General features: G+C 39.9%; 10 protein-coding genes, 4 long non-coding RNA genes and 1 pseudogene across 16 annotated transcripts; 3 read left to right on the top strand and 12 right to left on the bottom strand.

The window, feature by feature from the left end:
- Positions 1-25,309: 25,309 nt before the first annotated feature.
- On the top strand, positions 25,310-26,758 carry LOC115728331 (UDP-glycosyltransferase 72E1-like). Its single transcript, XM_030658682.2, has one exon. The coding sequence runs from the start codon at positions 25,310-25,312 to the stop codon at positions 26,756-26,758; it is 1,449 nt and encodes a 482-aa protein (XP_030514542.1).
- Positions 26,759-27,669: 911 nt separating this feature from the next.
- LOC115728336 lies at positions 27,670-29,552 on the bottom strand (annotated as a pseudogene).
- Positions 29,553-33,707: 4,155 nt separating this feature from the next.
- LOC125315838 lies at positions 33,708-155,463 on the bottom strand. Its single transcript, XM_048281822.1, has 7 exons — positions 155,339-155,463; positions 152,938-153,331; positions 128,713-128,760; positions 128,528-128,593; positions 128,030-128,125; positions 34,506-34,610; positions 33,708-33,984 (listed from the first exon to the last, which is right to left on the bottom strand). The coding sequence occupies exons 1-7, from the start codon at positions 155,461-155,463 to the stop codon at positions 33,838-33,840; spliced, it is 981 nt and encodes a 326-aa protein (XP_048137779.1). The 3' UTR covers positions 33,708-33,837.
- Positions 34,954-127,646, top strand: LOC125316033. The gene is made up of 3 exons (XR_007199338.1): positions 34,954-35,026; positions 38,710-38,714; positions 127,324-127,646. It is a non-coding gene; the product is annotated as an uncharacterized LOC125316033 (long non-coding RNA).
- Positions 44,486-46,078, bottom strand: LOC115728333 (rust resistance kinase Lr10-like). The gene has a single exon (XM_048282804.1). It carries the CDS (start codon positions 45,611-45,613, stop codon positions 44,513-44,515), a length of 1,101 nt encoding a protein of 366 aa, XP_048138761.1. The 5' UTR covers positions 45,614-46,078; the 3' UTR covers positions 44,486-44,512.
- On the bottom strand, positions 68,817-111,502 carry LOC115728335 (rust resistance kinase Lr10-like). Its single transcript, XM_048282801.1, has 3 exons — positions 110,693-111,502; positions 110,009-110,062; positions 68,817-70,129 (listed from the first exon to the last, which is right to left on the bottom strand). Exons 1-3 carry the CDS (start codon positions 111,498-111,500, stop codon positions 68,976-68,978), a joined length of 2,016 nt encoding a protein of 671 aa, XP_048138758.1. The 5' UTR covers positions 111,501-111,502; the 3' UTR covers positions 68,817-68,975.
- Positions 84,491-86,536, bottom strand: LOC115728334 (rust resistance kinase Lr10-like). Of its 2 annotated transcripts, XM_030658684.2 has the most exons (3): positions 86,532-86,536; positions 85,869-85,922; positions 84,491-85,791 (listed from the first exon to the last, which is right to left on the bottom strand). In XM_030658684.2, the coding sequence occupies exon 3, from the start codon at positions 85,757-85,759 to the stop codon at positions 84,635-84,637; it is 1,125 nt and encodes a 374-aa protein (XP_030514544.2). In that variant the 5' UTR covers positions 85,760-85,791; positions 85,869-85,922; positions 86,532-86,536; the 3' UTR covers positions 84,491-84,634. The 2 variants fall into 2 exon arrangements, with proteins under 2 accessions (XP_030514544.2, XP_048138760.1); XM_048282803.1 differs by lacking the exon at positions 86,532-86,536 and having other exon boundaries at positions 85,869-86,043.
- LOC115754260 (protein STABILIZED1-like) lies at positions 123,636-124,704 on the bottom strand. Its single transcript, XM_048282808.1, has one exon. It carries the CDS (start codon positions 124,476-124,478, stop codon positions 124,065-124,067), a length of 414 nt encoding a protein of 137 aa, XP_048138765.1. The 5' UTR covers positions 124,479-124,704; the 3' UTR covers positions 123,636-124,064.
- Positions 126,286-127,071, bottom strand: LOC125316031. The gene is made up of 2 exons (XR_007199336.1): positions 127,033-127,071; positions 126,286-126,846 (listed from the first exon to the last, which is right to left on the bottom strand). It is a non-coding gene; the product is annotated as an uncharacterized LOC125316031 (long non-coding RNA).
- On the bottom strand, positions 133,423-134,381 carry LOC115754301. Its single transcript, XM_030693279.2, has 2 exons — positions 134,173-134,381; positions 133,423-134,113 (listed from the first exon to the last, which is right to left on the bottom strand). Exons 1-2 carry the CDS (start codon positions 134,213-134,215, stop codon positions 133,578-133,580), a joined length of 579 nt encoding a protein of 192 aa, XP_030549139.2. The 5' UTR covers positions 134,216-134,381; the 3' UTR covers positions 133,423-133,577.
- LOC125316027 (anthocyanidin 3-O-glucosyltransferase 5-like) lies at positions 141,767-143,215 on the top strand. Its single transcript, XM_048282802.1, has one exon. The coding sequence runs from the start codon at positions 141,767-141,769 to the stop codon at positions 143,213-143,215; it is 1,449 nt and encodes a 482-aa protein (XP_048138759.1).
- Positions 155,464-160,182: 4,719 nt separating the features above from the next.
- Positions 160,183-161,752, bottom strand: LOC115754294 (rust resistance kinase Lr10-like). Its single transcript, XM_030693274.2, has 2 exons — positions 161,604-161,752; positions 160,183-161,474 (listed from the first exon to the last, which is right to left on the bottom strand). The coding sequence occupies exons 1-2, from the start codon at positions 161,653-161,655 to the stop codon at positions 160,306-160,308; spliced, it is 1,221 nt and encodes a 406-aa protein (XP_030549134.1). The 5' UTR covers positions 161,656-161,752; the 3' UTR covers positions 160,183-160,305.
- Positions 161,753-167,858: 6,106 nt separating this feature from the next.
- Positions 167,859-170,643, bottom strand: LOC115754293 (rust resistance kinase Lr10-like). The gene is made up of 3 exons (XM_030693273.2): positions 169,761-170,643; positions 169,108-169,161; positions 167,859-169,033 (listed from the first exon to the last, which is right to left on the bottom strand). The coding sequence occupies exons 1-3, from the start codon at positions 170,548-170,550 to the stop codon at positions 167,880-167,882; spliced, it is 1,998 nt and encodes a 665-aa protein (XP_030549133.2). The 5' UTR covers positions 170,551-170,643; the 3' UTR covers positions 167,859-167,879.
- Positions 170,644-186,033: 15,390 nt separating this feature from the next.
- LOC115754282 lies at positions 186,034-206,717 on the bottom strand. Of its 2 annotated transcripts, XR_007199335.1 has the most exons (6): positions 206,561-206,717; positions 206,062-206,157; positions 205,214-205,838; positions 204,076-204,081; positions 189,910-189,920; positions 186,034-186,044 (listed from the first exon to the last, which is right to left on the bottom strand). It is a non-coding gene; the product is annotated as an uncharacterized LOC115754282 (long non-coding RNA). The 2 variants fall into 2 exon arrangements; XR_007199334.1 differs by lacking the exons at positions 186,034-186,044; positions 189,910-189,920; positions 204,076-204,081 and having other exon boundaries at positions 205,092-205,838.
- LOC115754303 lies at positions 190,320-191,775 on the bottom strand. Its single transcript, XR_004016973.2, has 3 exons — positions 191,692-191,775; positions 191,193-191,258; positions 190,320-190,358 (listed from the first exon to the last, which is right to left on the bottom strand). It is a non-coding gene; the product is annotated as an uncharacterized LOC115754303 (long non-coding RNA).
- Positions 206,718-212,368: the final 5,651 nt, after the last annotated feature.

The following is a 212,368-nucleotide window of genomic DNA, read 5'->3' on the forward strand; positions in this document are numbered from 1 at the left end:
ACGCTTGGAAACGAGCCACCGATCAATACTCACTACTTTAGTAGTGATTGATGACGTTTTTTAGCGTTTCGGAATCATTTAGATGGACTTTTAGGCCTTTTTCTATTTTTAGGCGAATTTTCATTAATTAAGGATATTTTTGTAATTTTGCCTTATTAGGGTTAGCACCTTATATAAGGGAGCTTATAGGTTTCTGATAACGCAACTTTGATTCAGAATATTATACAGAGAGGTTTTCTTCTTTGAGTTCTCTTGAGGACTAGATCTTATCAAGGTTTCCTTGTGGCGATCGAATTCAACTTATCGAGCAATATCGCGAATCCTCTTGTTCGTGGCGTTATAGCGTTGATTGGTTGACACGGGTTCGTCAACAGGTCGCGTTTATACCGAGATTACCAATCACGGGTTCGATTGGGGGTTGAGATTAGCAAATTCGCAACTCATAGATCTTCGTAGAACGATAAACTTCCGCAACGATTCACATCAAAGAGGTACTTAAGTCAGATTCTTGGAACAATCATACTCCAGGCTTCATCAAGTGTTTTAATGTCATTGCCTCAATCCTCGGACTCGAGGTTGCTGTTTTTGCCTCTCTTGTCTCGTCGTTGTTGATATTTTAGTGTCATTTCAATGGGGAATTGATTCTTCTATGAGGTCTTAATGAGCCAAATCATCTTGATTTTAGGCAGTACTCATGAATTAATTCTTGAACTATTTGGGTCTCCCTACCGTATTGTTTTTCATAGGAGTACCACTAGGATATTTTTGTTCTTTTCCAACAAAGTATGGTCTGTCATCGTCTTGAGAGAAACGAATTACCCGATGCATGCTTTGTGCCCCTGCATTAGTGAGAAAATAACCTTACCCAACAATGCAATGCTCTATGCCTAAGGAATCTATAACCCATTAAGCTCATCTGATTTAGCTCTATATTCCACATTAACAAAACATATGCACCACATATAGCATGTAAAGACAATATCCAAAGTGAAAAAGTCTACGGCTTTCACCTGTCTCTACCATGACATTATCCAAGCACTCAATCGCTCAAGCTGAAGATGAGTAAAAGAAAGGTCTTTTCTTGAAATGTGAGTCGGGTTTAATACGTATTTTGGGAGGAATCTAACCCTAAAACTAGGAAGAATCTAGCCATTTTCTATTTTTTTTCTTTTTGATTTTCTAGAATATTTCTGAATTTGTTTTTCGGATTTTTTAACAAGAAAAAAAGAAACCGGACCTGGTCAGTAGACCCGGCCCACTTGAGAAGAGCATGACTCGGTTCTTTAGGGCCGGAGCTGATCTAAGGAAGAGGACACATTGGGCTTGATTCAAAGCTCATTCTTTTGTTTTTAAGAAAGGCCTAAATTGGAAGCCCATTTCTACTCAAGTTAAACACAGGTCTACACATCAAGCCCAAGGTCAAGTCGGACCCAAACTCACCTCTCTCATCAACACGCTTTCTTTCAATCTGATTTGATTTTTATTTTTCCTTTCATCACCTTTTCCACAAGCCGGACTCACAAAATCAAATTAAGATTTTAAGGAAAACTATCTCTCTCTTTTAAAACTTTCAGTTTCTTTCTTCCTATTTTTTTGTTAGCCTTTTATTATGTTTTGGTTCTTTTTTTTTTAATTACTTCGTGGGACTTTCTCTTCAATCATTTGACTGGAGTGACAAGGATGCCATCAGAGCTCTCAGAGAGGGGGATGCTTGGCCCGATCCGTGTTCTCCTTTTTAGCTAACAATGGGAGCTCTCTGACATTATTGCTTTCTATTTTTTTTTCCCTTATGTGTTTGTGTGTGTTTTTTCTTCTTCTTTTTTCTCTTTTGATTTCTCCACTTAAACCTCTCTCCTTTTAGGTGAACCCGGAGACATCAACCGAAGTTTTGTTTTGTTTTTGTATGTTCGGATACTTCAACTGAAGTTGAACCCCTTGCTCTCCCCTCCATCTCTCTCTCTCTCTCTCTCTCTCTCTCTCTCTCTCTCTCTCTAAAAAGATTTTCAGAGTGCTCAGAGTAGAGGAACTAAGGAGATAACTTGAAACTTCTAGAGGGTAAAACTTGAAAAAGCAGAGTCTAGATAACAAAGGGGAAGAAAAAAAGCACAAGCTCGTGATGCTCAATAGCACAAACACATCACAACAAAGAGAACTCATTCTACACATTCTCCGGAAGAAGAAAAAAACTTTCCTAAAGTAGGGGAAAAAGTTTATCATTTTCTATGCTTCTTTTTTCTCGCTCACCGGATTAAAAAGTAGCTTACTTCTAATCCTCCTGGCTTTTGAAGAAGATCGAAGCACCTCCACGCTTCTTCCACAGTAAAAAGATGGGTCTCGTTACTCCAATCTTCATCTGTAAACGTTGCCAAACAATTCTTCAAATGATGAAGAAGAAGGAGAAGAAGTTACATTCTCTCTCTATAGAGAGAGAGGATTTACCAAAAGGTCGGTTCCGCAATGATGGTGGGCATGATGGAAAATGATGAACTGTTTGTTGCGGTGACAATGACGCCACCGAAGCTCTCAGAGAGGAGGATGCTCAACCTTTTCAATATTCTCCTTTTTAGCTAACAACGGGAGCTCTATGACATTCTTGCTTTCTATTTTTTTTTTCTTTCTGTGTTTGTGTGTGTTCTTTGTTCTTCTTTTTTCTCTTTTGATTTCTCCACTCAATCCTCTCCCCGTCTCTCTTGTGTAGCACGAGAGCTAAAGACTTCGGTGCTTTGTTATGCGGATTTTAAGTAAATGAATATGAAGAATTCGGTGGTAAGTTCCATTTGATTATGGTCTTTTTCCGCACCCTCCCACTGTCGCACCTCTCTCTCTCTCTCTCTCTCTCTCTCTCTCTCTCTCGTACTCTAAAGTAAAAAGGTGGGTTTCGTCACTCCAATCTTCATCCGTAAACGTTGTCAAATAATTTTTCAAATGACGATGAAGAAGAAGAAAAAGTTACATTCTCTCTCTATAAAAAGAGAGAGAGACTCTATAAAAAGAGAGAGAGAGAGAGGATTTGCCGAAGGTTAGTTCAAGTAGTGATAGTTGGCATGATGAAAAACTATGAGCTATTTGTTGTAGTGATAAGAACGCCACCGGAGCTCTCGGAGTGGGGGATGCTTGGCCCGATCTGTGTACTCCTTTTTAGCTAACAACGAGAGCTCTCTAACATTCTTGCTTTCTATATATTTTTTTTCCTTCTATGTCTTTGTGTATTCTCTGTTCTTCTTTCTTCTCTTTTGGTTTCTCCACTCAAACCTCTCTCCTTTTAGGTAAACCCGGAGACATCAACCGAAGTTTTGTTTTATTTTTGTTTGTTCAGATATTTCAGACGAAGTTGATATAGCAAGCTCAAGAGTGCTCAGTATATGAGTTGTTTGTTGTAGTGACAAGAACGCCACCGGAGCTCTCGGAGTGGGGGATGCTTGGCTCGATCTGTGTACTCCTTTTTAGCTAACAACGAGAGGTCTCTAACATTCTCGTTTTCTATTTTTTTTTTCCTTCTGTGTCCATGTGTATTCTCTAATCTTCTTTCTTCTCTTTTGGTTTCTCCACTCAAACCTCTCTCCTTTTAGGTAAACCCGGAGACATCAACTGAAGTTTTGTTTTGTTTTTGTTTGTTCGGATATTTCAGCCGAAGTTGATAGAGCAAGCTCAAGAGTGCTCAGTATATGTGAGACTATTATGGGTGGGTTAGTCTCTATTCTTCTCTTTTTTTTTCTTCATCATGCAGCTTATCTCCTCTCCTAGTAGACTGGAATGAACCCCTTGCTCTCCCCTCCATCTCTCTCTCTCTCTCTCTCTCTCTCTAAAAAGATTTTTATAGTGCTCGGAGTAGAGTAACTAAAGAGATAACTTGAAACTTCTAGAGGTTAAAACTTGAAAAAATAAATGAGTCTAGTTAATGAAGGGGAAGAAAAAAAGCACAAGCTCATGATGGTCAAGTGCACGAACACATGTTTGTGTTCTATCTTTTTTCCTTCTATGTTTGTGTGTGTTCTCTGTTATTCTTTCTTCTATTTTGATTTCTCCACTCAAACCTCTCTCCTTTTAGATGAACCCAGAGACATCAACCAAAGTTTTGTTTTGTTTTTGTTTGTTCGGATATTTCAGCCGAAGTTGATAGAGGAAGCTCAAGAGTGCTTAATATATGTGAGACTAATTTGGGTGGGTTAGTCTCTATTATTCTTTTTTTGCTTCTTCAACATGCAGCTTATCTCCTGTCCTAATAGAAGGGAATGAACCTCTTGCTCTCCCCTCCATCTCTCTCTCTCTCTCTCTCTCTCTCTCTCTCTCTCTAAAAAGATTTTTAGAGTGCCCAGAGTAGGGTAACTAAAGAGATAACTTGAAACTTCTAGAGGGTAAAACTTGAAAAAATAAAAGAGTCTAGTTAACGAAGGGGAAGAAAAAAAAGCACAAGCTCGTGATGGTCAAGTGCACGAACACATCACAGCAAAGAGAACTCATTCTGCACATTCTCCATAAGAAGAAGAAAACTTTCCTCGAGCAGAGGAAAAAAGTTTATCATTTTCTATGCGTCTTTTTTCTCGGTCACCGGATAGAAAGTAACTTACTTCTAGTCGTCCTGGTTTTCGGAGAAGATCGAACCCACCGGAGCTCTCACGCAGGATTTACGTTCAAGAGGAGAAGATCGAACCCACCGGAGCTCTCACGGAGGATTTACGTTCTGCTGCCTCTTGAGCTCTTTGCTCTTCTTGTACTCCTTCTTTAGCCAGGAGCTCTCTCACATTGTGTCCGTTATGTTTCTTCTCCCCCTCCCCCCTCTCTCTTGTGTAGGCGGAGAGCTGAAAACTTGGGTTCTTTGTTATGCGGATGTTAAGTAAATGAATATGAAGAATTCGGTGGTAAGTTCCGTTCGATTATGGTCTTTTTCCGTACCCTCCCACTGTCGCACCTCTCTCTCTCTGTCTCTCTCTCTGACTCTTATTTGCATGTTTGTCTATCTGTATATGTGTATGTGGGTTGATCGAAAAACCTTTTGTGCGGAGAGTGTACAGTAGATATTGCTTTGTCGGATTGCTGCATTGCCGCCCAGTTGCAATTGCCCTTTCCGAGTTTTTTTTTTCTGCTTTGTCTTTTTTCCCCGAGCTCATTTTTCACGAAATTGTCATGCCTTCTTTTCTACGTCCCGCATGAACTTGCGAGCGGGTAGGGGTGAGCAAAAAAGACCGATCGGACCGGACCGGGACCGATGGTCCGGTTCCCGATTTTAGGGGGATCCGGTCTGGTTCCCGATTCTTAAAATTGGAACCGGTGACCGGGCGGTTCGATTCCCGATTCCAAGGCCCGGGACCGGGCCGCCCGGACCGGACCGGTCCTTTTTAATTTTTTTTTTTAAAAAAAAAAACCTAACGTTTACTTGTCGTTTAGGTTTAGGTCATTTAGGGTTCGATTCATAGTTGCCAATTGAAGAGGCCTTGACTCCACCGAGCTCGTGGTTCACCGACCCTTGTTTGCTCGACCTCGAGCTCGATCGCGTCTTCTATCAAAGTGTACATTAATTTTTTGGAACCGCGGACCGGAAACCCTTAGAACTGCCCGGGAACCTGTTACACCTAAATTTTGATTTGTAGAAAATCATTCATATAAGCATGAAATGAGAGTTATTCATAATTCTCACAAAAAATAAATTTTCATGCATTGCATATTTAATTTTTGTGGTCAAGTGTACGTCATGTCAGCTAGAGCTAGAGATGAGTCAATTGAGCATGATTCCAACGGATGACCGAGTTAAAATCGACTCGAAAGTCACTAGAGAGGGTGCATAATTTTTTTACTATAATTTTGGACTCAAAACAACCCGTTTTAGCTCTTATAATTGTAAAAGGGCCTTAGTTAATTACCCATTTGATTAGTCAAGGTCCAGTTAGGTTCGGAATCACAAAAGGAGCCCACGAGACATTGAGAAGACGGTCATTTCATCCTCCTCATCCATTTGGACGAAAATTGGTAGAGTCCTAGTGAGATTGGACTCTCAAATTTTCAGCTCGGATTCGTAATTTTCATTCTATTAAAAAGTTCTATCTTAAGAGGTGATCTAAGAGATTAAAACTCTATCATTATGCTGGAAATAACAGAGAGTTTTAATGTATTAGGACTCCTCTAAATCCAATGGCTATTATCAAATCCTACTCTAGCTAGGATTAGTGATCCGACGGTTTCTAAAGAGTCCTACTCCTGTTAGGGTTCTTAGGGATGAGCTTTATATAAGCATGCCTTCGTCAAAAGCTCAAGTGGTGGTATTTTGTGAGTCTCATTAAAAAAATTAGAGAAAATTTGTGAGATTAAGAGGTGATCAGCTGAAGTGCCATCCCGTCAGCAACCTAGAGCAGTTTCACGCCAATTGAGTGTGCGTCGTCGTCCGTGCTCTGATCGACTTGTTCCAAATACCTCGACGTTCAGCATTCGACGATCTATCACCAGCCACTGATGGTGCATCGATCCGACATCCGGAGCTTCCCGTCCAAGCTCTTAAAGTCGCCCCTTCGGTTGCCGATTCCCATCGCTGGCTAGCTCAAAGACCGTTACTGATCAACCCCTATCCGAGGTGTTCCAGTCTTTGTTTCATCATAGTTTTAAAGATTAATTCTTCCTCTACGTGTGCTAGATCATTCGGGTTGATTTAGCGACAAAATCAAGCATGAACATAGGCTGTTTTGGGGGAGAATCGTCAAGACTGCGCTTGCTGGATTTTTGCTTGGAAAAGGTAATTTTTTCTAGCCTATGATTGTTAATTTATGCGTGTTTGATTGGTAACATACATCGATGTTCTTGGATCCTTTTGAACGTACATGATTTTGCAATTGAAGCGAAGAAAACTCAAGCTTTTCCACTTATTTCATGTTATAACTGAAAGTTATTTTGGTCGTATAAAATTCTGATTTTTTTTAGTGATCCACTTTGATTAATGAATTCAACCATATCTTGTGAACACTATTGAGAATTGACTGAATCTTGTTTGGAAAAATTAACTTTTCTCAAAGTCAAGCTTGTTCGGTTTTTCTAAGATCAAATTGGTTAACTTGGAAATGTGAGAATTTTCGTGATTTAAAGTCTGAAATTTTTGGCATAAACACCTCTTGGCCAAACTTGATATGTGATGGATTAATCCTATCTTATGTCAATTGATTTACTTTATCTCATAATCGTTCGAGGTTATCTTCTTGCTATGGATGAGATTTGATTAAGTTGGATGTTATTGAATTAACTGAATTGGATGATTTTTTGGCTTGTAGATGGACTTTTTAAGCTTATTGTCATTTCTAGCATGTGAATTAGTTGGGATAATTGTTTGACACATATCTTATCTTATCTCTTGCAATTTTTATCTGAATATGTTTTGATTAGAGATGAGGTTTGATTTGATTGGATAAAGTCCGAATTTTCTTGAGAATTATCTAAAATAATTTTTTCGATTCTTAAAGATAATTTTCTCAAATTAAAATTGGATTGAGTTTTTGGATGAGGAAAGACGGATCTCCAATGCCATATTTTCGGCCAACCCTCTCATATTTTCGAAAATTCAAGGCTCAATTGACTCATTTTATTTTATTTTTGTTGTTTGTTTGATTTGTTATAAAATTTGCACATCTTTAAACAAACATGCCCATAATATATGCTCCCCAATGTACCTAGACCCGTTGGAAAAATAAATCGCACGCCTTAGCCACGATCTCGTGGAATGGGATGGTGATTTAGTATAGAAATTTGTATTCTGCCATTCGGCAAAAGGGATGTTATTTTCTATACACATATCCGCATACCGGCTCGAATCCTCGAGGATGTAGCGGATAAAATCTCGCTCTAGCCCGGATCTTTGGGAATGAGAGGATTTTTGGAAAAATCCGAGGCATTTTTGTTTATTTTTGTTCAGATTTTTTTATTGCTTTTGAATGTTTTCTTTTATTACCGAAAATACCAAAAAATTCATCCTCTAGGTGCTTAATATAAGGTCTTTATGTCACATTTTTTCAATTAATCATCAAATTCATATCGATCAATCGGAAAGGCTTTTTCATGAAATTGGTATCGAAAGGGCATTAATTTTTCAATTAGTGTAACCAAGTCCCCGGACTCATTCTCTGCGGTTCGTAGAGATAAAATAGTTCTCCCGCTATTTTATATAGATTTCTAATCAACTTACCGTAAATGATTAGTGGTGGCTCCGACTAAATATTTTCTCATGAATAAACTTAAGTTGCGATTCGGTAGGACTTGGGAGGGTCCGAATTAGGTTAGTTGATTTAATTAACCCGATAATCCGTTAGCCTAAATTTTAGGTCGCGACAAAACCGGACCGGACTGATAGTCCGGTCCGGTTCCCGGCTCCGAGGGTGGCTCCAGTCCGCGGTTCCGAAAAGTGGGAACCGGGACCACCGGTCCGGTTCTCGATTTTTGATGGGAACCGAACCGGACCGGGAACCACTCACCCCTACAAGCGGGAAGGCCTTCCGGCTCTGGCCGATGCTCGACTCGAAGCTCTTGAGGCAGCGGTGGAGGGGTAGGGTTTCGGGCAGGAGGGAGGATGTCTCCGGCTCGTGGCCGTCGCAATGGGAGTTTTGGTGGTGGTCGAGGTTTGAGGAGGGAGCGAGCAGTAGTTCCATGGAGGTAGCAGAGAGAGCGAGAGAGAAGGAAAGAGAGTTTTCCAATTTATTGTTATTGATTAGATTTTTTAATGTATTTAACAAGACTAATTAAATTAGTCATCACCCTCGTGTTTTTTCTATTGAATGAACTACGTAATTCCGCTAGATGGAATTCTTTTGCATAATTAAATAATTTAAGTCAATTCTATTTGGGTTGTTGAAGAAGCTTAATCTCATCAAATGCGAAAGTGCAAAACTTAATTGGATTATTGAACATATGCCCTTACTTTATAATTTTAATTCGTAGTGCATCTAGAATGCACTCCTTAAGTAATTAAATAAAAATAAAATGCGTGTATACATTTCTGAGGGCACCGCGAATCCATAATTTTGCTCCACTACTAAAGTAAATAGTACATGGATTCACATCTTTTTTTGCTTGTTGAAACAAGATAATAACCTTTTAAAAGGAACAACAGATATATATATATATATATATATATATATATATATATATATATGTTATACAATCATCTATTTCGAAGATTAAGTTTATAGAAAACGGAACCGAGATTACTGCAAGAATTTACTAGTCGGACGAAGACGGCAAGTTATTCAGACCAGCACGGGGAAAAACACAAGATGTGAAAGGAAGCTTAAGAAATCGAATTTCAGTAAATTACCACGTATACATTTAGTTACAATACTAAAACCAATTTGATATAAAAAGATAAATGAAAGCCGTGTCAAGCAACCTGCCTTTTTTCTAGCATCGAAGAAAATTTGATATAAAAAATAAAATGATAAGTGATTATTATCTTTGTCTATATAATTATGTACGCAACGTAGGTCATGCAAGCAATCTTTACTTTTTCATTTTTTCAGAAGGGGACGGTGAATTTTTTTTTTATAGTAGGAAAATTTCAATGCAATTTCATGAATGGTTTAAATAAGTTTCTAGGGAGTTTGACATTGCATGCATTAGACACGGGAATGAAAACCCGACGTTCGGGATCAAGGAGGATTTCTTGCTCTCACTAATTGTCGTAATTAATGTTTGGCCAGACAATTGAATTTGACACTATCATCGTTCTCTCTTTTCTTTTCTTTTTTTAATTTATCTATTTCCAGTCAAAAGTCGTCAGAATGAATATATTGACAAATCTCAAAAGGTTATGACTAAATTGATAAAATTGAAAAATTTGGGACTAAATTGACTGTCATACAATGATTTATGATTTTTTGTATAACTAATGTGAAGAAACATATCCTAGTTAAAGGCAATGTTTTTGTGCGCTAATCTACCATAACACGAATTAGCATCAATATGCCCTAGCGTTTTGATTTTTATCTTATCAGAAATTACCGTAAAACACTTATTGACAATAACTACATATAATCAAATATGTATTCTTATGATATTGAATACTAAACAAGTAAATGAATTTGACTTATTAGGAGAGAAAGAAATTCGCCCAAGTGATGCTCTAAATGTTTCTGAGATATTTTCTTGATATAGTTGCTTTAATTAATTAGCTAGACAAACCCAAATTTTTTATCGGGAAAATTTCAAATAAGAGCCTAAAGCGCCTCCATTTTCTCAACTATGGATTTGAACTGAACATTATTTCAAACAACGGTTTGAAGTGATAATGAAGTCTAAAAAAAGATCTGATTTCAAGGGTATTTTCGTCTCTTCACCTTCTTTATTTGTTTCTTTTTTCTTCTTCATTTTTCCAAAAATTAAAAAAATTTAAAGAAAAAAAACATAGGTGAGAGTGCTACCTCCTCCCGCCTGTGGCCGCCGCCCCATCACCGGTGGGGCATCGGCAAAGGCCAATGGGGTTGCCGGCACCTTAGCGAGGGTCGACAACTCTTGCCCAGTCCTAGGTGAGGGACGCTGCCCTCTCCCTATTCTAGCAAGGAACCTTGGCCCTCTCCCTGTTTTGGCGACGGCCCACTAACCCTTGGCAACGGCCCTAGGCCGTCCCGCCTGTGTGTTCTTTTTTGTTGAAATATTTTTTAATTCAAAAAAGAAAAAGAAAAAAAAAGACTAAAAACAGAAAAAGGAATTGATGAAAATGCCCTTTAGGCCAGGCCATTTTTTGCGAATACATGACCGCTTTAGGCTATTATTTGAAATTATCCACTTCAGATCTTTATTTGAAATAACATTTACTTCACGTCCTTATTTAAGAAAATGAGAGTATTTCGGACCTTTATTTAAAATTTTTCCTTTTTTATCGATTGGTCGGTCATGTGTCTTTAACGGCCAATTCCATGACTTTAACGTTCCATTTCTGATTTTTATTTTTATTTTTATTTTTGATTGATCAAGCTCTGAACTTGTCAACAGTGGAATTTTAAGATTAAATGTGCGCAAAAAAATTTCGAGTCTTTGATAGAGCTTTGAAGCAAAATAAGTTGAAATGGAGGGTTATGAGGAAACCTATCTAGGCGGGAGTTTTATATTTTAGAATTTTATCTATCATTTTTTAAAGAGTTGACCAAGGCCAAGAAAAGAAAAATATTATTAAAAAGTAGGTATTTCTGCCAACCGTGTGACGCAGTTTGTCGAGAGTAGCCCCACCCGGACACACCGCTAGCACGACATTGTTCATTCGTGCTCGCGGGGCTTTAAAACACATCGCACAAGTTTGAGATCATGTAAAATTTATCTATCAGCGCAACGGTTTAGATGCGGGCAGTCCCATTGTCACGACCCGAACCCCGCGAGCTCGTCGACATCCCACCCGGCCACACTTATGTACAGTTCTCCAGGATCCAAAGGCCAACTAATTCATGCGGAAGCAAAAACGAATCCCCGTACAGAAACAATTAACATCACGATGACTTGGGACTGTAAAAACAAACTTATATACATATCCACACGTTCTATACAATTTTCCAAACCTACGGCTTCGGAGGCCACTGTACAAGCCTATAACCACTAGAACAAAAAAAAGATTACGTGATCGAAGCCTACTATACATCCAAAATAAAACAGCCAGCAAAAGTCAAGAGGCCAACTACCCTAGGCCTCGTCCTCGCTATCCGGTACTATATCATCTCTCGCCTCCAACTCATCCTCGTCAAGCTCGGGTGGCTGTTCCGCATCCGATGGCTCTACAGCCTCCCCATCTTCTCCCGGTACCATTACCTCGGGGAATACCGAACCTTTGAGACGGGTCATTCATACTTGCGACGGAGGGTCGAAAAACAACGAACCCACGACGGGGTGAGATAAAATCTCAGTAAGCTAGCCCCTAATCCTATATTAGGGCCCTAGTGCCCCCAGACACATTTTCAATGAACAATTTCCAACAACTCTTCTTTCTTACTAAAAATTCCACAATTTAATTCCAGAAAATTCCGTTCTTTCTCCGAAAATTCCCACACCTTCTCAAATATTCTACGTTACTCCCGTTTCGGCGTTCCACGCCTCGGTCCGACAATAAAATATTCCACGTGCTCCGGGGCCCGCATTTAACGCATCGGGCCATAATATAAATATCCACATTGATCCAAAGCCCGCGTTTAACGCATCAGGCTGTCATAGAAAATTCCACGTTACTCCGAAAATATTCCACACTACTCCAAAATATTCCACGTTACTCCAGAATATTCCACGTTACTCCATCGCCATCATACAAGTTCATAACAATGAGCCTCGGACCTTTATAGAACACGGCTCTACTTATATATATATTCCAGGGTCTCATACACAAAGGAATACGACCCACAAATCTCGGTCTCGGACACATAGGAACACGACCGGATCAAGTCTCGGACAATTAGTCGAACACGACTCACTTTGGTCTCGGACGACTTAATTGAACACGACTTTCATACTTTCTCGGTCTCGGACAATCGGACGAATACGGCTCACTTTGGCCTCAGACGACTTGATTGAATACGACCCACAAATCTCGGTCTCGGACACATAGGAACACGACCGGATTAAGTCTCGGACAATTAGTCGAACACGACTCACTTTGGTCTCGGACGACTTAATTGAACACGACTTTCATACTTTCTCGGTCTCGGACAATCGGACGAATACGGCTCACTTTGGCCTCGGACGACTTGATTGAATACGACCCTCATATTTTCTGAGAATAGATCGGGACCACGTGATTCGCTCACGTTAGAGAATTAATAATTCGGGATCACCCGATTAATTCACACTAATCCAAAGATTGATCCAAACTACCCAATCAATTAATACTACCATAGTATCCAATCCACGCCATGCGACCATATTATGCTAACGTAGCAATATATGAATAACGTGCAATTAAAATTATACTAACGTGGGAATTTATCGGGGCCAAACAATAATAATTTTCTAACGTGCAAATAATTCTACTATAGTACCAAACTATAGTACTAATGCCACATTTAATTAGTACCATGGCATAACAATTTTATGTCACATAAAAGTAACCCTAGTTAATATATAAACTAACCATGGTTCAAAAATTAACTAGAGTCAATATCTAACCTAACCATGATTAAATAATAGCATAAAGTAACTATAGTTAAGCATAAAGTAACCATGGTCCAACTTTGACCACATAAGTCCTCTTGACTTCACTATTCATTCAAGAACATGGTTTCTCTCTCTCCTCCAATCTTCATTCTCGGCCAAGGCATAAAAATGGCCAAAAACAACCAATTTTCCACCCAAATCTACCAAATCTCAAGTCCATTAGCACCCTAGGTACCTAATATAAGGTTAGGGACCAACTTACCACAATTCTAATGAATTTTCCGACGAGAAAACGAGAGAAAATTTGATTCCAATCCGGCGGCTCTCTTGTTCGGCTAAAACCCCCAAAGATCCGGCGGTCCCGGGCGACTCACGGTGAAAGTTAAGCTCCGGCGGTCCAAGGCGACACCGGCGGCGGCTTGAAGAATTTTCGGCAATGGAGGGTGAGAGAGAGAGAATTTGGCCAAGTGAGGGAGTGTGAGGTAGAGAGAGAAAGTGAGCTAGAGAGAGAGTGTGCTCTTGAAAAATGAAGAAGAAGGGGCCAAAATAATAATTAATATAAGTTAAGATAATTATTGGATCCACAAAGTCAAGAGGGATAAAAAAAAATAATTTCCTCCCCACCAAGACTAGTCAATCTCGGCCAAAGGGAAAAATGACCAAAATACCCTTCGATCCAAGTGAAAAATGGGGTATTTTTCGAGGGCAAATGGGTCCTTTCCCATTTCCAGTCCAAATATAGTTTTCCTGAACCTCTTTGGGGCTAACCGCGAAGGAATAGGACACGGGATGAGGAAACGTCAAAAATTTTATTTATTGAGACCACTGAAAGTCCGACATCAAATTTTGAAGCTCGATTCGCGATCAATCTCGATCAATAGAATTTTCAGCGTATCTCAAACTAACGGGCGGCTTTTAGGAGTTACGCGTATCGACCCGTGATTAAAACCACGTTTAAGAACTTCTCGAGCCATGGCGACTTTGGTTGTCATTCAATTGCGAGGGTCAATTACTAGTCCCAATGGACACGATCGTTAGAAAATAATTTAGGGACGTTCGGAACCCATACGAGGTCAAACGGAATCACCCGTGATCCAAGCGTAGGGTATTATCCAAATCGTTCCTTAATCATTCTAGGATCGGCCTATATTGGTCCGGAATATTCCCTCGACAATTTTCATGGCCAAAGAGTCAATCCAGGATCAAGTTCTTAGGTCCACGTACTTGATTTTCCTAGCTAGCCATTCCCATTTGGTTAGTCTGCTCAAGAGGGATCAACTCCGAGTGAGATTAGACTGAAATACATCAATGAGACCTTTCATTTATTCAAAGCTTCGAAAGTGGGTCGGAATTCAGGATGTCACAATTCTTCCCCCCTTACAAAAATTTCGTCCTCGAAATTTGCAATCCTCCAATCATCTCGTCTTATAGGGTGCTGACGCCTCATCGCTACCACGCTTCCCAAAGTAGTTCTTGTCGTCACTTGACACTTCGATAACGTCCTTAACAGCAACGGTTTTCATCCTTCAAAACTCGTTTTCTTTGGTCCTCCACTTGTGTTCACCTTCCTCTTCCCTTTTGACCTTCGCAAAATCTGTTGGTAGCATGCCCTCGAGTATTCAAATCACCTCTTCAATTGCCTATTGGTCCAAGAATAACATGCATACCTGCTTTTCTAATTACGGACTGAAGGTCTTTCCAAAGCATTGCATAAGACTCATGGCCTTTATCAACTTGCCCTCTATTATCCAAATCGAGTCGTAACCTTCTCGACTCCTTAAGCAAGTTCAAGATTACTTTCATAGTAATCTGCTCTTAATTCCATTTGAAAACCTTCAACGATCATAGTAATTTTTCGATTTTCAAGGTCATGCCTCTTCCTGGCCGGCATGTCTCATCCTTGACCACATGTAAGACTGATCCAACCTTCAGTCCATTCCATTGGACACCGTAATTCTCCCCTCAAATTTCGATGAGGTCATATCTTTAGATTCCTCTCCACTATTGAACTCGTACACTCGTCTATTGAACTTCAAGGTTTCTATCCTCAACTTCGAGATTTCTTTTCCAAGTACTCAGAAGTTTGGATTTCCTCCTTATTCTATTCGTTTCCACGACCCTTAGAAGTCCGGGTCCATTCATTGCTACATCTCAATTCCTTTCTGACCTTCGGGCTTGATGCTTCAAGTAGCCATCAAACTAGTCAATTGGTAAACTTCCAATTTAGAAGTTGAATCTCTTATTCCTCGAGGTAAGGTCTGTCCCTTCGTTGCCAAATGCAAGACGCTCAATTTTCAATTGTATGCCTCTACTACTAATTTACCATTCCTTAGCGATAAGGGCATCGCAATCATGACCTTTCCTTCGGTTCCCTTTGGTGTAGTCAATATTTCTAACTCTTGTAGTTCACATAGTTACGAGGTCATTCCTTGCACAAGCAACGCTCTCATTTTCATAAACAGTTTCATCCATTCGCGCTACGTCTTGTCCTTAGTCCTTTTCATCAATGGAATAATTCTTGTGGGGAATCTTCCTACGATCCGTCTATGACAATCCATCAATTTCAGGAAACTTCAAATTTCAATAACTCACATCGACCTTAGTCGATCCATCATCACTTTTTACTCCTGAAGGATTCATAGGGATCCCCTCTCTTGGACTTCACACGACCAATGAATTTCACCTTATCGGACTTAAAACTCGCACTCTTCACACTTAGCATACAATGATTGTTTCCTCGGGGTCATGCTTCTCGTGACTCCTTAAACGAGTCTGATCATCGTCTCTAAAGACAGTAACAATTAATTCAATTATTCTTTGGATACACAATCCGACTATTGTTAACTCTTGCTACCATGTGTCGATTCGTTTAAACTGTCATTTGTACCATCCATTTGAGAGCTTATACTTTGGCTTTCTGTCTTTATAGATTTCCAGTTAGACCATGCCGCATTTTATTCATTTTTGTCACCCTTTCCTCGGGAAGCATCGGTGTCTCAATCTCTTGGTTCCACAACCAGCTAATGCGATCTTATCCCCATTTCATTCATTTAACTGAACATCGACATTTCCTGGAATTCAACATTGTCTACAAGACAGCTCCTTAGAATAATTTTACGGAGATCATTTGAGTTACGCATCTTCTTTCTCGGTCTAGATGTTCAATCTTAATGCCATGACAATTAGAACTTTCTCTTCCTTCCACATTAGGGTCTCTTACCCTATGAAGGAAACTATACACTTCAGTGGCATTCTTCTACTTCGAATCTACTTTGTCCTTGGAGTCCACGCCAAAAGCGGTGTTCTTACTCCAGGATTCGGATGCCCCCATACTTGACATTCTTTTCTAGTAACCCAGTCATCTTTAGTGATAAGGTTCAAAGGAGTCGAGGTTTTTCCTCGGTCTCCGCACATCCACACCTTGTATATCTTAATTGATTAAATCAATTCACCTTGCGGTTACAATCCAAGTACCCCTTTTTGCTTACTCCTCCATCCATAAGCACTGTGGGTAATCAGGATTATCAAGTCCATTCCCTTTCCTTTCCATTAACGACCATCTCATGATCCAATCGTCCTTTAAAAATGACGCCCTATCCTTTAGGATGATAACTCGCAATACCACTTCTAGTGGTCCCGATTCAACCTCACTCAATCGCGTATAAATCAACAAAGTCAGACTATTGACATAACTTTTTCCATAATTTTTCCCCGTGACGGGGAAGAAACGTCAATCTTTCATTACAAGCCATACGCCAAGGTAATAGCCATTCCTCCCCGGCACATTCTGTGCTCCATAAGTGAAAATTCCCTTACTCGCAATCCGTGAACGAAAAATTCTATTGCTTATTCCTCTTCCGATCATCCACTTCATTCATTATGACCCATTATCATTCCTTAGAATTAGGGTAACAACTAGTCATAAGACTTTCGAATTTCAATCCCCTCACGGACTTCACGTTTCATTCAAAGGGTCCTTGACCACCCTTAGTACACGTAGACAGCTTCGAGAACTTTGTCTTGTATTGGTGGATCGCCTTCGGATCTTTGCAAAGCTATTAAAGTTCAGACAGTCCTTGTTCTCGAGTAACCTTATAAAGGTACTTTCTATTGGACAACTTGGCGAAGACAATCCAAGCATATATCATGCCTTCAAGGAAAAACCCTTTCTTTAGTGATCTTTCACCAATCATCGACGGCCTCTTAAGGCTAGTAACTGCCAGGGTCACTTTCTTTCTTTAGTGCACCCAAAACTTTTAAGGTTTTCTCACGAAACCCTCAATCCGGAGGGAGGCGGTTTCAAATTCACTTTCTCTATCGAACCTTAGTTGACCTCAGCCTTGTGGTCCACCTCACAAGCTATTCAAAGCCCTTGTGGTTCTTTCCACGCCTTCAATTCAGAAATGAGTAACTCATAGTCACCTTTCTCGTGACTTCCATCACTTAACTCAGCAGCACTAATATCTGTCACCATAGTGACTTAGGCACAATGGCAGCTCCCCCTCGAGTTTGTCCACCCATTAATTTTTCTCATTTCCATTTAGAATTCTCGCGATCCCTTATTCCACTTGGGTCTTGCATAATTAACAAATCGAGCCATTTTCTCCTCCAGTACTTATACTCCAGTCGCTCATCTCTACTCAATTCTTGGATGTTCTCATATCTTGCATATACGAGCCAAGTGCTCCTCTAGCGACTGTACGTTGGTCGATCAACCTTATTAGGTTCTCATATCACTTGAACCACTGTGATTCTCTTCGGGAATCAAAAACTTGAGTCATCTACTCAAGCCTAGCAATTTCAGGCTGCTCATCTCATCATTCATCACTAGCAAGCAACCATCCAGTGGTTCTCAAACAACTCTCAGCTAGTTGTCCATTATCCAAGGATTTCAAATCATCCTTAAGCAACAATCACACAATAAGCAAGCCTCAACGATGAAACTTCTCAATTAACAGCCCATTACTAGGCAAACCTTAACTAGGCCAAAACGCAACTAGGTCGGCACCAAGCAAATACTCAAAGTGCCATTTCAATCGTTCACGCCACAAATCTAGAGGTATCTACCACTCTAGCATAATCACAACAGGCTATCTCAATCTCAACGGGCATCGGATCATTGGAGTATAAACTCCTCAACTGTCTAATCTCTTAGTTAGACCTTAACCATAACAATCACACGATACCAATTATAAAATATGCCCAACGGGCCAATCGCAAACATCACTTTTCCTTTCAAACGGCATCCACTGCTAAGCATGAAGCTTTCAACCATGCCAATCACAGGCGTCATTACAAATGTCATGCCACCGCAAAATTCAATATGAGGATCAACTCCGTACACTACATGTCTTAACCAAAATCAGACTCAACCCGATACCTAGATTCTCACTTTCAAATTATGACTTGGGTCATTCCTGCCTCCTTGCTATCTTAGAAGCCTGCCGGGAGCCGCTCTTTGTCCGGACCTCTTTGTCCCGGCGATCACTCCCCGCCCTCATCGGACCCGGTCGTTACAGGTTGTCCTAAGCCATATTTCTACGGAGAGAGTCCCGTTCCACACGACCCATATCATGCTTCATTACGGTTTATAGGTATCCCGTCACTTGTCCCATACCAAGTGACAGTTTATTAAGTCCAATCGTGAAAAGCTCATGCATGCACATTCATCAACTTTCGTTTTAATGCCACAAACACCTGCACTGCATGATTGTCCTCGTTACTCGACGTACCATAGTCGCTTCCGGATCAATTCTTATCCACAAAAGATCTCTAATTCCACCAATGATTGTCACGTCTCATAGATCCATTGCCTATGTTCTAGCATATTCTTCAAGTTGAGTCATTGACAAACCATAATCATAGTCATATAATCCAACCGACCCTTCATTCAAAAGCAATCCTCTATTAGCCTCAACCACATGTACAACCTCAAAATCCATACTTATGGCTCCTCAATTTCCTGTTTGCTCACTTATAAACCTCAATAATATCATCACCCAAGTTTACCAATAAAACAAAACGATACTAGAACCATTAGAATACAATACAAGTTCAAGCCTATAATCCTCAAGATTCAGAAATCAATGGCTTATCCTAAGGGTCCCAGTATCTAATCGTCCCCAAGTCATCACTCCTTATTACTCCAAGTCTCAATCTCATTCGATCGAGCTGACCTTGCTCTGATACCACTCCAAACGGGGATGTCACGACCCGAACCCTGCGAGCTCGTCGACATCCCACCTGGCCACACTTATGTACAGTTCTCCAGGATCCAAAGGCCAACTAATTCATGCGGAAGCAAAAACGAATCCCCGTACGTAAACAATTAACATCACGATGACTTGGGACTGTAAAAACAAACTTATATACATATCCACACGTTCTATACAATTTTCCAAACCTACGGCTTCGGAGGCCACTGTACAAGCCTATAACCACTAGAACAAAAAAAAGATTACGTGATCGAAGCCTACTATACATCCAAAATAAAACAGCCAGCAAAAGTCAAGAGGCCAACTACCCTAGGCCTCGTCCTCGCTATCCGATACTATATCATCTCTCGCCTCCAACTCATCCTCGTCAAGCTCAGGTGGCTGTTCCGCATCCGATGGCTCTACAGCCTCCCCATCTTCTCCCGGTACCATTACCTCGGGGAATACCGAACCTTTGAGACGGGTCATTCATACTTGCGACGGAGGGTCTGAAAAACAACGAACCCACGACGGGGTGAGATAAAATCTCAGTAAGCTAGCCCCTAATCCTATATTAGGGCCCTAGTGCCTCCGGACACATTTTCAATGAACAATTTCCAACAACTCTTCTTTCTTACTAAAAATTCCACAATTTAATTCCAGAAAATTCCGTTCTTTCTCCGAAAATTCCCACACCTTCTCAAATATTCTACGTTACTCCCGTTTCGGCGTTCCACGCCTCGGTCCGACAATAAAATATTCCACGTGCTCCGGGGCCCGCATTTAACGCATCGGGCCATAATATAAATATCCACATTGATCCAAAGCCCGCGTTTAACGCATCAGGCTGTCATAGAAAATTCCACGTTACTCCGAAAATATTCCACACTACTCCAAAATATTCCACGTTACTCTAGAATATTCCACGTTACTCCATCGCCATCATACAAGTTCATAACAATGAGCCTCGGACCTTTATAGAACACGGCTCTACTTATATATATATTCCAGGGTCTCGGACACAAAGGAATACGACCCACAAATCTCGGTCTCGGACACATAGGAACACGACCGGATCAAGTCTCGGACAATTAGTCGAACACGACTCACTTTGGTCTCGGACGACTTAATTGAACACGACTTTCATACTTTCTCGGTCTCGGACAATCGGACGAATACGGCTCACTTTGACCTCGGACGACTTGATTGAATACGACCCACAAATCTCGGTCTCGGACACATAGGAACACGACCGGATTAAGTCTCGGACAATTAGTCGAACACGACTCACTTTGGTCTCGGACGACTTAATTGAACACGACTTTCATACTTTCTCGGTCTCGGACAATCGGACGAATACGGCTCACTTTGGCCTCGGACGACTTGATTGAATACGACCCTCATATTTTCTGAGAATAGATCGGGACCACGTGATTCGCTCACGTTAGAGAATTAATAATTCGGGATCACCCGATTAATTCACACTAATCCAAAGATTGATCCAAACTACCCAATCAATTAATACTACCATAGTATCCAATCCACGCCATGCGACCATATTATGCTAACGTAGCAATATATGAATAACGTGCAATTAAAATTATACTAACGTGGGAATTTATCGGGGCCAAACAATAATAATTTTCTAACGTGCAAATAATTCTACTATAGTACCAAACTATAGTACTAATGCCACATTTAATTAGTACCATGGCATAACAATTTTATGTCACATAAAAGTAACCCTAGTTAATATATAAACTAACCATGGTTCAAAAATTAACTAGAGTCAATATCTAACCTAACCATGATTAAATAATAGCATAAAGTAACTATAGTTAAGCATAAAGTAACCATGGTCCAACTTTGACCACATAAGTCCTCTTGACTTCACTATTCATTCAAGAACATGGTTTCTCTCTCTCCTCCAATCTTCATTCTCGGCCAAGGCATAAAAATGGCCAAAAACAACCAATTTTCCACCCAAATCTACCAAATCTCAAGTCCATTAGCACCCTAGGTACCTAATATAAGGTTAGGGACCAACTTACCACAATTCTAATGAATTTTCCGACGAGAAAACGAGAGAAAATTTGATTCCAATCCGGCGGCTCTCTTGTTCGGCTAAAACCCCCAAAGATCCGGCGGTCCCGGGCGACTCACGGTGAAAGTTAAGCTCCGGCGGTCCAAGGCGACACCGGCGGCGGCTTGAAGAATTTTCGGCAATGGAGGGTGAGAGAGAGAGAATTTGGCCAAGTGAGGGAGTGTGAGGTAGAGAGAGAAAGTGAGCTAGAGAGAGAGTGTGCTCTTGAAAAATGAAGAAGAAGGGGCCAAAATAATAATTAATATAAGTTAAGATAATTATTGGATCCACAAAGTCAAGAGGGGGGAAAAAAAAATAATTTCCTCCCCACCAAGACTAGTCAATCTCGGCCAAAGGGAAAAATGACCAAAATACCCTTCGATCCAAGTGAAAAATGGGGTATTTTTCGAGGGCAAATGGGTCCTTTCCCATTTCCCAGTCCAAATATAGTTTTCCTGAACCTCTTTGGGGCTAACCGCGAAGGAATAGGACACAGGATGAGGAAACGTCAAAAATTTTATTTATTGAGACCACCGAAAGTCCGACATCAAATTTTGAAGCTCGATTCGCGATCAATCTCGATCAATAGAATTTTCAGCGTATCTCAAACTAACGGGCGGCTTTTAGGAGTTACGCGTATCGACCCGTGATTAAAACCACGTTTAAGAACTTCTCGAGCCATGGCGACTTTGGTTGTCATTCAATTGCGAGGGTCAATTACTAGTCCCAATGGACACGATCGTTAGAAAATAATTTAGGGACGTTCGGAACCCATACGAGGTCAAACGGAATCACCCGTGATCCAAGCGTAGGGTATTATCCAAATCGTTCCTTAATCATTCTAGGATCGGCCTATATTGGTCCAGAATATTCCCTCGACAATTTTCATGGCCAAAGAGTCAATCCAGGATCAAGTTCTTAGGTCCACGTACTTGATTTTCCTAGCTAGCCATTCCCATTTGGTTAGTCTGCTCAAGAGGGATCAACTCCGAGTGAGATTAGACTGAAATACATCAATGAGACCTTTCATTTATTCAAAGCTTCGAAAGTGGGTCGGAATTCAGGATGTCACACCCACGATCGGAGATAATGTTTGATGCCCAGTACCCCTCGCCTTAGCTCGATATCGCAAGATGCAACCTTCTTCGGGCCCACCACTAGCGGCATATCGTCCTCCCTCTCATCCACCGGAATCCTCCATTGCCAGCATATCTCCACGGAAAATTCACCTCACGACTTGCTCCGGTGAGCATATCCAGTTTATTTGCCTAATTTGCCGTTGGTCCTTTTTGCGTGTCGACCCACGCTTTGGCCAATGTCTTCCATAGAATGTCAGCCTGTGTTTTGGTCGTTGTACCTGTCTTAGATTCGTGAAGGAATACTCTCATCTTTTTGTGCCTAAACTGTTGTTTTAGTTGTTTGAATATGAAGATTCTGAAATTTTTAAAGGAAAAATGCGTTCGCTGTTTTCGTGTATCATGTTTTCTTGTGAAATTGGAACTTGATATTACATCGTTGAACCATCAAATTGATGGTGTCTCAGTGTTGGAAAGCACCCGTCGAAAAAGGAAGAAATACTAGAATTGTGTGTTTCCTTGTGGTGAAGTGTCTGGTCATGGTCTCATCGAGAAGGATCAAATCCATTGGAGGCGGACTAGAACTACAATTCTAGATGTTCTAAGTCTCGGAAAAATTGTCTAAAAAGTCCGAAACCTAGTGAACTTTGGCCGCGGACGAGGGTCTGCTGGCATGGCTCACGGCCCTCATCCAGTGGTCGATGGGGGTCACCGGGCCTCAACCGGCTATCAACTACCCCAGCCGGTCCCTAATAGTAAAAAGGAAAAAAGAACAAAAAAGTAATTTAATGCCTTATAAAAAGAAAATCGATTCTTGAATCTCTTTTTCGCTCATGTCACTTCGAGGTATTGTAGAAGAAAAAACTTCAAAATCCAATCCAATTTATCCTAATTCAAAAAAAAAAAAATTTACATGTCAATATTGATTGTGCCACGTAGGACGATCGGTGTCTATGTCAATAATTTCCGGTTAAAATTAGCTACAAAGATTAAATTGACAATTTGTCAAAATACGTATGATTGAATTGACCAAAACCCCAAAATGCAATGGATTCAGGATTTTTGTGACAATTTTCCCTCTATGTCCCACCTCCATTATTTCTTGGGCAAAGACCGAGGTGGAGGAAAGACTAGATTGGACTCTAGAGAGAGAGAGAGAGAGAGAGAGAGAGAGGGGTGAACCCCATTTAAGGTTTAACAAAGACTTTGTAGAGAGAGAGAGCGGGGTGAACCCCATTTAAGGTTTAACAAAGACTTTGTTCGGCAACTTTCTATGCTCCCTTTTTTTCTCAAAATTGAATGCCCAAATGCTCTGAGCGCATATGAACTGGTGGTCTTTTGGGTTCCCAGTCTACTTCATCTAGAAATGCCGATTCAATCAAAGTGCTTCGTGATCCAATGGTTCGTCCTTTTGTGTCATTTAACACGCCCACCCCACATTTGATTCCACTAGAATTACAACAGGCAAATCATCTTTGTAATCTACATTAGCACCGGATAAGCTATATCTTACAGCCGCAAATCCCCTTCGTTTCAAACTTCACCATGTAATATCGTGTTCATGAATCCTTAAATGTGCCACACCTTCTTCCAAGTAAAAATTACCAAAAAAGTTATCAATCTATTGTAATTGCGCCAATTCAGTTTTCAAATTTTTTTTTTTGGGGTCAATTGAATGGTAAACAATTGGCCTAATGGACTAAATAGGCACAAAAGCAAAAAGTTTAGGACTCAATTGGCAATAAAAAAAGAAAATCGAATTGGCACAATTGAATAGATTTAAGAATTTTTTTTTATAATTCTCCCCTTCTTCTATAATTGGTTTATATACTTTCGTCATGCATGTTGGTTATAAAGTCATTCACAAAAGGGTTCACAGAACGTATTATGAGGGTACGTTACTGGGTGACAATAGCTCTATCCAGAGAACAAACTACATGATGCCACTCATGAATCCGATCAAACTTCAAGTGTGCACAGTTTTCCTAGTCACCAATCGATATTTGAGGTATAAGATACATCTCTTCCGTTGACTGAATCCTTGCAAAAGCCAACTAGACCCACCGGACACGGATTTCATGAGTCTCGTGCCGTGGTCGTCGGGGAAAAAAAAAACCTTCTGGCTTAAAAAAGTTTACCCAAGAAAGTTCGAGGAGGTCGTGTCTTTCTCACCATCCTCATCCATCCTAGTCATGGTGCTTCGTCTCTCCCTCACGTATTGAGAACTGAGTCAGAGCAACAACAATCAGCAATAACTCGTATCTCTCGTATCTCCCATGTGGCTGTTAGATCCCGATTTGTTAGTAACATCGATTACGATACTAGTGTCGAGTGATATTGGGTACCTCTCATCCCAAAATATCATCAGCTCTTTTCACGATCGACGTTGGATAACCCCAATATTTCTTTTCTACTCTTTCCCTACATACCAAACAGCAATTTCACCTGCTCGAGCTCTCGTCTCTATCACCCGGGCATGACGAGCAGGACTCTTGTCCATATTCTGTACCCATTTTTAAGGTTGGGAACTTCATTACCTACGCTATGAACCCCACTTAAAAAGTGTACTATATGTGATTCATGATAAAGCGACTTCGAAAAGGCTAGTGTGGAGTCGACCCTGTGAAGGAATATGACCGGGGAAAATGCCAAAGCAGGCGTTTGATTGTTGACCACGTGGTTCAATACTGGTTTCCATGTGAACATGGAACGTGTGTCTTGGTTCCTATACACAAAGTCATGAAAGAAATCCGAAATAGAAGCTTAATTCTGCCTATAAGTACCATTCAATCAAAACTCATGCAAATTCATCACAACGAGTCTCATATCAAGTACTTCTTAGTTTTCTCTCCAAGCATTGAGCCATGCAAACCACCAACCCTCATGCAGTCCTCCTTGCTAGCCCCGGCATGGGCCACTTCATCCCTGTGGTGGAGCTCGGAAAACGCCTCGCTACCCATCATGGCTTTGACGTGACCATTTTCGTGGTTGCGGCCGATGCCTCCATCACCAAATCTCCACTCTTTAAGCCGCCGCAGACTCCAAATCCTCTGAACCTCGTATTGCTTCCTCCTGTGGACATTTCCGCCCTTGTCGATTCGACCACCTCGGTTGTGACCCAACTCATGATCATGATGCGTGAGGCTTTGTCTTTGCTTCGGGCTGCCATCTCAGCCATGAAGTCCCGACCTACTGCTCTCATAGTTGACTTGTTCGGAACTGAAGCTTTAGCAACAGCAGAGGAGTTTGACATGCTAAAGTACGTCTTCATCACATCGACGGCACGGTTTCTTGCGGTCACAGTTCACTTTCCGTATATAGATGAAGAAACGGAACACAAGCACCGTGTTATGAAAAGGCCGCTCGACATCCCGGGCTGTCGGTCCATCCGATATGAGGATACCTTGGACCGATTCCTTGACCCAACCAATAGGATTATGAATTCGAGCTTCACTCGCGTTGGGATGGAAATATCGAATGCTGATGGAATCTTAGTGAACACGTGGCAGGATCTCGAGCCGTTGACTTTGCTTGCACTCGAAAATGAGAAATTCTTGGGTCGGGTCGTCAAGGGGCCGGTTTACCCGGTGGGTCCGCTCGTTAGACCTGCCGGGCAAAGTTCAAAAAGTGAGGTGATGGATTGGCTAGACATGCAACCGATGGAGTCTGTGATCTACGTCTCTTTTGGGAGCGGTGGAACCTTGTCAGTGAAGCAAACGTCCGAGCTCGCCTGGGGTTTGGAGCTGAGCCAACATAGATTCATCTGGGTGGTGCGCCCACCAGTGGACAACGATGTGTCCGCAAACTTCTTCAACGTGACAAACAGCCACGATGGTACCCCAAGCTATCTCCCCGACGGCTTCTACACTAGAATCCGGAACCGGGGCATGGTGGTACCGATGTGGGCTCCACAGACCGAGATCTTGGCGCATCAATCTATTGGCGGGTTCTTCTCGCACTGCGGTTGGAATTCGGCTTTGGAGAGTATGGTCAATGGGGTGCCTATGGTGGCATGGCCGCTGTATGCCGAGCAACAGATGAACGCGGCGATGCTGGTAGAAGAGCTCGAGTTGGCAGTCCGGCCAAAGATACGGCCGAACACTGGCGTGATCCGGAGGGAGGAGGTAGCAGAGATGGTGAGAAGGGTCATGGAATTGAAGGGCAATGAAATGAGAGATAAAGCTAAGGAGCTACAAAGAAGTGCCAACCAAGTACTGATGCAAGGTGGCTCCTCCTACAATTCATTGTCTCGAGTGTCACAGGAGTGCGAAGTGAAGCTGCATCATCTGAGTGCTATGGCTCTCGGTGCTTGAGGAAGATGGCTCTCGCATTTTGTGTTCGATTTTTGCGGATGATTCTCGATAGTGTCTTCATTTCGCCATCCGTCCACTTTATTTGTACTTTTCACGTCATAATCTAGAGTTTGATTTTGAAAGATTTAAAGGTAGTAGGCCTACTACCCTAAACTATCTCTAACTTTAGGTTGAGTCACAATTCTATCATAAGCTGTTTTTTATCCCACAAAGAATCCATAAATTTAGGTCTAGTCTCAATTCTACCCTAATTTATATTGTCTCATATCCAATCCCAAATTTGTCTCCGTCAACCCTCCGTTCAAAATTTCTCTTGACAACCAAAAGATCGAGAACTCCCGAACGCAAGCTGTTCGAGTGTCTCGAGCATGAGCTATCCGGCCGCAAGAGATGAGAGACTCCCAAACGTGAGAGATTGAAGACTGGGCATAAAATTGAAGGTCCTCAAGCGAGATAAAAGGAAGACTCTCTAGAGTACGAGTAATTGAAGAAAACCAGCCCTAATTGCTCTGGTTTTTACTCAAATTTTAGATCCAATAAGACGTCGTTTATGCTGACATGGAAATTTTTATCCCCGAAAAATATTCCTGAATATGAATTTTGAGAGAAAACTAGAGCAGTGACGTGAAGATGCTACATCACTAAGAGCAACTTTGGACAGTGACAGATGTGGAACTCAAGTAAAAGTTTGTGATCTTTTATGAGACTAGAAAAAAAAGTTAAGTTTGAAATTGAAACTGCACCAAAAGCTGAGAATTTTTTACGACATGAAGAAAGTTTAAGATAGAATTGATACTGGAGCTAAAGTTGAAGTTTTATTAGAGTATTCGGCCAAAGATGATATGCATACATTGCTATAACAACATGTAAACACTTCTTAAACATTTCAAATGTTTTGAGTCTTTTATTAAGCTCTTAAAACTACATTTTCTAAGTATCACATCACACGGTCAACATGGCAAGATCAGGGTCTACACAAACGTAAGAATATGCAGATCAAAGTTCACCACGAATCTTCTGCACCAGCGGCGGGGTTCTTATATGCTTCGAAGCCCCAGAAGGTTTTCAAAGAGTAGGGCGGAAAGATTGTTGCTCCTCCTTCAGTGATTTTTGAAATCTGCAAGTCAAGTGCACCGTGTCATTTAGATATTTCGAAATCAAACTACTGTCAGTAATGCAAAAAAAAAAAAAAAAAACATGTGAATGCCCCATAGACAGATGCAACAAGAGTGTGAAAAGAAGTCATGCACCGGAGGAGATCAATTGCTGTCCATAAGGAACATGACCAGTGAGAAGCTTCTGCACCATCTTAATTATGAAAAAAAAAAAAATTTCTCCAAATTGTTCTAATTACTATTTGTCAAAATTTACCAAGCAACTTGTCTGCCCTAGGCACTATGAAACCGACTTGTCGGCCCACTCCTTCACTCCCTTCATGCTCAGTCCTCAGTACATGTTATCAGCTTATAACATGTATTTTGAAGTAGATCAGTAAGTATGAGAAATTGCTCCAAAGCAAGAAAAAGGCAGACCTCAAAAAATCCATTCAAACGCTAACAGTTCTCTTCAGTCAAGATAAAAGACTAAAATTCTTTAAATTATCCAAAGAACAGTATGACATCTCTTGCATTCCAATTTTGACTTAGAATCTGGAGTTCCTCAATGAAGTTCAAAAAGCAATATACTGGGAAGAAGATTAGAGGGACAGAGCTTGAAACAACTTGACATTCATCCTCATTAATCTTCATCGAGATGCAGGCTTCAAATCTGTCTGGAAACATCTCGGAACTTTTAAGATACAAACCAATAAAAGTCATCAATCACTAATCATCGTACAACCAGGTCATAATCATGCATCACAGGTGGGTTGGAATGCTTAGGTGAAAAGGTAGAGAGGGCATGGACCAAATTGGCAATGGTGGTTTCAAGAGGGGGTCAGAATGCAGGTTTTCTAATGTAGGGGTTGGATGTATGCCACAAAGAAAAAGACTAGAACCCGAAGCTTGTTGACTGCAGATCTGTCACGATACAAAAGCACCCGCATGCACTTCTCCAATAGCTTAACACCATCTTCGAAACTCAAGTTCTCGTTCCACTCATTGCAAAGGAATTGGCCGTGCAAGGTGATAGCCAAACCCAGTAGCCACATGGTTATCTTCAATATTCACACCAATCATGCTAACCTGGATAAAGTTGCAACAATCCGTATCTCTCCAATGTGACTATTGGATCCAGATTTGTTGATAACCTGGGTTCTAATACCAGTATTGGGTGGTTTGGGGTTTTTCTCATCCCAAAAGCTAGCTCAAAGAATGAGACTTTTCCTCACACTTATAAACTGACCACTAGCCCCTTCCACAACCGATGTGGGATAACCCCAACACATGCCAAGGTATTTTTGTCCATTCTTAACTCCACCTAGCACCAGTGAGTTCCACAGTGGGTTAAACTTGTTCCGCCTATTGTACATAACCCGAGTCAGATAATTATGGACCTCTTTAGGCCCCATGAAATTCCCATCATTCCACATATCATCGTAAAGACTGTAGCAACAGACCGCAGAACCAACAGTCTTGGTCAAAAGCAGTGAAGTTAGAGAAGCAGGATAACAAATATTCGGCAATAAGAACGAAACTGCTGCTTCTAACCTTAATGAATTGGTATATACATGAGTTCATTCAGGTAACGCAAAATTTCCTGAAAATCACTTATCTCTCCACTCACACCCAGGAAAGAATGTTTTCCGATAGGCTTTTTTTGCTCAACAGTTTTGTATCTCAAGGTGGATCCGTAAGAACCTATGAAATATTTATCATTATCAAAACACTGAGATGAGCATAATACTAACATAGTAAAAAATTAAGGAGAATGTCGCACTAAGTAACCATGTTCCTAGAACATGAAAGCGAACAACAATTGGAAACTAGTTCTAGGATCATTGTACCATCTAAAGTTAAAAACTTCGAAAGTCTCATATTTAAGATGACTTAACTAGGTAGAAATAATTGGAACAAAAGAAAATACGCAAGGGGCAGAATGCTTCCTTCTGGCATGGCTAGTCGAGACTAATGATCATAAAGAGCAGCTATATAGCATGCCAGTAAGAAAAGATCAGCTCTAAAATCCAACAATTCCAATCTTAAAACAATGCCATTGGAGAACTTAAAGTGTTCCTAAATTCGCAATATGCGCAATAACCGGTATAACTGTCACAATGGGTTCCCTTAGAATCTTCTTCCAGTGAAATTCCTGCATATCTTCAAAGCTATTTCGTCAACCAAGAAATTTAACTCAATTCCTCCATCAACTCAGGAAGCAACGAAAACTGAGCATCTTAATCTCATTCAAAATCACCATTTTAGCGGTTCCACAGATATCTAATCCCCTAATACAGACAAAATAACCAAATTTTCCCCCAAGCAAGCGTCCCCAAATTGTTCAAATCAAAGCGCTGCAGTAGCATCAGAGAATCGAAAAAAATAAAAATAAATAACACACTAATTATTGCGGCAAATATTTTAGTTGTATGTCAATAAATTGACAATACATTCGCATTTGATAACAGTCTAATTAAGTGTAAGCTACATGTATTTTCTTACAACACGATTAGCGTGAATCCAAATTCATCGCGTCGAAAGCACTAGAATTACCAATTTTATATTGTATTTTGTCATTTTGATTATTGCCATGTACAGAAAAATTAAACTTTCCAGACAATTTCATAGATATAAAGGAAAAATGCATAAAGATGGTTGAGAAAAAGTTGAGTAAGCAAGTTTAATGTACGGGGAATTTTTCAGGGGTCCGCTTCGGACAATTCAAAGTAAAATCAAAAGGGTGGAAAGGGGCAAACATATATAGCAAACTTTCTAGGTAGCCTTCACCAGAAGGATCCCACACCCAACATGAGATGTTTGAGTTTTTTGTTTGTCAAATATATGTTCGATTTGAGTCATAATTATTTGACATAAACTTGTGAAAGACAGGTGACCTAATTACCACTGTGCCAATCACTTTGATGGTATACTCGTTTCATAATGATAACAAACTCCTTCCCTTTTTAATAAATTCTGGACATGATTCCAAATCATTATAAAGGTTGCTGAATATACATATATGTAACGAATTTAGGCTTTTTAGAAAGGAATGCTTGATATGTAAAAAAGAAGTGAAGAACCAAATTCTTATTACAAATTCAATTTCAGTTGTTTACATCATGTTTTTCAACAGGGCTTTGGACTTGGATCCTATTGGGCTACAAGTTCAGTGGGTGGGCTTGATATGGGTCTTCATTGTTTGTGCACTGCAGATGGAGGCGTACATGACCAATATTTTGGCGATAAAACTCAAGAAAATGGAAGGTTGACATACACAGCTGCTTCTGATGAACCTAGTTGATTGGCGGAGAACATGCCAACGAGTAAATTATTGGTGAAATAGGGAGCTTTCTATTGTACTCTTAAGGTGATATTTCATCTAACTTTCACGGATCAAAGTAGATCTACCTCCTCGGTATAATTGCAGAGCAGGCCATCCATCCTAGAATTAGCGATTCACAATGTGTTACTTCCGTATGATCCGGTCTTAAAAGATTGTGCTAAGCGAGAATTGATCAATCTGAGATCTCATGTTTTTTCAAATGCAAGATTCTAATAGTTTTTCCGCTTGATCAACCCCACTAATATAGAGGGTTCGAATTTTATTGTCACCATAATTATTTGATAGCCAGTACTAACTTTACTTTGCTCTGAATCCTTTATTATGTTGTTGCAAACTTTAAATGAATGATGAAATTTCTTATTTTCCGACCCAAAAAAAAAAAAAGAAAATGTTACATTCGATGATATGACGAAACGAAAGGAGCGCCCCTAAACCAAAATGAGGATGCTGTTACATTCTATCAAGAAAAAGAAAATTAGTACTCGCAATAATCGGAGGCATTGGCATCCCAATTCACAAGAGGAAGAAAAATAATATCACTCAACCGATTAAAAAGACAAAAGAAAAGGTTTGATTCCTTCTGACCAAACACAAAACATCCAAGACATTAGCCATGAAAAGGAAAGAAAAAAAATAAAAAGCAAGTAATGCCACAGGACAATCTGCAAAGCCTTTCTTTAGACTTTCCATTCCATCGCATAACGCAAAGAGACAAAAAATGTAGCTTAAAAAGATTGTCATCGTATGTACGAAATCAGTAAAGAGCGGAAGCCTCTTTCCGAAACATCTACAGACAGCAACTCTCTAAAAGAGGCTTGGAATGGGCAAAATCCCTGAAAGCTTAAAACTTCTTGTGCCATTTTGAATGATTTGCAGTTCTAAAGGGTGAAGTGATTATCGAATATGTTCTCCAAAGGAAGTAACTGAAGAGTACGAATATGATTGACACTGCAGCAGAACCAGGAATAATCACAGCAATGATGATTGTTTTATTGTCACTTCCTCCATGATTGAGTATATTATTTGGTAACTACTTCGGTTTCCCAAGCTTGAAGCGGGTAGTCAGGCATTCACAGGTCTTGTATTTGAAAGAAATTTGGTCATAGTTATTAGAGAATACATTTATTTTGAGTAATATACATACTAGTAGAGATCTAACTTCCCAATTAGGAAAAGAAACGTAATCACGGTGAGATGCATTCCTTAGGCCATTTGCTGCAAGTGGCTATTATTATGTCTAGGAGAATATTCCACTCGCCATGACGGCTTCTTGAAGGCGACGGATTCGGAGAAGGAGTAGGCTGTCATGGTGAGATGGCAAACAATACGAAGGAGATGAATATATAGAGTGACTGCGACTAAGAACTGAGATCCTAAGACCCTGTTTTCCAGGACATGAGACTGGAATGCAACCAACAAGGTTCGCAAGCACGCAAAGCAGCCACTGCCTTCTAAGGTAACAATGCATTGTGTCGCAGCATATGTGCTGGTGATATCATTGTAAGATGAGATCCCAAGTGCCAATCTAGAAACACTCGCTGCAGTCATGGATGAAACGTTAGCTTTTGCTGAACCCTGTTAAAAAGAGGGTCGCTTATGTTGCCAAGCATTACACAGCGCCAATCTAAGACTATTATCTGTGGTTGAGAACAAGAACCTACTGCAACGAACAAACTTCATACTCGACGAAAGCTTCCTTTTGGTTGCTACATATTTGGTAGATTTTACCACAACGAAAGCTTCCCTGTGGTTGCCACAGATTTGGCAGATTTGACCGGCTGCGGTATCAGCACAAGTTTGACATATTCACTACTTCATATAAGCTCTACACTCTATTAGGCCATGTACCACATTAGGGTCTTTGCCAATAGTAGCAGTAAAGAAGCCACTTTCAGAAGCATTTGCGGCAAGTGAAAGGAGAGTACGGAATCATATTGAGCTCAAAAGCACTACTCGGAACGAAAGTATATGCGGTACTGCAAGAACTGCTGAGTTCAACCTGAGCTTTACTAGAATAGAAAAATTTCAACCAGGGAGAAAACAAAGAGAAAGCGAAGAGCACATACTGCATTTTTTCCATTAGAAGACTAGAAGGGGGAATGAACTTGGTTAAGGGACAAAAGTAGCGACACGACCATAGCAGCAAATCCAGTAGGCACGGCAATCTTAAATATGCAGTACATTTCACATCTTCTCCCTATCCAGACGAGCTTATAGGATTCCTTGATCATCTTTTGTAAATTTAATAGAGAATTTGTGTTCTCATCATGCAATTTCGAACAAGCTGAGCTGTTCAACAGTACTTAATCTACTACAAATACATTACAGTTACCCACCAATCCCTATGTGATCTTATGCCTACCTTGACCGTCCCCAAAGGTTATCCAACAGAATTGTCTCCATTTCTTTCGTCCAAAGTTTATACCAAATTGGATCCACTCCAGCAACTGCAACAGGCAAAGACGCCACAGACGAGACCATCTTGATGGAACTAGCTGTTGTTTCCAAGGACCAGCCAGCATAATACACTGACAAAAGCAACAAAAAAATTTAAGCATAAACATTAGATGGAAAAAAAGAATAGTCATGACACAACTTAGCATGAATAAACCATCAACTATTAAAGCTAACGGAATGACTTATCTCTGATGGTCCACTATACCACATGCAAGAAGCACTTGCAACATAATGAGATCTAACGCAATAAATCTTACCTGTTCAAACGTAAGTGATGCTTCAATTAAATTCATCATTTCCACGAGTGTCTTCTTATTACACAGGGCAACCTGTCGCAGTCATAAAGCAAAGTCATGCTAGAGAAGAGAGAAGTAATGGAATTTAAAGAGCAAGAACTAAAGTAAACAGATAAATAATGCTTTGTATATCCGGAGCATCTAAAAACTGCAATACAAGATTGCGACTAAGGGTAATCCAGACAGAACTCAAATATGGCAATCATCTATGAAGATTAACAATTTCCATGAAAGTCGATCGACTGCTGAAAATGCAACAGAATTTTGGACTCTTAGCCAACCCCTAACGTAGAAAATCGACATGATTGGCCTTCTCAATGAAGTGATCTCTGTTGCTCAAAAGGATATTGTGCTGTATTTTCTTGGAAATAAATGAATGGAGAATGAATCACACCCGTAACTATTACATAATAACCAACTCTCACGTTGATTTCTGAATATCGACCGTTGAAGCAGATAAACTAGAAAGAATCGTAGACGCTCTCTATGGCCATCACTTAGAACAGCAACAGAACACCTTAAAGAAGGAAGGGAAAAGGGAAAAGAGGCAATACTTGTAGTGGGAAATGAGACACCATAACCTTGATGCCATAATCCATTGCTTTTTCATATGCTACCCGAAACCCACGTCCGAGACAGACCTCAAGTATATTAGCAACCTAATCAATAACAGAAGTGAGATCCAGAAGGATATATATGAGATAAATTGACTTTTGGATTCTCAGCCCTACTCTGGTGTAGGAAATAGACATGATTGGCCTTCAGAATGAAGGTACTCAAAAGGATATTGCTTTGCGTTTCCTTAGAGGTAAACGCATGGAGAATGAATTATACCCTAACTATTACATATAAGCATCTCTTGCATTGGCCGATAAACTATAAAGTATAGTAGACGCTCTGTACAGCCATCCACCTTAGAGAAAGGGAAAAGAAGGCAATACTTGTTTTGAGAGATCACCCTTGCCACCATACTTGTTTAATTCTTTAGATGCTACCTGAATATCATCTCTGGGATGGACGTCAAGCTTATTAACAACCTAATAAAAAAACAGAAGTGAGATCCAGAAGGATAAATGTTGAGTCCAGTTAAAAGAGATGCAAAAGGATATAGCAAACAGACTAATGCGGACATAAAGTTGGTCTAAACCAGACACCGCATAAGTCATAGCGATCAAAACTAGAAACAGATTGCAGAAAAACATGCCCGGTCGTAAAGGATACCGGTTTGGATCGACCACTAGAAACCACCCACAGATGGAGATAAAATCAATTGATCGTATCAAATGATACTGATCAAAAGAGCATTTAATATACACTAAAGACATTCACTTTCCATGACAAAAATTTGCCACCTAATATATGTCAAAATACTGTTGTCTTCGAGTATCATGCTCGATATTCTGGTGCTTCTACAGAAAGAAAACTGACAAGATGTGAATTAAAATTACAGCATTAAGCTAGAAAATCTATGGGATAAAAAGGTAAGATGTTGTGAAGGCAGTTGCAGAGTCAAAACAAAACAAGTATCACACAACCTATTAAAAATCGTCCAGTAATTCGTTAACTCGTTGCTTGGGAGAGGAATACTGAGCTGGAGCCACGGACTAGGATAAACATTCATATAAGGCACACCTGCGGATTCCGCTTCAGCCATTCAAGCGTACTCGCGTCAGCCGGGTATGACCGCCACCATAGCACCTGCAGTCAAACCAGAAACCCAAAGTTTCACGAATTCGTTCTGAAACATAAAACACGATACGCAAACCAAGCAAAACCCTCAATCCATCAACATCAAGTAGCATGAGTAGAAAAACAACACCTGTGGTCCCACGTAAGTGAACACCTTCACTGCTTCTCCACATAATGCCTGCAACAAAGCCATATCAATATTCTCTTTCACCGACACATTTTGTGGGCAACCAAACAGATCATCAAGCCCAAAAACGCAAGGACTCGATTTTCATTCCAAAATCCAAACTTTAGATCTCCAACCTTGACAATACTAACCTGAGAGCTATGTTTCGTCGGAACCACGTACACTTTGCACGTGCCATCCTCGGACACGCACGTGAAGATCAAGGAGCGATCATCCTCCTTCCCGTCATCGTAGCTCTCTCTCAGACTTTCCACATTGAGAGTCGGAACCTCGAATTGGGTATCCAGGTTGGGTTCCGGCGCAGGAGAGTAATACGCGGCAGCAGCAGCAGCGGCAGCGGAGGGGCTGGTCGCGATGGAGCTGGTGGAGAGAGGAGATTTGGTGGATTGGTTGGTAAAACGGAAGTGAGACGTGGGTGGGGGGAGGTTGTGAGTCTGACAGTGGCAGTAGAAGAAGAGCGGCGGGAGAGGAAGGAGAGGTGAAAGCGTCCGAATAGCTGTCAATTTCTGGATTTCTGGCTTGATCCTCCATCCATGTTAAGGTTTTCGCAACATCGCGTGTCTGAATGATAAAGAGTTTGGTGACGATGAATTAGCAAAACAGCAGAAGACGAAGAAGAAGAAGATAAAAGAGCAGATTCTTATAGCTAGATCAGCGCAGAGAATCCCTTTCACTTAGCAGCTTCGATTTAGTTATATGATTTGTTCGTGGAGAGCAAGTTTCGGAGGACTGATCTAGTGACTAAAATTTGCGATTGCGTCGCCGAATCTTTGGCCAAATTAAAGCAATCTGCCGGTTATGATGGTCGAATCATTCCATCTAATATAAGAGATGTATCGCATGTGATATGAGGCACGAGAATTTGAAGCAACTGGGCCCTAACTCCTAATGACTTTCAAATTAATATGGAGTCTTCACATTTTCTTTATTCAAAATTTTGTCACCCTAATGGTCGATGGTGAAATATTTTTTGGAAGCCCACGGGAAACTTTATCGCGTTTGAATTGAAATAATTGAAACACATTTGTCGTGTCTCACACGGCTGTCGTTTTTTAACTAGGAAAATGGTGTAACATATATAGAATTATGGTAGTGCGTAACTTTTCGCGACACTCCTTAAAGAATATGGAAAATTGCAACCATCTTTTTGCACAAAATACACGTTAATTGCACAGAAAATGGGACTCTTGTGTGTTCCTCCTACTAGCACGTAAATATTACCTTAATCGAAGGGCTATTTTCTTATTGTCGGAAGACAGTTAAAAATCCTAATCAAAACGTTATGAGAATCTTTTTTAAACGTCTGCAACGGACCATTGGACAAATACAAAACAAAACAAGCAATGTTTGTGGTGTGGTGGTGGGTCTGCCACCGTAAGAGGGGCTAATTGAGTTTCTTTAAGCAATTTACGTAATCGTGGCCAATTGATTGTTTTTCTAATTGCTTCCCTAGCATAATGTTAGATAAAAAATTACTCCATTGAACGTATTCCCATTGGATTCAGGACTAGCAACATGTACGAAATGCCGTGCCTAAGTCTTCTTTCTTGTGTTTAGTACTGCATGGTTTCACTTTGCAGTAAAACTCTTTCCATCTGATAAGGCCATGTTTTATTAGTATTACTATTGAGAAACAATAATTCACGTTAGCTCGCCGTAAGATTCATGTTAAACATCAAATCATCATATACAAACTACTTCGAAGCTTAGTTTGTAACCATTGCTTACTCTTTCGCCGACCATATGTTCCATCAGCTTTACATAAATTCTCAAACGGTTTATGTGAAAACATATTTTCCTCGCGGCTCACCGACAAACTTAAAATTTTATTTGAAATGAGCATGGAATTAGGCTAAATAATGACGGTCACGTAAAATTCAAAAAAAGAAAAAAAAGACCACTTGACACTTTGCCTAAGTGAGTAAAAGGACCCAAGTGCATCTAAGTTGCAAGTTTGAAGACGTGAATGCCCTAAATGAAAGTTTTAAGACTCAAGTTCGCTACGGCGACAAGTTTTAGGACTGGCCCTATAATCGTGCCTTTTTCTTTTGGATTAGAACTAACGTAACATTGAAGACCATATGTAGCCGCATCAATATTTTCTAAAAAGAATCGATCAATTTTTTTGGTCAAAGTAAATCAATTGCGAGAAAACGAAAATTTGTTGCAATTGGTGAATAAAGAATTTGAATTCAGGCGAGCCAAATGCTGAGTGACTTCTAAATGCAATAACCACAAACAAAAACTGCCTGCGACCTGATTTGTCAATCAAGGAATAAAGAGTGATTCACCTCGGAGCGAAGAGGACACTCGCAATTCTATGCAAGGCAAAAAGAAAACATGATCGAGCAAAACATTGAGAAAAGAAATAAAGAAAAACAAGTTGATGATTAGTCTCCATTTATTTTGCAAAAAGTGAATGATATGAAAACTATTTTTCTTAAAAATATTATCTTATATTTCTTATATAGATGAATGAACGAAATTTCTTATTTCAAATTATTGTGAAGTCAAAAGTAAACCCTGCTACCACCCACCTGGGTGGCGCAGCTGGCTTGCGCACTCTTCCTCTCGCAAAAAGTCGAGTGTTCAAATCCCGGAGGCGTCGCGGGGTGACTTACCCGGTGGCACGTGTGTGGTGGCTAGCACGTGTTGCCCCCGGGGTTTACCCCCGGGTTGCCGGCCGTGCGGGGGTTCCCCGGGTCATCAAAAAAAAAAAAAAAAGTAAACCCTGCTAAATTCTAAGTCAAATGAAAATTTTCCTACTCGGACATGGGAGATGGAAACGTTTAAAAAGTTAAACTAATATAACATGGCCTAATATCAAAATAAGCAAAGACCATTTTTTCCATTTTGATGATAGTTGTTTTTCGCGTAGACAGATGATGTCGACTTTGTAATATAACATGGTTTTTTTAAAAACGGAATATTGGTTCTTTCAAACATAAACTTTCATCAAAATGTTTCACCTAAGACCATTTTTTCATTTTGATGATAGTTATTTTTTGCGTAGATAGATAATGTCGACTTTGTCAAATCAAAATGAATATTTTCTCTAAAAAAATAATTCATAAGCCAAAATTAGCAATTCTTGATATCGAGAAATCGTGTGACGGTGGTAACACGTTAAGTAGCAAGATCGCTTGTTAACATTAGCTTTTCAATTGGCATTACCCTAAATCATGTAATAAGCGAGTTGAATTCTCGATGTCCTTCGCCTCCCCCGACCGTTTCTGTCCTTGTCTTACCAATTTGTCTATGAGGATGCAAGAGAGAGATTTATAAGAGTAAAATATCTGCAATACAATAACACAACATTAACCTAAGAGCTAGAAAAAGAAAATCTCGAAAGAAATACGGTCAAGAAAAACTATCCCAAGACCCACCCAAAATAATTCTACATTGTGGAAACATACCGTTGATGTTTGTTTGTAAAAGTGCCTTTTCCCTTTCTCGAGAAAATTATCAAAACAATCCCGAATCTAATGTAATTGTATCAATTCAGTTCTAAACCTTTTACAATTATGTTAACTCAGTCCATTTGGCTAGCTGGCGCTGATGTGGCGCTGCTGACTTCAACGTGGCAAATGTTTAATAGTATTTTAATTTTTAATATATTTTTTTCTTTAGTGATTTTTTTCTTCCTTCTTTCCCTTCCTTGCTTTCTGTGTGTTTGTGGCTGGTGGGATCATTGAAGATTGTCGGCAAGGGTCACATACGCTCGCCTGATCTCGCCCACTGGGCAAATTGTGCATGCCTCCCACCCGGATCTAAGCGAAGAAGCCTTGGCATGAACTCGTCGTTTGCGGGTGAAGATGGCCACGCCTGCGGCTGCCAAAGCCATAGCGGCCTTCACCCGCAGCTAGCGAGGCCATGCCGGCCTTCGCTCGTGGATAGCGAGTCCCGAGCCAAGCCAGCTTTGTGCAAGGCAGCATCGCTCACAGCCGCGCCTCTGAATCCATTGCCCAACTGCCTTGTGGATTTGCTCGGTGGGTGAGACCGAGCGAGGGTCGCAACCGGTCGCAAACAAACAGAAAGCAAAGGGAAAGAGGGAAGGAAAAAAAGGGAAAAATTAATTAAAAAAAAAGATTAAAATATTATTAAAATTTGGTCACGTTAGCGCTAACCGACCAAAATTGCACAATTGCAAAAGGTTTAGGACTGAATTGGCAAAAAAAAGGGTTTAAGGCTGAATTGGCACAACCACAATAGGTATAGTACTGTTTTGGTAATTGTCCCCTTTTTTTTCACATAGGAAAGATTAAAAAAGGGTGAGACGCTTTATAAGTGAAAGTTATTATAATTTTTAAATGAAAAAATGTGTTAAGTGGGTCAAAACTCCATTATACTCGCTTGCGCGCGCGCGATAATGTCCCAACGATGATGACACATAGGATGGGCGGCTCAGCGATTTTTTAATAAATAAATAACTGTAAAAAAACGTTTGACACTTTTTTTTTATAAACATGGATAAAAAATTATAACGTGTCATTTCCAGAAAGTGGGCATTTGAAATCTAAAAGTCTGATTTCATTTAGAATTTAATATCTTTCCATTAAACCTGAACTTTTTATCCACACTAGTCGGCATAGTTTTCGAACTTTTAATGTGAAAAAGTACCCATCAACTTAAAAACATAATTTGACAAAAAAAAAGTTAAAAACCATAAACCTAACATTGACATGAATTTGGCAAATCTAAAGTAGAGATATGATTCCCGACTAGAAAATGGAGAATTGACTCGGAGGTTCTCCTTTCCACTTAGCCCGACACTTGGAATCGAACATCTAAAAACTCAAAAGAGAAAAAGAAAAAAAATGACACATTAGAAGTTTTTCCAACTCTACCATAAAATTTCATATCAATTTCATATCAATGATAAATTTAGTTGGCAAGAAAACATAACAATGACATTTATCTAACCTCAAAGTCCGTTAATATGTACATCTTAACGTATGCATATTTATGCGTGCATGCACACGTACACATATATTGTTAATCAATAAAATGCCACAAAAACCAAACACCAAAAGAAAAGCAATACATGCCAACTAGTGTGTATAAAAAATTTAGGTTTACAAAAAAAGAATCTAAACTTCAACTGAAACCAGACTTATACGAATTATAAATGTACACTTTCGGAGAGACATCGCATCAAAATGGTTGATCCCTATCCATTTGCACGCAAAAAGAGCGTCAACTGTTGACAAATTTTACATCACTCGCGGTTAGAGGTGATTAACGGGTGGACGGCTTGCTCTAAGTCCAGCCACGCCCACCTAGGCCTGAAAATAGAATCATGATGGACGTTGATCCAAAGGTTCGGTCCACAGAAAACTACAGAACTTGAGATTGAAGTCACCAACAAAGTACCTGTTGAGGCGTGATTCATGCTTTCATCAATAGGTAGACGCGGGATTCGGAGGGCCGACCCGACAGGGATATTGAAGTAGTACCCTTGAGCCGCCAAATGGCTTTTATTAATAGAGCCCATATTTTTTTTAATTAGTAGTTTGGATTTGGGATCGCAAGCATCCGGCTGTACATGAACCGTTGCGAAATAGTCCACAACCTAGAAATTGATGCCGGGATCGATCGCCGGATATCACATGCAGGTGAGAAATCGTCTTATTGTTTTGAACAATGATTAATGCTAAGAACTAGTCCAAGATTTCTGAATGATTGATTTAGATGATTTGGCAAGAAAATGCAACATTGGTGCTAAAAAGCCTAGGCTGGTTTGTACTTCGATCTTCGCATGCTACTTTTTTCAACAAGAATAACTATATTTGATCCTGTTATCTCCGGTTTCTTGTGTCCATTGTATGTGTATACGAAGATTCCAAACTTGTCCTTCCACCTTCAGTTTGGGACAGATTGGAAGAGTTGAATCATTACTACTTTCGAAATTACTACATAAGGACTAAGTTGAAAGGGTAGATCCTCAGCAAGTAGTTTGGGACACATTGGAAGAGTTGAATCACAATAACTGTCGGAAAAGTTTGATTGTTGATGAAAATATAACAGTACATTACAGTTCTTTAGTGTGGTGATGTGTGACGACAATCACTATGGTTAAGTTTTATTTAACTCCACCTCTTGTTGCTCCTTGGTTTAAAAGAAATATACCTCCAGGATATTTACCAAAGTCATAGAGAAATATGTTCAACAATTACTCAGTTTCACTCCCGGATATTTTCCCACTATTGTTGTTGTTGTTATTAGTAATGTGTAATTTTATCCTCTTCATAAACATTCAAACAATACATCTCCTGGGAACAAGTCGAAGCTGTATCGGAATCATCACCACATTTCATGTTCAACCTTCACTTCTCTTCACGTTGATAACATGTCTTGGTAATAAGTATTTTATCATAATCATTGTTGTTTTTTATATTCAACAATCACTTCTTTTCGTGCCCAATTCAATCTCCACTCTTAACTATTTATCCATAGCAAACTATTTCAGCAATGTAGACTTGGGTGAACTTCCCGAACAAGAAAAAAACGAAAGCCAGTTGCTCCGAAGAATGGACTAGAAAAATTGGGTCTTGTCCGGTGCTCTTCTAAGCGTGGCCATCTGTTTATGATTGTGTGCTTCTTGGAAGTCCGTTTATGTAGACCTTGAAGTTTAGCCTATGAAATCTGCGGTCCATTCGACAAGTCGGGTTGTCATAGTTTTGCGTTATGTGAGCTTTTAGTTGTTCTCGTCCTCCTTTCATGGTGCTGCGGAGCGACAAATACTTGCAAATGGAAAAGACAATTATGCAGCCTCCCGTCAAAATTAATGGTCTTTCTCATAAGGATGATTCATCAACGAGCGTCACAAATTATGTGAACAGTTAAGAAACTAGATCGATGTTTCCGGATCTTGTTTCTGCGAGAGAATTGATTTATTTCATACATCTTTTTTTTTTCCGAGTTGGGTCGAACGTAGTACTTAGTCTGGTGTGATTAGCTTAACTCTTCATCTCAATCTGAAATTTACTTACCTACTGTGCAAAATTCTTAATTCAAATTTCCCACTTGTGTGCATTACTTAACTTCCGTAAATTCTTTTATCTGCGCTAGTTTAAATGCACGCATCGTCCAAGAATGCAAATTGCTTTGTCGGCTTACGGCATAAGGTGTGGCATAACTCTGTTTGCCTTGTGAACTCTCGCTTCAGAGGACATGACAATTCTTTCCATAGTACTAGTATGTTGGGAAGATCATAATTGCCGAAACTGATAAACCATATTGCCTGAAACAACATGATAGTCATTGCGCATTTGAGTCCAACGCCTTAAATTTCAATGTTAGTTTTGTGAAGCCGACTCGTGCTCACGCTTGCAGGCTTGTGATTACAAGGCTGGCAAATTAAAATAACTTGTCCAATTCCTTTATCATCAATCTCATGTAATAGTTCAAAGGCTTCATCAGACTCCATGTATTATCACAAATACTTCCACATGCCTTGAGGACACTAGCAAATGTGAAATGGTGTGGCCTCACTGGATCTTTTATTTTTCCCCAAAAGAGTTTGATGGCCTCCTCATTCTCTTTAGTCTGCACATGTCCTACGATTATTGATGTCTAGACATCACGTTACGATCTTGCATATGATCAAACACCTTTCTTGAATCATGAGGCGATCCACTAGCTACAGACTTCACATCCATGTCCACCAAGCTGCATCCAACACAGACATCTGAAGCCAATCCAGACCATGTACTCCTGGAATGCAATTGCACACCAAGGAATTTGATTGGATGCATGATCGAATATCAATAGCTTCCTTTGGACAACGCCAACTGAGTACATCTCGTCATCATCAAAGTCCACTCAACCACATTCCCCACGGGCATTTTCTCGAACAACTTGCGAGCTGAAACCAAATCAGCACTACCCTTTGCAAACGTGTCAATTGATGCACACCCAACACACATATCAGAATCAAGATAGCCGCTTTTGATTATAAACCCGAAACTCTATCACCAATTGATGCATTCTTCGGAACCGAACAAGCCCGAGGGACAAAAAAACCATCTTCAAACATATGAAAGAAAGTATCGACTACTTTAAATGCGGTGTGTTATTGGCATAGCAAGAGATCATGGAACTCCAAGAAACCAATTCCCTTTTATTACTCATATCCCTAAAAGTCCTATCCGCCTCAGCCCAGTCATTGGATTTTGAGTAGAGACTGATGCGCGAGTTGAGAATCCACCGGGTCGGGCTCAAGCTGGGAATGAGCGAGCGCGCAATGGACGCACCACCCAAGCGAAGTTCTTCGCGGGAGCGAATGCACGACTTGAGGAGGAGAGAGAAAGCGAGGAGGTTGGGACGGGACCCGTCACGGGACAGGAGAGGTCGAGGTGAGAGATTGCTCCGCCGAGGTGGGTGATCTTGATCAGGCGGCGGTCGAGGGGAGAGGGTGGAGGTTTTGGCGGGAAGGGGAGAGCTTGACATTGGACGTTGGAGAGAGAGAGAGAGGGAGAGAGTCATTGCTCCATAGAAGTCGAGCTTGGTTTGTCATATCAGGAAACAAGGAATGTAAACAGAGAGGCATTGAGGCAATTCTTCTGCAAAACACAGGATGTAACAAACACTAAAATCATACACGTTCGCGAATTACATGTTCAACTATGCTTCTGCTGAGGTTACTTTTATTTTGCATTCATTCGAACATGGAGAAAAGAAAATTCATACAATGCACGCTGCCGTAATTTCATTGCCATTCTGAAATTGGTACCCTTCACAAATTGTTGGAGCAATCGATGTGCTGGGGAATGATTCAAGTTCTATTTCAGTGTCCACGTCATCAACTGGCCTCTCGGACGGATACAGAAGTGGTTTCGGAGGCAGTTGCAGATTATCAATATCACCTTCAAGCATGTTTAGCACCTTCCTCATCGATGGCCGATCATCAGGGATTAACTGTATGCACCAGAGGGCAACTATTACCATCTTCCTCGTTATCTCCTTTTCCCCTTCTGCTTCTTCAATTTCCACCTCGTTCTCTCTGCTGAGTTGATCGTATACCCACAAAGGGAAATAAATTTGACTTGAATGTTCTACATGTGCATTTATATTTTTCCTTCTACTGGCCATTTCCATCAGCAACATCCCGAAACTATAAACATCAGCTTTGTATGAGACACCACCAATGTCCTTGTAGAATAGCTCGGGAGCCATGTATCCCAAGGTACCTCTTGCAGCAGTCAACGACACTATGCTACGGTCCACGGGGTAAAGTCTTGCAAGCCCGAAATCAGAAACTTTCGGAGTGAAATTTTCATCTAGAAGAATGTTGTGAGGCTTGATGTCAAAGTGTAGAATTTGCATGTCGCATCCCCGATGTAAATATTCTATCCCCCTAGCCACACCAAGAGATATCTCATATGTTTTCTTATAGTCAAGAGAATCATTTCCATCTTTAGAGAAAAGGTGCTTATCCAAAGATCCGTTCGACATGAAATCGTACACGAGAGCTTGCTTAGAGTTGTTAAAGCAAAAACCAACAAGTTGCACTACGTTAGCATGGTGGATCCTTCCAACAGTAGCCACTTCACTTATAAAATCTTGGCCGTTAGATTTTGGTTTGTTCAAAATCTTAACAGCAACTTCATTGCCACTTCTAAGTACTCCCTTGTACACAGAGCCATATCCTCCTTCACCTAATTTGTGTCCAAAATTTCTGGTGATTTTCTTGATGTCCGAGTAAGAGTACCTTATGGGCAAAAAGTTGTTATGAGCTTGAAGAAACTCTTCGATGTTTCCGTCTGCTGCAAGGTGCCTTCTCATCCACTTATAGATTAGAAATATCAATACACATGGAGCTCCAAGCACGAATTTTGCTGCGACGAAGTGGGCTGTGGAGAAATTCGTCCCGGGATTAGAGTAGTGCAATGATTCTAATCACATGTAGAAATTTCTTTCTTATTTTGGGCATAGTGCTGCTTGAGATATTCATAGTTGTGAGGAGAAAAAGGCTTAGTCATACCTAAGAAAAAGGGGAGATAAGGAAGTCCATAGCGCGCAAGTGCCGCTTCCATGGAACTATCTGCAGAAAGCAAGAGAATTTGTTCGAGATGACTGAAAATGATTAACAAGCATTAATGACCAATCAAGGAAAACCCATACTTATCATTTCCGCGGTAAATGATTCACGTTAAGCTATAACCCAAGTCAAAGGTAAGCTCGCACAATCATTGCGAGTAATTCTGATTAGCAAACATCATCCAATATATGAAGAATTCATTCTCCCGCATAATAACAACAACCATGTAAGGGACACGAACTACTATCAAATCAAACATTTTCCCCCAAGTCATATATGAATTAATCAAACCCAGAAGTTTTATAAGACTTTTTCAAGTGAGTGACGTGGCAATTTTTTCCACGGGTAATTTGAAGAAATTAATGACGCAATGTGTGGGTCCTACGTATTATCAGTATCCACTTGAAACTTGCTATGTATCTCGATGAATAAAAATTCGGTAAGATCTCTTAATAGAGCTAGCATCTAAGAAAAGGCGGAGGAACAAGAAGAAGAAAGAAAAAAAGAAAAAGAAAAGCTTTAGGGAAAGTCGCTTACTGGATTCATAGTAACTGCACCTCGCCCGACCATATCTGAAACTCAAGAAGCAAAATCGAGATTTTCTATCTGCCCACATGCGTTCTTCATAGGAGAGGGGGAGTCCCTCGGCCAGCATGTTGTGGAGGTCCTTGTACGTTAAGCCCACACGATAATACTGATACCTTTGCCACTCCCATGTAGAGTCCGGCGCGAGTGCCATCATGGTTACAGCGCAAGAATCCTGGATGTCCGATGCTCTTACTTCACCATATGACCCAAGAACAGCGTATGAGTACGCCTTCATTTGGGAAAGATCAGGAAGCATGCCGGCAGAATACGCTCCCTCAATGCACGGTTTGGTATCAACATACGAAGCGGAAGCAACGGGCTGCGAGCACTTCACAAAGACCACTAAGCTTGAGAAAAGAGGAGAGTAGGGCGTATAACCGAAGTGGGATATTACCGTCGAGTTACGAGGGAGGGATGAGCAATTACCCTTTTGCAAACCATCGGCAATCACCGTTATGGAGCCACTGAATTGATCTTTGTTATCATAGGAGAGGTAATCGATTGACTTCACATAATATCGCGCTGCGTAAAAGTACATAATAGTGCGGTTATTTTCACAAGCTAGCTCATATTTAGAGCGACCGCAGCCTTTCGGGTCACCTTTCAATCTGAAAGGATAGCTTATGTTGCGGACCTCGCCGCAAGATGAAACAATGCATAAGTGATTCTTCTTTGCACTGCAACTTGTCCCTAGTAGTAAAACAGGCAATACGAGCAGAATTACATGGTACATCAATACGGAGCCGAGAGAACTAATCATCTCTCCACTGTTTGATGCAAGAATGTTAGCTTGATAATTGTGGTGGAGGCTCAATAGAGGGATGGTTTATGTAATAGAATAGATCGGTTCTGGGTCATCCGTCATTGTAACATCCAAGTCAACCTGCAATAGAAAGTCAAGTCAAGAAAGTTACTTGTGGGGACCTACCAACCGTTCCATCGGGGAAAATAGGCAGAGATTGTAGTCCGCAGTCAAGCAAACACGACAGGGCGGTGGATTAATTGTATAGATAGCTTTCACATCAATTAGGAAGGAAACTTCTCTGCGATTTCTAAATTTGACAGTTTCGGCAAATTTATTCTCTCTAGGGATCAGCTTTAGTGTGTGAAAATGAAGCATCTGTGCTCGAGTCGCCTCTTGAGATGCCCAAGTCAAGCAAAGACAAGAGCCATTCAAAGTGAAGAACGTGGAGCTTCCGATGTAATGGAACGTCTGTGGCCCGAAGGAGAAACAATTGCTTGGAGTATGCGGCAAGTGAATCAATCATATCAACTATTAATTATGTGGGTTTCATTGTGAGGCCCACATCGTCATTGATCGAGATGGCCTTGATCCATGTAATCTAAGATTATACGATGTTTTCCTCTGATTTATTCATACAACCTAGTAAGTTTATGGTATTTTAAGAGCAATAGCAAGGGTTATGTTTTCCTCTCGCTATCGTATTAATGGGTTTTGAATATGGATATCAGTTGGTATCCATAACTTGTAACTTACCATTCATAAAGGTGACAGGAGGAAGCTTGCTTCGGAGGAAAATAAGAATCTAACTATAATCGTGCATTTTGAAAAAAATGTATGCTGAGAATTACACATAAAAATCAAAATAGACAGCTGAAATTATGAGCACTAAAAATTTTATTTTCGAGGTAAGTAATCTTTTCTTAGAAAAGCCTCAGCAACGGCACAACCAGAGGATATATATTTGTTCCTCGTATGACACATGCATTTCACGTTTCAAGGAAATTCTCACTAGAAATGAGTTCTCCTTTTCCTAGACCCATTAAAAGGGTGGATTTCTTCGAAAATAATCTGACCCAAAGAAAGAGTGAACCATATCCAACTTGACCTATATTGCCAAAATACTTTCATATTTCACCCAATCAAGAAAAACTGATAACCAAATTGAGGTTAAGTCGACCTGACCTATATTGCTAAATCTCTTTTATATTGACCGAGCAAGGGGACACCAGTATTGGGGGCGTTGCCCCCGAACCCCGCATTCCTTGCACATGGGTCATATGTCATCGAACCATACTTCAGTTTTCCTAAGCTTACGTGGGCATGCACGGTATGAGAAACAAGGGTCCCCGAAGTATTCGCCAACTCCAACACAAACCCATGTATAGCGTGTGAGTACACCTTCTTTTAGGAAAAATTAGGAAGCGTGTCGGTAGAGTATGCTCCCTCGGTATATGGTTTGGTATAGACATACAAAGTAGAAGTAATGGGTTGCAAGCACTTCACGAAGGCCACCGACAATACTGATTATAAAATTGCACCGGTTGGAAAGTTGGCATCATAATCGCTGAAGTTGGAGCGCGCCAATGAGTGATGAGGGAGGGACGAGCAATTATCCTTTTGCAGTTCATCGTCCACCACCATGATTCTCCTGTTGAAGAAATGGTAGTCACAGAAACTGTAATCGGCTAGCATAAAAATAGAGAACAATACGGTTGTTTTCAGAAGCTAGTTCATACTTAGGGATGCCGCAAACTTTTAATTCGCCTTTCAATCAAAAGGGATAACTTATGTTATGGACATCACCACAGGATGAAGCAGCGCACAAGTGATTCTTCTTTGCACCACAACTCATCCCTAACAGTAAAATATGCAATATGAGCAGAAATACATGGTACATATGGAGCCGAGAGAATTAATCATCTTTCCACTGTTTGATGTAAGAATGGAAGCTTTAGCTTGATAACTGTGGTGGAGGCTCAATAGAGGGGTGGATTACAAATGATCGAAGAAATGAGTTGGGGGGGCGGGTCATCTGTCATTGAGATGTCCATGTCAAACAACTAACACAAAGTCAAGTCAAGAAATATAAACCGTGTGGAATAATTCATGGACATCTTTCGCATTAATTAGGAAGGAAACTTCTCTGCATTCTCTAAATTTCACATTCTTGGCAAATTGATTTTCTCAAGGAATCAGCTTTAGCATGGACGAATGAAGCATCTCTGTTGGAGCCGTCTTTCGAGAGACACAAGTCAAGCAATCACACAGGGCCGTCCTATGGGATGAAACGCCCGTGGCTCGGAGGAGAAGCAATTGCATGGACTGTACATCATGTGGGTCAATATCAACCGTTGATTACACGGGTTCCATTTCCATCATGAGGTCCATATTGTTATTGATTGAGATGATCTTAGTCTATATGGTCTATAAATCATATTATGTGTCCGTAGAAGTATCAAGTAACTTTGTGATATCTCAAGAGTATTTATTTTTTGGTCGAATCTCAAGAGTAATTAAAAGGGTCATGTTTTCCTCTCTCCATCTTTCTGACTAGTGGACTACGGCTATAGATATGATTCACGTTATGTTAAGTTACTTTAACACGTGGTTCCGTAACTTGTAACCGACCTTCGAGAAGAGGGGTTGGAGATATGTGTCGGGCATCGAACTACAACATAAAACTTGAAATAGACTATTGGAATTATGATTACCGGAAATTTTATTCTCTAATATCTACCTTCAAAATAAGTAAATTATTATTTCTTTTTCCAAAAGCCTAAGCAACGTCAAGACCAGAAAGGAGAGACAGGAGAGACATTTGAAGAGGGGTATGGAGTTTGGAGGATCAACCATCTTTCTGTATTGGGACAACTTTTCTTTCACAAAGGCTGGATCACGTAAGAGCGCGACTCAAGGTCGGGTCGGATGATCGAAAGTCAGACATGGCATGCCATTCCACAGTTGCACTCGTCGATGAAAGCGACGATAGTAAGAGTGCCCTTGAAGTTTGAAAAAATTACATCTATGCCTTTGTATAACATAGCCACGAGGAATTCTCCTGGAAAGCGCTAGTATTAATATTGTATACGCTTAAGGGATTATGTGGTGAATGATGATGCTAGTGTTTCGCTACTTTTAGTTTAAATTTCAGTTCTACAAGAGGAAAGATCTCGCAGTAAGTGATAAGCTCGTTATAATACTCCAATAAATATCAGGGAAAAATTACCAAAAAAAGTTCTAAACCAATTACAATTATATCAATTCAGTCATAATTTTCTTTTCTTTTTTTGTCAATTGAGTCCTAAACCTTTTGTCATTATGTCAATTCAGTCTATTTGACCGACTAGCACCGACGGAGACAATTTTTATTAAGATTTCAACATTTTTAAAAATTTTCAATTGTTCTTTGCTGTTTTTTCTTTGTTAGGGTGGGCCGGAGGCCGCCGGCCACTAGGCGAGGGTTCGCAAGCCTCATGAGGGTCGAGAGCCCTCCCTTGAAGCTTAGAAAAGAAATTTTCCATCAAACAAACCTACTTCTGATCTTTATTGGCGGTCAAGCCTAAACCACCAAAATAGGCGTAGTCACACCACCCACAGAGGAAAATAACATGTTCTCTAGTTTCACACTCATTTCGGAAGGGAAAAAGAAAAAAGAAAATAAAGAAGGAAATTAGAAGAAAAAATTTTGAAAAAATTTATCTACATCAGCGTCGGTCATGCCACGTAGAAAGTCCGATGTCCACGTTAGAAAGAAAATAAAGAAGGAAATTAGAAGAAAAAAATTTTGAAAAAAATTATTTACATCAGCGTCGGTCATGCCACGTAGAAAGTATGATGTCCACGTTAGTAATTTTGAGCCAAAATTGACCGGATGCACTCAATTGGCAAAATGTGAAAAAGTTTATGACTCAATTGGCAATATTTAAAGGTTTGGGATTGAATTAGTAAAAATGCAACAAGTTTAAGGCTATTTGGATAATTTTTCCCAACTACACACCATCTTTCATCTAAGTCAATAGAGTAATAAGAGTTCCGAAAACAAAGCTTGTAGAGGCATGGGAACTTTTGTGAGTTGAGTAGAGGGTTCTGTCACTGAGGCTCTTTCCCTTTTGTCCATGCTCTCTTATCAAATTTGTTTATACTCACTCTTGAAGGAGGATGCAAGAGCGTGAAACTATATATGAATTACAAGGGTACATAAGTGGTTTTGGAGGCATTTGAATATTACTACTATCTCCTTCAAGCATTTCTAGGACTTTGTTCATTGGAGGCCGATGGTCCGGGATTAATTGTGTGCACTATAGTGCAACTAGAATCATCTTTCCTATCACCTCCCTCTCCTCTTTTACAACTTCTTCGATTTCAACACTTTCTCCTTCATCGACTTGATCGTACATCCACAACAGAAAAAAAATTTGGCTTGAGCGTTCCGGATTTGCATCTACATTTTTCCTTCTACTTGCCATTTTCATAAGCAACATCTCAAAGCTATAGATATCCGCTTTATAAGATACACCACCGATGTTCTTGTGAAACAACTCAGGCGCCATATATCCCAAGGTTCCTCTTGCAGCAGTCACCGAGACTATGCTATGATCAGTGGGGTAAAGTTTCGCAAGTCTGAAATCAAAAACTATCGAAGTGAAATTCTTGTCTAAAAGAATGATGTGAGGTTTGATATCAATGTGCAGTATTTGCATGTCACACCCCCGATGTAAATATGCAATCCCCTTTACCACCCCAAGAGCAATCTCATATATTTTCTTGTAATCAAGAAACTTATCACCTTCCTCTGTGAAAATGTGCTTATCCAAAGATCCATTTGACGTGAAATCATACACGAGAGCTTGTTTCGATCCTTCAAAGCAAAAACCGGTGAGCTGCACCACATTAACATGGTGAATTCTTCCAATAGTAGCTGCTTCACTAATAAAATCTTCGTCATTGGCCCTGGATTGCTTTAAAATTTTGATGACCATTTCGTTGCCTCTTCCGAGCTCCTTTATATATAGAACCATACCCCCCCTCCACCTAGTTTGTGCTTAAAGTTGCTGGTGATTTTCTTGATATTTGAGTAAGAGTATCTTATAGGCAAAAAGTTGTTATGAGCTTGCAAAAATTCTTTGATGTTCACGTCCACTGCTAAGTGCCTTCTTCTATACTCATAGATTAGAAATATCACGACAAATGGCGTCCCGATCACGAACTTCGTCACACAGAAAAGCACCGAAAGAAACTTTGATAGGTTAGAGTAATATTTTTTTTCATGATTATTGTAAGAATAAATCATTGCGGCTTACCTAATAGCATTGTAATATCCCAAGTTGTCCAAAATGCAATATCATCTGGGACACCTGATGAAGGAAGGAATGAATGATGTGAAAAGAAATTGAAGGAAAAAGAATTGGAATGCAAAACTCACGAGGAAACAGAGCAGTAGCAACTTGCTTTCTCCAAAAGAATATGCGAAGTGGGATGCGTACGTTCGTAAATAGATGGAAATCATAAGGTTCATTTCATATGGATGACAGACGATATAGGAAACTCATTTTGCATGATTATCGGTCAACAAATCTAGAGAAACGGTGTTTTTTACATTCAATGAAAATAATTTTGTTCATCCTATCGACACGTGAATACAATCTTTTAAGGATTTTTAACGAGTGTCTCTTGGATTATAAGTTAAGTGACATATTAAAGAACTAATTCAGAAAATAAAAAAAAAACTGTAAATTCTATAGCCAACAAAATATTTAGTCATGTGGTTGGTCGCACAAGAATCCGTTTTAGTCCTATTGTGGAAAGAAATTATAATCTAGACACATGTATACTTTGACGCACACTATTACGTAGATTTTGTCATAATTTCATTTTCCAGTTTGGAAGCAGATGGATGCTTACCGCGCTTGTAGAACTGGGATCCGCAAACCACCTGTCCCGAGCCGCTAATTGCCAAGCGACCGGAATAGACGTATCTATTGAAAAAGCTGTAGTAGTTATCAAAGTAGCAAAAGAAAGTTGTCTTCCATGTGCTATAATCATAACCATGAGGCCCATACTGGATAACAAATCCATGGGCCATGATGTCACGGATACTCACGTAGTTGTAGGAGTCGCTATTAATATGCTCTCCACGCCCAAAATTATATGATACCCACGTCCAATAGTGAATGATGCAAAATTCCCTGATATACGATGCTTTTGGATTGACTAAAGCAAACAAATTCCAATTCGATGATGTGTTGGAAGAGCATGACCCCTTAACATAGCGATCTAGAATGAAAAATCAACCGGCTTTGAGTAGTTCACAATGACCAATGTACTTACGTTATACACAGTAGTGCTATCATACCCATAACCCAACAATGAATGATGAGGGAAAGATGAGCAGTTATCCATTTGTAACTCATCGTCCACCGATTTGGTTTGATGGTTGGAATAATTGATAGGCTGCACATAGTATCAGGCCTATCGGCTATGCTCAATGTATGCAACAGTGCGATTGTCTTCACAAACTAGCTCGTAATTCGAGGTACCGCATCCTTTTGGATTACTCTTTAGTTGAAACGGGTAGCTTGTATTGTGTATGTCACCACATAATGAAGGGAAGCACTGCCGTCTACTCTCGACGCTGCAAGTCTTTGCTAGAAATAAAACAAGAGCGAGTAGCAACACTCGATCGATATTCATAGAGCCGAGAGCATTAACATGCCTCTGTTTGTGTTTGGACAAGGAGGAATTGGTCAAGAATCGCTGGGTGGGTGTGGAGGAGGCGCAATATGACAAGATTGAGGAAGGTTGGACGATCCTTGCTTGGTTAGTGACATGGGAGTCTCCTGGTCCTATAGAGAAGCCCAAGCCAGTCAACGGAACAAATGCACTCGAAGTCAAAATTAGCTCCCCGTGATTGTTGGGTTCACATTAGGGGTGTGCATGGTCCAGGCCGGTCCGGTCCCGGTATGGAACCGGGGACCGGACCGGTAGTCCCGGTCCCCAAATTTTCAGGACCACGGACTGGACCAGGACCGGATAGGACCGAGACCGCGGTCGGTCCAGTCCGGTCCCGATCCCTGGCCAATGGGACCACTAATATTAGCTACTTATAAAAATCTAACTCTTTGAATACAATATGCTTCAATTGCATGTTAATTTACAATCTATATCCCCGGTTGAATAAAAAAAAAAACAAGTTGGAATATCATCACCTTGCTATGGAAAATGACATCATGTTAATGCTCTAGAAGTAAGGCTTCTAAAAAGAAAAATATGGAGGATCTTGAAAACAATGTAATTGCGTTACTACATGTAGTTTTGGCACAATAAAAGAAGATGAAAAGATTGAAATAAATATAGGTAGTACAACATAGTTAGCCTGATACAGGAAATGCAAAAAGAAATCCATTTTTCACAAGTCATTATGAACATGGAAAACAAAAACCTCAATCAATCACAAACAGATAAAAAGTATAGAAGAGAGAAACACTAGGTGGCACGAAGTTCATGAAGATTATGTAACCCTTGCAAATCGAGAAATGCTTTTCGAGGAAAAAAAAGAAAAACGAAAAAGTTCTGCCATTCGATGATTATGGGGTTTTACCCGAGATCGAAGCAAAAAAGTGAGGATGAAGGCAAGGAGAGGATACGACGAGAGGATACGACGAGATGAGCGACGAGTCGACGGTAGGCTGGACTACAAGAAGAGCAAGCGGAAAGGAGAAGGCGAGACGTGAGCGGAGAAGCGAAGGCGAGATGTGAGCAGAGAGGCAACAAGGAGACGCAAGTGAAGAGGACTTAGGAAAATAGGTTAACTAGTTCATGTTAACTGGTTCTTTTTTTCTTTTTTATTATTGGATTATTTTGTTTGAAGTCAAACATTTCTAATTATTTTTATAATTTTATGAATCTCTATATATACTTTGAAAGGTCCGATCCGGGCGGTCCAGACCGGTCCCATCCACCATGGACCCGAAAACCGGACCGCCGTGTCGCCGGGTCACCGGTTCCATTTATTGGGACTAGGGATCGGACCACCCCCCTCAAGGACCGGACCAACAAGGCCGGTCCGGTCCGGTCCAATTTGCACACCCCTAGTTCACATCCCATCAACAAACAATCCATCTTCTCTTTGATCTCGAAAGGTATTTCTATTCAAAAATAGACTTTTCTATCTTTATTCTCTGAACGAGTTTCTGAACAGAAAAACGCATTTAATTTTATGTTCTTAAAGCAGCCGATGGACAACGGATGACGACCTACGGCGGGCTAGCGACAAGGACGCGAGAGAGAGGGAGTGAACGATGAGACTAGTTTTTATTTCTAGTCTAAACCTATTTTTGGGCTAAATTTTTTTCCTGAAAATAGAAAAATGAAATTGTTTTACCAAACAGATTTCTATTCCGAACCTATTCTCGAGAACAAAGAGATAGAAAAGCAGAGAAAAAGAATGATTATCATTCGCGCCCTTAGCTTATGCACAAATCTATCTTCCTAATTTCTCCTTCGTTCTTTTCCTCTTCCCTCCTTTCCATCTTCTTTCTTCTCCGCCAGGGTCACACGATCTAAAGGGAAGATTGATGTATAGTTTTGGGGCAAAAGATCGAAGATAACAATAATAAAAAAAAAGACCTTGCTTGCCTCAAAACTACTCCTCCTCCATCTTCTTTGGAACTTCTCTTCGATCGTCGGCACTTAATAATTTGATGTGTTGTCCACTCCTGTTAAATTAAGTCATGAGCTTCAGAAGCGATTCCATTCTTTACATGACCGAATTGTTTCATGAATTGAATAATCACTATACGAGATTTTTGTCTAATGCGACAATGATATATTGCACGACAACACCGCTGATATAGCTACGGATGATCAGATCTTTTGTAGCACGAATCTAAAAAAAAAAAAAAAAAACCTTATCTGAAGTTAAATTATACGAATCTGGAAGGGTATATGTGCATGGTTCTTACATAAAATGCCCTCTTCTGTACACCGCTTAAAAGCAAGATCATGTATATTCATACTATAATTGTATTCGTGCAATGCATGTGCGAAGAATGACTGTAGTCGCTTAAGTATCAAATTTCAGCCGTACATAAAGATGCTATACAATACATTTCCTCTGCCTAATGATTGACGGGGCAAGATCTGGGGGATAGCTTTCTTAGCTAGAGTGATGAGGAACGCATTGTTGAAGAATTATTGAAGGCAAAAAGCATCTACAATGCCCTTTCATGTGAACTGGAGATTAGTGCGTGCAATTGGTGCGAGCTCTTCGACCTGGTGATATCTCTCTTGATCTCCGCTTCTGTTGAACTCTGGTTGACTGATACAGTGAACCAATTTTTTTTAATAAAAAAATAGTTACGTGTTGAAGTTATTATTCCAAATCGCTTGACAACGAGTCATATGTGCTCTTTATATTCATATGGTCTTTCTCCACCTATCAGCTTAAGCTTTTAGGCTGAACTTTCTGACATTATGAATATAGATTATGGTTTGTTTAATTAAATAAGATTTGTTTACTGTGTGAGTTTGATTAAGTTATAACTAAGAAGAGTTGCTGTGGGGCTCAACAGTAAATTAAAAAAAAAAAAAAAGGAACAATTGAATGACTCCCTTTTGGGGAGCCCACGAGAATCATCCTTTCCCGTGGCCTTACTTTTGAGCTAAGAAAATGGCGCAACATTGATACAATCTCATTAGCGCGTCCTCGGTAACGCTGGTTGAGAATGTTGAAAATAGCAACTATACTTTCGTTACAAAATTCATTTTGTAAATCGAAAAGAAGAATAGGACTTCTAATGTATCTGTTAACTCATGGCCGAAGTATTATAACAGAACAGGCTATTGTTCTTATTTTTGAAATATATTTACCCAATCCTAATCAATGTACTCTGACAAAATATTTAAGATTTGCCAAATGAGACTGTACTATCGCTTCTCTTTGCTTTGGCCCTTGAGTAGAAGGACAAGAAAGCTATATATATATATATATATATATATATATGTGTGTGTGTGTGTGTTCCCACTTCCTCTCATCTACGCTGCGCTTGTCAAGCCAACTTTGCTTTTGGGCCACCAAGCAGGACAAAACATAATGCGACCCCTAAGCAATTGGAAGTTCTCGCTCATCTCTTGGGGCTCCATATCATATGAAAACTTTTCGTGTTCCATTAGCATAGCTAAATTGGAATAGGATGACTCCACGTCAGGAAAAGTAAGCTCCCCATGCCTTGACAATTTCTTTTATCAAAGTCAAGTTTGTAGAATTCTCACTTTTTTTTTTTGTTCTAGGTACAGGAGACACTAGCTAAGCTTTTCTGTTGCGAAGATAGTCCAAGGTTGGTGGCTAAATTCAGTCTTCGAGACCCCATGACAAAACATAAGAAAGTCATAGAGTACATAAGCCCCCAACGAGAGAGGGGCGTGTGTGTATATAATACACACATACATATATATGTCAGACTGTACTAATATTGACTGTTAGATGTTCATCACAATTTATGGGTGCTTATCGCTAGAAGCATCATGCCTATGACACTAGACATGACTCGCTAAAGCTCAGCCATTCGATCTGCATAACGAGTAAATAATCAATGCGGTTCGATAGGTGACACAAGTCAATCCCAAGTATCCATGCTTACAAACTGCTTGACAAAGCCACATTAGACCCAAAAAATCTTCAGGTTCAGGATCTTGAAGAGAACATTACAGAAAGGGAAGCAGAGACATTTGAAATTAGGGGAGCTTACCTGTTTGTTCTAGCTTCCGAAACTTTTTGAGTTCCATTGAGCCCCTTAATTAACAAAAGCAGGTCGACCTGCTTTTAATTTTTACTCTGTTTCATCCATTGGATGTTGCTTTGGGACCAAATAAAGGGTCTATTATTTAAAGGAATATTGCAAGGCTTGATATCTCCTGCGGAAGGAAGTCCTACATCCCCTGGGAGAAGCCCACTGACCTGCTTGATAACCTTCGGGGCCCTCTCTCACCTCACGAGAGCTCTTTTGAGGCTGAGAACCATAGTTGGTATCAGAGTCAGGTTAAGATGGATCCGGGTGTATGTTAAGCTCCTGCGGAAGGAAGTCCCACCTCGCTTGGGAGAAGCCGTCTACCTTCGGGGCCCCCCTCACCTCACAAGAGCTCTTTTTGAGGCTGAGAACTTTAACATGACACACAACCGAGAAATTATAAAATCTTTGCCATCGGCCTTGAATTGCTTTAAAATCTTGATGGCTACTTCGTTGCCACTTTTGAGCGTTCTTTTATACACAGCGCCATACCTTATGGGCAAAAAGTTATTATTGAGCTTGCAAGAATTCTTTGACATTCTTATCCATTGCTAAGTGCCTTCTTCTGCACTTGTAAATTAGAAATATCACAACAAATGGCATCACAATTATGAATTTCATTGCACAAAATCGAGCTGAGAAAAATCGATGGTTAACACCTAATTTTGTTGGTCCCATTAAGTTTAATTAATTTTCTTTCTAGTTTTAAAAACAGGAAAAGGCCAAAATGGGAATTTTTCCTTTTTTTTCCTCGTTTTTACTGCAAAATGGGAAAATAAAATAAAAAGGAGAGAAGGCCTTCGGGCGGGATTGGTCCTCGCCCCAGTCCGCACGGATCAACCAGGCCTCTTCACCACTTTTGGCCCACTCTTCTCCCGTTCTTTTTCCTTTTCTTCACAAGGCCCAAGCCTGCATTTTATTTCTTTCCTTCTTTTGGGCCCATTTCCCTTCTCCTTCTTTTCCATTTGCGTGGCCCAATCTCCTCCTTCCTTTCCCCTCCTTGGACCGTCCCATGTTCACGTCCCTCTCTTTCTCTCACCACTTCTCACAAATACTCGCATGCCCATCCATTATGACAAGTACTTCCACATGCCTTGAGGACACTAGCAAATGTGAAATGGTGTGGCCTCACTGGACCTTTTATTGTTTCCCAAAGGAGTTTGATGGCCTCCTCAATTCTCTTTATTTTGCGCATGCCCTGTGATTCTCGATGTCCAAGAGATTACGTTATGATCTTGCATACGATCAAATACCTTTCTCGAGTCATGAAGCGATTCACTAGCCACACACTTCACGTACATGTCCACCGAGCTGTATCCAACACAGACATCTGAAGCCAATCCAGGGATGCAATTGCACGCCAAGGAGTGGTAGTAATTGCAACCATGAATATGCCGACAAAACAGTTGTCAATGTAAATCTATCTGGTACAGGCCCATTCACCAGCATATCCAAAAACAAATCAACAGCTTTTTGTGGACGACCCAACTGAGTACATCTTGTGATCGTCAAGTCCCCACGACAACATTCTACGCGGGCATCTTCTCGAATGACTTAGGAGCTGAAACCAAATCAGCACTACCCTTTGCAAACATGTCAATTGATGCACACCCAACGCGTACATAAGCATCAAGACAGCGGCTTTTGATTATAAACCCGAAACTCTATCACCAACTGATGCATTCTTCGGAACGAACAAGCCCGAGGGACAAAAAAACCATCTTCAAACATACGAACGAAAGTATCGACTGCTTTAAATGCGAAGTGGTTATTGGCATAGCAAGAGATATTGGAACTTCAAGAAACCAAATCCCTTTTATGACTCATGTCCCTAAAAGTCCTATCCGCCTCAGCCCAGTCATTGGATTTTGAGCAGAGACTGATGTGCGAATTGAGAATTCACCGCGTCGGGCTCAAGCTGGGATCAAGCGAGCATGCAATGGACGTGAGCGCGAACTTCGCGGGAGTGAATGCACGACTTGAGGAGGAGAGAGAAGGCAAGGAGGCCGTCACGGGACATGAGAGGTCGAGGTGCGAGATTGCTCCGCCAAGGTGGCCAACATCGAGGTGGGTGATCAAGCGGCGATCGAGGGGCCAGGGTGAGAGGTTTTGGCGGGAAGGGGAGAGCTTGACATTGAACGATGGAGAGAGAGGGAGAGAGTCATTGCTCCATACGAGTGGAGCTTGGTCTGTTGCATCAGTGGCACTCAGGAAACAAGGAATGTAAACAGAGGGGCATATGAGGCAATTCATCTGCAAAACACAGGATGTAACAAACGCTGAAACCATACACATTCGCGAATTACATGGTCAACTATGCTTCTGCTGAAACTACTTTTATTTTGCAGTCATTCTAACATGGAGAAATGAAAAATCATACAATAAACGATGCCGTAATTTGATTGCCATTCTGAAATTGGTATAGTTCGTAAATTATTGGAGCACTCGACGTGGTCGAGAATGATTCAAGTTCTATTTCAGTGTCCACATCATCAACTAGCTTCTCAAATGGATACAGAAGAGGTTTCAAAGGCAATTGCAATTTATCAATGTCACATCCAAGCATGTTTAGGACCCTGCTCATTGAGGGCCGACAATCAGGGATTGACTGTATACACCATAGACAACTATTACCATCTTCCTCATTATTTCCTTTTCCCCTTCTGTTTCTTCGATTTCCACCTCGTCGTCTTTGCGGAGTTGATCATAGATCCTCAAAGGGAAATAAATTTGACTTGAATGTTGTGCATATGCATTTATATTTTTCCTTCTGCCAGCCATTTCCATCAGCAACATCCCAAAACTATAAATATAAGCTTTACATGAGACACTAGCAATGGCTTTGTAGAATAGCTCGGGAGCCATGTATCCCAAGGTTCCTCTTGCAGCGGTCAATGACACTATGATGTGGTTTGTGGGATAAAGTCTTGCAAGCCCGATCAGAAACTTTTGGAGTGAAATTTTGATCTAGAAGAATATTGTGACACTTGATGTCAAAGTGTAGAATTTGCATGTTGCATCCTCGATGTAAATATTCTATCCCCCTAGCCACACCAAGAGAGATCTCATATGTTTTTTTTTTTTTTTATAGCCAAGAGAATCATTTCCATCTTTAGAGAAAAGGTGCTTATCCAAAGATCCGTTGGACATGAAATCGTACACAAGAGCTTGCTTAGAGTTGTTAAAGCAAAAACGAGCAAGTTGCACCACGTTAACAGGGTGGATTCTTCCAACAGTAACCACTTCGCTTATAAAATCTTGTCCATTGGATTTTGGTTTGTTCAAAATCTTAACAGCAACTTCGTTGCCACTTCTAAATACTCCTTTGTACACAGAGCCATAGCCTCCTTCACCTAATTCGTGTCTGAATTTTTTTGTGATTCTCTTGATATCCGAGTAAGAGTACCTCATGGGCAAAAAATTGTTATGAGCTTGAAGGAATTCTTCAGTGTTTCCGTCTATTGCTAGATGCCTTCTCTTCCAATTATAAATTAGAAATATCAACACACATGGAGCTCCAAGCATAAATTTTGCTACGACGAAGTGGGCTGTGGAGAAATTTGTCCTCATATTAGCGCAATGTAATGATTCTATTACACACAGAATTTTTTTTTATTTTTTTTTGGGTCAAAGTGCTGCTTGAGATGTTGATAGTTGTGAGGAGAAAAGGACGAGTCTCACCAAAGTAAAATGGGAGATAAGGAAGTGCATGTAGCACACGTGCTGCCTCCGCAGTCCCACCTGTAGAAAGCAAGAGAATTTGCTCGCGATGACTGAAAATGATTAATAAGCATTAACGATCAACTAGTGAAAACCTAAACTTGTCATTTTAGCGGTAAAATATAAGAATAATTCACGTTAAGCTGTAGCCTAAGTCAAAGATAAACTCATATAATCATTGCAAAGTGCAAATACAGACTTGTATTCATGAAAAGTTGCAAGTGGAGAAGAAGACAAGAATAAAGAAGAGTGACAGAGTTTCACTGTAGTGGAATTTCTGTTCGCCAAAGCGGACAGTGCTGATGAGTAACGAGGGAGAGACGAACAATTACCCTTTTGCAGATTTTCGTCGACTATCGTTATGTTTCCCCAAAAGTTACCTTTGTCATCATAAGAACCGTAATCGATCGACTTCACATAATATCGTTTGGCATGCAGATGCAGAACAGTGTGATTATTCTTACAAGCTAGCTCATACTTTGAGCGGCCATAGCCTATTGGGTCTCTTTTCAATCGAAGGGATAGCTTATATTATGGACTTGCCGTAAAATGAAGCGGCACACAAATGATTCTTCTTCACACCGCAACTCCTCCCAAGTTGTAACACATGTAATATGAGCGGAAACATACAATCCATAAATAGGGAGCCGAGAGAATTAATCATCTCTCCAAGAGAAAGTGAATTCTTTGAGTTTGAGTCAGATAGCTTGGAAGTGGTCAACGCCATAAACAACCCAGACCAGGTCTTGTGGGAAGTTAACGCACTTATCTTGGAGGCCCATGACTTACTGGGCCGGCTCCCTAAGGCTACTGGAGCCCATGCAGATGGAAATGCCAACCAAGCAGCAGATTGGGTGGCTAAAGCTCAAAGACAAAATATTCTTTCCTTGGATTGGGTAGACAACCCCCTCATGACCTTTGGCATTTACTTTGTTTGGATGCCCCTTCGTCGGGCCCTCATGCTTAAGTACTCTTTTTTTTTTAAATAAAATTAGTTCTCTTTCCGACCCAAAAAAAAAAAAAAGTGAAGAATAGTAAATTACGTGGACCAACTAAAGGTTGCATCAACGGAAATTATGCAGGGATTGTTGTACACGCAGTCAAGCCTAGGATAACACGGTGGTCGATAGCTTTCGCATTGATTAGGAAGGAAACTTCTCCGCTGTTTCAAAACTTATTTATTCGCACGTATAAACTATACCGCATCAATCTTGTCTAACATTGTCTTTTGCTCATCATTTTCCTCTATCAACAAGCATCTTAATAACTTAATGTACTAATATTTTGAACTAGTCTTATCGTAATGAGTGTTACTAATACTGACCTATGGTCCCCATTCAAATCCTCCCATCAGGATCTCTGCTTTTGGTGGCTAAGTCCAACTTCTCCATAGTTTCTGGGTTGTCTCAGTCAATCCCTTCTTATTCTTTGCTCAGTCAACACCGTATGCTTGGGTACCTTGTCTCAATGCGACTAGAGGTGTCAAATGGGTGAATTGGGAAAGGGTTTGAGTTGGGTCGAATATGGTATGACCCATATTGACTCATTTAACTCCGTTTTGGCCCGTATTCACCCAATGCAAATTCAATGACCCAAACCCGACCCGACCCATACCCGATCCATACCCGACCTGTATTTCTTAAGATATCGACTAATTTTAGTCACTATCAACTTTTATCTTGCTTGATTTGGAGAAGTCCAAAATTATCAACAACTCGAATAATCTTCCTAGCGTTTATTTTTGTGGCTCAACATGTTGGAAGTTACTAACACTTGGATTTACCAGTTTTGTACCAGTATTCATCACAATAAGATATGGTTAGTACAATTAAGAATGATAATTTCAAATAAAAGTTGGTAAATTCAGACGCGTTAATAAGACACGAATAAATTATAAAGGTAGTGAACCGTCTTTGAAGTATAAAGACATGGTCGTACTTTTCAAAACCAAGAAAGATATTCACCAAAATTAGGTGAGCCTCGAGGCTCGCTAGAGCTCGGCCGATCTCAAGGCTTATCAAATCTCAACGAGTCGAGCTCGCCCTAGGCTAGCCGGTGGCCGTCGCCAACCAGTGGCGACTAAGCAAGGCAATGGCCAAGGCAGGAGAAAAAAGAAAATAGAAAGAAAAGAAAGGAAAAAAAAAAGAAAAGAAAAAATTAATGTTATAATAAAATATTAAAAATATTAAAAAATTTGAATGTTTTGGAAATATTCATAAAAAAAATTTTATGACTCTCTACTCTTTAGCTATCTTACCCGACTCATTTATGCCTAACCCATTTATGACCCATTTAAAACCTATTAGATTTTTAAGTTACCTATTTATGACTCACTTAAGCACATAAGCTAACTCATTTTTGACCCACCATCATCAAATGTGAGTTGAATATGGGTTCTAGACCCATTTTGCCACCTCTAAGTGCGACCCAACTTGTACCTATGCAAAATGTGATTCTTCTTCGCATCGCAACTCGTCCCTAGTAATAGCGCATGCAACACGAGCAAAAATGCATGGTACATCAATATGGAGCCAAGAGAGTTAATCATCTCTCCACCGTTTGATGTAAGAATGGAAGCTTTAGCTTGATAACCGTGGTGGAGGCTCAGTAGAGGGGTGGATTATATATGATCGAATAAATCAGTTGGGATCGGGCGGGTCATTTGTCATTGAGATGTCCTTGTCAAAAAACTAACACAAAGTCAAGTCAAGAAATATAAACCGTGTGGAATAATTCATGGATATCTTTCGCATTAATTAGGAAGGAAACTTCTCTGCATTCTCTAAATTTCTTGGCAAACTGATTCTCTCAAGGAATTAGCTTTGGCATGGAAAGATGAAGCATCTGTGTTGGAGTCGTCTTTCGAGAGGCACAAGTCAAGCAATGACACAAAGCCGTCCTATGTGATGAAACACCTGTGGCTCGGAGGAGAAGCAATTGCATGGACTGTACATCATGTGGGTCAATATCAACCGTTGATTACGTGGGTTCCATTTCCATTACGAGGTCCACATCGTTATTGATTGAGATGATCTTAGTCTATATGGTTTATAAATCATATTATATGTCCGTGCAAGTGTCAAGTAAGTTTGTCATATCTCTAGAGTAATCAAAAGGTATCATTCACGTTATGTCAAGTTACATTAACACGTGGTTTCGCAACTTGTAACTGACCTTCGAGAAGAGGGGTTGAAGATATGTGTCGGGTATCGAACTACAACATAAAACTCGAAATAGATGACTGGAATTATGAGTATCGGAAATTTTATTCTCTAATATCTACCTTCAAAGTAAGTAATTTGTTCCAGAAGCCTACGCAACGTCAAGACTAGAAAGGAGAGACAGGAGAGATATTTGAAAAGTGCCCTTGAAGTTTGAAAAAATTACATCTATGCCTTTGAATAACATAGCCACGAGGAACTCTCTTGGAAATAGACATGGCCACGGGTCGGTTTGGGCCAGGAACCAGCCCGGAACAGGCCCATGGAATAACCGGAACTGGCCCGGCCCCTCACCGGCCGGTTACGGTTTTAAAAAATTTGGAACCGGCCTGGAACCGGTTCTTGGCCGGTTTCGAATCGGAAAAAAGGGGGGGGAAGAGCCGTTCCCAACAGCCCAAAATTGGGCCGAACCGGAACTGGCCCGAAGCGGGGACCTCCCCTTCAAGGGCCGGTTCCAGTTCAAGCATGGCCACGAATCGGAACCGCAACCGGAACTGTCCGTTCATGGCCCATTGCCATGTCTACCAGAAAAGCGCTAGTGTTAATATTGTACCCGTTTAAGGGATTATGTGGTGAATGATGATGCTAGTATTTCGCTACTTTTATTTTGCATTTCAGTTCTACAAGAGGAAAGATCTCGCAGCAAGTAACAGGCTCGTTATAATACTCCAACAAATAACCAGGAAAATTTATTAAAAAAAAAGTTCAAAATCTATTACAATTGTGTCAATTCAGTTCTAATAATTTTTTTTTTGACCAATTAAGTACTAAATATTTTGCCATCATGTCAATTCAGTCTATTTAGTTGGCCGGCGCTAGCGTAGACAATTTCTATTAATATCTTAACATTTTAAAAAAATTTCAATAAGTTCTTTTCCGTCATTTTTCTTGTTAGGGATGACCGAAGGCTGCTTGCCACTAGGCGAGGTCTTGTGAGCCTCGTGAGGGTCGCGAACCCTCGCTCGCAGCTAAAAAAAGAAATTTTCCATCAACCAAACCTGCTTCTGATCTTTATTGGCGTTCAAGCCTAAACCACCAAAATAGGTATAGTCACACCACCCACAAAGGAAAATAGCATGTTCTCTAGTTTCACACTCATTTCAGAAGGGAAAAAAAAAAGGAAATATAAAAGGAAATCAGGAGAAAAAAATTTGAAATTGTTTTTCTACATCAACATCTGCCGTGCCACGTAAAACGCTCAACGTTCACATCAAAAATTTCAGGCCAAAATTGGCCGGATGCACTCAATTAACAAAACGTGAAAAATTCTATTATTCAATTGACAACATTTAAATGTTTGAGATTGAATTGGTAAAAGTACAATAGATCTAAGACTATTTGGATAATTTTTCTCAACTACACACTATATCACATCTAACTCAACAGAGTAATTAGAGATCCAAAAACAAAGCTTGTAAGGGCACGGGAACTCTTGTGAGTCGACTAGAGGGTTCTATCATTCTAGGTTCTTTTCCTTTTTCTTTAACAATCGCAACATGAGTCACAAAATTATAAAGTTCATGTATTTGAAATCCTAATATTTTCCATTTTGTCCATTTAAGTCCTAAAACTTGTCACAAGCATTCTCTTTAATCCTCCCATTAGCACTTTGGGTTATAGTGGATGTACAATTTAAGATTTACCTTTTCATTAATAGGCACGAATGATTGGAAAAAGAAAACAAAAAACTATGTGTTATTTCAGCCTCTTAGAACTGACAAAATTGTGAAAGGATTCAAGTACATTAAATTTGCAAGTTTCATGATTTAGATTCAACCAAGCAAAAGTTTTAAAATTCAAGTGCATTATGGTGACAAGTTTTAGAACTTGCCCCCGTAGTTTTCCCATTTTCTTTTCATATTTTAGATTAGAGCTAACTTAACCTTGACAAACATATGATAGCCTCTTCAATATTTTCTCAAAAAATTGATCAACTTCTGGTCAAAGTAAATCTAGTGCAAGAAATTGAAAATTTGTTGCAGTTGAGCTTTAAAAAGATTAATTTCGGCGAGCCTTGCAATAAACACAAAAAAAAACTACTTACGGACTGATTGTCATTCGAGGAAAGATGACTAGTTCACGCCCAAGTCAGAAAGGAAACTCTCAAGTGTAGATAAGGTATATGCTAAAACTGGATTAGCTAGAATTCACATAAGAGGAACATGATAACGTACGGTTCCCAAAGAACGTCCGAGCTTAAGAAGGGTTACAATACGAATCACCCTTGGAGATGGTTTCCTTAATGAATAAGATGGTATGTCAAATCTTAGTGATGTTAACAGTAATCCACGCTATTTTCTAAATCAAGTAACGTATTTGTTAATCAGACAGGGAAGATGAAAAAGTTTATCAACTTAAAATAATAAAATATGGCCTAATATAAGAATAAACAAAGAAGACTTCAACTATTTTCTTGACAATAATTTCATGCTAACTTGACTCCGTTTGTTTCACGGAAAATGTAATCTTTTTGGAAAATGTTTTCCAGGAAGTCATTTTTCCGAAAAATGAGAATATTTTCCTGTGTTTGGCTGAAACTTAAAAACTAATTGAAAAATATTTTCTGCCGTTTGGTAAGAAATCAATTTCCATAATACACTCTTTTTAATATTTTTATATTTTTAGAAAAAATTATTTTATTTTATCTTTTTCTCTTTTTTTATTTTTTTTATTTTCTTCCTCCTTTCTTCTACTACGCGGAGCAATAGCAGAACAACACCTTTCCTCTTCTATGCGGAGCAGCAGCGGAACAAAGGGCTGAAGGTGGAAGAAATCAAGATTGCCCAACCAGTCCACGAGTCGGAAAGCGGTTTGGAGTGTGGCCGCGAATCTCGAGCGAGCCATCGGCGAGGTTGCAAAACTCGAGCTCGCCGTCGGAAACCAAACCAGATGCGGCGGCGAGGCTCGAGCTCCCCGTCGAAACCAAACCAGATCCGGCCCGGCCTTGAGGGATCTGGCCTCGCCCAAATCGTCAACGACCAACCGGATCTGTCGCCGGTGCTAGCACTAAATCAAAGATCGTCTATGCCTCCACCTCTTCCTCGAAGCTCTCCAAAAATCGAATGATCACTCCGCAAGCCCTTCCGTCGGATAGTCGATTCCTCCCTCTCCCGCGACGTTGGGGTCGAGGCCTACATGAGAAAGATGGGGAAAGGAGGCGGAGGAGGAGCAGTGGAGGAGGAGAGACGAGATGGAGGAGCAGCTCTGGAGATGAGGGCAGAGATGGAGAAGTTACGTTGCGTGAGAAAGACGGGGAAAGGAGGGGCTAGGAGACGAGGACGAAAGGAGAAGGGTTGGAAAATGATTTCCGTTTATCAGAATTGGAAATCATTTTTCTCAATTTTTTTTTTTTTTTACCGAAAAATATTTTTCATTAATCAATCAATTTTCGCCCTACAAACACTGAAAATTGAGAAAAATATTTTCCGTGTGAAACAAATGGAGCCTAAAAGAGAATATGAGTTCTTTCAAATAACGACTTCATGGAATTAATTGTTCAATATAGTACCTTCTTCCTTTCCATTTTCATGAAAGTAATTTCTCGCATAGACATATGTGTTTACTTTGTAAAACATAAATCATTGATTTCAAGAAATAATATGCCGGTAGTAGCACATTAAGTAGACAAGCAAGTTATTATCGGCTTTTTAATTAGCATAACCCTAAATAGGGTAATGAGGGAGGAAAATTCTTTATGTGCTTCACCTGCCCCCACCGTTTTTGTCCTTGCTCTCTTATTAATTTGTTTATACTATTGAAGGAGGGCGTAAGAAAGTGAAACTATGTATGAAGTACAACATCAAGACAGTAAGCAGAACATAATAGCGTACGCTTCCCAAAGAATGTCCGAGCTTAAGAAGGGTTACAACACGAAGAAAGATGTAAGAAAGTGAAACTATATATGAAGTACAATAACACAACACTAACCTAAGAGCTAGACCAAGACAAAATGTAATCACTTGATAAGCTAAACTGGCTTACCTCCCTCCCAAACATAATACTATATTTTGGGGAACAAACCTTTTCCAATCAAACTGTGCATGGTCCTCTAAACATCATTGCTATCTCCAAATGGGAAACTAGCGAAAATTATGGGAGCGCTTGATGAAATCGAGAATGTTTCTAATTCCATCTCAGCTTTGTCATCGTCAACTAGCTCATTTGGTGTGTAAAAAAGCGGTTTTGGAGGCATTTGAATATTACCAATATCTCCTTCAAGCATTTCTAAGACTTTATTCATCGGGGGCCGATGGTCGGGGATCAATTGTATACACCAAAGTGCAACCATTATCATCTTTTTCCTCAACTTCCTTTCCTCTTCCACAGCCTCTTCCATTTCAATACTTTCTCCTTCATTGACTTTGTCATACACCCACATCGGAAAATAAATTTGGCTCGAGTGTTCCGCATTTGCATTTACATTTTTCCTTCTACCTGCCATTTCCATGAGCAACATCCCGAAGCTATAGACATCCGCTTTATAAGATACACCACCGATGTTTTTGTAGAACAACTCAGGCGCCATATATCCTAAAGTTCCTCTTGCAGCAGTAAGAGAGACTATGCTATGATCGGTGGGGTAAAGTTTCGCGAGTCCAAAATCAGAAACTTTCGGAGTGAAATTCTTGTCTAAAAGAATGTTGTGCGGTTTAATATCAAAATGTAGTATTTGCATGTCACACCCCCGATGTAAGTATTCAATCCCATTCGCCACCCCAAGAGCGATCTCGTATATTTTCTTGTAATCCAGAAACTTATCACCATCCTTAGTGAAAATATGCTTATCCAAAGATCCATTTGACATGAAATCATACACAAGAGCTTGTTTCGTGCCTTCAAAGCAAAAACCAGTGAGTTGCACCACATTAAAATGGTGAATTCTCCCAATAGTAGCCACTTCACTAATGAAATCTTGGCCATGGCCCTTGGACTTTTTCAAAATTTTGACAGCCACTTCATTGCCACTTCTGAGCGTTCCTTTGTACACGGAACCATAACCCCCTTCACCTAGCTTGTGCTTAAAGTTTCTGGTGATTTTCTTAATATTCGAGTAAGAGTACCTTATGGGCAAAAAGTTGTTATGAGCTTGTAAGAATTCTTCGATGTTATGGTCCATTGCTAAATGCCTTCTTCTGTACTTGTAGATCAGAAATATCGCGACAAACGGCATCCCGATAACGAACTTCACTACACAGAAAAGCACTGAAATTTTTTTTGATAGGTTAGAGTAAAAAAAAAAATCATAATTATTGTAGGAATAAATAATTGCGGCTTACCTAATAATACTGTAATATCCCAAACTGTCCAAAAGGCAATATCATCTCGGACATCTGTGGAAGGAAGGAATCAATAATGTGAAAAAGAAATTGAAGGAAAAAACAATTTGGAATGCAAAACTCACGAGGAAACAGAGAACTAGCAGGCTACTCAGTCCAAAAGAATATGAGAAGTGTGATGCGTGCATTTGCAAATAGATGGAAGGAATAAGCTTCAAAGGAAAGAAGGAATGATTTGATATAAGAAACTCATTTTGCATGATTAGCGGTCAACAAATCTAGAGAAACGGTGCTTTTTATTTTTAATGAAAATAATTTTGCTCATCCTATCGACACGTGGATACAATCTTTCAAGGATTGTTAACGAGTGTGTCTTGGATTATTAGTTAAGTGACTAATTAAAGAACTAATTAAGAAAATAAAAAAATGTAAAATCTATGCCAACAAAAAAACTAGTCATGTGGTTGGCCGCGCAAGAATCATCCTTTTTTTTTTTCTTTTTACAGTGGGAGATTTAGTTCTTTTGTGGAAAAAAAAAAATAATCTAGACACATTTATACATTGACGTACACCATCATCTATATTTTGACATCATTTTCTTTCATTTTCCAGTTTCGAAGAGAAAGTAGCAAATGAAAGAGTGTACAGAAATTATGGTAAAATTTGATTGCAGATCGATGCTTACCGCCCCAGTAGTACGTGTATCCGCAAACCTGACGTCCCAAGCCGCTAATTGCCAAGCGACGGGAAAGAAAGTATCTATTGAAATGTAAGCGGTAATAGAGATCAAAGTAGCAAAAGGAAGTTGTCTTCCATCTACTAACAAGATCACCATATTCGAGAACAAATCCATCGGCCATGATGTTATGGATACGCTCGTAGTTGTAGGAGCTGCTATTAATCTGCTCTTCACCCCCAAAATTATATGACACCCACGTCCAATACTGAATGGTGCAAAAATCCCGGATATATGATGCTTTTGGATTGACTAAAGCGTACAAGTTCCAATTCGATGATGTGTTGGAAGAGTATGGCCCCTTCACGCATGGGCCGGTAGCGATGTAGAATGGAGAATCAACCAGCTCCGAGCAGTTCACAATCACCAATGTACTAACGTTATTTGCAGTGCCATTGGACCCATACCCAAATACTGAATAACGGGGGAGAGACGAGCAGTTATCCCTTTGCAGTCCGTTGTCGACGAATCTGATTTGGTGGTTGGAATAATCGATTGACTGCACATAGTATCGGTCGGCGGCGTAACCATACCGAACAGTGCGATTGTCTTCGCAAGCCAGCTCCACGTTACCGCACCCTTTTGGGTCACTCTCCAGTCGAAACGGATAGCTTATATTGCGAATGTCACCACAGGATGAAGGGACGCACTGCCGTCTACTCTCGACGCTGCAAGTCATTGCTACAAATAGAGCAAGAATGAGGAGCAACACTCGACAGATATTCATGGAGGCGAGAGCATAAACCATGCCTTCGTTTGTCTTTGGGCGAAGAGAAATTGGTAAAGAATTGCTGGGTATGTTTGGAGGAGGCGCAATGGAAAAAGATTGAGAAAAAAAGATTGGACGATCCTTGTTTGAATGGAGACTGAGAGTCGCCTGGTCTTATAGAGAAGCCCAAGTCAGTCGAAGGAACCAATGGAGTGCAAAGTCAAGAAATCAAAGAGGAGGACCATTAAACGAGGAGGTTTCGTCATTAGAGGAATGGCCGGTGGCCGGTGGCCATTCCTATTGGAGACCCCCTTTAATCACCTACACATACTCAGTGCAAATGTTGGCCATTCCTTTCCATCTTCTTTATTCACCACCGGGGTCACGATCAAAGGTAAAATTGTCGTATAGTTTTGAGGCAAAACATCAAAAATAAAAACTAGTGATGTCTCTCTTGATCCCCACTTCAATTGAACTCTGGTACATACCCTAAATCAATTTCTTGAGATAAACACATTCAAAGTCCTAAAATAAATTACGAAAGTATAATTGAATCCTAAAACTTATAAAAAGTACAATCAAGTCGTAAAACTTGTCAAATTGGTTCAATTGAGTCCTACCATTAATTCCGTCCAACTAGATTAATTGAAATTACGAACGTGGCTTTTTGTATTGTTATTTTCTCTACCTATGGGGCCATGACGTGGCTAAAATGACATTGTTTTGGATCAAATATGATTTTTAATACAATTTTTGTTTAAATTAATTCAGAAAACAACCTAATTTAAACAAAAAGAGGGGGTATGAAACCCTCAGGTGGGCTGATTTGGACTAAAACAATCTTATTTTAACTTCATGTTTCATGTTTTAGCCACGTCACCGCCGCGTTGGATAGAGAAAATAATAGTTAAAAAAAATTCTCCATCAGTATTTTCATTAGTCATAATCGACGGAGTTAATAGAAAGACTCGATTGCGCTAATTTGACAAAAATAAGTATTAAGATTTGATTACACTTTTTATAAGTGTTAGTGCTAAATTACACTTTCGTAATAAATTTTAGGACTTTCAGTACAAACAAAAAAGGTAATAGTTATGGACAAAAACTTTGGGTTGTTTGTTAAAATAAGATTTGTTTGCAGTGTAAGTTTGATTAAGTTACTAAGTAAGAAGACTCGTTCTAGGGTGGCCTCTTTATTAAAGTGAACTTTGCGCAAAAGAGATAGCGACGGTCTTAAGATATTGGCCGACAAAGAGAGGATCAGACGAGAGAGAAAGTTGAGGTATCCATGGTCAAAATGCGAAAGAGAGTTCAAAAAGTAAGGGGGGCAAAAAAGGAAGAATCTAAAGACTTGCTTTTCCGAAAGCCAACGAGAATCATGCTTTCCCGCGTTGGAATTGAAATAGTTGCAAGACTCTTGACGTGTCTTATGTTGAGCTAAGAAAAGTATTGATACAATCACATTAGCGCGTCTTCCGTGACACTTTACGTACAAAATACATTTTGTAAATTGAACAGAAAAATAAGTCTAATCTATGTTCCTATAAGCTCGTAACCGAAGTATTTCCATGACCGGACGAGGTATTTTCTCATTTTCAAAAGATATTTACTCAATTCTAATTGATCCACTCTGACAAACTTTTTTAGATTTTGTTGTATGAAACTGTACTAATATACTGACCCTTTGCCTAAATGATAGTTAGAGCATAAGTATATTGACCTTTTGAGTCTTGGGCATCTCTTTCATGCTTTGAGGCATGGCGCCTCAAGAGATACATCTATTTCACATGTGATAAAGTGCGTTCATTCTCGTGAGCTTTATATTGATTTACCGACAATTAAGAGATGTTTATCACAATTTATGGGTGTTTATCGCTAGATACATTTTATAATTTTTTAATACTTTCATAAAGAAATATGATTTTTTTTTTCTATTTTTTCTTTGTTGGTTTCAAGGCCGGCGGTCCCTGCTGTTACCAGATCTGGCCACCCACGACCCTTGCCCGGCCACGACAAGGGCCGCGAGGCCCACACTAGCGACCGCGAGGGCTTTGCGACCCTTCCCGGGGCCCGGCTAGGGTCGCCGGCCCTCGTCGGCTCTCGCCTAGGGGTCGGCGACCCCTGCCAAACCTAATTCGGCGAGGCCGTCGGCCTTGAAGCCAAAAAAGGAAAAAAAAATCGAACTTTTTTTTTATAAAATTTCTATAAAAAAAAATTATACAGATCATTGTCGGCTGTGCCATGTAGGATGGTCGGCGTCCACATCAATAATTTTTGGTGAGTATGATTGAATCGGCAAACATAAAAGATTTAGGACTGAGTCGGTAAACATAAAAGATTTAGGACTAAATTGGCAAAAGTGCGAAAGGTGTAGAAATTTTTTGATAAATTTCCCTCCACATTTATATCTACCGAAAAGAACAAAATCGGAGGCTCTCTCTGACAAGCAAACGAAATTGTTGCTCCATTTAACTTTTTAGCTTCAAGAACTTGCTAGCACTAGCAAAGAACATGCAATTCCGTGAAGCACGTGATGACGAGAATAATTTTCGATATCCTTTGATTCGGCAGCACCACAACAAAAAGAGGAGTGGGACAGCACCTAAACATGAATTGTAATCGTTCTTTTCCAAAGACCGCGCATGACCGAAAAAGCAAAATGGAAATTGTTGTATCTGGATTTGCAATTGGACCACGCGACCACGCGTGATGAGGACAGAAGTCATAACGTACGACCATAATTGCAAGGAATCGTTGAACATCAAATATCAAATAGAAACCACTCGGAAGGTTAACTTTTAATTATTGTTTAACTATTGGACGATCCATCATCTTTAGATAAACTCTCGAGCGACCTGTCTATAGACATGCCCTCCTTGCAGCTCACTCAGAGGCTTGAAATTTTAATAGATATGACTAAGCAATTAGGCTAAGAAATGACGGGCACGTAAGATTCAAACTAGAAAAAAAAAATATTTCCAATCACACATCACCAAACAAAACAAAATTAATTATTTTCCCGAAAAATTATTTCCCGAAAAGCATTTTTCTTTAACATAAAAATTTCACCCAACAAACGCAGCCTAAATTAAGAAAATTTATTTTCGTGTGGCCTCTTTATGTTATTGAAATTTGCGCAAAACAGAGAGTTTCAAAGTAAGAAAACAAGCAGAATTCGGCTTATTTGCTTTTTGGAAGCCCGCGAGAATCATGCTTTCTCCCTTTTAGATTTAATTACTTTCAGGACTTTTTGTCGTGTCTTAGGTGGCCCTTGCTTTTGAGCTAAGACAAGGATGTAACATTGATAAAACTACCATTAGCGCGTCCTCCACAGCACTCGTTAAGAATATTGACAATAGCGACTATAACTTTTGTACTTAACACATGCTGCAAATTGAATAGAAAAAAAGGACTTATATGCGTTCGTACCAGCATGCAACCGAGATATGACCTTAATCAAATGGGATTTTTTTTCTCATTCTAGAGAGATAATTAATAAATCCTAACTGATTGATTCTGAGAAATTTTTATTATTGTCCATAGACTAGATATTGGAGACTTTGGAGTCAATAAAGTTATCCGTTTAAATGAGCTACATATAAAGCGCATCTTGGAAATTTACATCCATGGAAAATGCAAAAGTTTCTTCCACTCTCTTGCCGTAATTGTTGGTTCCACATCCCGTCAAGTCAACAAAGAACATCACTTCCTTCCGAAACGCAATCTTTTCTTCTTCGTCTTCTTCCTCCTCCCTTCTTTTCCTCCATCTTCTTTCTTCGCCCCATCAGTCACGACCATGAGAAAATTGATGCATAGTCTTTAGGAAAAAGATCAAGAACAAAAACTAGCTTCCCTCGAAACTTCTTCTCCATTTCACAACATAGTACATCAATTTCGACGCAGTATCATGAAAACACGTTAGCATGCATCGGAATTTTTTTTTCTTATTTGTACAAGAGTGACATTTACTAAAGAAATGTAGTAGAATGAGGTCTCGTGCCAAGATTATTAATGTCCAATACGAAAAATTTGCATAACTCAACGATTACTGCGATCTTGCAAACCATATGATAGCCCCATCAATTTTTTTTTCCAAAAAGAGTGATCGATTCTGGTCAAAATAAATCTAGTGCAAGAAAATAAAAATATGTTGCGATTGGGGAATAAAAAGTTGAATTTCGGCGAGCCAAATGCTGAGTGACTTCTGAAGGCAATAACCACAAATGAAAACTACTTGCGGACCGAATGTCTTGCGAGGAAAGAGGAGTGGTTCTTACCGGAGTCAAAGAGGAAACTCGCAAGTATATGGACCTCCACATACGTCCCATCTAGTCTAGCGTCCAAGCTTAGGAAGGGTTACAGTATGGACCACCCATGGACATGGTTTTCTTAATGAGCTAGATGGTACATCAAATCTTAGTGAACTTACGAGTAATCCACGCTAATTTCTAAACCAAAAAACGTTCTTTTTTTAAAATCAGACAGCGGAGATGAAAAGTTTATCGAGTTAAACTAATAAAACATGGCCTAATATAAGAAGAAACAGAGAAACTTCATAGAAGTACTCCTCAATAATTTCACGTTAACTTTAAAATGGAACATGAGTTCTTTCAAATATAGGCTTTATAGAACCGTTTTGTCTAGGACCTTCTTCCTTTTCATGTTGATAAAAGTTGTTTCTCGCATAGACAGATGTGTCTACTCTGTAAAATGTGTATATGACTATTTTCTTCAAAAATGAATTCATAAGTCGATGATTTCGAGAAATAACATGCCGTTAAGAGTACATTAAGTAGCAAGATCACAAGTTATCATTAGCATTTTAGTTGACATTACCCTAAATGGCGTAACGAGGGAGGGCAAATTCTCTATGTCCATCACCTGCCCCCATGGTTTTTGTCCTTGCTCTCTTGTCAATTTGTTTATCCTCTCGAAGGAGGATGCAACAGAGTGATGTAAGCCGCGATGAAAACATTAGAACAACATCCAAGTTCACCATAATTAGAATTGCGAAATACCATAACGGATTAAAAGAGTTTACCATCTGATTTGATATCCATCGTTCTTGATGCGGAAAAATGGTGATCCAATGCTCAAGAGCTTCTTTTGTATATCAGTATCACTGGCTTCAAAGAGATTGCACCTCCCTAATTTTGGCATTTCTGTTTGTTGCTAATATCATGCTCCCAATACCCATTCATTTTCTTCGAAGTTTACAAGTTATTCGTCATGTATATGAACTATTCAAAAATCTTGTCTAACCTTGTCCTTTTTTACTTTACAATTTTTCTCTGTAGATAATAAGCATCTCGACAACTCAATTATACAAATATTGCAAACTGGTCTTACTAAACCTACCATTACTAATTATTAAGATGTATTGCTCATTCAAATAAATAACCTGTCGTGATCGACACTATTGGGCTGGTTCCATTAAGCCCGCTATAATTTCATGATTATCTTAGTCAACCCCCAAAAATTTAAAATTGTTTTACTCAACATCCTAAACTTCGCTCGAGGAGTGGCTGCTGTCGAGATGATGGGAAAGAGAGAGACTCATTGCTCAATGCAAACATTAACGTGAAGAAAGATTTACCTCGTTATAACAGGGAGATTCACTTGAAAGGGAAATTGAATGATTGCCATACAACACTCATTGTCATTAAACAAATATGGCAGTGAGAAGTATACTAGAAAACACTAGTGCTATGTGAGAATTATGTAAAAGCTGCATGGATTAGATAGTGAATGATGATATACGTAGATAGGACTATTTTTTTTCATTTGGCATTTCGCTTCTACAATAGGGGAACAATCACACAATACGTGATTTCGCGAACTCATTATCATGCTCAAACTGGTAACTGTTGAAAAATATAAGAGAACTTGACGAAGATGAGACGGTTTTAAGTTCAATCTCAGTATCAACTTTGTCAACCGGCGTTTCCATCGGATACAGAAGCGGTTTTGGAGGCATCTATAGTTTATCCAGATCTCCTTCAAGCATATCTAAGACTCTTTTCATTGATGGCTTGTTGTTAGGGCTCAATCGCATACACCATAGTGCAACGATTATCATCTTCCTCGTGGTTTCTCTTTCCTCTTCTATGACGTCATCCATTTCAACCTCTTTTTCTTTGTCAAGTTGATCATAAATCCACAACGGGAAGTAAATTTGGCTTGAACGCTCTGCATGTGCATCTATATTTCTCCTTCTACCGGCCATTTCCATCAACAACATCCCAAAACTATAAACATCGGCACCACCAATGTCCTTATAGAACAACTCAGGTGCCATATACCCCGAGGTTCCTCTTGCCGCAGTCAATGATACTATGCTGTGACCAGCAAGATAAATTCTTACAAATCCAAAGTCAGAAACTTTCGGAGTAAAACTTCGGTCTGGGAGAATATTGTGAGGCTTGATATCAAAGTGCAGAATTTGCATCAGCCCCGATGAAGATATTCTATTCCTCTAGCAATGCCAAGAGAGATCTCATACATTTTATTATAATGAAGAGAATTATCACCATTCTCATAGGAAATGTGCTTATCCAAAGATCCATTCGGCATGAAATCATAGACAAGAGCTTGTTTGGAGTAATCGAAACAAAAACCAACAAGTTGCACCACATTAACGTGGTGCATCCTTCCAATTGTGCCCACTTCGTTTATGAAGTCTTGGCCATTAGATTCGATTTGTTCAAAATCTTAATCGCAACTTTATTGCCACTCCTAAGTGTTCCTTTGTACGCATAACCATATCCCCCTTCACCTAATTTATGTTTGAAATTTTTTGTGATCTTCTTGATATTTGAGTAAGAGTACCTTATGGGCAAAAAGTTATTGTGAGCTCGTAGGAATTCTTCGATGTTCGCGTCGATCGCTTGGTGCCTTCTCATCCACTTAGAGAGTAGAAGTATCAACACACATGGAGCTCCGAGTATCAATTTTGCTGCCAAGAAGTGGCCTGCGCAGAAATTTGGCCGTTGATGATCGTGGTGTTATTATTTCTTAGCACATACAAGTTGTTCTGTCAGGGTGCTGCTTGAGATCTTCATAAGTGTGAGGAGAAAAGAACTAGTCATACCGAAGATAAAGGCGAGGTTCGTAGCTGCATTGATGACAACATTAACCGTGATACTCCGTGCAGAATTAGCTGTAGAAAGCAAGAGAATTCGTTCAAGATTATTGGAAATGATCAATTAGAATTAATGGCGAATCACAGGAGAATCAAATCTACGATTTTAGTAGAATAATTCACGTTAAGCTACACCCCAAATCAAAGATAAAGTCATACAATGACAGCAAAGTGTAAAGACACTTTCATTCGTTGAAAGTTGCAAGTGGAGAAGTCTAGAATAAACGAAGAGTGTATGAGTTTTCTTTCCTATAGAGCACCTAGATTCAACTTTAATCTTTTCATTTCCTCTCGAAGAAACAGGATTTCACTTTTGTTCCCCTAGATGTACTGAACAATTTATAAGTTGATGAGTCACTCGCACCATATTTCTAATAACAGCCATGCAAGCGACATGAGCTACTATCGAGCAAAATATTGTGTTCCCAAAGAAATGCAATAGGAACAGTGTCCAATCCAGAAAAGCTCCATGGTTGTAAAACAAACTGAGCAATGCACGCCAAATCTATTAAGAAATCGTACTAGAAGGTCGCTTATCGAGATGAAGAAGAAGGCAGATAAAAAAGAATAGCTTCAGGGAAGGTCGCTTACGCTTGTAATAGTGATTGCATGCCTCCTTTCGATATCTGAAACCTAAGAAGCAAAAGTCATATCTTCTCTCTAACGAAAGGATGCCCGAATAGGAGAGAGTGCATCCCTCGGCCATTATGTTGTGGAGGTCCTTGTACGGTAAGCCCACGCGATAATACTGATCCCTTCCCCACTCCCATTTATAGTACGACGCGAATGCCATCATGGTTATAGTGCAAGAATCCTCGATGTCCGATACTCTTAATTCACCAGACCAATGAGCAAGTGACACATGATAAGCGTATGAGTATGCCTTCATTTGGGAAAAATTGGGAGGCGTGCCAGCAGAGTATGCACCCTCGATACACGGTTTTGTATCAACACACGAAGTAGAAGCAACGGGCTGTGAGCACTTCACGAAGACCACTAAGCTGTAGAAAGAAGGATGGTAGGGTGTATCACTGAAGTTGAACCTTGCCAGTGGATAACGAGGGAGGGACGAGCAATTACCTTTTTGCAGACCACCGTCAACCACCATTATGTCGCCTTCGAATCTATCTTTATCGTAGTGACGGTAATGGATCAACTTCACATAATATCAGTCGACATTCAGATATAGGACGGTGCAATTATTTTTGCAAGCTAGCTCGTATGCGGAGAGACCGCAATCTTTTGGATCGCCTTTCAGTCGAAATAGAAAGCTTATGTTACAAACCTCGTCACAAGATGAAGCCACACACGAGTGATTCTTCTTCGCTCTGCAACTCGTCCCTAGTAGCAAAACATGCAATACGAGCATAAATGCACGGTACATCAGTATGGAGCCGAGAGAATCAGCCATCTCTCCATCGTGTGATGCAAGAATTGAAGTTTTAGCTTGGTAATTGTGGTGGAGCCTCGATAAGAGGATGGATGACATAATCGAAAAGATCAGTTGTGGGGTCATCTGTCATTCAAATGTCAAAGTCAACAAGTAACACAAAGTCCAGTCAAGAATAGTAAATTATGGGGACCAACTCAAGGTTGCGTCAGTAGAAATTATGCAGACATTGTTGTTATCGCCGTCAAGCTTAGCATAACACGGTGGTGGATTAATTTATGGATGTCTTTGACGTTGATTAGGAAGGAAACTTCTCGGCGGTTTCTAAGTTTGACCTTTTTGGCAATTTGTTCCTCTCTAAAAATCAGCTTTAGTATCGTAAAAATGAGATATCGTGCCTTAAATTGAATAATAATCCTTATTTCAAGGCCAATGTGTCAGAAGTGCGATATTGTGAAGACGAAAATGAGAACATGTAGTGACGTTGATAACAATAAACTTGGTACTCATGGGTTTCAAGTAACAACTTTGTTTAAGTTGGAGCACAGTTGCATTAAATGAACTAGCAACTTGGTATGAAGGTCAAATTAGTCATCTTCACGAGAACTAATCCCCATTCTAAGCATTTTTGTTTGTTCTTGGTACTATGCTTCCTCAAGTTTAATTAAACCCTCAACTAAGTAGATATAAGGATTAACGAAGGGAGTTGCTCTACTTCTTATTCTTCCTTCATATGAGACATGCGGTACATCATCGACAGCCATGATTTGGCCATAAAAATAGACACCACCGTCGGAGTTTGTTTCATAAGAGATGGATTTCACGTAATATCCATCGGCATACAAATGTAAGACTATGCCATTATTTTTGCAAGCTGGCTCGCATGGTGTTCCATCAGCCTTTTGAAATCGCATTTTCAATCAAAAATGATAGTTCATGTCGCGGACCTTGCCGCAAGACAAAGCGAGGCACGAGTAATAATTCTTTGTGCCACAGCTCATCTCTAGTAATAATACATTCTATATCGGAGTAAAACACTGTACATAAAATATGCACTGGAGAAAACTAATCAAATCTATGCTATTTGATCTAATGTAATGGAAGTTTTAATCAGTGATGCGATGGAGACTTAATAAGGGGATGCATAATAGGACTGAAAAGAGCTAGGAGTCGTCGGTTCGAAATGTCCAAGTCAACCAATAAAACAAAGTCAAGCGGAGAAAGATTGAAGTATGTGTGGACCAGCTAAGTTAAAATATTATTGGTGGGAATTACGTAGAAATTGCTGCACTTGCGGTCAAGCTAGCATAAGACGGTGGCGGATTCATTTATGGACAGCTTTTCCAACAATATGCAAGAAACTTGTCTCAACCGTGTCTAGATTTGACGTGTTATGGCAAATGGATTCTCTATCGGAATCAATTTGTGTCACAAAAAATTGATCGATTTGAATATTTATTCCCAAAATTGAACCAGAATCCTTCCTTTTACAAGTTATTCATCTTGTAGATCAAAAACTTTCAGAGTGAAACTTCGGTCTAGGAGAATGATGTGAGGCTTAATGTCAAAGTGCAGAATTTGCATGTCACGGCCCCGATGAAGATATTCTATTCCCCTAGATATGCCAAGAGAGATCTCATACATTTTATTATAATGAAGAGAATTATCACAATGCTCATAGGAAATGTGCTTATCCAAAGATCCATTCACATGAAATCATAGACAAGAGCTTGTTGGAGTAGTCCAAACAAAAACCAAGGAGTTGCACCACCTTTACATGGTGGATCCTTCCAACTGTGCCCACTTCATTTATGAAGTCTTGGCCGTTAGATTTCGAATTGTTCGGAATCTTACGCGCAACTTCATTGCCATTTCTAAGTTTTCCTTTTTCTACATAACCATATCCCCCTTCACCTAACTTGTGTTTGAAATGGTTTGTGATCTCCTTGATATCCGAGTAAGAGTACCTTATGAGCAAAAAGTTGTGAGCTCGTACGAATTCTTTGATGTTTGCAGCGATCGCTTGGTGCCTCTTCATCCACTTGTTGATTAGTAGTATCAACACAAATGGAGCTCCGAATATAAATTTTGCTGCCAAGAAGTGGCCTGCACAAAAATTTGGCCGTTGATTATTGTGGTGTTAGTATTTTTTAACACATGCAATTTTTTTTTTTTTTTGGTCATAGTGCTGGTTGAGATCTTCATAAGTGTGCGGAGAAAAGGACTAGTCATACCCAAGACAAAGGCGAGATTCGTAGATGCATTTAGTGCAACATTGACCGTGATCATCCATGCAGAATTAGCTGTAGAAAGCTAGAGAACTCGTTCAAGATGACTGGAAATGATAAATGAGAACTACCGACGAATCAAGGAAGAATTAAATCTATCGTTTTTGTAGCAATAGTTCACGCTAAGCTATAACCCAAGTCAAAGATTTATTCCAACAATCACTGCAAAGTGTAAAAGACACTTGTATTCGTTGGAAGCTGCAAGTCTAGAATAAACTTATTTCACCGTGAAATCCATATTATCGCGGCCTGATGATCTTTTCTCTCGAAGAAACACGATCTCACTTTTGTTCCCCTAGATGTATGCAATTTATTCACCCACATAACAATAGCAGCCATGCACGCGACACGAGCTACTATCGATGTAAAACAAATATCAAAGGGATAGTCTCCAATCCATGAAAGCTCCATGGTTGTAAAACAAAAATAAGCAATGCACGTCGAATCTACTAAGAAATGTTACTGAATTCTTTTACTTTAAGTAACGTGGCAATTTTTGTGTTGGAACCATTTGAGACGTGCCACATCCCTCGATGGGTAAACTTTCATAAGATCCTTAGTAAAGCTAGCATTTATGAAAAAGGAGGATGAAGAAGAAGAAGAAAGAAATAGATGAAAAGCTTTAGGAAAGATCGCTTACGGGAGTGATAGTGATCGCACCCCTTCTTTCCTTATCTGAAACCTAAGAAGCAAAAGTTATGTCTTCTCTCAAACGAAAAGGGGCCCGAATAGTAGAGAGTGAATCCTTCGGCCATCATGTTGTGGATGTCCTTGTACGATAATCTCACACGATAATACTGATCCCTTTGGCTTTCATGGTTGTAGTTCAAGAATCCTTGATGTCCGATGCGCTTAATCCGGCAGCAGAGTTTGCACGCTTGATACACGGTTTGGTATCAACATACAAAGTAGAAGCAACAGGGTGTGAGCACTTCACGAAGGCCACAGGGCTTCCGGAACTAAGATAGTAGAGACCGTTTCCACTTAAGTTGGATCTCGCCAAAGAGTAACGAGAGAGGGACAAGCATTTACCTTTTGCAGACCATCGTCGACCACCGTGATCTGGCCGTAGAAATCTTTGTTAGAAGATTGATCGTAATAGATCAACTTCACATAGTATCGGCCGTTATGTAGATATAGAACGGTGCGTTTATTTTCACAAGCTAGCTCATTCGTAGAGAGGCCGCAACCTTTTGAGTCTCCTTTCAACCGAAAGAGAAACCTTTTGTTACGGACCTCGCTGCAAGATAAAGCATCGCACAAGTGATTCTTTTTAACACCACATGTATCACTTGAAATAATTGATTAATGAAAAATATCGACACTACCGGCAATAATTTGTGTCTGAACATTTGCGTAGACGATAGAAATATTTTTCGTTCATTCATTTATTTTTGTAAACGATAAAAGTGGTCAATTTATTTTTGGAAAATACTTTCTAAATCTTCCATATTCCGTGAATTGAACGGGCCTTAATCTCTACTTTTCTTCCAATGTGTCCACGTGATTGTTGGGTTCACATCCTATCCACAAAGAAATCCATCTCTCTCTCTCTCTCTCTCTCTCTCTCTCTCTCTCTCTCTCTCTCTCTCTCTCTTCCTTCATTCTTCCTAGTTTCTTCTTCATTCTTTCCTCCTCCCTTCTTCTTCTCCATCTTCTTTCTTCACCATTCCACGGTCATGGCAAAACTGACGTATAGTTTTGAGGAAGAAGATAAAAAATGAAAACTAGAAAGACCAATGGCACAAGGTACGTAGGCGTCGAATGGAGACGAAAACTCATGTCCCTCTCTCAGCCTATGAGCCATGGAAATTGGGGGCATCATATGTGGTGGAGGATCAACGAGGGTATGTCCAACTGATAGAACACAATCAATCAAAGTCGAGAATGTTACGGGAGCAGCGAGCAGGAGCCAACATCATCGCCCTTTCTTTTTGGCAAGAAAACATCATAACTTGTTTGTTCTCTGAGAAGGAGGATGCAAGAGAGCACAACCATATTAAAGAAATACAATAACACCACATTAACAAAGAGCAAAAAAAAGGCAATCTCGAAAGTAATCACTGTCGAGCTAAACTAGCCCAAGTCCCTCCCAACATAAATACTAGATTGTGGGGACATATAACAAATACACAAAGCTTTTTTCGATCAAACTATGCATGGTACTCTAAGCATTATCGCTATCTCCAAAAGGAAAACTAGCGGAAATTATGTGAGCACTTGATGAAGTTGAGAATGTTTCTAGTTCCATCTTGGCTTTGTCACTGCTGACTGGCTCATCCCGTGGGTAAATAAGTGGTTTTGGAGGCATTTGAAGTTTCCCAATATCTCCTTCAAGCATTTCTAGGGCTTTTCTCATTGGAGGCCGATGATCAGGATTTAATTGTATACACCAAAGTGCGACTATTATCATCTTTTTCATCACCATCCTTTCCTCTTCTGCTACTTCTTCTTCCATTTCAACACTTTCTCCTTCACCGACTTGGTCATACACCCACAAGGGAAAATAAATTTGGCTTGAGTGTTCGGCATTTGCATTTATGTTCTTCCTTCTACCTGCCATTTCCATGAGCAACATCCCGAAGCTATAAACGTCTGCTTTATAAGATACACCGCCTATGTTTTTGTAGAACAACTCGGGCGCCATATATCCCAAGGTTCCTCTTGCAGCAGTCAGTGAGACTATGCTATGATCAGTAGGATAAAGTCTCACCAGTCCAAAGTCAGAGACTTTTGGAGTGAAATGCTGGTCTAAAAGAATGTTGTGAGGCTTTATATCAAAGTGTAGTATTTGCATGTCGCACCCTCGATGTAGATATTCAATCCCCCTGGCCACCCCAAGAGCGATCTCATATATTTTCCTATAATCGAGAAACTTATCACTTTCATCGGTGAAAATGTGCTTATCCAAAGATCCATTTGACATGAGATCGTAGACGAGAGCTTGTTTCAAGCCTTCAGAGCAAAAACCGACAAGTTGTACTATATTAACATGGTGAATTCTTCCAATAGTAGCCACTTCACTGATAAAATCTTGGCCATCGGCCTTGGACTGCTTCAAAATCTTGATGGCCACTTCGTTGCCGCTTCGGAGTGTTCCTTTGTACACAGAACCATACCCTCCTTCACCCAGTTTATGCTTAAAATTCCTGGTGATCTTCTTGATATTCGAGTAAGAATACCTTATCGGCAAAAAGTTGTTATGAGCTTGCAAAAATTCTTCAATATTCTTATCCATTGCTAAGTGTCTTCTTCGGCACTTGTAGATTAGAAATATCGCAACAAACGGCATCCCAATTACGAATTTCACTGCACAAAATTGCACTGACCAAAATTTTGACAGGTTAGAATAAACATTATGTGAGCTACTTTAAAAGCTAATCATTGCGGCTCAGGCTCACCCAGTAGAACTATAAAATCTTCAGTTGTCCAAATGGCAATATCATCTATGACGCCTGTGGAAGGGACGACTGATGTCAAAAGGAACCGAAGGAAAAGTAGCATGGAAAACAAAACTTGCGAGGAAACAGAGTAGTAGCAATAGCATGCTACTTTGTGTGAGCTGAATTGTGTCCAAAAGAATGGAAATACTAGCCTACACAAGAAACACCTTTTGCTTTGCCAGCAATCCGCAAAATATAGGGAAACAGTGATTTTCATTTTAATTAAGAATTTCTTCATCCTATTGATATATGAATTCAATTTTTTAAAGAATCTGTTAACGAGCGTCTCTTGAATTAGTGGAAAGGAATGATAATCCAGGCCCGGTAAATGTGCAACTGATGATGCATCTGTGTGGGGCGACTTCTACCGTCACTTCCTATATTGTTTTTTGGAATTCTGCAACTCCTACAATTTGGTTTTAATATGTAAGACGAAGCTCTAAAAAACCCTTTCAAATACACAAATATTGACGTATATTAACATGTAAATTTCGCATTAATTTTCTTCAGTTTTTAATATTCTTTTTTCATTTTCCAGTTTTGAAAAAGAAAGTAGCATATGAAAGAGTGTATAGAATCATGCCATATTGCAGTAAAATTTCACTGCCAACCGATGCTTACCTCCCTCGTACCAGTTTGAGTTGGAACAAACTGTCCCGTAAAAGATGCCGAAGACATCAAAAGAGCAAAAGGAAGTTATCTTCCATATATAACCACCAAAGTAGAGAACAAATCCATCCGCCATGATTTTATGGATTTGCTTGTAGTTGTAAGAGCTACTATTGATCTGCTCATAAGGGCCAAAATCAGGTGATGGTGATACCCACGTCCACCAGCTAATGGTGCAAAAATCCCTAACATCCAATGCCCTTGGATTGACCAAAGGATACAAGTTCCAATACGATGAGTTGTTCGAAGAGTACAAGCTCTCAACGCATGGACCGGCAGCGATGTAGAATGGAGAATTAACCGGCTCCGAGTAGTTCACGATGACCACTGTATCACTGAAGAAAGTGTATGGGTTGTCTGGATCGGAACTGTTATGGAAGTTATATAGTGCCTCTGAGTGACGGGGTAACGACGAGCAGTTATCCTTTTGCAGCCCGTCGTCGACCAACGTGATGTAGAGGGAGGAATAGTTGATAGACCGCACTTGGTATCGACCACCATGGAAGTATAGAACGGTGCGATTATCTTCGCAAGCCAGCTCATTCTTCAAGTTACCGCATCCCTTCGGATCACCTTTCAATCGAAACGGGTGGCTTATGTTGCGGATGTCACCACAAGATGAAGGGACGCACCGTTGGTTACTCGGCCTGGCATTGCAAGTCATCGCTTGCAGTAGAACAAGAATGAGTAGCAGCACCTGATAGATATTCATGGAGCTGAGAGCATTGATCATGTTTCTGTTCGTCTTTAGCAGAAGAGAAATTGATAAAGAATTGCTTGGTGTGAGTGTGCGTGTGTGGAGTAGGCACAATATAAAAGGAGTGAAAGGGGTGGAATGGATGGTCCTGATTTGATTGGAGACTTTGGAGTCGCCTTGTACTGTAGAAAATCCCAACTCAATCAACGTAAGAAATGCATGAAGTCGAGAAAATTGAAACATCAGTGGGTCTAAGACATTCACAACCATAGAAAATTCAAAGCAACTTCACATGATCTTCCTCTGTCCCCTTCTCTCCACTTGATTGTGGGGTCCACATAGCATAGTTTCTTCTTCCTTTTTTTTTCGCTTCTCCCTTCTTCTTCAACATCTTCTTTCTTCACTGCACGAATCACGGTAATGGGCAAACCACCGGCACCAGCCGCGCAAGGCCGCGCATCCGCAACACTTAGCCACGCCGGCAACGCTGCTAAGGGGATTTGTCATTTAAGTCCAATGCCCAAAAAAAAAAGTTTCAGTTCAAGGGAACAAAAATGTCCAAAAAGTCTTAAATATATTGCACATTTGCCAATTCATGCCTAAAGCCTTTTAATTTTGCCAATTGAATCCTAAACTTTTCATATTTTGCTAATTGAATCCATCCGGCTACATGAATGCAAGTTGTCCTTCGTGGCACAACCAATACTAGCGTGGATAATTTTTAGTAGCTATATAATATTTTTCTTCATTGTTAACAACTTAATGTGAGGGATAAATAAGGAATTTCGAAGAGATTTGTGGTTTATCGATATCTCCCATCAATCATTCCTAAGGCTTTGTTCAAGGAAGGTTGATGGTCAAGATCCCAGCGTACATGCTCCAAATTTGCAACTCCCATCATCGTCGTCGGGGTTTCCGTTTCCTCACCAATTTTATCCCGTCATTGACCTGGTCAAAGGCCACAACTGGAAACGAATTTGGCTCGAACCTTCTAAAATTGCATTTAAGTTATCATTCTTCCTGCCATTTTCATTAGCAACGTGGCAAAACCGTAGACGTTGGCTTAATAAGAGAAACCACCAATGCTCTTGAAGAGTAACTCACGCGTCGTAGATCGAAAAGTTTCGGGAAAAATTCAAAAAAAGGCCTGAAATTCTCTTATTTTTTCAAAAAAAAAAGGCCCAAAATGAACTCTATTTCAAATAAGGGCCAAAAGTGACATAATACATTTCAATTAAGGGCTCGAAATGATCATAATATTTCAAAAAAGGATCTGACTTGAAGGGTAATTTTTTTTTTTTTTTTGGTAAGGACTTGAAGGGTATTTTCGTCATTTCACATTTTAATTTTTTATTTATTTTTTCCTTTTCCCCGATTTAAAAGAAAAAATCCCACATACAAGCGGGAGAGCTGCCCCTCCCCCTGTGGGCGTTGGCCCATTGTTGGTTGGGGGTCGGCAGGGCGGTGAAGGAAGGCAGGGTCGCCAGAGACCCCGGCGACCCCCACCAGTCGGAGGCGAGGGCCTCCGGCCCTCTCCCAGATCCGGGTGAGGGCCGGAGGCCCTCGCGTCTGCTCGGCCGGGTCGCCGACCCTCACCGAGGAGCCGGCGACCACGCCGGCCTTTGTCAAGCCCGCTCATCGCCCTCCCGCAGCGGCCACGGGTGGGAGGGTCGCCCCTCTCGCCCGTGTACATCCACTTTTTCCTTTTTTTAAAATTTTTAAATTTTTTTCAATTTTGGATAAAATAGATAAAAAAATTATAATAAAAAAGAAAAAAATCAAATAAGTAAAAAGACTAAAATGCCCTTGAAATCATGCCCTTTTTTTAGATTTAATAGTCATTTCAAGCTCTTATTTGAAATAAGAGAAAATTTCAAAAAAGAGTCTCAAGTGGTCATAATTTCTCAAAAAAGGTCTCGAAGTGAATCTTGTTTTAAATAAGGGTCTCATAATTGATGTTTTCGTCTTTTACATTTTAAAATTTGTTATTTTTTTATTTTTCTATTTTCCTTTACTTTTCTTTGTCCTATTCCTTTCCTTTCTCCTCTCCCCTCGCCCACCCATCGTCGGCTTCAGCTTCTCTTCAATGGTGGGCATCAGCTTACCCTCTCCTCCGAACGTCCTTGAGCTGCACCAAATCAAGAATCAACCCAACTTAGAAAAAAACTGGCAAACGTTCGATGAAAAGCAAGAACCAACCAACGCCTGCTGGAAAAATCAAGAACCGGAAAGAAAACTGCCATGTCCTGTACTTGGTAAGGAACTCCGAAATGGGGTGAGAACAGATGATTGGAGACTTCTCGTGCAGGCGATACGAGCAACGTCCGGCTGGAGGTCCTCATAGGCGATCACGGGCATGGTCTTCTTGAAGGACTCGCAATCGGTCTAGCCATCGAGGCCGTGGCGGCGCATGTACTCGATGCGAGCATTGCGGCGGGGGATCTCGGCGAGGACCCACCTCTGGACCTCGTTGACGGCCCTGACTACCTTGATGAACTAGAGGGCCTTCTTATTCTTGTCGGGGAGGTTGTGGTCGGATGGGCGTTGAGTGGGTAGGAGATGGAGACGAGGGAGGCATAGAAGGGGGTGGATCGGAGGGTAACGTAAGAGCAGCAGGAGTTGCGGAGGCCGTTGCAGGCGAAGCCCTCGGTGAAGTTGTGTTGGTGGTGTCATCGTAGGTGAGTTGCTTGTTGTTGACGTACACTTGCTGAGAGAGGAGGAGGCGAGCTTGGTGGAGGAGGAGGAAGAAGAAGATGGAGAAGAAGGAGGAGGGAGCGTAGAGAGAGACGGTGGACTCCATGGATTCCTCTGTTGCTCAAAAATCAAAGTAAGAATTGGAGTTGTTGGAGGAGGAAGAAGAATACGGTGACGGGGACGACCTGCAATGAAGGCAGGATAAAAAAGGGAAAAGGAAAGAAAAAAATAAAGAAAAAAATGGGAAAAAAATTAGAAAATGTAAAAAGAAAAAACACCCTTACTAAGGACTTTTTTAAACAAAAAAGGTACTTCAAGTCCTTAATTGAAACAAAATCTACTTTACGCCCTTTTCTGAGAAAATTAAAGCACTTGAGACCCTTTTTCGAAATTTTTCTTTGAAACAATATTCATTTCAAGTCTTTATTTGAGAAAATAATGGCATTTCAGGCCTTTATTTGAAATAAAATTGACTTAGAGCCCTTATTTGAAAAAACATGAAGACTTCGGGTCCTTTTTTGGATTTTGCCCAAAAGTTTCTCAAGCTGTACGGTGTCGTGATTCGAGAGTTGAAGTTTTGCAGGTCCAAAGTCGGATGCTTTTGGAGTATAATTCTCTGTTTGGATAGATATTTTGTGAGGTTTAATATCAAAAAGTAGAATTTGAAAGTCGAATTAGTGAAATAATGTTTTTGTTTGACTTGGGCAAGGTTGGTGTTGATCTTGGATCGTCATGGGCCAGGCTTGCACAAATTCCAGCAAATTGCACTTTTGCAACCCAACGTCAAACACGAGGATGTCGCCACAATTTTGTTTTTTTTTTTTTTGGTCAGAAACTGGCTTTTCATTGATTAATTGAGAAAAGGATAACATAGAGTTTTGAGCTTCTAAACGTAAAAAATTTCAAAGAGGAACGGGTGGATTCAAAATCCAGTTCGATGGAAGGGCTTTCCTTCCAAATATTCCACAATACGCCTATGATGAGATCTGGAGAAGGTGAGTCAGCTCTGTTTCGCATATTTTCCAATATCCACTCTTCAATTCTTGAGATTTCTTTGGGCATCCGAATTCTGAGCCGAGGATCTGACCATACTTCTTCTGCCCATTCACACAGAAGCAGAAGGTGCTCTGTGGTTTCTGGTCGCCGGTGACATAGTGGACAAAGTGGATCTGGCACAAATTTCCTCCTCAACAGATTCTCACGAGTAGGTAAGCTATTTTGACACGCGCTCCATGCAAAAAAATCTGATTTTTGGTATGGTTCTGAGATTCCGTATCGCTTTCCATAAGGGTTGAGGCGGATGGTAGGAGGAGGAGGCGTGATTGTTGTTCTGGTGTGAAATTGTTGGCTGCATATTGTTGTAGGCATCCTTTACTGAGCACCGACCTACTTTGTTTCCTGTCCATACTAGTGTGTCCTCCTTAGGAATCAAGCTCAGTGGGATACCCATTATTTCCGCGGCCAAGGGCTCCCCAAACAACGAAGTTGCTTTCTGTTCATCCCATTGTTGTTCTCCCTGCACAAATAATTCTTCCACAACTTGGGGGTCGCCTTGATTAGCTGGTCCGCCAATTAATCCCTGAGTCAGCCATCTATCTTTTCGAATTTTGATAGTTTTTCCATTACCAATGGCCCATCTTATCTGGATAGATAGTGTCCCTTCCCATCAGCAAACTTTGCCAGCCCCACGAAGGTTGTGGGCTTCTATTTGCATTCTAGAAATTTCCTCTAGGCAAGTAAATTCCTTTAAATATTTGACTCCACATGGCTGAAGGGGACTGTATTAATCTCCAGGCCTGCTTACCCAACATAGCCTTGTTGAAAGCGATAAGGTCTCTGAATCCGAGTCCTCCCTCCATTTTTCTCAATTTGAGTACCTCCCATTTTTTCCAATGTATGCCCGCCTTCGATTCTTTTTGTTCCACCAAAAGGAAGCTATCCTTTGATCTGTTGCTTTACATATGGAAATCGGGATCTTGAATATAGACATGGCGTATTGGGGTAGTGCTTGCACAACTGTTTTTATCAGTATTTCCTTCCTGGCCCTGGACATAAGCTTCTATTTCCAACTTTCCAGCTTTATATTTACTCTAGCTAATATCCAAGCAAACATATCTTTTTTCGATTTGCCCCAATCCGATGGAATGCCTAGATACTTCCCTGTTTTGTCAATTATTGGTACCCTCAGCTCTTCAGCCATATTCTTTTTCAAGTCTGGTGGACAGCCACTACTGAAAAAGATTCCCAACTTATTCAAGTTGATGGCTTGTCCCGTCGTGAAGCAATATTGATTTAATACCCCTGCTAAATTTTGGCATTCGCTAAATTTTCCATCTAGGAAGAAAATGGCATCATCGGTGAATAGCAAATGTGAGAGAGTAGGACAAAACCTTTTCAACTTGATTCCCTTAATGCTACCATCTCCTATAGCTTTGTTCATGAGATGAGATAGAGCAGTAGCCATTAAGATGATAAGATAGGGAGAGAGGGGATCACCTTGTCTAATGCCTCAAGTAGGTTGTAAGTATTGTAGGTGTTCCCCATTGTATTTTACACTGAAGGTGGCTGACGAAATGCATTTCATGACCAGTCGTGTGCCTTTTGCATATCAAGTTTCAGTATTGCCTGGAATTTTCTCTTTCGTTTCCTAATTCTTAACTGATGGAGTACCTCCTGGACTATCAATATGTTATCCTGTATTTGCCGTCCGCTAACAAAGGCATTTTGTTCCGTTGCAGTGAGTTCAGGCAACCAGGGTTTCAATCGGTTTGCCATCACTTTTGGAATTATCTTGCAGCCAACATTGCAAAGACTGATTGGTCTATACTGGCTCAACTCTTTTGGGTTAGGAATTTTTGGAATTAGAGAAATTTGAGTCATGTTAAGCTTCGGGTCGAGTGTACCTGAGTCAAAGAAGCTCTTGACCATATGAAGCACATTGAGCCGGATGGTCTCCCAGTGGTGGTGATAGAACTGGCCATTAAGACCATCCGGACCCGGGGCTTTAGTCGGGGCTATTTGAAAAACAGCCTTTTTCGCCTCTTCCAACGCTATTGGTGCCACCAATTCTTCATTCATTGTCGCCCTAACAGTACTTGGACATTGGTCTAACACAGGTTGGAAATTCCTTGTCCCCTTCGTTGTATACAACGATTGATAGAATTCAGTTATGTGTTGTTTCAGCTCATTGTCCAACCAGCACCAATTCTGTTCATCCACCCTTAACATAGAAATCCTATTCCTCTGCCTTCTTTGAACCGTAGTAGCATGAACGAATTTGGCGTTTCTATCTCCCCATTTCAGCCAGTTGACTCGAGAGCGCAAACCCCAGTATATCTCTTCCTGCCTCCATAAACTTTCAATTTTCTCCAACACAGCCTGAATGTCCTTCTCAACTGAATCGCCTGCAGCCCTGTTTGGGAGTTCCGTTAGTTGTGTTTTTAGTGCTTCTATTTGACGGTATGCATTCGAGAATTTCCTTTGGCTCCAATTCTTTAATGCCTTGGCCACCCTGTCCCCTCTACCCGCCACTTCCCCTTGCTGTAAATTCTGGGTACTCCAAGCTTTGGTTACAATCTCATCATATTCCTCATTTTCTAACCAGAAAGATTCAAATCTAAACTCCTTTTTCCGTGACTTGTGGTTTGGGAATAGTGAAACTAGGATTGGACTATGATCGGATCCAATGGCTGGTAGTGCATAAGCTTCTACATTAGAAAAAAGAATCGTCCACTCGAAATTGCTGAGTACCCTGTCTAGTCGTATTTTCACAAGTTCATTCCCATCTCTATTGTTCGACCATGTATAGGCACATTCTTTACTCAATATCCATGAGTGAACAGTCATACAAAAAATCTCGAAAAGCTGCAAGCCTATACTGATCCGCATCCCTTCTCCCCACCTTCTCCCAAGAATATAATATCTCATTGAAATTGCCCAAACACACCCAACGTTGGTTGTTAACAGAATGAATGTTCTTGAGCTGCTGCCATAGTTGTAGTCTCTCCTGAAAATTTGTTGATGCATGTAAGAAGGTGATTCTCATCTTCCTCCCACTTCTCGGCTGTTTGCAAACAATATCAATATACTCAGCTGTACTCGTCTCAATACTAAGCGAAGCCTCATCATTCCACAAAAGTGCTAACCCCCCCCCCCCCAAAAAAAAAAAAAAAACAATTCCCACTGGATTTACTGTCAACAGGTTCTGAAAGTTAAGACGCTTTCTAATTCGATCCACTGCTGCCTCTTTATTTTTGGTCTCCTTTAGAGATTCCATAACAGGCCTTTCTTGAGTCACAATGACTCTCAATGCCTGAATTGTCAAGGGTGTGCCCAACCCTTGACAATTCCAACTTAAAAGCTTCAATTCGTGCCCGGTGGCTTATTTTGGCTAGCCACCATATCCCAATCAAGTCCATCTTCCGCCATTTGATTGGGTTATCGAAGAGTGGCGCTTCATCAAGAGGGTTAGAGCTGGTACCCTTAGTCTCAAGTGAATTTAGCTTCTCCATTTTTCTAGAAGTTGCTGAATCTTCTGCCTATTTAACATCTTCTTATGTGACTCATCAGGAATTGGTGCCAGACTTGGCTCCCCTAGGAGTACAGGGGTTGGCAAGAGTGGTAATCACACTGCCAATGAAATGCCAAAATCCCCAACAGCCATATACCAGGCAATAGAACAAACAGTCGGTGTGCACTCACTAGGCATTCGAAAGGAGCCACTCAATAACCGGCATCACCGACCACGTACAAGTCGCAACTAAGGAGCATCGCCTTCACTGAAACACAATCAGCAGAGATAGACGGTGTGAACAGAACAGATAGTCCTCGTTGTGGTGGTGAGGGAGTTGGCACCTTGCATGAAAAATGGATGAAGAAGGGAGGAAATACGTGAAGTTGATGAAATGAAGGAGAGAGCTCCATCAAAGTGGAGCAGTAGACCCCCACTGGGGGAGAGGAGAACTCCCAATGTGGAGATGTAAGCTCTCTCGAAGAAGAGAGCGAATTCAAAATCCCTAACCGTATGGCCATTATTTCTATAGATGAATTCGATCGTGCGCATTATATGACTATTTTCACACACTCGCTCAATTCTTGAGTCACCACAGCCTTTCGGATCACTTTCCATTTGCAAGGGAAAGCTTATGTTCTGAATCTCGCAGCAAGATGACACAGGGCATGATCGTCCGTGTATCCGTCCCTAGTAGCACAACAAAAAAGACCAATACATAAGATAGAGGTGTGGAATTGAGGGGAAAATCATGTCCCTCTCAACCTGTGGACAATTGAAATTTGGGGCTTGATATGCGGCGAAGGATCGACAAGGATCGAATATACATTTAATATTGGCGAATGAGAGAGCTCTTGAATACCAAGACTTGGGGTTGTCTATTGAAAAGCCCGTTGTCAACTGATAAAAACAAAACCAATCATGTCGAGAACGTTAGAGGGGTAGCGAGTAGGACCCAACATCGTCACCATTTCTATATGGCAACAACGCATCACAATTGATAATCCATATATTTAGCCGCCCTATGACGTCATTTCATGTTTTTGGAGAGCTTTCATTAGATAAGTACGTTATTCCAATATTTTCTTGCATTGTTAATGCGTTTTGTTTTTCTAAGGTGACGAGAAAGCCGCCTTAAGAAACAATGCAGACCTCGAATCGAATTGAATCATGTAAATCAAGAATTGATTGGATGCTGATATTTAAGGATTGCAAAAGTTCCAATGCGAAGGAAAAAAGAGATCAAGAAATTGAAAGAACTGTCAACTCTATTCTATTAGTGTAGAAGAAAATTCTCCATTACTCGTTAGCCAAAAAGATGTGAAGTTTTATAGTTCTCTTACTGTCTTTAGGGGAGAATCATAGAACGTGTTCAAAAGTCTGGCAAATTAGAAGACTTTTCAAGTCACCAAAGACTATGACCAAAAAAAAAAAAAAAAAAGTCACCAAAGACAAAACAAAGTTGTCCTATATAGATTTAGGTTCACTAGGAAAGGAGAATAGTCTTAGGGCCTGCATGATAACCATTCTCATTCTCTCGATTCTCATTCGATTAAGAAAAACCGATTCTGGTTCAAATGAATTTTTTGATTCTGTTACCGAATGAGTTTTAGAGAATCAAAACATGTTTGATAACTGCACAAAATTTATGTTTCAAAAAAATGATTCTTTCCCTATTTTTTTCATTTAAATCAAATAACTATGCGGTTAATTTATAAAATTTCATCCTAAATTAAAGACTAATATTCAATGCACACTCAAATAATTTAAAATGCATTATTTTTTAGCATGTCATGAATGAAATACAAATTTTAATACATGATGTTTAAAGTTCTTTAAATGTTGCGTTAATACATAGAAACATCTTGTGACGCACGGCTACCAGTATGCATGTTGGATGCCCTCATCTTTTGCAATATTCTTTGTAGGAGAGTGAAATCTATGAAATTTATGAAATTTAGACCCAAATTTATGAAAATAAGGTCAAACTAGCATAATCTAAGCTTTTTCTATTTTTTAAGATTTTCTAATTTTTTGTTATTTTTTTTTAAAATTATTTTTTATTTTATTTTATTTTATTTTTATTAGGTAGAGGGGAAAAAATGATGAGAAAATTACAAGAAAAAAGTGAGAGATATGAGATTTCATTCTGTTTGCTATTTTCAAAAGTCATTCTTTTTCCCGAAGCAACTTTTTTTTGCTTCTGGATTTTACTCTAAAACCGATTCTGATTCTCTAAAACCGATTCTGGGAATAGAATCAGAATCAGAATTATTTACGTTATCAAACAGTATTCTCATTTTTTACTGTTTTAGGATGAGAATCACAGAATGAGAATGATTACCATGCAGGCCCTTAATGACTCTTTTGGTTATAATTAGGTAAAATTACAAAATTTATTTTTAACCTAGAACTTTTTCAATAAAGTATATAATTAATTAAGGTTGGCTTCATCCATATTTAGATTTTTTTTTAGATGAAAAGATACACCTAAAGAACATATATTTTGCGTGCGAGGAGTATAAGTATATATGCGGTCAATTAAAAGTTGCAATTTCTTACATGAAAAATAGTATCAGGAAAGAGATAATACAATAGAGTTGCCTATACATATGGATATTTTCTTTGGAAAACAAATGTAAAAGTCGATATCGAAAGTCCTTGATATCGAGTAATCACACACCGGTAAAACCACGTTCGGTTACTATTAATTGGCATTACTCCTAAATTACGTACTGAGGGACGAAAATTATCAATCTCCGTCCCTTCCCCACCGCTTTTATCCTTGCTCTCTTACCAATTTGTTTATCCTTTCGAAGGAGGATGCAAAAGAGCAAAACTAAATGAAATTCAATGACACGACATCATCATAAGCTAGAAGAGGACAATCTCGAAAGTAATCACCGTCAAGCTAAACAAGCCCAAGTACCTCCCAACATAATACTAGATTGTCGGGAAATATAACAAAAAAGACAAGGCTTTTCCAATTAAATTGTGCATGATTCTCTAAACATTGTTGGTATCTGGAAAAGGAAAACTAGTGGAGATCATCTTGGCGCTCGATGAAGTTGAGAGTGTTTCTCGTTCCATCTCGGATTTGTCATTGTTGACTGGCTCATCCTGTGGGTAAATAAGCGGTTTTGGAGGCATTTGAAGTTTACCAGTGTCTCCTTCAAGCATTTCTAGGACTTTACTCATTGGAGGTCGATGGTCAGAGTTTAATTGAATACACCAGAAGTGTAACTATTAGCATCTTTTTCATCACCTTCCTTTCCTCTTATGCAACTTCCTCCAATTCAACACTTTCTCCTTCGTTGACTTGTTCATAAGCCCACTGGGGAGAATAAATTTGGCTTGAGTGTTCCGCATTTGCATTTATATTCTTCCTTCTAACTGCCATTTCCATAAGCAACATCCCGAAGCTATAGACATCCGCTTTACAAGATACACCGCCAATGTTTTATATAACAACTCGGGTGCCATATATCCTAAGGTTCCTCTTGCAATAGTCAATGATACTGTGCCATGACCAGCAGAATAAAGTCTCATGAGTCCAAAGTCAGAAACTTTCGGAGTGAAATTCTTATCTAAAAGAGCGTTGTGAGGTGTTATGGAAAACGCCAAGAAATGCACAAATTCAAGAGCGAAATAGCTAAGGATGAAAGTAAAATAAGAACGCACGAGACACGATACGTGAAAAATCCAAAACGGGAAAAATCACGAGGAGAGAGAGGGGTTTCACTATCTTCAATACCGTATACAAGCGTACAATCAAAGATCCAAAAAATCGACAAGAAGAAGTGAAAAACAAAGAGTTTCGGGGCAGAAGTAAATGGCTTTAAGGCAGAAGTAAAAGCAAGCGTTACAATATGCTATTCGAGATATCTTTTTTATAGCCCCATCTAAGAAACCCTAAAACAAAGTGAATGGTTCAAAATAACCTTATCACTAATTTGGAAGTCAAAAATATAACAAATCTCCACCTTGGCTTCAAATTTTCAGAAGTGCGTTTTACCAAACGTCACAAGACCTCTCTCCCTCACCATCAAGAGTGACCACACAAGGCCACCCGCGGAACGATGGAATCGACAACGCACACCCCTAAGCCTACGTGAGCGTACTCGATGTATGAAACAAGGGATGAATGCCACCAACTCCGCCTAAGTAACTCAAACAATGAGAACGCCAACTAAGTCCAAACAATGTTTGAACTTAGTCAAAGGAATTAGTTTGGTCAATATAATCGCCAGATTATCTGCTGTAGGTACTTTCTTCATTGTAACTGTACCCTTAGCAACCTCATAGCGAACAAAGTGATAACAAATGTCGATGTGTTTTGTTCTCTCACGATACATCGCATTCTTGGTCAACTAGATTGCACTTTGGTTATCGCAAAAGATAACAGAGGCTCCCTCCTACTGTACCCCAAGTTCAGTAACTAAACGCTTCAACCAAAGAGCTTCCTTTGCTGCTTCTATTGCTGCCATATACGCTGCTTCGGTAGTAGATAAAGCAACCGTGTCCTGCAAAGTTGCTCTCCAACTAATCGCAGAGCCACCAAGCGTAAAAACACAACCTGTTAAAAATCTCCTTTTATCGAGATCACCCGCATAGTCAGAATCAACGAAGCAAATGTGTATCATGTTTCAAACGAAAAGACTGCTCAATAGGAGAGATTGAACCCCTCGGCCATCATGTTGTGGAGCTCCTTGTATGACAAATTCACAGGATAATACCGATCCCCTTCCCAACTATGGATGAATGCCATCATGGTTATATTGCAAGATTTCTTGATGGCCGAGGCTCCCGGGTAGGGTAAGCCATAATAAGACCCAAGAAGAGCGTACGAGTACGCCTTCGTTTACGAAAATTTGGGAGGCATATCGGCAGGGTGTGCTCCCTCGATAGATGGTTTGGTATCAACATACGAAGAAGAAGCAACGGGCTGTGAGCACTTCACAAAGACCACTAAGTTGTAGGGAGAAGGATGGTAAGGAGTATCACCAAAGTTGGAGCTTGCCAATGAATAACGAGGGAGGGACGAGCAATTACCTTTTTGCAGACCATCGTCAACCACCGTTATGTTGCCTTCAAAGTTATCTTTGTTAACATAGTAACGGTATTTGATAGACTTCACATAATATCGGCCGCTATTGAGATATAGAACTGTGCGGTTATTTTGACAGGTTAGCTTGTACATAGCGAGGCCACAGCCTTTTGGGTCACCTTTCAATCGAAAGAGAAAGCTTGTGTTACGGACCTCACCGCAAGATGAAGCAATGTACAAGTGATTCTTCTTCGCACCGCAACTTGTCCCTAGTAATAAGACATGCAATACGAGCAGAAATGCACGGTACATCGATATGGAGCAGAGAGAATTAGTCATCTCTCCACTGTTTGATACAAGAATTGAAGTATTAACTTGGCAATTGTGGTGGAGGGCCCGGAGGCTCAAAAAAGGGATGGGTTATATGATTAACAAAAGAAGTTTTGGGTGGTGGGTGGGTGGGTGGGTGTCATCTGTCACTGAATTATCCATTTCAACGACTAACGCAAAAGTCAAGTCAAGAAATATAAATCGGGAGGACTAAATTATGGATAGCTTTCACATTAATTGGGAAGGAAACTTCTCTGGAGTCTCTAAAGTTGACACATTTGGCAAATTGGCTCTCTTAAGGAATCAGCTTTAGTAAAGGAAAAATGAAGCATCTCTATTGGTGTCGTCTTTTGAGAAGCCCAAGTCAAGCAAGGACACTGAAGATGAGAATGTTTTCGGATCTATTTGATTCTCAAAATCATCAATTGGTGTCTCAATCGGGTACAAAAGCGGCTTTGGAGGCAATTGTACTTTATCTGCACCCCTTCCAGCATATGGACGATGAATCATTAGGGTTCAATTGAATACACCAAGGAGCAACAAGTATCATCTTCATGTTGTCTCTCCATCCTCTTCTGCTACATCCACCGTTTCAACTGTAAGAAAGTCCAATCCAAAAACTTAAGCTATTAGAATAAAGAGCATATAAGACTCGTTGTTAGGCGATATAGGACACAACAACATCAACGTCAACTTCCTTTTATTTATAGAGTTTGTCATAAAACCATAAAAAAAAGAGAGTAAATTTTGCCCTGAATTTGAATTTAGATTTCTCACTCTACCGGCAACTTGCATCAACCACATTTCAAAACTATAGGCATCAACAACCAATGTTCTTATAAAATACTTCAGTTGTCATATCTCATAGGTTCCTCTTACTGCAGTCAATAACACAACGCCATGATCAATGGGATATAGTTTTGCAAGCCAAAGTGAGAACTTCCGGAGTGAAATTTTGATATAGAAGAACGTTGTGAGGCTTGATGTCAAAGCGTGAATTTCGCTTATTGCATCCTCTATTTAGAGACTATTTCTAATCACGAGAAGAGAGAATCTCATAATTTTTTCAGCCAAATGAAAAAAAATTCATGACTTATAAAATCTTACAGAAGATCTTGTTTGGAGTGATCAGAGCAAAAACCAACAAGGCGCACCACATTTACATGTGGATCTTTCCTAGCCATTTCACATTTGAAATCTTGGCCGTTAGATTTTGGTTTATTCAAAATCTTAACAACTTCACTGGCACTTCTAAGTTATTTCTCTATATGCAGAGTCATATCCTCCCTGACCTAGCTTATGTTTGAAATTTTTTGTTGTCATTTGAATATCCGAGTAAGAGTATTTTATTCGCAAAAAGTTGTTATGACCTTATGGAAATTCTGAGAGCTAATATTGTTGCGTTGCGATGAGCTGCAGAGCGTATTCCAAATAAATTAACATATATAAAATATCTGTTTAATTGAATGTATTGTTGCATGTTTCGCAACCCATCCCGTAGAAACACGTGTAGAAAGCAAGGAATTGATTTCGTTAAAGCATGGCTTTACCGAATTGGTTAGAATTCGTATAGAACGATCCAAGGAGAATACGTTCTCCAAACACCAAGAATAGTAAGAAAGGACTAAACAAATCAATCGCCGAGAAGGAGCTAGTTGAATTGCGGTGGAGCTCCAATCACTATAGATTCTAATACCAATTGTTAGGAGTGCCTAACCAAGAGAGGTGTTAAATGAGTGAGTCAGGTCGAGTTTGAGTTAATCGAATATGGTCCGACCCACGTTGACCCATTTAACTCGTTTTGACCCATTTTCATGTAATACAAATTATATGATCCATATCCGACTCGACCTAGTCCAAACCCGACCCATACCCGACCTATATAATTTAAATAATTATATATTTAATCACATCATAAAATATTTGTTTCCTAAACCAGACCCACCGTGGCCCGCCCACCACTGCCGCTCATCCATCGCCTCCATCGCCCGTCCCCCGCCGCCGCTACCCGACCAGACGTACGCAGACGATGAACAAATCCTTCACTGACTCATCAGCGCAAAATGATCGTGGAGAATGGATTTCACAAGCACCACAAAATCAATCACGCACACCCCATCCCCTCGTCACAAACGAATTCATGTTGACTGGCGGTTGCGGCAAACTTTCATGCAGTCTTGATTCCAATCACGGACGGAAAGAGCCAGTTGATTCCAATCACAAAAGCAAAAAGCGTGCGTTGGCCACAAGTATTCCAGTTAATAAGTCTAGGCGAACACGACAACGATCAGCATCAAGTCGAAAACAACAATAAACTCCTGACACAACTGCATAAATGCAAAATCAGAGCAAAGAAGAGCACCACCAGTGTCGCCAAATCAAGCAGCAACTACGAAGATCAAAGGGAGACCGAACTTACAGTGAACATTGAACAATTATCGATGGCTTGGATATATTAATTACTTCACACCACACTACTTTTTCGAACGTGGGACTTTTCTAACATCACTTCTATGTGCATCTCAACAACGAGTAGATTTCAAGTTAGAAATTTTACAAAACCTTGTTTCTTGATTTGTAAAAGAAATAATGAATAGTACAACTCAACAATAAATTCATACAAATTCATCAATAAATTACATTTCTAAATTGAGAGGTTCAAGTCCTTTTAATTAATTTGAATCTTAGGCTCCATTTGTTTCACAAAAAATAAGATATTTCTGGAAATATTTTTCAAAAAGTCATTTTCAGGGAATGAAAATATTTTCCAATGTTCGCCTAAAGCTTGAAAGTGAATAGGAAAATTTCGCTGTTTGGTATGGAAAATCAGATTTTCTAGAGAACATTTACAATTTTTTATTTTCGATTTCCTTTTTTTTTTCTTCCTCTCGCTGGTCATCCACCACTGCGACACCTGGCGATTGGCCACAAACAATGGAGGAGCTTGCCCAAGGCCGGCGAGGTCGAGCCTTATTGACCTCAGGAAAGATCGAACGAGGTGAAGCCTCGCCCAAGGTCGGCGATTGGAGGAAGAAGGAAAAAAAATAAAAAATAAAAAAGAGCAAAGAGAAAAGAGGAGGAAAAATAATTTCATATTTTCAAAAAGAAAAAGATAATTTTCTCCATTTTTGAAGGTATATATTTTATTGATGAAAAATATTTTTTGACTAGTTTATTTTTTATGAACCAAACGTTAGGAAAATCGAAAAAAAATTTCTTGAAATTTGATGAAAAAATCGAAGATTTGGCTTTGGTAATTGTGGCAGAAAAGATCGGTTGGGCCACATCTGTCATTGACATGTCCAAGTCAACAAGTCAGACAAAGTCAAGTCAAGAATTCCAAATTACGTGGGACCAACTAAGGGTCTGCATCAGCGGAAATTATGCAGGAATTGGTGTACCCGCAGTCAAGCTTAGCATAACACGGTGGTGGATTAATTTATGGACATATTTCGCATTGATTACGAAGGAAATTTCTCCGCAGTTTCAGAACTCGATTATTGCACGTATAAATTACACGGTATTAGTCTTGTCTAACCTTGTCATTAACTCATCATTTTTTTTCTATCAACAAGCATCTTAATAACTTAATGCACTAATTTTTTTTAGTGGTAATTATGTAGAAATTGTTGTACTTGCAATCAAGCTAACATAAGACTGTGGCGGATTAATTCATCGATGGCTTTCACAACAATAGGATGGAAACTTCTCTGCCGTTTCTAGATTTGACGTATTATGGCAAATTGATTTTCTCTAGAAATCAATTTTAAGGTCGCAAAAATTAATTCATTTGAAATTGAACCAAGATCTTTTGAGCTTTTTAGCGTAATAGTCTTTGGACAATTACGGGAATAACAATACGTTGTGAGTCACAAATTCTTAAAAAGTGTACCCCACAGTTTTTTTAAATTATTTGTTATTCTTTTGTGGCTCAAAACAAGTTAATCTAGTAATTATGCTTTTCTAGAATATTGTTCTTACCGCTAGCGGCCATTAGGAATTGTTAAAATGTGTCGCACATTCAAATAAATCACCTATCGTGATCAACACTATTGGGCTGATTCCATTCACCCTAAACCGAATCAAAATTCTTTTAAGTGAGGCATCGGGGTAGAGTATTTTATTTCAGGCCAATATTCTGTTTATGATAATAATTATATTCTATCCTGTTATCCTCGATTTCTTGTGCCCGTTGTATGTGTACATGAAGATTGATTTCTTGTGTCCATTGTATGCGTATAGGAAGATTCCAAACTTGTCCTTTCGGTTTCAGTTTGGGACAGATTGGAAGAGTTAAATCATGACTATTTTCGAAATTGCTGCTTAAGGACTAAGTTTTTTTTTTTTTTTTTTTTGGCTCGAAACTTAAGGACTAAGTTGAAATGGTAGATCTTCAAGCAGTTCCTGATTCATGGTGAGATGCAGAAGGAAGAAGTAACGAAGGGGAAAGAAGGGGAGGAAAAAAATCTGAAAGGTGGGCCCAATTTGGACACATGGCAATCATTGAGTGGAGTGTTATTTTGCCTCCATGGCATATCTAACTCACCCAATATTTTCTCTCACGTCCACACAAGGAAACTTGAAGGAGGAGGCAGAGAAATGCTATAAAAAGGAGGAGAACGCAGAGAGAGAGAGAGAGAGCAGGAGAGAGTTCGGAGGGCAACAGACAAGGGGCCTTTTGATGGTTGGTTCTTGAGAGCAAAAAGAAAGAAAAAGTCCTTCAATCCGGAGACAAGGCAGAACCGAGAGAGAGTGCTTTGGGACTTCTTCGGTCGCCAAGAAAAGAAGAGCAGGCGAGCCAAAGAGAGAGTTCAGTTCGGGAGGAGAGACCAGAGAGAGCTCCTGGTTAGACAAGGCGCAGGGGTCCTCGGACAACTGAACCGCCTTGAGGCGGTCGCCGCCGTCGTAGCCTGAGGAGACGGCCTCGTGGTGGGCGACGACGGCGACGTGACCAACTTGGAAGATAGCAGCTGCGGAGGACGACCAAGAGAGCTTGATTCTGGAGCTCGTTGATGTCAGAGCGACCTCAAAGAGAGAGAGACCAGCCGGTCCCCGATCAGCGTCCGGCGACGTTCGTTCCTCCTGGTCCGCCGAGTCATCTGACTACCACCCATCCGGGATCAGCCTTTTTCGACCTTGCCGCCCCACGCATCTCGAGGCCGCGTGACGACGGGAGGATCAGTAGTCCTCGCCTCTAATCCGAGTCGAGCTAGTCCAGCAAGGTAGTTTGGGATGAGATGGCGCCATCATGGGGACGGCCTGACCTCTTCGGCGTCGGAATCGTTACTGCGGTCGGCGTTGGGGTTAGTGGCTGTAGTTGGCGTCCGTGATGGCCGTTGGTGGTCGACGTTGGCAGTCGGCATCACTGCAGGTGCTCGCGCGACGTCTTTGCGGAGGTGGTGTTGTTCGTGTTACTCCGGTGGAGGCCGTTGATGGTGGCCGGTGATCGAGAATGGTCCCAGCAGTGTCGTTTGGCCCGGACGAAGACGGAGACACCCTCAGGTCAGGCCGGCACCAGCGGGAGCATCATCCATTGAGTCTGTACGCGCGGTGCCTCGTTGACAGGGGACGTCGCGAGGTAGGAGGTGAACAGTAGAGGAGCTGGGTTTGGTCTCTTAAGCTTGGGTTAGTGGGCCTGTGTTATAAATGTAGAGTTTGGGCCGAACGAAGGCCTGGTATGGGTTTGGTCTCCTTGTTGGACCTCTCCTGCTTATTGCCTCTTGAGTTCGGACTGGGCTTGTGTTTCAAGCCCAGTCCGAGCGTGGAACCCTGCCGTGGGCTTGAAGGCCCAGGCCGTGGAGGCCTGGGTTCTGTCTCATCCGGGTCGGGTCGGGTCGGAGAACCCGACCCGGTCCTTTTTAATTTAAAAAATTATTATAAAAAAGTAATAAAAAATAAAAAAATAGAAAAAAAATTCGAAAAGTAAAAAAATTGCAAAAAAATCAGAAAATTTTCAGAAAATTTGAAAATTGTTTTTCATGATCTTTTTACCCATAATGTGAATTTTAATCCTTAAATTGGCGTTGATTGAAGACCGATGTCCAATTTAATTTGATATTGTTGTAATTCGACCTTCGAGTCGAAGTTGTTTGTTTAAATATCGCCGTCATAGATTTGTTCTGCATGTGCTTATCCTTATCTTTATTTGGCATATTTACCTGATTGAGTATTTATTATAACACCGTCTTTTGAAAAATTGCATGTTAATCGCTTTTCCTATCTATTAGGTTAAGGATAAATAGGTAATTGCACGAAATGACAGAAAAACATTATGCATGATCATTTAGTACTGGTTAGATACCTGATAAGTTTAAAATGATATGCAGAATGTGTGGTCACCTTAGGGAATATCGACTCGTTATGGACCGAAAGGGCGTTAATTATCTAGTTAGCGTAAACAAGTCCCCCGAATCTAGGAGTTCGATTGTGTGGGAATGGAGATAACACTCCCATGTCTCGATTGGTTTCTAGCTGACCCCAATAGGCTAGTGGTGACTCTTAATAGCATTTTAATTTGCTAATCAGTAAAAAGAAATTTAAAGTCATGTGAGGTAGGACTTGGGAGAGTCCAAGCCATTGACCGTTGGCAATACCTCTAAACCCATCGGAGGAGGCCGAAGGCGGGTCGCGACATATACGCTTAAGGGATTATGTGATGAATGATGATGCTGGTGTTTCGCTACTTTTATTTTAAATTTCAGTTCTACAAGAGGAAAGTTCTCGAAGTAAGTGATAAGCTCGTTATAATATTCCAATAAATATCTAGGAACAATTACCAAAAAAAGTTATAAACATATTACAATCGTGTTAATTCAATCATAATTTTCTTTTTTTTTTTTGCCAATTGAGTCCTAAACCTTTTGTCATTGTGTCAATTCAGTTCATTTGACCGACCGGCGCTACGGAGACAATTTTTATTAAGATTTCAACATTTTTAAAATTTTTCAATTGTTCTTTTCTATCTTTTCTTTGTTAGGGCCGGCAGGAGGCCACCGACCACTAGGCGAGGGTTCGTGAGCCTCATGAGGGTCGTGAGCCCTCCCTTGCAGCTTAGAAAAGAAATTTTCCATCAACCAAACCTACTTCTGATCTTTATTGGCGTTCAAGCCTAAACCACCAAAATAGGCGTAGTCACACCACCCGGAGGAAAATAACGTGTTCTCTAGTTTCACACTCATTTTAGAAGGGAAAAAGAAAAAAGAAAATACACAAAGAAATCAGAAGAAAAAAAGTTCGAAAAAAATAATATACATCGGCGTCGGTTATGCCACATAGAATATCCAATGTCTACGTTAGTAATTTCGAGCCAAAATTGACCGGATGCACTCAATTGACAAAATGTGAAAAAGTTTATGACTCAATTGACAAAATTTAAAAATTTGAGATTGAATTAGTAAAAATACAACAGGTTTAAGGTTATTTGGATAATTTTTCCCAACTACACACCATCTTACATCTAACTCAACAGAGTAATAAGAGATTCGAAAACAAAGCTCGTAGAGGCATGGGAACTTTTGTGAGTCGACTAGAGGATTCCGGCACCGTAGGCTTTTTTCATTTTTCTTTAATGATCGCAACATGGGTGCTAAAACTTATAAAGATAATGTATTTGAAATCCTAAAATTTTCCGTTTTGTCCATTTAAGTCCCGAGACTCGCCACAAGCATTCTCTTTAATCCTCCCATTAGCACTTTAGGTTATAGTGGATGTACAATTTAAGATTTACTTTTTCATTAATAGGCACGAATGATTGGAAAATGAAAGCAAAAAACTATGTGTTATTTTTTTTTTTTTGGATAAGGTAAGTATGTATATAACTTTTCAAGGCACCAAGTACAAAGAGAGGCCGAACACCAAAACCTCGCACCCAACTATACACAGAGGGTGTTGTAGTGGGTGCAAAGGTGTAGCGGCCAACAAAATACAATCAGAATTAGGATAGGACCGAATGGCCAACAATACCGACCAACAAGCAATGTATCGAACGGCTAAACAGCAGCCAAAGTAGAAAAGAAGCCTAAGAACAAAGGTCCGCCATCGAAGATGGGAGGTGACAGCCCCCGGTTTCACCGGACACGCCTATTACAAGGGAGATCAAGGACACAATCAAATGAGAGACTCTTGTCTCTTACCAACTTATCAAGGTGCTTGATGATCGCCGGGACAAAAAGAACTTTTTCTCTGAAGAGAATATTATTTCTCTCATCCCGGATGATATGGCAAAGTGCACCAAGAGAGAATCTAACAATAAAACTATGTGTTATTTCAGCCTCTTAGAGCTGACAAAATTGTGAAAGGACACAAGTACATTAAATTTGCAAGTTTCAAGACTTAAATGCACAAAATAAAAGTTTTAAAATTCAAGTGCATTATGGCGACAAGTTTTAAAACTTGTCCCGTAATTTGCCCATTTTCTTTTCATAGTTTAGATTAGGTCTAACTTAACCTTGAAGAACATATGATAGACCCTTCAATATTTTCTTAGAAAATTGATCAATTTTTGTTCAGAGTAAATCTAGCACAAGAAAATTAAAATATGTTGCGGTTGGGGTGTAAAGTAACTACTTGTAGACTGAGTATCATGCGAGGAAAGATGACTGATTCACACCAAAGTCAAAAAGAAAACTCTCAAGTATAGAGAAGGCAGTGTATGCTGAACTGGATTAGCTAGAATTCACATAAGTGGAACATAATAGCGTACGCTTCCCAAAGAATGTCCGAGCTTAAGAAGGGTTACAACACGAAGGAAGATGTAAGAAAGTGAAACTATATATGAAGTACAATAACACAACACTAACCTAAGAGCTAGACCAAGACAAAATGTAATCACTTGATAAGCTAAACTGGCTTACCTCCCTCCCAAACATAATACTATATTTTGGGGAACAAACCTTTTCCAATCAAACTGTGCATGGTCCTCTAAACATCATTGCTATCTCCAAATGGGAAACTAGCGGAAATTATGGGAGTGCTTGATGAAGTCGAGAATGTTTCTAATTCCATCTCAGCTTTGTCATCGTCAACTAGCTCATTTGGTGGGTAAAAAAGCGGTTTTGGAGGCATTTGAATATTACCAATATCTCCTTCAAGCATTTCTAAGACTTTGTTCATCGGGGGCCGATGGTCGGGGATCAATTGTATACACCAAAGTGCAACCATTATCATCTTTTTCCTCAACTTCCTTTCCTCTTCCACAGCCTCTTCCATTTCAATACTTTCTCCTTCATTGACTTTGTCATACACCCACATCGGAAAATAAATTTGGCTCGAGTGTTCCGCATTTGCATTTACATTTTTCCTTCTACCTGCCATTTCCATGAGCAACATCCCGAAGCTATAGACATCCGCTTTATAAGATACACCACCGATGTTTTTGTAGAACAACTCGGGCGCCATATATCCCAAAGTTCCTCTTGCAGCAGTAAGAGAGACTATGCTATGATCGGTGGGGTAAAGTTTCGCGAGTCCAAAATCAGAAATTTTCGGAGTGAAATTTTTGTCTAAAAGAATGTTGTGCGGTTTAATATCAAAGTGTAGTATTTGCATGTCACACCCCCGATGCAAGTATTCAATCCCATTTGCCACCCCAAGAGCGATCTCATATATTTTCTTGTAATCCAGAAACTTATCACCATCCTCGGTGAAAATGTGCTTATCTAAAGATCCATTTGACATGAAATCATACACGAGTCCTTGTTTTGAGCCTTCAAAGCAAAAACCAGTGAGCTGCACCACATTAAAATGGTGAATTCTCCCAATAGTAGCCACTTCACCGATGAAATCTTGGCCATGCGTCTTGGATTTCTTCAAAATTTTGATAGCCACTTCGTTGCCGCTTTTGAGCGTTCCTTTGTACACAGAACCATAACCCCCTTCACCTAGCTTGTGCTTAAAGTTTCTGGTGATTTTCTTAATATTCGAGTAAGAGTACCTTATGGGCAAAAAGTTGTTATGAGCTTGCAAGAATTCTTCGATGTTATGGTCCATTGCTAAGTGCCTTCTTCTGTACTTGTAGATCAGAAATATCGCGACAAACGGCATCCCGATAACGAACTTCGCTACACATAAAAGCACTGAAGAAAATTCTAAGAGGTTAGAGATAAAAAAAAAAAAATTCACAATTATTGTAGGAATAAATAATTGCGGGGTACCTAATAGTATTGTAATATCCCAAGCTGTCCAAAAGGCAATATCGTCTAGGACACCTGTGGAAGGAAGGAATCAATAATGTGAAAAAGAAATTGAAGGAAAAGGATTTTGGAATGCAAAACTCACGAGGAAACAGAGAAGTAGCAGGCTACTCAGTCCAAAAGAATATGAGAAGTGTGATGCGTGCATTTGCAAATAGATGGAAGGAATAAGCTGCAAAGGAAAGAAGGAATGATTTGATATAAGGAACTCATTTTGCATGATTAGCGGTCAACAAATCTAGAGAAACGGTGCTTTTTATTTTTAATGAAAATAATTTTGCTCATCCTATCGACACGAGTGTGTCTTGGATTATTAGTAATGTGACTAATTAAAGAACTAATTAAGAAAATAAAAAAAATGTAAAATCTATGCCAACAAAAAAACTAGTCATGTGGTTGGCCGCACAAGAATCATCTTTTTTTTTTCTTTTTACAGTGGGAGATTTAGTCCTTTTGTGGAAAAAAAAAAAAGAATAATCTGGACACATGAATACATTGACGTACACTATCATCTATATTTTGACATCATTTTCTTGGATATTAGATATTTCTTTCATTTTCCAGTTTTGAAGAGAAAGTAGCAAGTGAAAGAGTGTCCAGAATCATGCAAAATTACGGTGAAATTTGATGCCGTTCGATGCTTACCACCATAATAGTACTTGGATCTGCAAACCTGACCTCCGGAAAAGCTACTTGCTAAGCGACCAGAATGAAAGTAGTTATAGAAATGGAAGTAGCCATACAAATCAAAGTAGCAAAAGAAAGTCCACTTCGATGTAAAAAAATCATAACCATAGTGGAGAACAAATCCATCGGACATGATGTTATGGATACGCTCGTAGTTGTAGGAGCTACTATTAATCTGCTCTTCACCCCCAAAATTATATGATACCCACGTCCAATACTGAATGGTGCAAAAATCCCGGATATATGATGCTTTCGGATTGACTAAAGCATACGAGTTCCAATTTGATGACGTGTTGGAAGAGTACGGCCCCTTCACGCATGGACTGGTAGCAATATAGACTGGAGAATCAACTGGCTTTGAGCAGTTCACAATGACCAATGTACTTACGTTAAGATTAGTGCCATTGTGCCCATCATACCCCAACACCGAACGACGGGGAAGAGACGAGCAGTTATCCCTTTGCAGTCCGTCGTCAACGAATCTGATTCGGTGGTTGGAATAATCAATAGACTTTACATAGTATCGATCATCATCAGACCAATATCCAATAGTGCGATTATCTTCACAAGCCAACTCGAAATCCAAGAAGCCGCATCCTTTCGGGTCACTTTTCAGTCGAAACGGATAGCTTATATTGTGAATGTCACCACAGGATGAAGGGAAGCACTGCCGTCTACTCTCGACGCCGCAAGTCATCACTACAAATAGAGCAAGAATGAGGAGCAACACTCGACGGGTGTTCATGGAGGCGAGAGCATAAACCATGCCTCCGTCTGTCTTTGGGCGAGAAACTGGCAAAGAATTGCTGGGTATGTTTGGAGGAGGCGCAATGGAAAAAGATTGAGAAAAAAAGATTGGACGATCCTTGTTTGAATGGAGACTGAGAGTCGCCTGGTCTTATAGAGAAGCCCAAGTCAGTCGAGGGAACAAATGGATGTAAAGTCAAGAAATCAAAGAGGAGGACCACTAAACGAGGAGGTTTCGTCATTAGAGGAATGGCCGGTGGCCGGTGGCCATTCCTATTGGAGACCCCCTTTAATCACCTCCACATACTCAGTGCAAATGTTGGCCATTCCTTTCCATCTTCTTTCTTCACCACCGGGGTCACGATCAAAGGTAAAATTGTTGCATAGTTTTGAGGCAAAACATCAAAAATAAAAACTAGTGATGTCTCTCTTGATCCCCACTTCTGTTGAACTGTGATACATAACCTAAATCCATTTGTAGGGATAAGTGTATTGAAAGTCCTAAAATAAATCACAAAAGTGTAATTGAGTCCTAAAACTTATCAAAAAGTATAATTAAGTCATAAAATTTGTCAAATTGGTGTAATCGAGTCCTGCCATTAACTCCGTCCAACTAGATTAATTGAAATTGCTTCGTTGATTAATCAACTAAGCAAGCCATATTGGACCCAACAAATCTTCAGGTTCAGGATCTTGAAAAGAATGTTGCTCCATTCATAATTGCAAAACCAAAAATACCCGCCCACACAATTCGCACATTATTGCATCGGGATTTTAATCTACTTGATTGTCGAGAACATATAAGAAATCAGTGCAGACAAGGGGAATTATTTTCTGTTCATCACATTTTGGAAAAATTGTCAAAAAAGTTTTAAACCTTTCACATTTTTGTCAATTTTTTCCTAAATATTTTCAGTTTGCCGATTTAGTTCAAACCTTTTCATTTTTTGCCGATTTAGTCCTATTCATCAGAAATTGTTAACATAGATGCCGATCATCGTACGTGGCATAGCTGACTTGACGTAGATAGTTTTTTTATAATTTTTTAATACTTTCATAAAGAAATATGATTTTTTTTATTTTTTTCTATTTTTTCTTTTCTGGTTTCAAGGCCGACGGCCCTTGCTATTGCCATATCTAGCCACCCACGGCCCTCGCCCGGCCACGAGGAGGGCCGTGACGCCCTCACTAGCGGCCGCAAGGGCTTTGCAACCCTTCCGAGGGCTCGACTAGGGTTGCCGGCCCTCATCGGCTCTAGCCTAGGGGTCGGCGACCCCCGCCGAACCTAATTCGGCAAATTCGGCGGGGCCGTAGGCCTTGAAGCCAAAAAAGGAAAAAAAATTCGAATTTCTTTTTATAAAAGTTCTATAAAAAAACATTGTCTAGATTAGCGTCGGCTGTGTCATGTAGGACGGTCGGCATCCACGTCAATAATTTTTGGTGAATAGGACTGAATCGGCAAACATAAAAGGTTTAGGACTGAATTGGAAAAAAGTGTGAAAGGTTTAGAAATTTTTTGATAATTTTCCCTCCACATTTATATCTATCGAAAAGAACAAAATCGGAGGCTCTCTCTCACAAGCAAATGAAATCGTTGCTCCATCTTACTTTTGAACTTCAAGAAGTTGCTTGCACTAGCAAAGAGCATGCAATTCCGTGACGCACGTGATGACGTGAATAATTTTCGACGTCCTTTGATTCGGCAGCACCACAACAAATGGAGGAGTGGGACATCACCTAAACATGAATTGTAATCGTTCTTTTCCAAAGCCCGCGCGTGACCGAAAAAGCAAAATGAAAATTGGAGTCTCTGGATTTCCAATTGGACCACGTGGCCACGCGTGATGACGATATTGAGAAATGATGAGGACAGAAGTCATCACGTACGCGTGAAGAGGATATTGCAAGGGAATCGTTGAAATACAAACCACTCGATGCACAAAACGAAAAATTTTATGACTCAAGTCCAATCGTGTACATAGAGAAGTCCAAGTCAATCAACGGGACAAATGGATGCAAAGTCAAGAAATTAAAGATACGGGGGATATCTGAAGGGATGCATACTGTTAGAATTATTGAAGCAAAAAAGCAACCCCAAATTAATGGCCATTTTTTTTTCTTTTTTCCCTTCTCCCTCTGCCAGTCACCGAACCTCGGCAACGGCCATCAACACGAGTCGGCAAACTCGAGGCTCACTCGTGGCCACCGATGGCCAGTCGTTGAGTATGAAGAAGGAAAAAGAAAAGGAAGTAAAATAAATAAATAATGTAATAAAAATATCTAAAAAAATCGAACTTCCTTTTTTTTTTTGCGTGAGATAAACTGATGAAATTGAAATTATTTTTCAAATGAAATCCAAAAATCAGAAAAATATATCCGATCACATATGAACAAACAAAACAAAATTAATTATTTTACTGAAAAATTGTTTCCCAAAAAGTATTTTTCTTTAACATAAAGTTTTCACCCAAGAAACGCAACCTAAATTAAGAAGACTTGTTGTCGCGTGGCCTCTTTATGTTATTGAAAATTGTGCAAAACAAAGAATTTCAAAGTTAAAAAAAGGACGAATCAGCCGATTTGCTTTTTGGAAGCCCACGAGGATCATGCTTTCTCCCTTTTAGATTTAATTAGTTACAGGACTTTTTGTCGTGCCTTAGGTAGCCCTTGCTTTTGGACTAAGACAAGGATGTAACATTGATACAATTATAAATAGTGTGTCCTCCATGGCACTCGTTAAGAATGCTGATAATAGCGATAATAACTTTTGTACTTAATACATGCTGCAAATTGAATAGAAAAAAGGACTTATATACGTTTGCATTAGCACACAACCGACATATGGCCTTAATCAAATGGGATTTTTTTCTCATTCTTGAAAGATAATTAATAAATCCTAACTGATCCATTCTGAGAAATTTTTATTATTATCCATAGACTAAGTATTGGAGACTTTGGAGTCAATGAAGTTATCCATTTAATGAGTTGCATATAAAGCGCATCTTGGAAATTTACACCCATGAAAAATGCAAAAGTTTCTTCTACTCTCTTGCCGTTATTGTTGGCTCCACATCCTGTCAAGTCAACAAAGAACATCACCTCCTTCTTATACGCAATCTTTTCTTCTTCGTCTTTTTCCTCCTCCGTTCTTCTTCTCCATTTTCTTTCTTCGCCCCACGAGTCACGACCATGGAAATTTACACCCATGGAAAATGTAAAGTTTCTTCCACTCTCTTGCCGTGATTGTTGGTTCCACATCCCGTTAAGTCAGCAAAGAACATCACTTCCTTCTGATACGCAATCTTTTCTTCTTCGTCTTTTTCCCCCTCCTTTCTTCTCCATCTTCTTTCTTCGCCCCACGAGTCACGACCACGGAAAAATTGATGCATAGTCTCGAGGAAAAAGATCAAGAACAAACACTAGCTTCCCTCGAAACTTCTTCTCCATTTCTCGACATAGTACATCAATTTCGACGCAGTATCATGAAAACACGTTAGCATGCATCGCAAATTTTTTTTCTTATTTGTACAAGAGTGACATTTACTAAAGAAATGTAGTAGAATGAGGCCTCGTGCTAAGATTATTAATGTCCAATACGAAAAATTTGAATAACTCAATGATTACTGCGATCTTGCAAACCATATGATAGCCCCATCAATTTTTTTCCGAAAAGAGTGATCGATTCCGGTCATAATAAATCTATTGCAAGAAAATAAAAATATGTTGAGATTGGGGAATAAGAAGTTGAATTTCGGCGAGCCAAATGCTGAGTGACTTCTGAAGGCAATAACCACAAATGAAAACTACTTGCAGACCGAATGTCTTGCGAGGAAAGAGGAGTGGTTCATACCGGAGTCAAAGAGGAAACTCGCAAGTATATGGACCTCCACATACGTCCCATCTAGCGTCCAAGCTTAGGAAGGGTTACAGTATGGACCACCCATGGACATGGTTTTCTTAATGAGCTAGATGGTATATCAAATCTTAGTGAACTTACGAGTAATCCATGCTAATTTCTAAACCAAAAAAGGTTTTTTTTTTTTAATCAGATAGCGGAGATGAAAAAGTTTATCGAGTTAAACTAATAAAACATGGCCTAATATAAGAAGAAACAGAGAAACTTCATAGAATTGCTCCTCAATAATTTCACATTAACTTTTAAGCAGAACATGAGTTCTTTCAAATATAGGCTTTATAGAATTGTTTCGTTTAGGACCTTCTTCCTTTTCAGGTTGATAAAAGTTGTTTTTTTGCATAGACAGATGTGTCTACTCTGTAAAATGTGTATATGACTATTTTCTTCAAAAATGAATTCATAAGTCGATGATTTCAAGAAATAACATGTCGTTAAGAGTACATTAAGTAGCAAGATCACATGTTATCATTAGCATTTTAATTGACATTACCCTAAATGGCGTAACGAGGGAGGGCAAATTCTCTATGTCCATCACTTGCCCCCACGGTTTTTGTCCTTGCTCTCTTGTCAATTTGTTTATCCTCTCGAAGGAGGATGCAAGAGAGTGATGTAAGCCACGATTAAAACGTTAGAACAATATCCAAGTTCACCATTATTAGAATTGCGAAATACCGTAACGGATTGAAAGATTTTACGCACCTGATTTGATATCCATCATTCTTGATGCGGAAAAATGGTGATCCAATGTTCAAGAGCTTCTTCTTTATTACCATCAGTATCACCGGCTTCAAAGAGATTGCACCTCACGTATTTTGTTACGTGACGGCTTCTTATATGGTTATTTATGCATTAGGGTTAGAGTAGGGACTTGAGCTTTATTTAAAGAGTTTTTAGTCAGACCCTCTCATCACGAACCATGCTCAACTCAATCCGCACTATTCGGGCCCATAGTCGTCTAGTTAAGAATCTTTGTATCTTGTTTTTATTAGACTAATCCTGTAAAATGGTAGTTACAATATTAATTAATGTAACCCTCACGAAAAAACTGTATATGAAGTACAATAACACAACAATAACCTAAGAGGTAGAAGATGACGAAATGTAGTCGTTGTGGCAAGCTAAACTAGCTCAACTCCCTCCCAAACATAATATCAATCGGTATACAAATGTAAGACAATGCAATTATTTTTGCAATCTGGCTCGCATCGAGTTTATCAGCCTTTTGAGCCGCCTTTTCCGTTGAAATAGATAGCTTATGTTGGGGACCAAGACAAAAGTGAGGCACAAGTAATTATTCCTTGTATCGTGGCTAGTCTCTAGTAATAATACATTCTACATTGGAGTAAAACACGGTACATAAAATGTGCACCGGGAAAAACTAATCAAATCTATACTATTTGATCTGGTGTAATGAAAGTTTTAATTAGTGATGCGATGAAGACTTAATAAGGGGATGCCTGATAGGAACGAAAGGAGTTGGAGTCGTGGGTCATCTAAACGTCCAAGTCAACCAATAAACCAAAGTCAAGCGAATAGAGTTTGAAATACGTGTGGACCAGCTAAGTTATATTTTATTGGTGGGAATTACGTAGAAATTGCTGCACTTGCGGACAAGCTAAAACATAAGACGGTGGCGGATTCATTTATGGACGGCTTTCCCGACAATAGGCAGGAAACTTCTCCCAACCGCGTCTAGAGTTGACGTATTATTGCGAGTTGATTTCTCTGTCGGAATCAATTTTAGTGTCGCAAAAGACACCAGGGAGTTGTGGCTCATGGTCTTTTTCTTTGCCACACCTTAAAACCCTTACTATTCCGCTTTTGCCATCCAAAGAGTTTCTGCTACTGATGAATTGATAATCTAATACAATATTTTAAAAGGAAAAATTATCATGTCATAAATCTATTATAATTGTGCTAGTTAAATTCTAAAATTATTTTTTTATTAATTAAGTCCTAAACTTTTTACATTTGTGCAAATTACCAGCCGACCTTAAGACGAGCTTTCGGTAAATTACGAATGACTCGTCGATTTTTTTTTTTTTCTGCAAAAGATGACATGCAAAAGATAATCGTAGAAGGAATCGGCCATTTCTTTCTCATTCAATTTTCACTCGGTCTAAAAAATATTCGAACTAATTTGACAAGAGCTGAAAAATTCGGTTCTGTTTTATGCGGATGTTAAGTGAATGAATATGAAGAATTCGGTTGGTAAGTTATGTTCGATTTTGGTCTTTTTCCACGCCCTCCCACCGTCGCGCGCCTCTCTCTCTCTCTTATCTGCATGTTTGTCTGTCTGTATATGTATACGTGGGTTGACCAAATAAGACCAAATAAAACCTTTTTTGTGCGGAGAGTGTACGGTAGATACTGCTTTGTCGGGCTGCTGTGTCGCCGCCGCCCACTAGTTTCAACCGCCCGTTCCCAATTTTTTTTTCTGCTTTGTCTTTTTTCCCTCCCTGCATTTTTCACGGAATTGTCATGCCTTCTTTTCCACGTCCTGGACGAACTTGCGAGCGGGGAAGGCCTTCTGACTCTAGCCGACGCTCGACTCGAAGCTCTTAAGGCAGCGATGGAGGGGTAGGGTTTTGGGCAGGAGGGAGGATGTCTCTGGCTCATGGCTGTCACAACAGGAGTTTTGGTGGTGGTTGAGGTCTGAGGAGGGAGCGAGAGATAAGGAAAGAGAGTTTTCCAATTTATTGTTATTGATTAGATTTATTAATGTATTTAACAAGACTAATTAAATTAGTCATGACCCTCGTGGTTTTTCTATTGAATGAACTAAGTAATTCCGCCAGATGGAATTCTTTTGCATAATTAAAAAATTTAAGTCAATTATGTTTGGGTTGTTGAATAAGGTTAATCTCATCAAATGCGAATATGCAAAACTTAATTGGATTATTCAACATATGCCCTTACTTTATAACTTTAATTCGCAGTGCATCTAGAATGCATTCTTTAAGTGATTAAATAAAAATAAAGTGCGTTTATACATTTCTGAGGGCACCGTGAATCCATAATTTTGCTCCACTTGCAAAGTAAATAGTACGTGGATTCACATCTTTTTTTTGCTTGTTGAAACAAGGTAATAACATTTTAAAAGGGACAACACACGCGCACGCGCGCACACACACACACACATAAATATATGTGTGTGTGTTCCAATCATCTATTTCGAAGATTTAGTTTATAGAAAACGGAACCGAGATTACTGCGAGAATTTACTAGTTGAACGAAGACGACAAGTTATTCCAACCATCACGGGGAAAAACATAAGATGTGAAAGGAAGCTTAAGAAATCGAATGTTAGTAAATTGCCACATATACATTTAGTTACAATGTTAAAACCAATTTGATATAAAAAGATAAATGAAAGCGTGTCAAGCAATCTGCTTTTTTCTAGCATCGAAGAAAATTCGATATAAAAAATAAAATGATAAGTGATTATTATCTTTGTTTATATAATTATGTACGTAACGTAGGTCATGCAAGCAATCTTTGCGTTTTCATTTTTTTCAAAGAGGACAGGGAATTTTTCATTTTTTTTTCTTTTTTTATGGTCAAAAAACAATAAGATAATGTTTCAAAAATCCGGCGACTCGCTATACTTAAAAAAAAAAAAAAGCAAGAAACGACCTGCCCGAACATTCATACGGGATGATGGTGGTTTATGCACTCTTTCGTTTATGGATAGGAGAGGGGGGTTGCCGAGGAAAGATGATGAAATAGGCTGGAAAAATTCAATGAAGCCACAGAAAAAGAAAACAAAGAATAAGAATTTGCAGCATCAGAGTGATTAGCAATGTAATTACGCGGTTGAAACGGCCCATCTCGTCGTAGCCTCGTTCTTCACAGAACATTACCGGGTGGTATAGCGACGTCGCAATTGTTAAGGCATTATTTGGTCAGTCGGCCTCTTTCTGTACCAAATCACGTTGTGCATGGACCGACTTAAGCGATCAGAGCGAGCGGGCTTCAAATCGAGGCAAGACGAACCATCTCGACCATTAATTATGAAACTGGTACTTTTCATGTACGGATCCGGCGGCCTCAAGCTCCAGCCAGCTTTTTCTTCCTTTTTATCCTTGCATGTTGCAGAATCCAATGACGTCACTGATGTAGAGCCCACATTAGTTTGGGGACAATCTCACGTGATCGTGCCCAGCTCTCTCTCTCTCTCTCTCTCTCTCTCTCTCTCTCTTTCGGTTTATGACTTGGGTTCATTCGGTAATTTATTAATTTTCTCTGTTTAAGGGTGAAAAAGCGTTAATACTTATCTGATTTATGTCAAAAATATAACATTAGGGATGCCGTTTCGTATTTAAGTCGTAATTTGTTCTGTAGCTCGTGTTGTAATATCGTGTAAACGAGTCTCCTTCGGCGATCCTACCTTCCAAGCTAAGTAACTAATCAAACCGTGAATGTCAGCTTAGTTAACACTCAAAGTCCTTAAACGATGGTTGTATCTAAGCCAGAGATTGCAGAAGGATGAACAGAGTCGCATAAAGTAACACTATACTATCTACATTATTGCTCTATTATGTGACGCCCCATGACGGATGCGATCTCGAATCAAGCTCTCTCGGCCGGGGTTCCCTCAATGCACTAGTGGGTGGTATATGACTCGAATCGAATTGTCTTGGCTAAGAATTAAGCTAGTTTCCTCTTCCCTCCACGAGATTGACACACTGCCGAATTCACGCAATTGCAATTGATACTACAAGGCAAGCTAGTTTTGAGGTTCCAATGAATAGATCGAACAAAAGGAAGCCGAAGCATCGAAAAACAAAAGCAACACTTAGAGCCTCGATGCAATGCCGTTGTCAGATTTGATCATGAGTTGGGCGGTTTGTTTGGGCAAGGGCATCGATGAAGAAGTTTAGCTCATCTTGAATATTCGTATATAAAGATTGCTATGTTAAGCTTTGGTACGGGCACAATCGATGATCACCTATAATTGTCACGAAAAATTTGTAGCAGAAGGAAGGTGCATGTGTCATGTGGACGTTGTGGAGTCTTTTACGGTAGCTCGAGAAACAGATTTCTGACGGGAATGATTCCTTACAAATGCACCTAGAATAAATTTTCCACAAGTTAAAATCTATCTAATTCATCTAGTGATTGCCAATAAACAAAGTCAATGGTAGTGACACTTTTACAAACTGATTGCGAAATCGTTTGAGATGAATTTCACGTCAATCATGTAGGGAAAAAAATGAAAAAAAAAATAGTCAATGAAAATAATTGCTCACATCACTTGAATAATTACTCATTAAAGAAAAATTCCATTGACCATAATAATAATTTATTTTTTCAAACGGAAAAAAAGATTGTTTTTCAGAAAACGTTTTTTAAGTATTTTTTTTTTTTTGTGAAATAAATGAAGCTGAGGTGATTATTACCATTGGAGCGGCATGGGCTATGACCAGCCGCTCGATTCAACTTCACAAAAATTCAGCGGTCATGATGAGACCCTAGTACTCTCCAACAGCTCGGCCCTAATCACGTCAGTTGGACAAAAAAAAAAAAAACTTTCAAAAAGTCGAGTAAAAATCTGACCAAAAGGGCAAAAAGTTTCTGAGTGAAAAGGATTCACATGATGGACCTCCCAAGCCCCTCTCCATAATTCATCGTTTTGCTGGGGGCTTGTAAGTCTCGAGAATAATTTATCATTTGGCCCTCTTGAGTAAAAAGATATTATTTGGTAACTTTTAGTTCATATTATAAACACTATATGCACCATTACAATTTGTCACCCCTATTTGCTAACCAATTTATGTACATAATGTAAAAGGATATCGTCGACATTCATGATCATTTTTTCGAACGAAGCTCACCGGACTCTCTCTCTCTCTCTCTCTCTCTCTCTCTCTCTCTCTCTTGTAACTTAGTGTTGTTATTTGCTTCGAATAAATCATTTCTCCTTTTAATTTAATCGAAGTGAGTTGAGTTGAAACGTCTCAAATCCTCTCACTTTCAAATTAATCGTATTCTTATTAAATTAGATCTAATTCTGCCTTTATTTTAGCAAATTTGAGTAGAGTTTGAATCCCCAGTTCTTACATCGTGTCAAGAACTGGGGCTCCACGCATGCCTGTTTAGGCAAACATTTTACTCTAGTATTCTCTAAGCGATCGATATAGTTGATCCCATAATTGGTTGTTATTTATATTTTAAAAATTTGAAGATTTTAATTTCTCTTGTTTTTTCTTCTCTCCTTCTTCTTCCTTCCTCCACCTTCCGAATTAGCCATGATGCGGGTCAGTGAGCTCAATGTTCGGCCGGTCCCGGGCTCACCCAATCCAGGCTAGCTCGAGCTCGTTGAGCTCCAACCTTGCTAGCATTGGTTTTTGACGGGTCTTGAACGAAGTTCATTGGTTTTTTTCGTAACATAGACTCTGATTAGATTTAGATCCGCATATGTTGGTACAAATTAAGAATGTCGAACTATTGAATTGAACATTTTCCATCCACAAGGCTAATTCCATTTAGTTGCCTTCTTAAAAATTGAGGGTCACTTCCAATGTTAAGGGTCCAAACGAGCACACCATTTGCGTTATGCACGCGGTCAATGGCTGAGGTTGGAGCTTGCCGGCCTTGGGCGAGCCCGAGATTGTGGAGACTGGCCGAGCTTGATGGAGCCCTGACTTGAGCATTGTAAGGCTCATTCGGGCCATGGCCACAACTATTATAGTTGGCATAGTTGGTAAGGCTTGTAAGCAAGCTGCGAGAACTAGACTTTGCTTGGTTAGTAGTGCCTGCCCTTTCTATCTCACTGGCCTGCCAGCCCACGATCGGCCCGTGGATTGACCAAAGCCAGAAAAAAAAAAAAAGGGAGAAAAAAGATAAAAGGAAAAAGATAAATAATTAAGAAATAAGTTTTTAAAAAAATAAAGAAATGAAAAGAAAAATAGAAAGAAAAATATTATTAAAATGAGTCCATGGATGATTTTCCATAACAAAAAATATTTTTTGGGTCTTTTTCTTTAACCAAGCATCGAAAAAATATTATCATTTTTTTTCTGAAAAATAACTTTTCGAAAAACCAAACACCTTCCATTGGCCAAACAAAAAGAGCAGAGCTGAAGGAACTTTTTGTATAAATACAGCACGGTCACTAATCATTTGAAAATTAATACATAAATTAAGATGAGTCAATAACGATTAAGGGTCACAGAGATATTGAGCCAGGTTCTAGCCTCGTCCCCTGTCCTATCATGCCAGAACAATTTCGCAAGAGCAACGAAAACATGTGCGTCATTATTACATTTCTTAAAAGCATCTGCAGTCTTGGTTTTTCGTTGGAGACAAGGAGCCATCTCAATCGATGCGGCCCAAAGAATGCCAATGGTGGGACACAGTTGCAATGCCTTTGCCATCGATATGCCAGCTTCCTTCTTATTTCCATGTCTAGATTCAGCATGAACGGCAGCAAGCCAGAGATCGTCCTTTGCAGGATTCTTCTTCCTGGCTAATGTAAGAGCTGCACCAGCTTTGCTTAGCCTATTTGTCTTCTCCTATAGTTTAGCTAGAGAAATCCACAGAGGAATACGACTAAAACAGTGCTTCAATCCCGATTCATATACTTCCTTAGCCCGTTCTAAGTGACCAAGTCGCTCTTCAAGCTGGCCTAGCATCAGCCACAGCTTAAAGAATGAGGGGAAGCGCTTCAACCCTTCGTCTAGCAACCTCCTCTCCTCTTCAGTGTCGCCCATTTCAATTTCGACAATGGCAGACTTCATCCACGCTCTCTCTGTCCCTCCCCTTTCTCGTGCCTTAGCAAGTAGCATTCTTGCTCGCTCAGGCTCATGGTTCTCGAATTCAAGCTTGAAGGCTGCCAACCAGATCTCCTCAGAATTAGGAATAGCAGCATAAGCTTCTCGAAGAATTGCTCTGGCAGCTGGCACATCTCCAGCAAGCCACTTCTCCTTAGCACCCATAAGTCACAAAACTTCAGCCTGCGGCCTGTAAGTGACGGCTTTGCAGAGTAAAGCATCCAGAGATTCTTTTGTTCCATGACTCTTTTTTCAAGCTGTGCTGCTTTGAGCCAAAAGCTCTTCTTCGTCAAGAATACTGTGAGAGCATGAGCATATAAAGCTCTGGCAGTCTTGATGGAACCTCTTTTCTTGCACTCCTCAGCATCAGCGACCCATGTCCTCTTCCTATCCTCTTCTTCCACCCCAGTCACAATTGCATTATGAATAATTGCCTCGCATGTCGTGACAGACCCAGCCCTCCCTCTGCAAAGCTCTGATACCTCTCTCAATGATCTTCCCAACCATGGAAGTATTGCCATTAGGTTCTTCCAACTTTGCTGCCGTGATCCATTTCGCAGCCTCTTTGGGCAACCTTTCTCTTGCCCTATTAAGCACCTTCTTCGCATGATCACATGTCTCCAACCTAGCCAGCACCAGCGACAGCTCAACGTGCAATGGCCAAGACTCCACTGCCCTGTGGAGCAATATCCTTGCATCTTCCTCATTCGAGAGTTCCACAGGGTCCTTCCACAGCCTAACTGAGTCAGGGATATTTCTAACCCTTTCCTCAACACCCTCCTCTTATTCAGTTCATCATGCTTCAATTTTGCAGCCTGCATCCACAACTTAACAGAAGTAGGAATTGATTTAACTCCTTTAGCAATCACTGCCTTCGCCTCGTCAGGGCTCGCTAGCCGGCACGTCTCAATCTACACATCCTCACTTTTGGACATTCCTCGCACCTTTTCTGTACCAATTGCCTAGAAGCCTGAATCTTCCCAGCCCCCTCCTCTAGCCTCCCAGCCGCAATCCAACCTGGTGGGTGTTTCGGGTTTGTCTGTGTAATACCCTTGAGCAATAACCTTGCCTTGCTTATATCAGATATCTCAGCATCACTAGTAATCTTCGTGTACTTTAAATCAGTCAAGCACCCTTTCAGATCCACAACAGTCAAAGCCGACACTGAATCAGATAACCTATCTAGCTTTAAAGACAGAACAGTACCTCTTCCTTCACCCAGTGCGGTCAAATCGGTTACCGGCGTCTGAGACCAAGGTGACTCAGTCCCTCCTGCCGCTATACTCTCAGGGTCCAAAGCCTTCATGCTCCTGCTCTTGTCTAGCCTTCGCCAAGGGAGTGTCGGGCACAGGAACAAAGCTGTCAAACCGCTTCTTATTGTTCCTCAACGAATAATCCCCAATCCCAGAGCAGACATGGTATGCAACTTCCTCTTCAAATCCGCAAACTGCGAGGCCCGTAACTCGTCAATCTCCTGCTTCAATCTCGCCTCCCTCCTATCCGACGCCGAGCTGAGAGAGGAAGAGGGACTCATCGGCCTCCGAAGAGGATAGCGGTTGGAGGAAGAGATTAGGCGTTGGAGAGATGCAGGGATTTGGGATTTCTCGTGGATCGACTGCTTGAAAATCTAAGCACAGCGTCTTGCCGTGGGAAGTGAGAACGAACACCATTTTTGGAGCTCGTTCAAGCTAACAGACAAACGAGAAAGACAGAGAGAGAGAGAGAAGTCGCAGTTTCATTGGTAGGACTTCCGATGCATCTTCAGCAATCCCATTGGTGGGACCTCCGATGTCAAGGCGGTGAGTTTTAATGGGCTTGGTCCCACTAGGCCCATACTATCATTTGGGCCGGTTTTAGTGGGCCTGTAAAGACACTCTCCACAAATTTGCCCTACCACTAAAGTGATTAGTCAAAATCCTAACTCTACGACCACACCTCCATCCCTCTAAAGACATGGACCAAATTTGAAGGGCTTTGCTGAAACGCCATGAATTCGTATTTCCAAAGTTTATTTAGCAGGACTTCAAGGTAGAGGTGTGCATGCCCCGGGCGGACCAGTTGGGCAAGTTGGGAGCAGCGCAGGAAGGCCCAATATACGACCGGGTGGTGAATCTGGCGGCGCAACGGCCGAGACCGGCCACGTAATTCGGAGGCCGCTTTGAGTTGAGGAAGTCGAGCCCAATCTGGAATGATTCCTCCTTTTCTAGCCTTCGAGTTCATCAACGTCGCCCGAAAGTCTGATTTTAATGGCAGACTTTTCTCTTTGCCGTCAAAGCAGAGACTTTTCTGTGTATTTTAATCTTCCACAGCTGTGCTGCTGTTACATGGAAAGCTCCATCTCAGCCTTTTTTCTTGAATGTTAACACGTTAAGTTTAGAGGATTATTCTTTGAATATAAAAAAGAGACTTTTGATTCTGGGTTGCTTCTCATGACAAAAGGGTGAGAGACCCACTGGCCAAGCCTTGTTCTCTTCTCCTCTTTACAGATCTGAAATCCAAATTCTTTGTGAAATCTTTAAACGACCGCTTCTGGGAATGTTTCGAAAAGGCTTGCTCTAACTACCGATTGAAGAGCAGGAACTGAGACGGAAGAAGAAGAAGAAGCAGAAGCAGATGGAATTGGTGGGAGAAGAAAATGGGAGTGCAGATTCCCTGGGAATTGGCAAGAAGAACAAGTACACAAGGATGGGTTCGGAGGTCGTGGTCGACGACGACTTGATTCATTACCAGCGTCAGCTGGAGAACAAGAACCTACCACAACGAACAAGCTTCATGGACTTATGTTGTCAAGCATTACACAGCATCAATCAAAGACTATTTATCTGTGGTTGAGAACAAGAATCTACCTCAACGAACAAGCTTCATACACGACGAAAGCTTCCTTTTGGTTGCTACAGACTTGGCAGATTTGACCAGCCGCGATATCAGCACAATATATGCACTGGTTCATATAAGCTCTACAATCTATCAGGCCACGTACCACATTAGGGTCTTTGCCAATAGTAGTAGTAAAGAAGCCACTTTCAGAAGCATTTGCCGTAAGTGAGGACAGTACATAATCAAATTGAGCTCAAAAGCACAAACCAGATATGCGGTATTGCAAGAGCTGATGGGTTCAACCTGAGCTTTGCTAGAACCGAAAAATTCAACCAGGGACAAAACGAAGAGAAAGCAAAGAGCACATACTGCACTTTTCTGTTAGAAGACTGGAAGGGGGTATGAACTTGGTTAAGGGACAAAAGCATAGCAGCAAATCCAGTAGGCACGACCATCTTAATCTTAAATATGCAGTACATTCCACATCTTCACTCCAATCCAGGCAAAAGCTCATGATAGCATTCTTTGGTCGTCTTTTTGTACATTTAATAGAGAATTTGTGTTCTCATCAGACAATTTTGAACAAGCTGAGCTGTTCAACAGTACTTCATCTACTACAAATACATTACAGTTACCTAAGGATCCCTTTGTGATCTATCTTTATGCCTACCTTGACTACCTTGACCGTCCCCAAAGGTTATCCGACAAAATTGTCTCATTTCATTTCTTTTCTTCCGTCCAAAGCGGATACCAGATTGGATCCACTCCAGCAACTGCAACAGGCAAAGACGCCACAGACGAGAGAATCTTGATGGATTGGCCTGTCGTTTCCAAGGACCCTCCATAATAATATCATACTGACAAAAGCAACGAAAAAAGCTAAACATAAACATCAGATGCGAAAAAAGAATAGTCAAGACACAACTTAGCATGTACAAACCATCAAATATTAAAACTAACAGAACGACTTCTCTCTGATGGTCCATTATACCACATGCAAGAAGCACTTGCCACATAATGAGATCTAACGCAATATTACTTACCGCTTCAAACATAAGTGATGCTCTAATTAAACCTATCTTTGCGGATAACGACATTTTACCACATAGGGCAACCTGTGGCAGCCATAGAGCAAAGTCATGCTAGAGAAGAGATAAGCAATGGAATTTAAAGAGCACGAACTAAAGTAAACCCACAAATAATGGTTTGCAAATCCGAAGCATCTAAAAACTGCAATTCAAGATTGCAACTAAGGGTAATCCAGATAGAAGTCAAATATGGTGATCATCTATGAAGATTCACAATGTCCACAAAAATGCAACAACAAAAGTGAGTTTAATTGACTTTTGGATTCTTAGCCATCCTCTATCATAGAAAATCGACATGATTGGCCTTTTGAATGTAGTGGTTTCTGCTGCTCAAAGGAAATTGTGCTGCATTTCCTTGGAAATAAATAAATGGAGAATGAATTACACCCCTAACTATTACATAATAAGCAACTCTCACATTGATTTCTGAATATCAATCGTTGAAGCTGATAATCTAGAAAGAGTCGTAGAGTCTCCACGGCCATCCTCAGAACAGCAACAGAACACCTTAAAAAAGGAAAGGAAAAGGGAAAAGAGGCAATACTTGTAGTGGGAAATGAGACATCATAACCTTGATGCCATTATCCATTGCTTTCTCATATGCTACCCGAAACCCACGTCCGAGATAGACCTCAAGTATATTAGCAACCTAATCAATAACAGAAGTGAGATCCAGAAGGATATATGCAAGTTAAATTGATTCTCAGCCCTCCTCCAGTGTAGGAAATCGACGTGGTTGGACTTCAGAATGAAGTGGTTATGCTCCGCTACTCAAAAGCATATTTTTTGCGTTTCCTTGGAAGTAAATGCGTAGAGAATGAATTACATCCTAACTATTACATATAAGCATCTCTCACATTAGCCGATAAACTAGAAAGTATGGTAGATGCTCTACGCTTTGTTTAGCCACCGCTTAGAACAACACCTTAGAGAAGGGAAAAGAAGGCAATACTTGTTCTGAGAGACCACCCTTGCCACCATACTTCTTTAATTCTTCAGATGCTACATGAAAATCATCTCTGGGATGGACCTCAAGCATATTAACAACCTAATAAATAACATAAGTGAGATCCAAGAGGATATATGTTGAGTCCAGTTAAAAGAGATGCAAAAGGATATAGTAAAGAGACTAATGCCGACATAAAGTTGGTCTAAACCAGACACTGCAGAAGTTATAGAGATCAAAACCGGAAACAGATTGCAGAAAAACATGCCCTGCCCGGTCCTAAAGGATACGGGATGGATGGACCACTAGAAACCACCCGCAGATGGAGATAAAATCAAATTGAACCTTTACATTTGTATCAAATGATACCGATCAAAAGAGAATTTAATGTTCACAGAAGACATTCACTTTCCAAGACAAAAATTTTGCCAAAAAATATATGACAAAATACTCTTTCTCTTCGAGTATAATGATCGATATTCTCAGCTGAAGCCACGGACAAACCTTTGGATTCCGCTTCAGCCATTCAAGCATACTCGCGTAAGCCGGGTATAACCGCGTAGCTACCACCTGCAGTCAAACAGAATCCCAAAGTTTCACGAATTCGTTAAGAAACAAAAAACAGGATGCGCAAACCAAGCACAACCCTCATCCATCAACCTCAAGTAGCATGAATAGAAAAACAACACCTGTGGTCGCACGTAAGTGATCACCTCTACTACTTCTCCACATAACTCCTGCAACAAAGCCGTATCAGTATTCTCTTTCACCGACACATTTTGTGGGCTACTAAACAGATAAACGGAAGGACTCGATTTTCATTCCAAAATCCAAACTTTAGATCTCCGATCTTGACAATACTAACCTGAGAGCTATGTTTCGTCGGAAACACGTACACTTTGCACGTGCCGTCTTCGGACACGCACGTGAAGAGCAAGGAGCGTTTATCGGGTAGCGTCCCGAATCCCTCGCCGTCACCCTCCCCGCCGTCATCGTGGCTCTCTCTCAGACTCTCCACATTGGGCTCCGGCGCAGGAGAGTAGCACGCGGCAGCAGCAGCAGCAGCAGCAGCGACGGCGGCAGCGGAGGGCCCGGTCGCGAGGGAGCTGGTAGAGAGAGGAGATGTGGTGGTTTGGCTGGTAAAACGAAAGTGAGACGTGGGTGGGGGGAGGTTGTGAGTGTGACGGTGGCAGTAGAAGAAGAGGGGCGGGAGAGGAAGGGGAGGTGAAAGCCTCCGAATGGCTGTAATTTCTGGCTTGATCCTCCATCCGTGGTAAGGTTTTCCAAACATTGCGCGTCTGTGATAAAGAGTCTGATTATGATGAACCAGCAAAAATAGAAGAAGAAGAAGGAGAAGAAGATAAAGAGCAGATTCTTAGAGAGAGAGAATCGCGCAAGTTAAGGAGGACTGATCTCGTGACTAGGTGATTTTCGATTGCGTCACCGAAAAGCAATCGGTCCGATAACTCCGAAGATACTCGGGGGGAAAGATGGGATTGTTTTTGTGCTTTTGTATCTAGAAGCATACTCTGAATACTACAGAGAAAAAAAAAAGAGATAAATAGATTTTCGATTGTAATCTTCCTTAAAAATCTACGCCAGATTTTATATGATTTGTCGTGGAGCGCAAGCGTTTGTTTTTTTCTTCTTCTGTTTTTTTTGGGTCAAATCGTGGAGCGCAAGTTCAGGAGGACTGATCTCGTGACTAGGTGATTTTCGATTGCGTCACCAATACGGCAAAATCTTTTTGGTCAGGGTCGAATTTTGTCCAATTGACCCCTTTTATTTTTATTCGAACACGTTGACCCATTTAACTTTAGAAAAAAATCATCAAAAATTTCAAATTATGCTCACATTAATAAATTTGTCCCGAAAACTTATATCCCGTGACACATCTATTTTCTATTACTTTTTCGTCAACAAATACCATTAGAAATCTTACGTGGGCTGCTAACATGGCTAACAGAACGTGAACGATATTGACCTGGCATCCACGTAGGTTAGTAAAAAAGGAACGGCGTGGTTTTTTTTTTTTGGGCATTAACAAAACCGCTTTACTCTTTTGTCTTCTTTGCTCTTCGTCTCTCTGTTTTTGAGGATTAGGGTTCATCGTTGGCTGGGTTGCTCTCTATCTCTCACGATTGCTCCATTGAAACGATGAAGTATTCTCGATTGCTTCAGAAGAAAGGAGTTTGATTTTCGTGACTGATCTCGCTTCGTGGCTAATCTCTTGAGTACCCACTGCCTCTCACTTCTCGCTCGATTTGTGGCTGAAATCACTCTGCCACGATCCTGCCACGATCTGGGGTCTAGTTCTTCCTTGATTTTTTTGAAAACGACATTGCTCGACGTGAAGTGGCTGGATTCGGTTGTTCACAGTCATCATATTATTGGCACTCTTTATTCATCGACAGCCTGTGCATTCTTCATTGACGTGGGTGTTCTTTGATTTTCTTATTGGGCTACTATAATAGTTCTAAAGCTCCAGGCTATATTATTTGCATCCAATAATCTTCTCATTTCCTTCACGCCTGTCGTGTTTGGACATGATATACTATTAGAGCATGTTGTGTTATCTTTGCAGGGAAAATTGAAGACTCTTTTGGCTTTAGTCTTCAGCATACAAAATGATAATAATGCTAAAGTAGGTCTTTCGCTCTGCAGCTTCTCATTTCCTTCACGCCTTATTGCCAGTATTGAAGAGAAGTGGAAGCAACAGAATAAGATACAAGTGAATGTGGAAGTGTCTCTACTGGAGCAAAGTAAAAGCATCTATTTGAGATGCATAGTTATATTGTTAGGATTGATGTGTGCAATGCTGCTATTGAAGTTGTATTGTATTACCAACTGTCTGCAATTTTATTAGCAAGTATAACTCGAATTGTATTCCACTGTAGTAGCAAATCCAAATTTATCAATTTTATGCTCCATTAAATGCCTATCTGGGTGGATGTCATTGATTTACTTGACAATTTCTGTACATATTACAGTGATATAAGTAAAATTGTAGGTTTTGCAATATTTGCAACAAGAAATTAAACTGGACTAGTACCCAAGACCAAAAATCTGCAGCCAACATCAAAACCTTGACTTCATTAATGTAAAGAGGCGCAAGAAAAATAATTTAATCACATCAGCATACCCAAATTTTAATAATGATTCATAATTGAACCAAAAGGCATCGATATTGCCAAAAAGTGTTAAATCAGTGGTGAACTTGGATTACGACAAAAAATGAACTCTTGTAGTTCAACCAAAAAGGAACTTGGATTATAACAAAAAAATGCTTGTACTCTGTTTTCAATTACAACCCAAAAAGTACAAGTGACTGAGATTTTACATTAGTGTTGAACTTGGATTATAGCCACAAAGGAACAAGTGACTACTTCTTAGCTATGAACAATATGATGGAATTCACATCTACTTCATTGTGGAGCATGACTCATTGATTCTTGAGTTCCACATGGTCCAAAAGCTCGAGTTGAGACATTGTGTCTGACTTGTAGATTCTTGTCTTGTATCCGCTTGTCTGATAGATGTCCCTACAACCGTGGTTGGTTTTGGATGCTTTCTTGGTCTCCCTTTTTGACCCTGCATAGAAAAGCGTATATAAGTTACAGAAAATATTGTCACGAGGCCATGTTAATACCGAATGCTTGGGCCATATATAAGTTTTCGTGGTCTCCCCTTTTCTTACCAAAGGTTTGATTTGTGTTGGTGCTAGAGGCTTGGGGTTTGTTCTCTTGTTGTGTCCCGAGTCATGACAGTTTGAGTATGAGATGATTACCCAACTTTTGTCAATTTATTTGGATCAGTATTTGGACTAATTTTGGCACTTCTCTTTCTTGTCCTTTTCTCAATATTCTCACCTTGCCTATTACGTTGTTTCTTGGGTCTTCCTGGAAGCTTTCTAAATGGAGGAGGCAATATTGGCTCTTCATTAGACAGTGGCCACTTTTTCTTCCCACTCAACGTCGTCAATGTAAATTGATAGCATCTTTCATAGGCATCATTCTTAAAACAATCATCGACATACTGATTAACCTCATATTTCATATAATTGATGCACGAGATAGCACGGCTACACGATATTCTCGAAATATCCCATTGCTTACAAGCACATGTCCTCTCTATCAAATCCACCTCAAACCGATCATCATCAACTTTAACTTCAAACTTTCCCCCAATACATGGTTTCGTAACACAAAGCCTAGACTTCATATTTGCTTCCTCTACCTTTGCCCTAATACGTGGACATAATTCATCTCCGGAACCCACTATTAACTAGCTTTTCTCATACATTCTCACCATCAAAGCCGTTCTTATCGCCTCTAACATATCAACAATTGGCATCTCTCTTTGCTTGCAGATATAACCTTTAAAAGTCTCACTCAAATTATTCTCGACAGCATCCCATTTTTGCCCAGCCTTTATGGATGCCCTACAAAAGTGCTCTAGCCCTTGCCTCATGAAATCTTCATAGGCATCAATAGACTCCTCCTTCATTCCTTTAATTGCTATGTTGAATTCAGTCTCGTATGTGGCATACGCAGCTCTCCGTAAGTAATTTTGAAATGTTTCTCCCTTGTATACATTTTTTCAATTTGCGCAAATGTGCCTTGAACAATTCCTATGTTCTGCACTAACGAAGAAACCGCATTGATAAGCCCTTGTAAGACGTAATTGAAATGAATTAATAAAACCCCGCAAGACATAATTCAAAACACTATTATGAAGGAGTTGATGAAATTGGAACTCATTCTACCTTTTGTTGATCACTTATGAAGGTCCAACCATCACCACTGCCTATTTGAAGGTCTATAAATAGAAACCCGAGGAACCAAGTCCAACTATCTTGCGTCTCTGCTTCAACAACAACCCATGCAACTGGAAACATCTGATTATTTCCATCTCTTCCAACGACACAAAGCAACATTTGCTTTATTACGGTCTCAATAAAACACCCATCTAGTCCAATGACTTTCTTACAACCTTCTAGGCAACCATTTTTCTGCCCTTCGAAGCCCACATAAAATCTCTTGAACATGTTTTGTGGGTGTCTACGTAAAAGATGAAATGTGATGTTCTTACTAGATTGCTTTAATTGAGCTTTGTAAGATGTCAATAACTTATATTACTCGTCAAATGAACCCCTAATAGTCCAAAGAGCTATAGCAATTGCTCTATAATAGGTTCTTTTGTTGAGCACGAGTCCCCACGTCGCCATTGTATCCGCTTGCAATTGTGTTGTAGTATATTTCAAATTAGCTCTGATCTTCGGCAAGAACTCTTTTGCAAGCCATACATATGATGCGCTTTTATTTCTCATGCTTCGAGGGCAAGTATGTTCTTCTCCAACCGTCTTGATGATAAACATTTTCTCTTTGTTCAGTCAACTACCATAAAGGGACCATTCACATCCGATCACACACTTCGCATACATCTTTTTAAATTCACTTTTCTTCTAACCAATGTTGTATCCATTTGTGATTGCATATTTCCATACTACCCTTTTAAACTGAATATGAGACTCAAATCTCATGCCTAACTAAAACTACAATTCTTTGTGATCACAGTTAGGGTCATATCTAATAGTCAAAGCTCTTGTTTGGTCACATACTTCCTCATCTCTAGAGTTAGGAGGACTAAAATCTTCATTTGCTTCGATATCCTCATCATTTTCATCCTCATTCGTATCTTCTTGCCCGGCATCAATAGCGAATGTCGCCTTCGTCACCATCCCCACCTCATGTATCCCTTCTTCATCCCTAGATAGCATGTGTTCATCGCATGTCGATGCAAATAAATCAATCTCATCATCATCGGTCTCGCTAACATCACTTTCAAAATAAAGGCCATCATCACTCTCACTATCTTCACTCTGGCTAGCACCCACATGTTCAAGCCCCGCCCCAACCCTAGTGCCAACTTCATCGCTTAATTCAACTTCACCTCGGCTAGCACCCACATCTCCACCTCGAATTTCAGCCTCAAAGTCATCTACTATTTCAGTATTGATTGTATTTGACATTCCCCCTATTCTATGTTCCATCTGCAACAAAATAGGAAAAAAAAAACAATATTTAGATGTATGCTACGAGCAAGTTCAAGTGATGTTATTTTCCTTGCTTTTAAATATCAACACGCGATATGCTGCTCTACTAAAAACAAAAAATGACTATTAACTTTCATAATGGGAATCCTTGAGAGGTTCACTCAAATTCAGAGAGTTATCAAGCTACAATCGAGCTTCTTCGAGTGAGGCTCGAATCGAGCGATCTTGCATTGAGCAAATACAATTTTTGCAATGAGCCCACCAACTAAAGGAGCTTTAGATAGACATTAAGGAAACATCGACACTAGAGACCAGATAGAACTCCAACCACTTGAACTCAACGCCAATCATATCTAAAGCTCCGCAATGCAAACAATGAAGTAATAATTTTAACTACCGATTCAAATAACAACTCAAAAAACTAAAACAACAAACAAGCATCGCCAAAATATGAGAACATCGGACAATGCAGAAAGCCGAAACTAAAATGAGAATCCCTATCCTTCTGCTGAAGAAGAGACGGCGCAAGTTAAACCGGATGTGAGAGACGGTTCCGCGAAGCAAGAGCGGAGGGAATAGAGAGAGGCAAAGGGGCATTCATGCCCTCACTCAAGAATGGGTCGAATTTGGTCCATTTAACTTATTTTAACTCATTTTTACATATTACAAATTTAATAACCCATACCCAACCCGACCCATATCCAATTCATATTTCTTAATTATATAAAACTTGTCTGATAATTTGATTGAAAAAAATGACATTGCTAAGCCCATTGTTGGGTTCGCACGAAAGGATAAAAATAGATTACTCACAAGTTCGGGACGTTTTATCTATTGAACAATTTTTTAGCATAATTTCTTATTTTTACCTTAATTCTAGCGATGGGCTATTAGAATTGGGCAGCATGGGAAATACGTGTCTTGGTAAAAGTGTAAATATGCACTTCTTTAATAAAAAGCATGCTCACTTTCCATCGCAAATGAGCATTGTCCCGTAAGATCTACTATGAGTAATCAACACAATCGTATTCTTAGAATATATGTAAGTGCCATTTTCATCTCTAATTCACAATTGGTTTTCTCAAAAAGTTTTTTTTGATAGCTTAATTGCTCGATTCCATCAAATCTTTGAGCGTCATCTACCAAGAAAATTTTGCTAATGAATCAAGCAAAATCTTGGATTTATCAAGTGTAATTGACAATTTATCGAGAAGTAATGATAACTTTTCGAACGGGGTTGTTGATTCATATTGCCAATTCTCATTATTTCATTTGTAAGCTTTATAACATGCTAATAAACCATGGATCCGTAAAAGTTGAAAGGATGACGACGCAACGAGGCTTGGGCTGGAGCGGGGGCTTTCACGTGTGGCCAAACAAGAGCAGGAACGGCATGGCGGAATTTGGACCAGGGGTGGTACGGTGGCACCCGTAACGTCGGGCCGAGGTAGCAACAGCAACTCCGAGGATAGCGGCAGCAGCAGATGAAGCGATAATATTCTCGGGAGTAGAACTAGCGTCGGGTCGGTGACCGGCGAAGGACCAAGCTGGCGCACGGGCGATTGGGGCTGTGACGGCACAAGTGATCATCGGCATCGGGGAGCCGAGCCGGGGGGGAGGGGCTGTGACGGCACAAGTGATCACCGGCGTCAGGGAGCCGAGCCGGGGGGGGGAGAGGGTGCACACCAAAACCACCTTGTACAAGCTTGTGTTCATTACTAAAGTCATCCATTGCGGCTCATAGTCTTCTTAAACCGATGAAAATTGATGTTGTGCTTTCATTGCTATCATCATAGTCATGACCACTATCCGAATCACGACAAGCTAAAGTAATTGGATGAAGTTAGAACTAACTATCGATATCAACTCTTTACAAGAGGCTAGGAATGGACAAAATCCCCGAAAGCTTAAAATTTCTTGTGCCATTTTGAGTGATTTACAGTTTTGAGGACGTAGTGATTATCAAATATCTACTCCAAAGGATTTTGTTTTTGGTTGGGTATGAAGGAAGTAATTGAAGAGTACGAATATGACTGCCACTATAGCAGCACCGGAATGACTACAAGCAACGACGATTGTTTTCTTGTCTTTTCCTACATGATCGAGTATATTATTTTGTAACTGTTTTGATTTCCCAAGCTTGAAGCGGTTGGTCGGGCTTTCACATGTCTTCTATTTGAAAGAAATTTGGTCACGATTAGTCAAAAAATACATTTATTTCTGTAATATACGCACCGGTAGAGATCTCCAAAGAGCAAACTTGTTGCATCAAACGAACACGAAATACATGCGTGAGCCCACCCACGCATGGCGTGGTTGGTTGAGAGTGTGCCCTTCTTCATTCACGTCGAGGGTTTGAAACCGCTGACCGCGTTTTGTGATTTAAGTGGGGGGCCCCGGCGGTGGATTGCTTGGGCTAGTCTCCCCGAGGTATAGTCGCGGCCATAAGCCATGCGGATCCTTGAATACAAAAAGAAAAAAAAAATTACATGCGTGAACTTTTTTGGAAAAATCTTGCTTTCTATCCTAATTTGTTGCACAAACCTATTTTTCCTTGACCACATTCAATAATTATTAACGTGTAATGTTGCGAAGCTTCGTAACTTGACGCAAGTTCCAACCTCCTCATTGGACAAGCACATCGCTTTGCTTACAATTTTTACCGGCAAATTTGATAAGTACTCCATGCCTAAATATGTGAAATGTTGTTCAAGAAATATGATTTCTAATGGTCTCCCCCTTTGCGATCCCATCAAGTGATGGGACTTCTACTGCATGTTTCCAACAAAACTTCTACCACAAAAAAATTTTCCAAAAAAAGTCGTAAACCGTATGTATGACGGCCAATTCAATTTTAAACTTCTCAATTTTGCTAGTTGACTCCTAAATCTTTTAATGATTTGACAGTTTAGTCATATCAATCAATCTTGGTATAAAATTGCCGATGTGAATATCGATTGTTCTACTTAGCACGATCGGACCTTAGGTGGACAAATTTTACAAACGTTAAAAATATTTTCTGAATTTTTTTTATCCCTCCAGTAATCAGCCTTGGCAACCCTGGAAGCCGAAAATTCGAAGGAAATCAATTAAAAAAAAGAAAGAAAAAGGAAAAAGGAAAAAAAAAAATACAAAAATACAAAAATCATCCAAGTTAGTAGCAGCCGATGATATTCGCTTATGCAATATGCCTTAGCGTTTTGATTTTTATCTGATCAGAAAGTTCCACAAAACACTTATTTGAAAATAACTACAAATAATCAAATATGTATTCTTCTGATATTGAATATTAAACAGGTAAATGAATTTGACTTATCGGGAGGGAAATAAATTCGCACAAGTAACGCTCTAAATGTTTCTGATATATTTTTTTGATATAGTTTCTTTAAGGGTTAATATCATGAAAAACCCCAAACTAGTACCCCCGCGACAAATTTACCCAAACTATGTTTTGATCACGAAAAACTTCAAACTAATACACTTGTGACAAATTTATCCCAAAATATTTTTTGACCATAAAAAATCCTAAATTGGTATATACAATGACAAATTTACTCTAAATTAATTTTTTTGACCACGAAAACCTCAAAATGGTACACCTATGACAAATTTACCCTTCATTAAATTGGGTTAATATCACAAAAAATATCAAATTGATATCTTTTTGACAAATGGAGAGTAAAAAACCCTAAACTAGTACATCCATGAACATCCACATGCCATCTAGCTAGCAATTTGACCGTTAAATTTAACGAAAACTAACGGATGGTAAACTTATCAAAAGTGTACCAGTTTGGGGTAAATTTACCACGAGTGTACTAATTTGGGGTTTCTTCTGGTTAAAAGAATAGTTCGGAGTAAATTTATCACAGGTGTATCAATTTAGGATTTTTCATAATATTAACCCTTTCTTGAATTAATTAGCTAGACAGACCTAAAATTTTTATTAGGAAAATTTCAAATAATGGCTTGAAGTGCATTCATTTTCTCAAATAAGAGCTTGAAGTGAACATTGTTTTAAACAAAAGCCTAATGTGGCAATGAAGCCTAAAAAAAGGACCTGATTTTAATGGCATTTTCATCATTTTCACCTTCTTTATTTTTTCTTTTTCTTTTTTCCAAAAATTTAAAAAAATTAAAAGAAAAAAACACACATAGACCAGAAGGCTGCCCCTCCTGCTCGTGGTCACCGCCCCATCAATGGTGGGGCATTGGCGAAGGCTAGTGGGGTCGCTGGCGTCTCAGCAAGGGTCATCGACTCATGCCCAATCGTAAGCAAGGGCGTCAGTCCTCTCCCTATTTTGGCAAGGGATGTTGGTCCTCTCCCTATTACAGCGAGGGCCTGTTGGGCCTTGGCAGTGGCCACATGCCCTCCCGCCTATGTGTTCTTTTTGGATGAACTATTTTGTTATTTAAAAAAAAAAAGAAAAAGGAAAAAACAAAGAATAAAATCAAAAAAAGGAATTGAAGAAAATGCCATTTAGGCCATGCCCCTTTTGTAAGACTATATGGGTATTTCAAGTCCTTATTTAAAATTGTCACACTACTTGTGACCCTCATTTGAAATAACATTCATTTTAGGTCTTTATTTAAAAAAATGAGAATATTTCGGGCCTTTATTTGAAATTTTCCTTTTTTTAATCAGTTAGTTGGTCACGTGTCTACAATGGCCAATGCCATGACCTTAACATTCCATTTCTGATTTTTAATTTTATTTCTGATTGATCAAGAAAAGAAAAATATTATGAAAAAATAGGTATTTTTGCCAACCGTGTGATGCAATTTGCTGAGAGTAGCCCCACCCGGACTTGCAGCTAGCACAACATTGTTCATTCGTGCCCGCGGCGCTTTAAAACGCATCGCGCAAGTTTGTAATTTATCTATAGATGCAGGCAGTCCAAGATCGGAGATAATATTTGACGCCCAGTACCCCCGCCTTAGCTCCGATATCGCAAGATGCAACCTTCTTTGGGCCCACCACTAGCGGCATATCGTCCTCCTTCTCATCCACCGGAATCCTCCATCGCCGGCATATCTCCACGGAAAATTCACCTCACGACTTGCTCCGGTGAGCATATCCAGTTTATTTGCCTAATTTGCCGTTGGTCCTTTTTGCGGGTCGACCCACGCTTTGGCCAATGTCTTCCATAGAATGTCAGCCTGTGTTTTGGGCGTTGTACCTGTCTTAGATTCGTGAAGGAATACTCTCATCTTTTTGTGCCTGAACTGTTGTTTTAGTTGTTTGAATATGAAGATTCTGAATTTTTTAAAGGAAAAATGCGTTCGCTGTTTTCGTGTATCATGTTTTCTTGTGAAATTGGAACTTGATATTACATCGTTGAACCATCAAATTGATGGTGTCTCAGTGTTGGAAAGCACCGGTCAAAAAAGGAAGAAATACTAGAATTGTGTGTTTCCTTGTGGTGAAGTGTCTGGTCATGGTCTCATCGAGAAGGATCAAATCCATTGGAGGCGGACTAAAACTACAATTCTAGATGTTCTAAGTCTCGGAAAAATTGTCTAAAAAGTCCGAAACCTTGTGAACTTCGGCCGCGGGCGAGGGTCTGCTGGCATGGCTCACGACCCTCATCCAGTGGCCGATGGGGGTCGCCGGGCCTCAACCGGCTAGCAACTGCCCCAGCTGGCCCCTAATAGTAAAAAGGAAAAAAGAACAAAAAAGTAATTTAATGCCTTATAAAAAGAAATTTGATTCTTGAATCTCTTTCTTGCTCATGTCACTTTGAGGCGTTGTAGAAAAAAGAACTTCAAAATATGATCCAATTTATCCTAATTAAAAAAAAAATTACATGTCAGTATTGATTGTGCTACGTAGGACGGTTGGCATCTATATCAATAATTTCCAGTTAAAATTGACTAAAAAGATTAAATTGACAATTGGTCAAAATATATGACTGAATTGATCAAAACCCCAAAATGCAATGGATTCAGGATTTTTGTGGCAATTTTCCCTCTATGTCCCACCTCCATTATTTCTTGGGCAAACACCGAGGTGGAGGAAAAGCTAGATTGGACTCGAGAGAGAGAGAGGGGGGGTGAACCCCATTTAAGGTTTAACAAAGACTTTGTTCGGCCACTTTCTATGCTCCCTTTTTCTCAAAATTGAATGCCCAAATGCTCTGAGCGCATCTGAACTGGTCTTTTGGGTTCCAAGAGTCAAGTCTACTTCATCTAGAAATGCTGATTCAAACAAGTGCTTCATGATCCAATGGTTCGTCCTTGTGTGCCATTTAACACGCCCACCCCACATTTGATTCCACTAGAATTACAACAGGCAAATCATCTTTGTAATCTACATTAGTACCGGATAAGCTATATCTTACAGCCGCAAATCCCCTTCGTTTCAAACTTCACCATGTAATATCGTGTTCATGAATCCTTAAATGTGCCACACCTTTTTCTGAGGAAAAATTACCAAAAAAGTCATCAACCTATTGTAATTGTGCCAATTCAGTTTTCAATTTTTTTTTTGGGTCAATTGAGTCGTAAACAATTGGTCTAATGGACTAAATTGGCATAAAAGCAAAAAGTTTAGGACTCAATTGGTAACAAAAAAAGAAAATCTAATTCGCACAATTGAATAGATTTAAGAAATTTTTTTTTATAATTCTCCCCTTCTTCTATAATTGGTCTATATATTTTCGTCATGCATGTTGGTTATAAAGTCATTCACAAAAGGGTTCATAGAACGTAATATGAGGGTGCGTTACTGGGTGACAACAGCTCTATCCAGAGAACAAACTACATGATGCCGCTCATGAATCCTATCAAACTTCAAGCGTGCACAGTTTTCCTAGCTAGTCACCAATCGATATTTTAGATATAAGATACATCTCTTCCATTGACTGAATCCTAGCAAAAGCCAACTAGACCCACCGGACACGGATTTCACAAGTCTCGTGCCGTGGTCGTTGGGGAAAAAAAAAACCTTATGGCTTAAAAAAGTTTACCCAAGAAAGTTCGAGGAGGTTGCGTCTTTCTCACCATCCTCATCCATCCTAGTCATGGTGCTTCGTCTCTCTCTCACGTATTGACCACTAAGTCAGAGCAACAACAATCAGCAATAACTCGTATCTCCCATGTAGCTGTTAGATCCTGATTTGTTAGTAACATCGACTACGATACTTGTGTTAAGTGATTTTGGGCACCTCTCATCACAAAATATTATCAACACTTTCCACAATCGATATCAGATAACCCCAATATTTTTTTTTCCACTCTTTCCCTACATACGAAACAGCAATTTTCACCTGCTCAAGCTCTCGTCTCTGTCACCCGGGCATGACGAGCAGGACTCTTGTCCATATTCTGTACCCATTTTTAAGGTTGGGAACTTCATTACCTCCGCTATGAACCCCACTTAAAAAGTGGACTATATGTGATTCATGATAAAGCGACTTTGAAAAAGCCGGTGTGGAGTCGACCCTGTGAAGGAATATGACCGCGGAAAATGCCAAAGCAGGCGTTTGATTGTTGACCACCTGGTTCAATACTGGTTTCCATGTGAACATGGAACGTGCGTCTTGGTTTCTATACACGAAGTCATGAAAGAAAATCCGAAATAGAAGCTTAATTCTGTCTATAAGTACCATTCAATCAAAACGCATGCAAATTCATCACAACGAGTCTCATATCAAGTACTTCTTAGTTTTCTCTCCAAGCATTGAGCCATGCAAAACACCAACCCTCATGCAGTCCTCCTTGCTAGCCCCGGCATGGGCCACTTCATCCCTGTGGTGGAGCTCGGAAAACGCCTCGCTATCCATCATGGCTTTGACGTGACCATTTTCGTGGTCGCGGCCGATGCCTCCATCACCAAATCTCCACTCTTTAAGCTGCCGCAGACTCCAAATCCTCTGAACCTCATGTTGCTTCCTCCTGTGGACATTTCCGCCCTTGTCGATTTGACCACCTCGGTTGTGACCCAACTCGTGATCATGATGCGTGAGGCTCTGCCTTTGCTTCGGGCTGCCATCTCCGCCATGAAGTCTCAGCCTACTGCTCTCATAGTCGACTTGTTCGGAACTGAAGCTTTAGCAACAGCAGAGGAGTTTGACATGCTAAAGTACGTCTTCATCACATCGACAGCATGGTTTCTTGCGGTCACAGTTCACTTTCCGCATATAGATGAAGAAGCGGAACACAAGCACCGCGTTATGAAAAGGCCGCTCGACATCCCGGGCTGTCGGTCCATCCGATATGAGGATACCTTGGACCGATTCCTTGACCCAACCGATAGGAATCTGAATTCGAGCTTTACTCGCGTTGGGATGGAAATATCGAACGCCGATGGAATCTTAGTGAACACGTGGCAGGATCTCGAGCCGTTGACTTTGCTTGCACTCGAAAATGAGAAGTTCTTGGGTCGGGTCGTCAAGGGGCTTGTTTATCCGGTGGGTCCGCTCGTTAGGCCTGCTGGGCGAAGTTCAAAAAGTGAGGTGATAGATTGGCTAGACATGCAACCGATGGAGTCGGTGATCTACATCTCTTTTGGGAGCGGTGGAACCTTGTCGGTGAAGCAAACGTCCGAGCTCGCCTGGGGTTTGGAGTTGAGCCAACATAGATTCATCTGGGTGGTGCGCCCACCAGTGGACGACGATGTGTCCGCTAACTTCTTCAACGTGACAAACAGCCATGATGGTACCCCAAGCTATCTCCCCGACGGCTTCTACACTAGAATCCAGAACCGGGGCATGGTGGTACCAATGTGGGCTCCACAGACCGAGATCTTGGCGCATCAATCTATCGGCGGGTTCTTCTCGCACTGCGGTTGGAATTCGGCTTTGGAGAGTATGGTCAATGGGGTGCCGATGGTGGCATGGCCACTGTATGCCGAGCAACAGATGAACGCGGCGATGCTGGCAGAAGAGCTCGAGGTGGCGGTCCGGCCAAAGATACGGCCGAACAATGGCGTGATCGGGAGGGAGGAGGTAGCAGAGATGGTGAGAAGGGTCATGGAATTGAAGGGCAATGAGATGAGAGATAAAGCTAAGGAGCTACAAAGAAGTGCCAACCAAGTGCTGATGCAAGGTGGTTCCTCCTACAATTCGTTGTCTCGAGTGTCAAAGGAGTGCGAACTGAAGCTGCATCATCTGAGTGCTAAGGCTCTCGGTGCTTGAGGAAGATGGCTCTCGCATTTTGTGTTCGATTTTTGCGGATGATTCTCGATAGTGTCTTCATTTCGCCATCCGTCCACTTTATTTGTATTTTTCACGTCATAATCTAAAGTCTAATTTTGAAAGATTTAAAGGTAGTAGGCCTACTACCCTAAACTATCTCTAACTTTAGGTTAAGTCACAATTCTATCATAAGCTTTTTTTTTATCCCACAAAGAATGCATAAATTTAGGTCTAGTCTCAATTCTACTCTAATTTATATTGTCTCATATCCAATCCCAAATTTGTCTCCGTCAACCCTCCGTCTAAAATTTCTCTTGACAACCGAAAGACGGAAAACTCCCGAACGCGAGCTGTTCGAGTGTCTCGAACTGAGTTCTCAAGCACGAGCTATCCGGCCGCGAGAGATGAGAGACTCCCAAACTTGAGAGATTGAAGACAAGGCATAAAATTGAAGGTCCTCAAGCGAGATAAAAGGAAGACTCTCTAGAGTAAGAGCAATTGAAGAAAACCAGCCCGAATTGCTCCGGTTTTTACTCGAATTTTAGATCCAATAAGACGTCGTTTATGCTGACATAGAAATTTTTATCCTCGAAAAATATTCCTGAATATGAATTTTGAGAGAAAGCTAGAGCAGTGATGTGAAGATGCTACATCACTAAGAGTAATTTTGGATAGTGACAGATATGGAACTCAAGTAAAAATTTGTGATCTTTTATGAGACTAGAAAAAAAAAGTTAAGTTTGGAATTGAAACTGCACCAAAAGCTGAGAATTTTTTATGATACAAAAAAAGTTTAAGATAGAATTGATACTAGAGCTAAAGTTGAAGTTTTATTAGAGTATTCGGCCAAAGATGATATGCATACGTTGCTATAACAACATGTAAACATTTCAAATGTTTTGAGTCTTTTATTAAGCTCTTAAACAACATTTTCTAAGTGTCACATCACACGGTCAACATGGCAAGATCAGGGTCTACACAGACGTAAGAATATGCAGATCAAAGTTCACCACGAATCTTCAGCACCAGCGGCGGGGTTCTTATATGCTTCGAAGCCCCAAAAGGTTTTCAAAGAGTAGGGTGGAAAGATTGTTGCTCCTCCTTCAGTGATTTTTGAAATGTGCAAGTCAAGTGCACCGTGTCATTTAGATAGTTCGAAATCAAAATACTGTCAGTACTGCAAAAAAAAAAAAAAAAAACATGTGAATGCCCCATAGACAGATGCAACAAGAGTGAGAAAAGAAGTCATGCACCGCAGGAGATCAATTGCTGTCCATAAGGAACATTACCAGTGAGAAGCTTCTCCACCATCTTAATTATAAAAAAAAAAAAAAAATTCTCCAAATTGTTCTAATTACTATTTGTCAAAATTTACCAAGCAACTTGTCTGCCCTAGGCACTATGAAACCGACTTGTCGGCCCACTCCTTCACTCCCTTCATGCTCAGTCCTCAGTACATATTATCAGCTTATAACATGTATTTTGAAGTAGATCAGTAAGTATGAGAAATTGCTCCGAAGCAAGAAAAAGGCAGACCTCAAAAAATCCATTCAAACGCTAACAGTTCTCTTCAGTCAAGATAAAAGACTAAAATTCTTTAAATTATCCAAAGAACAGTATGAAATCTCTTGCTTTCCAATTTTGACTTAGAATCTGGAGTTCTTCAATGAAGTTCAAAAAGCAATATACAGGGAAGAAGATTAGAGGGACAGAGCTCGAAACAACTTGACATTCATCCTCATTAATCTTCATCAAGATGCAGGCTTCAAATCTGTCTGGAAACATCTCAGAACTTTTAAGATACAAACCAATAAAAGTCATCAATGACTAATCATCGTACAACCAGGTCATAATCATGCATCACAGGTGGGTTGGAATGCTTAGGTGAAAAGGTAGAGAGGGCATGGACCAAATTGGCAATGGTGGTCTAAAGACGGGGTCAGAATGCAGGCTTTCTAATGTAGGGGCTGGATGTGTACCACAAAGAAAAAGACTAGAACCTGAAGCTTGTTGACTGCAGATCTGTCACGATACAAAAGCACCCGCATGCACTTCTCCAATAGCTTAACACCATCTTCGAAACTCAAGTTCTCGTTCCACTCGTCGCGAAGGTCTTCAAAATTAACACCAATCATGCTAACCTGGATAAAGTTGCACAACCAGTGAATGAGAATCTGAAAAGACAAAGGATGAAGTTTTCCCTCATACTTATAAACCGACCACCGGTCCTTTTCACAAGAGATGTGGAACAATCCCAACAATCTCCCCCGACACATCGGGAGAGTAACAACCCGTATCTCTCCCCGTGTGACTATTGAGTCCAGATTTGTTAGTAGCCCGAGCTCTAATACCAGTATTGAGTGGTTTTAGGTCTCTCTCATTCCAAAAGTTAGTTCAAAGGATGTTGTTTTCCCTCATACTTATAAACTGACCACCAGTCCCTTCCACAACTGATGTGGGACAACTCCAACACATGCTAAGGTATTTTTGTCCATTCTTAACTCCACCTAGAACTAGTGAGTTCCACAATGGGTTAAACTTGTTCCGCTTGTTGTACATAACCCGAGTCAGATAATTCTGCACCTCTTTTGGCCCCATGAAATTCCCATCATCCCACATATCATCGTAAAGACTGCAGCAATAGACCCCAGAACCGACAATCTTGGTCAGAAGTAGCCTCAAAGTTAGAGAAGCAAGCTAACAAATATTCGGCAATAAGAACGAAACTGCTGCTTCTAACCTTAATGAATTGGTACATACATGAGTTCATCCAGGTAACGCAAAATTTCCTGAAAATCACTTATCTCTCCACTCACATCGAGGGGAGAATGTTTTCCGATAGGCTTTATTCGCTCAACAGTTTTGTATCTCAAGGTGGATCCATAAGAACCTATGAAATATTTGTCACTATCAGAACACCGGCATGAGTAGAACACTAACATAGTAAAAAATTAAGGAGAATGTCGCACTAAATAACAATGTTCCTAGAACATGAAAGCGAACAACAATTGGAAACCAGTTATGGGATCATTGTACCATGTAAAGTTAAAAACTTAGAAAGTCACATATTTACGATGACTTAACTAGGTAGAAATAGTTGGAACAAAAGAAAATACACAAGCGGTAGAATGCTTCCTTCTGGCATGGCTAGTCGAGACTAATGATCATAAAGAGCAGCTATATAGCATGCCAGTAAGAAAAGATCAGCTCTAAAATCTAACAATTCCAATCTTAAAACAATGCCATTGGAGAACTTCAAGTGTTCCTAAATTCTCAGTATGCGTAATAGCCGGTATAAGTGTCACAATGGGTTCCCTTAGAATCTTCTTCCAGTGAAATTCCTGCATATCTTCGAAGCTATTTCGTCAACCAAGAAATTTAACTCAATTCCTCCATCAACTCAGGAAGCAACAAAAACTGAGCATCTTAATCTCATTCAAAATCACCATTTTAGCGGTTCCACAGATATCTAATCCGCTAATACAGACAAAATAACCAAATTTTCCCCCAAGCAAGCGTCCCCAAATTGTTCAAATCAAAGCGCTGCAGTAGCATCAGATAATCGAAAAAAATAAAAATAAATAACACACTACTTATTGCGGCAAATATTTTAGTTGTATGTCAATAAATTTACAATACATTCGCATTTGATAACAGTCTAATTAAGTGTAAGCTACATGTATTTTCTTACAACACGATTAGCGTGAATCCAAATTCATCGCGTCGAAAGCACTAGAATTACCAATTTTATATTGTGTTTTGTCGTTTTGATTATTGCTATGTACAGAAAAAATAAACTTTCCAGACAATTTCATAGATATAAAAGAAAAATGCATAAATATGGTTAAGAAAAAGTTGACAAAGCAAGTTTAATGTACAGGGAATTTTTTAGGGGTCCGCTTCAGACAATTCAAAGTAAAATCAGAAGGGTGGAAAGGGGCAAACATATATAGCAAACTTTCTGGGTAGCCTTCACCAGAAGGATCCCACACCCAACATGAGATGTTTGATTTTTTTGTTTGTCAAATATATGTTCGATTTGAGTCATAATTATTTCACATAAACTTGTGAAAGACATGTGACCTAATTACCACTGTGCCAATCCCTTTGATGGTATACTCATTTCATAATTATTACAAACTCGTTCCCTTTTTAATAAATTCTGGATATGATTCCAAATCATTATAAAGACTGCTGAATATACATATATGTAAGGAATTTAGGCTCTTTACAAAGGAATGCTTGATATGTAAAAAAGAAATGACGAACCAAATTCTTATTACAAATTCAATTTCAGTTGTTTACATCATGTTTTTCAACAGGGCTTTGGACTTGGATCCTATTGGGCTACATGTTCAGCGGGTGGGCTTGATATGGGTCATCATTGTTTGTACACTGCAGATGGTGGCGTATATGACCAATATTTTGGCGATAAAACTCAAGAAAATGGAAGGTTGACATACACAACTGCTTCTGATGAACCTAGTTGATTGGCGGAGAACATCCCAACCAAACCGCTAACCTACACTATTCTTGTTCCATCTTCCTTGTATGCTCCCTCACTCTCTCTCCCAGTCGCGGCTCTCACACTCTCCCTCTCTCTGGCCTATGCCATCCGCCCAATCCGCGCCACCACCTCCGACGTCGACGATGACTTCTCCAACTCGCCGCTGCAAGTCGGCGCCCCTCGCCCAACCTTGCCCCTCTAGTTCCAATCAGAGTTTCTCGCTCTCAATCCCGTATGCCTCTGGGTCTCTCTTAGCCATGAAGCCGACGTCACACTAGCACGATCGTATGTTGAGCTTGAGCTTGACCATGATCGGCGTCACACTCGGGCTAGTAAGATCTTGTTTCGTCGAAATTTTTCCTGCGAAGAAATATCTTTACCGAAAGCCATTCTTCGGCTTTTAAATAAAGGAGATAGTTCAGTGGCGACTCTAGATAGGAAACATCATAGATAATAAGAAAATCAAATGCTTGAATTTCAACACAAATATATAAATACAAACCGTGCTGGAACTTAATCAACGACAAGGCTTAAAAAAAATGCAGACGTCAATGACATGGTTAAGTGTAGACTAACTCTACTGAAATTTAATCGACGACAAAGCTTGTGGATGTTAAGATATTACGTCGGAATTTAATCGATGACGTGATACCCATAATAAAGATACACAATAGAATTTAATCGATGGTACGAGTCTGAAAAATAAAAATGCAGTGTAGGAAAGTAAATATGCTAAAAGAGGGTAAATTTGTTTTATTTCTGTGGGGGGGACCTTCTATTGTACTCTTAAGGTGATCAATTTGAGATCTCACATTTTTTTCAAATGCAAGATTCTAATAGTTTTTCCACTTGGTCAACCCCACAAATATAGAGGGTTCGAATTTTATGAGGATGCTGTTACATTTTATCAAGAAAAAGAAAATTAGTACTCGCAATAATCGGAGGCATTGGCATCCCAATTCACAAGAGGAAGAAAAATAATATCACTCAACCGATTAAAAAGACAAAAGAAAAGGTTTGATTCCTTCTGACCAAACACAAAACATCCAAGACATTAGCCATGAAAAGGAAATAAAAAAATAAAAAGCAAGTAATGCCACAGGACAATCTGCAAAGCCCTTCTTTAGACTTTCCATTCCATCGCATAATGCAAAGAGACAAAAAGTGTAGCTTAAAAAGATTGTCATCGTATGTACAAAATCTGTAAAGAGCGGAAGCCTCTTTTCGAAACATCTACAGACATCAACTCTCTAAAAGAGGCTTGGAATGGGCAAAATCCCTGAAAGCTTATAACTTGTGCCATTTTGAGTGATTTGCAGTTCTAAAGGGTGTAGTGATTATCGAATATGTTCTCCAAAGGAAGTAACTGAAGAGTACGAATATGACTGACACTGCAGCAGCACCAGGAATAACCACGGCAATTACAATTGTTTTATTGTCACTTCCTGCATGATCGAGTATATTATTTGGTAACTTCTTCGGTTTCCCAAGCTTGAAGCGGGTGGCCAGGCGTTCACAGGTCTTGTATTTGAAAGAAATTTGGTCATGTTATCAGAGAATACATTTATTTTGAGTAATATACGTACTGGTAGAGATCTAACTTCCCAATTAGGAAAAGAAGCATAATCACGGTGAGATGCATTCCTTAGGCCATTTGCTGCACGTGGCTATTATTATGTCTAGAAGAATATTCCACTCGCCATGACAGCTTCTTGAAGGTGACGGACGTGGAGAAGGAGTAGGCTGTCATGGTGAGATGGCAAATAATACGAAGGAGATGAATATATAGAGTGACTGCGACTAAGAACTAAGATCCTAAGACCCTGTTTTCCAGGACATGAGACTGGAATGCAACCAGCAAGGTTTTGCAAGCACGCAAAGCAGCCACTGTCTTCTAAGGTAACAATGCATTGTGTCGCGGCATATGTGCTGGTGATATCATTGTAAGATGAGTTTCCAAGTGCCAATCCAGAAACACTCGCTGCAGTCATGGATGAAACGTTAGCTTTTGCTGAACCCTGTTAAAAAGAGGGTCGCTTATGTTGCTAAGCGTCACACAGCGCCAATCTAAGACTATTATCTGTGGTTGAGAACAAGAACCTACTGCAACGAACAAGCTTCATACTCGACGGAAGCTTCCTTTTGGTTGCTACATATTTGGTAGATTTTACCGCAATGAAAGCTTCCATGTGGTTGCCACAGATTTGGCAGATTTGACCAGCTGTGGTATTAGCACAAGTTTGACATATTCACTGCTTCATATTAGCTCTACACTCTATTAGGCCATATACCACATTAGGGTCTTTGCCAATAGTAGCAGTAAAGAAGCCACTTTCAGAAGCATTTGCCGCAAGTGAAAGGAGAGCACGGAATCATATTGAGCTCAAAAGCACTACTCGGAATGAAAGTATATGCGTTATTGCAAGAACTGATGAGTTCAACCTGAGCTTTACTAGAATAGAAAAAATTCAACCAGGGAGAAAACGAAGAGAAAGCAAAGAGCACATACCGCACTTTTTCCATTGGAAGACTGGAAGGGGGAATCAATGGTTAAGGGACAAAAGCAGCGACACGACCATAGCAGCAAATCCAGTAGGCACGGCAATCTTAAATATGCAGTACATTCCACATCTTCTCTCTATCCAGACGAGCTTATAGCGTTCCTTGATCGTCTTTTGTAAATTTAATAGAGAATTTGTGTTCTCATCTAGCAATTTTGACCAAGCTGAGCTGTTCAACAGTACTTCATCTAACTACAAATACATTGCAGTTACCCACCAATCCCTATGTGATCTTATGCCTACCTTGACCGTCCCCAAAGGTTATCCGACAGAATTGTCTCCATTTCTTTCGACCAAAGTTGATACCAAATTGGATCCACTCCAGCAACTGCAACAGGCAAAGACGCCACAGTCGAGACCATCTTGATGGATTGGCCTGTTGTTTCCAAGGACCAGCCACCATAATACACTGACAAAAGCAACAAAAAAAGTTAAACATAAACATTAGATGCACAAAAAGAATAGTCATGACACAACTTAGCACGAATAAACCATCAACTATTAAAGCTAACGGAATGACTTATCTCTGATGGTCCACTATACCACATGCATGAGGCACTTGCAACATAATGAGATCCAACGCAATAAATCTTACCCGTTCAAACGTAAGTGATGCTTCAATTAAATTCATCTTTTCCACAAGTGTCTTTTGATCACACAGGGCAACCTGTCGCAGTCATAGAGCAAAGTCATGCTAGAGAAGAGAGAAGTAATGGAATTTAAAGAGCATGAACTAAAGTAAACCGATAAATAATGCTTTGTATATCCGGAGCATCTAAAAACTGCAATTCAAGATTGCGAGTAAGGGTAATCCAGACAGAACTCAAATATGGCAATCATCTATGAAGATTCACAATGTCCATGAAAGTCGATCAACTACTGAAAATGCAATAGAATTTTGGACTCTTAGCCATCCCCTAACGTAGAAAATCGACATGATTGGCCTTCTCAATGAAGTGATCTCTGCTGCTCAAAAGGATATTGTACTGTATTTTCTTGGAAATAAATGAATGGAGAATGAATCATACCAGTAACTATTTTATAATAACCAACTCTCACGTTGATTTCTGAATATCGACCGTTGAAGCCGATAAACCAGAAAGAATCGTAGACACTCCCTATGGCCATCACTTAGAACAGCAACAGAACACCTTAAAGAAGGAAGGGAAAAGGGAAAAGAGGCAATACTTGTAGTGGGAAATGAGACATCATAACCTTGATGCCATAATCCATTGCTTTTTCATATGCTACCCGAAACCCACGTCCGAGATAGACTTCAAGTATATTAGCAACCTAATAAAAAATAGAAGTGAGATCCAGAAGGATATATATATGCTAAATTGACTTTTGGATTCTCAGCCCTACTCTGGTGTAGGAAATAGACATGATTGGCCTTCAGAATGAAGTGGTTATACTGTGGTACTCAAAAGGATATTGTGTTGCGTTTCCTTAGAGGTAAACGCATGGAGAATGAATTATACCCTAACTATTACATATAAGCATCTCTTGCATTGGCTGATAAACTATAAAGTATGGTAGACGCTCTGTACAGCCATCGACCTTAGAGAAAGGGAAAAGAAGGCAATACTTGTTTTGAGAGATCACCCTTGCCACCATACTTGTTTAATTCTTTAGATGCTACCTGAATATCATCTCTGGGATGGACCTCAAGCTTATTAACAACCTAATAAAAAAAAGAAGTGAGATCCAGAAGGATAAATGTTGAGTCCAGTTAAAAGAGATGCAAAAGGATATAGCAAACAGACTAATGCGGACATAAAGTTGGTCTAAACCAGACACCGCATAAGTCATAGCGATCAAAACTAGAAACAGATTGCAGAGAAACATGCCCAGTTGTAAAGGATACCGGTTTGGATCGACCACTAGAAACCACCCACAGATGGAGATAAAATCAAATTGATCGTATCAAATGATACTGATCAAAAGAGCATTTAATATACACTAAAGACATTCTCTTTCCATGACAAAAATTTGCCACCTAATATATGTCAAAATACTGTTGTCTTCGAGTGTCATGCTCGATATTCTGGTGCTTCTACAGAAAGAAAACCGACAAGATGTGAATTAGAATTACAGCATTAAGCTAGAAAATCTATGGTATAAAAAGGTAAGATATTGTGAAGGCAGTTGCAGAGTCAAAACAAAACAAGTATCACACAACCTATTAAAAATCGTCCAGTAATTCGTTAACTTGTTGCTTGGGAGAGGAATACTGAGCTGAAGCCATGGACTAGGATAAACATTCAAATAAGGCACACCTTCGGATTCCGCTTCAGCCATTCAAGCGTACTCGCGTAAGCCGGGAATGACCGCCACCACAGCACCTGCAGTCAAAACAGAAACCGAAAGTTTCACGAATTCGTTCTGAAACATAAAACACGATCCGCAAACCAAGCAAAACCCTCAATCCATCATCCTCAATTAGCATGAATAGAAAAACAACACCTGTGGTCCCACGTAGGTGAACACCTTCACTGCTTCTCCACATAATGCCCGCAACAAAGCCATATCAATATTCTCTTTCACCGACACATTTTGTGGGCAACCAAACAGATCATCAAGCCCAAAAACGCAAGGACTCGATTTTCATTCTAAAATCCAAACTTTAGATCTCCAACCTTGACAATACTAACCTGAGAGCTATGTTTCGTCGGAACCACGTACACTTTGCACGTGCCATCCTCGGACACGCACGTGAAGATCAAGGAGCGATCATCCTCCTTCCCGTCATCGTAGCTCTCTCTCAGACTTTCCACATTGAGAGTCGGAACCTCGAATTGGGTATCCAGGTTGGGCTCCGGCGCAGGAGAGTAATACGCGGCAGCAGCAGCAGCGGCAGCGGAGGGGCTGGTCGCGATGGAGCTGGTGGAGAGAGGAGATTTGGTGGATTGGTTGGTAAAACGGAAGTGAGACGTGGGTAGGGGGAGGTTGTGAGTCTGACAGTGGCAGTAGAAGAAGAGCGGCGGGAGAGGAAGGAGAGGTGAAAGCGTCCGAATAGCTGTCAATTTCTGGATTTCTGGCTTGATCCTCCATCCATGTTAAGGTTTTCGCAACATCGCGTGTCTGAATGATAAAGAGTTTGGTGACGATGAATTAGCAAAACAGCAGAAGACGAAGAAGAAGAAGAAGAAGATAAAAGAGCAGATTCTTATAGCTAGATCAGCGCAGAGAATCCCTTTCACTTAGCAGCTTCGATTTAGTTATATGATCCATTGCTTACTTCTTTTTTGAGAATTTTCACATAAACAATGGAATTTATCCGACCATATGTTCCATCACCTTTACATAAATTCTCAAACGGTTTATGTGAAAACATATTTTCCTCGCGGCTCACTGACAAACTTAAAATTTTATTTGAAATGAGCATGGAATTAGGCTAAATAATGACGGTCACGTAAAATTCAAAAAAAGAAAAAAAAGACCACATGACACTTTGCCTAAGTGAGTAAAAGGACCCAAGTGCATCTAAGTTGCAAGTTTGAAGACGTGAATGCCCTAAATGAAAGTTTTAAGACTCAAGTTCGCTACGGCGACAAGTTTTAGGACTGGCCCTATAATCGTGCCTTTTTCTTTTGGATTAGAACTAACGTAACATTGAAGACCATATGTAGCCGCATCAATATTTTCTAAAAAGAATCGATCAATTTTTTTGGTCAAAGTAAATCAATTGCGAGAAAACGAAAATTTGTTGCAATTGGTGAATAAAGAATTTGAATTCAGGCGAGCCAAATGCTGAGTGACTTCTAAATGCAATAACCACAAACAAAAACTGCCTGCGACCTGATTTGTCAATCAAGGAATAAAGAGTGATTCACCTCGGAGCGAAGAGGACACTCGCAATTCTATGCAAGGCAAAAAGAAAACATGATCGAGCAAAACATTGAGAAAAGAAATAAAGAAAAACAAGTTGATGATTAGTCTCCATTTATTTTGCAAAAAGTGAATGATATGAAAACTATTTTCTTAAAAATATTATCTTATATTTCTTATATAGATGAATGAACGAAATTTCTTATTTCAAATTATTGTGAAGTCAAAAGTAAACCCTGCTAAATTCTAAGTCAAATGAAAATTTTCCTACTCAGACATGGGAGATGGAAACGTTTAAAAAGTTAAACTAATATAACATGGCCTAATATCAAAATAACCAAAGACCATTTTTTCCATTTTGATGATAGTTGTTTTTCGCGTAGACAGATGATGTCGACTTTGTAATATAACATGGTTTTTTTAAAAACGGAATATTGGTTCTTTCAAACATAAACTTTCATCAAAATGTTTCACCTAAGACCATTTTTTCATTTTGATGATAGTTATTTTTTGCGTAGATAGATAATGTCGACTTTGTCAAATCAAAATGAATATTTTCTCTAAAAAAATAATTCATAAGCCAAAATTAGCAATTCTTGATATCGAGAAATCGTGTGACGGTGGTAACACGTTAAGTAGCAAGATCGCTTGTTAACATTAGCTTTTCAATTGGCATTACCCTAAATCATGTAATAAGGGAGTTGAATTCTCGATGTCCTTCGCCTCCCCCGACCGTTTCTGTCCTTGTCTTACCAATTTGTCTATGAGGATGCAAGAGAGAGATTTATAAGAGTAAAATATCTGCAATACAATAACACAACATTAACCTAAGAGCTAGAAAAAGAAAATCTCGAAAGAAATACGGTCAAGAAAAACTATCCCAAGACCCACCCAAAATAATTCTACATTGTGGAAACATACCGTTGATGTTTGTTTGTAAAAGTGCCTTTTCCCTTTCTCGAGAAAATTATCAAAACAATCCTGAATCTAATGTAATTGTATCAATTCAGTTCTAAACCTTTTACAATTATGTTAACTCAGTCCATTTGGCTAGCTGGCGCTGATGTGGCGCTGCTGACTTCAACGTGGCAAATGTTTAATAGTATTTTAATTTTTAATATTTTTTTTTCTTTAGTGATTTTTTTCTTCCTTCTTTCCCTTCCTTGCTTTCTGTGTGTTTGTGGCTGGTGGGATCATTGAAGATTGTCGGCAAGGGTCACATACGCTCGCCTGATCTCGCCCACTGGGCAAATCGTGCATGCCTCCCACCCAGATCTAAGCGAAGAAGCCTTGGCATGAACTCGTCGTTTGCGGGTGAAGATGGCCACGCCTGCGGCTGCCAAAGCCATAGCGGCCTTCACCCGCGGCTAGCGAGGCCATGCCGGCCTTCGCTCGTGGATAGCGAGTCGCGAGCCAAGCCAGCTTTGTGCAAGGCAGCATCGCTCACAGCCGCGCCTCTGAATCCATTGCCCAACTACCTTGTGGATTTGCCTGGTGGGTGAGACCGAGCGAGGGTCGCAACCGGTCGCAAACAAACAGAAAGCAAAGGGAAAGAGGGAAGGAAAAAAAAGGGAAAAATTAATTAAAAATAAAAAGATTAAAATATTATTAAAATTTGGTCACGTTAGCGCTGGCCAGCCAAAATTGCACAATTGCAAAAGGTTTAGGACTGAATTGGCAAAAAAAAGGGTTTAAGGCTGAATTGGCACAACCACAATAGGTATAGTACTGTTTTGGTAATTGTCCCCTTTTTTTCACATAGGAAAGATTAAAAAATGGTGAGACGCTTTATAAGTGAAAGTTATTATAATTTTTAAATGAAAAAATGTGTTAAGTGGGTCAAAACTCCATTATACTTGCTTGCGCGCGCGCGATAATGTCCCAACGATGATGACACATAGGATGGGCGGCTCAGCGATTTTTTAATAAATAAATAACTGTAAAAAAACGTTTGACACTTTTTTTTTATAAACATGGATAAAAAATTATGACGTGTCATTTCCAGAAAGTGGGCATTTGAAATCTAAAAGTCTGATTTCATTTAGAATTTAATATCTTTCCATTAAACCTGAACTTTTTATCCACACTAGTCGGCATAGTTTTCGAACTTTTAATGTGAAAAAGTACCCATCAACTTAAAAACATAATTTGACAAAAAAAAGTTAAAAACCATAAACCTAACATTGACATGAATTTGGCAAATCTAAAGTAGAGATATGATTCCCGACTAGAAAATGGAGAATTGACTCGGAGGTTCTCCTTTCCACTTAGCCCGACACTTGGAATCGAACATCTAAAAACTCAAAAGAGAAAAAGAAAAAAAATGACACATTAGAAGTTTTTCCAACTCTACCATAAAATTTTATATCAATTTCATATCAATGATAAATTTAGTTGGTAAGAAAACATAACAATGACATTTATCTAACCTCAAAGTCCGTTAATATGTACATCTTAACGTATGCATATTTATGCGTGCATGCACACGTACACATATATTGTTAATCAATAAAATGCCACAAAAACCAAACAGCAAAAGAAAAGCAATACATGCCAACTAGTGTGTATAAAAAATTTAGGTTTACAAAAAAAGAATCTAAACTTCAACTGAAACCAGACTTATACGAATTATAAATGTACACTTTCGGAGAGACATCGCATCAAAATGGTTGATCCCTATCCATTTGCACGCAAAAAGAGCGTCAACTGTTGACAAATTTTACATCACTCGCGGTTAGAGGTGATTAACGGGTGGACGGCTTGCTCTAAGTCCAGCCACGCCCACCCAGGCCTGAAAATAGAATCATGATGGACGTTGATCCAAAGGTTCGGTCCACAGAAAACTACAGAACTTGAGATTGAAGTCACCAACAAAGTACCTGTTGAGGCGTGATTCATGCTTTCATCAATAGGTAGACGCGGGATTCGGAGGGCCGACCCGACAGGGATATTGAAGTAGTACCCTTGAGCCGCCAAATGGCTTTTATTAATAGAGCCCATATTTTTTTTAATTAGTAGTTTGGATTTGGGATCGCAAGCATCCGGCTGTACATGAACCGTTGCGAAATAGTCCACAACCTAGAAATTGATGCCGGGATCGATCGCCGGATATCACATGCAGGTGAGAAATCGTCTTATTGTTTTGAACAATGATTAATGCTAAGAACTAGTCCAAGATTTCTGAATGATTGATTTAGATGATTTGGCAAGAAAATGCAACATCGGTGCTAAAAAGCCTAGGCTGGTTTGTACTTCGATCTTCGCATGCTACTTTTTTCAACAAGAATAACTATATTTGATCTTGTTATCTCCTGTTTCTTGTGTCCATTGTATGTGTATACGAAGATTCCAAACTTGTCCTTCCACCTTCATTTTGGGACAGATTGGAAGAGTTGAATCATTACTACTTTCGAAATTACTACATAAGGACTAAGTTGAAAGGGTAGATCCTCAGCAAGTAGTTTGGGACACATTGGAAGAGTTGAATCACAATAACTGTCGGAAAAGTTTGATTGTTGATGAAAATATAACAGTACATTACAGTTCTTTAGTGTGGTGATGTGTGACGACAATCACTATGGTTAAGTTTTATTTAACTCCACCTCTTGTTGCTCCTTGGTTTAAAAGAAATATACCTCCAGGATATTTACCAAAGTCATAGAGAAATATGTTCAACAATTACTCAGTTTCACTCCCGGATATTTTCCCACTATTGTTGTTGTTGTTATTAGTAATGTGTAATTTTATCCTCTTCATAAACATTCAAACAATACATCTCCTGGGAACAAGTCGAAGCTGTATCGGAATCATCACCACATTTCATGTTCAACCTTCACTTCTCTTCACGTTGATAACATGTCTTGGTAATAAGTATTTTATCATAATCATTGTTGTTTTTTATATTCAACAATCACTTCTTTTCGTGCCCAATTCAATCTCCACTCTTAACTATTTATCCATAGCAAACTATTTCAGCAATGTAGACTTGGGTGAACTTCCCGAACAAGAAAAAAACGAAAGCCAGTTGCTCCGAAGAATGGACTAGAAAAATTGGGTCTTGTCCGGTGCTCTTCTAAGGGTGGCCATCTGTTTATGATTGTGTGCTTCTTGGAAGTCCGTTTATGTAGACCTTGAAGTTTAGCCTATGAAATCTGCGGTCCATTCGACAAGTCGGGTTGTCATAGTTTTGCGTTATGTAAGCTTTTAGTTGTTCTCGTCCTCCTTTCATGGTGCTGCGGAGCGACAAATACTTGCAAATGGAAAAGACAATTATGCAGCCTCCCATCAAAATTAATGGTCTTTCTCATCAGGATGATTCATCAACGAGCGTCACAAATTATGTGAACAGTTAAGAAACTAGATCGATGTTTCCGGATCTTATTTCTGCGAGAGAATTGATTTATTTCATACATCTTTTTTTTTTCCCAGTTGGGTCGAACGTAGTACTTAGTCTGGTGTGATTAGCTTAACTCTTCATCTCAATCTGAAATTTACTTACCTACTGTGCAAAATTCTTAATTCAAATTTCCCACTTGTGTGCATTACTTAACTTCCGTGAATTCTTTTATCTGCGCTAGTTTAAATGCACGCATCGTCCAAGAATGCAAATTGCTTTGTCGGCTTACGGCATAAGGTGTGGCATAACTCTGTTTGCCTTGTGAACTCTCGCTTCAGAGGACATGACAATTCTTTCCATAGTACTAGTATGTTGGGAAGATCATAATTGCCGAAACTGATAAACCATATTGCCTGAAACAACATGATAGTCATTGCGCATTTGAGTCCAACGCCTTAAATTTCAATGTTAGTTTTGTGAAGCCGACTCGTGCTCACGCTTGCAGGCTTGTGATTAAAAGGCTGGCAAATTAAAATAACTTGTCCAATTCCTTTATCATCAATCTCATGTAATAGTTCAAAGGCTTCATCAGACTCCATGTATTATCACAAATACTTCCACATGCCTTGAGGACACTAGCAAATGTGAAATGGTGTGGCCTCACTGGATCTTTTATTTTTCCCCAAAAGAGTTTGATGGCCTCCTCATTCTCTTTAGTCTGCACATGTCCTACGATTATTGATGTCTAGACATCACGTTACGATCTTGCATATGATCAAACACCTTTCTTGAATCATGAGGCGATCCACTAGCTACAGACTTCACATCCATGTCCACCAAGCTGCATCCAACACAGACATCTGAAGCCAATCCAGACCATGTGCTCCTGGAATGCAATTGCACACCAAGGAATTTGATTGGATGCATGATCGAATATCAATAGCTTCCTTTGGACAACGCCAACTGAGTACATCTCGTCATCATCAAAGTCCACTCAACCACATTCCCCACGGGCATTTTCTCGAACAACTTGCGAGCTGAAACCAAATCAGCACTACCCTTTGCAAACGTGTCAATTGATGCACACCCAACACACATATCAGAATCAAGATAGCCGCTTTTGATTATAAACCCGAAACTCTATCACCAATTGATGCATTCTTCGGAACCGAACAAGCCCGAGGGACAAAAAAACCATCTTCAAACATATGAAAGAAAGTATCGACTACTTTAAATGCGGTGTGTTATTGGCATAGCAAGAGATCATGGAACTCCAAGAAACCAATTCCCTTTTATTACTCATATCCCTAAAAGTCCTATCCGCCTCAGCCCAGTCATTGGATTTTGAGTAGAGACTGATGCGCGAGTTGAGAATCCACCGGGTCGGGCTCAAGCTGGGAATGAGCGAGCGCGCAATGGACGCACCACCCAAGCGAAGTTCTTCGCGGGAGCGAATGCACGACTTGAGGAGGAGAGAGAAAGCGAGGAGGTTGGGACGGGACCCGTCGCGGGACAGGAGAGGTCGAGGTGAGAGATTGCTCCGCCGAGGTGGGTGATCTTGATCAGGCGGCGGTCGAGGGGAGAGGGTGGAGGTTTTGGCGGGAAGGGGAGAGCTTGACATTGGACGTTGGAGAGAGAGAGAGAGGGAGAGAGTCATTGCTCCATAGAAGTCGAGCTTGGTTTGTCATATCAGGAAACAAGGAATGTAAACAGAGAGGCATTGAGGCAATTCTTCTGCAAAACACAGGATGTAACAAACACTAAAATCATACACGTTCGCGAATTACATGTTCAACTATGCTTCTGCTGAGGCTACTTTTATTTTGCATTCATTCGAACATGGAGAAAAGAAAAATCATACAATGCACGCTGCCGTAATTTCATTGCCATTCTGAAATTGGTACCCTTCACAAATTGTTGGAGCACTCGATGTGCTGGGGAATGATTCAAGTTCTATTTCAGTGTCCACATCATCAACTGGCCTCTCGGACGGATACAGAAGTGGTTTCGGAGGCAGTTGCAGATTATCAATATCACCTTCAAGCATGTTTAGCACCTTCCTCATCGATGGCCGATCATCAGGGATTAACTGTATGCACCAGAGGGCAACTATTACCATCTTCCTCGTTATCTCCTTTTCCCCTTCTGCTTCTTCAATTTCCACCTCGTTCTCTTTGCTGAGTTGATCGTATACCCACAAAGGGAAATAAATTTGACTTGAATGTTCTACATGTGCATTTATATTTTTCCTTCTACTGGCCATTTCCATCAGCAACATCCCGAAACTATAAACATCAGCTTTGTATGAGACACCACCAATGTCCTTGTAGAATAGCTCGGGAGCCATGTATCCCAAGGTACCTCTTGCAGCAGTCAACGACACTATGCTGCGGTCCATGGGGTAAAGTCTTGCAAGCCCGAAATCAGAAACTTTCGGAGTGAAATTTTCATCTAGAAGAATGTTGTGAGGCTTGATGTCAAAGTGTAGAATTTGCATGTCGCATCCCCGATGTAAATATTCTATCCCCCTAGCCACACCAAGAGATATCTCATATGTTTTCTTATAGTCAAGAGAATCATTTCCATCTTTAGAGAAAAGGTGCTTATCCAAAGATCCGTTCAACATGAAATCGTACACGAGAGCTTGCTTAGAGTTGTTAAAGCAAAAACCAACAAGTTGCACTACGTTAACATGGTGGATCCTTCCAACAGTAGCCACTTCACTTATAAAATCTTGGCCGTTAGATTTTGGTTTGTTCAAAATCTTAACAGCAACTTCATTGCCACTTCTAAGTACTCCCTTGTACACAAAGCCATATCCTCCTTCACCTAATTTGTGTCTGAAATTTCTGGTGATTTTCTTGATGTCCGAGTAAGAGTACCTTATGGGCAAAAAGTTATTATGAGCTTGAAGGAACTCTTCGATGTTTCCGTCTGCTGCATGGTGCCTTCTCATCCACTTATAGATTAGAAATATCAATACACATGGAGCTCCAAGCACGAATTTCGCTGCGACGAAATGGGCTGTGGGGAAATTCGTCCCGGGATTAGAGTAGTGCAATGATTCTAATTACATGTAGAAATTTCTTTCTTATTTTGGGCATAGTGCTGCTTGAGATATTCATAGTTGTGAGGAGAAATTCTTAGTCATACCTAAGAAAAAGGGGAGATAAGGAAGTGCATAGAGCGCAAGTGCCGCTTCCATGGAACTACCTGCAGAAAGCAAGAGAATTTGTTCGAGATGACTGAAAATGATTAATAAGCATTAATGAACAATCAAGGAAAACCTAAACTTATCAATTCCGCGGTAAATGATTCACGATTAAGCTATAACCCAAGTCAAAGGTAAGCTCGCACAATCATTGCGAGTAATTCTGATTAACAAACATCATCCAATATATGAAGAATTCATTCTCCCGCATAATAACAACAACCATGTAAGGGACACGAACTACTATCAAATCAAACATTTTCCCCCAAGTCATATATGAATTAATCAAACCCAGAAGTTTTATAAGACTTTTTCAATTAAGTGACGTGGCAATTTTTTCCATGGGTAATTTGAAGAAATTAATGACGTAATGTGTGGGTCCTACGTATTATCAGAATCCACTCGAAACTTGCTATGTATCTCGATGAATAAAAATTTGGTAAGAGCTAGCATCTAAGAAAATGAGGAGGAACAAGAAGGAAGAAAGAAAGAAAAAGAAAAGCTTTAGTGAAAGTCGCTTACTGGATTTATAGTAACTGCACCTCTCCGGACCATAATTGAAATTCAAGAAGCAAAATCGAGATGATGTATCCCAACTGGGTTCTTCATAGGAGAGATCAAATCCCTCGGCCATCATGTTGTGGACGTCCTTGTACGTTAAGCCCACACGGTAATACTGATCCCTTGGGTACTCCAATATACAGTCCGACACGAATGCCATCATGGTTACAGCGCAAGAATCCTGGATGTCCGATGCTGATGGCCCAAGAACAGCGTATGAGTACGCCTTCATTTGGGAAAGATTAGGAGGCATGCCGGCAGAATACGCTCCCTCAATGCACGGTTTGGTATCAACATACAAAGCAGAAGCAACGGGCTGCGAGCACTTCACGAAGACCACTAAGCTTTCGACAAAAGGAAAGTAGGGAGTATCACTGAAGTGGGGTATTCGCTTCGAGTTATGAGGGAGGGATGAGCAATTACCCTTTTGCAAACCATCGGCAATCACCGTTATATGGCCAGCTTCATTATCATAGGAAGGGTAATCGATCGACTTCACATAATATCGCGCTGCATAAATGTACAGAACGGTGTGGTTATTTTCACAAGCTAGCTCATATTTAGAGTGACCGCAGCCTTGCGGGTCACCTTTCAATCTAAAAGGATAGCTTATGTTGCGGACCTCGCCGCAAGATGAAGCAGCACACAAGTGATTCTTCTTCGCATTGCAACTTGTCCCTAGTAGTATAACAGGCAATACGAGCAGAATTACATGGTACATGAATATGGAGCCGAGAGAACTAATCATCTCTCCACTGTTTGATGCAAGAATGTTAGCTTGATAATTGTGGTGGAGGCTTAATAAAGGGATGGTTTATATAATAGAATAGATCGGTTCCGCGTCATCCGTCATTGTAACATCCAAGGTCAACCTGCAATAGAAAGTCAAGTCAAGAAAGTTACTTGTGGGGACCTACCAACCGTTCCATCGTGGAAACTTAGGCAGAGATTGTAGTCCGCGCAGTCAAGCAAACACGACAGGGCGGTGGATTAGTTGTATAGGTAGCTTTCACATCAATTAGGAAGGAAACTTCTCTGCGATTTCTAAATTTGACAGTTTCTGCAAATTTATTCTCTCTAGGAATCAGCTTTAGTGTGTGAAAACGAAGCATCTGTGCTGGAGTCGCCTCTTGAGATGCCCAAGTCAAGCAAAGACAAGAGCCATTCAAAGTGAAGAACGTGGAGCTTCCGATGTAATGGGACGTCTTTGGCCCGAAGGAGAAACAATTGCTTGGACGATACGGCAAGTGAATCAATCATATCAACTATTAATTATGTGGGTTTCATTGTGAGGCCCACATCGTCATTGATCGAGATGGCCTTGATCCATGTAATCTAAGATTATACGATGTTTTCCTCCTATTTATTCATACAATCTAGTAAGTTTATGGTATTTAAAGAGTAATAGCAAGGGTTATGTTTTCCTCTCGCTATCGTATTACTGGGTTTTGAATATGGATATCAGTTGGTATCCATAACTTGTAACTTACCATTCATAAACGTGACAGGAGGAAGCTTGCTTCGGAGGGAAATAAGAATCTAACTATAATCGTACATTTTGAAAAAAATATATGCTGAGAATTACACATAAAATAAAAATAGACAGCTGAAATTATGAGCACTAAAAATTTTATTTTCAAGGTAAGTAATCTTTTCTTAGAAAAGCATCAGGAACGGCACAACCAGAGGATATATATTTGTTCCTCGTATGACACATGGATTTCACGTTTCAAGGAAATTCTCACTAGAAATGAGTTCTCCTTTTCCCTAGACCCATCAAAAGGGTGGATTACTTCGAAAAAAGGGTCTGACCCAAAGAAAGAGTGAACCATATCCGACGTGACCTATATTGCCAAAATATTTTCATATTTCACCCAATCAAGAAAAACTCATAACCAAACCGAGGTTAAGTCGACCTAACCTATATTGCTAAATCTCTTTTATATTGAGTGAGCAGCGGGACACCCGTGTCGTGGGCATTGCCTCCGAACCCCGCATTCCATGCGCATGAGTCACATATCATCGAATCATATTTCAGTTTTCCTAAGCTCACGTGGGCGTACACGGTGTGAGAAATAAAAGTCCCGGAAGTATTCGCCAACTCCAACACAAACCCATGTATAGCCTATGAGTGCACCTTATTTTGGGAAAAATTAGGAAGCGTGTCAGTAGAGTATGCTCCCTCGGTATATGGTTTCGTATAGACATACGAAGTAGAAGTAATGGGTTGCAAGCACTTCACGAAGGCCACCGACAGTACTAAGTATAAAATTGCATCGGTTGGAAAGTTGGCATCATAATTGCTGAAGTCGGATCGCACCAATGAGTGATTGATGAGGGAGGGACGAGCAATTATCCTTTTGCAGTCCGTCGTCAACCACCATGATTCTCTTGTTGAAGAAATGGTAGTCGCAGAAACTGTAATCGGCTAGCACATAAATAAAGGACAGTATGGTTGTTTTCAGAAGCTAGTTTATACTTAGGGATGCCGCAAATTTTTAATTCGCCTTTCAATCAAAAGGATTAGCTTATGTTATGGACATTGCCACAGGATGAAGCAGTGTACAAATGATTCTTCTTTGCACCACAACTCGTCCCTAACAGTAAAATATGCAATATGAGCAGAAATCATGGTACATATGGAACCGAGAGAATTAATCATCCTTCCACTGTTTGATGTAAGAATGAAAGCTTTAGCTTGATAACTGTCGTGGAGGCTCAATAGAGGGGTGGACTACAAATGATTTGGGGGGGCGAGTCATCTGTCATTGAGATGTCCATGTCAAACAACTAACACAAAGTCAAGTCAAGAAATATAAACCGTGTGGAACAATTCATGGACATCTTTCGCATTAATTAGGAAGGAAACTTCTCTGCATTCTCTAAATTTCACATTCTTGGCAAATTGATTCTCTCAAGGAATCAGCTTTAGCATGGAAGAATGAAGCATCTGTGTTGGGGCTGTCTTTCGAGAGGCACAAGTCAAGCAATGACACAGAACCGTCCAATGTGATAAAACGCCCGTGGATCGGAGGAGAAGCAATTGCATGGACTGTACGTCACGTGGGTCAATATCAACCATTGATTACGTGGGTTCCATTTCCATTACGAGGTCCACATCGTTATTGATTGAGATGATCTTAGTCTATATGGTCTATAAATCATATTATGTGTCCGTGGAAGTATCAAGCAAGTTTTTGATATCTCAAGAGTAATTTTTTTTTTGGTCGAATCTCAAGAGTAATTAAAAGGGTCATATTTGCCTGTCTCCATCTTTCTGACTGGTGGACTACGGCTATAGATATCATTCACGTTATGTCAAGTTACTTTAACACGCGGTTCCGCAACTTGTAACCGACCTTCGAGAAGAGGGGTTGGAGATATGTGTTGGGTATCAAACTACAACATAAAACTAGAAATAGACTACTGGAATTACAAGTACCGGAAATTTTATTCTCTAATATCTACCTTCAAAATAAGTAAATTATTGTTTCTTTTTCCAAAAGCCTAAGCAACGTCAAGACCAGAAAGGAGAGACAGGAGAGACATTTGAAGAGGGGTATGGAGTTTGGATGATCAACCATCTTTCTGTGTTGGGGCAACTGTTTTTTCACAAAGGCTGGACCACGTATGAGCGCGACTCAAGGTCAGGTCGGGGTGATCGAAAGTTAGACATGGCATGCCATTCCACAGTTGTACTCATCAATGAAAGCGACGACAGTAAGAGTGCCCTTGAAGTTTGAAAAAATTACAGCCATGCCTTCGTATAACATAGCCACGCGGAATTCTCCTGAAAAGCACTAGTATTAATATTGTATACGCTTAAGGGATTATGTGGTGAATGATGATGCTGGTGTTTCGCTCCTTTTATTTTAAATTTCAGTTCTACAAGAGGAAAGATCTCCCAGTAAGTGATAAGCTCATTATAATACTTCAATAAATATATGGGAAAAATTACCAAAAAAAGTTATAAACCTATTATAATTGTGTTAATTTAGTCATAATTTTCTTTTCTTTTTTTGCCAATTGAGTCCTAAAGCTTTTTCCATTATGTCAATTCACTCCATTTGATCGATCGGCGCTGGCGGAGACAATTTTTATTAAGATTTCAACATTTTTAAAATTTTTCAATTGTTCTTTTCTGTCTTTTCTTTGTTAGGGCCAGCAGGAGGCCACCGACCACTAGGCGAGGGTTCGCAAGCCTCATGAGGGTCGTGAGCCCTCCCTTGCAGCTTAGAAAAGAAATTTTCCATCAACCAAACCTACTTCTGATCTTTATTGGCGTTCAAGCCTAAACCACCAAAATAGGCATAGTCACACCACCCACAGAGGAAAATAACATGTTCTCTAGTTTCACACTCATTTTAGAAGGGAAAAAGAAAAAAAGAAAATAAAGAAGGAAATTAGAAGAAAAAAAGTTCAAAAAAAAATTTTCTACATTAGCATCGATTATGCCACGTAGAATGTCCGATGTCCATGTTAGCAATTTCAAGCCAAAATTGACCGGATGCACTCAATTGTCAAAACATAAAAAAGTTTATGACTCAATTGGCAACGTTTCAAGGTTTGGGATTGAATTAGTAAAAATGCAACAGGTTTAAGGCTATTTGGATAATTTTTCCCAACTACACACCATCTTACATCTAACTCAACAAAGTAATAAGAGATCCGAGAACAAAGCTCGTAGGGGCACGGGAACTTTTGTGAGTTGATTAGAGGGTTCTGTCACTGTAGGCTCTTTTCATTTTTCTTTAACAATGCAACATGGGTCCTAAAACTTATAAAGATAATGTATTTGAAATCCTAAAATTTTCCGTTTTATCCATTTAAGTCCCGAAACTTGCCAGAAGCATTCTCTTTAATCCTCCCATTAGCACTTTAGGTTATAGTGGATGTACAATTTAAGATTTACTTTTTCATTAATAGGCACGAATGATTGGAAAAAGAAAGCAAAAAACTATGTGTTATTTCAGTCCCTTATTCGACCAAAAAAAAAAAAAAATTCTGCCTCTTAGAACTAACAAAATTGTGAAAGGACACAAGTACATTAAATTTGCAAGTTTCAAGACTTAAATGCACGAAATAAAAATTTTAAAATTCAAGTGCATTAGGGCGACAAGTTTTAAAACTTGTCCTGTAATTGGCCCATTTTCTTTTCATATTTTAGATTAGATCTAACTTAACCTTGAAGAACATATGATAGACCCTTCAATATTTTCTCAGAAAATTGATCAATTTCCTGTTAGAGTAAATCTAGCACAAGAAAATGAAAATATGTTGCGGTTGGGGTGTAAAGTAACTACTTGCAGACTAAGTGTCATGCAAGGAAAGATGACTGATTCACACCGGAGTAAAAAAGAAAACTCTCAATTATAGAGAAGGTAGTGTATGCTGAACTGGATTAGCTAGAATTCACATAAGCGGAACATAATAGCGTACACTTCCCAAAGAATGTCCGAGTTTAAGAAGGGTTACAACACAAAAGAGGATGTAAGAAAGTGAAACTATATATGAAGTACAATAACACAACACTAACCTAAGAGCTAGACCAAGACAAAATGTAATCACTCGATAAGCTAAACTGGCTCACCTCCCTCGCAAACACAATACTATATTTTGGGGAACAAACCTTTCCCAATCAAACTATGCATGGTCCTCTAAACATCATTGCTATCTCCAAATGGGAAACTAGCGGAAATTATGGGAGCGCTTGATGAAGTCGAGAATGTTTCTAATTCTATCTCGGCTTTGTCATCGTCAACTAGCTCATCCGGTGGGTAAAAAAACGGTTTTGGAGGCATTTGAATATTACCAATATCTCCTTCAAGCATTACTAAGACTTTGCTCATCGGGGGCCGATGGTCGGGGATCAATTGTATACACCAAAGTGCAACCATTATCATCTTTTTTGTCAACTTCCTTTCCTCTTCCACGACTTCTTCCATTTCAATACTTTCTCCTTCATTGACTTTGTCGTACACCCACATAGGAAAATAAATTTGGCTCGAGTGATCCGCATATGCCTTTACATTTTTCCTTCTACCTGCCATTTCCATGAGCAACATCCCGAAGCTATAGACATCCGCTTTATAAGATACACCACCGATGTTTTTGTAGAACAACTCAGGTGCCATATATCCCAAAGTTCCTCTTGCAGCGGTAAGAGAGACTATGCTATGATCAGTGGGGTAAAGTTTCGCGAGTCCAAAATCAGAAACTTTCGGAGTGAAATTCGTGTCTAAAAGAATGTTGTGCGGTTTGATATCAAAGTGTAGTATTTGCATGTCACACCCCCGATGCAAGTATTCAATCCCCTTCGCCACCCCAAGAGCGATCTCATATATTTTCTTGTGGTCCAGAAACTTATCACCATCTTCAGTGAAAATGTGCTTATCTAAAGATCCATTTGGCATGAAATCATACACGAGTGCTTGTTTCGAGCCTTCAAAGCAAAAACCGGTGAGCTGCACCACATTAAAATGGTGAATTCTCCCAATAGTAGCCACTTCACTAATGAAATCTTGGCCATGGGCTTTGGACTTCTTCAAAATTTTGACAGCCACTTCATTGCCGCTTCTGAGTGTTCCTTTGTACACGGAACCATACCCCCCTTCACCCAGCTTGTGCTTAAAGTTTCTGGTGATTTTCTTAATATTCGAGTAAGAGTACCTTACGGGCAAAAAGTTGTTATGAGCTTGCAAAAATTCTTCGATGTTCCGGTCCATTGCTAAGTGCCTTCTTCTGTACTTGTAGATTAGAAATATCACAACAAACGGCATCCCGATCATGAACTTCGCTACACGTAAAGGCACTGAAGAAAATTTTGATAGGTTAGAGATTAAAAAAAATTCATAATTATTGTAGGAATAACTAATTGCGGCGTACCTAATGGTATGGCAATATCCCAAGCTGTCCAAAAGGCAATATCATCTAGGACACCTGTGGAAGGAATGAATCAGTAATGTGAAAAGAAACTGAAGGAAAAAAAATTTGGAATGCAAAACTCACGAGGAAACAGAGAAGTAGCAAGCTACTCTGTCCAAAAGAATATGAGAAGTGTGCTGCGTGCATTTGTAAATAGAAACACATTTTGCATGATTAGCGGTCAACAAATCTAGAGAAATGGTGTTTTTTTTTTAATGAAAATAATTTTGTTCATCCTATCGACACGTGGATACAATCTTTTAAGGATTGCTAGCGAGTGTGTCTTGGATTATTAGTTAAGTGACTAATTAAAGAACTAATTAAGAAAATAAATTTAAAAAAAAAAGCAAAATCTATGCCAACAAAAAACTAGTCATGTGGTTGGTCGCACAAGAATCATCTTTTTTTCTTTTTACAGTGGGAGATTTAGTCCTTTTGTGGAAAAAAAGAATAATCTAGACACATGTATACATTGACGTACACCATCATCTATATTTTGACATCATTTTCTTGGATATTAGATATTTCTTTCATTTTCCAGTTTCGAAGAGAAAGTAGCAAGGGAAAGAGTATACAGAAATTATGGTAAAATTTGATTGCAGATCGATGCGTACCGCCCTTGTAGTACTGGGTTCCGCAAACCAGACCTCCCGAGTAGCTATTTACCAAGCGACGGGAACGAAAGTATCTATTGAAGTGTAAGCGGTGATAGAGATCAAAGTAGCAAAAGAAAGTTATCTTCCATGTACCATTACCAAAGTGGATAACAAATCCATCGGCCATGATGTTATGGATACGCTCGTAGTTGTAGGAGCTGCTATTAATCTGCTCTTCACCCCCAAAATTATATGATACCCACGTCCAATATTGAATGGTGCAAAAATCCTGGATATATGACGCTTTCGGATTGACTAAAGCGTACAAGTTCCAATTCAATGATGTGTTGGAAGAGTGTGGCCCCTTCACACATGAACCAGTAGCGATATAGAATGGAGAATCAACCCGCTCCGAACAGTTCACAATGACCAATGTACTAACGTTCCTTGCAGTGCCATTGTACCCATACCCAAGTAATGAATAACGGGGGAGAGACGAGCAGTTATCCCTTTGCAGTCCATCATCGACGAATTTGACTAGGCGGTTGGAATAATCGATAGACTGCATGTAGTACCGGGCCTTCTTAACATAATAAATGGTGCGATTATCTTCACAAGCCAACTCTATGAGACCACATCCTTTCGGGTCACTCTTCAGTCGAAACGGGAAGCTTATATTGCGAATGTCACCACAGGATGAAGGGAAGCACCGCCGTCTACTCTCGTCTCCGGAAGTCATGGCTACAAATAGAGCAAGAATGAGGAGCAACACTGGACGGATATTCATGGAGGCGAGAGCATAAACCATGCCTCCGTCTGTCTTTGGGCGAAGAGAAACTGGCAAAGAATTGCCGGGTGTGTGAGGAGGAGGCGCAATAGAAAAAGATTGAGAAAAAAAGATTGGACGATCCTTGTTTGATTGGAGACTGAGAGTCGTCTGGTCTTTATAGAGAAGCCCAAGTCAATCGAGGGAACAAATCAATGCAAAGTCAAGAAATCAAAGAGGAGGACCCAAACCGAGGAGGTTTCGTCATTAGAGGAATGACCGGTGGCCGGTGGCCATTCCTATTGGAGACCCCCTTTAATCACCTACACATACTCAGTGCAAATGTTGGCCATCCCTTTCCAACAGCAACGATTGACGGGGCACGATACGGGGATAATATTCTTAGCTAGAATCATAAGTAACGTATACTTCAAGAATTATTGAAGGACAAAGCAACCCCAATGCCCTTTCATGTGGATTGGAGATTAGTGCGTGCAATTAGTGCGAGCATTTCAAACTGGTGATCTCTTTTTATCTCCATTTCTATTGTACTCCTATATATACCACGAACCAATTTGTTACGATAAGTGCATTGGAAGTCCTAAAATTTATTCCGAAAGTGCAATTGAGTCCTAAAACTTAAAAAAAAAATGCAATCAAGTCCTAAAACTTATCAAATTTGTATAATCGAATCTTTCCGTTAACTCCATCCAATTTACGAAATGTACTTTGTACATAAAGTGTACTTGCTATGTTCAACATTCTCAATGAGTGTCACCGGAGACTCGCTAATGTGATTCTATTGATGTTACACCCTTTTCTTATCTCAACAGTAAGGCTGCATAAGACATATCAAAGGGTCTTGCAACAATTTCAATTCGAACACGTAAAGGATGATTCTCGTGGGCTTCCGAAAAATAAGTCTTCACATTTTTCCTGCTTTTCTTACTTTTGAACTCTCTTTCGCACAAAGTTCAATTAAACAAAGAGGCCACACTAGCTACGACATACCTTCTTACTTAGTAACTTAATCAACCTCACACTGCCAACAAATCTGAATTTAATGAACAAACCAAAGTTTTTGTCCATAAGTATGTTTTTTTTATAAATAAAAATGGATAAGTGTACTGAAAAACCTAAAACTTTCGAAAGTGTAATTGAGCCCTAAAACTTACAAAAAGTGTAATCAACTCCCAAAACTTGTCAAATTTGTGCAATCGAATCATGTCGTTAACTCTGTTCAACTTAATTAATGAAAAACACTAACATGACTTCTTTAATTATTATTTTATCTATCATACGTGGCCATGACGTGGCTAAAACAACTTCGTTTTGGTCCAAATATAATTTTTAATACAATTCTTGTCTGAATTAAATCAGAAAACAACCTAAATTAAACAGAAAGAGGGGGTATGAAACCAAGCGGCGAGAGCAAATTTGGACTAAAATGATGTCGTTTTAAACTTATGTTTCATGTTTTAGCCAAGTCATCGCCGCGTTGGATAAAGAAAATGATGATTAAAAAAAAATGCCATGCCGGTATTTTACGTTAGCAAAGTTTGACGGAGTCAATGGAAAGTCTCGATTGTGCTAATTCGACAAGAACAAGTTTTAAGACTTGATTATATTTTTTATAAGTTTTAGAATTTAATTGCACTTTCGTGATAAATTTTAGAACTTTCAGTATACTAAATAAGAACATTTGTTGAAGTGTGAACATTTCATTTAAGTGAACTTTGCGCGGAACAGAGTTCTTTTTTTTGCTCGGATGCAAAAGAGAGTTCAAAAGTCAGAGAAAAAAAAAAAAGAGGAAGAATCTAAAGATTTGCTTTTCCGGAAGCCAACGAGAATCACGCTTTCCCGCGTTGGAATTGAAATAGTCACAAGATTTTTGACGTGTCTTATGTGGCCGTACTGTTGAGTTAAGAAAAGTATCGATAGAATCACATTAGCACGTCGTCTGTAATACTCGTGCAGAATGTTGAACGTATCAACTACATTTTGTTGGGATTATCCCGTATCGATTGTGAAAGGGACTGGTGATTGATTTGTAAATGTGAGGAAAAACCTCATCCTTTGAGCTCGCTTTTAGGATAAGAAAAGCCCAAGACCACTCAACACTCAATAGATACATGAAAGAGATACAGGTTGTTGCGCCTCCGACCCATGGCCCGATGTGTGAAGGAGAGATTGTTTCCCACATTACTTTATAAGTGTAAGTGAAAGTCGCATCCTTTCAACTAGCTTTTGGGATGGGAGAGATCTAAGATCACTCAACACATTTTATGTACAAAATACATTTTATAAATTGAACAGAAAAATAGGTCTAATGTATGTTCCTGTAAGCCCGTAGCCAAAGTATTTCCATAATCGGACGGGCTATTTTCTCATTTTCAGAAGATATTTACTCAATTCAAATTGATCCACTCTGACAAACTTTTTAAGATTTTACTGTATGAAACTATACTTATATACTAACCGTTCGCCTAAATGATAGTTAGAGTGAGGCTATACTATCCTTTTGAGTAGGACAATCGGCATCCACGTCAATGATTTTTGGTGAATAGGACTAAATCGGCAAACATAAAAGGTTTATGATTGAATTGGTAAAAGTGTGAAAGGTTTAGAAATTTTTTGATAATTTTCCCTTCACATTTATATCTACCGAAAAGAACAAAATCGGAGGCTCTCTCTGACAAGCAAACGAAATTGGTGCTCCATTTAACTTTTTGACTTCAAGAACTTGCTTGCACTAGCAAAGAACATGGAATTCCGTGAAGCACGTGATTACGTGAATAATTTTCGACATCCTTTGATTCGGCAGCACCACAACAAAGAGAGGAGTGGACAATGGACATCACCTAAACATGAATTGTAATCGTTCTTTTCCAAAGCCCATGCGTGACCGAAAAAGCAAAATGAAAATTGGAGTGTCTGGATTTCCAATTGGACCACGTGGCCACGCGTGAAGAGGATATGGAGAAATGATGAGGACAGAAGTCATCACGTACGTCCATAATTGCAAGGGAATCGTTGGAACATCAAACATCAAATACGAACCACTCAATGCACAAAACGAAAATTTTATGACTCAAGTCCATGACGGAGACAAGTTTTAGGACTTGCCCTCCAAGGCTGCAATCGTGTATATAGAGAAGCCCAAGTCAATCAACAGGACAAATGGATTGCTCCACTCCAAATTACATCACATCTTTGACATAAGACTTCTTTCATCTAATACTCCCACACATGCATCCCAAAAAATCTTCGTCAAACGTGTGAGCCTATTGTGTTAGACTCGCTAACCTTATGAGTCATCTTCAACGGCCTTAGCTCCACTAAGCTTGGCACGAACACAACATCCGCCACCTCAATGGGGAGTTACATGCGAGATTACTTCTTTGACATATTCGCTTGATACCGATCTATGTTGACAGCCTGCAACCAATCAATCTTGGACGCTAATCTGATACTTTCATTTTGAGGAGATCACCAAAAAAGTTCAAGTCCGAGCCCATCAACTTATCCAATCGGATCCATATTCATTTGAGTTGTGCGCCAATTGAAATATATTAATAAACCCAACTCACAACACAATCTCAGTTGCAGAACCTCTTGTACTTGCACCCTCACCCGTTCATCTCAACAAAACTAAACATTAAGATTCAATCGTGCTCAACCGTTTCTTATTACTTCAAACATCCGACATGAGATTATACTTTGTTTCACATCTCGTGTGCATGCTTGATATTCTTTTCTGTATGTCCGAGTCTCATATGCTCGATACTGTTAGAATTATTGAAGAAAAAAAGCAACCCCAAATTAATGGCCATTTTTTTATTTTTTTTTTCTATTCTTTCTTTTTTTCCCTTCTCCCTCCGCCAGTCACCGAACCTCGGCAACGGCCATATACACGAGCTGGCAAGCTCGAGGCTCACTCATGGCCACCAATGGCCAGTCGCTGGAAAAAGAAAAAGAAATAAAACATATAAATAAAGTAATAAAAATATCTAAAAAATCGATTTTCTTTTTTTTTTTTTTTGCGTGAGATAAAGTGATGACTTATATACGTTTATATTAGCACACAACCGACATATGGCCTTAATCAAATGGAATTTTTTTTTGTCATTCTCGAAAGATAATTAATAAATCCTAATTGATTCATTCTGAGAAATTTTTATTATTATCCATAGACTAAGTATTGGAGACTTTGGAGTCAATGAAGTTATCCGTTTAATGAGCTGCATATAAAGCGCATCTTGGAAATTTACACCCATGGGAAATGCAAAAGTTTCTTCTACTCTCTTGCCATGATTGTTGGTTCCGCATCCTGTCAAGTCAACAAAGAACATCACTTCCTTCTGATACGTAATCTTTTCTTCTTCGTCTTTTTCCTCCTCCCTTCTTCTCCATCTTCTTTCTTCGCCCCACGAGTCACGACCACGGAAAAATTGATGCATAGTCTTGAGGAAAAAAATCAAGAACAAAAACTAGCTTCCCTCAAAACTTCTTCTCCATTTCACGACACAGTACATCAATTTTGACGCATCACTTCCTTCTGATATGCAATCTTTTCTTCTTTGTCTTTTTCCTCCTCCCTTCTTCTCCATCTTCTTTCTTCGCCCCACGAGTCATGACCACGGAAAAATTGATGCACAGTCTTGAGGAAAAAGATCAAGAACAAAAACTAGCTTCCCTCGAAACTTCTTCTCCATTTCACGACATAGTACATCAATTTTGACGCATCACTTCCTTCTAATATGCAATCTTTTCTCCTTCGTCTTTTTCCTCCTCCCTTCTTCTCCATCTTCTTTCTTCGCCCCACGAGTCATGACCACGGAAAAATAGATGCACAGTCTTGAGGAAAAAGATCAAGAACAAAACTAGCTTCCCTCGAAACTTCTTCTCCATTTCACGACATAGCACATCAATTTTGACGTATCACTTCCTTCTGATATGCAATCATTTCTTCTTCGTCTTTTTCCTCCTCCCTTCTTCTCCATCTTCTTTCTTCGCCCCACGAGTCACGACCACGGAAAAATTGATGCATAGTCTTGAGGAAAAAAATCAAGAACAAAAACTAGCTTCCCTCAAAACTTCTTCTCCATTTCACGACACAGTACATCAATTTCGACGCAGTATCATGAAAACACGTTAGCATGCATCGGAAATTTCTTTTCTTATTTGTTCAAGAATGACATTTACTTACAGAATTTAGAAATGCAATGCAGGATCACCAAACATGGGGTAGTACTAAAGAAATGTAGTAGAATGAGGCCTTGTGCCAAGAATATCAATGTACAATATGAAAAGTTTGCATAACTTAACAATCACCGCGATCTTGCATACCATATGATAGCCCCATCAATTTTTTTCCGAAAAGAGTGATCAATTCCGGTCAAAATAAATCTATTGCAAGAAAATAAAAATATGTTGCGATTGGGGAATAAAAAGTAGAATTTCGGCCAGCCAAATGCTGAGTGACTTCTGAAGGCAATAGCCACAAATGAAAACTACTTGCGGACCGAATGTCTTGCGAGGAAAGAGGAGTGGTTCATACCGGAGTCAAAGAGGAAACTCGCAAGCATATGGACCTACACATACGTCCAATCTAGTGTCCAAGCTTAATAAGGGTTACGGTATGGACCACCCACGGACATGGTTTTCTTAATGAACTAGATGGTATATCAGATCTTAGAGAAGTTATGAGTAATTCACGCTAATTTCTAAATCAAAAAACGTTTTTTTTTAAATCAGACAGCGGAGATGAAAAAGTTTATCAAGTTAAACTAATAAAACGTGGCCTAATATAAGAAGAAACAAAGAAACTTCATAGAATTACTCCTCAATAATTTCACGTTAACTTTAAAACGGAACTTGAGTTCTTTCAAATATAGGCTTTATAGAATCATTTCGTCTAGGACCTTCCTCCTTTTCATGTTGATAAAAGTTCTTTCTCACATAGACAGATGTGTCTACCTTGTAAAACGTGTATATGACTATTTTCTTCAAAAATGAATTCACAAGTCGATGATTTCGAGAAATAACATGCCATTAAGAGTACATTAAGTAGCAAGATCACATGTTATCATTAGCATTTTAATTGACATTACCCTAAATAGCGTAATGCGGGAGGGCAAATTCTCTATGTCCATCACATGCCCCCACGGTTTTTGTCCTTGCTCTCTCATCAATTTGTTTATCCTCTCGAAGGAGGATGCAAGAGAGTGATGTAAGCCGCAATTAAAACGTTTGAACAACATCCAAGATCACCACAATTAGAATTGCGAACTAAAAAAGTTTACTCACCTTATTTGGAATCCATCATTCTTGATGTGGAAAAACGGCAATCCAATACTCAAAAGCTTCTTCTCTATTACCATCGGTATCACTGGCTTCAATGAGATTGCACATCGCATATTGCATTCTATGACGGCTCCTTATATGACGTTATTTGTGTTATTTATGCATTATGGTTAAAAGATGGACTTGAGCTTTATTTAAAGAGTTTTTATCCTGACCCTTTCATCATCGACCGTGCTCATGTCAGCCCACACTATCTAATCCCATAGTAAACTAGTTAAGAAATGGTAATTACAATATAAATTACTGTGGCTCACACGAAAAAACTATATATGAAGTACAATAACACAACAGTAACCTAAGAGCTAGAAGAAGACAAAATGTAATTGTTGTGGCAAGCTAAACTATCTAAACTCCCTCCCAAACATAATATCAATCGGCATACAAATGTGAGACAATGCAATTATTTTTGTAAGCTGGCTCGCATCGAGTTTTATCAGCCATTTGAGTCACATTTTCCATCGAAAGTGATAGCTTATGTCGGGGACCAAGACAAAAGCGAAGCACGAGTAATTATTCTTTGTATCGCGGCTCATCTCTAGTAATAATACATTCTATATCGGAGGAAAACATGTTACATAAAATGTGCACCGGAGAAAACTAATCAAATCCATACTATTTGATCTGATATAATGAAAGTTTTAATTACTAATTAGTGATGCGATGGAGACTTAATAAGGGGATGCATGACAGGACTGAAAAGAATTGGAGTCTAAATGTCCAAGTCAACCAATAAACCAAAGTCAAGCGGACAAAAATTGAAATACGTGTGGAACAGCTAAGTTTTATTTTATTGGTGGGAATTACGTAGAACTTGCTGCACTTGCAGTCAGGCTAACATAAGACGTTGGCGGATTCATTTATGGACAGCTTTCCCGACGATAGGCAGGAAACTTCTCTCAACTGTGTCTAGATTTGACGTATTATGGCAAATTGAATCAATTTTAATATCGCAAAAAATAATCGGATTGAATATTTGTATCCAAAATTGAACCAGAATCCTTCCTTTTACAAGTTATTCATCTTGTAGATCAACTAATTTTTATTTTATTTTTTTTCTGAGTCTTGCTCTAACCTGGTCCTTTTTCTCAAAAACTTAATATACAAATATTGCATACTAGTCTCCCTCTACCTACCATTGCTAATTGTTAAATTTACTGCAATCACCAATCGTAATCAACAATATTGGGCTAAATTCCCTTCCGCCCTCCATAATTTCATGATCATCTTAGTCAGCCCCTAAAAATTTAACTTGTCTTACTCAACACCCTATGCTTTGCTTGAGGTGTGGCTGCTGTCAAGATGATGGGAAGGAGAGAGACTCATTGCTCAATGCAAAAACATTAACGCGAAGGAAATTGAATGAATGCCATACAACACTTATTGTCATTAAACAAATATGGCCGTGAGAAGTCTACTAGAAAACACAAGTTCTATATGAAATTTATGTAGAAGCTTCATGGATTAGATAGTGAATGATGATATACATCGATACTACTATTTTTTATTTGGCATTTCAGTTCTACAAGAAGGGAACGATCACACAATACATGATTTCGTGAATTGTCATTCTCAAACTGGTAACTGTCGGAAGCAATAAGAGAACTTGACGAAGATGAGACGGCATTAAGTTCTATCTCAGTGTCAACATCGTCAATCGGCGTCTCCATCGAATACAAAAGCAGTTTTTGAGGTAGTTGTAGTTTATTGATATCTTGTTCAAGCATATCTAGGACTCCATTCATTGATGGCCTGTCATTCGGGCCCAATTGTAAACACCATAGTGCTGTGATTATCATCTTCCTCGTTGTTTCTCTTTCCTCTTGTATGACATCGACCATTTCAACCTCCTTTTCCTTGATGAGTTGATCATAAACCTACAACAGGGAGTAAATTTGGCTCGAACGCTCTGCATGTGCATTTATATTTCTCCTTCTACCTCCAATTTCCATCATCAACATCCCAAAACTATAAACATCGGCTTTATAAGAAACTCCACCAATTTCCTTATAGAATAGCTCAGGGCGCCATATATCCCAATGTTCCTCTTGCTATAATCAGTGATAATATGCTGTGATCGACGGGATAAAGTCATGCAAGTCCAAAGTCAGAAACTTTCAGAGTGAAACTTTGGTCTAAGAGAATGTTGTGAGGCTTGATATGAAAGTGTAGCATTTGCATGTCACAGCCCCGATGAAGATACTCTATTCCTCTAGCAATGCCAAGAGAGATCTCACACATTTTCTTATATTCAAGAGAATTATCACCGTGCTTATAGGAAATGTGCTTATCCAAATATCCGTTTGGCATGAAATCATAGACAAGAGCTTGTTTGGAGTAATCGAAACAAAAACCAACAAGTGCATCACGTTAACGTGGTGGATCCTTCCAATTGTAGCCACTTCGCTCATAAAGCCTTGGCTGCCAGACTTCGATTTGTTCAAAATCTTAATTGTAACTTCATTGCCACTCCTAAGGATTCCTTAGTACACAGAACCATATCCCCCTTCACCTAACTTGTGTTTGAAATTATTTATGATCTTCTTGATGTCCGAGTAAGAGTACCTTATGGGAACAAAGTTGTTGTGAGCTTGTAGGAACTCTTCAATGTTTGCGTCAATCGCTTAGGGCCTCCTCATCCAATTATTCATCAGTAGTATCAACACACATGAGACTCTGATTATAAATTTTGTTGCCAAGAAGTAGCATGCGCAAAAATTTGGCCGCTGATTATTGCTAGTATTTCTCAACACTTGCAATTTTTTTTCTTTTGTAGTAGGGCTGGTTGAGATTTTCATAAGTGTGAGGAGAAAAGGACTACTCACACCCAAGACAAAGGCGAGATTGGTTGCTGCATTTAGCGCAAGATTAACCGTGATCATCCATGTAGAATTAGCTGTAGAAAGCAAGAGAATTCGTTCAAGATGACTGGAAATGATTAATGAGAACTACTGACGAATCAAGGAAGAATTAAATCTGTCGTTCTAGTAGTAATAGTTCTCGCTAAGTTATAACGCAAGTCAAAGATGTATTTCCGCAATCACTGCAAGGTGTAAACGACATCACTTTTATTCGTTGGAAGTTGCCAGTGAAGAAGTCTGGAATAAACGAATTTCCTAGACTGCACTTAGATTCAACTATAATCTATTCACCGTGGAATCCATGTTATCGCAGCCTGATGCTTTTCTCTCGAAGAAACACGATTTTTCCCTTTTATGGTTGTAAAACAAAAATAAGCAATGCACGCCGAATCTACTAAGGGCACGCATGGTAATACTTCTCTACAAGAAATCAATTTCTGCTCCGGATTGACTTCCGATAAGAAAAATTTGTTTGGTAACGGTTAAAAATTTATACTTTTGAAATATTATTAACAAAATCTTCAGCGGCAATAGTCGACAGGCGACGGTAGTCGGCAGCTGGTGGGCGGTGGTGGTCGACGTCGGTCACCCGGGGGGGGGCGGCAATGGTGGTTAGGTGGCGGTGGCGGTGGGACAAGGGGGGCTGGCTAGCGGCGGCAGCTGCGGCTGGTGGCGGCGGCAGGCTGCGACGGTGGTAGGATAGGTTTGGTTCACAAGCTAGTGTACATGCATAGAGGTCGCACTCAATTGAAAGGGAAAGCTTATGCTGCGGACCTCGCTACAAGATGAAGCAATGCACAAGTGATTCTTTTTTGCACCGCAACTCATCCCTACTAGGAAGACATGCAATACTAGTAGAAATGCACGGAAGTTCAATATGGAGCCGAGAGAATTAATCGTCTCTCCACTGCTTGATGCAAGAATGGAAGTTTTAGCTTGGTCATTGGGGGAGAGGCTCAATAAAGGAATGGTTTATATAATAGAATAGATCGCCTGGGGTTCATCTGTCATTGTTACGTCCAAGTCAACCGGTAACACAAAATCAAGTCAAGAAAAGTAACTTGTGTGGACCAACCAAAGGTTCCATCGGTCGAAATTATGCAGAGATTATTGTTCGCGCAGTCAAGCTTAGCCTAACCTTGTCGTTAACTCATCATTTTCCTCTGTCGACAAGCATCTTAATAACTTAATACACTAAAATTATAACCTAGTCTTAACAAAAATAGTGGGTGATCGTTAATACAATTGTAGAGGTGCCGGCGAACCTCCGCCCTCGCACTAGGTCTTAGCGACATGGTTAGCGACACAAAATCAAGGTTAGACAAAATTCAAAGCGAGAGACATCATCTTCATAGCCGTGCGACTCATACTGCACGATCGTTGGATCTAAAACCTGCCATCAAAGCACTGCGCAGCAAAAACCAGATCAAAGGTTTCTAGAAAAAAGAGAAACCAGGTCAAGATCAAGAAGTGTGATTGTGGGTTGTTAAGGAACTATTAGCGGCTGAGAGGTATCAGTCTCTTGCATGTGAAGCTTGGAGAGAGGGGTGGGTAGCGAAGTTGGTGGTTAGTAATCAAGTTTCCCTCCAAACTTTTGAGGGCTACTGACTACCCAACGGTAATGGGCTTGCTTAATCTTTCAGTGCATCATCTTTTGCACAACTTGAGGAGAGATCAAACTTCAACAAGATAACATAATTTAAATGAATACGACTCGCTTTAACAATTTTATTGTCACTTTTTGGCGCCCACTAGTTCAATTTTGGCAAATGATTTCTTTATGGGGTTTTGAGTTGAATATTAATGTTTTCTACCCTATAAGTTTAGCCAATAAAGAATAACTATGACATACAATAGACTTAACTTTTATTCGTAAACCGCGAATACTTATGTATTGTAGAACCTAATTACTCTACAAAAAACAAGCATGTATGTATGTATATTCCCTTCTCTGCTGTATGTGTGTTGAACTATGTTGTTATCGTTAAGGCAGATACCATAACGGCGAACCAATCAAGTATGCTAATTCTACAAAGAGAGCGTGCAAGAGGCCATTTCTCTGTGGATTTTTATAACAAAATTTTTTGTTCACCCGACACTATGCCTTTTTCAGGCCCACCAGTCACATGAAGAATAGGTGCCGACTCATTCCATTGCAAATTTACAACTCCACTCGTCTTGGAATGTATGATACAGCACAAAGGTTCACCTCCAAACCCCAGCAAAAGGGAAGATGGGTCACCCAAAAAAAAATCAGTTCACTGACTTCAAGCACACATTTCCTGCAAAATTTCTTTATTCATAATTAGGTGGAAGCTGGAATACATCCAGCTGAAGCTTAGCAAATATTTTGAATCATGACGCGTATAGCAAAAATAATCATGTAGTCATTGAAGACATTCCTAGACAACCCACGAAAAAAATTCGATTTTCAGTTGGAAAAGATATGAATTTAAGCTTTGTCAACCTCATCAACCTTGTAAACACATTACCACATTTTGTCTGTAGAGCGCTCGCCAATGTTTGTGTTCTATAGATCCATGTGTAGGCGTCTGGGTCGTTCCTCTAGGACGGAGAAAATGTCTATTAGTATTCAGAAATAGAATGAAGTGTAAATGTGAAGTCTCCTACAAAAGCATGGACAGAATACAGGAAAACCAAATATGCCAACATCCCTCAAATGAATGACCAAGAAACGGGTGGCAAATAGGCCATCTGCCCCTACACTAAAAATCTGCTTACAAGGAATCAGAATCTTCAAAACCCAAGAACTGAATCGCAGCATCTCAAAACTCCAATGCGTAATCGGCACCCCTCTACTTGGACCATGAAACTGCATCAATCTCTCTCTGTGCACTACTCTACTTCGACCATGAAACTGCATCAGTCTCTGCCTGTGCACTTCTGTATAACTAAACCGCATGTTGATTTGTTAAGGAAATAGATGGGAACAGAAATTTACCTAACCGATCCATGATGCCGCAAACATGGAATTTACCCATGACTGCCACAACCGATTTATTTTTTTTGGCGACGTCTTTCAATCCCGACGCCATGAAGCTAAAAGAATTTGAGACAAATATTAGTAGAAGGATCAAAAGGAAGAGGGTCCGGGGAGCGAGATGGTAGATCAATACTACGAAACAGACTCACTCGTCCCTATCGTGACCCACTATCTGGCTCATGTTAGGAAATTTCTCGTCCAGATATTCGTCAAGCGCATTTGCTCAATAGTGTCAGTCTGCAAAACCAAAAACTAGAACGTCGAAAAAAGTGCAACAATTCCAATGAAATCTAACACAAGTAAATCTTACCTCTAATGTAACATTAAGCACGCTCAAGTCATACCACCACTGCCCTTTTTGCTGGTCTGAAACTTCATCCAAGGGACTTCTGGTAATCGCTATTGGGAGATCACCTAGCGTAACTTTCCCGCCATACTTCAATGATTCTTCACGAGCTATACAAAACTCACTATCAATATCATACGAGAACTTGGTTCTGCTATGGTCTAGCTCCAAGAAAACCACATGCACAAACAGGAACGTTGGGTTCGGGTAGATATATTTGAAGTCTTCAATGTAGTCAAATTTCCGATTAGATAAAGACCCCCCCGGATAAAATGTGTTTCAAGTTGGCAACATGGGATTGATGTTTCTCATGTGAACACAGCTTGGAATTCCAAAACTTGCTATTTGTCTCTGATTGCTTGTGAGCTTATCCAATGCGTTTTATGGTCCTTATGTGTAATACAAGCCTATCAGGGAGACCAATATTCTAAAATTCATTGTCATCGTGGCTCGGAAGAATCGCCAAAAAATGCTTTTTCTAACCAATTATGTGGAAAATGTTCCGCTTGGTATGTTCCTTCTAATTGATAGCTCTCTTTAGCAAAGTATTTTTCTTCTCATCCTTGACCCTTCTTTGCGGGGACTCGGGTGGATCCAATGATCATACATCAAAGACACTGCGATTTTTTCATGTGTGCTCAACCTGGGATGATTGTGAGTGCTAAAAATGCGGTTATGCACCTCAATTTGCCTGTTAAAAAACTGGCTTTATTTGAAATATATTTCTGTCCCGTGATAAAATCTTTTGAAAACTGGGTTCCGCCATTAGCTTAGCATGGGGTATAGATGCTATAATCCAAATGACAGTAGAACCCAACATTCTCTCTTCTTTGGTTTAACGTCATATTATTTGCCTTTCATTCCCCAACCTTCTATAGTTGTTGCATCCTTGCTTATGGGAGATCACCTAGCATAACTTTCCCGCCATACTTCAATGATTCTTCACGAGCTATACAAAACTCACTGTCAATATCATACGAGAACTTGGTTCTGCTGTGGTCTAGCTCCAAGAAAACCACCCGCACAAACAAGAATGTTGGGTTCAAAGTGATATATTTGAAGTCTTCAATGTAGTTAAATTTCCGATTAGATAAAGACCCTCCGGATAAAATGTGTTTCAAGTTGGCAACATGGGATTGATGTTTCTCATGTGAACACGACTTGGAATTCCAAAACTTGCTATTTGTCTCTGATTGCTTGTGAGCTTATCCAATGCGTTTTATGGTACTTATGTGTAATACAAGCCTATCATAATTTGAGAGAGACGAATATTCCAAAATTCACTCGTAGCTCGAAGAATCACAAAAAAATGCTTTTTCTAACCAATTCTGTGGAAAATGTTCTTTTTGGTATGTTCCTTGTAATTGATGGTTCTCTTTAGCAAAATATTTTTCTTCTCATCCTTGACCCCTCTCTCTACAGGGACTCTAGGGGATCCAATGATCGTACATCAAAGACACTGCGATTTTTTCATGTGTGCTCAACCTGGGATGATTATGAGTGCTAAAAATGTAGTTATGCACCTCGGTTTGCTTGTTAAAAAATTGATTTTATTTGAAATATATTTTTGTCATGTGATAAAATCTTTTGAGAAGTTGGTTCTGCCATTAGCTTAGCATGGGGTAAGGTTGCTATAATCCAAATGACAAGAGAACCCAATATTTCCTCTTCTTTGGTTTGACGTCATATTATTTGCCTTTCATTCCTCAACCTTCTATAGTTGTTGCATCCTTGCTTATGCCTGTATCGATAGTTAAATTGTTGTCGGAACGAAGGACAAAAGTTTCGTTTGAGGCAGAGAGAGACGACCAAGCAAGAACCGACATTCAATGGCGTGCCTTCACCTTGCATTACGCGAGGCGCCATGAAATTTCCTCATCCGAGCTTTAGAGAGCCCCTCACGACAATGACTCACTCCGGTGCGGTTGAATTCGAGCCCAAGAAGGGCAATGATGATCTGTACAGATTGTATGACCGGAGCAACGGCGAATTACCTCCGGAAGTCGCTCAAAAAGTCTTCCCCCTCACATTGCCGTTCTGGGTCAAGGGCAAGATATGCAAAGTCTATTTGATCGGCACAGTACACAATACTCCTATAAGTTTTGAATATTCAAACTTGAGTTGTATGCATAGCTGCTTTTTGCGCTTGGAAAATTAATATTTGCATTTGGGCTTGGAAAATTGAAATGAAACTTGAAAATTTGATTTTTTTTTTTTTTTTTTTTTTTGTGGAAACTTGACGATGGTTGCGGGAATCGCGCAATTTGATGAAAGCCGTAGTTTCTAGCTTGAAACCACGGGTTTCCTATGTTAACTGTGTAGTGTTAATTTCAATTATAAATAATATTGAAATTCGAGTAAAAAAAGAAAGAAACTTTAAGGTTCCTGTTTGTGCAGGTGATTTTCTTGGAGCTAGACCATAGCGTAACCAAGATCCTATATGATATTGACAATGAGTTTTGTATAGCTCGTGAAGAACCATTGAAGTATGGCGGGAAAGTTATGCTAGGTGATCTCCCATAAGCAAGGATGCAACAACTATAGAAGGTTGGGGAATGAAAGGCAAATAATATGACGTTAAACCAAAGAAGAGAGAATGTTGGGTTCTCTTGTCATTTGGATTATAGCAGCCATACCCCATGCTAAGCTAATGGCGTAACCCAGTTCTCAAAAGATTTTATCACGAGACAGAAATATATTTCAAATAAAACCAGTTTTTTAACAGGCAAATTGAGGTGCATAACTGCATTTTTAGCACTCACAATCATCCCAGGTTGAGCACACATGAAAAAATCACAGTGTCTTTGATGTACGATCATTGGATCCACCAAAATCCCTACAAAGAAGGGTCAAGGATGAGAAGAAAAATACTTTGCTAAAGAGAACCATCAATTAGAAGGAACATACCAAGTAGAACATTTTCCACATAATTGGTTAGAAAAAGCATTTTTTGGCGATTCTTCTAAGCCACGATGATAGTGAATTTTGGAATATTGGTCTCCCTCAAATTCTTATAGGCCTGTATTACACATAAAGACCATAAAACGCATTGGATAAGCTCACAAGCAATCGTAGACAAATAGCAAGCTTTGGAATTCCAAGTCGTGTTCACATGAGAAACATCAATCCCATGTTGTCAACTTGAAACATATTTTTTCCGGGGGGTCTTTATCTAATCGGAAATTTGACTACATTGAAGACTTCAAATATATCTGCTCGAACCCAATCTAAATAGGAATTTAAAGATGCTCAACACTCATGAAGTCAATAAAGTTTTTCATGAGATAAGTAGCTAATTGGCCAAAGACAGAGAGAAGTGCACCATCCACGTATGACACTTCTTCAAAGTTAAAGCAAAGGGAAACAAAAGACGATTAGAGCCAAACCTTGGCAATTTGCTCCAGCTCAAAGTTTAAAACTTGATTGAACTGCGACTTGCTCACTCCATCCCTAGGAAAAGGGAACGGATCAAAGCAAAGAAAAGCAGGTAACAACCCCATAAAAAAAATTAGTTACACTTTGCAAGGGTTAATTGTACAGTAACTAATTAACAACTAGACACTGTTCAATATGGTTGAGGTAGACAACTAGAAATTACTTTCACATTCAAAAAAATCGAACGCATCAATACCAGAAAACAATTATCTGAGTCGGCTTGCGTCCATTGCTTGACTGGTAGAAGTCTAAAAGCAGCTCTCTGCAAAAGGAAAAGGAAAATCTCCCCTAGTACAAAATATGCTAAGAAGAATTGTGTCGCAGACAATGTCTAATAGCAGCCAAAGTCAATACAAGGAGATGAAAATAATAAAACTAATATCATAGAGAAGGGCTGGGAACCTTAAAACACTGAAAACATATGTTTTGAAATCAGTGCTAACGCATGATAAATCCACTATTCTTATGTCGCAGATGTTCATAGCTTGCATCGGTAGTGTGCATGACAATGACAAAACTACTCAAGGAAATAGAAACATAGTCACGTCACAATCAATTCAGAAGTTTTGACGTTACGAAATAGAGTATGGTTTTCAGAGAAATTTCATGGGACATTAGCAGATGCTCGAAAGCTCGAACGCTTCTACGATAGCTAACGCTGACTAACAATGAAATTTGAGTGGCATGAGATCCAGATATATGTACCACATGATACCGTCATCATCCCCGTCAGCCAAAGGCTTGCATAAAGCATCAATCATCCCCACCTTTGGTGACTCTGTTCTTACAGATGCTCTATACCATCTATACCTTGAAATCAATGGAACATTGACAGAAACTTTAAAGTGGTTGTTGAGCAGATTTATTTGCCTTCCAGCACTCCCTATCCCACGCCTGCCAATTATGGAGTATTTAGGAAATTCCACACGTTCAGGCTTCGTGTTGGGAGGAAGATCTGGGGTTGGAACAGGATGCGGCAGATTTGCATTTTCCTCAATGTTGCCAGTTAATTTGTCCATCTTCTTTTAGAACACACCCACAATTCTCTCGTGCGAGTGTTTCCGTCAAAATTGTGTGAAAGGTGGAATTCACTGCCCAGTCATCAAGCATTCTAAATAATCAATTGTAAGCTAACGTGGAAAAAAAAAATCGAAATACTCTCTACCTTATATAGCAGAAAATTTAAAAAGAGCTAATGATGAAATAAATAAGTGAATTTATCTTTCACTTTAGAAGGTTTCTTCATCAATGATGAAATAAATAGGTGAATTTATCTTTCACTTTAGAAGGTTTCTTCATCTTCCACAATATCAAATTGCAAGGGGCCGTTTTCAGTAGCCGCTTAGCTAGCACAAAATCAAACTCTACCAAGAACCTAGAGCAATTAAAGGTTCTCCAAAGATTCCGAAACGGATAAACTAGGACCTGATGATGTTCATCTTCTATTGTAGATAAAATTGGTGCAGAGCAGCAAACCATGGCTAAAGCATAAGATAATTATAAGCCAACAGTGCGTAAATCACGGCCTCAGTTTACTTCATTTGAAAGTGTGTCAAGGACATATTTCATCAGAGCAGTCATAACGAGCTAATAATTCTCCCTAAGCTCGGTAAAAACATGGTGAGTGGATATGGTTGAAACAGCAACTCTACTTATATGATTTTAGATCTTCAGTGAACCAATATCCTTTGAAGAAACAGATCAGGGACAACGGACAGGGCATCATATATTCAACTCCTCTGCCGGTTTTCTACACACGTAGCTTTAGCATTGAAACTAAAAGGCCATGCTATGCGAAAATATAACATGACAAATATCATGTAACGAGTGGGTTGCGTAGGGGGAGAGGGGAAGAAGAGATGGATGAGTCGACCATATCTTCCGCCCTTAAGAAGAGGTATTCTAGTATGAACTGAAAACACAGATTATTAACTAATGACTTATTCTACAACATAAAAAGACGAACTATGCTGAACAAGTATAAGAAAAAATGTGTGATGAAGTTTAAGAGAAGGTTTAAAAAGCATATGCATCTTTATTTTTCTAAAAAGCAAGCAACTGAATGAAGTGAAAATTCCCTTAGCTTGGATCTTTAGAAACAGAACAAGTGCCATAGGGAAAAATTTTCAAGGAGAATGATTGGAAAGAAAAAAAAAGAACAGTAAAGTACCAGATAAATTTGTTAAACACCTAGCATCCAAAATCATTCGATAATATCAACTATCCATGAGACTCATTGGTATGGGAACACCATAATGGAGGGAGGAGGCCAAGGGAAGAACAAATAGGAGGAGAAAACAGTGGACCATAAAACCGGGAAGAGAAGAAGAATGAAGCATGTGTAATGAATGAAGCTTGGAAGCAAAAAAAAAAAAAAAGTTCAAAAACCAGCAGCAAACGTTGATCATCCACAACAATAACCAACAAAACAAAGAAAGCATTTAACAATACAGCTTCATCGTTGATGAAGACTAGTTAAAACCCAAGCGAACACACAAAACCAGCTATTACTGCGCATAAAACACACATACACAGCACAGAGCCAAATAAATCGGTTCGAGCATGCTAATCTCGTGGAAAAAACCCATCCCACAAGCATAAAAGCAGCAAGGCATTCGCAGAAAACAGTGTTGTGAGTGGATTCACGGAGACAATGTTTCCAACGCCAATGTAGCACACACCGCTCAGAAATTCCTCATGATACACGACTTCTCATGGTTCACATGAACAAATCCTCGCCAGGAACAGCATTATTGGACCGAAAAAAACTCGAAAAACGATGGAGGAGAAAAAAGAGGATGAAAAATCGATAGAGAGGGTTCTTACACAGAGATTGCAGTGGACGGAGGGGGTCTTTTAGGGATTTGAGCGAGAGCGAAGGAGTACGCAGGGAAAAGAAGGGCGAAGAAGTATGTCCGCGTGGGTATCCAGGACTCCGTAGTAAAAAAAGAAATTTTTAAAGATTTTGAAAATCTGTAGTTTTGCTTAGGGTTTTATTATTTCACGGAAAAATTGCAATTTCTCAATTAAGGGCATGAAGGGACCATATTTCAAATAAAAATCTAGTACTTGCAAGCTAAATACTTCAATCAGTCAAAGATAATTTTAATTCCAAATTATTCCTTTTCTTTTATTTTTTCTCATTTGTCTTTTTTTTTTCCCTTTTGCTATGGCGATGGAGTGTTGGGGGAAAAAGAAGGCCGACGAAGTATGTCTGGGTGGGTATTCAGGATTCTGAGAAATTTTTAAAGATTTTGAAAGTCTGTAGTTTTTGTGCTATGAGAGAGAGGTCGAGGATGAAGAACCATCAATTAGAAGGAACATACCAGGTTTCAAAAAGCTGTGTGGTGATTCTCCTGCGCCACGATAACAGTGAATTTTGGAATATTGACCTCCCCAAATTCTGATAGGCATGTATCACACGTAGGGACCATAAAACGCATTGCAAATGCTCACAAGCAATCGGAGACAAATAGCGAGCCTTGACATTCCAAGCTGTGTTCACATGAGAAACATCAATGTCGCCAACTTGAAACACATTTTTTTCCGGAGGCATTATCTAATCGGAAATTTGACTACATTGAAGACTTCAACTATATCTGCCAGAACGCAATCTAAATAGGAATTTGAAGATGCTCAACACTCATGAAGTCATTAAAGATTTCTCATGAGATAAATAGCTAATGGGCCAAAGAATGAGACGAGGACACCATCCACGTGTGATACTTCTTCAAAGTTAAAGCAAAGGGAAACAAAAGATCATGACTAGAGCCAAACCTTGACAAATTGCCCCAGTTTGACATTTAAAACTTGATTGAACTGTGACTCGCTCACTCCATCCCTAGGAAAAGAGGACGGATCAAGGCAAAGAAAAGCAGGTAACAACTCCATAAAAAAAAAAAATAGTTACGCTTTGCAAGGGTTAATTGTACAGTAACTAATTAACAACAACTGAACGTCAACTTTGGTCAGATCAGATGCTCTTCTTGGACAGCTATGCAATTTCCGATTTATTGTTCAGTAAATTGTTCAACATCAGTGTACCAAATTCATTGGATTGAGATAGTCTAATATGATTAGAAATCGAAGCAAGCACTACATATTTTTACCAAGAAATGGAAAGCAAAATGGAACTTCTTATTCTAATGTTAAGTAGCTAGTCTTCCATCAAGTGTGTGACAATTGCACTGGAATGATGACGAATGTGGCAAAATGAAGAACACTATGAGCAATGGACATTAAGAAACAACCTCGAATGCAAGGCTGGTAGAACTATAATCATATAGCCAAGTTTTACTAAGGAGAGCCACTTAAAGTATAAGATCCCAAACAGCAGTTCATGGCTTGATATACAGAGTCCAGTATCCAGTGAGCATACCCTTATGCAGGAGAATCAGCAAAACAATCTTTTGGTAAGGTATTCATTGTTGTAATTAGGTTTGCATACAGCAGTTATCACATTAGAAAGAAAGGGAAAAATGAAGAACGAAAAAGAAGAAAAAATGAGCCATCCTCAATTTCTCGAGGAGATCATAGAACAATCAGACAAATATTTAAAAGCAGCCAGCAGGCAGCAGCATGACATAATAACATTTCAATTCTATAATGTTCAATATGATTGAGATAGGCAACTAGAAGTTACTTTCGCATTCAAAAAAATCAAACGCATCGGTACCAAAAAACAATTATCTGAGTCGGCTTGCGTCCACTGCTTGACAGGTAGAAGTCTAAGAGCAGTTCACTGCAAAAGTAAAAGGAAAATTTCCCCTTGTATAAAATATGTTAAGAAGAATTGTGTCACAGACAACGTCTAATAGCGGCCAAAGTCAATAGGTGGAGATGAAACTAATAAAACTAAGATCATAGAGAAAGGCTGGAAACCTTTAGCACTGAAAACATATGTTTTGAAATCAGTGCTAATGCATGATAAATCCACTATTCTTATGTCGCAGATGTTCATAGCTTGCATTGGTAGTGTGCACGCCAATGAGAAAACTACCCGAGGAAATAGAAACAGTCACATGTCACAATCAATTCAGAAGTTTTGATGCTATGAAATAGAGTATGGTTTTCAGAGAAATTCCATGGGACATTAGTAGATGCTTGAAAGCTCAATGATAGCTAACGCTGATTAACAATGAAATTTGAATGGCACGAGATCCAAATATATGTACCGCATGATACCATCATCAACCCCGTCAGCCAAAGGCTTGAATAAAGCATCAATCATCTCCACCTTCAGTGACTGTGTTCTTACAGATGCTCTATACCTTGAAATCAATGGCCAAGATTGAGAGCCAACAACCTACTCAAGATGCAATAAAATTATACAGGAACAACATCCACAATGGTCGTTATAATGTTTAATAGTTCTACTTGGACCATTTACCGCAGCAATGGCATATCAGATCATCCTATAGAACCATGAGAGACAACCATACCCAGAATCGTTGTGGGAGTATCCTTTATTATGGGGACACTTGAAGAGTGCTCAATTGCCAACAAAGAATTTATTCCCCGAGCTGCCAAAAGTAAATGTCAACATAGGAAAGAGCCAAAAAATTTAATCGTGGCCTTGCACATTTACCTTTGAATTGACTTTAAGAAGCACATTTGTATGGTATTGATCATTTATCTTGAATAGGCAAATGCATTGTGTGACAACACCATAGTCACCGAGACAAATCTTCTTCCAAGGCCCTTTGAAGCAAAATGGACATAAAGTTGGTTATTCACCTAAAATAAGTAAACAATCAAAACACAATGATACTCCTACCATAGATATCAAAGTTCTTCCGCTTCGCCAAAACGTAGGTGGATGTGACAACTTCTCTCTAATCTGTCCAAACATCCTTTCTACCCTTCTAACAGGACTCTCCCTTCACACTTGTGAATCTTCCTCAATAAGAACCACTGGACATTCAATTTGCTGTGACAGAGAGAGAGGGGGGGTCAAAAAAGGAAGAGAATGAAGTGTGCGTGACCATTTACTTTCGTTTAACATACCACACCCTTATTCCGACCGCAGTCAATGAATTCACGTGAAAAGATACTAGTATCACAACGAGCAGAGAAGTTGACAATAACCCAGCATTCGATCTTGGAAGGTTGCAAAAGGGTCTACATATTGGGTAAAATGAAGAAATGATTAATTAAGATGGATCGGTACATCAGGATTTGAAATGGGCTGTTGGCAATGGGAATAGTATTAGAATTCGCGAGGACAGATGGTTATCTGCTGGAATGTTGTATGGTCCAGCTAACCGAGAAGACCCATACTTTGTGGCTGACCCTATTGACCAGGAGAGGAAAGCAAGGGACATTCAGAAGCTAAAACTATTATTTGAGGATCAAACAATCCTTGAGATTCTAGCTATTCCCCTTAGTGACTCAATGATTGAAGACAGACTAGTATGGTCTTGTAACAAACAAGGAAATTCGGTGAAAGATGGGTATAACAGAATCACAGTGACTAGTAGAAACGACAACACAGAATAAGCTTCGTCCTCTTATCAAACACCCAAATCTCTATGGCAATTCATATGGCAGCTGCTTGTACAGCCAAAAATCCAACACTTTATATGAAGCATGTGCCAGAACTCGCTTCCTACAAAAGAGAACTTGTTAAAAAGAAAACTCTTACCAGATCCAGTATGCCCAAGCTACCATCGAGCCCCAGAAACCTCGGGGCACCTGTTCCTGCGCTGTGAATGGTTAGCAAAGGTATGGGATGACCGGAGGCTTAAAATACACAGGAATCCCTTGAACTATACAAGAATCAAAGAATGGGTTTTTCAAGTGTTCACCTGTGATCCACCAGGACCAGAGAGAACATCGTGAGCACACTTTGGCTAATCTGGAAAAGGTACCACTCCCACGTTTTCAACGGCAGAAAGGTAGACCCCTCGAATTTGGTGGCCGAAGCCCAAAGCTTGAGAAACCAGCCATGGAAGAGCACCTTAAAGGAACAACCTTTACCTCGTTGGTGGAAGCCACCGAAACAGGGAGGCTTGAAGTTGAACATCGACGGCTCGTGGTGCGAAGGCAGATCAGAGTGAAAAGGTAGACCCCTCGAATTTTGTGGACGAAGCCCCCGCATCAAAAGAAATCTTGAGAACACAGCCATGGAAATCCAAGAAGGGCACCTTAAAGGAACAACCTTTACCTCGTTGGTGGAAGCCACCGAAACAGGGAGGCTTGAAGTTGAACATCGACGGCTCGTGGTGCGAAGGCAGATCGGAAGGAGCCGCTACGTGGGTTTGTGGGGACGAGCATAGCGTCCTCGTGGGCGGTTCGGCCGTGCAAGCCCATGAGACCGCCGCCGCAGCAGCGAAATCCTGGCCCTGCTTCGCTTCCTGCAGTTCGTGGAGGAAGAGCTTGATCGAGATGTGCTTCGTGTAAAAAGCCCATGGGACGTCCGGGCCTGGATAGGTGAATGCAAAGCAAAGCTGGCCCAACTTGATTACGTGAACCTGACACATTGCTCGAGAGAGGCAAATAAACTCGCGGACTGGATTGCTAAGGGCGCTTATGATAACACATCCATTTCACAAATTAATTTCTGATTAGAAGTTGGTTTTTCTACTTCTTCTCAAAAGTAAAAATTTATTTTTTTATTTCTATTTCATAAATTATTTCTAATCAGAGAAATTCGTTTGGTAATAATTGAAATTTTTTATTTCTAAAATATTATTAACACAAAATATTATATGAAAAAAGAACTTCCTTTCAATCGGCTGTTTTATTCCCCGAAGTCTTTGACCCAAAAAAAAAAAAAGGGTCAAGCTAACATAAGAGACTGGCGAATTCATTCATGGACAGCTTTAACGCCAATAGGAAGGAAACTTCTCTACTATTTCTAGATTTGACGTATTATGGCAAAGTGATTCTCTATGGAAATCAATTTTAGTGTCGCAAAAATTAATCCATTTGAATATTTGTTCCCAAAATTGAACCAAAAGGGCTTTTTTAGCATAAAAGTTTTTGGATAATTGCGAAAGTAACAACGTGTTGTGAGCTACAAATTCTTAAGAAGTAGACCTCATAACAATATTTAATTATTTGTTATTCTTTTGCGACTCTAAACAAACTGTTAATCCTTTCTCAAATCGATTTAAGTGGGGCATCTGGTGTCATATTTTGTTTGAAGGCCATTATTCATGAGGTTCACTTAGTTCAATTGCGAACATGAAAGTAGAAAGACTAATAAAACTCCGTCCATCGAGTTTGGACAAATGATTTTCTATGTGCCAATACTTCTTTCCATCAAGCGATTTGGGCCAACCCGGTATGAGAATCAAACATGTCATCTTCATCAAAACAATTCTCTATCCTAAATTCGGCATTTATGTTTGTTCTTCTTATCATGGTCGATACCCATTCATTTCTTTCGAAGTTTACAAGTTATTCATCTTGTATGTCAACCATTCAAAAGTACAGCTGTCATATGAGTGGATCGGATTGGATTTGGATCGGGTCGAATATGGTCCGATCCATATTGATTTATTTTCGTACAGTACAAATTTTATAGCCCGTACCAAACCCAACCCATATCCTACCCGATCCATACTACTTAAATAATTATATATTTAACTAAATCATGAATTGTTTCATAAAATTAAAGAAATGTAAAAACTATTTCGCCGACCGCCACCGGATGCCGCCGCCCTCCCCCCTGCCCGCCACCACACCCTGCCCGCCACCGATAGTCTGGCTTTCCCGATGCCATTACAGTTGTAGCCTCTGTTTAGTTGTTTACCCTGGCTCATTACACATGCTGTGTTTTACTTCTGGAGGCAGCACATCTATGCGGCAAATTCTTGAAGCCATCCGTATGACACTGGTATTAGCTTGGAATCCATCTGTAGATCATTCTTGATCTGGTTGTAATATCAAAATCATATGACCCTGCTTTATCTTGTCCTGCTAGGCTGGTATCAGTTCAGAGAGAACTATGAGTGATGTAAACATAAGCTTCGCTTTCTCTAGAATTTTCAAGTGTGGCTGCTGACTTCTGTCAAGGATTTGCTCCTGATTAAGAAAATGTGATAAAAGATACATTGGTCTGCTGCTCTCATTCGATCTCCTTGCTTTTAAAAATGAAAAATATGTGAAGTCGGCCACCTGTGCAATTGTTTTTCCCTCTTGATCACTGCAGAGAGGTTAGAGGATGATATGGGCCGGTAAGGGGTTTGCATTGCTATGAGGCTAAGCCAGAACGAATTTTTGTGGGACATCTCTCGACTGCGTAGTGCGTACACAGAGAAACGGATAAAAGATAACTTTCGCCACTATAAAATTCATTTTTTTTTAATTTCAGTTCATTTCCAACCCCACATTCCAATAACTTAATCAAAGATTATTTCCCGTCCCACTTCCGATTGCTTTCCATTGGTGAGTAGACAATTTTCTCTCCAATCGCTCGACCTTTGCCTCGAGCTTTTAATAGCGGCCGTCGCCGTCGCTGGCCAAGCTCGACCTTGCCCAAATCTAGCGAGGCCAAGCCATGGCGTCACGTCGGCTTCTTCGGCAAAGGAAGCACCTCTTAATCGAGGACGAGGAGGAGAAGAAAATGGGCAAAGGAAGCACCTCTTCGTCGGCTTCTTCATCAACAACTTCGTCTCCGTCCCAGCACCTCAAGAAATGCCTCACTTCGGATCTCAGCCTCGCACTCGCCCAGCCATGGGTGGCTCGGCTTCGCCAGATCTGGCGGAGGCCGAGCTCGCCCTAATTTTTGCTTATACTCCGGGACAGAGCACTTATTCCCCGAACTGACCTTACTTTTCCTAATCAAATGGCTGTGAATGTTGGAATCCCCAACTTTCTTCAGAACAGTTTCCCTTCTTCGTGGCAACGAAGAAGATGAACGGCAAAACGAAAAAGAAACAAAAAAAAAAGAGCAAACACAAATAAAGAATCTGAAAATTTTAGAATAATTATTAAAAATTATCCCGTCGGCGTCAGCCGACGTCCACGTCAGCGCTAGTTGGTCAAAGTTGGCCGGATTGACTGAATTAACACAAATGCAAAAGATTTAGGACTGAATCCGCATAAAAAAAAAAAGTTTATGACTGAATTGACACAAATACAAAAAGTTTAAGATTGAATTGATAAAAATGCAATAGGTTTAGGACTTTTTTGACAATTTTCCCTTTCTCTTTATACTAGCCATTTCCATAAGCAACATTCCAAAACTATAAACATCAGCTTTATGTGAGAGGCCACCAATATCCTTATAGAATAGCTCAGGAGCCACGTATCCCAAGGTTCCTCTTGCAGCGGCCAATGATACTATGCTTCGGTTTGCAGGATAAAGTCTTGCAAGCCCAAAGTCAGAAACTTTTGGAGTGAAATTTTGATCTAGAAGAATATTGTCGGGTTTGATGTTAAAGTATAGAATTTGCATATCGCATCCTTAATGTAAATACTCTATCCCCCTAACCTCACTAAGAGAGACCTCATATGTTTTCTTATAGTCAAGAGAATCATTTCCAAGGATGAAAATCGTATACAAGAGCTTGCTTAAAGTTGTTAAAGCAAAAACCAACAAGTTGCACCACGTTGACACGATGGATCCTTCCAATAGTAGCCATTTTGCTTATAAAATCTTGTCCATTAGATTTTGGTTTGTTCAAAATCTTAAAAGCAATTTCATTGCCACTTCTAACTACTCCTTTGTACACAGAGCCATATCCTCCTTCACCTAATTTGGGTTTGAAATTTTTTGTGACTTTCTCGAAGTTCGAGTAAAAATACCTTATGGGTAAAAAGTTGTTATGAACTTGAAGGAATTCTTCGATGTTTCCGTCCATTGCTAGATGCCTTCTCTATCACTTGTAAATTAGAAATATCAACACGCAGGGAGCTCCGAGTACGAATTTTGCTGCGACAAAGTGAGCTGTGTAGAAATTTGTCCTCATATAAGCGTAGTGTAATGATTCTTTATATATATATATATATATATATATAGAGAGAGAGAGAGAGAGAGAGAGAGAGAGAGAGATTTTTTTATTTTTGGGTCAAAGTGCTGCTTGAGTTATTCATAGTTGTGACGAGAAAAGTCCTAGTCATACCTGAGAAAAGTCCTAGTCATACCTGAGAAAAAGGGAAGATAAGGAAGTGCATGTAGCACACGTGCTGCCTCCGCATTGCCATATGTAGAAAGCAAGAGAATTTGCTTGAGATGACTGAAAATGATTAACGAGCATTTACGCTCAATTAATGAAAACCTAAACTTGTCATTTTAGCGGTAAAATATAAGAATAATTCACGTTAAGCTGTAGCCTAAGTTAAAGATAGATTTATACAATCATTGCAAGTGCAAAGACAGACTTTTGTTTATGAAAAGTTGCAAGTGGAGAAGAAGACAAGAATAAAGAAGCGTGACAGAGTTTCACTCTCCTATATAGCGCCTAGGTCCAATATTCCTCACTCGGGGAATCCATGTTTTCTCTACATGAACTTTTTTTAATCGAAGAAAGTCGATTCCTCTTTTGTTCCTCTAGAGAGAAAATTATCAAAAAAATCGTAAGTATATTATTACTTGTGCTAGTTTAGTTCTAAACCTTTCAATTATGACCGTTCAATCCCAAACATTTTTATATTTTGCCAATTAAAGTCGACAATGGCTAACATGGACAACGACGTTCCTATGTGACATGACTATCGCTGATGAACATTCTTCTTATATAATTTTTTAATTTTATTCTTCTTTTCATCTGTTTACTTTTTTTTTTTTTGGCTGAGGGTCCATAAGAAAAGAAAAAAAAATTTAAAACATTTTTTAAAAAAATCACTTAAGCGTCGGTCATGTCATGTAAGAACACCAGCATCCAAGTCAGCGATTTATAGTCTAAATTAGTTAGATAAACTCAATTATCAAAATGTTAAAAAATTTATGATTAAATTAACACACATGCAATAAATTTAGAATTGTTTTGGTAATTTTCCATTCCCCTAAATGTACCAAATGATTAAGCCCACTATCACTCGCGTTTAACTCTGATTTACAAACACCATCTTAATATATGCACAATTGTTCTCCCGGATAATGATAACAACCATGCAAGGGACACGAGCGACTATCAAATCAAACATTTTTCCCCAATCAACTATAAAAGATTCAAATCCAGAAAAGCTCCTTGGTTCGTAAAATGAAAAAAAAGCAATGCATGCCGAATCTATTGAAAAGGAAAAAAAAACCATTAAACTCGTTTTTTTTTTGGTCGAACATTAAACTTGTTTAGTTAAGTGACGTGGCAATTTATTCTGTTGGTTGTTACTAGAAATTGATGATGCAAAGTGGGGATCTCATACAGGACTTTGAGCTATAATAGTCTTTTGGTGACCGTGAGAATAATAGTATGTTGTGAGCTACAAATTCTTAAAAGAGCGGATCCCACAACTTCTCATTAATTGTCATTCATTTTTTGTGGCCTTAAATAAACTGCAGTATAACAGTCACCCAAAGACCGTCGTGTAATCAATTCCCAACTCATATATTGCCTATCCAAATGAAGCTTGCCACGTCACTCGATAGCTAAATTTTGGTAAGATGTCTAAACAGAACTAGCATCTAAGAAAAGGAGGAGGATGAAGAAAGAAGAAATACATAGAAAGGAAAACTTCAGGGAAAGTCGCTTACTGGTTTTACAAGAACCGCACCTCCTCATCCTCTTCATACTGTATCTGAAGCCCAAGAAGCGCATTTCAGACACATCATCCGGTGATTTCTCTTCGCCATAGGAGAAGGTGAATCCTTCGGCCATCATGTTGTGGATGTCTTTGTAATTGCATGGTAAGCTTGCACGATAATGCCAATCCCTTGCCCAGCCATGTATATATTCCGATGCGAATGCCATCATGGTTATAGTGCAAGAATCCTTGATGTTCGATACTGCTAAAACATCAAACCAATAAAGAGCATGTGACCCATAATAAGCCTATGAGTACGCCTTCGCTTGGGAAATATCGGGAGGCGCGCCGGCAGAGTATGCTCCCTCGATACATGGTTTTGTATCAACATACGAAGTAGAAGCAACGGGGTGTGAGAACTTCATGAAGACCACTAAGCTTTCGAAAGAAGGAAAGTAGGGAGTATGGTCGAAGTCGGAGACTGCTAATGAGTAACGAGGGAGGAACGAGCAATTACCCTTTTACAGATTGTCATCGACCATCGTTATGTTTCTCCAGAAATTATCTTTATCATCATAGGGGCCGTAATCGATTGACTTCACATAATATCAGCCGGCATGCAGATGTATAACAGTGCGGTTATTCTCACAAGCCAACTCATAATTTGAGCGGCCGGCCTTTTTTTATCGCCTTTCGGTCGAAATGGGTAGCTTATATTACGAATCTCGCCGCAAGTTGAAGCGGCACACAGGATTCTTCCTTGCAACGCAACTCATCCCTAACAGTAGCACATGTAATGTGAGAAGAAATACACGGCACATAAATGGGGAGCCGAGAGAATTGATCATCTCTCCGCTGCTTTTTGCATGAACGGAAGTTTTTGGCTTGGTGATCGTGGTGGATGCTCAACAAAGGGAGGGATTATATGTGGTCGAAAAGATCAGTTGAGGGTCCTCTGTCATTGAAATGTCCAAGTCAACGCATATCACAAAGTCAAGTCAAGAATATTAAATCATGTGGACCGACTCAAGGTTTTTTTTGGTCGAAGACCAGCTAAAGGTTGCATCAGCGGAAATTATGTAGAGATTGTCGTACACGCAGTGTCAAGCCTAGCATAACATGGTGGTGGATTAATTTATGGATATCTTTCGCATTGATTAGGAAGGAAACTTCACATTGCGACCCTAGCCGGATCGCCGATCACAAAAAAAAAATCAAAAAATAGTTGAGAATTATAGAAATAATATAATGTTATTAAAAATTATCCACGTCGGCGCCAACTAGTTAATGGACTGAATTAACAAAAAAGTAAGAGGTTTATGACTGAATTGATAAAAAAAAATGGATTTGAGACTAAATTGGCACAATTACAATAGATTTAAAACTATTTTGATAATTTTCCCTTTCAATTCCCCTCGGGATCTTTGCCTTTGGTGGCTAATTCCAACTTGCCCTCCATAATTTCATGGTTGTCTCAGTCAATCCTTATTATTTCTTTGCTCAGTCAACACCGTGACATCACATGCTCAATTGTAACTAAACTTGCAACTAATTAAAACGTAGGGTTAAGGAAGGGAGTGGCTCTGCTTCTTCACATGGGACATGCGGTCTGTCATCGTCTGCCACGATTTGGCCATAAAAGTGACTATCCCCTCAGGAGTTTGTTTCATAAAAGATCGATGTCACGTAATAAGAACCAGCATACAAATGTAAGACAACGCAATTATTTTTGCAAGCTGGCTCGCATTGAGTTCCATCAGCCTTTTGAGCTGCCTTTTCAAGCAAAAGTTATAGCTTGGACCTCGTCGCAAGACAAAGCGAGGCACGAGAAATTATTGTTTGAACCTTAACTCGTCTCTAGTGATAAAACATTCCATATCGGAGTAAAAAACGGTACATAAAATGTGCACCGGAGAAAATTAATCAAATCTATACCGTTTGATCTGATACAGTGAAAGTTTTTAATTAGTGATGCGATTGAGGCTTAGTAAAGGGATGCATGATAAGAATGAAAAGAGTTAGGAGTGGTCGGCCATCTAAATGTCTAAGTTAACCAATAAACCAAAGTCAAGAGAATAAAAATTGAAATACGTGTGGACCGGCTAAGTTTTATTTTATTGGTGGGAATGACGTAGAAATTGCTGCACTTGCAGTCAAATTGACATGAGATGACGGCGGATTCATTTATGGATAGCTTTCCCGACAATAGGCAGGAAACTTCTCTTTACCGCGTCTAGAGTTGACGTGTTCTGGCAAGTTGATTTCTCTATCGGAATCAATTTTAGTGTAGCAAAGAATAATCGATTTGAATATATGTTCTCAAAATTGAACCAGGATCCTTCCTTTTACAAGTTATTCATCTTGTAGATCAACTAAATTTTTGTTTTTTGGGTCTAAGTCTTGCTCTAACCTCATCCGTTTTTACTTGCCATTTTTCTCTGTCAATAAGCATCTCGAAAACTTAATAAACATATATTGCATACTGGTCTTACTATATCTACCATTGCTAATTATCCCGATCATAATTAATTAATTCAACTTTAATTAATTAACTCGTCTCAATTAATCAATATAGATTTCGATTAATTGTCACCATAATAATTAACGGACCCGTCTTCAAGCAAATAATTCGATCACAATTATCTAAGTTTATCCGTCATCGGCTAATTATTCTAAATTTCTAATAGGCAATTAATGACAATTAATCTAATCCTTAAACGTAATTAATGTCCCAACCGGAGTTTAGGGGTTAACTCACATACTAAACAAATTCAGTGATGACGGGCGCGTCAACGACGACCATGACAATGCACGGGGTTCACGAGCATCAGGTGACAAACGAAGCCCGCAGCGGTACGGTTTGGGTCCGGATCTCAGGGGCTCGGGTCACAAGGCTTTCGGTTCGGGTCGGTTCGGGTCGCTGTTTCGGGTCGGGTCACTGCTAGGCTTCAGGTCGGGTCGGCAGGGGCTCGGCTGGCATCTGCCCAACGGCAGCTCGGGGGCAGCAAGTCGGCGGATCAGCGGCGCCGGGGACTGGTCAAAAGCGGCTGGAAGCTACGCGGGTAGCTGAGGTCGGGGCGGAGGAGGCCGTGGTTCTCGGCTGGCTGAAGCTCACGGGTCCAAGGCGATCGATGACGGAGGATCTAGGATCTGGGGTTCTCGGGACAGGGCTCGGCCGCGGATCTCTCGGGTTTGGGTTCGGGGGTGGTTAGCGGCCGACGGAGCTCGTGGCTCGGCACGGCGGGTCTCGGATCGGCTGGCCGCAGGCTCACAGGTACACGGGTCGGCGGCGGGGTGGTCTCAGGCGGCGCCGGTTCCGGCTGGAGGTGGGTCGGGCGGCGCGGGGACAGGCATCTGTGCAGCTGGCTGGAGCGACGAGCATGCGGTTGGACGCGGAGGAAACTCAGGCCGGGTCGCGGGCTGTGGGTGGGTTCGGCTGAGGACTGGCGCGGCGGCTGAGCGACGGAGGCTGTGGCCGGGTGGTGTTGATGCGATGGCGCGGCTGGACGAGGGGCGGAGGAGGTGTGGCGGCGGTGATGAGGGCGTCGGGCGGTCGCGCGAACCAAAAGGAGAAGAAAAAGAAGGCTGAACAAGATGAAGAAGAAGGCCCTGCGGGGAGGGGGGGTCGTCGCACGTGGGGAGAGAGAGAAAAAAGACAGAAGAAGAAACATGGGGGAGGGGGTTTCGGCTGACGTCAGCAAATAGAGGCAGGGGTGACGTCAGGCGGCCGAAGTGGGGGGGAGAATTCGGCTGAAATGCAAAGGAAGGTGGGGCCCACGGGTTTAATTTACTTTTAAAACTTTTGTTTTAAGGGCAAAACAGTAATTTGGTAAATGGGTACCAAATAGTCATTTGGCTCAACGACTAAAGGCAAAATTAGAATTTTCACATTTAGGGTTCGGTCAAGACTAGATTCAAGCGTGAAGAGTCTCAGTATTATGAGTTGACAATTGACTAGTCTAACTTAATTTTTTCTAACTGACGGCTCACAACAATGAATTATTATCTCTTAAATTCTCAAAATCCAAATTTATTTTTCACGTTGAAATTCATAATTTTTCTTATAGATGTAAAAATTCGAAGGCGTCACATCAACTCTCTACAAGAGACTTGGAATGGACAAAATCCCTGAAAGCTTAAAACTTTTATGCCATTTTGAGTGATGTACGGTTCTAAGGGTGTGGTGATTATCGATTATGTCCTCCAAAGGAAGTAACTGAAGAGCACGAATATGACTGGCACAACAGCAGCATCAGGAATGACAACGGCAATGATGATTGTTTTACTGTCACTTCCTGCATGATCGAGTATATTATTTGGTAACTGCTTTGGTTTCCCAAGCTTGAAGCGAGTAGTCAGGCATTCACAGGTCTTATATTTGAGAGAAATTTGGTCACAATTATCAGAAAATACATTTATTTTGAGTACTATACGTACTGGTGGAGATCTAACTTCCCAATTAGGAAAAGAAATATAATCACAGTGAGATGCATTTCGTAGGCCATTTGCTGCAAGTGGCTATTATTATGTCTAGGAGAATATTCCACCCGCCATGACGCCTTCTCGAAGGCAACGGACGTGGAGAAGGAGGAGGCTGTCATGGTGAGATGGCAAATAATACGAAGGAGATGAATATATCTCGTAGAGAGACTGCAACTAAGAACTAAGATCTTAAGACCCTGTTTTCCAAGAGATTGAAATGCAACAAGCAAGGTTTCGCAAGCACGCCAAGCAGCCACTGTCTTCTCAGGTAACAATGCACCGTGTCGCAGCATGTATGCTGGTGATATCATTGTAAGATGAGTTCCCAAGTGCCAATCCAGAAACGCTCGCTGCAGTCATGGATGAAACGTTAGCTTTTGCTGAACCCCGTTAAAAAGAGGGTCGCTTAAGTTGCCAAGCTTTACACAGCGCCGATCTAAGACTATTATCTGTGGTTGAGAACAAGAACCTACCGCAACGAACAAGCTTCATACTCGACGAAAGCTTCCTTTTGGTTGCTACATATTTGGTAGATTTTACCGCAACGAAAGCTTCCCTGTGGTTGCCACAGATTTGGCAGATTTGACCGGCCGCGGTATCAGCACAAGTTTGATATATTCATTGCTTCATATAAGCTCTACACTCTATTAGGCCATATACCACATTAGGGTCTTTGCCAATAGTAGCAGAAAGAAGCCACTTTCAGAAGCATTTGCCGCAAGTGAAAGGAGAGTACGGAATCACATTGAGCTCAAAAGCACTACTCGGAGCGAAAGTATATGCAGTATTGCAAGAACTGATGAGTTCAACCTGAGCTTTACTAGAACAAAAAAATTTCAACCAGGGAGAAAACAAAGAGAAAGCGAAGGGCACATACTGCACTTTTTCCATTAGAAGACTAGAAGGGGGAATGAACTTGGTTAAGGGACAAAAGCAGCGACACGACCATTAGCGGCAAATCCAGTAGGCACGTCAATCTTAAATATGCAGTACATTCCACATCTTCTCCCTATCCAAACGAGCTTACAGCGTTCCTTGATCGTCTTTTGTAAATTTAATACAGCTCATCAGGCAATTTTGAACGAGCTGAGCTGTTCAACAGTACTTCATCTACTACAAATACATTACAGTTACCCACCAATCCCTATGTGATCTTATGCCTACCTTGACCGTCCCCAAAGGTTATCCAACAGAATTGTCTCCATTTCTTTCGTCCAAAGTTGATACCAAATTGGATCCACTCCAGCGACTGCAATAGGCAAAGACGCCACAGACGAGACCCTCTTAATGGATTGGCCTGTTGTTTCCAAGGACCAGCCACCATAATACATGACAAAAGCAACAAAAAAAAGTTAAAACATAAACATTAGATGCACAAAAAGAATAGTCATGACACAACTTAGCATGAATAAACCGTCAACTATTAAAGCTAACGGAATAACTTATCTCTGACATACCACATGCAAGAAGCACTTGCAACATAATGAGATCTAACGCAATAAATCATACCCGTTCAAACGTAAGTGATGCTTTAATTAAATTCATCTTTGCCGCGAGTGGGCTTTTATCACACAGAGCAACCTGTCGTAGTCATAGAGCAAAGTCATGCTAGAGAAGAGAGAAGTAATGGAATTTAAAGAGGATGAACTAAAGTAAACCGATAAATAATGCTTTGTATATCCGGAGCATCTAAAACTGCAATTCAAGATTGCGACTAAGGGTAATCCAGACAGAACTCAAATATGGCAATCATCTATGAAGATTCACAATGTCCATGAAAGTCGATCAACTATTGAAAATGCAACAGAATTTTGGATTCTTAGCCATCCCCTAATGTAGAAAATCGACATGATTGGCCTTCTCAATGAAGTGATCTCTGCTGCTCAAAAGGATATTGTGCTGTATTTTCTTGGAAATAAATGAATGGAGAATGAATCACACCCGTAACTATTACATAATAACCAACTCTCATGTTGATTTCTGAATATCGACTGTTAAAGCCGATAAACTAGAAAGAATTGTAGACGCTCTCTACGGCCATCACTTAGAACAGCAACAGAACACCTTAAAGAAGGAAGGGAAAAGGGAAAAGAGGCAATACTTGCAGTGGGAAATGATGCATCATAACCTTGATGCCATAATCCATTGCTTTTTCATATGCTACCTGAAACCCACGTCCGAGATAGACCTCAAGTATATTAGCAACCTAATCAATAACAGAAGTGAGATCCAGAAGGATATATGAAGCGGTCATACTGTGGTACTCAAAAGGATATTGTGTTGCGTTTCCTTAGAGGTAAACGCATGGAGAATGAATTATACCCTAAATATTACATATAAGCATCTCTTGCATTGGCTGATAAACTATAAAGTATGGTAGACGCTCTGTATAGCCATCCACCTTAGAGAAAGGGAAAAGAAGGCAATACTTGTTTTGAGAGATCACCCTTGCCACCATACTTGTTTAATTCTTCAGATGCTACATGAAAATCATCTCTGGAATGGACCTCAAGCTTATTAACAACCTAATAAAAAGAAGTGAGATCCAGAAGGATATATGTTGAGTCCAGTTAAAAGAGATGCAAAAGGATATAGCAAACAGACTAATGCGGACATAAAGTTGGTCTAAACCGGACACCGCATAAGTCATAGCGATCAAAACTGGAAACAGATTGCAGAAAAACATGCTCGATATTCTGGTGCTTCTACAGAAAGAAAACCGACAAGATGTGAATTAGAATGACAGCATTAAGCTAGAAAATCTATGGTATAAAAAGGTAAGATATTGTGAAGGCAGTCGCAGAGTCAAAACAAAACAAGTAGCACACAACCTATTAAAAATCGTCCAGTAATTCGCTAACTTGTTGCGTGGGACAGGAATACTGAGCTGAAGCCATGGACTAGGATAAACATTTAAATAAGGCACACCTTCGGATTCCGCTTCAGCCATTCAAGCGTACTCGCGTCAGCTGGGAATGACCGCCACCATAGCACCTGCAGTCAAAACAGAAACCCAAAGTTTCACGAATTCGTTCTGAAACATAAAACACGACACACAAACCAAGCAAAACCCTCAATCCATCATCATCAATTAGCATGAATATAAAAACAACACCTCTCGATCCACGTAAGTGAACACCTTCACTGCTTCTCCACATAATTCCTGCGACAAACCATATCAGCATTCTCTTTCACCGACATATTTTGTGGGCAACCAAACAGATCATCAAGCCCAAAAACGCAAGGACTCGATTTTCATTCCAAAATCCAAACTTTAGATCTCCAACCTTGACAATACTAACCTGAGAGCTATGTTTCGTCAGAACTACGTACACTTTGCATGTGCCATCCTCGGACACGCACGTGAAGATCAAGGAGCGATCATCCCCCTTCCCGTCATCGTAGCTCTCTCTCAGACTCTCCACATTGAGAGTCGGAACCTCGAATTGGGTATCCAGGTTGGGCTCCGGCGCAGGAGAGTAATACGCGGCGGCAGCGGCAGCGGAGGGCCTGGTCGCGAGGGAGCTGGTGGAGAGAGGAGATTTGGTGGATTGGCTGGTAAAACGGAAGTGAGACGTGGGTGGGGGGAGGTTGTGAGTCTGACAGTGGCAGTAGAAGAAGAGAGGCGGGAGAGGAAGGCGAGGTGAAAGCGTCCGAATGGCTGTCAATTTCTGGATTTCTGGCTTGATCCTCCATCCATGGTAAGGTTTTCGCAACATCGCGTGTCTGAATGATAAAGAGTTTGATGACCGTGAATTAGCAAAACAGCAGAAGACGAAGAAGAAGAAGAGGAAGATAAAAGAGCAGATTCTTGTAGCTAGATCAGCGCAGAGAATCCCTTTCACTTAGCAGCTTCGATTTAGTTATATGATTTGTTCGTGGAGAGCAAGTTACGGAGGACTGATCTAGTGACTTAAATTTGCGATTGCGTCGCCGAATCTTTGGCCAAATAAAATCAATCTGCCGGTTATGATGGTCGAATCATTCCATATAATATAAGAGATGTATCGCATGTGATATGATGCACGAGAATTTGAAGCAACTGGGCCCTAACTCCTAATGACTGTCAAAGTAATATGGAGTCTTCACATTTTCTTTATTCAAATTTTTGTCACCCTAATGGTCGATGGTGAAATTTTTTTGGAAGCCTACAGGAAACTTTATCGTGTTCAAATTGAAATAATTGAAACACATTTGTCGTGTTTCACATAACCGTCATTTTTTAACTAGGAAAATGGCGTAACATATATAAAATTATGGTAGCGCGTAATTTTTCGCGACACTCTTTAAAGAATGTGGAAAATTACAACTATCTTTTTGCACAAAATACACACGTTAATTGATATGAAAATGGGACTCCTATGTGTTCCTCCTACTAGCACGTAAATATTACGTTAATCGAAGGGCTATTTTCTTATTGTCGAAGGACAGCTAAAAATCCTAATCAAAACGTTATGAGAATGTTTCTTAAGTGTCTGCAACGGACCATCGGACAAATACAAAACAAAGCAAGGCAATATTTATGGTGTGGTGGTGAGTCTTCCACCGTCAGAGGGGCTAATTGAGTTTCTTTAAGCAATTTACGTAATCGTAGGCCTCTTGCCAATTGATCATTTTTCTAATTGCTTCCCAAGCATAATGTTAGATAAAAAAATTACTCCATTGAACGTATTCCTGTTGGATTCAGGACTAGCGACATGTATGAAATGCCGTGTCTACGTCTTCTTTCTTGTGTTTAGCACTGCATGATTTCACTTTGCAGTAAAACTCTTGCCATCTGATAAGGCCATGTTTTATTAGTATTACCATTGAGAATCAATAATTCACGTGAACTCGCCATAATATTCATGTTAAACGTTAAATCATCATATACAAACTACTCCGAAGCTTAGTTTGTAACCATTGCTTATTGTTTCGCCGACCATATGTTCCATCATCTTTACATAAATTCTCGAGTGGTTTATGTGAAAACATACTCTCCTCGCGGCTCACCGACAAATTTAAATTTTATTTGAAATGAGTATGCAATTAGGCTAAATAATGACGGTCATGTTAAAAAATAAAAAAAAAGACCACATGACACTTTGCCTAAGTGAGTAAAAGGACCTTGAGGCCATGGCGGCCTTCACTCACTACCGGCGAGGCCATGGCGGCCTTCACCCACGGCCAGCGAGTCGCGAGCCGGGCCGCCCTAAGCTAGTTTTGCGCGAGGCGGCGTCACTCGCAACCGCGCCTCTGAATCCATCGTCCGGCTACCTTGTGCGATTTGCCTAGTAGGTGAGACTAGGCAAGGGTCGCAACCGGTCACAAACAAACGTAAAGCAAAGGAGGGAAAGAGGGAAAGGAAAAAAAAGTGAAAAAATTAAATTATTAAAAATTAAATTTTTATATAAGTTAAATTATTATTAAAATATTATAAAGTGTCTCACCCCTTTTTTATCTTTCTTATGTGGAAAAAAGGGAATAATTACCAAAACAGTTATTTACCTATTGTAGTTGTGCCAATTCAGTCTTAAACCCCACTATCTCGTGTGCGTGTGCACGACAATGTCCCAATGATGATGACTCATAGGATGGGCAGCTCAGCAATTTTCTGATAAATAAATAGCTGTAAAACACTTTTGATACTTTTTTTTGTGTGATAAACATGGATAAAAAATTGTGACGTGTCATTTCCAGAAAGTGGGCATTTGAAATCTAAAAGTCTGATTTCACTTAGAATTTAATATCTTTTCATTAAACCTGAACTTTTTATCCACACTAGTTGGCATAGTGTTCAAACTTTTAATGTGAAAAAGTACCCATCAACTTAAAAACATAATTTGACAAAAAAAAAGTTAAAAACGATAAACCTAACATTGACATGAATTTGGCAAATCTAAAGTAGAGATATGATTCCCGACTAGAAAATGGAGAATTGACTCGGAGGTTCTCCTTTCCACTTAGCCCGACACTTGGAATCGAACATCTAAAAACTCAAAAGAGAAAAAGAAAAAAAATGACACATTAGAAGTTTTTCCAATTCTACCATAAAATTTCATATCAATGATAAATTTAATTGGTAAGAAAACATAACAATGACATTTATCTAACCTCAAAGTCCATTATTATGTACATCTTAATGTATGCATATTTATGCGCGAGTGCACACGTACACATATATTGTTAATCAATAAAAGCAACACATGCCAACTATTGTGTATAAAAAAATTTAGGTTTACTAAAAAAGAATCTAAACTTCAACTGAAACCAGACTTACAAGAATTATAATGTACACTTTCGGAAAGACATCACATCAAAATGGTTGATCCCTATCCATTTGCACGCCAAAAGAGCGTCAAGTGTTGACAAATTTTACGTCACTCGCGGTTAGAGGTGATTAACGGGTGGACGGCTTGCTCTAAGTCCAGCCACGCCCACCTAGAGAATCATGACGGATGTTGATCGAAAGGTTCGGTCCTCGGAAAACTACAGAACTTGAGATTGAAGTCACCAACAAAGTACCTGTTGAGGCGTGATTCATGCTTTCATCGACAGTGTAGACGCGGATCCGGAGGGCCGCCCCGACCGGGATCTTGAAGCAGTACCTCTGAGCCGCCATAGGGTTTTTATTAATTTGAGCCCATATATTTTTAATTAGTAGTTTGGATTTTGGCTCGCAAGCATCCTGCTGTACACAAACCCTCGCGAAATAGTCCACAACCTAGAAATTGATGCTAGGATCGACCGCCACATATCACATGCGGGTGAGACATCGTCTTATTGTTTTGAACAATGATTAATGCTGAGAACCAGTCCAAGATTTCTGAATGATTGATTTAGATGATTTGACAAGAAAATGCAACATCGGTGCTAAAAAGTCTAGGCTGGTCCGTGCTTCGATCTTCGCATGCTACTTTTTCAATGAGAATAACTAATATGATCCTGTTATCCCCAGTTTCTTGTGTCCATTGTATGTGTATACAAAGATACCAAACTTGTCCTTCCAGCTTCGGTTTGGGACAGATTGGAAGAGTTGAATCATGACTACTTTTGAAATTACTACATAAGGACTAAGTTGAAAGGGTAGATCCTCAGCAAGTAGTTGGGGACACATTGGAAGAGTTGAATCACAATAACTATCGGAAAAGTTTGATTGCTGATGAAAATATAACAGTACATTACAGTTTTTTAGTGTGGTGATGTGTGACGACAATCACTATGGTTAAGTATTATTTAACTCCACCTCTTGTTGCTCCCTGGTTTAAAAGAAGTATACCTCCAGGATATTTACCAAATTCACAGAGAAACATGTTCAACAATTACTCAGTTTCCCTCTCGGATATTTTCCCACTATTGTTGTTGTTGTTGTTGTTATTAGTAATGTGTGATTTTGTCCTGTTCATAGACATTCAAACAATGCATCTCTTGGGATCAAGTCGAAGTTGTATCGAAATTATCACCACTTTTCATGATCAACCTTCACTTCTCTTCACGTTAATAACATATCTTCATAAGTATTTCTTTTCGTGCCCAATTCAATCTCCACTCTTAACTATTTATCCATAGCAAAGTATTTCAGCAATGTAGACTTGGGTGAACTTCCCGAATAAGAAAAAAAACGAAAGACAGTTGTTCCGAAGAATGGACCAGAAAAGTTGGGTCTTGTTTATGATTGTTTGCTTCTTGGAAGTCCGTTTATGTAGACCTTGAAGTTCAGCCTACGAAATTTGCAGTCCATTCGACAAGTCGGGTTGTCATAGTTTTGAACTCTCCGTTATGTGGGCTTTTAGTTGTTCTTGTCCTCCTTTCATGGTGTTGCGGAGCGACAAATACTTGCAAATGGAAAAGACAATTATGCAGCCTCCCGTCAAAACTAATGGTCTTTCTCGTCAGGGTGATTCATCAACGAGTGTCACAAACTATGTGAACAGTTAAGAAACTCAATCGATGTTTCTGGATCTTGTTTCTGCGAGAGAATTGATTTATTTCATACATCTTTTTTTTTTTTCGCAGTTGGGTCGAACGTAGTACTTAGTCTGGTGTGATTAGCTTAACTCTTCATTTCAATCTGAAATTTACTTACCTGCTGTACAGAATTCTTAATTCAAATTTCCCGCTTGTGTGCATTACTTAACTTCCGTGAATTCTTTGACCTGCGCTAGTTTAAATACATGCATCATCCAAGAACGCAAATTGCTTTGTCGGCTTACGGCATAAGGTGTGGCATAACTCTGTTTGCCTTGTGAACTCTCGCTTCAGAGGACATGACAATTCTTTCCATAGTACTGGTATGTTGGGAAGATCATAATTGCCAAAACTGATAAACCATATTGCCGGAAACAACATGATAGTCATGGCGCATTCGAGTCCAACGCCTTAAATTTCAATATTAGTTTTGTGAAGCTGACTCGTGCTCACGCTTGCAGGCTTGTGGTTAAAAGGCTGGCAAATTAAAATAACTTCTCCAATTCCTTTATCATCAATCTCATGTAATAGTTCAAAGGCTTCATCGGACTCCATGTAGGACACTAGCAAATGTGAAATGGTGTGGCCACACTGGATCTTTTATTATTCCCCAAAAGAGTTTGATGGCCTCCTCATTCTCTTTAGTTTGCGTAGGTCCCACGATTATTGGAGTCCAGACACCACGTTATGATCTTGCATATGATCAAACAACTTTCTCGAATCATGAGGCGATCCACTAGCTACACACTTCACGTCCATATCCACCAAGCTGCATCCGACACAAACATA

The sequence above is a fragment of the Rhodamnia argentea genome, chromosome 7 (assembly GCF_020921035.1).
Source record: "Rhodamnia argentea isolate NSW1041297 chromosome 7, ASM2092103v1, whole genome shotgun sequence".
Taxonomy (NCBI): Eukaryota; Viridiplantae; Streptophyta; class Magnoliopsida; order Myrtales; family Myrtaceae; genus Rhodamnia; species Rhodamnia argentea.

What these genes read in the sequence shown, in the direction of transcription:
- LOC115728331 (XM_030658682.2), top strand. Translation starts at nt 25,310, where the DNA reads ATGCAAACCACCAACCCTCATGCAGTCCTCCTTGCTAGCCCCGGCATG.
- LOC115728333 (XM_048282804.1), bottom strand. Translation starts at nt 45,613, where the DNA reads ATGAGAAGGCACCTTGCAGCAGACGGAAACATCGAAGAGTTTCTTCAA.
- LOC115728334 (XM_048282803.1), bottom strand. Translation starts at nt 85,971, where the DNA reads ATGCTACTTTTCCTTCGGTTCCTTTTGACATCAGTCGTCCCTTCCACA. An exon ending in AGATTTTATAGTTCTACTGG is followed by an intron (nt 85,792 to 85,868) that starts GTGAGCCTGAGC and finishes AATTTTGGTCAG; the next exon opens with TGCAATTTTGTGCAGTGAAA.
- LOC115728335 (XM_048282801.1), bottom strand. Translation starts at nt 111,500, where the DNA reads ATGGTTTATGCTCTCGCCTCCATGAACACCCGTCGAGTGTTGCTCCTC. An exon ending in ATCCAAGTACTATTATGGTG is followed by an intron (nt 110,063 to 110,692) that starts GTAAGCATCGAA and finishes TTCCTTCCACAG; the next exon opens with GTGTCCTAGACGATATTGCC. An exon ending in GGATATTACAATACTATTAG is followed by an intron (nt 70,130 to 110,008) that starts GTACCCCGCAAT and finishes AAAAAATTTCAG; the next exon opens with TGCTTTTCTGTGTAGTGAAG.
- LOC115754260 (XM_048282808.1), bottom strand. Translation starts at nt 124,478, where the DNA reads ATGAAGGCTTTGGACCCTGAGAGTATAGCGGCAGGAGGGACTGAGTCA.
- LOC115754301 (XM_030693279.2), bottom strand. Translation starts at nt 134,215, where the DNA reads ATGAAAGTTAATAGTCATTTTTTGTTTTTAGTAGAGCAGCATA. An exon ending in GTTTTTAGTAGAGCAGCATA is followed by an intron (nt 134,114 to 134,172) that starts TCGCGTGTTGAT and finishes GCTCGTAGCATA; the next exon opens with CATCTAAATATTGTTTTTTT.
- LOC125316027 (XM_048282802.1), top strand. Translation starts at nt 141,767, where the DNA reads ATGCAAAACACCAACCCTCATGCAGTCCTCCTTGCTAGCCCCGGCATG.
- LOC125315838 (XM_048281822.1), bottom strand. Translation starts at nt 155,463, where the DNA reads ATGGCTTTGGCAGCCGCAGGCGTGGCCATCTTCACCCGCAAACGACGA. An exon ending in GGCTGAAGCGGAATCCAAAG is followed by an intron (nt 128,126 to 128,527) that starts GTTTGTCCGTGG and finishes GTTATTTATTAG; the next exon opens with GTTGTTAATATGCTTGAGGT. An exon ending in AGGGTGGTCTCTCAGAACAA is followed by an intron (nt 34,611 to 128,029) that starts GTATTGCCTTCT and finishes GTTATTGATTAG; the next exon opens with GTTGCTAATATACTTGAGGT.
- LOC115754294 (XM_030693274.2), bottom strand. Translation starts at nt 161,655, where the DNA reads ATGGAAGCGGCACTTGCGCTCTATGCACTTCCTTATCTCCCCTTTTTC. An exon ending in TTATCTCCCCTTTTTCTTAG is followed by an intron (nt 161,475 to 161,603) that starts GTATGACTAAGA and finishes ATTTCCCCACAG; the next exon opens with CCCATTTCGTCGCAGCGAAA.
- LOC115754293 (XM_030693273.2), bottom strand. Translation starts at nt 170,550, where the DNA reads ATGGTTTATGCTCTCGCCTCCATGAATATCCGTCCAGTGTTGCTCCTC. An exon ending in AACCCAGTACTACAAGGGCG is followed by an intron (nt 169,162 to 169,760) that starts GTACGCATCGAT and finishes TTCCTTCCACAG; the next exon opens with GTGTCCTAGATGATATTGCC. An exon ending in GGATATTGCCATACCATTAG is followed by an intron (nt 169,034 to 169,107) that starts GTACGCCGCAAT and finishes AATTTTCTTCAG; the next exon opens with TGCCTTTACGTGTAGCGAAG.